The sequence below is a fragment of the Micropterus salmoides genome, unplaced genomic scaffold (genome assembly GCF_014851395.1).
Source record: "Micropterus salmoides isolate LMB-PRFRI ecotype aquatic unplaced genomic scaffold, ASM1485139v1 Ms_hic_scaffold_14, whole genome shotgun sequence".
Taxonomy (NCBI): Eukaryota; Metazoa; Chordata; class Actinopteri; order Centrarchiformes; family Centrarchidae; genus Micropterus; species Micropterus salmoides.
In genome coordinates, this window is record NW_024040485.1 from 18,953,667 (window position 1) to 19,227,275 (window position 273,609).

Below are 273,609 nucleotides of genomic sequence, written 5' to 3' on the forward strand. Positions count from 1 at the left end.
CTATATATATATTATTTAATTCTGTGGCTCTACGTTGCACACTAAAATACATACACATTGAGAGGAACTGAATATTTCCAACTCTTCTTCTTTAACAGATGTGCTTTTATTTGAGGTACATAGTTCAGATGCCATGTTCCCCTTGTGACCAGATGTGAATTGTTGAGTGATTTTATCATTAAATTGCTACGAAATTAAATAAAAAAAAAAAAAGAAAATACCACATACCAGAATTCTTCAATGACTGTAGCGGCAAGCAAATTCTAATTCTAATGGCTTATTAATATGACTAAATTCAGACACAGTATTGACAAAGCTCTATTGGAAAATTAACCTAAGAGTATAGTATATCCTAAACATTGTAATATATATATTATATATAGTGTGTAGTGCTGCAAGGATATGATTCCTCACCAGCTTCCCATCTGTAAATATTTTTTTCAGGATAAACTGGTTTAAATTTATACTTTAAACTCAATCAGAAACTGTTTTGTAGATTATATACCAGATAACAAGACTATGAGTCTACAGCCATGGTAGCAGCTCTGTGGGGCTGTCCTTGAGGACAATGATGCTTTCAGCTAAATGCTAATGCCAGAGTGGCAACATGCTCACAAAGAAAATGTTAACATGCTGTGTTGAAAATGTTCATCATCTTAGTTAAGTTTGTTAGCAAGCTAACATTTGCTAAGTTTCAGAACAGCTGATGTTGATGGGAATGTCATAAGTTTTGGAATTTGATCATAAACCAAAGTATTGAACACAAATTGAAATTTTGTTGATGGCGCTAGATGCAAAGATAGGGGGTAACCAAAGTTATTACAATTCATCCTGAGACACAAATTTCATAGCAATTCATCCAATACCTGTGGACACAAATGTCTAATTATTTTCAGGAGGTATCGAGAAGCACTGTAAAAGTAGAAGTGTTTTGTTTTTTTTGTTGTATTTTTTGCTGTTTGAATAAGTACATAATCGAGGTTAGATAAATAAATTCTTATCAGTGGTCAATTTAATATTGTGTATATAAAGAAATATGTGTGTGTATGTGTATATATATGTATGTGTATGCACATACATATATATATGTATATGTATGTATGTATGCATGTGTATGTGTATACATATGCATGTATGTTTGTTTATTTTGTTTATTTATTTATTACAGGGACAGTGCATATTCATAAACATTTCTGTCAATATGCCAGAATTAGCCTAAAGGCTATTTTTCATCTGCAGTCCCTAGACAGATGTTAAGAGTCACCCTAAAAAAGATTACATAGTACATAGCACTAAAAAATTAAGATACATTTAGTAAAATATCAATTATATTAAAATATACAATCTAAACACATCAAAACAACAATCGGACAAACATCACGTAAAACCATGACACATAAGGAAAAAAAAAAAGTCAACAGTGTGCATCAAGGGCATGTGTAGTAATAAGTTAATGTTGACAACTCTGATGATCAATAAGCCATTTCCTTAACTGAATCTTAAATGAACTATACGTGTTTATATTTCTGATAATTATGGGGGTGAGGTTCCACTCAGCAGCAGCTAGAACAGAAAAAGCAGTATGACCAAATACACTTTTCCTAAAGGGAATGATACAATCTCCCCTAGCTGCACCTCTGGTCCTGCAGGAATCAGCTGTTCGGGTATTGACAATGTATATATATATATATATATATATATATATATATATATATATATATATATATATATATATAGATGTATATAACAACATAATAATAATAAATATAAATATTGTAAATTGAAGGAATGTTAGAATTAAAGGGGTAGGAGTACATAAGTTTTACTTCTTCCTACTCCTTTTCGCACATGTGATAGAAGTATGTTAACCCAAGAAAGAAGGGTACTTTGTTTGCTGCTCATGTGTTGTTTTTTTTCCTCCTATGTTTTTAAACATTGTTTTATTTTATTTTTTATATACTTTCTCTTGCATGTTCAAAATAAAGATTTCAATAAAAAAAAAAATTCTATTCAATTCAAATTCAGTTCAATGTCTCATGGTGCTGCAACAGGAAAAGGCAGGCCCTATAAGTGCAGCCAGTATACAATAATGCATGATAACTATATGGCGAGGGGGACTTTAGTCACTTTTCAATCACTCAGTATGTCAGACAAAGGAGATCATATTACCTCTGCAGGAAAATCCCTTTTCTAAACAATGAAATCAACATTATTAAAAAATACACATAGTTGGAGAAAAATCAGTGTTACAACTTTTGCTTTCAAAGCTTCTTTGGTCCAGTGCAGATTGCATTATGAGCAATGAAATATTCTTGGAACATGAAGGAAGTTTGAGTGTAATGGGGTGGGGGATTGAAAGTGCCCCCACCTTCACCTAAGAAGCCACATACTTCCTTCTCATGAAAACAGGGAGCCCACAGGCATTTAACTGTCCTCATTTAAGATGTCCTGGTTGGTTCCCATGAAGCTAATTTACAGTGCTCAGCCTGTGAAGTCCTGAGATGAGCTCCTGAGTGCAGACAATAACAATGGATAAGATGTGGATGTTTTATTTATCAGTCATCCTATTGTCTGTCATACAGGTAATTACACTTTTTTCATTCTGTTTCTTTTTTGTTTGTTTGAAATTTATAATGTAATGATTTTTGTAACATTTTTAATTTTAATTAATTATGTCTTTTATAGATACAACATGTTTTGGCTGCAGGTGAGTGTTCTGTGTTCTTGCTGATATTTGAAGGGAATGCACTTTAGGTGATTTTTAGATGCTTAAATTGGATCACTGATGTAACTAATGGACAGTGATACTGATATACATGTTTGCATTTAAGAGGAATTTCATCCAAGTATTAGCACAGTGAATTTCCTGATCTATGTAGTTCATCTTCACTTTTCTATGTTGGATAATGGATAACAACTTTTGATCTTAACTGGGGGCTTAAAATTTGATCTGATTTTATCAAATCCTTCCTAGAAATTATCAAAAATTTTAATTCACAAAAATTCAAAAGAAAGAAAATATGAGTTTAGGAGTTAATTGTTCAGACTCTTTATGAATGCCAATTAAGGAATCCCTCCTGATGACCTGTATCTTGATTAAAAATGATAATAGATGCCAGGGAGGACCACCAGAGGGCCACCACCCCGCAAATAAAACATGTCCCATCTACTAGTCACTGCAACCCTTAAATATGTCAAAAACTGCTAAAACATCGTCAATATATATCTTACTTTGTTTCATTCATTTGCTTTGTTCTACAAAACAAAAAACAATTCCTAATGAGTCTTGAGGTGGGACATTTTAAGCTCAGAAAAAGGATCTACACACATACATTTAACTTTACAAAGTAAAATGTATGTCATTGCAATAGATCTTTTGTAAAGTAATTACTATCACACAAGAAAAATATGTTAATTTCAGTCAACAAAAATCTATTGTATATTTTTTTTTAATTCATAAAGTAATTATAATTTTACTGATAATGTTCCATTGTATGCTCAGAACAGAATTGAGGCACAAATATAATAGCATTTTAGTTTGGCATTTTATATATATATTCAATATTAACCTTATTTTAACTTTCTCAAAATCTCAAAAGTACAAAAATAATATTCCTCAATAGATAATACGGTTCTTGCTTGTCATTCAATAGTAAGTTTACATTGAACTCAGAGTGTAACAATGACAATCAGGGAAGTCAACTTTTTTTTTCCAGGTAAAAAGGAAATCCAGTACAGCGCAGGTGCGCTAAAATTTTACAAAGCTTTCAATATCCTTGCTTGTTAAACTAATCTACAGTCTGTAGATGATGATAAATCACTTACTACACCAGTTAAACAACTTTTGTAGTCAGTAGTATTCTACAGCAAAACTGCCAGCAAGTCAGACCCCCAACACACAACAGCAAACTATCATTTATGCTCAAACACAGACCCACACAACGCTAAACCAGAACCAAAGACATTAAAATACAGTCTGCAATATCATCTCTAATTCCTAATTCTTATCATTTAAAGTTTCAACTTTTCTTTTGTTTTTTGTTTTTTTTACCTTTCCTTTTGCTCATGTTGACTATTAATGTAATCCGGGTTCAATAAAGCAGTAATCATTGTTGTGTCTCTGTAAATAATATTTAGAAGAGTACAGTCTAGAACTGCTCTACATAATAGGTGCAATGAGATTACTTTGTTATGAACTGGCACTAAAACTGAATACGTTTGAAATAACAAACCTGGATTTTAACATCAATCCATGTAAAACTCAAAATTCCAGAGTGAAAACAAATACCATGTTTATTGTAAAAGGTTCACAAAAGACTGAAATGAAAATATTAAACTCTATATTGATGTCAGAATGTATCTCTACAATCCTCAGTTTCACTGCTCACGCCCAAACACCAGTGTTAGCAAACAATTAGATTAAATATGAAGTATATATATATTGGTAATGAAGTGATAGGGTAAATCAACTAGCTAACATCAGATGGCTCATTTTAAGTTAAAGAAAGGCTAATTAGGGGGAGATGATGGTGCAGTGTATTAGACACATGCCTTCTGTGTCCCTGAGCAAGACACTTAACCCCTCGTTGCTCCAGAGGCATGCAACCTCTGACATGTATAGCAATTGTAAGTCGCTTTGGATAAAAAGCGTCAACTAAATGTGATGTAATGTAATGTAATGTAATTACGAATCTCTGAAGGTAGTAAAGTTGTGTTTCATTTGAAAAGCTAGATAGCTAACAACTGACATTAACCTAGTGTCTCTATTCACATGTGATGCAGGCAGTCAAGACGTTCAACTAACGTCAACCTTAGGAAATGGTTTTGTCCATTTTAGAGCTGTCAGAAATCGTATTTCAAGATTCTTGAATGTAAGACATGAACAAAATATATTGTAATATTTATAATTGCAGGTAAAAAAAGAGCCCCTAACGTGTTGTTTTTTTCTTCTTTTTGGGGGGTCCAAGCCCTAATAACGGCGATCAGACCCCTCCATCCCTCAGTGTATTTCGAACTATTATTTGGCTCATGCTACTGCAAGTATTGGATCTTCTGTGGTATTATTTTCATGCTCTTTAAAAAGTATGTTTAGTGTTCCATGTAACCATCACATTGTGTTGCGAATTGCTTGTTATTAATGCAGGGGTTTTCAGTAGTAAAAGATATTACATTATCAAAAGGAGATCACATAGAATAGCCTAAATGTGTGTGAGTTGGTTAAAGTTGGTTTTCCCCATTTCACAGTCATAAAATAATAAATGCATTGTCTGTTATGTCAAACATAAATCTTGGACTATATGTATTAGCAAAACTAAGCAAAATAAATAAAGTAACCTTTTTCCAAGATTTGTCTGCGACAAGGCCCGCAGTCTCAGACTTTAAAAAAGCCCTGCCCCTTTAGTGTATAGAAATATAACAAATGCATCTTTCTTTCAGGATGTAATATTGTGTCAGTGACATCTCCTTCAGCGTCAACACTGAATGTCGTATGGAGCAGCTACGATGGAGCTTCGGTCTACTTACTGGACTTGAGAGTTGAGAACTCTACCAATTTTGCCCCAGTGATGGTGATGCAGTCAGCACCCAGCACAGAGAAGTTAATTCAGGGGTTAAGACCCGGATTTACCTATCAGGTCACACTGAAAGTCTTTCAGTTTTACACTATCGTATGCACAGAAGTCAAAATAGCCATGACAGGTAAAGATGCAATTTTTTAAAAGTAACCAGTAAAATAAAACTAACAAAAAATCACTTTGTTGAATAATGTTGGATTCTTCATCTTACATTCTCACAGTGCCTGCCACATCTCAGATCACCTTTTCCAAAGCTATTTCGAGTACATCTATAAGGTTTGAGTGGTCCAGCGTGACAGGGGCTGACAGCTACATCTTGTTTGTGGAGAAGGTGTCTAGTTCTCCCGCCCAAATATACAACCAGACCTTCACAACCCTGGGTGGACAAGTGGATGGTCTGACTCCCTCTACATTTTACAACTGTTATGTATACTCCTCCAACGGTGCAGGAAGAGGTGACAAAAGTACTACAAAGACAATCATGACATGTAAGTACACATAAGATGCTGGTTTTGTTGATTACAGTTTACAGAGGTCACCATTTATGTAATGCAGAATTAGAAGCTTAATATTTAAAAAACATGAAAGGTGATTTGTAAATGCATTTGATTGTATTATATACTGTATTTTCTTTTGGAAGTAACAAAGCCACCAACTGGTATTACTCTTGAATCAACGGGAAGGAGCACAGTCCAAGTAAAGTGGAACTCTGTAAGTAAAATACTGCTTTATCAAGTGACTCTGAGTGACAGCAACTCCAGCCATGCCGCCATCATCAGAAACACTTCAGCCACATACATGGATCTCAGTAATTTGGAGCCCTGCACCACATACACAGTGGGAGTATCATCGATCAATTCCTTCTTAGTTCCTGGGGAGGCCTCGAATGTTACATACAATACCTCTAGTGAGTATTTTAGCAACAGAATGTATTTATCAGATTAAAAACCTCACTTTAACCCTTGTGTTTTGTTAATATTGGTCTTACTTCCTCAACAGCTCAATGTGTGAGAATAGTCATCAAATCATGAATATTAACCAAACTGTAGTCATCTATTGAAGTGGTAATGCTTCCCTTTGCTACATTCTAAACTTGCAAATTTGAGGAAGGGGACAAAATATGGAAATGACCATAAAAAAGCAAATATTTAATGTGTTATATAGGCTTTTCATGAACATATCTAGATAATTATTTTGTTTTCCTAAAAGTCATTCACAGACAAAGAAATGTACAATGTATATTCTACATAGTGATGTTATTTATGTTTTGGGGAGAGTCAGAGAGAGTCCCTGTTAGAGGTCTTGTGGCTTCCAGGACCAAATCAAACATTAGCATTAAGCTGAAGTAATATTCTGAACCTCTTTATCTATCTCTATGTCTGAACCATCTGTTTACATTTTCTTTAGCCATCAGCCCTGTGACGACCATCACTTTAGAATACAGCTGCTCCAGCGGTACGGTGACAGTGACTTGGGGTTTGGTATTCAGGGCAAACTTGTACAGGGCCAGGGTTGTTGATGGCACCGGCACGTCCCTTAAATGTACATCAGCCTCCACCAGCTGCCAGATCGCCATGCTCAAATGTGGTGAGGTGTACGAGGTTTATGTCACAGCCATCTCTGGCATCTGTGAGAGCACATCCAACACCTCCACCTCATTTAAGACAGGTAAGCAGAGCACCTGCTCATGTTAAAGAAGGCCTATTATGCTTTTCCACATTTTCTGACTTATCTACAATGTTATAATGTTGGATGTTCAAGTTAAACATGGATAAAGTTTTTAAAAAATGAGGTTATAAGAAATCAGTGTGAGCAAAAACCTCCTGTTTCCTCCTGTTCTGAACGCTCTGTTTCGAACTGCTTTTTCTACCTACGGCTCCGTTCTACGTATTACCGAGCCAGACGGAGCCAGCGTTCCATATATGGTCATGTGCTCCGAAACTAACGGCATGGCAACACTCAGTCTGCCTGTGCCACTCAGCAACAACAACAGCCTGGTAGCATGCTTCAGGTCTTGCCCAATCAGAAGACAGTGACCTTTGAGAGGGGGGGCCTTGAAGAGACAGGAGCATCTACAGCTTGTTCAGAGAGAGGCTGAAATGAAGGCATACATGAAGAAAAATATATATATATTTTTTCAGCTTTGAATCATGTAAAGCTGCCATACAGGAGTCATAGAACTACAATATAGGACTGGAAAAGCAGTATAATAGGTCTCCTTCAAGACTAAAATCACAGCTTGTGTTTGTCTGTCATTACCTTTTTTAAATGCTTGCATTGTCTCCACCTTTCCCCCGGTGCCTCATCAGCTGTCTGTAAATGATTCCTATATGTGTACACAAACCGTCTCATTTTACCTCTCCCTGTTACACACACTCACACTTCTGGACATACTCTCTTTACCTTTAAGCTCTTTATCACAAACCTTCCCTGTAAGTCTGCCCTGCGGGAAGCTGTTAAGCTACTTCCCATGGTGTACTATGCTCAACAGGTAAATTACAAAAGGTGTCAAATCTCAGGTTCCTTAGATGATATTTGTGATATCTTTCAGGTGAATTGTTAGCCTATGGGTCTGCTGTAAACACCTACTTTTAAAGCAATACTGTGGATCACAAAATACTATATGGTGAGAATACAGGTGCTGGTCATATAGAATATCATCAAAAAGTTGATTTATTTCAGTAATTCTATTCAAAAAGTGAAACTATAATGTATACATTCATTCCACACAGACTGATATATTTCAAGTGTTCATTCCTTTTAATTTTGATGATTATAACTGACAACTAATGAAAACCCCAAAATCAGTATCTCAGAAAATTATAATATTGTGAAAAGGTTCAATATTGAAGACACCTGGTGTCACGCTCTAATCAGCTAATTAACTCAAAACACCTGCAAAGGCCTTTAAATGGTCTCTCAGTCTAGTTCTGTAGGCTACACAATCATGGGGAAGACTTGACAGCTTTCCAAAAGATGACCATTGACACCTTGCACAAGGAGGGCAAGACACAAAAGGTCATTGCTAAAGAGGCTGGCTGTTCACAGAGCTCTGTGTCCAAGCACATTAATAGAGGGACGAAGGGAAGGAAAAGATGTGGTAGAAAAAAGTGTACAAGCAATAGGGATAACCGCACCCTGGAGAGGATTGTGAAACAAAACCCATTCAAAAATGTGGGGGAGATTCACAAAGAGTGGACTGCAGCTGGAGTCAGTGCTTCAAGAACCACCATGCACAGACGTATGCAAGACATGGGTTTCAGCTGTCGTATTCCTTGTGTCAAGCCACTCTTGAACAAGACACAGCGTCAGAAGCGTCTCGCCTGGGCTAAAGACAAAAAGGACTGGACTGCTGCTGAGTGGTCCAAAGTAAATTTCCTTTGGAAATCAAGGTCCCAGAGTCTGGAGGAAGAGGAGAGGCACAGAATCCACGTTGCTTGAAGTCCAGTGTAAAGTTTCCACAGTCAGTGGAAGTGATGTGTGATGGTTTGGGGTGCCATGTCATCTGCTGGTGTTGGTCCACTGTGTTTTCTGAGGTCCAAGGTCAACGCAGCCGTCTACCAGGAAGTTTTAGAGCACTTCATGCTTCCTGCTTTATGGAGATGCAGATTTCATTTTCCAACAGGACTTGGCACCTGCACACAGTGCCAAAGCTACCAGTACCTGGTTTAAGGACCATGGTATCCCTGTTCTTAATTGGCCAGCAAACTCGCCTGACCTTAACCCTATAGAAAATCTATGGGGTATTGTAAAGAGGAAGATGCGATACGCCAGACCCAACAATGCAGAAGAGCTGAAGGCCACTATCAGAGCAACCTGGGCTCTCATAACACCTGAGCAGCGCCACAGACTGATCGACTCCATGCCACGCCGCATTGCTGCAGTAATTCAGGCAAAAGGAGCCCCAACTAAGTATTGAATGCTGTACATGCTCATACTTTTCATGTTCATATTTTTCAGTTGGCCAACATATCTAAAAATCCTTTTTTTGTATTGGTCTTAAGTAATATTCTTATTTTCGGAGATTCTGAATTTGGGATTTTCATTAGTTGTCAGTTTTAATCATCACAATTAAATGAAATAAACATTTGAAATATATCAGTCTGTGTGTAATGAATGAATATAATATCCAAGTTTCACTTTTTGAATGGAATTACTGAAACAAATCAACTTTTTGATGATATTCTAATTATATGACCAGCACCTGTAAACTCCACTCCTTTCTCTGTGTATAGCTGTTCTTCTTCACCCATGCTCTTATTTGCTCCCGATTAATTGCGTTTTTTAATTCTCTGTCTCATTCCCACAGTACCCTGTAGTCCAGATAATCCTGTCACCATTCATGATTGTGCCAGCAATGCAATCGTCTTTAACTGGCAGCCCACCAACAACACCTCCTACTACGTGGCAACGGCTGTGGACAACACTGGGAAAATGACTGAGTGCATGACTATAGACAACTCATGTTACTTCACTGATACGGACTGTGGTCAGGTCTACAAGTATACAGTGTACGCCGTCAGCTCTGAATGTAACAGTGAAGTCAGCCAACCTAAGTTTGTCCAGACTTGTGAGTAAGATTTGGCTTGCTGTTTTTAAATATGATATATAATATAAATACATTTACATTTACTCATTTAGCAGATGCTTTTATCCAAAGCGACTTACATTTGAGTAACAACATGCAAGCATCAACCAAGCATCAATACAGCACGAGATCTACAACTGACAATACATACTAGTATGGGCAGCAATAAATACTAGTAAGAGTTAATGGCGTCAATGGGGTAAATACCTAGGGAAAGAAGTAAGAGTTAACAAAAAAGTGCAATCAATACAAGAGAATTGTAAGGGAATAGAAGAAGAAGAGCACAAGAAGTAGATGTTAGAGGTTAGGGGTAAGAGGTGAAAGTGTTCTCAGAAGAGATGAGTTTTCAAGAGCTTCTTGAAGTTAGAGAGGGATACCCCTGCTCTGATGACATGTGGTAGCTTATTCCACCATTGTGGTGTCATTTAAATATAAATAAACTTGAACTTGAACTTGCTAAACAGTGCTAAAAAAGTATTTTTTTCTGAAATTTTAACAAGATCATTTTGGTGATGTTTTAAATTTTTCTTACTGCCAACAAATCCCATCAAAAGACCAAAACCAACAATGCATTCATCCTCCCAATACTAAAAATAGTGTAAACAAAGCCTGATATAGCTCATTCCCTTGTCATAGATTTCCATTTATCCAAAAACTATTAATAACACGTTAATGAGCCACACTGTTGCAGTGATTGACATGTACAATGAACTGCACAATGATGCTGCAATGAACTTGATACATGATAATCCCACATACACCCCCTATCTGCTAAATTTAATAAAGTACCAAGTGTGTATTAATCCGCTGCTGAAAATAGTCCCCAACAAACTTTCTTTCCTCCTGTTTGTGTAACATCTGTAAAAAAAAACACAGTGCCCAGGTATTTTGGGGAAGTATTAAGCCTTTCTTTAAAATGAAACCATTTGACCAGTTTATCTTCTATTTTGTCTTTTGGGGGGAATCAGAAAGTGTAAAGAGATCGATTAAAGCATTGTTGGATTTGGTCATTTCAGTTGACAATAAGAGAATTTAGAACAACTCTGGCCTTATCTTGCTTTCAACATTTTAATACTGTTCAGCACAGAACAGACATGACTGTTGAACATCATTGAAAAATTTACTTGAATTGTCATAAAATTATCTAAATTATTACTGTGATATATTACATATAACCAATGATGATAATGAGGCCAATAATTAGACTTACTACTGTACTGGCATGTGAATTTCAAGAAAATCTGTTTTAGTTTTTAATATGTACATTGAATTAATGTGGCATCTTTCCAATATCTACTTGTGGGAAGACAAAAGAAGACAGAGTAAGTCTTCATTTATTTTCTTCTCTCATTTCCTCCAGCTCCTTGTCTGCCAACAAATGTAAGGACAGCAGCGGAATGTTACTCTGAGAGGCTGATCACGACTTGGGACTCTGCTGCTGGAGCTATTTCCTATACTGTAAATGCATATGGGAACACTGGAAAGACCTATAGCTGCACCTCTTCCTCCAACAGCTGTGCAGTGAACGGGGTGCCATGTGGTGAAGACCTCAGCGTGTGGATTGTTGCCTCCAACAACAACTGCACCACTGACATGGTGCTAGGAGATGTTGCTCAGAGTGGTACTTACTAGGAGCTCTATATCACCCGTGACCCTATATGTATATATATATAGTATATACTGATGCTCTGCTATTCTAACTTGTTTAATGAGAGATTAGTATTAAACACAAACTTTTCCCCTCTCTCCAGGCCCGTGTGCCCCCACCAATGTCTCAGCGTCAGTCAACTGCAACCAAGATTCTGCAAATGTTAACTGGATGATGAGCAGTGGTGCTATATTCTATATTGCCGTTATTCAGGATGCAAATGGAAATTCACAAGTATGCAATTCACTGGACACCAACTGCCTCATTAAAGGCCTGAGATGTGGAGAGATTTACACTGGCAACGTTATTGGCACCAATCTAGTGTGCAACAGCTCCGCCAGTGAAGGGGTCACCTTTATGACAGGTATGTCAGGGGTCTGTACTGTATTAAAATTGGATTTATAATATAGATTCGGTATTGTGTCATCAGCAAGAAGACAATGCAACACAAAATTTGTACTAACTGTAAACTCTTACTATTCATCTCCTTCTAGTTCTTGCAAACATATACCTCCTTTAAAAATGTCAATATGCAAAAGTCCAATCAACATATCTAATCAGAAATAAAAACCGAAATCGCTCTTGTTAAGAGGCTGTTTGAGAGGTTTACAGGGCCTTTGAAATGACGCTGGGTCTAATTGTGACATTGTCACAGGTTGCATGTTTGAGTTGTAAGCAGTTCAAATAATAAGGGAAAGTAATAATTTCAAAGATAATAAACTATTATAAAACTGTGGTTACTCAAGCTGTAGGATGAAATATCCAAGTCAACTAATGATGATTTGAAAACATCCCTTTACAGTCTCGCTCTCTCCACAGAACCGTGTCCGCCCAGTAACCTGGTGGTTAACGCCTCATCTGAGGACAGCAGTGCTCTGGTGTCCTGGAGCCCCTCTCCTGTTGCTAAAACTTACCATGTTGTTGCTATCGGTGTAGACGGACATCTGCGTACTTGCAACACTACCTACAGTAACTGCAGTCTATCAGACCTCCACCCTCACCAGCAGTACACAGTATTTGTGACTGCCAGCCACGAGACCTGTTCCAGCAAAGCCAGTCAAAATGCCACACTCACTGCAGGTATTTGTCTTTTCCCTACAAAAGACTTGGAGGATACCAGTGCATGAACATACATTGACCAAAAATGAAGAAACAACATTAGTTTCACGATTGTGTCATCAGGAAGAAGACAATGCGACACATGATTTGGACTAACTGTAAACTCTGACTTTTAATCTCCTTTTAGTTCTTACAAACAAACAATGTATATTTGCCAAAGCCAGATCCACCTCATATCTAACTGACTAAATCCTCTGCCCCTCTGTCAGCTTCTCTTTCTCCAACCAACATTAAGGCATTCACAGACTGCAACACCAACCATGCTCTGATAGTCTGGCAGAACCATCAGCCCACAGGCCTATACACAGCAATCATAGAGGATCAGAGCGGAGTTCAGCTCACCTGCACCAGCAACACAGTCAACAACTGCACAATCACATCTCTGCCCTGTGGAAAGAGATACAGCGTCACTGTCACCTACGATAATGGAATCTTTACATCCAACTCAACACCTATCAGCATGGACTCAGGTAGTAAATTAAGAGCGGTGAACAGTTTCTGTCTGGAAGAAGAATGAACATTACAAATGACTTGTGATGTCTTCTCCCCTCTTGTTTTAGTGCTATGTGGTCCTGAGAATGTGAGAGCCAGTGTGGCCTGCGCTACTGGTGAGCTGACAGTCACCTGGAATATCTCAGTTCCCTCAGGCAACTACACCACCACCATCTCCAGAGGAATAGGCCAGCCTCTACTCTGTAACTCTACAGAGACACAGTGCACCATAGGAGGGTTGTTGTGTGGAAGCTCCTACACTGTGATCGTCCTCTCCGTCACTAGGACGTGCTTCAGTCTGCCGAGCACAGAGGTCACAGTGCAAACATGTGAGAAACGCAGATTTATCATCATTAAAGATGTAACCACAGCAGTGGTACTTTTTTGAATGCAGTCTCAAACTTCTCCTTCGTCCTTGTTTCCCTTCAGTGCCATGTCCTCCCACCATCATCAAAGCTGTGCACACATGTGCTCCTGATCCTGTTCCTGTGTCATGGGTGGCCAGTGCCAGTGCCAAATACTACACTGCTGTCGCTGTGAGCGGCAGAGGTCACAGGTCAAATTGCACAACCAGTCAAACTTCCTGCAGCCTCTCTGGACTCCAGTGTGGAGAGGTTTACACCATTGGTGTTTCAGGAGCTGATGACAACTGTACAGGTCAACTGAGTGACATTATCAATTTGAGCACAGGTAACACAACACTGACCACCTCCATCAATGTTGAATATAGGTGGCTTAATTAGTAGATGTCTGGTAAAAAACACTTTGATGACTTTATTCTTTTTAAGTAGTACACTGTCATTCATAAAAAGATCATTAACAGTGGTGTGTGTTTTAATTGTTTCCCTCTGTAGAGCCATGTTCTCCCTCTAATGTGTCCAGTCAGCTGATCTTTAGCAATGGCACTGCACTCGTATCCTGGGCAGCCAGTGCAAATGCAGTGACCTATACTGTGAAAGCCACCAGCAATGGACAGACCCTCTCCTGCAGCAGCTCCAGCCTCAACTGCACACTGAGTAACCTGGTCTGTGGCCAGGAGTACAACATTCTTGTGACTTCCACTGATGGTATCTGTGTCAGCAGCTTCAGTGCTCCCTTCATACAAGACCAAGGTACTGAGAGAGAGGTCGGGTCACATGTGATCAGACTTACCACACATCTTCTGTGACTTGCACTCACTCTGATGTAAAAAAGAAAGCACATCAATATTTTAATTCAGACAAGTTCAAATAAATACTAACAAGTGACACTGGCATAATTTATCACTTTCCACGTGTGTGGACACTTTGGAATCCCACATAGGGGTTTTATTTAATACATTTGAAGAACTTTTCATGACCTGCTATTGCAAAAGACACTCTCCTTGGTTGAAACAGCAGATCTCAAAACCCTTAGCCGATAGACACTAGATAATGATAATGAAAAATGCCATAACAAAATGTTAACTTTGGACAGAGCCAGGCTAGCTGTTTCCCACTGCTTCCAGTCTTTGTGCTAAGCTAAGCTAACTGGCTGCTCCCTCCATCTCCATATCTAGTATACATACACTAGAGTCTTCTAATTGAACTCTCAGAAAGAAATCAGCGTGTTGACAAAATGTCAAACAATTTATTTAAGTGCTGAACCTCACAAAGTGTCAGTTGATGCTTCCCTATGTTAATAACTATTTTGTCACCCTGTCTTTTTTCCTTTTTCATCCACAGGTCCGTGTGCCCCGGAAAATGTTAGCGCCACTCTGAACTGTTTCAACCACTCAGCCCTGGTCACATGGATAGGAAGCCCCAGTGCTATAGGATACAATGTGACAGCCACTGGCCAGGATGGACACACATCACAGCCACACCAACACTACCAGCAGTCAGCTACCTGACATCCACTGCGGTGAAACCTATGGCATCACGGTCACACCGTACTCTAAGACATTTGCAGGAAACCCAAGTGCAGTTTACAGCTTTAGAGCAGGTGCAGAAAGACTTGAAGTTAGATATCCATATTCTGTGGGGAAAAAATATCTGGACATTTCAGCTCAGAGAGACAACATTAAACCTTTTTTTCTCCCCTTCTCTCCAGGTCATTGCGCTCCCAGTAATGTCAGCGTGTCTCCAGCGTGTGAGGGCAGCACTGTCTCTTGGTCTCATGCAACAGGGGCTGAGATGTTCCTAGCAACAGCAACTGCAAATGATGGCCACACTCACACCTGCAGCTCAAACTATTCCAGCTCATGCAATTTCACTGACCTCCACTGTGGGGAAACCTATTCTGTTACTGTTGTGACTGTGGACAGGGGCTGCAGGAGTAAGCCGAGCTCAGCTGTGGAGCTGAGGACAGGTGAGAAAAAACTGTATTGAGTACAATTTGGGTCTTTAACTGGATTTAATCACAAAGCATGCCAGACATATGAAAACATAAATGTAGTAATTGTGCAGAGAGACACCTTTTCTTCAAATATTCCCTCTATATTATTCTAGCTTTGTGTCTGCCTACTAACTTGAGGGGTCAAGTCACTTGTGACACCAACACAGTGACCCTCACGTGGGACCAGAGTTCAGTGTCCGGAGCCAGCTACACATTACAAACTGAGAGGAAAGGCAGCACACTCCCTCCTTCAGTGAACACCACTTCTAATACCTCATACGTGTTGACCGACCTGTTGTGTGGACAGAGATATGATTTCCGCATCGCAGCACAGGATGGTAACTGCAGCAGCAGCTACAGTCCAGCCATAGAAATAAGCACAGGTAGGATGTGTTTCTATGGCAACAGCTTTAAGAGTTTTACCTGCTGCAGTAGAGTAAAAATGTGTTATAATCTAACAATAAAAAAACTTTGCGACTCTCTAGGAAGATCTAAATTGTATCAATCTTGTAAATAAATACATTTAATATTGCTTAACCTTAAATTCAACATTATGATGTTTTTACCCATCATGCTCTTCTCATAGTATATACTGACTAACCCTTTAAAAGCCATCCATCCTTGCATAAATCCCTCCATCCAGTCACCAATTTAACTCTCATGTTTCCTTTCTAGCTCCCTGCCAGCCGCAGGGAATCAGAGGCAACCTCAACTGTGTGAACAATTCTGCCTGGATATCATGGGATGCTGCTCCAGGGGCGGACAGCTACTCTGTGTCAGTTGTAGGTGGAAACAACCATACAGCCAACTGCACCACTTCCTCCAACACTACCTGTGAGGTGGAAGACCTGGCATGTGGCGTACTTTATAAGTTCAGTGTTACTGCTAAAAACAGCAAATGTGACAGTCAGCCTAGTGCCACTATCAGCTTGCAGACAGGTAACACACTTCTGACTCTGTGAAAGAAATATTCTGATGACACTCCATTCTATGTCAATTCAAAATAATAATATAATAATAATAATGTCCTGAGTATAACAGAAAATCATTCATGCAGCATTGTCAAATGAAATCTGTCTCTTCTCCCAGCCCTTTGCTCCCTCTCTAGAATCACAGTGGCCCCTCAGTGCCATAATTCCTCCATCCCCGTCATGTGGGATCTGATGGAGGGCATCGATAAAAACATTGTGTACACTGTCACAGCACAAGCCAGGGATGATACCTACCTATCCTGCAACAGCACTGGCACCAGCTGCTACCTCCACGGGGCACGATGTGACCTCCATTACACCATCATTGTAGCTGCTTCTTCACACCAGTGCAGCAATTTGAGAAGTCCACCGTACAAAATAATAATGGGTAAATAGATTTTATTTTCTTTGTTGTGTTGTTTTGCCCTGCGTAACATTTTTTTCAAACAGACGGTATTGTTTCCTTTTTGGCTTGTGCAACAGGTCAATATTTGAAAAATACTCTTATTTGTTTTCTTGCTGAGGCTCAGATAAGAAAATCAATACATTCATATCTGTTTGATAAACTATGAAACTACAGCCAGCAGGGTTAGCATAAACACAGGATCACCGAACACTGAAACCTGATTGGTGCACAAAGGTACATGAAGTCACATAATAAACTATTTTCATACTGTTGTTACTCAGGCTTTAGGATAAAATATTTAAATCCAAGTCTACTGCTGCCAGAATTACTGTTAATTTGGAAAACATCCCTGTCTCGCTCTCTCCACAGAACCGTGTCCTCCCAGTAACCTGGTGGTTAACGCCTCATCTGAGGACAATAGTGCTCTGGTGTCCTGGAGACCCTCTCCCATTGCTGAAACCTACTATGTTGTTGCTATCGGTGGAGATGGACATGTACTTACTTGCAACACCACCTTCAGTAACTGCAGTCTATCAGACCTCCACCCTCACCAGCAGTACACAGTATTTGTGACTGCCAGCCACGAGACCTGTTCCAGCAAAGCCAGTCAAAATGCCACACTCACTGCAGGTATTTGTCTTTTCCCTACAAAAGACTTGGAGGATACCAGTGCATGAACATACATTGACCAAAAATGAAGAAACAACATTAGTTTCACGATTGTGTCATCAGGAAGAAGACAATGCGACACATGATTTGGACTAACTGTAAACTCTGACTTTTAATCTCCTTTTAGTTCTTACAAACAAACAATGTATATTTGCCAAAGCCAGATCCACCTCATATCTAACTGACTAAATCCTCTGCCCCTCTGTCAGCTTCTCTTTCTCCAACCAACATTAAGGCATTCACAGACTGCAACACCAACCATGCTCTGATTGTCTGGCAGAACCATCAGCCCACAGGCCTATACACAGCAATCATAGAGGATCAGAGCGGAGTTCAGCTCACCTGCACCAGCAACACAGTCAACAACTGCACAATCACATCTCTGCCCTGTGGAAAGAGATACAGCGTCACTGTCACCTACGATAATGGAATCTTTACATCCAACTCAACACCTATCAGCATGGACTCAGGTAGTAAATTAAGAGCGGTGAACAGTTTCTGTCTGGAAGAAGAATGAACATTACAAATGACTTGTGATGTCTTCTCCCCTCTTGTTTTAGTGCTATGTGGTCCTGAGAATGTGAGAGCCAGTGTGGCCTGCGCTACTGGTGAGCTGACAGTCACCTGGAATATCTCAGTTCCCTCAGACAACTACACCACCACCATCTCCAGAGGAATAGGCCAGCCTCTACTCTGTAACTCTACAGAGACACAGTGCACCATAGGAGGGTTGTTGTGTGGAAGCTCCTACACTGTGATCGTCCTCTCCGTCACTAGGACGTGCTTCAGTCTGCCGAGCACAGAGGTCACAGTGCAAACATGTGAGAAACGCAGATTTATCATCATTAAAGATGTAACCACAGCAGTGGTACTTTTTTGAATGCAGTCTCAAACTTCTCCTTCGTCCTTGTTTCCCTTCAGTGCCATGTCCTCCCACCATCATCAAAGCTGTGCACACATGTGCTCCTGATCCTGTTCCTGTGTCATGGGTGGCCAGTGCCAGTGCCAAATACTACACTGCTGTCGCTGTGAGCGGCAGAGGTCACAGGTCAAATTGCACAACCAGTCAAACTTCCTGCAGCCTCTCTGGACTCCAGTGTGGAGAGGTTTACACCATTGGTGTTTCAGGAGCTGATGACAACTGTACAGGTCAACTGAGTGACATTATCAATTTGAGCACAGGTAACACAACACTGACCACCTCCATCAATGTTGAATATAGGTGGCTTAATTAGTAGATGTCTGGTAAAAAACACTTTGATGACTTTATTCTTTTTAAGTAGTACACTGTCATTCATAAAAAGATCATTAACAGTGGTGTGTGTTTTAATTGTTTCCCTCTGTAGAGCCATGTTCTCCCTCTAATGTGTCCAGTCAGCTGATCTTTAGCAATGGCACTGCACTCGTATCCTGGGCAGCCAGTGCAAATGCAGTGACCTATACTGTGAAAGCCACCAGCAATGGACAGACCCTCTCCTGCAGCAGCTCCAGCCTCAACTGCACACTGAGTAACCTGGTCTGTGGCCAGGAGTACAACATTCTTGTGACTTCCACTGATGGTATCTGTGTCAGCAGCTTCAGTGCTCCCTTCATACAAGACCAAGGTACTGAGAGAGAGGTCGGGTCACATGTGATCAGACTTACCACACATCTTCTGTGACTTGCACTCACTCTGATGTAAAAAAGAAAGCACATCAATATTTTAATTCAGACAAGTTCAAATAAATACTAACAAGTGACACTGGCATAATTTATCACTTTCCACGTGTGTGGACACTTTGGAATCCCACATAGGGGTTTTATTTAATACATTTGAAGAACTTTTCATGACCTGCTATTGCAAAAGACACTCTCCTTGGTTGAAACAGCAGATCTCAAAACCCTTAGCCGATAGACACTAGATAATGATAATGAAAAATGCCATAACAAAATGTTAACTTTGGACAGAGCCAGGCTAGCTGTTTCCCACTGCTTCCAGTCTTTGTGCTAAGCTAAGCTAACTGGCTGCTCCCTCCATCTCCATATCTAGTATACATACACTAGAGTCTTCTAATTGAACTCTCAGAAAGAAATCAGCGTGTTGACAAAATGTCAAACAATTTATTTAAGTGCTGAACCTCACAAAGTGTCAGTTGATGCTTCCCTATGTTAATAACTATTTTGTCACCCTGTCTTTTTTCCTTTTTCATCCACAGGTCCGTGTGCCCCGGAAAATGTTAGCGCCACTCTGAACTGTTTCAACCACTCAGCCCTGGTCACATGGATAGGAAGCCCCAGTGCTATAGGATACAATGTGACAGCCACTGGCCAGGATGGACACACACATCACAGCCACACCAACACTACCAGCAGTCAGCTACCTGACATCCACTGCGGTGAAACCTATGGCATCACGGTCACACCGTACTCTAAGACATTTGCAGGAAACCCAAGTGCAGTTTACAGCTTTAGAGCAGGTGCAGAAAGACTTGAAGTTAGATATCCATATTCTGTGGGGAAAAAATATCTGGACATTTCAGCTCAGAGAGACAACATTAAACCTTTTTTTCTCCCCTTCTCTCCAGGTCATTGCGCTCCCAGTAATGTCAGCGTGTCTCCAGCGTGTGAGGGCAGCACTGTCTCTTGGTCTCATGCAACAGGGGCTGAGATGTTCCTAGCAACAGCAACTGCAAATGATGGCCACACTCACACCTGCAGCTCAAACTATTCCAGCTCATGCAATTTCACTGACCTCCACTGTGGGGAAACCTATTCTGTTACTGTTGTGACTGTGGACAGGGGCTGCAGGAGTAAGCCGAGCTCAGCTGTGGAGCTGAGGACAGGTGAGAAAAAACTGTATTGAGTACAATTTGGGTCTTTAACTGGATTTAATCACAAAGCATGCCAGACATATGAAAACATAAATGTAGTAATTGTGCAGAGAGACACCTTTTCTTCAAATATTCCCTCTATATTATTCTAGCTTTGTGTCTGCCTACTAACTTGAGGGGTCAAGTCACTTGTGACACCAACACAGTGACCCTCACGTGGGACCAGAGTTCAGTGTCCGGAGCCAGCTACACATTACAAACTGAGAGGAAAGGCAGCACACTCCCTCCTTCAGTGAACACCACTTCTAATACCTCATACGTGTTGACCGACCTGTTGTGTGGACAGAGATATGATTTCCGCATCGCAGCACAGGATGGTAACTGCAGCAGCAGCTACAGTCCAGCCATAGAAATAAGCACAGGTAGGATGTGTTTCTATGGCAACAGCTTTAAGAGTTTTACCTGCTGCAGTAGAGTAAAAAATCATAATCTAAAATCCAAATAACTGTTCCTCCTCCTTTAGCCCTTTGTCAGCCAGCCAACTTGACTGCTCGTGTGGACTGTGACACACACAAAGGAAATTTCACCTGGGCTGAGACTAGTGGAGCACGTTTCTATACTGTTGAGGTGACAGGAGAGCACGGCCACTTAACATCCTGTTCCTCCAGTGACACCACCTGCGCTGTTAACCTTCACTGTGGCCAGTCATACTCCGCTACACTGGTGGCTTCCACAGAAAGCTGCAACAGCAGCAAGCATGTTGACATTAATTTTGACTCGGGTAAGATATAAGGACAAGCTTATCTACACACACACAGGCCAATGGTATACATCATATACCAGACAGCTTTTTCAAACCTTTCCCCAAAAATGTCTAATAAAAGGACATTCAAATATACAATGAAAATATGAACTTCTAGAAAACTAGCATTTCTTACAGTATTACAGTGTTAAACACATTTTGTTTCTCTGGAGTAATTCTGTGTGTTATTTTGTTGTGCATCTCTTGGTGGATAAGAACCAGATGGGCTCAATCAAGTATCTTCCCACTCATACTTGGATTTTCAAAATAGTTTTTTATCCATCTGCAATCAATTAATTAACTAATCATTTCAACTCTTGTAGTATTTGTATTTAAGAAAAAGATCTGAGTACTTCAACAACTACTTGCCCTATTTGTCTCTGGTAGACTTGTAATCATCTTATCTGTTTCTCTCTTGGTCCTCTCAGAGCCTTGCCAGCCTGTGAATGTGTCTGCTCAAGTGCTCTGTACGAGTAAGGAGGTCCAGATCTCCTGGCAACAAGCAAGTGGTGTCTTGAATTACTTAGTAACAGTGAGAGGGAGCCTTGGATACTTGGAGATTTACAATACAACCCAGACACTTCTGTCAGTTGCTTTACCGTGTGGACAGGACTACAATGTCACTGTGCTAGGGCAAGGCAAACAGCGTGACAGCATCCCCAGCAGACCTGCCTTCTTCAAAACTAGTATACTGTCTTACGATCTTACACCACGATACACATTTCTGTCACACACTTTCGTTTTCGCTCCATGTGTATATTTGACTCCTCTCCTTTCTCTCTCCCCCAGCCCCATGTGTCCCCCGCGATGTCACAAACTATGTAGAGTGTGAGTTTAACTCGGGCTCTGTTAGCTGGGGTCCAAGTGACGGGGCTGAAACATATGTTGCTGTAGCAACTGGGCTCGATGGCCACACCCACCAGTGCCTCACCAACAACACCTCCTGCACCTGGAACGATCTGCACTGTGGAGAGACGTACACTGTTGTAGTGAGAGCAAGGGATGACAACTGCACCAGCTCCCCAAGCAACAGCTCTTTCATCCATATGGGTGTGTTATGTAAAGTTTGTTAAGACAAGTGCTGTAAAAATAAACTTTAATCTTTCAGGTATTTCAAGAAGGTTTCCTAGGGAAAACAATGCAATTTGATGCCAATCACAGGGGAAATATACAGTGGGGGAAATAAGTATTTGACCCCTTGCTGATTTTGCAGGTTTGCCCACTTACAAAGAATGCAACGATCTACAATTTTAATCATATGTACATTCTAACAGTGAAAGACAGAATCCCAAAGAAAATTCCAGAAAATCACATCATATGAATTTATAAAAATTGATAACCATCTGATGAGGAAAAACAAGTATTTGACCCCCTACCAAACAGCAAGTATTCTGGCTCCTACAAGCCAGTTAGTCTTTCTTTAAGACACAGCCCCAATCCCAACCAATTATCTACATCAAATACACCTGCCTCACCTCGTTACCTGTATAAAAGACACCTGTCAACACCCAAACAACCAGCATCCAACATCACCACCATGGGCAAGACCAAAGACCTTTCTACGGACATCAGGGACAAGCTTGTTGATCTGCACAAGGCTGGGATGGGCTACAAGAGAATCGGAAAGCAACTTGGAGAGAAAAGATCAACTGTCGGTGCAGTTATCAGGAAATGGAAGAAGCACCACACCACCGCCAACCTCCCTCGGTCTGGGCCTCCACACAAGATCTCGCCTCGTGGGGTGTCCCTGATCATGCGAACGGTGAGGAATCATCCCAAAACCACAAGGGGGGAACTGATGAATCAACTGAAGGCAGCTGGAACCACAGTTACAAAAGAAACGGTTGGTAACACACTACGCCGTCATGGATTGAAATCCTGCAGCGCACGCAAGGTCCCCCTGCTCAAGAAGAAACATGTACAGGCCCGCATGAAGTTCGCCATTCACCACCTGGACGACTCAGAAGAGGCCTGGAGAAAGGTGATGTGGTCAGATGAGACCAAAATAGAACTCTTTGGCCTCAACTCGTCGTGTTTGGAGGGCAAAGAACACCGAGTACAACCCAAAGAACACCATCCCCACCGTCAAGCATGGTGGTGGCAACATCATGCTTTGGGGTGCTTTTCAGCCAAGGGGACGGGACAACTCCATCGTATTGAGGGGAGGATGGACGGGGCCATGTATCGTGGAATTCTGGACCAACATCTCCTTCCCTCAGTGAGAGAGCTGAAGATGGGTCGAGGATGGGTGTTTCAGCACGACAACGACCCTAAGCACACCGCCAAAGCAACAAAAGAGTGGCTGAAGAAGAAGCACATCAAGGTTCTGGAGTGGCCTAGCCAGTCTCCAGACCTGAATCCAATTGAAAATCTTTGGAGGGAGCTTAAAATTCGAGTTGCCAGGCGACAACCTCGGAACCTGAATGATTTGGAGGCTGTCTGCAGGGAGGAGTGGGCCAACATCCCTGCCGAAATGTGCACAAACCTTGTCAACAACTATAAAAACCGTTTGACATCTGTGCTGGCCAATAATGGCTTTTCTACAAAATATTAACATGCTGTTTGTCCAGGGGGTCAAATACTTGTTTTTCCTCATCAGATGGTTATCAATTTTAATAAATTCATATGATGTGATTTTCTGGAATTTTCTTTGGGATTCTGTCTTTCACTGTTAGAATGTACATATGATTAAAATTGTAGATCGTTGCATTCTTTGTAAGTGGGCAAACCTGCAAAATCAGCAAGGGGTCAAATACTTATTTCCCCCACTGTAGTGTTTAATTGGTTCCAATTTATTCAGTAATTGCTAGCGTAACCTGGGCTTATAGTCAGTGCAAAGAGTCAGCCAAACATGCAAAAATGTAAAATTTGTCTACCAACAAGCATATAGTTTTCCTTGTCTCCTATTTTCATTCCTACAGTATTTTTTTTTTTTTTGACTTCAGAGGACACAGCACAAAGCCCCTAAAAGAAATGACATATAGCCAGTATAGCTTTCATAATTATCTATCAAATTAAATTCTAACTTCCTTGTGCCAAACAATTAGATTTAACTTAGTTTGAGGGACATGTTTTACTTAAGGGTGTGAAAGGAAACTACATGTATCAAATTAAATAACTAAATATATCTTGCATATATTCTACTCCAAAGTATGGTATTATTATATTTCAGTATATGTCAACATTTGTTTTGTAAGAGGTGAAATGACAACTGAGTTTGAAGTTCGCCACTCCTATTAACATAATGGAGTATCAGACAGCATATCAGAGGTCAAGTGTGAGCAGCAGTACACAGTATTTGTTACTGCCAGCAACAAGAACTGCTCCAGCAAAGCCAGTCAAAATGCCACACTCAACGCAGGTATTTGTCTTTACATACAAAAGACATGGAGGATACCATTGCATGCACATACATTTACCCACTATTAGTTACAGAAGTTTGGTTTCTTTCTTTCCAGGTCCTTGCAAGCCCAATGGCCTCTCTGTGACATTCTACTGTATCAATCAGTCTGCATTGCTGTCCTGGATGCCCAGAGATAACGCTGTAGACTACTATGGCTGTGCCCAGGCTGGAAATGGTGACATGTTGTACTGTCACAGCACAAATCCCACATGTACTATCCAGGGGCTTCATTGTGGAACAGTTTACAATTTCTCTGTCCAGGCCTCAGATGGGGCATGCAACAGCTCCTTCAGTGACCCAATCCAGAGTGGAGCAGGTATAGGAGCCACATTACACGTTACTTCTCAGTGACTCAATAGCTTTGCAGTGTTTGCACTTAAATGGAATAATACATTAAATACTCCCTCTCTCATAGCTCCCTGTCCCCCAGACGGTGTTGAGGTTCAGCTGATGCCCATGAACACAAAGATCCAGATATTGCACTTCAGCTGGACACTGATCACCTGCATTGGCACAGAGTACTTGCTGAAGTCAACAGGAAGTCTGCTGGGAGACAGCCAGGCCCAGTTTGAGGTCTCTTCCTATTGGACAAGCATGACGTTCTTTGAGATTCCTCTCCCCTGTGGTTCATCCTACATTGCTACAGTGCAGAGCAGGAATGCTGCTGGTGCCAGTGGCCCATCTGTTCCTCTCAGTGGAACAACAGGTAGACTACACTCTGGTCAAAGACATTTTACATTTTGCACTTCAGGTCTTTGGCTAACAATTCCAATGGAGCCAGTGTAAATGTCTTTGTCACGGCATAGAACTTACAGCATTTACAGTAAACTAAGTAAAGGTGTCCGCAGAGCCAGTTAATAATGTGTTAATTCAATCCATCATCAACATCTTCAATTACACATGTGCTCTTGGCTGCATTCACATGTCAAAAATGACCCTAATTTTACAAATCTGATGATTCAGAGGCGTTGCTGTAGGTAAGGAAAGACAATTCATAAGGTATATGTGTATGTGTCACATACCTCCCTTCAAATTGGACCTTTTTAAACGTGGCATTTTAACATCTCACCGCAGGACAATCACAGGTTCAAAATCACATTTACCCTAACCCTGACAAAGCTGCATCAACATTTTGTCCCAAGCTGCTACACAGCACCGTGTTAAGTAAATCAGTAGAGGTCACTCAGTTGGAGTGGTGTAGAAGTAAATGGAAATACTCAAGCAAAGCACAAGTACCTCAAATGTGTACTTAAGTACAAGACTTGCACACTTAAAGTGTAAAAATATGTGATTTTATAGAGGATTTCTTTCTGGAGTATAATAAGTGTATTTCCCAAAATGTCAAACTGGACATTTATTATTATTATGTATTATTAATTTTATTACTTAGACCTATGTTATTCCCATAGACTGTACTGTTACTCCTAATGTGTCAGGCCAATATATCAGGTCTATATGGAGTATAAAACAGTATATCAATTGGAGTATAAAAGTATATAAAAGTATGCTTCTATCTGTTCTTTAAAGGCCATGATAACATTTTCTTACCGTAAGCAATGGGTTCCTATGGGAATACAGTTTTTTCTGACACATTTAGAGCAGTTTTGGTCTGGGCTTGGTTTTCTATCATATCTTACTGGGATACTTGAAGAGAACAGAGTCATCTTTAATAACTTTAGAAAAACCTAAGCTGTTGTTGCTCATTTAGTCATGAATATCAAGACTGTAGTGAAAAAAGCATGACATTTAAAGTTTTTTTGTTGTAGATTTTTTGACTAACTTCACGTGCTCTTCTCCCAGCTCCTTGTCCACCATCAGGAGTGGTGTACAGTGGTAACAGCTCCTTTGCCACAGTTTCGTGGAGCGCTTCTGTGTTTGCCACCACGTACACCGTGTACAACAACAGTGTTACACCAAAGGTCCAACTATGCAGCACTGCAGGGCTGTCCTGCTCTCTATCCACCACTGCCTCCACTAACCTGGTGGTCACAGCCAGCAACGCAGCCGGAGAAAGTGAAGAAACGAGTGTCACGAATGGTAGGAATTGATGTGTGTGTGTGTGTGTGTGTGTGTGTGTGTGTGTGTGTGTGTGTGTGCGTGCGTGCGTGTGTGGAGAGGATGATGTATAGAGATTTGATAGAAATTTGGTGTATTCATTTAAAGAGTAAACTGTATTGTACATTTAAAAGCTACGTTTTGCTGCATTTTAAAAACAAAGTAATTGATCTTAGCTTTTTCTCTTTAGTGGTAACACAAGGACGCAGGAGGAGAGATCTCAGTAAACAAATGAAGGGGAATCGTAAGTTTGTATTTGTAACAACAGATATCATTAAAAATGACAACAGTATGATATTAAACGATTCGTAATTACATTTTCATACATGTTTTTTGAAGGGTGAGCGATCTGAGTACTTTTGTCAGACCCATTTTATGATTCCAAATCTTTAATGGTGCCTTTATTAGCAGCTATTTTAAAGCTAAATGAGAGGGGTATTTAATATAGCCTATTAGCTTCAGCATGCAGTCTCATTCATTCCTCATTTACATGACAAACAAGTCTCAGCCAGGACCTGTGTTTTGTTTTTTCCCCCAACAGGAGGCCTCTCAGCTCCCGTGCTGGATGTCACCCAAGCAATGCCAACAGTTATTTCCATTGAGTGGTCTCAAGTGGATGTTGCTTCCCATTATAGCTTGGTTATCAGCAAACAAGGCAACTTCAGTGAGCCTCAGGAGCTAACGGTGTATGGCGAGAGCATCATTCTCACTGATCTGAGCCCAGACTCAACCTACTGTTTCTCTGTGTCGGCCAGGAACTCGGCCGCTCGTGGACCAGGGTCGGAGCCTGTGTGTGTGCATACAGGACAGGGGTTTCCCCAGTAGGAAAACACTTCTGTAGATGTAGATGCACACATCTACCGCTTAAAATGTGATGGTCTTAGCTGTCAAAATGGCATGGGTTTTGACATTTAAGAAAGACAAATATATACATAATACACAACTTTAGATCTGGAAGAATTAACGTAGGTTGCTCTGACATTTCACAACCCTCACTGATGTACTCACTGATCTTTTGTCTGTTTTTGGTTGAGGTTATATATTTTATGTGTCACTACTGGTAACTGAATTTGAATTGCTCAACTTGAATAATTGCATTAAAAAATTTACGGACATATTATTTCTGTTTAAAAACTAAAACAGAAAAGTGACGGCAGCAGCAAAGTTTGAGACAATGAGAAGGGACCTCAGAGGGAAGTCATCAAATTATGCTGTAATGTTTATACTTGGGTGGAATGCTAGAAGTCTGATCTCAAATGGACAAAAAACGGATATGTCAATATATTAAAAACAATACCGGAGGTTATATGCATACAGGGAACATAGTTATTAAAAAAATAAAATAGATAATCAAATCAATCTCAATCTATATGGAGAGTAGATTATAGTTTATATAGTATTTGGGAATTTGGTTTAACAGGAAGCTTACATGGAAAACACATATTGTAAGTAGAGTAGGAAAATGTAAGAAAATACTAAATGTTAGTAGATATTTGAGGGGTAGCGAGGGGAGTAAATACGTCTGCTTTGAAAAATATGGGTCTAATCAGGTCACTTCTTGATTATTGATGTATCATTTATGAATCAACATCAAGATTATTAAAAAAAGTTGGACACAATCCAGTACCAAGTTTTGAGACTGTGCTAAGGGGCCATAAGAACAACTCCAATACCAGCTTTACAGGTGGAATTGGGTGAAAGGGACATAACAAGAGTCATCTGGCTCAGAATATATTAAAATCATGTCAGGAGATGGAAATGCACAGACAAAGAGTTTTTGGACAATAAAGAATGGGGTCAATGAGATAGAAATTGCTGATAGCCCCACTGTGCTATTCTGTGTTGTCCCACCATGGACTCTATGGAGAGCAAGGGTCTATTTAAAAGGGAAAAATATAGAAAAAAATTAAGTCAGTAAGTACATTAATATACAGATGCTTCTAAAATACTGGGCAATAGAATAGGAATAGCGTTTATTGTTCCAGAATAAAATGTAACGTAAAATAAAAGGGTTAGTGATGATCTAGCATTATATAAAGGGGAACTGTTAGCTATTTCTTCTTGCACTATGCTGGAAAAGAGGAAGTTTCCACTGATTCCAGTGGTGCACTAACAAGTATTAAATTCATGCAGTCAGATGCAAGGTGTGACATAGTACTTGACATAACTCAAACAGTAATCAGAATGAAGAGGGCAGGAATAAATTGTAGTGTGTGGTTTCCTACACATATTGGTTTGTATGGAAATGAGCTGGCAGATAAATATGCAAAAGAGGGAACACGAAAAGAGAAATAAGCATGGTTGTAAAATATAGCAAGGCTGAGGTTAAAAATATAATCAAATCAGAAACAAAAAAGAAATGGCAGGAAGAGTGGGTTAGAGGAAATAAGGGTTAATACTACTACAGCATGCAAATGAAAGTAGGAGAAATTAGAGGAAGCACTAGAAATAGAAAGCAGGAGGACATTATATCAAGGATGAGGAATAGTACATTAAACACGTACATAAACTGCGCTATTAAAAAGATATATATACAGATAAGTAAAGTAAGAACTTAAAATAATAACAAAAAATGTAGACTTGCAGTTAACACTGCAACATATTTTTATGAATGTAAATGCTTCCTTATTTAATCTGATTGGTGTTTGGAAAGCAGAGTTGTTGTGAGACTGGTCAGTGTGTCCAAGACGGTCCACTTAGTCTCAGAACATACTTTCTGGGCTCAACTCTTGGTTGTGGAGGACTTTAGGATGGAGTGCATCTAGGGGGCTGGATATAAGGTGATTAAAACATGCGAGTGCTATCTTTTGAATGTTAATTATGAAAGAGTATCTGACTTACTCTGCTCTACGTGTATTTGTTGGTGTCTTATATGTGTAAAATATGTCTGCAGAATTCTGCATGTAAAGATTCATTTGAATGTTTGTCCCGATGGGTACAGCTATGACTGAGTGGACCCCATACTTCACTACAATACAGCACTTCACGTTGTTCCTCCCCACAGAGAACTTGGTCCACTATGTCCACTGTGCTGCTCCTAGACCGAGGTAAAGTCTCTGTTTTATGCTGATGAGCTTGTTCTGCTGTCTCCTACTGAACACGGACTACAGCAACAGCTGATCATAGCAGAACTGGGCCCTGGCAGTAAATATGAAGAAAACTACTGTTCCTGGGTAGTGTTACTTCATAATTGCTTATGCCTCAGAAATATAGAAAATGGCTATTATTCCCTTACAAACTTGGGAAAATATGCTGTATAGTTAAGAATGCTTTTAAAAATAAATGTTAATAGATATTTATCAATTAGCAAAATGTAACGTGAGTGAACAGAAGAAAAATCTAAATCAAATTACTATTTGGTATGGCCACTCTTTGCATTCAAAACAGCATAAATCCTTCAAGGTACACCTACACAAAGTGTAGGCATATCGTCAGGTATCTGATTAAACAATTCTATGTACAATTTAATATGTAGGTTAAAACACAATCATGACCGGAAACAGAAACAGCTATGTAGTGCTGGCCACACACTAGTGTGTTTGTTTTTCTGCACAAAACATAGGACATAGTAGTGCAACTAGCTGATGACAGTCTGCCTCCATGTTTATAGCTGAAATCACGTTTGATCACCAGGATTCTGTAAGATCCCAAGTGCCCAGAACCACCATTCGAAATTGTTTCATATGAAGACAAAATGCGTGGTCCTGCGTCACAACTGAATCGTTTGGTGTATGTTCTTAAGACTAAAATATTAAAAATCAGTTATTTCTGTAGTTACATCTGTGGCTCAGTTAAGATTTCAAAATCCTCTAGTGTGCACTGGGCATAGGAGGAAGACAACTAGGTGAGGAATAACCAAAGTAAACATTATAGCAACACATAAAAATGGCATTGACTGATCTATCAAAAATACTGTTTGCATTCAGCCTCTGTGTTTCAACTCAGTGATTGTAATATCCTTTTTCTATAGTTATCTGTGCTTGTATGACATTTGCATGCCCTTTTCTGTCAAAACAAGAACAGTACATGTTGTTTGTAAAAGTGTTTTATTAGAAAACAAAATGCATCAGAGCAGTAATCCAGACACAGCATAAGCAGGGCTCAGTGTGTGTGATAAAAATTACACTTTGCAGACTGCCCTTTAGAGGATTAAAACATTCTCTGGCTGTCTACACGCGATCATGGGCAGAATTGCTTTGTGCCAATGTGAGCAATTAGTTATCCATATCGTCGCTATACTGAAATTAGAAAAAAAAAAAAAAAAAAAAAAAACTTAAACCTGTTCACTTGTAACCCTTTTCAAAGCATGTTTAATCAGAATACAGTTGACCAAGAAGTTTAAATATAAAGACATTCCAGACATACGCACTGTAATATTAGTCCAATTCAGACTTGTTTAGGCTTTTCTATAGCCAGAAAATAACGGTTATTCTTTATAAATTACACGACCATGGCAACATCCAACCAAGCAAGGAACGCAACTCTGACCATTTATCGTGTGTAGACAGCCTCTGAAACATTATGTACAAACCCACATCTTCTTGGGGCAAAAGAAGGAACCATACAAAATTAAAATGCCACTTTTCATATTCAAGTGAAGACTAACAATGGTCTAACAAGGAGTGAAAAAGGCAGAAAAACAATACGTAAAGCAACATTACATTGGCCAAAGACAACAACTCCAGATGTCCGACATACTGACATTCCATCTTCTTTAGCACAAGTGGCAAATCAGATAACTGGGCAGAAAGAAAGGAGGAAAACAAACACAGGAGTAGAAGAAGTAATATTGCTGCGCGGCGACATTTACTCAGTGCTCTGACTCCGTCTGCGTTCACTATGTTTACTATGGTCATTACTGGACTCTCGGGGATGATGGCTCCTCTCTTTGCTACGACTACGTTTGTGAGGACGCTGTGCTCCGTCTCTCTCCCTGTCTTTATCTCTGCTGTGGCTAAGCTCTCTCTTCCTGCTCTTCTCCTCTCCACCACTTTTGTGTCTCTTCTCCCTGCTTCGACTCCGGCTCGACCTTTTGGCCTTCCTCTCTTCTCTGTGCCTCTCCCTGTCGTCTTTATGCCTCCTGTCATCGGTCTCTCCCCTGTTCTTCTTATCCCTGGACTTCTCCCTCTCCACGCCTCTATCTTTATGGTGTTCCCTGTCCTTCCTCCTGCTCTTGTCATCCCCGCCGTCTCTTTCTTTGTCTCTACGTTCGCTCCTGCGGTCCCGGCTGCCACTGCGGCTTCTTCTGCGTTCTCGTCGGTCTTGGTTCCTGTCTGCGCTGCGAGACCGCCGTCGCTCCCTTTCCCCCCGGTCCCCTCTATCCCTATCCCTTCCCTCCCTCTCCTTCCTCTGGCGGTCACGCTCCCTCTCCAGTTCTCGGTCAAAGCTGGGGCCGTGGCGTTCTTTCTCGCGGTGGTGGCTCCTGCTCCTTGACCGTTTGGGTGACCTTCTGGGGCTTGGTGTCCGTCTGGGCGTCCTGGCGAGAAAGGTATCATTAGCTTCAGAATATTTTATACATTACAATAATTAGAATTCAACCATAAAGGCTGCCCATTGTCTCAGGGTCAGCTGTAAAACTAAATCTAACATAAACCCAGCCTACCACTGATTACAACACATAGCTCACACACATCTCAATGTGAGCCATGTGTCACTTCATAGTTTGAATCATTTACTTACCTGGAGCGGCGTCGTTCCCCTTGCTTCCCTGATTCTGTGAAGGCGGCTTCGTCCTCCTGCGTCTCCTTCTGAGCAACCTTACGAGGCCTAGCCTTCATCTGCTGGTCAATCATTTTCTGCACAGGCACTGGGATACGGGGGAACAGTGTGGAGAACCACTCCAGTTTGGTCAAGAAGGAGCGCAGCATCTCTCCGATGGTCATCACACAGCCGCCTCCTGCCTTCACGTCAAGCTCCTAGAATCAAACGGTGGGAAAGAACCATAGTAAAATTAAATTAGTGCACACATGCAGGACACAGGTAAATCTGAATCCTTTTTCAATCTTGCCTCAAATCAAAGTTATTTGTGATGACCAAGTACTGAACCTTCACCTCTGTTCATCTAGCTTAATCTCTCATATCAATCAAATGTGCCTGGCTTTACTTTGATATTTTTAAATAGAAGAAATATATAATATATAAATATCACAAAAAGGTTGCCTCATCTTAACTGTCTGGCAGTTCCTGTAGTCTGTATTTACAATGTGAGCTTTAATAATCAAGCAAATGTTGTATATTTCTCAGTGCCACACCTCTTTCCTTCACATCATCTGTTAAAAACAGCATCTACAAAAAGAGGTTGCATCCACTGTTTACAGACGAGAAATGAATGGAAGGGAAAGCAGTATCTGAAAACACTGAGACACATCCACATTGAGCCAAAGGGACAATAAAAAAAAAAAAGAAGCCTTGGCTTCTTTCTCTAGTTTCCCAAAAGCACAATGAACTCTTGAAGGGTTGTAGGAGCGTAAACATTGCCCACAGTGTAAGCACAGATCGGAGCAGGTAGCTAAGTGCACACCAGTTGAAGAGTTATCAACTTTATATGGTAGAGAACAGCCGCTTTGCACTCACACACGCAAACCAACAGTGCTGAGATACAATATCCAATTCACCTGCTGCACAATGGGCATCTAAAGAAAAAAACAGGGGAATTAACCAGTTGGGTAGGATTTCATATGATCAATTCAAATATAATACAACAGAACATCAAAGAAGGCCTAGTTGCACAGCCTGGGATAAAATATTTTAACTGAATATGGAGAAAACAAAATAGATTTACCCTCAATATGTGTCTGAGTGTATATCTATATGAATGCTCCAATTGCTATTTATCCCAAATTTAGTTTTGTGCAACAAGTCCTGATAAAATCTTGTAAAAAAAACAAAAACAAAGGGCATGCCTTATTATTACATTGCCTAAAAGATTTACTCAGCATCACATATGGTACTTACCCTGATAAAAATCAGCAGCAGTGCAGTGAGAAAGTAACCTAGCTACTCAGGTTTAGAGGACACAAACCGGGAACAATTAAGCCAAATGAAGGCAAAGGTGAAAAATCAGCTATGAGCATCACAAGGGGAGGAAACGGGACAGCTTTTAACGTGTGTTGTGTCACTGTGTATTTAATAGAGAGAAAGAAACATCAAATTATTACCCGAGGTGACATACCTCCTCATCATCCAGGAAGCTGTCGTACCATTCTATCAAATCTGCTGGGGGCTGAGTATATCTGAAGCAGAACAAAACAGAGAGCACAACATGAGCATCTGCGTCAGCGAATCATGCAATGTTGCACATATTTCACTTATAATTTCAATTTCTATGATCATCTATAAACTCTGGGGTGGCCGTGGCTTAGAGGTAGAGCGGGTTGTGCACTAATCAGAAGGTCGGTGGTTTGATCCACGGCTCCTTCAGTCTGCATGTCGAAGTGTTCTTGGGCAAGATACCGAACGTCATATTGCTCATAGCCATCTGTGTGAGTGTGAATGTATTAGTTTCTGTTTCTGATAAGCAGTTGGCACCTTGCGTGGTGTATGAATGCGTGTGAATGTTGTCTTGTAGTGTCAAATATATAAGTGCTTTGAGTAGGCGGAAGAGTAGAAAGATGCTACCATTTAACTGATATTTTTGTAATTTTACATTGGTACGTTATATTTTAAATAAAAATGTTGATTAAGAATATAGCTTCTTTCTTCTAATAAAGGTCTTAACGTTCTACACAGAAGAATTATAGCAATCAAATTATGTAATCTCGCACAAAAAATACCTTACATACCTTATGTACATGAAGCCAAGGGCTCTGATGTATGGGGAGTCTGTGTGAGTGATCAAACCCATCAGCTGTTTGCGAGTCAACTTGAGTGTAAACAGTTTGTATAGGAGACAGAAAGCAGTCGACACAATACCACCAGTCCCAACTCCACGCACCTAACAAGGATGAAGACATATTTACAGAAGCGCAACATTGCACATTATTCACAGCTAACCTTTTCACAACTGACCCTTTGAGAACAGTACTCAAGTGGTTAAGTACAATAATGATTCAGTCAAGTCTATCCTACTTGTAAATCACATTAAGTGATTTCAACAGAATGCTTTACAATATCATCCAGGCAGGTAAGGGAAATACAGATGGGGGGAGATGGGGAATATAAAAAGCACGTACTTCTCACTTACCCCTCCGCACATTCCAGTCTGGCCTGCAGTCTTTCTGCTTCCCTTCTCCCAGGGCTCAGCGTGAGTTACCTGTAGACACACAGAGAACAACATTAGCTACTTTATACCCTCACCTGTCTGCGACACCTTAGTTGAGCTGCCATTATACACACCACGCATCAGAAAGATCCTGTCACATTAACGTTAGCTACATTATAAATGCTCCAAATTATCTATACAGTGTAACGTTAACCTGTAACGTTATCCGTAACAATGCCGAAGTGTCCAAATCCCTCTTAAGTTTTGACCTAACGTTAACACTTTACTAAGCACCAGAATGGTACTGTAACATCTTCTTAATAACGTTAAACATTCGTAACGTTAAAATAGACTGTGTTTATATCGCCTGCCAACTTACGCCACCGTATCGGATTTAACTTAACGTTAGTCGCTAGGTTAGCTAACTTACAACTTAACGTTATTAATAAGAACACCACGTGAAACATATTTGAACGACATAATAAGAATTAAGCAGACATTTTTCCGAGTCCTAAATATTAATGTGTTACATGTCTGATCCGTTCTACTTGTTATTTGAAGACTGCGGTACATGGCAACGTTAGCTTGACTGGACAGTGGTTATCTAACTAGCATGCGGTTTAGCAATTGCTAACGTTACGTTACCTTGAAGTAGATTTCGTCCACAACTTCATGGTACGTCTTTAGTTCGTAGAGCTGAACTTTGAAATATGGCGAAGACAACACATTTGTAAGAATCATTGGGTTGAGGTTCATAGTCTTTTCGTTGCCCCACAGGGGCAATACATTTCCATGTTTTCCTGGGGCAGTTTTGCTAACGGCCTGTGTTGGTAGCTGGTTTCCGACATTAGCCATGTTAGCTGAATCCCACGCCGCTAAGTTTAATTTACAGTTAGCGTATTTCCGATTACAGATCCATCAATATTAAATAGTGAAATGTCAATCGTTAACAATTTCGTCCTTTTAGTTGCAGCTGGCTTGTGGTTAAATTGGTGATAACAACTTCCCGCCGTCGTTGTAGCTAAAGTGCTGTTGCGAGGTGGAACCGGAACTGTATCGTTAGTGTTGCAGTAAACCGCTGCTGCTGTAACCGTAGATACGCCTGTACGGTGAACCTTTCATTTAGAAAATAAAAGCATGTACTCACACACCACACTCCTGTTTGATAACTGTGCAAACAAATATATCTAATGCTTTTAAATGTGTAATCATGATATATTTATAACTGTTATTTGCCCCTTTCTAATTTAATTTGCCCTTTCATTTAAATTCTTGGTTGGGAGTTACACAGAGTACACGTTTTTTAAAATTTACTTTTTATTAGGCCTTAAATACTTAAAAACATTATGTGCTTTACACAGTTTACTTTCAGTACATACATAGTTTACATACTACTGATAAGACTTTTTATATGCTGAAAATATACATATAAAATATACCGTTTGGCACATTTACAAAATAGGTGGTAAAAATATATTCATTTCTTTTGACTTTTCAGAAAACAGACATAAACATGCATGCACACAAAATAGACATACTGAAGGAACAAAACATACACACTGAATGGTACTTTAAATGCAGTCATCCTCCCTCACAACCAGGTGAACAGAGGTGGTTATGTGGAACAGGCTTGACCTACTGACACACAATGGTTTTACAACCACTGTAAGTAGTTTTTTATTACTTTAAATATATGAGACTTCAAGGAACAGACACAATCACCCCCCCCCCAGCTACTTACGGTACATGTAAAATGGTGAAACAAAATAAACCATACCAAAGTAAAAACATGTTTGATACTTTAACATAGTTTTTTAAATAACAGGGACCCCCCCTTAACAGCTCAAATGTCACGAACATGGTTGAACAATGTGTGTACAACTACAGTACTAACCCCTTGACAGTTTTCAATCAGTACACCAATTCAGTCACCAATAAGTCCCATTAATGTGGCCTTCACATCCACTTCTTGAACACTAGGGGGCTCTCGTCGTCTACAGACACTGTAGGTCAGATGCAGAGGGATTGCATAAGAGAAATTAAATCTCCTGGAAGGAGGCGGGAGCAAATTCTGATGGCACCTCCATTACTCAGTCTTGTGTCCCCCACATCAGTGTAATATGGCACCCTTTATGACAGACACATGCTTCCCAAAGCTTAGCGCTTGATCACCACCTGCTCAAAGGCTCCAGCTGCGACCCTGAAAGAGAATGCCACAATGTGTTACATGACAGGAAACAAGGGTGGTTATCATAGAATGAAATCAAAAGTATCTTAACATGAAAATGTATATGTTATGAAACAAACGCCATGATGAAAAGTCCTGTTTGGAATCCCTATTTAGCTTATTTGTAATGAATTTATACTTGTTGTAAATGCCTGCTGCGTGGCACCCACAATCCACTGTTACATACTCACACCCACCTACTGTGTTGGCTTCCCAAGGCTGTACTCCCACCAGGACCTACAAACAGGCTGAGACCCTCCTCTGCAGACACATACATAACACACATAAAAAATAATAATATTGCCATCAGTGTCTAGTCTTGGTTTGAAAATGGCTCACATTAAATATAAATGACAATTGATGGGGGGATATTGTAGTGGAAGCTGGTGAGACAGCTGACAAGGGAGGTAGTTGAGAAACACCATCAAAAGATGCACTTCCACACTAAAAATGTGTGCAACATAAGTCTCACTAAATAGGGAGTCGCCATTCCGTAATACAATAAATGACTTCCCTCTACAATAAGTGTTTGGTTAAGGACAAGGGTTTGTAACATGGCAGCCACATTGTGTGCTCAGCTATCAGTGAGGTTAAACCGCCCTTGTGGTATTCATAGATATAAAATACAACACAACCTCTGTAATCCTAAATCTAATAAATTTTAATATTTAGCCTGGTAGGTATGGTCCAAATTGACATCCAATTAATGATTTTCCATCATTGTCATTGTTCGACATTTGACGGAAGCATTAAAAACGTTGCGTTGTTGAATTGCAACACCACAAAGTAATTTGATCCCATCAGCAGGATGGTAGGCAACTTTCCAAGCCAGCCTTCACAAGTCCACTAAGTTACGGATTAGTTGTACATACCCTCTGCACTGGAGTCCAAGAAGCCATGGCTGAAATCCTGGCTCTGCAGGATTTTCTCTATTATGTCATCAGCATCCACCCTTGTGGCATTAACTCTCTTCAGCTGATTCTCCATTGAGTTCTGCTTTACTGGATGTCTAATGGATATAAAGAGGGTGGAATACCACACAAATGGAAAAGACACAAAAACAAAAGACATCAGACAATATATTTAGTGGACCAGGGAAACATTACAGTCTGACCCCCTGGTGTGTTAATAGCAAGGTCATTATACACAAAGGTCAAAGCCAACATAGAAATGTGTCAAAAGGAAGAAGTGGAGAAATTAAAAAACAATAAACACATTTTGATATAACTAAATAGCAATGTTTATCATTTTCGTCATTATAATATAGTGCAGATCATAGCTAGCCTATAAACAAAGAATACCAAATATAAAGTCAAATTATTAATATATACATGAGGGCAAAAGCCAAAACAAATTCATAATCCACAACCTTTCTTTTATTTGCTGTTGTGCGTCTAACAGAATTAGAATATAGAAATGCTGCAACACACAGCTTGTCCATGACAGATGAATCATGTATGCGTGTACGGGCAGTGAATGTCTCTTAGAGTGGATCAAATTTGTTTTTCTTTTGAAATGTTTAATAGTCAGAAAACAGGCAAAGACCTAAAATTGCGGTGTCAATTTCATACCCTGGTTATACTATTTGTATTACCGTGGAACTTTAGCAGGGGTAGAGGGTTGTTCAGGTGCATGGTGACAGGTTGCAGAGACGGGGGGAGTGGTCCGGCTCTCCCGCTCTCCTCTCTCGCCGTGCTGATCACTGGGCTCCAGGATGCTGCCGATGCCTGTGGAGGCAGAACCTCCTGATGCGCTCCTCCGATGGCTTAGATCTGTTAAACTGGAGTGATTTGAGCTGTAACCTACAGTACGGGAGAGAAAACAAACACTGAGGCTATGCTTATGTTTTGTGTAACTGGTGGGTAGTGATTTTGCTTTCGTTTAAAGGGAATAAATACAGTACCAGTCAAAAATTTGGACAGACCTGACCATTCACTTGAATGACACAGTGCATCCAAACTTTTGGCTGGTACTGTATGTTTCTGTGTTTGGTACCTGAGATTTTTGACTGCTGACTTGTATAGCTGGGTGTTCTTGAGTGACCGTACGCTATCAGCTCCTCTGGGACTGATACTGACTTTCCTGGAGTCTCTGAACGAAAACACACGTTAGCAAAACATTAAGTAAATATGTACACAAAGCTAAAACTTCTATTCAAAGGAAGAGTTTGTTATTTACAGTAAACCCCTAGATGATTCACTTTTGTGAAGGCGAAAATGTAACCATTGTCTCCTGAATAATCATGGTACGTCAACCTTGTCAAAACTACCTTGTCTACAACAAGAAACTCTTGTTAAGAACTGAGAAATTAAAATGTTGCTGTTGTAAGGAACAGCAAACTTGTTGAAGCCTTATAGAGTCTGCATAGACATACCAGTGAGTGAATGAGATATGTGCATGTCCCCTCCCTTTCTGTCCTCAAGGAGACATTCTGCTTCTGCCTGTGGGATTCCCAGAGTCATAGCTGTAGATGGGGGCCTAAAGGGAACACAGAACAGAGCGATGTTACTGAGAAGCAGGGTGGTGTCTTAAGTGTTGTTGGAAAAGGGCTCCTTCAAGTGGTTTATCAGCAGCAGGTCTGTTTACATAGACACTGCAAATGTGACTTTAACCTGATGAAAGTCCCTATGTGTAGAATTGACATTGGAAACTTTGGCTACTCTTGGTGGTCGGATACAAAAAGAGACGGTAGCACACAGCAATGCACATTGCTACCCTGAGACTGACAAATTTTTCTGAACACAACAACTTATGCCAGCCAAATCACAAAATATTGGTTATTTCAATATTAATATTAATACTCTGCTTCACAGTCAATCAGGTGAACAGCCTAGAACTGCTGTAACACTGGGCTGTTTTTTTTGTTTGTTTCAGACTAAATGTCAATAAAGTCAAATTGAATTATATATATATATATACATATAGTTGGACTGGGAAATATTGTTTTATGCTGATGCAGTCATCTAGCTTTAAATGTAAAAATACTGTAATGTGTAATGGCTACACTGCATATATTTAAACACATCAGCAAGCAAACATCAAAGCCACAGTCTATTTGATCAAGCCATATATTATTTATAAGTTGAGGAGAAACAGAAACTACTTTTTAGGAACTTCAGGTTTAGCACACATTAATACAGGAAACCCTACTTCTCTGCTACTGGGATGTTGTGTTAAACTCAGGAATGAGGGCGGACAGGCACACAAAGAGTGACTGATGACAATAAGTAACCCTGCGTGGGATGAATGAATAGGATATCTTTGAGTTTACACTTTACACATCTCCTAGGCAGCAGAGTGTGTATTATTACACCAAGAGGCAGATGGAACATGAAAGACTAGAAGAAGCTAACTATTTGCACATGGTATGAGCATTGTCAGCAGTGTGATGTTACATCACGTCCTTTGTGACAAACTGCGATACTTACAGCTCTTAACAAAAGACAAAATAAAACCTCTGGGCTGATCACATATCAGCTGTTGCTCACGAATGAGGTTGGGCAGTTCAATGTCTGGGTGAGGTGTTATTAGCTCTCAGATAAGACTGTGATAAGATCTAAAAAATAATAAACAAAATAATACTTCATAACTTCAAAGTCTGTCAGTAATAGCAGACAAGAGTGTGTGTTTTGGTGACAGACAGGATGTGATGTGAAACCTTTCCTCTGTGGTTAGATGCAGGCTTTTTTATGTGGGTACATTCTTTGCAATCATGACTAACAATGACTTGTAGTTGAATAAAGTTAAACATAATAGACAAGTCAACATTTCCTTAGGTGCACATTTCAAATTGAAATGACATACAGATTTTGAGGATGAGTAATACAAACAAACAAATGCATTTTAAAAAAAGAGCTCTTACGTTTTAAAACACGGGTCCCCAGACATAAGTTGTGTGGTGATGACAACCTGTAAAACGAAAAAGAAGAATAGAAATGTAAGTTTTAGGCTGACTGGCATCTGACGGCACCTGTGAGGGTGAAAAAGATGCACTTTGCCTGTATGGTGTGGTTTAATAGGGTTAACTAAATTTTAGAATAACATTTTGTGAAATGTAAGCATATTGTAGATCTGTGCCCCAGGAAGAATCAGCATATTTAAAATTCTTTCCCATGACTCAAGCACTTCATAGATCACAGGCTCAGACATGTGCTGCATCAACTGTCAGGGCATTCAACTTTTACATTCATGCCATAAATCCCGCTTTGTCAACAGAAGAGTGTCTACTTCTGCGGATGAACTCAAGAACATGGTGACCTGCTGTGGAGCATGACCATTTCACAGGAACAGGTTGTAGACATACCTGTGCTTAGCTAAAATGTAATGTTTTTAATAGACATGTAAGAATAACTCCTTGGACTGTACCAAAACATTGCCAGTGGGGTAGAGACTCCTAAGGTCATTTCCAACAGGTTTTAAAGGTAGAGTGTGGAGTTTTACGTTAAAACACTACCATTTACACACCCTTCAGAATTGAGTTGTCCTGTCTGGTGTTCTTGGTGTCATATCCCTCTAGGAGACACCGTCGTGTAGTGCTGCCAGAACCAGCAAACTCAGACAGGTTTAAGTCAGCAAAGCCCAGCTGCACAGGGATGTAAGAGATCAGCTTGTGTTAAACATAGGATTTTATTGAATATAAATTTTACTGAACAGTGCCATTTTATCTGATAAAGTGTCAGCATTAACAATCTCTTTGTACCTAAAGCATCATCCTGTGATAATGTGATGTTATAAAACATACAGTAATCTAAACTTGAAGTAATCAAGCCTGGCTCAGGTTTTTGGAAACACATCTCATGTGTCTGAGATGGGACCTTCAATCCTTGAGAAATCAGATAAGCTAATTTTTTAACTCATCATTTAAGTTACTGGTTAACATAGCGTAGGTTTTGATTTACAGATTTTTTTCAATCAATAACCAAAGCCGGAAACAAGAAATAAAAAAATTCTTAGAACATAGACTTACCGAAAGGTCCTCTAAGGAAGCTGATTGTTATCACATTATATTTTATGATAAGACTGTTCTAATAGATCTCTGGTACTTAAGCTGCTATGTTTACAAAAATACCAGTCTGCAAATTTTAGAACAAAAGTATTACCTTTGCAAATGTTTTTCCACCTTTCAGTTCCTGAAATGAAAACAAAATAAAACAAAACACAAACAGTAGTGAGGTTACATTTGCCTGTTACATTACTATCTCACATGCTATTTACATTCAGACATTTGTGACTCCTTGCAGTATGACCATTGTCTGCACAAAATACTTGTTTTGGTTACAAATTAACATTGCTTCTGATTTTATGTACAACATTTTCTTCATTCAGCTAACTGTCTGGGCTCAGTTAAAAAAACTGCTACTTTTGTAGTGTCAACAAAGTAGAGCCTGATTGCAGAAAAAATGTCCTGTACCTTGCGCACAGACACCCGACACAAGCAGGGGTCTAGTACACCTGTCCCAGCATTGGCACTCATCTTACACATGAAAGAGAATCTTTTCTTCCAGTGAACACAGTTGGCTTGGACAGGCTCCCTGTGAGAGGAGCACATTTAGAAACACTGCTCCATACAGAAAGTAAAACACACAGGCATACTGCACACTGAAAGAGCAGATATTAATCACAACTTTGCCAGATCTATGCAGGGATTACCCCCAGAGTGTGAGGCAGATGTGTCCCAGACTGTGAAATGATCTTCCTTTAGAGTTTGAGCTGTCTGCTACAAAGTTCAATTAGATTATGTATTTAGTATTCACACCCCCTTTGCAAACATTGCTAATGTGTTACTGTGTATGAATGGTGACCTAACTTCTAAGATGGAATACTCACTGTACTCATGTTATACATATTATTCTGTGGAAGCCTTTGAGGTGAATTAATGATTCGTGATTAGTTAGTAAATTTGACTTCAGGGGGTAAATGCAGAATAAACAGATTAGATGATGCTGATCACTGGCAGCAGCTATAAGGTGGTGTAGCTTCATAGCACGTTTTTGCCACAGGGGTGGTTAAAATCAGGATATTTAAGGAATTACTTAAACAACAATAGTGGCACATTTGGGAATAATATAAAAACAAGAATATTCATACCCATACATGATAAACAAGATTTTCAATATGCAAAATGTAGTGGTTGGAGAAGGATTACTCAGAATACAGTGTTTACACTATAGTTTTTAAGAACAGACAGTTACCATAGCAAAGCAGTGAGGGTTAGCAGTTGGCAATGTGCAGCCTGTGTCTGTTTTTCCAGAATGACTCATTTAAATGCTACAAGCAGTTATAATCACAGGCTCGAGGGGATTAGTTGACCTTGTATAACCTTACTCCTTTGCAATGGAAGAAAATTCAGTTTTGGTCACAGCAATACATAGAAACTTTGAAAAGATAACATTACAAACATAAACGTACAAATGAAAACATATTCGTCATCATAAGGAATCTCTGTTCGATTGAACTCTCCAAATTATTAGTTATTATTATTACCATAATATTTATTATTTATACCAAACTGTTGACTAAAATACTCCAACCGAAATCTACGTTAACCAACAGTACGCGTTGCTTAGCAACTGCTGTGATCAACTGTGCAAGATAAGGGTAAAAAACTATTATTTCCGTCTGTCAAAACATAAATCAATATTTCATTGAACTAATTAACGTTAGCGTCACTGACTCGTTTACACACAGCGACAAGTCTTCAACTTTGGGCTAGGGAAGTTTATATCCAGCTCCCTGTTTAGCTTTAGTTAACGTTAGTAGAATATGTAACGTTAACGTTAGTTAAATACTAGCTATTGAGGTGTACCTAATGTTAAATACTAACTACACGTTCACGTTAAATGCAACGGAATGCCGTCGTTGCAGATAAAGAAGCAAACCCGAGACAACAAAGTATTTAACAGGTGTCCAACGAAAACTAAACAGTGACTTAAAAACTGTCAAAAAGGATCGCTTAACAAAGTGAATTTTAGCTTGTTCGTACAACCAGTGAAGTGTTGCTATAAATAGCAAAAATCTTACCGAGACGACTCTTCGGCAAAGCCTCCATCTAGGAGTCTAACTTTACAGAATAAAACTCCATTTACGAAGGGAACCGATGACAGTTCCTCCAAGTGGAAGTCTACTTTAAATTTAAATCTCTTTTTCTTCATTAGAATGAACGACATGGTGTGAATCTCAATGTGAGAGACTGGGGCACAACAAGCCCTAACTGAAGTGGTAAAGCTGACAGACAGCTGAACACTTTCCCTGCCCTGAGCTGTCACTCAGCTGCTGCTGCTGGTTGCTGTGTTGATGAAGTCTGGAGACACGATTCAAAGTTCAAATCTCCTCCTTCCCACCCACTGAAAGTTATACTTCATGACGTGAGGGAATTCCATCGTTTGATTGGACACTGCAGCAGCATGAAAAAAAGACTAAATACTGAGGTCATTACTATAATGGACGTACACTTCACTTTTTACTGGCTGAAACTCATTCAAAACGCCCACTGTAATGTTCCTGTGACCACAAATTACTGTGTGTAAAGAGAAGTGGGGAAAAAGGGATAATGTCTATCATTCAACTGCCATATGGCAACACTGAACAATCTGAAATAATGATAATAATAATAATATACATTATCAATTTGAAAAGATGTTTAATTTTCATGGCTCTAAATAAAACTTAAAACTTGAAACTTGTAGGCTAATCTGTATGTGGAAGCAATTTCCACGGCCAAAGCTAATAGACCATAAATGCTGTTGGTATTCTGCAAGAGCATACTCAGAATTTGTATACAGTTTTTGTTGCTGAATGTGTTATATTTGTAAAAAAGAAGAAGTATTCAGATCATTTCCTTAAGGATCAATAGCACCCATCATGAACACACTATTACACGTGAAAGTCTTTCCTAAATGTGCCTAAAATACCAACACAATGGTCCCTTCCATAGTGTCATATACACATTATATTATTTGATTATTATTACTGTTATCTATTTACCAAGCACCGGTAATCAGCATTTTAATGTTGTGGTTGAGGCAAGGAACATTTTAATGAGTCTGTTGGGTAGTTTAATCTATAACAATGCATAATGCAGCTTTTTATAAACTGTCCAAATATGTTTTGTATGAATGTAGAATTCTTAATCTGAAAAGTGTCTCCAGCTAATTAAATGTAGACAAATGTAGTGAAGTTAAAAACACATTCCCTTCTGAAATGTCATTGAGTGGAAGAAGAAAGTACCAAAAAATGGAACTACAGCTAATGCCCATGGGGTGTGGTATAAAAATCCAGAAAAGAAACAGCCCTCTATAAATAAGTGCATTATTAAAATACACCAGCTAAATCAGAGGTGCCTTAAAATTTACTGAAGCAGAGGCCATGAGTAGCCTAAATGTATTGTTACTTTCAACCAGTGCATCTAAAGGCCTAAATATGTTTTGCTGAACAACAATACACAGTCTCAAAGATGGCCTCTGAGCTGAATAAACACCTCTGACAGCCAGTAATACCAGTTCACCAGTGACATTCATTATCATATTGACACAGTGCTGCCTGCAGTAGGTTCTGTCCTACAATGATTGTATGTAGGGTTTCTCCTCAGACACTGATGAAGTGGTAGCACGTCTTAAGACGTTCAAAATGGATAAGTTAACATGCTGTTTAGTGTCATCTAAAGACGCACCACCACGCTGCCTCAGTAGTATAATGGATAAGGCAATTGCCTTTATGGGTACTGGTTCAAGGCCTGCGAAGAGCAAGTGATACTGTCACTCAGTTGAGAGATAAATCAGTGTTAAATTTACTGCAAATTTGAAATCAATTTAAACAATAAAAAACAAACAATATTAAAGTTTGGATTTAGTTGTTCTATAAACTGTAAATAAAACTCACTGCGTTCAAAACTTGTAATTTATCTTTAGAAGAACGACTTAAGTTCTCAGAATGCTGTTAACCTGCAAGGAAAATCCTTTGTGAAATAAATGTGCAAAACTCTGACTGCAATGGAACAGGGAATTATAACCACATATATCCAGCAGGGGACTCTCTCTCCCCAGTATTATGTATTATGATAGGTTGTGTGGCCTTGAAATGCACTTTACTGATATGATAAACTTAGTAGCTCAGTCTTGTCTTGTGTTCTATATAAAAATGGTACCTGGTTCAAGGCTTTTCTTTAGACAAATTAGTTTTTTCACTCAATCAACACTATTCTGGTACTTTTAATGGTGTGCAGATCAATTTTAAATCAATTTACTCTATAAAAATGGCAAAAAAGTATTAATTCTTTGAATTCGTTTTGTTTTTCTTGCACTGTAAGCTGTTGGAAATCATTGTGTTCAATAGACAATAGTTCAAAACTTATAATTTAACAACTTAATTTACTTAAGAATGCTGTTAACCTTTGATGAAAACCTGTCTGTTTTAATTAATAACTTTTTTTTCTTTTCAGAACTGTAGCCAGGCTGACTGACCCATGTTATAGCCCTCACTAGTAATGACTTCATGCACATCTTTAATGATAACATTCTTTTTTTTTAAACAAACACAGGAACCTAAGACACAGCTGTAAAACCTGATATATATTTAGACTGCTTTTTACCCATTGAGCTTCACCAACTAACTGATGTCTTCATATAAGCCATCAACCTGTCTCTTAGACCCCATCCCAACTAGGCTGCCTAAAATGTTTTATCCTCAGTTAGCACATCTTTACTACACATGATCAATCAGTCTTTACTAGCAGAATATGTACCATAATCCCTTAATGTGGCTGTAATTAAACCTCTTCTTAAAAAGACCGCTCTTGATCCAGGGGTTTTAGCCAATTATAGACCTACATCTAAGCTCCCCATTTTCTCCAAGATCTTTGAGAGAGTAGTTGCCAATCAGATGTGTGACTTTCTACATAACAATAGTTTATTTGAGGGTTTTCAGTCAGGATTTAGAGTGCATCATATACCATAGAGACGGCACTGGTGAAAATAACTACTATAACTAATTGCGTCAGACAAAGATCTTGCCTTTGTACTTGTCCAGTTAGATCTTAGTGCTGCATTCGACACCATTGACCATAACATCCTAATACAGAGACATGAACATTTAATTTGCATGAAAATAACCGCTGTAAGCTGTTATAAGTCCTATTTATCAGATCAGTCTCAGTTTGTATATGCTAATGAGGAATCCTTCATGTAGGTTAAAGTTAGTCTTGGAGTTCCACAAGGTTTTGTGCTTGGACCAATCCTACTCACCTTATATATGCTTCCTTTACGCAATATTATTAGGAACCACTCCATAAAAAAGTTAATTGTTAGGCAGATGATAACCAATTATGAAAACTAGTCCATGCATTTGACCTCCACCTGATACAGGGCCTGGTGGAGGCCAGTGTTACATACCTCCCCCCATATACACACACAAACATATCAGCATCTGTGTGAATAGCAAAATGAGGCAGATGTGAACAACCTGTCCTACAACAACTAGCCATTTTATATAGATTTGTAAAAAGGAACTACTATAACCAAAATAACAATGACAAGATGGGATGTGAAGGGAAGGATGGCGCTAATGCCCAGTGGCCCAGCCCCAGAGCTGTAAATTTATGCTGGATTTAATGACTCTAAAAGAATTCAGAATATCTTGGAGGATATCAACTGCTAAACTGGTTCTAGAGGATCTGAGAGGATAAATGTGTTGAACACGGTCCAAAGTGAATTAATAATGAGGTATTCTCTCTAATTGCTCTATTTCAGGTGCTTCTTCAGCTGCAAAACCAGCTTCCTGTCCCAGCAGCATTGTCTTGTACTGCTACAGAGGCTTGGGATCCTCCTGTTCCTCCTGTTGGTGCAGTGCTGTGTGCACTTTCAACTCCAGAGAGCCTGGCACCAAAGACTTCCTGCCAAGTCTCTATTTATTCTGGGCAAGTATACATAATGCAGTGCCAAGATGTGCACGTTGTTGTGTGTCCAGAACACCCTCACTCTTTAGGAAATTTAAGAGATCATAACCACGCCACAGGTCTCCCCATAGTCTCTCAACGTGCTGGTTGTGTGTGCTCCCTCCTCGGAAAGCACTGACTCTTTGTGAGTCTCAGAAAAGATCTGTTAACGAACATACCTCATTGTTTTCTCCCCCATGGTCCATCCTGACCCTAAAAGTTACTCCGTATTTTTCCACAGCATCCTTCACATGACTATCCTTCACATAATTCAGAATCATGTGTTATGATAGAGTGATATGTATATAAGAAAATGTAGGAAAAATGTAGCTGCCATGGGGGACAACCAGAAGCCACATAATGGTTTTTAATTGCCCAAATTTAGTTGCCAATACCAAGAGCAACTGGGCTACCATTTATATTGAGCACTACAACTCACAGCGTTTTTAGTGCCCTTGAGCAAGGCATATTCTCCAAATTACTCCAGCTAAGCCAACAGAAAAGATGCAGTTGTATGGGGCATCTCCAAGGTGTGATTGCAGGAGTGAAATAGGGAAATAGGCATGTGCTGTGTAAAAAATATACCCTGGCAACAATACCCCCCCCCCCCCCCCCCCCCCCCCCCACACACACACACACACACACACAGTTATTGGTTCTACGCCTTGCTGAAGGACACTTCATTTCTACCTGTTGAGGGTGGAAGATTGTAATTCATTAACTTTCTCAACTAAGAGTTCCTGCTGGTCTGGAGGTTAAACCATTTATCTTATCTAGAGTTTGGACCAGCTACACTGTAAGACCTTCTGGCCGCTGTACGATTGACCTGTACTCTTGAAATGTTTCATCCAAGGCAAGGTCCGACATGGTAGAATACAAAGAAGAAAGACTGAGCGCTCTATAAGGAAAACAGACACCATGATGGGTTGGAACAGAGTAGAAATACAGTGACCATCTTTTACTGCTGAGGGCATTTCCTTACTAACTTTATGAAAAGAAAGTAGACTGCATGTCCTAAAGATTACAAATAACAAAAAAAAAAGGTCAGAAAAATACAAAATAACCCCTGATATCACTTAAATAAATAATTAAAACATTTGTCACGGGCTTGTTCATCCAGAATGCTTTGATGTGGTGTTTTAATTGTGGCTCCCTCTCTTTCTACAAGCAGAGAATGACTAGGCTCTCCTTATTGCCATGTCCTTTTTGTTTTCTGATGAATAATTACATTTAGAAGTAAAAGATTTGAAAGCAGCTGTTAAAAACAGTCTTGGTCTGCCTCGTCAAACATGCTGGTTCTCTTTTCTGTGTTCAGCTGTTGACTAGACACACACACACAGCCACCAGTGCTACATCATCGCCCCCTTCTTGTCTCATAGGGTCACGCAGCATTAATTTACCTTCAGCAATCATTGTAGCACCACAGAAAAGCTATGGGCACAATATATATTAAGTGTACTAAATTTTCACCCATATCAAAAGGTACAGCTATCCTGCTTACATTGTGAATGACGGACTGAAATGGATATGTCACACAATACACCTACAATCCTCAATGACACTTTTGGACCAAGCCTTAAGTTGGGTCAAATTGTTGGCCTACCAACTCAAATACAACTTTTTACATATTTCTGAACTTAACATATACGTTGTTTGACTGTAAAATGGGACACGTGGCTTATCAGACAGCTGTGTCATTGTGACACCACATGATATAAAAAAAAGAGAGCTGCTCCTGAGTTTTTGTTATACTGGAATTTACATCTAGCTCAACTGCAAGTCAGTGGAGCCTGATAAGCTCAAACAAGGTACAAGGTAAATTTATGGTACTCACAAAAGGAACGTTATCTTCAAAGTTTTCAAATTATATACAGGAAAAAAAAACATGCATGGTGCAGTGCTGAGAATGAATTTAAAAGTCTCGCAGCCTGGGGGAAGAAGCTGCTCTGTAGTCTGGTGGTGTGATATCAGATACTTCTGTATCTCTTGCCAGACGGCAGCAGGGTGAACAGGGGTGGGGTGTCTTTTGGACTCTGTGCATGCACCTCACATCAACGATATCACTGATGCTCGGTAAATGGGTCCTCTGTAAAAGTTAACAAGAACTTGGCATGGGAATTTTGCCTTCTTAAGTACACCAGCATGGAGATGTGAGATGATCATGTCAATGCTAATTTCCAGAAACCTAAAACTGTGCACCTGCTCCACTTCAGCTAGACTGATTTAGACAGGAGTGTGTGTCTTTATCTCCTTTTTCCTAAAATCACCGATCTGCTCCTTAGATTGATGTTGAGCGGTTCTCTGTGCACCACTCTGCAACAACTCTCCACTCCGATTTAGTTTGTGGATTTCAACAAAAACATTTTCCCCCCATTTATAATTTGTCAACAATTTGTTGTCCAAAAATGCATTTAGTTGTGATAAACTAAAACATGTTCTGTCCTCAACATGCTCCATCACCAACATATCTGACTGCTACTTCAGCATCACAGACAGTGATGATTGAAAACAGTAAAGTTTTTTTGGCTGATTAGCAGAAAAAAAAGAGCGAATTTTGAGTTATTATTGTTACTCCTGGGAGCAGAGAATAGTAAAGGAGTAGAGTGAAGGTAAGAAAAGGGAGAAGGGAGCAGAGCACAGCTGCGTAGCATATCAAGTGACTTTGACATTACTAGAAAAACTACACAGTAAAAGTAGTGTCAAGTGTCTTGAACGTCATGGAGCAATTTGTATATTGATTTGTTTTATTTTAACAGCATCTCAAATTTCACAAGGAAGCCATTTCATGACAAAAAATGTGGGACTTTTACTTTTTCTAAAGTGATACAGTATGTAATGCTTCATTTTTAGTGTATACATGGTCAGAGTTCTTCTGAACTCAAATGTTTGAGTCGAATTATTTTGTTAATGTTTTTCCAGCAAACCAAAATCAAACAATGGTAATATCCGTTGACTGCTATCCCTAATCCTGAACAGGATTCCATTGAAAGTTTCAGCAAAAAATCTTAATAATGGGGACGTTAGTAAGTTTTAAGTTTTAATATGAAGAAACTATGAATAGCCTATGTTACAATGTAACACACTTTCAAAAACTTTAAAGTTAAAACTACTTCAACTTTTGATATATGATGTGTAATATAATGTAATTTGTCCTTGGTATATCAAATGTGAGAATCACCTGCTTTTGGCCTTTTTGGCCGCATCAAGTACCCGTACCGTAATATCATACATAGACGCGCATCAAAAACCTAGCGGCGGCTGGTTTGACCGGGGTTCTCACGTTATCAAACGACGGCAATAAATTGAAGAACTGCGGGGAAAGAACTTGTATTTCATCTATAATGCGCCATCACAAATCGCACGGAACAGGAATAAAAACAGATGGGGGAGTCCACTATTAGAAGCATAAGCCGGATTATGCACATGGTTAATCTAGGCTGATTTATTTTCACCACTTTTCTATTTTACCATGTTTCCTGCTTTTCCGTAGAAAACATCTAGTAGCAACGTAGCTCCGCCCTCGATTACTGCAGCAGTTCTCCCTGAAACGCTAGGCTACGACGTCCACCTTAGCATGGGACAGTCTGCAAAATAAAGTCACTGGACACCCCTTTTTTAATCGCGAACGACAGTCTCGTAACTGGATTTTAGCAGGGTTTATAAATGATCTTCAACATGGATTCATAATCAGATCCTGACTGCAGGAAGCCTCGCCTGGGCGCTGCTTCCACATTACATCGCTACAATGGATCAGACGTTAAGGGAGCTTTTACTATCAAATGCCCAGTGCTGGGATGCCGACAGTAGGAGGTCATACCAGGACCTGTTCGATAGGATTGATACCAATAAAGATGGAAAGGTGGATGTTGCTGAATTACGAGCGGGCCTTAAGGCAATGGGCATATTCCACCAGGGTGATGCACAGGTAAAACCTCAGGGGCCATGGGGATCCTGTATAGACAGGAGTTTCAAGTCGTGGCATGCTCGTTTTGTATATAATTTCGTTAGCGGTTTGACTGTGTGGCTGGTTGTGCACGTGACTCACCCTGACACTATCCTACTAGAGAAGGCTAATGCACCACTAGATTTGTTTTTATCTCTGCAGAAAATTGTGTTTTCTGGTGACAAAAACAAAGACGGGAGCCTCGACTTCAACGAGTTTTCCAAATACCTGAAAGAGCACGAGAAGAAGTTGCGGCTGACATTCAAGAGTCTGGACAGAAACAACGATGGTAGGAGATAAAGGAAGCGTGTTTAATGAGCTGCCTCACTTAAAAAAAAAATTCTCGGCACGAGCTGTTGACACATGATGATGCATGCCAGTGAATGTTTACAGAAGCACATGTTCTGCAGTGTGGTTGAGTAGAATTTCTTATTTTGTGGCAGGTTGCATTGATGCTTCAGAGATCCAGCAGTCTCTTTCAGAGCTGGGCATGGATGTCAGCAGAGAGGATGCCCTGAAAATACTACAGAGGTTTGACCTCCACTTCTAGCCACTGTAACAAGTTCCTATTTACAATGTGCCCAAAAATGTGTGAACCACATAATGCTGACAGCAGGAGTGTGTTATTTGAAAGCTTGATATGCTTAGCAATATGTACATAAAAAGCAACATACTCATTAGTTCATAGGTAAAGAGGTTTCTCTGCATTTACTTAGTATGGACCATGATGGGACAATGACGGTGGACTGGAACGAGTGGAGAGAACACTTCCTGTTAAACCCTGCTCAGAACCTGAAAGAGATCATACGCTACTGGAAACACTCCTCGGTATGGAACATATACACACAACACCCCCAAATACATTCGGTAGACAAATGCAGATGCAACGGCAGCTGGGTACATGGCATGTCAACTAGTCCTCTTGTGTTAGATATTATGGATTTTCTCTGCAGTCCACATTTTGGCAGCAGCTTTGAAAGTCCCAACATAATTAGGTCACAGCACTACAATGTGTTTCCCTCAGTTGCTCCTCCACCTCGTCTCAGTGCAAAAAGATTTGTTTGACTGGTGTGATACTTAAACTGCACTAGATGTTTTTCTCCATCATGAGCAAAACACTGCCTCTCTTTTGTATCTAAATGTATCTAAATCTTCAGTGCACATTTATGCTTTAACTACATTCTCATACCATAAATGTGTAAATAGCAGTGACCGCAGGACACACTCAGCCTTTGTGTTTCCCTGCAGAGTTGCATTAAATTGCCACCGTGCCATGTTTTTCACAGGTGCCTTTATGCTTTTGTAGAAACACTGGACGTGTTTATCAGAGCTAGCTAAAGTGTGCAAGAGGAGAAAGTCACTGCTCAGTGATTATGGTCTCACAAGCAGTTCTAACTAAAGGATAAGGAGCTCAATGAACAACTCCTGTAGTTTTTAACCTTTTCCTCTTAGTGTGGCCTTTTCTTTGCACAAGTTTGACCAAATATAAAAGGAGCATGAGGAGCAAGAAAAAGGAGCATGTTATGCTTCTAATGTGTTTACTTCCTGGCTGAAACCTTATTTTCAAGGTTTTGTAAATGTTTGCCCTCTCGCCCTCAGTGTACAACTGGTAATTTGGCAAGATTGAAAAAACGTGGTTGCCGCATCACTGCAAAAAATAGAAATAAAAATAAACCTCAAAAGGAGAAGTGCTTGAGACACGTAGCTTCCTGAGAGAAATACAGTTTCAAAGGCAAAATAAGTGTAAGATAAGACAGTATGTATCATAGCCATAAACTGAAACACCACTGAGTGTATGTTTATAACGCTTGCAAGAACAATTATGCTGACAGACATGTCTCCAATTTGACCAGTGTCTGTCCATAAATTAAAGTGATTTGAGTAAATGTGTTTCATGTAATCACTAGGTGCTGGACATAGGTGAAAGTCTTGCCATCCCAGATGAATTCACAGAGGAGGAGAAGAGCTCAGGAGGCTGGTGGAAGCACCTTAGTGCAGGTGCAGTGGCAGGGGCCATCTCTCGCACTGGTACCGCCCCCTTGGACAGAATTAAAGTCTTCATGCAGGTGAAATATTTAAAAGAATTTGGATTAATATATTCTTTCCCTTGGAGGATAGATTAAGAAATGGATGTGTTCAAAACAGTCCTGCAAAACTTATATATTTGTACTGCAGGTTCATTCTTCTAAGACCAACCGGATAAGCCTGGTAGGCGGCTTCAAGCAGATGATCTCAGAGGGAGGTCTAACTTCACTGTGGAGGGGAAATGGGATCAATGTTTTAAAGATCGCACCTGAGACTGCAATCAAATTCATGTCATATGAACAAGTAAGTAAACTCTAAAATGTAAAATGCACATTTCATATATATATATATATGAAGGAATTTCTCACAGATTTATAACATTACAAATATTTGGAATACTTATTATTTATTTTCTTGCCATTTGTATGTTTTCTGCAGTATAAGAGGTTGTTATCATCAGAGGGCAAGATGATTGAGACGCACAAGAGGTTTATGGCTGGCTCTCTGGCTGGGGCCACAGCACAGACAGCCATCTACCCAATGGAGGTAAGACAACTGTTGCACCACTGTTTGTTCACACCGTCTCACTCATGGGATGTATTCACATAAAATGCAGTCAGGGACTGGTAGAGCGTGCACCATGCATCAAGGCTGAGTCCTCACTGCAGTGGCCCAGGTTTGATTCGAGCACGGGCCCGTTGCTGCATGTCATGCCGTCTTACTCACCCCTGCCTTTCCTGTCTCTCTCCAGCTGTTAGATGAAAGTCAGATTTTGAACGTTTTTGTTCTCTCTTTAAGGTACTGAAAACTAGACTGACCCTCAGGAAAACTGGTCAGTATTCAGGAATGTTTGATTGTGCCAAAAAGATCCTGAGGAACGAGGGCGTCATGGCTTTCTACAAGGGCTACATTCCAAACTTAGTGGGCATCATTCCCTACGCTGGGATAGACCTCGCTGTTTATGAGGTATGTGAAGTACTCTGACCCTCTAGTGATATTTCACTGCAGAGTATACTTAATCAAATTAAGTCATATGCATGCGCGATAAACCAGTTTATGCTGGATTGCAGAGCTACATCACATTTAATTAGAGAAATTAAGTCCTTTGTCACCTTTCTCCCATATGTCAGAGTCTAAAGAACGCCTGGTTGTCATACCACGCCAAAGACTCAGCTAACCCTGGAGTTCTGGTGTTGGTGGGCTGCGGGACCATCTCCAGTACCTGCGGCCAGCTGGCCAGCTATCCACTCGCACTTGTACGCACACGGATGCAGGCACAAGGTAAACTCAGTCTAACATTTGATTAACAGTGATGACAAAATTTACATGGCATGTATTCATATAGTGCATAGTATTTTTCATGATACGCTCTGTAAAGGTACCCAACTTTCTCTGTAAAATACACTTGAGTTAGAGGAAACATAATGTATGTGTGCTACAGTGGAGAAGGGCATCCCTGTCTCACTTTAATTATATATTTTATATGAAATTGAGATTTAAGGTGCCATCTGGTGTAAGGTATGGAAAGCAAAATGTATGTACAAACTGACTAATCAAAATTACATAAATACAGTTACTGTCTCTATAACAAATGAACAATCTGTATCCAGAGGAATCTGGATAATAAAACCATAATTTGAAATTTAAAAAAGGTAATTCTGGGTATTGAAATACTGTTTTCAGTAGTTACCTCTTATACTGTATGCGCAGTATAACCCAGTATAGCTGCCATACAAAACAAGAATAAAAAGCTTGCTTTCAGTTTCAACCTTGCCTCTCTAACAGACCTTTTCTCTCTAGCGTCTCTGGATGCGTCAGACCGGTCCTCCATGAGTAGTCTGATGAAGACAATCGTAGCCAAAGATGGCTTTTTCGGACTCTACCGGGGCATCCTGCCAAACTTCATGAAAGTCATTCCTGCTGTCAGCATTAGCTATGTGGTTTATGAGTACATGAAGACTGGCTTAGGAATCTCCAAATGATGCTGCAAGCAAATGGAAAAAAAAGAACATTTACTGTGTTTGTCAAACTTGAAAATGCCTGAAATAACTCCAAGAAAACAGACAGACATCAAACATACAGAGCATGACTTCCACCAGCTGGCACAGGAGTTCAGTTGATGGAAATGGTATGTATCCCGCTAAGGGTTGTCTGTCATTAGCTAAAGTATTTATCATTTATTGTGAGCATGCTTCAAGTTTTATCCTGCTGTTACACATAACACACTCCCAAAAACGGTCAAAAACAATATTTGACACAAAGATATTACTGTACATAACACAGACATATTAGAATATATAATACATAGTAGGTTGTTCTGTTGATCCTATGGTTAGTCTTTTAAAACTGTGATCAAAGCAAAGCGGTAGCTCAATGGGAAACACTGTTGTGCTTTTTGGTAACAAAAGACATATGTTGTCTAAATACAGGTGGAGCTTATCCAAAAAAGACACACAGCAGTGTTCTTTGTCTTATTTCATATTCGAATGAGGAAAAATGACACTATGCCGGTTTAAATGTTTAAGCCCACACCCTTTAGAGGTAATTTAACACACTTCTAAGTTGTAACCTGCTGTAGAGTGACATCAGCTCCAGTCAGCAGCTGTTAACTAAAAATAACTGGCCCCCGAAAAATCAATATCTTGTTAACACTGGAATACTGTGTACACATAACATGCATCTTGTGCAATGTGAAAACTAACCACTAATTGTGTCACCATTGTGTTATTTGATTATCATCTATATGTGCCTTACAGCTACTCGATGGGAACTATAGCCCATATATATATGTGTGTGTGTGTGTGTGTGTTTTGATGATATATGGGTTTCAATGATGGTTACTACCACCTTACATGGTAACATTTGTAAGACAACAGTAATAACTGGTCATTGATTCAGTGATTCTTGCAAGTAGCGTGTTTTTTTTTGTTGTGTTACTTCTCATTTCAACAGACTAAATGACCTCCACCCAAACAGAAATACACACCCACAACTGAATAGTGTGACATTTACCCTTTTGTTTCTTGGTTTTCCATATAGCCCAGTTGTGGGAAATCTTTGTCTACCATGTAAGATGACACTACGCCTTTGTCTTTATAATAAGTTACATTAATGTGGATGTTAAGAAACTAATGGCCACTGAACATGAACACGTGGAAACTTCATATAGAATATTAACATGGTCGTTCCTGGAAGGCTCACTTCAGAACAATGGTTTGGTGGTGCAAAGTCCAGCTATTCGGAGTGGGGATCAGTAGTTTGAAGATCACTGAGATGTGCTAACAGCACCACCTAGTGGTTAATAAAGACATAACATGGGACACGTTTCCATGCGAAACTGGAACTTGATGTATTGGTGTGTGTCGGTAGAATACAAGTTAATGAGATCATAGTAGTATTTAAGAAGTGTTCCTTAATCATATCAGTTTGGGGGTATTAGATTTATTAATTCACTTCTATAATCTAGGTCAACAAAACAGATCCTAGCTGGCCTGACAAAAAGGAGAAAGTTGGTTAGTTAAAGGGACAGCAGTAAGACGACAGAGAAACTGCTGTGACAAAGCACAAAACAGCCCCAGTATAAGAACTAACACCGAGAATAATATTCTATCAGCTTCATCATGTCAATCTCAAGTTCTCACAATTAGTTAAATTAGCTTTATTGATAATACAGAGGGGTCTAGAAATATTTGAATATTCTTTAAAGATAAAATAATAAGCACTCTCCTCAAGATTAAGAGGAACACACACGTGGTTTATTTTTTATGATCTTGGAAATGATTCTTGTTCTGTCTGAACAGAATGCAGACATAAAACCAAAACAAAAAGGCTGTATAACAACCCTCTCTGGGCTAACTGATATGGCTGGTAAAGAATGTGCAGTATCATACTACTTACTACGGAGGTTCAGTATTCTCCAAGAAGAAGGATGTTAAGGCCAGTCCACGGATGTCTAACAATCGGTGTTCCTTAAGCAGGGCTTCAGACGTTGCTTGCAAATATTAACCCATCATAGACCATTAATCTGTCAATTAATAATTTGCTTATTGATTATGGATACCAAGACCATATATATTAATAACAAAAAGTTTAGATAGACCAAGAGACCATCAGCATATCAATACAGGGTACCACATGATACCCCAAAGTCAAGAACACAAGTGTTCTTTGCTGCTTGAAATTGTCCCATAAAGTTTGTCCTTGCCGCATACCGTAGTTGGGGCACCACCGCGCTGCTGTTGGAGAAAGGTGAGCCCTCAGCGGAAAACAAACTACATAACAACATTAAGTTATCGGTGAGTTCCTTTTCTGTGTCATTCTGTTACTACATGGTGAAGTTTTCCTCGAGTCGAAATCGAAAGTGACGTCCTAAATAAGGCAAACGGCTTGCTAATTGTTAGAAAGTGACAGCTAGCTAGCTAACTGTAAGCAGAAGCTAAAAATATTCTGCCGAAATGATCTGAGGTGGACAGTGAGCACAGCTGAACTGCAGCGCCGAGACTTTGGTAAATGTTAGGTTACAGCTAGCAAGATATAAATACTCACTACTTTTAATAAATGGCATAACGTTACTTGTTTCTATTAGGTAACGTTAGCTATATTGGAAGTTACAACTTACTTCTTTTTTAGGGGCTAACGTTTGGGCGTTAGCGGACTGTGTTGATCTGACCGGATGATTGTATTAACGTTAAGCGGTTGTTTTAAGTCTGATCTGTTGTGGTTCACAGTACTGCCAGTTACTTGCATCTGAGGCTGTCTAGTCTATCGATAAGCCTTTTAGCCTGACAGGTGTCCCCGTCAGCCGTTTCGTCTGAAAACCAGACTGCTGCTCGTTATGTACATTTAATATGGTGACTGATGAAAGGAAAAACCAACATTAAGTGTCTAATTATGGAGTCAGTGGCCACCACGAGCCTCCAGAAGAGCTTCAGTGATGATCACCTTTCCTTTCTCCACAAGATATTCCTCATTTATATATACAACCTTTATTTAATTTAAGTTATATCATTGAGTTCAAGATCTCTGTTGCAGGATAGTCCTGACAAACAAAAGGACATGTTGCATTCATCACTCAGATTATTTTATATTAAAATTTTACTTTATATTATTATTTTATACAGATTTATTATTATTTCTATCTATATACCTATCTAATAAAAAAAAATAAAAAATAAAAAATAAATATATATATATATAATGAGAGATTTGTTTTGGTGAGGGAGAGCATTGTCTTACACATTGATCCAAAATCTTCTGTAGGTCCATAAGGGAGTTTTCCCTTGCCCATGTCGCCAAGTGCTTGCTAATGGTGGGAATTGCAGATGATAGTACAATGTGTAGGGTCTATACTTGCTCTATGGAAAGTGCAATGCAATAAATATAAATAAAATAGAAAAATTTAATTGAATAGTTGTGAAACCGGGTTGAGACGTGGTGACAGTGAAGGCCGTAGCATTTTAGTCACATGATTTTCATATTCACAAAACCATTCTTTGAGCCTTTGTGCACTGAAGCATCTGTGTTTTTTGTGGGTATATCTGGAAAATGTGTGACGATGGTGTTTATTGTCAAATTGTCCCGCTTATCATTTTCGTCTGTCACAGTAGGTTGTGGCTACTCCCATTTTGTGCCTGTCATGTGTTATCATTACAATGTAATAATAATATTGTAAACTGGGTCTTAGCTTTGGCCATCCATGATAATCGATATGTTAAACTTATAGTTTGTGCCCAATCATAAGTTAGCAGTCTTTTCTTTCTAGTAGCGCCATACGTAGTGAGGAATTATGGGCAACACAAGTGACAGGGTGGCTGGAGATCGCCATGGAGCCAAGGCCCACCGCTCAGACAGCAGCGGCAGTCACAAAGACCAAGAACCCAGCTGTAAGATGGTGGACAGCACAGATGATCCCAACATCTTCAACACCCATGGGCCAGATTCCAAGGTACTGTTGGAAAACACAGATTGTTGTACAAAACCTTGTTTGTCCTGCAGGAATAGCTGTCAAATGTCTATGCCATTTGTTAGATTAAAAAAAAATCAGCTTGTAGTTAATAGATCAATTAATTGCTTTTAGACATTAGGAGAGAAAGAATTCACCCCAGACCTGGATGACCTGGTGAAAACTACTCCTCAGGCTCGGCCCACGGTCATCCGCTGGGCCGGAGGGGGAAAGGAGGTCTACATAGCTGGTTCTTTTAATAACTGGAACACAAAGATACCACTAAATAAGAGGTAAACACATTTATTTTGTTGTTGTCACTGCACTCGCAACTCTCACGGCCTCATAGGGATGCCATGCAAATTATCTCTACAACCGTGTGAGACAGTTGTAGAGTTTAACTGACAGGACAGCACAATATTGTGTTAATAATGCTCTTTCTTTTCCTTTCTCTAAAGCCATAATGACTTTGTAGCGATCCTGGACCTACCAGAAGGAGAGCACCAGTACAAGTTTTTTGTTGATGGACAGTGGGTCCACGATCCCTCAGAGGTACACCACTGTCATTTTTATTTTATTGTCATTTTCATGTTACCAATTTACCTGTTCATAAAGTTTGAAATTTAGAAAAAAACAACTTTAAATTTTGTGTTTATGTTCTTTTGCACATAAATCTCAAACCGTTCAGTTCCAGACTTTGTTAGAAAGATCTGTGATGCTATAAACACGAAAGGACAGGAACCGCCAAGGAAATTAAGACACATTCATTCCCAACCCCAACATGCTGACTGATATTTTCAGTGTTGCTTAAGAGGGCCTAAGTCCCTTGCTTCCGCCCTATGGGACCTTATTTGGGGAAGAATATGTATGGTAGTCAACGACGAGAGACAGCTATTTTTTTTATCCCGTTTCAGTTGTGCCCTGAATTACACACATAATGTTTCTCAATTTAAAAGATAATTATTATACGTCAAGAAAGTTGTAGTTTGTCATAAAACAGTAAAGAAAAATTTAGTTTTGTGTGAAAACAGCTCAATGAACTACATCTCTGGTCTTGCACTATGTACTTCACCAACATGTTAATGCTGTAATGCTAATGTTCATTGCTTGGTTGCTGCTAGCTAGGTAGTTTAGCGATGTTCCACGCACAAATGTCTCTCACCTGATGTGTTTAATCCAACGACACATGGTCCTTTCATCACATCATTTACACATGGAAGTTTTTTGATGTTAATTTCAGTAACATTAGCTTCAGTCACTGAGAGAAGAAGTTATGATGTCACTTTTGGGTTTGTGTCTTTGTAATTCCGTATTTTCAGTTTTATACTTACACAGTTTTACGACAAACTGAGACTTCTTGACTTGCAATATTTAAATTTTAAATTGACAAACATATGTGTAATTCGGGGTACAAGACGGGAGCCATTGACTACCGTAGATATTTTTTCCTGAATAAGGTCCCATGGTGGTCCACTATAAGGTGAGGGACTGTGGCTCTTTATTGGCATGGAGTTTCGTCACCAAAACAACAGAATGACCATACAGACTTTGCTATATGCTGTTTGAAAGTCTTCCCTCAGCCCCTCCCGATAATTTTGTATCGGGAGGGGCTGCGTAAATCTAACTACACTCACAGCATTGCCATCAAAGCTAAAAGCCAGGGCAATGTGGAGGGTTGTAAATAATAATTATAAAAATGCTTGATCATTACCTTTTGGTATTGGTCTCTTTTGCAGCCAGTTGTAACCAGCCAGCTTGGCACAATCAACAACTTGATCCAGGTGAAGAAGTCAGACTTTGAGGTGTTTGACGCCCTGCAGGTTGACTCTCTGGAGTGCTCAGACACATCAGGTCTGTTTATACTGTTATTTTATTTAGCCACCCAAATAAACAGTTAACAATACTATACCATGATTTGCATGACAGAGCCCTGACAGCCACAGTGTATCTAACAGACAGACAAGGATAGTGTGGAAATGGAAAGTTTATTTGAATAATTTCTGGGCAGAAACTGTGCAAAATTCTTGTGGTTTCGTCCAGATATATACATATAATACGCAAGCAGTCATCTTTTTATGGTTGATTCAGTTACAGATTGGCCAGTAGTTATCAACTCATATACAGTAAACCATTAATAAAAGTTAAACAAAGGTATTTTACTAATAGGAATTTTTTTCCAGGAAGCCTTGACTTCCTGTCAGTAGTGTAATCATGATTGTTGCCTGTTTGCAGATCTTTCCAGCTCCCCTACAGGTCCATATGGGCAGGAGCAGTACATCTTCAGACCTGAGGAGCATTTCAAAGCCCCACCTATACTCCCCCCTCACCTCCTTCAAGTTATTCTCAACAAGGACACCAATATATCAGTCAGTGTCTCCACCTTTCCTGCCGCACCTCTATGTCAGTATGAATGCTATATTTTCCTTTGCTGTGTCTCTGGTTTGTAAGTTTTCCTCTTACTCTTTGTTCACAGTGTGACCCTGCCCTGCTGCCTGAACCCAACCATGTCATGCTAAACCACCTTTACGCTCTTTCGATAAAGGTAGGTTCAGTGGAAACCATTGAAATACGTCTCCCCACTTGTGACTAGCACCATATGAAATATCATGTGGCAACTCTTTTAACTTTGAAGGAGTTTGAATCTCCCTCAACACTGAACTACTGAATCGGGCTGGGCTATGAAAACTAACATAACATAATTGCTATTACCTCCCAAGCTCTGCTATCAAGGCTTAATTTATCTCAGATTTCTTTTCTCAACATGGAGTAAATGTGCATATACTTTCCCAACATTTAAATTATTTCCTTTTTGTTATTTCTTCCAGCAGAAGTGAACAAGTGCTTTAAAAAATTTACACAGCAAATATGTACTACTACAACAAACCTTTTAAAGGTGGAGTAAGCGATTCTGGAGAATTCCACCACCTTGACAAATGTCAGTGTATATACACTGAACAATGACACAGCAAGTAATATAACTAAGGTTAGCTAATTTGTGGGTTAGCTGCTGCACGTGTTACAGTTGTTGCTGCAAAGCTAACATTCAGAGAGGCTAAGACTGCCTCAGAGCTAGCACACCAGCTCTAAACAGTGATACTCTCAGTTCTCTTGCTACTAAAGCTAACATCACAATAAAACAGTATGTCTTGGCCAACTGAAAAATAAGCTGAATGTCCGTGGGCAAGTCATTTAGCGTTACATGACACAAAATCATGGCTGGAACAGCTGGAATATTGTTGTGTGGTGGGGTGCAGGCCACTTTGTTTTTTTTCCCATTTACAGAGCCAGGGCTGTGGACAAACCGGATATTTCTTCAGCACACACACAGCTGCCACAACTGCCAGCTAGCGTAACTTCACATATTCTTAAAGCAAACACATTCGTGCTAAATATGCTAATAATACAGGAAGACTCTTTTAGTGCTAAGGAAATACATATTTCTGTGATTATTTAAAACCATCATTTAATTCTCGGTCATACTGAGTGGATGCATTTCACAGATGTAAGCATTTCTGTTTATTGCTTGTTACTTAGGATGGAGTGATGGTGCTGAGTGCGACTCACAGATACAAGAAGAAATACGTCACATCTCTGCTTTACAAGCCCATCTAAACCTCCACTGTGCTTTCAGAGAGCAGCGTGTTTGTATTCTGCTGTTTTTTTGTTTGTGTCGTCACATTTAGCCAAATCTTGCACTGAAACAAGTTTACAGACGAGCTGAAGGCCAGTGGCTCAGACTGTGGCTTGGTTTTTAAAAGGCTGCACTTCACAGGGCTCCGAATTAAAATTTGCAAAGTGTGTGTGTGTGTGTGTGGGTGGGTTGTCAGAGAGAGATGACATACCTGTGACATGTACAGACAGTTGAGAGACTGGCTAAATCACTGTGTGTATTTGAGTGTTTGCAGCAACCTGTGAGTTCACGCATGTCTGTTTCTTCAGTGGTGATTTAAGGACGTTCTCTTTAAGAGAAGGCTTTTGCGTGTAATTGATGCGGACAGTTTGATTTTATGTTGTGTCGTCATATCCTCCCTGAACTTGTTGAATTAAGTTTTGATCTAACTGAGCAGGTGGCATTTTATGGTGTGTGCATGCAAAATCAGGGTCTAGGGGCTGAAGAGAGAAGCAGACCTGTCTTTGATTGAACATGAAGTGCAATAACCTGCCGTAAAAGAGAACTGCATTTTAACTCAAGATAGACAAAACAGTAGTGAGGCAGCAGTGATCAACATCTTCTTTTGTCAGTAAGTACATGTTGGCTTGAATTTCTCACAGTTCAGCCATCATTCAGTGGAATCTACAGCATGGACTAAACTACCAACAAGCTCAAGATTCCAGTTTTGATAATGTTATGGTCACTAAAGATGGAATACTTTTCTGTGTCAACAGGATGAGCCCACTTCCCAATGAGGAATGGTGGTCAAAGGTCGATGTTTAGTTCTGCTGTTGCCTTTATCTTGACATAATTTTGTGAGCACTTTACCATCCTGTGAGCAGGAATGTTAATATAAGCTTTTAACTATGCAGCAGACAACTCTTGTACTGTGGCTTCTCTGAACTATAAAACCCCTATTGTTTTAGATATGATGAACTTGCAGTGCTTTAAAATGTGTGTGCATCTGTATTGATTTCTGTTTATGTAATAGGAATGTACTGTATCTGTTACATGTATAGTCATACACTCAAACAGTTTCAACATTGCTGCTTTGCATGTATTGAATGTGTGCAACATGCGAGGCCATGACACATTGACAGAGTGTGGTACACATCCAGAGGCAGGCTGGCCGCACACACACCAATTTACAGGGCTATGAGGATAGATAGTTGCCGTGGATTTAAAAGTTGTACAAAGTTTGTTCACGTGTGTTCTTTACAATGTAACCATTTAAGCAAATCTGTATTTTGAGGTAAGGTGGCAATGAAATAAATTTTTATTCTCACATGTAAGTCCCGCTGTTTAATCAGCTGCACTTACAGTACAATGTATACCCACAGTTGATACACTCTACGGATTTATAAAAGGAGCTTTCATAAATCCTGTCGGTGTTCAACCAGACGCTCTGAAAGTATTTTGTAAATGTCGAGCCTAGCCACGAAGTTTTGTCCAAAGGGTTTTTAGGACTTACACATATGATAAGGGAGTATAGACAAGCGCCATGGACATGTTTAAAGGTGTCAAACCAAAACTTGAATTTTACAACCATTTCATGAATGTTTTAAAGTGCTTTGCAGAACCAGTGTGATGATGGACTGTCACTACAAGGTTTTGCTTGTTTGCAAATAAAGAGAGGACACGGTCCTAATACCTGTCTTTGTCTTTTCTTTTGAAACACGATACAAACTGTTATCCACTAGCAACAGCTCAGGCAAAAGCAAACATGGATCTAAATATAAAGCTTGAAACAAAAGTAAACCACACCAGCTTTTTAAGTGTTTTATTCATTCTTTCCCAAATCTTTCGTTGATAGTACTTTTTCCAACACAGCACACTGTCATCAGAGACAGGATCCATATGAGTCCTGCATCGGCTTTCTAGTTCATTATGCACAAACTCAGAAAAAAAGCTGCTTTCCAATCACATAAAAGCTGCACCAATCAAATAGCACTATATACATACGAAACTCAGGACCACCAAACCATTGTTTCAAACTGCTGTTTCATTCCATCTTAATAACATAGCAAAAAGGCTTTGTTTACGCTCTAACAAGGTGCTTTGAGGATCCAACATGTCAATCTTTCCAGTCACTGGCTTTTTTTGGGCTTTTTTTTTGCAGTGGACAATTCTTCAAAATGTTTCCATTTAACTTTTTTCGTGTTAAAAGGACATATCAAACTTTTTACCTCTATTGAAATACTTGGCAACTTTTGTCTTTTTCTGAGCTCGAGCGCAAACAAAACCTAATTTGGCAGATGTCAGAAATACAAGCGCTAGTTCAAGGCCATTTCTACCATTGAGAGCAGATTGAAGAAGCTCTCAAGCAAAATTTAAAGGCAAGCGAAGCAACAATAATCAGAGCTTTGTTATAGGTGGACGATATTGTGATCTGTGACTTAGATATAATGAAGGCATAGATTTCTTATCAGACACTGCCTGACTAATTGATTCAAAGTGACATAATCCTCTAACATACAAGTGAATGCAGCAAACATACTCATAATACAATGATGTTTAACATCAAAATAAGATTTATATAAAGCTATTGCACAGCTACCCAGAAAATCAACTTTGCAAAAAGCAAATGTTGGATGTTTTTTTCACACACTCTCTCTCTCTCACACACACACACACATGCACGAACACACTCAAACAAAAGTAGTTTCATACAGAAAAAGCAGGTTATTTACAGCATAAAATGGCAAATGTACAGCAAGAAAACACATCAAATTAAACATGAAGCTCAACTGTTATATGTGAGTGAATTAAAGAACAATGATCCCACCAGTAGCCTGCCAAAGTTTGCATTATCTTTAAGAACTTGATAACCTATATTGCCATTGCCATGGGAATGCTAAGATGGCCTGAACCAAGAGAAATAACATCAAGACAATAGCATATGGCCTTGTGGGGAAAAAATCCACTCTGTAGAGTTTTGGTCCAAAAAAGGAGCTCATTTCCGTCACACAATTCGAAATAAAGTGAACTAGCTATCTAACGGTTACCATCTCTATGGTTCTGGAGGCCCTTTGAAAAAAAGACACCTCAGTATCCCCGCGGTCTGAGCAGACCTGGGTTTGTCATTCGCATGGATAAGGCAAGTCAAAGTAAAGAGTTCAAAGTTCAAACTTTGGCAAGTATTGGCAATTCCTGTTCCATAGCTTACATTTCACCATTTATAATCTCTGTCATGCATCAACACTCCAGAAACAAGTACAATCGTAACACTGATTGTGTCCTAACTTTAAGTGTGACTAATAATCCAGTGTCAAGCATAGAAATAATAAAAATAACCCGGTGCAGCATGATCATTCAAGAAACAACATCATTATTGCACATGCTCGTATGAGAACTCCTACAGAGGAGCTTGAATACGTGTGTTTAGCCTGGTTCCATTTGAGCACTTCAACCTCTTTTTTATTTTATTATTTTACATATTCTAGTTACATCCTGCTTAAAAAATCACAAACAAGATCAAGGCCTCGAGCATTCAATTTACCCTACTCCCCTGCATTTTACTTATTTAGTACTTCCAATTCTGTAGGTAGATGCCAAAAAAGCACAGTTAAGGCCTAAAAGAGGAGGCTTGTGACTAAAATGGAACCTTTTTCTATCTTTTGTTCTGCTGTTCATAACCCTTGGCTGATGGCGGACATACTATTCATAAGCTTCCTCCACAAACACAGATATAGCTAGTATGTGACTACCTATCTCCTCTACATTCCTCCACTGTGTGTAGTGATACATTATGGGTGTCACTGTTCTTTGCATTGCATTTGCAAAAAGATGTCCTCGTTAATAAAAGTGCCACGAGAAGTAAACTTGCATTTCTGTGGCAGTCAAAGTTGAGGATGTATTGTCTTTGAGTGAGCAGTTTTCGACCACATATGTAGTTATACGTATGTGTACGTGTGTGCAAAATTCCTCTCACAAGCCACGATTAAACATGCATGATCATCTATTCCGTCCACAGGCTGTCTGGCTCTTAAGAGAGGATGCTCTTAAATACAGATCTGGGGTTCTGTATTATAGAATTTTCCCATTTTTTTCAGTTTAAGCTTGATTTTTCAAAATTACAAAATTCTCCATTGTAGATTCTTTTTCCAAATTTCTAAATCAGGTACAGTAATTCTGAAAGGTTCTGTAACACAACCCCTGAAACCAAAGTGCCTTCATGAAAACATACACCTGGTGTGAGATCACTGTATAGGAGCATCTTCAACCAGCTCCATCAGTAGGACACACGTCACTGAAACCACCAGAGGCACATTTCAAACACCATCTACTGTCACACACACGACAAGGCAAACTGCTAACTGCATCACTCAAAGACAATAATGCATGTGGTGGGAGGGCGTAAAGAGTGACAGGAAATTTGGCGAGGGGGTGAGGGGAGGTTGGTAAGGCTCAAGGTGCAGATTATACTGTGCACATATTGCCAGGAGGAGGGAAAGATGGAAGCACTCTCGTGGCTGGACGGAGGTAAAGGCGGAGGTTGGGTGGGATAGGAAAGGCTGGTGTGGAAGGCTAGATAGAAGGTGGGGGTGGCGGGTCTTGGCTGTTTCAGCATAGAGGTCAGAGGTGGTGGTGTTGAGGCTGGTTCTTTAAGTCTAAAGTAGGCATTGGCTGCTGCGCTTCCGCGCTGCTGGACGTTGATTGGCTGCAGCTCCGGAAACACCGCTGGTCTTCAGGAAACTGCGATCAGCAGGCTGCTCTCTGGCAGCACCTCCTGGGTCCTCAGCTGGATTTCGGGACAAAAGGAGAAAAGGAAAACAAGATGTAAGTTACTGTTCAACACTCCCTATACAGGCTGATAAAACTGACAAACTGCTTGTGAGTCGAAATGTTTAAGGAACAATTAAACATTTTGGTATTTATGCTTATTTGCTTTCTTGCTTAAAAGCGAGAAGAGAATATGCGTATTTCCCAAAATGTCAAACTATTCCTTCAAAAACAACTAACAGCACGGCAAGAAGTTGTTTGCTGTGTGTAATGTTAGTGGTAATAAAATTCCGAAAACCAACTGTTTGCCGATGAAAAGCAGAGTGAGTGATTCGAGAATAAGCAATGCTGTCACTCCGATCCTCTGTCTCTTACTCACACAACTGACACAACTCCATCCTAAGACTGAAGGGCAGCAGTAAACTGTCACACATGTTTTTGTGTGTATATCCTTTGGCAATACTGTGACAGCATACACACGGAATGGAAACTATGCAGTGTGTGTTTATTTTGGCGCTAACCGTGGGGGGGTCTGAAGCTATAAATAGACTCAACCTTAATAAAGGGGACATGTAGAAGTAAACAACACTTTAGTGCAGTGGCGGTTAGTGAATGGGTGTGTGTGTATGCTATTTGGTGTCAATGCTGTGGGTTCAGGAACAACTCATGAACTTTTAGCTTTACCTAAAAACACAGTTATTTCCTATAGACTGTATTATAGTAGTTGAAGTGGGATTATAAGAATACACACCAAATACATAGGTCATGGTAGCGTCCCATGTCGAAAACAAGGTGACCACATAGTCAAGTGTCCAATGAAATACTTGATTAAATCAATTTTCCGACCTCAAGTTATCACTTAAGCTACACTGAGAAACCTCAAGAGTGGAATAATAAAGTCATTCATGCAGCTCTGTGTGTGGTCAGCTTGTTTTTTACCCAGGATTTTGGCACAGCTTCAACACCATCATCTCCCATGTTTTCACTCACAAAATGCTAAAAATAAAAGGATGGGTTTTGCTGTCAGACGTGATGGTAAAGCAGTGACGTCGGCGTGGTTAGAAAAAGCAAATCTAAACGGAGGTAGATGCTGCCCCAGACCACAGAGTCACCATCACATTTACTTTTAAACCTACAGATTACCCAGTAGGCATGAACTGCAACAGTCATACATGATACAGTGTCTGGGACAACGTCTACCTATTTGCAAGATCACGACATGTCAGACGATTACCAGCATAAGGAGAGGAAGAGGAGGAGCTTAGAGAGGAAAGTCTCAGCTCATTCTTCTGGAGGGGGGTTAAAGGAGGAGAGGAGAAACAAATGCAGGATGAAGGAAAAAGTGAGACAGAAGTGATGAATTTACATCATAAATACCAAAGAAAGGGAAAGGAAATCACAACATACAATACTGATACACATAATACTGTGACCTATGAAGTATACAGACAGATAATCCACATTATGTATGATGAGGCTCCATATGAAGTTATTTTTACCTCTAAATTTGTCCTTGCTTTCTTCAGCACATCACGAGTCCTTGACACTGCAAAACACAAGAAAAAACAAGATATTTCTATGTTGTTATTACTAAACTACAAGAACACACAGATCATACATCCATATCAATACTTTATGTGCAAATACCAAGCAAGTCACAGAGGTTAAAATAACACCTTTAATTTTTTTGCCCGAAGAGCAATCCTGTATTTTTATGTGAAACCTGCAGAGGCCTGTGTACTACAGACCTGTGGACAATAACTCGCCTTGTTTATTGTTTCCAAGCTCCAACCTGGAATTTCTCTGCACGTCCAAGAACAGAACTTTTAATGTGGTTTAAGCAGGAACACTGATATAGCATTCTGCAGTTATCTATAAATTAATATGAGTGATTCTTATAGCTACTTTATACTGAAAAGCTTCTCCTTCAGTTCATGAAAAACCTGCAGCCATCTGAAGGCAGCAGCACACATATTTATTTGATCAATCTGCAGCATCAAACCAGAGCTCAGCGCCATTATGCACAACCGTCCACTGTATTTACCTTCATTAAATCACATGCAAATGACACCAGGCTGGTGCTCATTTATGCGTGCCACAGCAGATTACTGGAGCTCATTAATCCTGTGCGTCACAGCCTCCTTTCCTACTTAATTTTTTTTTAAACCACACCATTTTTTATTCTTGAAATGCATTGCGAAGCAAACGCCGCCATTTCCAGTGTTAAATATAGTTGAATTATGAGTGAAATAGAGTTAGATTGTTGTGATCATATAAACAGTTTCACCAAACAATTTGTTTGATCTTTGTAGTAATTAATTGTTAATAACCCATATCTGCCTCTGGCTGCTGATTCGCTCTGCACCATCCCGACAACACTATGATTTCCTGAAGAAGCAGATTCTTCATTTGTTGAGTTGTTGTTGTCATACCTCACTGTGATTGGCTCAGCTGTTTCAGAGCAATGAGACCAGTGATTTGACTTTTATGAACATTTTAATAATCACCAGAATCATCTTCACCCAGCCCTTTTGCACTATGTGCTGTTGCACATAAAAAAACAGGTGCAGGTGCGCTGGGAGACGCCCTAACAAGACCAAGACCTACCACTTTGTCGCTCGCACCATTCAAACAGGGCCCAGAGTCTTTCTCATTATGATCTCTCTTTCACACACAGATACACAGAAACACTTACACTGGTTGACTATGAAGTGCTCCATGCTCTCCTTGGTGCGGCTGGTGCTCCTCAGTCTTTGAATGGTCCCCTTAAGAACCTCTTCCTGCTCTGATATACGCAGTTTCAGGGATAAGATCTCCTCCTGCATACATTGCTCCTACACACACACACAAAGTGACATTTGTTATCAAAGCTCAGCTTTCTACTTTCTTACCATATTTGGGTTGCATAGCTCTTTAAGGGATGAGTCTGGTGATATTCTATATGTATCTTGTCTTCTAAAGACCAAAACCCACAATTAACTGATTCTTCTAACATGTATTTTCTGTGTAGCCTAATATAACTTATTCCTCTTTTTCATAGAACTCCATTATCGTCCTTAAACAATGAGCCACACTGGTGTTTTATGTATAAAACAGTGAATAGTGAATTTTTTGTAGGAAATTATTTAACCTTGTTTGAAAAAATTTAATTATATATTTGTCACCTGAGTGCCACAGACATCCTGGGGACGTTGGAACATACTGAGAGAACTATACATTGTTGGTTTTAGTCTTTTCATGGGAATTTCTGTCAGTAACACAAACATAGTATATCACCAGCCTTACACTTCGAAAGATCGGACCAGTCATAAAATGTCATAATGTGTCCCAAACCTTCTTAAGGTTTTGGATGGATGGATCACTGCTGGGCAGAGCTGCTCTCCAGAACATCTTCAGCAGAGACATCGCCTCCTCTAGGATCTGCCTCAGAGTCTTGGTGTTGGACAGCAGACTCTTCACACATCCATAGTCCAGGACCTGCATGCAGAGCTCAGTTAGGTACTTGTGCATTACAGTCATGACGTTAATGAATAGTCATCATTGTTTTGTAAAATAAAAATATTTCTCACCAGCTCACTGCTCTGTTTCTGGTTGCCCTCCAGCAGTGGTGGGCTGAGGCAGGCCTGCAGGGTTGCCTCCATGCGCTGGACGAGGCTACGGCCCTCTAGGACTTGCTGCTGAAGAGCACTGAAGTCATCCACGTGACCGATGGCGTGACGGCCGTTACGGTTTGCAAATGATCCGTCAGGGGCCTCCCCCTCCAACTCAGAGTGAGGGTCAAGAGGGTCAGCTGGGGATAAAAGAGCTAAAATGTATTTTGGAAGGACTCTGAGTGACATTACTGTATTTTTTGTATTGCAAGAGAGAATTTTCGGAATTGATTAAAACAATATTTTGGCACATTTGTTGTTACAGACCAATGCAATCTCATTACAGTCAGTCCACAATAAAGACAGGCATGCAGTGCAGTTTAAGTCACACCATTGGCAGTACTATGGCTGTCGTCCATGTCTGAGTAGGGAGGACCGGGAGATCCACAGTTAAAGAGACCAATGTCCCTGACTGGCGGGGATGGAGCTGGGTCTGTGGAGCACACAGATACCAAACCAGGCTTGGACACACAGCAAACCACACCACAGCACACTAAGCCTCTCAGACATTTTGTGTAGTAATATGTTGGTGTTACATCTTGAGGCCTCTGTCTCACCATGCAGCAGCTGCCGTCTGTAGAAGTTTTCCCTCTGAGGGCTGGCAGTCAGGGCGGAGAGGGATGGTGTCCGAGGAGAGCCGACGCCCAGCTTCTGCTCCAGCTGCTTGTGGAGCTCCAGTTGTTTGAGGGCACTGTTCTCCTGGACACTGTTTTGCAGCTGGGCTCGCAGACTCCTCACCTCCCCGAGTAGCTCCCCCAGTTCTACTGGTAGACCTGGGAGCTCACACAGGGTAGCCTGAAGACAGAATGCACATCACTGCAGAGTCTGACAACTGCTTAAGTACACTTTGAGGATCAGAGGATTTCATTCCAGCACAACAATACAATAAAACTTTGATTATATTGTCAAAATATTGTAATTATATCATAACCGTTGATTGTTTTGATGCCATAAATTGTTTGTAGAATTATGTAACAACCATTTGGAAAATTTGAGCAATACATGTACTGTCACCAGATGGCGCCAAAGTAGTTTCATAGGGAATCTTGCACCTTTGGCGCAGTTTTTCATTTAAAAAGAGGTGTATATTAAACATAGAGTGTGTACCATGAATAGACAGACCTTTGTTAGATTTTGTGCTGGAACACACTCGATCATACACTTGTAGTTCACTCTGCAGGGAGTGGCTGAGCTCTCTGCTCTCACACAGCTGCTGCTGCAGTAGAGACACCTCATGCTGGAGCCTGAGGATACATTACAGTGCATTACAGTCAGAGAACAGATATGTAAACACAAGCACATTTTGATATCTGTCACTCTTTGATTCAAACTGTATACGCACACTTCAAGCAAACACACCAACCTGTTGGTTTTCTCCTGACTGGCCAGTCGCTCCTGCCTTAATACATGTATCTGCTGTTCCTGTTCCTGGCTGTGAGCCTGAAGACGTCTCAGCTCCTCCTTCCACTGCTCAGCCTCCAGCTCTGCTTGTTTCAGACGGGCGCGAGCCGTAAACACCGCCTCCCGCAACTGCACCACCTCCTCACATGTGTCTGAGGGAAGAGGAGAGTCCAGATGGGTTGACAAATCAAAAAAAATATAAAAATCAAATCAATATCATTTAAACTTAAGTTGGCTTTCAGATGAAGTACTTGTGCTGGCTTGCAGGCGTGACTGCAGACCCAAGTTCTCTTCTTTCAGGGCTCTGATCTCATTGGACAGTTGAGTGACTGTGTCCAGTCCTTGAATGAAGATGTTTGTTGGCGCCCCTGGACAAAAAACTGGAGTCAATTTATGTATACATAAATAAATTGCTTGTTGAGTGGATGCAGTGTTGGTGTTACTTAAGTGTGTGAGGGCTGCAGTACCTCCATCCCGCCCACTCTTGGCCAGTCTCTCTTCCAGCTGCTGTCGGAGCCTCTCGTTGGTCCTAATGGACTCCTCGAGACGCTGACGGAGAAACCTCACCTCCTGCAGGTGCTCCTCTATCAAATTTACTCCTAAAGAAAAACAGCACAACAATAAGATTGTAATGATCTTGCCAACAAGAAGGCAGGTTGAAAGGCAGCCTTTTGAGTTTATCACACCTCCATGGCTGCTTCCTTGCTGTTGTCCCAGTGATCCAGAATAGCTTCCGACCGGCTGAACCATGCTCTCCATGTCCCACAAAGTCCCTCCCGTAACTAGACCGGAGTCTGACTTCAGTGAGAGGCCTTCAGGAATGCCACCTAGCTGATACTGTTGAAAGGCAATGATGGGAAAGCTGGCTGTAGCTGGATGGGTCGTGCTGGTTGTGGGCACCAGGTGAGAGAGTGAACAGAGCCTTGTCATGGGGTACTGCAAAGCACACACACACACACACACACACACAGAGTGAAGTTATAAACAGATTTCAAGAAAGTTATATCTTTAAGTTAAACTTTATAAATTGCTTTCACGCATGTCCGCCCGCCCACCGGCCCCTCACCCCTGTTCTGCTCATTCATCTGTTTGTACAGCGTGTCCAGCTCTGGGCGAATAGCGATCACAGACAGGGCCCTGGGCCGGGGGTCAGAAGTGACTTCCTTACCCCAGACATCAGGGCCAGAGGGGACAGAGAGGGAGTAGGAGACAGGCTCACTGAAAAGGGCTGGAGGAGAATGACAGGAAGTGACATGTACAGAATATGAAGGAGGTTTTTGGGTACTTTAGAAGTCAAAGCCAGCTCTGAGTCCCATACCTCTGAAGGACTGGCTGGTCATACCCACAGGGGCTGAGCAAAGCATGTTGGGACAGCTGCTGGAGGACTTGAGGAGGCCATGAGGAGGAGGGATAGATGGACAGACTAAAGGAGGGGAATGGAAAGTGAAAGGATAGAAGAGGCATTTCACAGACAGGGGAGGTGAACATATGAGTAAACTTCAACAATACCATCTTGTCCTGATCCATGTCCGGGCTGCCGCAGCCGGTGCTCCTCCTGATATTCTCTGGTATCTAAATCGGAGCACAGCTCCAAGTCTTCATTGGTTCTGTACTCATCGGACACCAAGGAGGTTCTGTCTGATTGGTCAGTGGTCTCAGAGAGAGCATGGCAGCTGGACGGGGTCTCTGGACGCTGTTGCAGTTTGGTGTGGAGGGACTCAATAATTTTATCTTTCTGCTGTAGCTCCTTACTCAGCCTATGTGTGTAGACAAGATAATCAACCATTACATTCTGAATTTATAGCTATTAATGGAAAAATAAGCGTGTATTTAGTAGGCACTGTTGCCTGGCACCATTACATCCATATCACTGAAAATTACGGGCAGAACGTTGACCAGTGGTCAGACAAAACAAGACATTTGAAGACGTCACCTTGGACTGCGGGAAACTATACAGGGCAGTTGGGGTTTTTTTTACGTTTTATGGACAAAACAATGAATCGAGACAATGAGAAGTTTAATTGATGATGAAAATAATCATTGTTGCAGCCCTAAAACAGTGGAAAGTTCAGCAAAGGGGGAAGAGGAAAACCAGTTGCTATTTTTGTTATTCAAACAAATAAATTAACCATTTCATCAATATTGCAATATTTAAATTAATTGAGTACATCCTAGTCTTAGTAATGAAGACAGTCATTCCAATTCATGAATCTTTTTGATGACATCAACCTAACTATCTGCTGTAGGTGGACCAATCTGCAACCATTTACAAGTACTTGCTTTGTTTCAGCTTCTTTTCTTTTTTTCTTTTTTTTTTTTTTTACAGTGGAGCTGAAGTAAACATGCCTATGTGAAGTAACTATGTGCATATTTCTTACTGTTTCAGTTCTCTCTCCAACAGAATCCTTAAAAAGGCTCTCTCTCTTACTTGGCCTCGACCCGTAGAAAAAGACCACAGAGATTCCCTGTATATAGTGCTGTTCTTAGAAATCATAGATTTCCACAGAGGAGCCATCACACCATTAGTCCAGTCCAGAAAATACAAAGTCCTTGATGCACTACTGTCTGAGCTGAGCTAAAAATACTGAGGAGACTCTTTGGTGTCTTCTGATTCTAGTTAGTAAGCAGCAGGAGTAGACACTGTTGCATATGTCAAAATATCAAAAATCCATAAATTTGTTTTGACTTTGTACAGATCCTACACATTCCACTAAGCAGGGTATGACTGAATGAGGCAACACCAGTAAAGAATCAGTCACGCAGTCACACTGAGCCTCTTACACCTGTAAATCCATTCAACTAAAGCAACCTAAGAGTGAAGGATCCATGCTGTGGTCTGTGTATGGATTAACAGTAACCTTCTGTCTCCTCTCCACCATAAGGAGCCATGTGGACGGGTCCTCGCGTGCCACACTGTGTCACATGACACAGTAAACTAATCACTTGGACAGAGTAAGTGCTCTACAAAGTAAGCTAATAACTTCAAGGAAGGTCCACAGATCTCAGTGCTGCAGGTGTTATTATAGAGTGGATATTATAGAGGAGTTTAAGATTTGTCAGATTTAATCATTTTTATGAGAGCAATTATTAAACAGTATATGGCTACTCTCACGTGGCTCTTTATTCCCAAGCAGCCAGCTACAGTGCATATGCGCATCTAATGTCTTAAATAAATAAAGGTGATAAAGGTGCATATATGTACACAGTGAGGTCCATGTTCATTTGAGCTCTTACTGGATGGACTTGTCTTACCTTGCTGCCACTTTAAGTTGTGACATGGTAAAAATGTTGCATGTTATGCACACACTCACGCGCGCATGAAAATAATCAAGCTGACTCACCGCAGCGCAAGCAACTCATGGCCTGTCTTGTCATTGTGGCTCTCTGAACGGTCGCCTGTGGAATTAAAACAGCAAAGACAGAGCACAGGAGGGGGGAGGCATTGTAAAAAAGTATAATTTGGACATAAAACAAGACCACAAGAATGCAAAATACAAATGGTCTTTCTGTGTGATGGAAGAGATGAGAATATTTTTCTTACGTCCACTGATCTTGGTGACTACTCTTTGTGCCAGGGCGGTGTTCTGTGCCAACTGCTCTCTAAAGCTCTGGCCCATGTAGTAATCGATATCGTTGGCCCGCAGCAGCTCCTCAAAGGCCTGTAGGTTGTTGAGAATTTGAGCAGATGTAAGAACTTCTACTTAGAAAAGGCAACACTCCTCTGGTTCATTTAATATGTAGAAAATTTATCAAATGAGGTTTAATGAATAATTGAATAAGATCAGAAGGGTTTGCGGTACCTTGGTGGTATCGCCCAGGTGCTGGGTGAGGATATGGCAGACTCCTTGCCCCTCTCTCATTCTCTGCCTCAGGTGGGACAGCTCACGAGCCTGTGTCTGGATCAGAGAGTTGTACTTCCTGTAAAGGGAGGAACAGCAATGGCCAGAGAGAGACAAGGAAACACAGTATTAACAGAGATGTTTCTGTGTCTTTAAGTCATATGACAAATCATTCTCATGTGCATCTGTTAACTGATTCTAGATAACATAAAAGTGCTTTAGGGTACAGGGACAATAGAGGCACCAGGAATAACAGCTAACCCTTACTAGGCCTCCCTTCCCCCTCTATCTTTTACCGTTGCCTCAGTCCACTCACCCGGGCCACGTGGCACATTTCTCTTCTTCTGTTTGACCTTTGCCGTCCAGTCTGGAGCTCTTCAGTTGCGCCTCCAGTGATGCAACTCGTGCCATCAGTTCTTGCAGTTCCCTGCTGGGCTTGGACCCTGAGCGAACCCCTTGGGTGTCAGACATCCAGCCTTCATCCTCTTCCACACCGCTGGGGGCTGGTGATGTCTCGAAGGCCCAGTTTACCTAGAAGGTGAAGATAAAATTGCACAAAAATACGTTAAGAAGGGCATCATTATGAGACTAAAATGAACCTCAAAGACCAGTCAGTAATGTAGAGTAGCTGGTTAATGTTACAGTACCTTGCGTGGGGTACGCTCCAGGCTGGAGGCGTAGTCGCTGGTGGTAGACAGGGAGCGGACACGCAGCTGCAGCCCACGGATCACCTTGTGGCAGCGGGTAAGCTGTGAGCGGAGGTCCTGGACCAGATGCTGGAGAGAAGATGACTCATCCTCCATTTCATAACTACCTTTGTTACTGCTGCAGTTACCAGGGTACCAGCTCCCACCCACACCCTCATAGTCCTGTTGATGGGACAGTGACGTGCACATCTCCAGGTCATCAAACTCTGAGGGAGGGAGAGATGAAGAGACATATTAATGGAGGATAAATGAGTGGTTCTTTTTACAGGAGAGGAAAAAATATGGGACATTATAGTTTAAGATAAACATGGTCTCATTTTTGTCACCTGGGCTGCTGGCGTCTTCTCTCTCAGCTTCGTTCTCACTGCGACCACAAGTCTCATAACCCAGATCCTGGAGATCCACCTGCACCTGCTTACTGGCCTGCTGGACCGATGTCTCCGCTGCACATGAGACATGAGAAGGAAATGACTTGAATGTTATCAAATAAGTGTTTGATCATGGTTTTGGTACACTTTTTAGTTCTCATATGTATCTAATAGCATGTCTGCACTCCTTGATACATGTTCCTGGGAGGGACTCACTGAGCAGGTCTCTGTAGTCCTTCAGTTGTTCAGCCTGAGCGTGGACTGTGGCCTCAGACACCATCAGCCTTTCCTGCAGCTCTCTGTTCTCCTGGTGGCTCAGAGCCAGATCGGAGCGCAGACGGTCCTCTGTATCCTGCCAGAGAGGTCCCACCTCACTGCTGTCCCCAGCAGGCTTCACCTCCTGCAACAGCAAAGTAGGGACTCCATTACTCATATAAACAACCACGGGACTGAAAGAACAAAACAACCATACATGGAGACTGTAAATGGAGGCACCAGTGAGGTGAAGTCATGGAGAAAAGGAGGTCAAGGCCTTGATGCATAACCTTCAGAATGAACTTTTACTTGTAATATTTCATTTACCCTTTTAACTGTCTTTAATTAGGAAATTAAGAACTTTTAATGGGTTGTTGTTTTTTTTTACATCCAACTGGTATGTAGAACTTTTACTTAAACAAATGATTTGAGCACTTTTCCCAGCAACACGTATTCAATTGTTTGTCATTTTATTCTCTTTAAGACAGTGTCAGATGTGTTCAGGTATAAATAAAATTACTTCTGTGTCTGTTTTTCACAGTAAAATGGCCATGTAGTGGCTAAACGCATAACACATTAACCCAACTATAAACCTATTTAAGGCTTTTTATATTCACTTTTCTACTGACTGGGCAGACTTCTCTACATGATTGATGATTTAAATGTTTACCGTCTCAGGCTGGTGTATGTGTTGATGCAGCGTCAGAGAGCGTGGCCTCGTGCACTGCCTCTTCCCTCGCTCGTCACTCAGACTAACACTTGAAAGACACCGCTTCCCCACTGGCACTGGAGATGTTTCCGCCACTTCATCTTCTTCCTCAATATCTTCTTCCTCCTCTTCTTCTTCTTCCTCTTTCTCCTCCTTTTCCTCTTCCTGGTGCAGACCCCTGCGATTCTTCTCTGCGTTTGTCCTCAGTCCCACAGCTCCAGCGCAACCTTGGCTTTCTTTCAGGGCCTGGTTCTCCTGCTGCAACCTCTGCAGTGCAGTCCTGGCAGAAGATGGTGTAAAGTCAAATAGACATTGCACATAACAATGCTGTTGGGTTCAAACCTCTCCAACAGCTCAGAAGGCAACATCAGCAGTACAACAGTTGAAATTCTCACTCCATACAGGCATTGACGTCCTCTTAGACAAACAAAAAAGAACTAAATAACTAAAATAATTTCTTGAGTATCGCTGAGACAAATATGCACCTCATGTGAGCCACGGAGGTGAATCCATCCCTCTCCAGGTGTAACCTTATTTCTTCAAGCTGGCCTTCAAGTGTCTTCTTTGCTTCCTCAAGCTGCTTTACATCATCTCTCTGGGTCACTAACCCCCTAACCAGCGCTCTGGTCACACTTTCAGGTCCACAAGCCTTCACAGAAGTCTATAAAGTCAGACAAATGATGATATTTGTTATTGTACTTACTTTTTGAATCCTGTGATTAGATAAAGGGCTTTCTCCAAGATTTAAATCAGTAAGAGATACATAACTCTGTGGTTACAAATGCAACATTTAAATGGAAGTATTTTACCTGAATGGAGGCCAAACTTCTGGCCGTCACTTTATCATCCTCCTCCTCTATGCTGTCCGTGAACTCGTCACTGCTGCCATCTTCATCGTCTCCCTCCTCCTCCTCCTCTGTGCTGAGCTCTGCAAACACAACAACTATGTAAGGACAATATCCACTTGCTTTTTCTCCCTTTGTTAATTCTTTTATCCTGTTATTCTTCTTATTCTTGCCATTTTTACGCCTCTCCCTCTCTAGCGTCCACTCTCTATCCCATTATTTCCAGAACACTGAATCACCACTTTGGAAGTCATGGGACTAAAGGGGAAATGTTATGTCATACGCTGGGGCAGCAGCCAGCCAAAAACACACTCAAGGCAGTGGCACACTGCAACCCAGTATAAGAGGGTGTATGTGTGCGTTCATGAGAAAGAGAGGGAAGACCTGGAACTTGGGCTCATTTATAGTTGTTTCGTGGTGGCTGTGTGCCAAAACTCAATATGTATGCAGCATACAAGGAACACATACATGGATATTTGTTTGTTGCCAGGAAGCAGAGGCTCAGTGGAAAGTCACTGACTGGAATTTCAAAGGAAATTTGTTTTAGGTCCTAATGACACACACACACACACACACACACACACACACATAACATATAGTGTGTAGTGCTAAATGTGAATCATGGGTGTATGAGTGGTTATCTACAGTTGTTCAGTGCATTATAGGGATTTATTATGGGACTACTTCATAATCAGTGAAAGTTCAAAGGCAGTTTACCACTACAGATGTCTCCACCCTAAAACAAGTATGAAAATTAAGAGTTGCCTTTGTGCTGCTAGTGACAGGGCAGGAAATTCATGGAGGGAAACCGCTGGATTATTATTGATTGAACAATGTGCTCTGTAAGCTGACCTGACTGAATGTGGGGCCCTGTTTACACACTGTTGCACTACATATTGTCACCATCTCATAATGGGAACATGTAGACACCGTGTATGTTGTTGAGTGTGTTTGTCACTTAAACTAGTTGAATTTCATGTTATTCTGATATAAAATGTTTAAATATCAGTGATAGAGTAAAAAGGTTCACATGAGCTTCCCTTACTTGGTGAACTTTGCATATTAGTGTTATGAATATCTAACTGGGCATTACAACAGAACAGCCATGCGAACATGAAAACCATGCCACAATCATGCATGAGGGAGCGAGGACATGAAGGAAATGTCTGGTAATACACAGTTTCATTTGTATGTATTAATATAAATGTTAAAACTGAATTAGTACAGAAATCTGTTAACAAATTCAGATTTTTTAAATTTTTATCATATTTGAATTTGTCATACTATTTCAACACATTTATAACGTGTGGTCTTATGGTTATAAAATTGCAAAGTAGGACGAACTAGGGGGCAAACAGGAGGAGGCTGGGGATGACAGTATTTCTACTCTGAGGAATGGTTCAGATAACTAAACCACACTGTGGGTTGATCTCTGCGGAAAGAAGGAAGGTATATATCAAGGGAGGGATTTCAGGTTTGGGATATTCTTAAGATAAATTCCCAATTATACACAACAAACAGAAGTGCTTTTGACAAAAAGCGAGCACATTTTTATTTTTGTTGCATTTAAAATACAAAAAGAAGTGTTGACAAGGAGTCCATCTCTGAAGGTAGATGAGAGATCAGGGCACAAATTCCAGGAAAATGTACTCTACCTAATATAAATATTTAATGGGCAAGTATTATTTCTGGCATTCACATCTCATGTGATTTATAGAGAGCACAGTGCAGACAGTAAAATTACTCGATATTATAATTTCCTGCTTTCTTGCTACAAAGATGAAATCAAGTTCAACAAGCAGATAAACTAAAAATACATACATATTCTTAAATTACCATAACGTTACTTTAAAGTAATCAGCGCACACCTACCATCTTATATCTGATGTGACTGACCTTATGTGTCATGCATATCTGTCAGACTAAAACTAGTGCAGAGCAGGTTTACGTTATAAAACTGTGTCGGACAGCGATCCACGGTTAGGTTGAACTGAAGGAAGCTACTTGGCCATCTTTTTTTTCTTTCATGATCTTTTTTCAACATTGGGCCTTGTTAAGTGTGCACATCCTGTTCACAAACAGATGATGTAAAAAAATGATGGATGGTGAGACGTTTCACTGTAAGGCATGAGTTGGAGTTTCTCCACAAGACGTAACTTCACTGTGGTAAGGCTGGAAAAGTGACACCGGTGAGAGACAGTACACAGAAATGGCAATACAGAACAATCGCACAGCAAAGCAATACGCAGGCAGTTTTCAAAAACAATATAAAAACATATTCAACCACACAAAATATATTAATAAATAAGACTCTGGGTTCCACTTCAGAGGTTGAGGTTAATCTGAACAGGCTTTTGCTACTGTGAGTAGTGCTTGTGCTATCTGGATGAAGCTGCCTGAAGGCTGACAGTCAGAACTTGATTTTAGCAGAGATTTAGAATATTCACTTTGGGGCCCCATCTTTTTCATGAAACTGACCATCAGTGGCTACAGACAGCTCCATCTCACATAAAGAGTGCCAGTGTCACTCAACAGCGCTGTGGTCAGACAGAACATCACCGAGCGTTAGTGACAGTGCCCCCAGCAGCCCTGGTGGCTGGACCCTGCCCATCCCCACCTCCAAAGACAGGCTGCCTTTTAGCTGCCCTTTCCAGCACCAGGGCCATGTTACGGGTCCTGCCCAGGACCTCCTCCAGCTGTCTGCGGAGTGCCTGAACCGAGTCTAGCTCAGTGTGAAGGGCCTGGATCTTCTCTGAGCTGAAGAAAAGGAAAAGGTGTTTTTAAAACAAAAGAAGAAAATTTTATTCACAGGACACTGGCCTGTCACAAGACCTTGGTGCAGCTTGCTTACCTGTCACTCTTGGTGTGAACGTGCTTGAGATTTTGGTATAATCTCTTCTCCACTCTCAGGGCATCGTTCAGCTTGTTATACTCTGACACAAGGTGCTCCAGTACACACTAGATCAGAGCAGCAGGCAGGTTTGAGGAGGAAGCCAGTACATAATAAATACATAATTATTTAGCAGTACAAACAGCCAAATACTGTCTAATTGGCTAAGAATGAAGCAAAATCCTACTTTATGATCAGCACTGTCCTTAGTGTCCACTTGCGTGGTCTGCTGGTGAGCCAAAGATAAGCGTAGAGCAGAGAGCTCCTTCTGCAGGGAGAGGACACAAACTGTAAAATCTGTAGGTTTATAAACTCTGTTACTAAAGTTGTAAAAATAAACAAGGATTGTTTCTACATCATCACAGGGTCCAGACAGATACCTGAGCCTCTCTCTCTTTCTTCAGTACCAGCTGCAACTCCTCATGGAGAGCCCTCATCTCTGCTTCACTGTCTTTAGAGGATGGCTGCATTGCCTCCTCCTCCTGCGCCTGCATCAGTTCCTAATGAATAAAAGCATACTGTGAAGACCAGGCGTACAGGACATACAGCAAGGGAGAAAGCCAAAGCAAGTGCACAAACAGGCACCTTGATAAAGTCCTCTTTCTCCGTGAGCAGACTCCGCAGACGCTCCGTCTCTCCTCCCATCTCTCTCTCCTTGTCCCGTTTCAGCTCGCACAGCTCCTGCTCTCTTAATGACAGCTGTCTGCGCAGCTCCTGCAGCTGGCTGGTCTGCTCACTGATCACAAGGGAGAGCCTGTAAGAGTAGTCCTGAGAGACAAAGAGTGAAGAGGTTAAAGGCTTTTTAAGCATCTTTATGTTGTGCACAATCTGGAAATCAAGTTGTATTTCCATAACCTTTATCGTATATGGCCTACCTGCAGATACTGGTCTTTGGAGCTGAGAGTGTTCAGCATGTCCTGGACCTGTGCTTGGTGTTCATTAGACTGGCGGCTGCGGTCTGACAGCAATTCCTGGAAGAGCCTTTCTTTCAGCACGAGCCGAGCCTTCAACTCCTCTACAACCTCGGTGGGACCAGCCTGAACTCTGGCAACGAGGGCAGCTGTCAGATCCTGTATACGCACGCACGCACACACACACACACACACACACACACACACACACACACACACAGAAAAGGCTACGTCAGCACACCAGTTGTATTTGTGAAAGGGAAAACAAGTAGCACAGGTTTGTCTACATGGGCTGGTTTTCCGAAGCTTTGAAAATTACCCAGCAGTCAATTAGGAACCACAACAACGAAAGACATAAATGAATGTTTGTGTGTGTGTTTGTTACCTGCGTTTCCTGGCTACGTGCCTGTAGAGCTGCCTGAAGCTGGCTGATGATGGTGTCTCTCTCTCTTAGCGTGTTTCTCTCCTTCTCTTCGTTCTGCTGCTTCAGCCACTGGAGGTTCCTGTAGGCCTCTGCCGCCTGCTCTAGCTCCAGCTCTTTACCACGCACCAAGGCGTCCAGACTCTGCTGATCACATTCAGAGGTGTAACCACACAAAAAGAAAAATATAATACCTCATATATGTCTGAAATGTTCACGAAGATACACAAACTCTGCCAACTGCCACTCAAATCAGGGTGTGTTTAGCTTGTTTGAAAATGTTTAAACACTGTAATACATTATGGAGGAAGAAAAGAAATGCATATTAATTTTTTTTTAATCACATAAATAATAACCTGGGAGGCCAATGTTTTGATTGTAAAAAGCTACTTTTACAAGGATAGCCTGCAACCAACTCCTTTTTACCCTAATGTACATTTACACATACCGTGATGGTCTCCTCGTTGTTCGACAGGATGCAGCGGAGTCTCTCCAGGTCTCGTTCCTTCTCCCTGACTGCCAGCTGCAGCCTCCTCACCTGGTCTTCGCGCTCCTCCACACAGCGGAACTTGTCATCGATGGAGCGCTGCAGACAGCAGAGGGGGAGACGAAAATAAATCACATTCAAGGTATCCTTGACTGTGATATTCATCCTCACACTGATATTCATCATGTCTTATACACTGCTCAGCAAAAATGAGGAGATGTGTAGTATTCAAACATCCTGTTTCATACGAACTAATTTTTTTAGGACAATTTAGACCTTTTTTATGCTAAAGTTTATCATAAAACCAAACATCAGTTCATAATGGCAACTAGGCACTTCTTTCTCTCTGCTGTATGGTTGCGACAGGAATTAAAATAAGATAGTAATGGTCTTTTTCCTCCCCAGCTTTCTTAATAAACTTGTTTTGAAATTTTATGCTGACTAGTTAAGCAGGAGTTTTATCATACTGCCTACCACTGGCACTTTCGACTGCTGTGAGATGCATACTAAGCTCTGATGAAAAGCCACTCCATTTCCCCTGCACTGAGCGTACAGGAAAAACTGCCGCATGCCCCACAGTATATGGCAGTGGTTGGCAATAGGCGCCAGATTGCTTTGATAGCAGAAAAAAAAATAAATAAATAAATTGATACTGGCTGGTGCTGAAATAGATCTCAGTCATAACAGCTACAGTTATTCACACATTGACTTCTTCTAAAGTGATTGTGCCTCCAAAATAAAAGCACAAGAACATTTTTTTGCAGCAATGCTTTATGTAGAGTTTGAGAGCTTTTACTTTGAAGAGTTCTGAAGGACATTCAAAAGAGACTCTGGCTTTCTTGACACACCTCTGAAAAATCAGTCAGTAAATGTGTGATTGGATTCCCCTGAATTTCCTCAGTGAAATGAAAATAAGCGTCCATAGGTTTATGAATGCGGATTAAATGCTGGGATGTGCACACACACTGAAACACATGCTTTATTGTGTGCAAAAGTGTCCTTATAATCAATTTGTTTAAACAAGGGAGAAAAAAATACCCGCAGTTAGTTGGAATCGATCTTACAACCTTCCTAACGGGAGTCCCGCACTGTACCGACTGAGCGAATAGTGCACACGAGTAGCCTATGCAATGATTGGAAATAAATTTACTTTGTTCTGGACCACAATGTAACGGGTTGAAAAAGATTTTGGCCTGATGCCAGACTTTTTTGCCGACCCCTGGTATATAACACTAGTTGAGAAGGGTAGTCCGTAGTATCAAAAGCATTTTGGGATCCTCTCACTATTTCTGCCAAGCTGTCATTCATTTTTGTCCCTGGTGTGTGTGTGTGTGTGTGTGTGTGTGTGTGTGTGTGTGTGTGTGTGTGTGTGTGTGTGTGTGTGTGTGTGTGTGTGTGTGTGTGTGTGTGTGTGTGTGTGTGTGTGTGTGTTTACCTCCAGAGCTCTGTCTCTATCTTTGATACGCTCTTTTAGTTTCTCCAGCAGGGCATCTCTAGGTTTGGAGCTTCCTGCTGACTCCAACATCTCCGAGTACTCCTACAGATATAATGATTTTTAGACCAGATTAGAATTGTGTGTATCTACATGACTACATACTGTATGAATTGAAAGTGTGCGTGATTGTGTGTGTTACCTGTAACTGTCGCTCTTTGTCCTGCAGAGAACACTGGAGCTGTGCAATGGTTCTGTCTTTTTCCTGCACCACATTGTGTCTCTCTGCTTCACTCTCCTTCAGAGCAGCTTCTTTGGTCTGAAGCTCAGAGCGAGTTTTCTTAAGGGCACACCGCAGGTCCTGCAGCACGGACGCAATAGGTTACAAATGCGGCATCACTTCAAGACTTCTTTCAAATGCTTGGTCTGCTCATGCGTTCACAAACACACTAACCTGGTTGTGTTTTTCAGTAACCTCCCTGTGCTGCAGTACCTCCTGTAGATCAGAGTTGAGTCTGTCCTTGAATCTCACCAGGTCATCTCCTTGCCTCTGGCTCTGTCTCAGACTCCTCTGGCTGGCCTCAAGCTCCAGACCAAGGGAGAACAGGGAGCTCTGCACACCCACCAGCTCGCCCTGCAGCTGGGCGAGTGTCACGGACTCACTGACCCCCTCTGGAGCCTGGAGAAAGAACAACCATAGACCAAGTTCAGCATGCCATCAGCCCCAGAGACAAGATTTCTCACCGTCAATAAGGAATGATCCTGGATGAGGGTTTGCACCGCAATATCTGCACCAGGTCTCACCTTGCGTTGATCAAGCTGGTTGCGGTGGGCTATTTCTCTCAGCTTACACAGTGTGGTGTTCTGCCCTTCAATCAGCTGGTACAGCTCCTGGGCCTTTAAGCACAATAAATCTTGGGTATGAGCACCTTCTCAAATACAGGAATCATCTCGCACTGGTTGACATCTATTCATCTACTACGAAGACACTAACCTCACTGTCTTTGGTGGTGATGGTCTCTGTGAGACCCTGAATGGTTCTTTCCTGACTCTGAGCAGCCTGACGGATTGAACGCAGCTCACACCCCATCTCATTCAGCTTCTCCTGCAGCTTCTACAGATGGAGATCAGTATCACTCATCAGTCCTCAGACATGGATTTATCAAACATATCCAACCTCAATGAGGCGTTCTAAATGTGCCATACCATATTGTTGGCTTCACTCTCGTGGATCTTGGCCTGCAGGGACTGGACCTGGAGCTGGGCCTTCTGCAGCTCGTTGACACACTGACCAGCCGCACACTCATACTGGTTCAGTTGACTCTGCTGTTCCTCAACAAGGCTCTGTGATGAAGAGAATAAAGTAAGACGTCAAGAGTTTGAGTTATTTAAAAAAACACTGACTACATATGTTAACTTGCTTACTCTTCTAATCAACTCCTGCAGCTGAATTATTTGTGAGGAAGATGTTTTGTTTGTTTCAAATTCATGAAAAATACAGAGGCTGCAGAACTTTCACAGTGGATTGTGTAATATGGGTGCAACTTTTCGAAACTGTGCTCACTCATGTGCATGCTTTGTAAAAAGCTATGATGGCGACAGAGCCTCGTGGTTTGAGAGTGTATGCATGAGTTTGCATGAGTGAGCGTGCTCAGAATGTGCCACTATTATCTTTACATAAACAGTGTGTGAATGCTTCCAACATTCGCTTACTAGAGGAAGGATGTCACTTCTACATTCATGCACCAAGATTAGTTTGAGGTATAATGTAGCTGAGATTCAATTAAATACATTTAGATTTTTACTGTATTTTTTTAATAGAAATGATTAAGTTAACATATCATTAAAATAGGCTTATTGTACTAGCCAACCACTGTTGAGATGACAGTGTGGTCTGACATTGCGTGGATCACTTTGCCTCAAGGGCTCTGGTGAAAATAGGCCAGTAGTGGAGTCACTCCCCACATATAACCTACTTAAGTCAGCAGCCCCGGCTTGAAGATCATCTTATTAAGGAAGAGCATCTAATTCAGAGACAAACACACACCCTAAACTGTTGCAGAGGCTCATTATCTTATTATCGCTATTATCTTGAAGAAGACTGATTTTCTATATTGTGCGTAAACAAAAATACAGATTCACACTTGTCCTTGCATACTTGAGCAGAAACCCTGTGCTACAACACACTAAGTTATAAGGGGAAACTGTGAGACTCTAATTTATCTGCAGGCTGTGTTCATACTTAGCATTTAGCGGCTATGACGGAAGTCACTGTAGATCCTCAGCTTCTTAATTAAATTGAATTCAAAACCATTCAATTATATAAGCAATTATTACATAAATCTTTAGATATTTACACTCACTAAATTGTCAAAGATGCTTGTATATGCTGCTCTCTGTTTTATTGACGTGGCTAATAACATCTTTGTACATGCACATGGTCACACACATTAGGACATGTGTGTCACAGACTACCCACACATGATTGCTCATGTAACATAGACAACTAAGCACGCACACGCGCGCACAACGGCCCAACAGCTCACATCCTCCTGGGTAAAAGCTTGCTGGAGAAGAAGGATTTAAGTGACTGACAGCTAGATTATGAGGTTAATTACGCTAAAAAAGTGGTGAGAATAATTGATTTGTGGATAGGCTGCACTGTTTGTCAGTCAAACATCAAAGCCTGTTGGGTTGGTTCACCCAGGGCAGCAGATACTGTACATTTGCAGAGCATAGGCAAAATTCAGTGCTCAGCTCAGTGTCATCATCCTGCAACAGTCAGATCCTTGAATTCATCTCCCTCATCGTTTTATACCTGGTGGGGAGGTGGCGGAGGATACTCTTTGTACAAATCTTCCATTAAATCTTCCATGGCAGCCAGGTTCAGATCCTGATCAACCCTGGCATCCAGCCTGATCAGAGGGGTCTCCAGCTCAGGTGTTGGCATGTGGTTGTCTCTTTCTCCATCTGGAGTTCCAAAAGACATTCCCAGAACAGGATAAGGGAAACCCTGCCTCGTACCTCCATTACTGGAGCTCCGTCGGAGCAGCACTGGCAGCTTGCTCCCCTTAGCGCTTTGGACTGGCCGGTAGACAGTATAGCTCTGCAGCAAACAGAGGGACAGAGAGAGGCTGGGTCTAGGTGAGGCTTGGCCATGTGGGGCTCCCATGTGCTCCTCAGAGAGGGAGTCAGATATCCGGTCATCTATTGGTTCCCTGGGGGAGCTCAGTGGCCCATCTGTTATGGCTCCAGGCTGAATATAGTCCTCGGTTGTCTCTAAGGACGCTATAGAGGGGCTGGAGCTAGCTCGTCCAGCCAGGGTGCGATCGCTGTCTGATGTCTTCGAGGGCTCCTGAGAACCAGGGACCAGAGTTAGAGAGGAGGGGGCTTCTTCTGTGTCCTCCACATTTTGTCTTTCTCCTGCTCCTTCTCCACCAACTCCTACTCCTCCAGTCACACTCCCTGCAATACCACTGGCTGAATATCTTGTTGATGGACCACAGGAAATACTCCGTGCCAGTTTCCTGGGCACCTTACAGACAGCTTCATAGTCAGAATCCGCCACCCGCCAGTACGAACAACCCCGACACCTCCTGGGAGTGCTGGGAACACAACGATGTGAGCCTGCAACTGTAACCTCTGACCCTGGACCCTGGTGGTGACAGTACAGGCTGTCGTCGGCCCAGGATTCATACAAAGAGTAGACCAGGTCGTCTTGAAGGAGGGCACAGTACTTTGCATGAGTGAGACCTGAAATGTCCACCATCCCATCTCCTGGTCTTTCATCACCTTCAGTTAATGTTACAGCACCCTCCTCTGAATTAGTCTTCCGGTAGAGCCCACCGATGCACTGCCTCAGCCGATGTTTCTCCTGCAGGAGCCGCTGCAACCTTTCGATGGACAGGGCCTCCACACGGGCGATCACTGTGTCGAAGCGGTACATGCGGTCCAGCATGAAGGTGCACTTGGAGCAGGCAAACTCTCCTCTGCCATCCCGGGCCAGCTCTCGCCCGAGAGCGTGAGACAGCAGCACCTGCAGGTTGAGCTTGGCGGTGGGGTGGAAGATCCATCGGCGCTGGTTACCACAGAGCTCCCGTCCACAGATACGACACGTCTCCTTCATCTTGAGATCAAGCATTCCACAGGTTTGCAATTATGAAGGAGTGGCAGAATATTCTATTTACTCTAACACGAGGACACCTGAATCATTGATGGTGAACTTGAGCCCATGTAAACACAAAGCTGCAAGCTGCATCAGAGTAAACACATGCCTTCAGAGCACATAAAGGCCTTTTTCATCTGCAATAGTGGACAGCTTCATGACATCAGTGGCATTAAACTAAATGGCTTCAAAATAAATAGATCACAAGGAGAAGCCCATACTTGTAGAGAACGGTTGCAGGTGTGGTTCTTTACCCACGAGGTAAAAATAGATTAATAGATAATTATTAAGCATTATTAAAAGACAGCCGATCCATCAGCCGAGGATCAACATTCATTTGCTGGAGGTGCAGGTGCATCGGGAATATGGCGCACACTCCCACAGACTCCCAGCAAAGTCATGTTAATACATCATCAATCAGATGTAGTCTTTATCTGTATGTCGTCCTCGCGCTGTCATCAAGCCGCTGTTTAGCATTTCCCAACAGCGCCTCTGCACCATCGGCTGTCACGGACAGAAGAGCCGCACCACGCGCCGTCAGGTAGGCTATTTCATATCCGGGGGTCGGTAATAATTGGCTACCCTTTCCACGGACACAGAGCCGTGACAGGCGTCCCGGGACTGTCCTCTGAGTATCTCCCCGGTGTCTGTGTCCGAAGAAGGGACTCGTGGTTCATTTCAGAGCCTTCACCGACAGCCAGATATAGACACGCGCTCACCGGTGTACGTTCTTCGTGCGGTCGGAGATCCTCCGGGCTGATAATGATTTGGCTGCCTGAATCAGACCTGCAGCGGCGGAGCGCACCATTATAGAATACAACAGGGGGTGGAGAAGCACGGTGCAGTCTTACAGGGAGGCTCACGGTTTAACATCCACCATGATTCCGATTCAAAACGACAGTTTTTACTATAAAACACAAGAACATTATGTAAACACAGAGAATATCAGCTTTATTTTGGGTTTATTGGTAAAGAGACAGAGTCGTCTTCCCCTGGGAGTCTGTTACTTCCTCCTGGCCGGTTTACTAAGCTCTGTTCGCCTGACTAAACAGGTGAAATGCTCAGTAGCATGCAACATTAGTGACGCTCTGTAAAATCGCATAAAATTGACAGCGAGACAGATTCTATTCCATTTTATTTTTTCCAAATTCTATTTTTTTGGCATGACAGTATTGCCACAGCATGGTAAACGTAAGGTTTACAATGCAAGTATATGTAGATTATAATCTTTCTTATGACCATATATCTTATATTACAATATAAGATTATTTTGTTTACATGTTATTACACTATATGCACTTTACAGAAGTAGCCTACTATCTGTGACGATATTCTATTTTTTCTAATATCCCATTCTATTATAAAGAAGATCAAATGGTGTCATATATCAGATCTTCAGTAGAAATTCTGCTACAGTCTCTCTCTGTGTATCAAACACACACACACACACACACACACACACACACACACACACACACACACACACACACACACACTCATTGCCCAAGGGTGTTTCGACTTTGCAGTATTTTACTTTAAACTGTCCTTTGAACGTTTGTGAGTATAACTGTATCATTTGTTAGTATAAAACATTGCCTAATTTGTATTTCTGCCATAATAAAATCAAAGATTATACAGGGGATGTTGCATGTAAGTTAAGTTCATTAGACTACTATGTATAGTTCTAAACTACATAACAGACCACTGAGATTAATCATTTTAATGTTTTATTCAATATCTAATAATGTATCCAGGCCGGGTCACCATTATTAGTACTTTAGGTGAGAGGCTCTGCAGTGAGAAAGAAAGAAGGATGAGGATCAGTGAGCAATAAAACCAGTTACCAAGACAACACATATGTACAGCTGTAGAAGATGGCTGCATGCAGTGCAAGTTTGCCCAAGGTTACATAGATAAACTTTGAATAGAGGTCACTATCATACTGGCGCATTGTTGTTTTGATAATCATAGTTGTTGATCAGTGAGTTGACTTGCTATCATATTACTGAACATATTAAATACTGTAGTGTAATCATACTGGTGTGGTGGTTTTGGTCCTTTAATTGCGCCCTCATTAGACCAGTGTACCCTGTGTCAAAACATGCTATTGCCTCAAGGACAGTATTAATTGTATTCCCTGTTGCTGTGGTGCAGATATTTCAACAATGATTTTACTGTGATGTTCAAACAACCTGGCTGTTCTCATGCATTTGACTATGCAAGTTCATCTCCGCAGTGACTACAATTTTTGTTTTCCCGAGGGCACACAAACAGATGGTCATGCTGTCACACTGTGACTTTCAAGCAGATATGCAACTTAAAATCCACTGTCGACCGTCGGTATACTTTCATCCTTAAAGCAATTCTATTGCTTCAGGACAGAGAGCATATCCTGTTTATCCTCGTGTCTGCATTATGGTCCATGCATCAAGGTCCTTGATGTCTGATTATTTGAGGGTTAATAATCATTTGAGAGTCATTTTCAACTAATCAGATGTTTATTAGACTTCGCCTTAAGGAGGCCGCAGACAACCAACAACACATGTGGGATGCAGCTGAAAAATGAGTCTGGACATATGGTATTTCTTCTTTTTGATCAGCAATTTTTGTGAAATGTAATATTCACAAAGACAAACCGATGTCAAAACACATAAACAATGTAGTTGTTTACAGATTACAAATTATTCTTGAAAAGGAAACTCTGCAAATAATTGTGTGAAGAGGTTTTGGATCATATTTCTTTCCTGCCTCCACCTCTCTCTCCCAACAAAGATTTGATCTAAATGGCTGTGGTGTCTGGGGAACTAATTAAGAGCTCTTTTGGCGGTTGTCTGTCTGAAACAACACAACTTGATATCAGCGCTGGGGTCGCTGAGCACTCAAAGGTCAACCTGACCTATCGACCACCCGGCTGGAACCAGACCCACCAAACTGCTAACCAGCGAGATGCCTGCATTGCACACAAGCACATATGAAAGAAGGCACCTCAAGGGAATGTATACACACACACATTAAAACTAAATAATATGCCAAACCATTTCTGGTTTAGCCATATTTTACCTGCAATAGTGTTTCTTACCTGCAGAAATTGCACTATATGTAAGTTATACTTGTCATACTAAGATCCCAGTCCACTGTTCTGTTAGTGACTAAATGTTTTGCACATAAAGTGTAGTTATCCATCATTGAACATAGTTCTCAGCTTACACACTTTTATGCACACAGGCATACAGTGTGAAATCTGAGCAGACTACATTTGCATTCTTCATCCACAAGTGATTTACAAGTTAAAACACCTGCACATGCGCCTTGAAAACAAAGAGATGTGCATGGGAAAGTCTCCAAACAACTAAATATGTTTGCAACAAATATTGTGACGCATTCAGGCTACAGTCAAATAACAAGAAGTAACACTGCACAGCACCACAAGACAAAACAAGATGAATAATACAGCTAACTATAGTTTTGATTATTCATTTGTAGGACTACAAATTGAACTTCAAATGGTAAAGATTCTCCTGGGTAGAGGGAGCTGTCATCAAGGTAATGCCGCACTCCCGCCATTTGTGGTTTAATTATATATCAGGAGAGAAATGTGTCCTTGGGGATGTCAGTGCAGCTAAAGCCTGTAAATGTAATGACATTCTGGCACTTTGTGTGATGAGATTAACCCTGTAAGATGGTGTGTACTTTCACTGGAAGCCTCACATGATAATCCATCCATTGCAGCATTAAAGGAATAAGTGCTTTCTTTTTGTTGTGTTCCTTGCCTCTGTTCGCTTTAGAGGAGAGTTCATCAACACATATTTGTATCGTTGGCCAATCAGCCTGGAATAAGCCACTATCGACAACTCATGAAACATCCGGGTCAGACTGCACAAAGCTTGAGCTCACCACAGGATGTTTCACTGGGTGTTTACTTACGTTTTGCCCTGACATTGGCAACAGTTAGTTCCTTCAGCTACAGCACAATGGTGCTTCTGTTCTTGTATTACATCAAGTAAGCAGTTGTATTGATTCTATGATGATGATTTCTGCACACAACATTCTGCTTTTTTCAGTGGCAAAATGAGAAAAAAAATGGGTCAAAACTTTGATACAGTTTTTTAGTTCTGTACAACAACCTCTTCCATAACAGTGAATGAAGATGTACAGGTTATATTGCAAAATCTTCCTCTATTTTAAATACTGTAGGTATGCTCTGTAAATCAACTAGTATTCTTCAAATGATCTAATATGTGTCATGTTTTATCTACAGTTTTCAGCTCATGTGAAAATGCTACCTGTCCCTTCTCCATTAAGGACGCAGTCTGTCTGACATTATACAAAGAGAAATGTGATGCTGTTCTGACACTTAGTGGAGAACTCTATAATAACATGTGAAGGCTATTGAACCAAATTTGTTAACTATGCCTTAGTCTTTCTTACATACATAAAAATACGGAGTTCCACATACCTGCATCTCCTCCTCGATGCGCAGCCTCTCTTGACCAAGTTCCTCCTGATAATACTATAATAAAGAAGACAGACTATAACCCTACTGTATGTACTACTAAAAAAAAAATTAAATACAATTTCAAGATTTATGATGGGAGTAAAAAACACAGACACAAGAAAGTGAACAGATGGACCTTAACAGAAATATCAAATTATTGTTTTCTTTGGATGACATCATGCATACATGTCGACCTACACTGTGTGTTTGTTTAAGTACTAGTTTGTGCCTTGTGACCTTCATGAATGGCTGTTAAAATTAGGTTTAGGAATGTCACATATGCTGCTTCGGAAACCTCTTTCCAGAAGAGAGGTCTGACCAGTAGAGGAATACAGCAATATTACAAGGAATAACTAGCTGATGAAAACGCATTTGCTGAATGGTTCCAACACTCTTGTTAGAGAAAGAATGTGGCAAAGTTTGGGCATCCATTTGCTAAGACTTAGGTAAGAGTTTAGATGTAAGGTGTCATTTAAAATGGGAACAAACGTGTATATACCTCCACATCCTTGTCCTTCTGCAGCAGAGATGAAGACAGCTCCTGAACCTGTCCCTCCAGCTCTCCCACCCTGAGTGTGAGAGTCGTCTTCTCCCCACTCAGCTCGGTGATGAGGGCCTCCTTGGAGCGAAGCTCTTTAGCCAGCTCTTCTATTAACCTGTACACAGACAGAGATATTATAAGTTAGTCAGGGTGGTGGATTTGGTTTGTTGGGTACAGGTGGTGGTCGAGGAGATTTCTTATGTTGTGTACCTGTCTTTGTTGGTGTTGGAAGCGGACAGGATGCTCAGAGGCCTCTCGTCTTCTGGGATATCCTCCATGGGGGTGTCTAGGGAGAGGAGGGAGGCGTGGGAGTGCGATCCAGCCAGTGAGGCCATCCGCTCAGCCTCGCTGCGTGCTAGCTGGGCCTCCTGGAAATACACACATATAGAAACAGTTTTGAGTTGTAAATCTGAGGCACCTGCGCTTCAGTTTCAACTAGCTGAAGGTGTGAGTGGACGGACCTCCTGCAGGAGCTGAATCTTGGTCTCAAGCACTTGCTGCATGTGGTCGATTTCCTGCTGTCTCTCCTGACACCGTCTCTGCAGCTCTGCCTCATTGTGATTGGTTAAGCTCTCCGCTGTTGTGCTGGGAAAAACGCCGAGTTCATTACCACATCAGTCATGTATCACACTGAATCAGCCATGTCAGTTTATGCACACACGCAAATATAGTCAGAGGGGTCAGCATTACAACATAATGGACACATTAGTGAGAGCCAAAATATGATGTCATCACTTTCCTGTCTGCTACTGTACTCATGGGATACCCAACACCCATCCAATTATAGCAGAGATAAGTATGCTGCCCCGCCTATGCTGTAGACTTTTATTGTCATGGTTATTGCTAACATATATTCTTGCAGAAATGATGTTCATACAGTATGAAAGTGGTAAAAAGTTTGATGTAGTGGATGCAATTTGTTTTTTCCTATGGCAGGTAACCTGGAGCTCAACCAGAGGCTTATGTTTTAGAGGTAAAAGGTTTACTGGTAGATGAGTTTGTAGAATCACACTAATTTCATGAAACATGAACATTTTACACTTCTCTAATCTGAAATTTTCTCCCACACATCCTGTTTCTTTGCTTTCTCCGACAAACACATTATGTGTCTTCATGACGTAAGTATTTTGCTCCATTCCTTCGTACTCCAACTGTGCAAGCATCTGTCTTTATCACTTGGTCAGTCAACAACGCTCCTCCAGAATAACTGCTCCCAGAATGGCACACGCCACTCTGTCGCCGTGAATGCTGTTCTGGACCCTCTCTACATACATTTTTAACTCTGTCCGCCACATGCAACAGCTCAAGTAACTGGGATATTTTGAACCAGTCTGAGTAATGCAAATGTCTGTCTCGTGTACAAAGATCCTTTATGTTTAGTGGAAAAGAACTTCATCCTAAGCGCCAGCCCTTCTGCAAGAATGTCAGAAAGACAATTCAGTAATTTTGGTCTGCCCACTGTAATTAACACTGTCCAATAAGACTGTGATTAAAAATGTGACAAATGCAGGCAAGAACAAGTGTTGGTTTGCTGTTCTGTGGTTTAAAATGTGATCATTAGTTGTTTGTTAGTATTTTGCATGTATTGTTGTTACATGGAGGGTTATGATGATTTGTGTGTTGTTTGTGTGTCAACAGCTCCAGGGACTGAGCTGTCCAAACCACAGAATATGTAAGTACAGCAAAGAACCCCCTTTGTTGATTTACAGTCCAACAGAAATGGTCACTTTTATGTTCTAGAGCACTGGTAGTTATAGTATGGTAGATTACCATTTACCATTAACCATTGCTGTTATGCAATTCTGTAGCAACAACTAGAAGAATATGTACTGCAGAAATGACAATGCAGCCTAACTGTTGACCGGGAGGATAGCAGAATCAAACAATAACCTGTCAAAATCATCTCTGCTGGCACAGAGCAGCAATAAAAATAGACAACAGTAATAAGAGCCAATTTATCCTTTCCAAGAGGGCCAACAGCTGGCCAATGATGAACTATTAAAGGTCAAAGACCTTTAAGCAGCATCTCTGTCTGTTTCAGCAGTTTCACTTCACGCAACTGTTAGGAAGTGTGAGCCAATCATATTAACAACCCAGTAAGAGCTCCACACTTGCCTACATTACCCATGCAATCTATTAAACTGCTGCAGCCGTTTACAAGTTAAATTCTGGAGCAGGAAAAGCCCAGCAAGTAGAGGAAGAAACCTGAATCAACAGTATCAAACAGGGAAACAAATACCATTAACTGGTTTACCCTGTCTTAAACTATACACAATCTCTATCAAATCACCCGAGACAACTCTTCAAATGCCACAAAGGCAACACCAACTGTGTTTCTCTCACATGACTATTGAAACCCCCAACTTGCAGTAATATCTTCACCATTTTGAAGCTTTTTTTGTGAAGCTCCGAAAATCTGCTTTCATTTGCTCTCCTCTGCAAAAATGTCAGGAGCACGTTGTTTTGCCCAGGGGCACTTCAGCAGGGTGGATACTTGCTATCATGCTGCTGCATGACATATGAGCTGTTAAGAGATATGAGGTGTTACCACAGTTAAGAAAGGATTGAAACTAAGCTTTAGTAGGAACACACTTAATCCTTGCCAGCCAGCAACCATAGATGGATACATCTGCCCTCTGGTACACACTATGTATTAATCAAAGTATTTGTGATCTTATAATTTTACACGTGCTGTTAATGAGAGGTACTTTAATAAAGCCAGGCAGTCAATAACTACCTGTCTACTCTGCGATTCTTTACTGATGTTAAAGAGCAGAAGGGACCTTTGAACAGTGTGAACACTTAAAAAGGTAGACATTGCTTTTGACTTTTCAGCAAGTAAAATATTGGTGTGATATATCTATATAATTACAGACAGAGACTATTTTGACACCAATATTCACACTTACAAACTTTAAAAAACAACTTTTATTTAAGCTAAGGGTTTGAATTACACATTAAAAAATAATTATGATTCATATTTTGCAGACTCACAGGGCTTTGTCCAGAAGCTGCTGTTTCTCATGGAGCTCCTGCTTCAAGCTCTCTACTTCCACCTTCAGCTCGATGTTCTGCAACAGATGAAAGCAGAAAGGTAAATCGGTCATCTGTCAGTTTACATCATCATCATCACACGTCACCTCCTCCACCATCAGCAAAAAAATCCTGCAACAGATAACTAACCATTTGTAACTATACTGCAGAATCAGTGGACAATTAATAATGGGCCTGTTATAGGGGACCTGTTAAAAAGTGCTAATATTGGCAAAACAGGTCACTTTTGAAATGGAATATTTTATCTGTAAATAAGGCATTTTTATTTAGTTGTCCAAACAGACAATCACAAAAAGTTGATAATTTATACAAAGTTTTTTATGTCTTGTGCAATTTCATTTTTATAGGGTCTTCTATATGATAAACAGGATAGCAATTTAAATTTCTGTAAATTACCAACAAGACTGAAACAGTTGACAAGGATGGGATGTCCAGTAGTTACATTACAGTTGTTAATTGTCTAGGCAACAGAAAATGTGTGACTATTAAAGCTGCTACACACCTGTGGTTCACCCACACAGGTGTTGTCACTTAATTGGCTTATTAGATCTCCATAAGACTGTGTGAGCCAACAACTTCAACCTGTGTGAGGAGTATTACCAGAATAACTGTGTTTGTACAGCCTCTAATGAAAATATTTAATAAATATAGACATTTTCCACAGGTGATGCATTTGTACAGTGGTTAGCGCTGTCGCCTCACAGCAAGAAGGTTGTGGGTTCAAACCCCAGTTTCCCCAGCCTTTCTGTGTGGAGTTTGCATGTTCTCTGCAGACTGTTTCTCTGGGTGCTCTAGCTTCCTCCCACCCTCCAAAGACATGCAGGCTAGGTTAATTGGTGTCTCCCAAATTGTCCTTAGGTGTGAGTGGTTGTCTGTCTATGTGTGGCCCTGAGATGGACTGGTGACCTGTCCAGGGTGTACCCTGCCTTTCGCCCAATGTCAGCTGGGATTGGACCCTGTATGCAGGATAAGTGGTTGACAATGGATGGATGGATATTTTGGCTTGTCAGAGCTGGAAAAGCACAGGTGAAATTGATAACATTAAAGGGTCCTGGTATTGCACATGCCAGCTCATTGGCACGACTTACTGGAAGACTTGATGGAAGTGAGCCATTGTTAATGAAATTTGTTTCACCTTTGCTTTTCCTGTTATGGCAAGTCAAAATGTCTGCTGTGAAACAGGCCTATTTTTGCAATTGAAATAACTTAATGAATCAAGTCCTAATACTAAAGTGTTAACTGTTATGAAGTTTATGACCTTTTAAATCATGAAAAGTTTCATTATGATGGGATAAAAAGTTTAAAACAAATTGGGATATCTTGCCTTACAAATATGTGATGAAAAGCAAAATTCATCACGTTTTGCAGAGACAAGGGACTACTGAATCTATTTTAGGTAGTGATAGACTGTTTAATCGGTTAGCTGATATCTGGCATTTTGAGATAATTGGCATTGGCCAATGCCTGCACTCACAAGGTCAATAAACAAAAAATATCCATGGATCTGCAGGCAGTCTTGTCAGTGTCGCTGCTGTGGAATGATGTTAGCGTATGGGGGGAATGGATGTTGAGCGGACCTAAAATTGAATAAATGTGATTCATGTGATGACATGAACAAAAGAAAAGGGTTCTGATGCTAGCAAGGCTGTTTTCCTAACCTGAATCTTTGTTTATTTTATTTCCATCGCCCATGTTGTTAATGATTGATAAAAATTAAATCCACTTTAGCTGGAGTCGGGGGGCTTGAACTTTTTATGGTTTCTAAAGGGCGCCTGACAGAAAAAATTTGAGAACCACTGCTGTAGAGAATAATGCAGTTGAATGACGTCACTTGACAAACTGTACCCAGCTCTCAAGTCAGTCACGTTCTGAAATCTAAAGCATAACCACATGTATTTTTCTACTTCATTAATAAATAAAAATTCCATCTAAAATAACAGGTTACTGACTAAGATAACATCTATATTTGATTGTATATCTGCATTGAATAACAGGATTATACATGACTTTTCTTTGTTTTGATATCAGCCTTATATATCAGCCATTGGCTGACCTGTTAAATAAATCATAAATAAAATATTGGTTGACCACTAATTTTAGGATCATATTGTATGTAAATCAGGTAATAAAAATATCTAATAAAGATTCTATATCAAAAACGTTGACAGACTCTGACGGTTTTTAAAAGTATTTCATTGCTTATATGTTCAGTTTCTGGCCTTTCTGTCTTGTTCCCTGTTCAGTTTCCTTCTTCTCATCATCACACGTGAAACACTCTGTGTCTGCTGATTGAATGGGTGTTGTATAACATCAGTGCGGAACATTTGACTGTGCTGTCATGGCTGGTATATTTAGAGCTGGGGAATTCTCCACTGTTTGTTTACCTGCTGGGGTCCACAGGGGACATTTTAGGGCCAATCAAGGCTCTTACATTGGGCAAGGGCACAGAGGACTTAAACAGTGGTAATGGAGGGGCTCATTCTTTCCATTCTGACCTTAGAGAAGAGAGACAGAACAGTTTATCTGTCTGTCTGTCTGTCTGCTGGACTAATGCTGGAATGCTAATCTCACTGGTTTCATCACCTTTATCACTACAGCTCATGTTCATCTCAGCAGATTGTCCACTTTCTCTCATCCATCATCTTGGTTTAGCTGCTTCTCTGTCCCTGTGTCTCTCTCTTGTCTCTCCTCTCTTCCCTCTTCCTTACTCTTCCTTAAAATGAAATATTTTAGTGCCTCTTCATGCAGTGTCCAAGACTGTTGACCTTCCACTGTCCTTACCAGAGAGCTTTGTGTTCCAAACACTCACAAAGAGCCGGGCCACACGTGCAACAACGCTTGCAGCCTGAAAGCTAATCCTAAATATATTCCTGAATGGCACCATGAGGGCTCAACACACGCATACTGCTGGTAACTACACATGCACACATTCATTCTGCACAAATGACATGTAAAATAATAATAATATAATCTAAGTTCTTCTTTCAACAGGTTAGTTAATTTTTTTCGATTAAACAAGTGATCACTTAGAATATAAAATATACATAGTGAAATATGTGCCCATCACATTTCCCAGAGCCCAAGATGTTGTATATATAAAGTAGCAAATCTGTGGTGCTATTGATTGATAGACTACATAAACAAGGCACAAAATCTAAATTGTTAAAGGTCCAAGTGAAATTTGGATAAATGAAGGACTACACCTATTATTTTTGTCATCAAAGAAGCGATAGCATGATGAAGCCAGACATGTCGGGACAGATGCAGACAGATGACTGCAGAAATAAAGGATATAATCGTTGTGGATTTTCCCTGATTGAAAGAGCTGATGCAGGACAAATGTTTTCAAAGTAGGGCTGAAGTTGCCTTGTTTTCTCCTGGACAGGTAATTAATTTAGAGCAACTTTAGTGATGTGATGTGTTTCCCCTCTCAGTGTTGTGAAATAGATAGTTGGATTGTAATTTCATTAACATTATTCTTCAGTGTGTGTTTTGGCTTTGCTGTTGACAAAAATGTGCCGCTTACATTTGTGAGACAATCAGCTGATTAATTGGCAATAAAACGGTAATGTAACTTACAGCATAGAAGCTCCTATCAGACAGCTAAACTTCACATTTGACTGCGCTGGTAGAAACACTATGTGGTTGGATTGTAATGTCATGTAATGTTAGTTATTCTCAAGGCTTTGGCTGGACATAAATATGTTGGTTACCTTCGTGAAACAATCAGTTCATTAATTTACAATAAAACCGGAACCTAACGTTACAACTGGAAGCTCAGACAAGCCAGCTAAACTTTTACTTCCCTAGAAAAAATATTTATTTGGATTGTAATTTTTAACAGTGTGATAAATGTGTTGGTTACCTTTATTGGAAATAAGCAGCTGGAAGTTCCGATCGGCCGGCTAAACTTCACATTTTACTGCCCTGGTGGAAAACACTTTAGCCTAGTGCTAACAGCATTATGATAACAAGACCGTGTGGAGAGGAGCCTTGATCCTCACCTACCTTTGTAAACTTCATGTGTTTTGTTGTTTATAATGGACTGTGGTGCAGAAACAGTGAGGCTTACATTTTCCTGTTATCTGTCAGTGGTCATACTTTCACTAGATGTGAGAGATGTTTTTTAGATGTTTTCTTTGGTATGTTAGTGCAGATGAGCCAACCCTCCCAAGATGTAACAAAATGCACGATAACAGTACAGTAAAATAATGTATTACAGGAGTATGCCACATCATGTAGCACTTCATTTATTGATATTCTTGTTATTGATGAACAATTAACAATAGTATTCACAAAATCATTTTGTTTTACTGAATAATTAAGTAAAATAGAATTTCTTAATATATCTATCTAAAGAAACCTCATTTCTTGACTGGCTACTCTCTTTTGTCCTGTGTCGGCCATTGTAGCTATCTTACGTGCTAGATGTCACTGAAACTTACACACTTAACCTTCTTTAAGTTTCTGTGAGTCACCTTATCTGTTAATCGACTTATCAGTCACCACAGTGACACAATATTCAATTTGGCTATCAAGTTATCTGAAGGCTTCAGAAAGGCAATTTAATATTACATATTTCCACTGCTCATGGAATGGAAAAAAAAATACCTTGCTTCTTATGAACATAGTTAATCGTTAATCAAAGTTGTTGTGTAATAAGAAAAAATGGGACGTGAGGTTGTGTTCATTAAAGCTGAAAAGGAAGATACTTTATTAATAACATGATTCTGTATCAATGTTTAAAATGTTCTACGGTGTTGAATTTATATTTTTATTTACACTTTTTTCAGGCTCTTTAAGGACACAGATACAAAGCTATTGATAATTAATCTTATTAAAACCAATTAATCTCTTGAGAACTCAACTGTACTTTACAGTGAAGTAATGCAGCAGCAACTGGATGATAAATGATTCACCTAAATGCTCTAATAATAAATAATGAAACACACAAGTAAGAGGAACGTGTATTCCTGTGTGTCAACAACTTACAGTAAGAGAGTCATTTTCCCATCTTGAAAACTGCTCTATATATAGACACAGTGCACCTGCTATTCTGGCCCTCATGGCCCGTCAGCCCTCAGCAACAGAGCCCCTAATAACCAGGCTGTGAAAGAGGAGGGACACTGACAGGAGTGTCATAAACCCAACACACCTGCAACACTGTGACTGATCACCTACCGACAGGTATTATCATTTACTCTAAATTCATCTACGCTGCTCATTTTGCCATATTCCATACTATTTACATACAACTATTTCCATGCTCTATTGGCATCACTTCATTTAGACTACATGAGTGGAAACAGTTAAAAATGTTGTTCAATGCAAGCTGCTAAATATGTAACTAAAGATTATTTTCATTATTTGAGAATTCTGCAGATTATTTTATTTATTAACTAATTAATAAAATGCAAACAAAAAACACCATTTTCACAATCAGATTCCTTAAAGACCATGATGACAGCTACAAAATTGTTTGTTTCATCAGTATGTATGTCCAGAACCCAAAAATATTTAGTTTACTATCCCATAAAATGAAGATAAGCAGAAAATCTTATCAATTTATAATCTGGAACCTGGCTGGAACTGGGGATTGTCTAATTTACTAATCGTTTCAGTTTATATTTAATTACTACATATATATATTATCTCTATATGTATTCATGAACATAACATGACTGAAACTAAATGCGTTAAAAAATATACACCAATGTAACAACCCATATGGTGAAGAGAAAAATACAGGCGGGTTATTATGTATGAGTCGTGTCATATGGACATTAATATGACTACATGTGATAAATAAATCAGTGTAATCAAGCCTGCTCTATAAATAGAGTCTCTTGAGCCCTGACAGAGATCACTATGTACCCGGGACCAACACACCTAGTCTGTACTGTATTACACTGAAATACTTTGGAGAGGGATCAGGAACACTGCCTGTCATGATACTCAACCAAAAGAGCAAGAAGCAGCTCAGGTCAGGTCAGGTAACTAGGGAACAAAGATTTAGTCTCCAATAAAAAAGTGATTAGACTGATTAAACTTTATCCACACAGAGTGAGAGATTGTGATGCACAGGGATTAAAATCCAGTTGAATGCCTGTACGCCGTGGGATCAGTTTACTCAATCACTGCCGGTATTCAGTAATTAGTGGCAGGACACTCAGGTCTTGTACAGCTGGATCAAACAGCCATTTAGTTTTTCTTATATCAAAGAGTTGTTGGTGATCAGAAGGGATTTAGAATGAAGAAAGTAATAAAGAGACAAGTTTTAAATGCCGGCTGGCTCGTGTTTAACTACAGCTGAACTGGGCCACCTTATTGAAGGTGCACACTTTACACGCACACACACAGAGGGACGCAGATTTACGCACACACAGTGTAAAAGCCTACAGATACAAACACATGCATGGACATGACACACATTTTCATTATCCATTTTTCTACTGTATCTTATATTAATCGTCAATTGTTAAATTGATAAAATTGTGAAAAATGTTAAATGGTAACAAATTTCCAGGGGTGAAGTGACATCGTCATATTTCGTGATTTTCTGGAAAAGTCCAAAACGTTATGTAATTAATAAAGATAAAAAGCAGAGATAAGCAGCAAATCCTCACATTTGAAAAGAGCGAATGAGATAATGATGGCTGAAAGAAGACGTTAAGATGATTTTGGCATTTTTGCCTGATAAATGACAAATAATAAATATTCACAATTGTTGTCTGTCAATAGATTGATTCATTAATTATTCAGCACAAATTCTCTAAAGCCAGGCAGAACAGCAACAACAACCCTTAACTAGAACATAGTATCAATGAGTTTCATTGCCAATAACAAAACAATACTTTTTTCAATACTCAGCGACTACTTGTGACCTCAGCACTCAATATTCAGTCAGATAACGTTCTCTACTCAAACCGTGAGGGAAATATTCAAAACGTTATTTTGCACCTGTGATAAAGCAATGGGTTGTATTGTTGTGGTCTCATAGATGTCAACTGTCTGCCTGAAACGATCAAACTTCTGGGAGATCTCAACAATCAAAGCCAACATTTTCATTGCCTTGGCCTGTCATAGCTAGTGCAGCAAAGAATAAGAGTACAGGGTCACGGCACTGGTTTCGCCCCAGACAAAAACTTTGTTAGTATATTTATTATAATAAAATCTGACATCTGTCGGATCACAAAAATACATTTGAAGCTGCACAAGCAGCCATACAATAACTTTACGTAGATGACATACATCAGCATGAAATCAACCTTTTCTCTTCTAATACTGTTGCCAAGTACTGATCCAATACCATTGATCTCTTTGTTCCAAATACAAATCCATACCTCGCTTTTTTAAATGGTTAAATAAGATAAAATGAGGCCAGAGGCTGCTGAGGTACTTTTTTAAATTAGTTTTTTAGTTTTGACTTTGTTTTCAAGTTCAGTTTAGTTTGAATTAGTTTTTAAAGTGGATTTGCTAGTTTAGTTTAGTTATTTTTTTGTGAAAATTCTTAGTTTTAGTTTAGTTTGTCTAAGTTTCGGTGTTAGTTTTAGTCATGCCTGTTACACAATCTCCTAAGTAAAGTTTCAGTAAAAGTAAACAACAATACCAATCTGACGGACTTCATGTCAACCTTCACTACTTTTTGATACTTGGTGCTACAGACACATTTCGGTCTGTACCAAAAAAAGTAATACGGTTCAATTCCCAGTCCTGCTAATGGCTCACACACACACACACACACACGCTGTCATGACCATCCATCGTCAACCACTTATTCTGCATACAGGGTCGCGGGGGGCTGGAGCCAATCCCAGCTGACATCGGGCGAAAGGCGGGGTACAACCTGGACAGGTTGCCAGTCCATCCAGTCGTGACAAACTCTTAAAAAACTTCTTATCAAGGGCCTGTTGGTAAGATTCCATAACAGGCTCACATGTGCATGGCAAATGAGTCTCTGTATATCCGGAGTTGTAATGTCACCTAGTTTAGTGTCTCTGGCTGAGGGGTAAGACAAAATGTAGGCTACACTGTCTAACTTAAGGGTATAAAATCTTCACAAATCCCAGAAGGAGACAACAATGAACAGCAAAACAATGGTCCTGCAGGACACACATCAGCTAGTTACACACAAACTGCATCAAATTTCCTGAGCAAAGAGCTAGTTAATGTGTAGCCATATCTAAAAACAGGCACTTGGTAAAACAAACACATAGCAGGTCACATCACCTCAACAAGATCAGCACGACAGCTGGGTCAACAAACAGTGGAAGTGGCTCAGTAAAGCAGCTCTTCAGGATAACAACCGCCAATTACGATTGATTAAGGCCCAAATGAACTATGTTACCAACTCAGTGCTAAATCCCTCAACAACAAGAAAAATTTTTATGGATAATTTTGTTATTAGTGAAACAACACTTGGCTCCTGAAGAGCCACACCACTTATAATCCCATCCAGCATTCATCATTCGTCATCATTCATTTTCTCATGATCAATGGGAGATGCCCCACTCACCGTACGGTAGACATCTTCACTGCTCTCCTCGTACTTCTGCTGTATCCTCTCCTCCAGGAAGTAGATGCGGAGCTTGAGGCTGAAGTTTTCCTTCTTCAGGTCATTCAGGTGCTGTGACAAAGTACGGTAACCGTTAGACATGACCGTCAAAGAGCACCAACACTGCTTGACATGTCCGTTATAGGTCAAAAATGAAAAGTCGTCTTCAACATTTCCGTATCATGGGGTAATACAGAGTCCACTTTAAAGGACTGTCAAGGCATGTCCTTGTGTTAGAGTCTGGTAACCGTTAGACATGCTAGCTCCTTCTCCAAAAGAGCATGATGTCAAAATAAACAAATTATTTACAAAGTGGCATCCTTGACTCTAACAGGCCATCAGGCTATCTACAAAAGCACACACACTAAAACTAACACATTCACACACACACACACACACACACACACACACACACTCAGAGTCTATAAGGATGTTTGCAGTGCCGTGAGCGACTCTGCAGCCTGGGTGGTCAGAGATGTAGCCATGTCAGCTCCATGGTGTGTTCTGGTGTGCTAGGAGGACGGGGCAGGAGCTTATTTTACTGGAGGAGACATCCCTGGAATCCCAGACTGCCAGGGGAGATGGGTGCAGGGTGAGAAGAGGGGAGGAGGGAGGGGGTGTGTGAGTGTGTTTGTGGGGGGCGGGTAACAGGCAGTTGTGATATGAGGGGAAATCTCACCCCTCTGCAAAACATCAGCGGTAACAAACAGGGACATGAAGAGAAAGGTAGGGGATTATATGTGAGTGCCTTTCTGTTCATTTTGTCTGCTTGCTAAATGTCATTTCTCCAGTCTAGCCACTTCTATCCATTTTGAATATATTTTTGAGTGTGGAGGTTGATCCCCATTGAGAGAACAGCTGAAACTCTTTCCACACTAGACTGCATGTTATATAATCACAGCAATTACTCACCTTTATCAAGTCTCCAGGGACATGAAAATCTCAATATTATTTTGGTATTTTGCACCTGTATTTCTTTGAACACACTCAGGGTAAGCAACACACAAGTTTTCACTAAGAGGCAAACCGCTGTCTCTTTTCTTTTAATAAATGCACATTCTTGCTGCTTCAACCCTCTGAACTCAGCCTTGTCCCTCCATAAAATCACAATATGTTGCATGTCTGGCTGAGAGTAGTGACAATGCCTTCGAATAAAGGGGATAAGGTTTAGGAGAAAGGCCTCAGTCAGACCCACAGCATTAGAGTCATTTTAAATTAAATTATTAATGTTACAGGGTGGTGCAGTGGTTAGCACTGTCAACTCACAGCAAGAAGGTTGGGGGTTCAAACCCCGGTTACCCCGGCCTTTCTGTGTGAAGTTTCTGTGTGAAGTTTGCATGTTCTCTCCGGGTGCTTCGGCTTCCTCCCACCATCCAAAGACATGCAGGCTAGGTTAATTGGTGTCTCCAAAATTGTCTATGTGTGGCCCTGCAATGGACTGGTGACCTGTCCAGGGTGTGCCCCACCTTTTGTCAGCGGGAATTGGCTCCAGCCCCCCGCGACCCTGTACGCAGGATAAGCGGTTGACGATGGATGGATTATTAATATTACAGTCTACTTACATGACTTAATGTTTTTTAAATGAATGTTAACACCGAGTTAAATGACAAAATCTAATGACAAACAGCAGAGAATTATCATACAACTAAGCAGTTTTCAAGTTTTTGTCTCTTTTAGTTAGGCTAATTGGTAAAGTAAGGTTATTTACGGTGTGGTTCAGTCTCATCGGCATCACTAAATTCTAGCAGTAGCAGGCAATTCATTAATTTCAGATAGAGACATGCTACCTGCCCAGCACCATGACAGACAGACAAAGTTGCTAACTAGCTAACTTAAATTTAGCTATTGGAGAAAGTTAACGTTAGTGAGCTAAATGCCAAGATATTTTTCTCAGAAGTTGGTGGAGATGAAACAAAGCTAAAAGGAGAGAAAATATTGGACTTACAGTCTTTTAGTAGCAAGAAACAGGAGTCCAAATAATTGATAATACAGTTGTGCCTGCTGGATGTCAAACTGCTAGCTACTGTGTTTGCCATAACAACTTAATGGGTGATAACTATAGACTGTATAAAAAACATGTTAGTGCTGACAGCTTGTTTTGGAGTTTTTGTGACCCATATTGGCCAAAACCCAGCTAATGTAGGTTTTAAGCATTTTTTGCACTTCTTTGTCTGCTGTTACTCTTGTTAATAAAGGGAATTAGTCAATATATAAGAAAGTGAAGGTATCTATCTACCCAGTCCCACGGCTGACCCTGAATTTATCATATGCCTACAATAGTTAGCCTACAATTAAGCTAAAATTCAGAAACTCCCCTGGCAAAAGTGAACCAGTATGGGAAGGCAGAGGGGCTGGGAAGACAGATAGGTGAGTGGAAAGAAGTTGGATGAAACAGGAGACCTGAGAGCCGGGAGCCACATTGCTATTAATAGGGAGGTGTCCTGAATCTCACACAGTGAAGCAGTGAATCCCTTAATGTTCCTCAGAAACAGTGAACAGGACAAAGAAAACAGAAAGGCAGACAGGCTTCCACTAAGTCTTTATGATTTCATAATAAAAGCAACAACCTCGGCTCAAATCAAGTTTCATGACAAAAGTCTGGTGCAAAGAGCATCAATAATGAAGTGACGGAGACATGTTACCAACTCGTGCAGTTACGTCATTACTAGTTCTTTATGCATTCAGTGAGTGTCCCCGTTAAAGTGTCACATTACATGCTGCTGCTAAATAATTCTGTGGGAAGATAGCACAGGCGCCAGGCTAAAAAAGTTAACTGACATCACACAAACATAACTGACATGATTTACATAGTGTGTTTTTAAACAACTCCACACACGACACAACTCATACACATTCACTTTTCTTAGACATAGGAGCGAATGTGTGTAAATATGTGTGTAGCGTGTGTGCTGGAATGTGTTTATTTCAGTGCAAAAGTAGAACATCCAAGAGCTGGCAGCCATGTAAGTGACTCCAGCTTGGAGTAGGGTGCCGCCTTTCAGAAAGGAACTTCAGCTTTCGTGACTAGTTGGTGACACCTCCCGTTTTACCAAGGCTCAGCAGCACCTCCAGAATAACATTAAAGGAAGATCACTGATGGAGAGTTTTCAGTGAAAGTTGTAGTGCTTGTCTTGACTTCTGATCTGGTATGTGTGTGTGTTTGTGGAGAATCTGTGCCTTGTTAAACAGCAGGATGAATGATTACTGTCATATATTGGTTTGAATTTGGGTCAGTATTGTTCAACACTCTGCTGAAAGGGATATTTAACATAGGCCTAGTCTTTTTATAAAATGCAACCTGTACAATGCCCAATAACACTGCAGCAGAGACTGATGAGAAATCTTAAAGTGGACCATCCTGTAGCCTGAGGCAGACTTTCACCACCAGGAGGGTTCAGGGTATTTTCCATCTGATATCATCAGCTGCAGATGTTCTCCGTTTCTGTACAGTAGTCAAATCATATATTCCAGAGAGTTTGGATATGAGCATGGATTTTCTAAACAGTGAGTGAACTCATCTACTGTTTACTGCACCACAGCTCATTACTTCTTGTAGGAAGAAATGGAGCCACAAGATGTCACCGCAGATCATATTATCGATGGGAATATCACTACTCACTACAGTATTATGCTGAAGGATAAGGAAGTGGCACTCACATCAGGCTTGTTGATAATTCAAAATAAAATCTCTCACCTGTTCAAACTCCTTGAGAGTGTGAAGCTGAAGAGGAGGAGAGTTGTCTGTTTCATCGCTACACAAATCTAAGGAGAAAAAAACAATCATTATCAAGCCATATGAGCAGTTTATATTTTTACACAAGCCAAATAGTTTTTTTAAATGAGCTTTGTACCTGTCATGAGACCTGTGATCTTGGATGAAGTCTCCTCTTTCACAGCGCTGTCCAGAGAAACAAAAAAAACCCAGCATTGTCAGCATGGGTAACACAGTGCACATAACACGCAAGAGTGAGTGACAAATAAATCTGTGAAATCAAAAACCTATAGCAACAAGGGTGGCTATTTCATGACTCTGTTGGTGAGGACAATAAAACTTTTAGAAATAAAGCTGCAGAGGGTCTGAAAATGGTCAATAAGGTAGTGGACTAAACCACTGTTGGCTTATGAGGGGGGAGTACATAATTTTTCAAAACTTAGAAACACATGAGACTCTAGTAGAGAACAAGAGCTGTTAACTGTTTGTCTACCAAATACATTGACTAGACGCTTACAGACAACAGTGGTTGTAACAGTGTTAACTGTTTTGCTGGATACTGGTAGGAACATGTTTCTACCATCCCTACTAAATTCTACACCCTTGAATTTGAATAAAAACAGTTTTTTGGCTGGTTAGCAGAGAAAAAGAAGTGAATTTGGAGCAAGTTTTTCCACCTGGGAGCAGGGGGTGCTCATCTGACAACATAAAACACCCTGTTAACATGTCAAATTTCAATGTCTTAAGACGACATAAAACGTAAAACACCCTGTTAACCGGTCCAATTTGTGCACAATCAGTTTCTGGGGGGAAACCCTAAATACAATAATTGCAAGAAAGAAAATAATTCCCCACTCAACCCACCTTATATGAAATGAGCTTAAGAAGTAATATTAATTGAAGTGGGCTTAAGAAATAACATTGTTTAATGAATAAATATTGTTATGGTTACTTACTGAGAAAAAATTAGCTTGTATAATATGTCATACTTGACATATTTAATAAATCTAATTGAACTTTTGTCTGTTCATGAACAGAATCACACTGTTCCTGTTTAAAACACTACATTTGTGTTTAGAAAGAAATTCATATAAACTGAGAATGAAAACAAACATATGATCTGTTGTTCACCTTATTGACAGAAAGAGGACCTGTAGGCTAGAGTACGAGAATGAGTTTTTTTTTTATTTGTTTGCCCACTGAACTGATTTTAGGGGCATTTACTAAACTCTGAAATAATGTATAATTGTTACATTATATTGTAAAATAAACACTCAATTTGCAGCACAGAGAACTGCTTTATTTAACAAATAACAAGTGTGAACAGGAAACATCTCTGTTTATTCTGTTTAATTCTGCTAACGCACTTTCTCTTTCCCTTTGTCTGCTGTTGTGCTCCTTTATAAGAGAGTAAGAGAGACACACATCCACCCAAACCTGCATTTGGCAACATTATATTAGGACAGTAGGATATCATATAGGCCTAGCCAAATTTGTGATATTATAATTGCGATAGTAATTTAAATTTAATAGAACTGCTATTGTGCTAATTACATATTTTGCGTAGGCATATTCTTCTACTGGATGTGAACATTAAAAATCACCTACTGGCTGTCCTGGTTGCTGAAATAATAACTATCAAACAAAATAATCTTTGTATTCCTGAATAGCATGGAGCTCCTCTAGAAATGAAAAAGCCACTTAAATCTTTTCACTATAGCAGCATGATCTCATTTGCACCTCTACAGGGAATTGGGGGTCATCAGGAAGTCCCAGCAGGGGAAAGGAGATACTTGGAGGGATAAGATGAGCCACTGAGTTTAAAAGAGCCTCTCAGGCCTATCTGCTGTCTAACCAGAATTGGGGGTGCTTACAGACAGTTGCAATCTGGAATAATTCCTTCTTTTAATCTTGTGATAAAAAATGGTTTGAGCACATGTACACACATTCAGTGATTCACAGACACCTCAATAAAAAACATGTGCACTGACCACAACATAACAGTAGCATTACTAAGCACTAATTTGACTTTCTCTTCCTGACAAGCTGCATTAGGCCCCCTTTGCAGTCTCTGCCTCGTAAATTCTCTTGACAGGTGCTGGCTTTACAGAAAATGTGAATACAGTTGGTGTGTGCCAGGGGTTTAAAAGTTCACCAGGTGGATAAATAGTTCACATGCTGCATCTTTGTGGTGGGCAAAATCAGTGCACTGCTGTTTTCTTGTGGACTGGGCAAATAACAGTGGAATGGTCCATTTCTGGTTATGTGGGAGGGATCTGATGATGCAGTAACCTACATACAATATGACACACTGCATGGAGAATTTCAACTGTAGGGGAGTGCCATTAAGTAACAGTTTAATACATAATGTGGGTTGTGATGAGTGACTGTCAAAACGTTTTGGAATATTTAAAGTCATGCTTTCAGTCTTTTTTTTCTTTCAGCACCTGAGTGTGTGAAGGAATTGTATCTTTTACTTCTGAGCCTGTCACACAAAGTGTCTCCTGGGCCCTATTGCCCAAACGCACAAGCGTTCCCTTAAAATATTTGCTACTATAAGGCAATTTGTGCAAAGTAGGTCAAAATTTGCATCCTGAAACCATATCCATATCATCAGAAAATCTTTATAAATGTATTTGGGGGGGGAAATACAGACATCTAGTGCAATATGAGAGATCACAGTCAAAATGTTTATCGCCACTGGCCTCAATAAGCTACCTTTATCCACTGATCCATGAAGCATGCAGATTTCTACTGTGATACAGACACGTCTTGTGTGGGGAAAAGGCCTTATTACACCGGAGGGTGTACGACTGCTTTATGACATAAGATTGAAAATAACGACATTGTAACCGATAGGAGGGTTTAATTTGCCCAAACCATGATCAATATGGCCGGGTCATGTTTAGTTAAAATACCCACTGAGCGCTATAGTCGCGGTGTCCCTCAGCGCACACAATCGGCTAAATGCTGCCTCACCTCTCAGACTCTCCCCAGATTTGCTCCGGTGACGATGAGCTCCAATCCATATAGGCTTTTCCTTTAGTCAATGGGCATCCATGCCAGCCAGCCTCACCCGTCCATTGTTCATTTTTAGGAGAAAATACAGCCACACAGGAACATGTTAATGTACGAGGTTGACGCACCGCACACCGCTCGGGTTTGGATTGGAGTGGGTGTGTGAGGATGCGCGCCCTGTGAAATGAAAGCAAGGACGTTACAGAGCCCCCATCCCTCAGAGTGGAGCCCCTGCTGTTCAAGCAGCCCACCACAAGCTGAGGTAGAAGATGCTGTTTCAAATCGCTTTCTGAGGTTACATCATTCAAAATAATGATCTGTACTCACTGGTTTAACTAAAGATAGATCCAAAATAAAAGCACCACAGCCATGTTGTCAATGCAAAATGTAATATACTATTCCAGTTTTCACTGAGACAGGATAGTACACACTTATCATGTAGTAGGCTACTGCTCTATAGCACATACACTGAGTGTCTTATTATAGTGCCCTTCATGTCCATTTTCTGGGGGTGCATCATGGGAGTTTATCAAAATGCAAATTACCAGTAGCTTCATACAATATTCAGATATAAGCAAATAATAAATAGTAAACACCAGTGGTGGAAGAAGTAGGCTAATTTGATTTTTTACGTAAGTAGAAGTAGGTAAGTATTATCAGAAAACTATCTTTAGTTCCAACAATACAATGCAATATTTTCATTAGAAATGAAGTGCAGTATAAAGTAGCAGAAAATGGGAAATGGAGATACCCCAAGTAAAGCAGTGCACAAAATTTTACTTATCTTAAGTAGAAGTACACAGTAAATACATGGATAGGCCAATCAATGACTTCTAAATTAGAGCAGTAACATTTAGTCTAACTGCAAACAGAAACATTTAAATCATTTTAACAATTTTCATTGTGCCTCTAGTTGAAGCATTAAAAATGTTACACTTGCCTTCATCTCTAAAATTGATATATACAACCTTCAAACAAATGCTCTACCCATGATTTACCTAAAGACAGTTTATCTTTTCAAAATAAAAGAACCCAACCATATTTTCAGGGCACATTTTACTGAGACCAAACATCAGTTAGGCTATCACATAGGCCTTTAAAACCGCTCTTAGCCGTTATTTATAAGAGACAGAGGCTATAACAGAGGCTTCTGATTACTTCATCTATTTAAAGATATGACATTGACTCGGGGGTCCTGCTCTGGAAGAGAAGGGAGATTATTGCTTTAGCAGTCAGTAACAGCAAGATGATGTGAAGAGGGACACAGCTTTGGTGATCTTGTTAGAAGCAACAGAATCAATGTGTAACTTTCCCTTACCAACAGAAACAGCTGTGGAGGAGCAGAGCTTAGCTGAGCCTCTGGCAACACACATGAGCATGAAGGCTGAAGAATAATTCTATTTTACATCTTTACTGTTGTTTACTGTAAACTGTTGTTTACTGGCCTAGTTGGTTGTCACTTCTAAAACCATCACATTCATATCAGCTTGAAAAGGTTCCTGTGCTTCCTTGACAGTATCAGGTGTGCTGGCAAGTAGATTAAGGGGACATTCTTACATTGGCACCCTCTTCTGGGGCTGTGGTTGCCTTTTAGTCCAAAAGTCTAAAATTTTACTAAAAGTGCTATAATTAAAGATAGGACAAACTGCTGACTTTCTGTTTGTGTCTATATGTAGGTACACACAGGTGTAATTGGGAAATGATGTTAGATTTTGCCAGATCAGGGGAGAAGGAAGGAAATACCATTTTGAGGTACTTCTTGTAGCTACTTCTGTACTTTTCACTCCACCACATTTATTTAAGATAAAGACAAATTAAGATGTTACAAACAAAATATGATCCATTTTTACAGATAAAACTACCAAGTACTTCAAATTAGCTCCACTTTGACAAACAACATTAAAGTAACGCTTACATATTAATACATCAATTTAATGATCCAATAATATATAACAGTATAACACCGGCATTATGAATACATTTTCTTGCTGATACTTGTGTACTTTAAGTGAAACTTTGAATACTTCTAATGGAGTATCGTTTTACTATAAAATTGGTACTTTTGCTTATGATTCGAATACTACACAGTGCCAATAGGCACAGAGTCTAGTCAACTATTGTTATACTATATTTGTAACCCAAGATGTACACATTTGTGTGGCATAAAGGTGGTGTAAATTGTGTTTTTCTGTTCATGTACTATAGTTTATTTATACAATTTGCGTATATAGTCATTTTTACAAACGTAATTTGTGTATATAGTCATTTTTACAAACGTTGACTCTGTTTACATACTCATACAACTTTTTTTTGTCATTTTGACATACTTTCAGATTATGATTTTTATGAAAATCATTCATTTCCATGCAACAGTAAGTTGGGCTGTTATTTTGTGCATCCAAAAAAAATATATTTCTCCCTAGAGATTACATCCCCCCACAATTTCCAATATGATCAATCAATTTTAAACATCCTAGTGTTGACATTTGTTTTGTATATATATTTCTAGTTTTGTAGACTAAGATCTGGCTTGTGAGTGAATAGAGCTCCACATATAAGATATAAATGGAATTGAAACATTAAAAATTTAGAATTTTCCCACTTGTGTTTATTAAAATTAGGCCATTCTGCAACTTTATCTAACATCAATCTGCAGAACAGTGGCTCTGTGGTTAGCCCTTTGCATCACTGCTAGAAGGTCCACCGTTTCTTTCCTGGCTAGGTTTGGATTAGGGAATACTTGTGGAGTTTGCATCTTCTCCCCATGTTTGCGAGGGTTTCTTCTGTTTGCTCCAATTTCCCTTGGCCAAGGCACTGGTTTAGATCTGGTATTGGTCCCCAGGAGCTGCATTGTCGCTGCCCACGGCTCCTAATAAGGATTCGTTAAATGCAGAGAACAAATTTTGCATACGTTGTACTGTGACTGTATTGTATATGTGACAAAAAAGTTATAAGATACACCTGACAGATTGATCTGTCATAGATGCACTACAGAGGAAACATAAAGATCAGTCATTCACAGAAAAAGAAACTTTTAAGCAATATTTTAAGCAATCTTTATCATTGATGAGATGATTTAAGGATTATTATTTTGCTTTGTTTTGTTTTTTATCTCTGACCACCAATTTCTGCTGACATTCCTGTGTGTAATGTGGTCCAAGTCTATTTATGAAAATCAGCTGCAGTTACCACAATAACCACTAGATGTCCTCATAAGACCACTGTGCGCTCAAGCATTTAGCACTTCCAGCAAGCGATAACCGCTTTATCTACAAAATCACAACACATTTTCAGCCTTACAGAGTAATGTTTAATTACAGCCATTCGCTTTACTTCTCAGCGATCTCAGTATGCATACAATCACACCAGACACATCAGGTCTGCATCAACTAAGTCTCTAATATGATGTCATCTTTTCCCTCATTCTCCGAGCATCTATGTCCTCTTCCCAAAGACCACGCGGGGTCCTGTCTTGCTCCCCCGAGGTTCTGAAGAGATGATCCAGATGGCAGGGGCTTTTATGAAGTCCCTGTCGACCATCTTTTCCTCTTCAGCAAGGGCCATTGCCTGTAGTTCAGGGGAGGTTTCTGGGCACCAATCTGCCATGAACTTATCCTTGGCCTCACAATAGTTCACCACCACTTCCTCAGGCTGCTCCCCACACAGCAAGTCTGGAAATCCGAAAGAGAGTGGAAATGTGTTTTTGTATAAAACACAGAACACTTTTAGTATCTTCTGGCTTAAGGAGTACTGTACAGCAACAAACCTGCAAAGTCATGGATGAGGTCTTTGATGAGGTGACCAATGATGGCATAAAGAACACCCAGCACGACAGTGATGGCTATGAGCAGGTAGAAAACATAGGTAGGCAGGTGGACAGCATCCCGAGAGGGGGGCACATAGTTCTCAAAGAGGACCGTCCCATCTTCTTCCTTGTACCGAACGTTTAAGCTCTCCCCCAGCGCGTCCATTGCTGTCTGGGCGTCTTCAAAACTGCTGTCAGCTAGGGAATCCACTTAATACCTCGGTATCATCGCTGTAAAGAAGCCAGCACAAAAGTTTCATCTCACAGGTCTTTCGATGCAAGTCACAACAAGATCAGAAGGAAATACTACATTCTCCAACTTTAAAATCAAAGATGTGTCTACAGTATTTCTACAGAATTAACCTCATTGCTTCACATAATTTAAGACAATGAACATACATTATACTTTCAACAAGCAAGGAAGCAGGCAATGATCCTCCAATTCACTTGGTGTCTTTACACTCCTGGTTAAACACTACACAGAGCAAGTAAGACTTACCTAAAAAGTACAGCTAGGCCTATCCATCTGTCACCCGGACAAATTCTTCATTTTGTTTCCCTGTACAAACTCTTGATCTGTCTGCTGGAGCTACGCAGATGGAAACTAGATTAGCTGCAGCGGCTTGAGGTACTCAAGGTCAGAGGAATGATGCTGCGAGCAGTTTCCTAATTAGGCAGAGAGTTTTTACCTGACACATACAGAAAATCATGCAGATCAATAATGTAGGTATCGGTCTGTCTTAATCTGTCATAATGTTCTTCTACTTGCATATCAAACTGTACTTAATATGGCTAATAATCTTTGGTCCTCACAAATAAGGTCAGTGCCCCTTATACAACCAGGTATTATAAGAAGGTAAGATGGATTAACAGATACAAGACATAACAACAACTCTTGTATTATCCATTTGTTTACTGGAGAGAAGCTTAGTCCAAAACAAGAACAGGGAACAGGGAAAATGACATGATTTTTTTCTTCAGCGATACATTTCAGCAACATGTGTCACATAGTGGGTTAATTACAGCATGTTAACAGTATGACAGTCTGCCTGGTCAGTGAGGAAAATGTACAGAAATGGCAACTTATATGCAGTTTTACAAAACTTTCTTGGCAAATCTGACATTTTCATTGAAACGTGTTTTAAAGTTGTATACTTTCAGATATAAATGTCAGCTATTAAAATAGGATGTAATTTTTGACGGCCCACATTAACATCTTTGTTCACATTGTACATCATTTATGTTTTTAGCATGAGAAATTGTTTGGGCAGCAAACAATAATGTAGTGCAATGTATTTTGAATGAGTGACAATATGGACCAGGTTTATATACAATTTTAATAAGCAACCAAAGTAAGCATTTGTTTCTTAGCAAAATCACTACAAACTACAAGTGTGTTGTAAATAAAACAAAATTGCCTTAGCTTATGCATCACTACAGCAAAGCGACAACACTGATCACTGCACTGAAATGACATAGAGGACAAAAACTAATCTGAACCACTGCTGTACCACTGCTGTAAAAAAAAAAAAGCAATGTTGCAAAAATCAAAGTGAAGTGGCATAAGGGGTCATGGGGCAGGCGAATGTCACACTATGAATAGATGTTCTTTTTTCTCCAGTGTATGATGAAGCGATGGCGCTTTTCAGTGGGGGAGGGGTGGATGGACGGCGGCAGCCTCCGCTTTCCCGGTTGAAACCAGGCAGCGGCCCAGCCTTTTCCTTCTCTATCTCCAGCTTGTCTTTCTCCATCAGCTTACTGGAAACGCTCTGTCGCCGCTCTTCTTCTATTTCTGTTCTCCCTTCCTCTGAATCATCTTCCACTGGTTTGGGCCCAAGAATCCAGTCTGTGAGGAGAGAACAAAAAATGTGAGAATGAAATGAAATAAAACCTGTGTGTTTCAAAGGGGTACTCTACCGATTTTACACATGAAGTTCAGTTTACTTGTCATCTCATTAGAGATGCTATTGAGTTGCATTATGTGAACTGTAGGATCTAGTGTTTTGGGGACTAAATGTCTGGATATTCGTGGAAGAAAAACAGAAAATCTGCAGAGTACACCTTTAAACCTTTCAGCAGCAGTCATTTAGTCAAATTTGAATCATCAGGCATTAACCTTAATGGTAGAACAAGAAAAACGTTGACCTCTGCTCACAAACATCAGGGTGAACGTGAAGGAGGGTCATCAAGCAACATGGTCACCCATAAGGGGAAAAAAGGGAGAAGACAAAACACTGATACGGCCTTGGACCAATAACTCAGGGAGAGAAAAGGACTCAAAGACACGGCAAACATGGACACGAGAGTGGAAAGAGTGACAGGAGGGAGAGGACACCAGTCAGGGGTTACCTGCCAGGTCATGCATCAGATCTTTAATCAGATGTCCCACTATGGCATAAGTGGCAACTATAACCAACACCACCCCAACTAGGACATAGACTACATTGCGCGGCAGAGTTATCGCATCTCTAGCCGGCGGTACGTAGTCCACGAAATAGGCCTCCTCCTCCTTCCTTCTGGACAGCTGGAGGAGCTCTCGGTGCTCAAACACCAGCTGTGTGAGGTTCAAAAGCAGAGACCCAACTGGCTGTTGGTTCATGGTTTTGACAAGGGTATAGCCTGCTCAAAGAATGTGATGACGCTTCAGGGCTGTTTCCTTGGGTCATCCGAGCTCCGTCATGGCACTCTGAAAACTTGGGAAACAGGTGATATGGGTGCATCAGAGCCAAGGAAGAAGAGTAACTGAGCATTTTCATATTTTCTAAAGCTTGGAAGAATAGCAGGATTGATGACAGGTGGAAATGTCAAGATGGTTCAAAAATAAGAATGCGGTCTTTTATGAGTGACAGCTCTCTGTCACAAAGTAGTGCTTCAAAAATGTAGTTCACCAGACAACAAAAATGTGATGCCATAAGTGTGCCAAGTCTCCTAATCTTTTGTCTAGACTTAAATCCCAGCATTCCTCCTTCTAGTCTTTTGGAGAGGGGTCCTCGGTCAAATATCCAGGGGAGCGAGGAGCGTGAGACGGAGGAGAGGTGAATGTAGGACAGACAGAGTTAATAGGATTGAGTCTGTCACAAAGCAATATCAGCGTTCCATCTGTTGGGATTAAAGATATGAGCGAGGAGAGGTGGACAGTAATACACCAAAGAGGCTTATGGTCCTGTTGCATATATATATGTATGTGTGTGTGTGTGTGTGTGTGTGTGTGTGTGTGTATGAGAAGCAAATATTACAGTAAACCCCACTTTCACTTGGGTTTAAACTGACATCACTTTATGAATATTCCATGCTTCAAATCAATTTTGAGCACAGCAGGTCCACTTCTTCACACATGTCACATAATCCCACTGATATTTCAAAATGCAGTCAAAATGAAATTTTCCTGGTTGAATTGGCCACTAAAAATACCTGTGGGTAGGAAAACTGTATCATGAAATGTGACTTATGAGAGACTCATGACAAAATTTAACAGATGAAAAGCAACAAATGTTGATGAAGTAAGGAATTTGTTAGATGTTACCGCAGGGTTTTAGGGCGTAAGGAATACTCCTTACCTTGTAATCAAGACTTGAAACTCCTCAGCTCTTTTCTGTGACTTGTGAATGAAAGGACTTCCAAATGGGTGCGTGCTGTGCTCAGTTGGCTCTGGAAATAACCACAAAGACAAGGCAGAAAGTTAAGATCATGCAAACAAATTGCTTACTGTAGTGAGAGCAAAAAAAACAAAAAACACAAAAAAACAAAAAACACAAAACAACAACAATGAAAACACCCCACCATCAATGATTTTTCTCTACAAGTGGGCAGGTATAGAGTGATCCAAAAATAAGTTTTCATCCTCCCAGGTCTTCTTGCTGGAACATTGTAGATGTAGATTGCTTCTTTAGGGAGTTGCTTCATCTTCTTTTTTTGTCTTGGATAGTTTGATATACTGAGTAATGAGAAACTGCCATTCATAGACGGTAACGGCAATATTTGCCAAGAGAATGAACCAAGAGACCGGGTGCAGGCCGTAGTAGAAGACGTGTGTCATGTTGTGCAGTAGAAGATGTAAAGAAGTAAAAAAGAACAAAAAACTGAAGAAGTGATATAACGAAAGCGCAGTGTGAGGTCTCTGAATGTGTCTTAGGAGAGGTCGTCTGGGGAATAAGGCTGTCTGTGTCATTATCAAGGTGTTCAAGGTAATCCTTGACAGGATTTGGTCGACACATGCCACTGTCATCAGCAACACCTTTTGGCCGAGTCAGCAGATGGCAAAACAGAAGATAGAGTTAATTAAGCATCACCTGAAGCGCATGTTGACATTGAAGTGTAGCGCGGTTTGAACAACTAATTCACACTGTAAGCCACAAATACTACAAGAAGACAAAACAGATAATAAAAATAAAGAAAATTAAAAATAAAAAATTAAACACATTTTCCTGTTTTAGATAAATAACACAAATGGCATTACCTGTAAGAATGACTCCCTCCTCATTCACTTGCAGGATCAATTCAGTTAAGTAAAAAAAAAGGTAAGTTAACCAAAAGGGGTTTCCAAATCTTCTCCATGCAATACAAAAAGCAGATTGAATGCAAAAGCAGACTCAACAGAAAGCACTACAAGATGAACCGCTGTTTCTGACTAGATCTAAGCAAAAAGGAATGACACACAGTCATTCAGTCAGTCCATATTGACTGTGTCTCCCTCAGGCTGCGGTGACCACCTTCTGGGGTTTGTCTTCTGGCTCGTCCAGCCACCTGAAGTAGGCATCGCCCAGGATGAAAATCCAATAGAATACGGTCAGAGAGGTGTTTGCGGTCACAATGCCGATGATTAAAGGGTGCAACATGGTGGCAGACTTGTTGGACTCTTTAGGAATCTGTGTCACCTCAATAAAACCCGTCTGCTGTGTGGGGGCGAAGGGTTGTCTGTACGTCTGATTGAATCGCCTCTCCGTCTGCTTCTACCCTCTTCATGGACACCCCCCACTCACACACTCTCTCTTTCCACTGGTCACTAAGTTTCTGTGGCAACAGTAGCATAATCCTCTTCAGCCGCTTTGTTACAGAAGATAAAGTTGATTTAGATGTAGGCTTTACAAACGTTGTTCACCCATGCAATGTGCATAATTCACATTTATTTATAGTATGCAGAAAAAAAGAGTGTTATGAGTCAGTATTTTGTAAAGAAATTTTTTAAGAAATGTAATTATTGTATGATTATTGTTAAACAACCCCCCTGACTGGGAAAGAAAAACACATAATCTTTGTTGTGAACTTCATGTTCTGTCTCAGGTATAATCCAGAATCTAATCAAGACTGAAGACATCAGATGGAGGAGTTCTTAATCTTAAATCAAACAGGACAGATGGCTCCTTAATCAAAACCCAGGAGCTACAGGAGGCCTGACAACACTTTTTTTTTTTTTACTTCTGTCATTACATAATCATCTCGTGTACCTAAAAGCCATAAATTGGTTGAAATTAGAAAGCAAAACCACAAAAGTGTAATTAAGTGTCTGGGAAAAGTCATCAAGGAAACGTGAGAAAACTAACCCCGACTCTCCACTAGATGGCAGGCTGTACACGTGTTCGCTGAATGGCGAATGACCCATAGACTGTAACCGAAATGGTTTCCTAGTAGCATGTAGAAACGCATTGCAGAATTCACTTGTAGGCTAATTGCGTAACAAAATAACTGCAGCCACATATAGCACATACTTCAATAAAACACGTTCGTATTATACGCATTACGCGTGATTCAGCAGTCTGAATCTGAACTTTGCATCTGTCTCCCTTTAAATTTTCACTCATTAGACCCCTGAGGTGAACTTTGAGACCTGGGCTACCAGATAGTAGGCTACACGTATTGGAGCAGCGGCCTTGTTTTTATCACAGATCAAAAGGCAACGGGTGACACTCCTTTTAATGATCTCCTTCCCTCGGCGTCAGCGGAGAGGACACTGGCTTCTAACATGCCTCACTTCGCAACCACGCGTGTTTAACAGGGATTATTTCTATCTGGACATTTCTTTTCTAAAAGCGGTCAAACAAGAAGTTTTCAACAATGAGGCTGCCGGTGGAAGTCTGCGTGTTTCTTATTTCTCTCTTGGCTCCTGGAGTTTTGTACACCATGAACAACATCCCTGTGCTTCAGCAGTAAGTGTGCATGCACTGGCTCTTTGGATAATTACACTCTCATCTTCGCGCTGTGGAGGCACCGCACAGTAAAGCCACTGATATAAAAGGAGGTTTGGCTAGGGCGTGTTTATCATGAGGTAACCTTGTTTAAAGTTGCTGTCAAGGTGCTTAAAGCCGACACACAAAACTTAAGCCTTAAATATGGAAATAAGTGGATTTAGGGAAAATTTTATTAACTCGTAAAAAGTAAAATGTAGACTAGTAAATTCATGTTTTACCTTAAGTGTACAATAAATATAAAACAAATCATTCAAATTCGTCAGTGTTCCTTGTTGCTCCTAAGATCTGTGCAATTGATCCTTAGAGATGCACTTTTATGATTTAATTATAAATTCTTTACTTCATTAGATCACGTGACTTTGATAGCTGTGTACAAATCTTGACCAGTGTTGGCATACTCCTAAGCAAACCTGAGCTTTTGAATTACACCAAAGAAAACCTTTCTATTCAATAAGTCAATGAGTTGTTGAATTTGAAATCTAACTGAGAGTGGGGAGACGCTTTTAAGGGAGTAGATGAGTGTGGACAGTTTTGAGTCTAATGAAAGAGTGCTGCATCATTTTTCTGAAAACAAAATGGAGGAACCAACAGGAGTTAAAATGAATGGTTTCTAGGGTTGTTGACAATCAAAAGCCTTTGATTCTAACCTCCTTTCTCCTTTTATGGTTACAAGGACAAATATTATTATCATCAATTATCAATCTAAATTAATCGAGTAGTCTTTGATTTATAAAATGTCAGAAAATATCTATTAATGTTTCTAAAGCACAAGGTGACCTCCACAAATTGCTTGTTTTGTCTGACCAACAGTCAAAGATACTCTTTATCACAAAAGATGCATAAAAGATGCATAAAACCAGCAAATCCTCACAACTGAGAGGCTGGAACCAAATCATGTTTAGCATCTTTGCTAGAAAAAAAATACTTAAATGTTAGTCAATTATCAAAACAGTTGCTTTGCTGATTTAATTTGCTGTCCATGATTGAATTGAGTCAGTGTTTCATTTCAAGTTAAAATATTGGCTGGGGTGTAGACTTGCACATTAACTAATGTATGAACTCTCGCTGTCACTGTTACTCCTCAGACCTCTTCCTATCCTGGGAATGGGAATGGTCATCCTGGGATTGGTTCTTCTTCTCCTCCTCTTCACTGTGGGAAACAAGCAGAAAGTGGACCCCTTATTCTATGGTACAACCATAAAAACACACACCTTCAAACATCTGTCAGTGAAGACAGGGTAGAGTGTTGTTTTTTTCATTGTGCCTCTTTGTGTCTGCCCAGTATTTGCAGAGTTTTCATTCGCTTGCATGGTGGGCCTGACGAATGCTTTAGAGCAGGATGGGTTCATCTCTGGCTTCATAGGCTTCTACCTAAAGATGGTAAGAGAAGCTACACAGAGCTAAACCGTTTCCCACTCTAAACTACTTCCTATATATTTCAGAAGTTTATAAGTCCAAAGTAAAAGTTTAAATTCATCATGCCATGCTGTATCTTCAGGGTGAGCCTCATCTAAGTACCGCCTATGCTGTGATGATGTCTTACTGGGAAGGGGTCGTTCACTTCCTCCTCTTCCTCGCTATCATCCACCGCATGTTCAAGGGGTAAGCTGTGGCGTCACCATCACCCATCTGCAAAGTCTTCTTTGAGTCCTCAAATGAAACCTGTTGATTTTCTGTCCACGCAGGAAGTCGTATCGCAGCCTGGGGCTGCTGTGGGCCGGCTCCTCAATCGCCCATCAGATCGTCCTCATCCCGGGAGTGTTCATTGGTGAGAGCTGCATACTGAGAGTTTCATCACATCGGTGTTTGTTGTTTGTGCATGTCTCCTATTGATGATGTTCTCATTTGCGCAGGTAAATATGGGTCTAACATCCAACCAGCATTCTGGAGGAACATCCCCTTCTTTTTGGTGCCTTTCTGGGCGGCGTCCCTGCTCTTCAGCAGACCCAGAGAGATGCCAGTCGTCACAGCAGACAAAGTCAGTTTCAGCAGTGAAGACATTTATGATATTCTGTGTATCTGTAGAGCAAAGTAAAAGCAAAAATTTAAGAAAAGGATGAAAAAAAACAGCATTTTGTGAAGCTGTTTCCTCACTTGCTGAAATGTTGCATATATTTTTTTATACACAGACACCAGGCCTAAATGAGCATTTGAAGTGATTAAATATACAGTACATTTTCTGAGATTTGTTCTGTGTTGACTAGATCTCAGTGGAGCAAAAGAAAAGTCTGCTGTCTCGACCTATTGACCTGCTTCTGTCACTTGTGTTACTCGGAGCAATGGCCTTCTCTGTTTTCAGAGGCTTTGTAAGTATAACGACGTGGAAGCTTTTCTGCATCTGTTCGGCATTTCTGCTTCTAAATGAACTCACTGAGACGTGAGGTCACATGTATAGTATGGAAACTATAACTCACTAGTCCTGCTCTGCTCTAGGTAGTGCTGGACTGTCCTCTAGACGCCTGCTTCACCTACATCTACCAGTACGAGCCCTACCTCAAAGACCCAGTTGGCTTTCCGAGAGTTATGGTCAGTCTGGAGAAAGACACTGGATTGAATCAAATATACTGTGTGTTCTTGTCGAAAATCATAGCTGATCCTTCTGTGCACCATTACTACAGATGCTGGTGTATTTGTTCTATACTCTGCCCCTGCTCACTGTCTTCATCTATGGCCTGAAAACACCTGGATGCAGCTGGATGTTGGACTGGACCATCTTCTTGGTTGGGGCCATGGCTCAGGTAACTATGGTTATTATGTCTTTGGTGTTATTAAAATTCCTTGAAAAAGCAAAATACAGTATTAAAGTTGACTTCTTCCTGCTGTTCTCTCAGACCCAGTGGTGCCATCTCGGAGCATCTCTGCACTCCCGCACTCCCTTCACGTACCGAGTCCCAGCAGACAAGTGGTGGCCTGTTATCACCCTCAATGTGCTGCTCGCTGCTGCACCGGTTCTGTTGGCCCTGCGCTGCCACACCAACCCCGCTTATTTTATGAAACCTGTTCCCAAGGGACAGGCCAACAATGAGAAGAAGAAAAACTAGACCACACACCAGCTATTGACTGTCGAGGAATACTTCATGCTGTGACAAGGCTAATGTTTTCTGGGGACTCTCGTTGCCGCACAAACTTCATTAAACACAAAATATTTCAACCTAAAACCGAGAGGAAATGTAAAAATGCTGCTGTCAGACTCAACTGTTCAAAATCAGTCACCTCGCGCAGCAGCACTCCCTGCATGAACTATTGGACCCTGATAAGAAGGCTGTTCATTGAGGTGAGGACTGTGATCAGATTGCACGGCTTTCAGGTGACTCATGCAGATACCCATTTGGTATCTTCCCAAACTAAGACTAACCTGGATCATACAGGTCGGCAACACAATACTGGAGAGTGACAGTCATCATTATACATCTTTCTATGCAGAAATCCTCACCACTTGAGCTTGAGGCTAATTTTTACTGATCCAAAATTGTCAGTAAAAACTATCACAGCTTTGAAGGTTTAAAATAAATGTGAATATAAGAAGTGTTCATAGGATTCAGTAAATAATGCTGCTGAATAACAAAGAGTTGCTGATAAAGGAGACACTCGCAGATATTATTACTCAGTTAACCAGAAAAAGTCCACCTGGTGCCTTTATGTAACATATTTTTTATCCTACTTGTTGTCACTGGGGCCTCAACTAATGACTATTTTCTGATTAACTGATTAATCATTTGGTTCTACAAATATCAAAAAATAATGAAAAATTTCCAGCATTTCCTAAAGCCCAAGGTGACATCTGACCAACTGTTAAAAATCCAAAGATATTCAATCTGCAATTATATAACAAAGAAAAGCATCAAATCCTCACACTGTAGAAGCTTAAATCAGAGATTATTTGGTGTATTTCCTTGATAAATTAATTGAATACCAAAATAGTTGTGACTGCATCTCAGTGTGGTTTTCCATGTTTCATCTTCCTCTTTATTTTGTACAATAAACAAATCATCTAAATCGGGCTTGTTTTTGTATAAAAAATGGGATTAAGATGATTTGAGCCGACCAGTTGTAACAGCATTTGATTAAATTACATTTGCATCAACCTTTTCTGTTTTGGCATTATCTCTATTGGTTGATGTGCATGTGCACTTAAATAAGAAAACCAAAGTTGATCATGAATCTAATGTTGGATTCTGAAGTTATCTGCAAATGGAGCAGTTTGCTGGTTTAACAGAACTATCTCTTCAGATGTCAATACTGCCTCCAGTTGGTGATGTCATTGTGCCTTGTGTGCGGTGAACTCTCCTGTCAAATTGATAAGAGCTGAACCCTGGATTTAGGTGAGCTGTCAGCCACAACAGCCACACAAATGATCACATGACACGTCGGCCAGCTGTCCATGGCCCAAACAGTTTTTTCTCCTGGGTATGTTATTTTTTAAATAAAGTGTAGTTTTCACATGAATCAATGAATCAATATTGTCCAGGACTGTATATGATGCATAGATCATTAATTTAATATTTTATGTGAGAGGGGGTGTGAACGTGGAACGCAGTTCACATTTCAGTTACACACAGTAGGTTTTCAAGTTAAGTGTTTTAGATGCAGTGTTTTGAAATGTGAAAAAGTAATTTTAGAATATATGCCTGGCACTGCAGAGACTACATGTTCAGTGGGACTAAAACAAATTATAATAACCCAGTTAAATGGACAGAAAATGGACAGACCTTGCACATCTCTTGAAAATGATCCGGGTTTAGAGGGTCTACATGGATTTATGATATACTATGCACAACTTAAGTCAACTGCTTTTAAGATTTATCTTAATTTTTCTGATCAAACTTTGGGATCAAATTAAGACCATACTGTAATTCATCTCAAGAAAATTCATTATTGTTGAGTGTTGGACTTAATTGATTTGTTTTTTATTTTACACTGTTCTGGCAAGCACATTCATTTATGACTTCTCTTTTTTTTTTAAATACTCACAGACACAACAGAGATGTGTAAAAATTACCTTGTGAACCAAACAGGATGAAACTATTGCTCACTGTGCCGCGCAATGTGTGCCGTGCAAGTGAGTGGCAAAGCTCAGAAAGGTTAAGCCAAAAACAAAGACTTTCATCTGCTGGGGTACCAAGGTGACATGGCGGAAACTATCTCTCAGCACAACAGCACTTTCCTGTCAAAAAGTAATGGATTATAGGATCTCTACACTAGTTAAAAAAAAAACACAAAAAAAAACTTTACCGCCATGCTTAGACACAGTGGTGCTTTGAGCTAAATACTAACATGTTCACAATGACAATGTTGCCATGCTGATGTTTAGCAGGCGATGTTTACCATCCTCACTAGCATGTTATGCTAACATTTGCTAATTTAATAGCAATCCATGTAATAACTGTTGAAACATTTCACTCAAAACACAAATCTCAACCTCATGGAGGCGCAGGAGTAAAAGTCAGTCGGCTTTATCCAGCATAAATGTCTCTTTAAAAATGTCATGGCAATCCATCCAATTGTTGAAATAATGTACTTCAGTGTTGGTTTGAATAAAAAAACAAACAGAAATGTAGTTGTTGTTTTTTTTTTACTTTATTAAGAATGGAATACAACAGCAGGACAAAAAGTCATAAGAACACCAAAAAAATTGATGACTGATCAAATATCAATGGGACCAAAGGACAAAAAATAGTGACATTCTACCCATCATGTAAATGTAAATATAGCCGTGCAAAGATTTAAAGTATTTAGCAATTCAGATACAATCAAGTAGTTATCTTGAGAAAGTATTGTATGTAATCCCATCCACACTATCTATGTCAATGGGAAATAATCATTAGCTGAGAGGGCTTATGGGGGCATCTATTTCATTGGACAAGGTCCAGCTATTGATCAAGGATCAGCCAATAACAAACACCACAATATTTACAATACAGAGATTAGGGGTATTCTAATGATTAATTTTGTTTATTGTTAAGTATTGGACTTATACTGGTATAGAAAAATTATGTTACATCGGCTCTCTGAAGTATAAGTAAGAAAAGAAAGCACATTCACTAGCAAGTGATTTATAATAAATAGTAACATAACACCAAAACACAGCAAATATTAGAAAAAGGCATGTCAGTAGAATAAAATAGACAACGCTAGTCAGGTGCTCTATGGAAAAAGTAACAGCTACAGTACACATACAAAAAGCTCAGGGTTACCAGGGACTGAATGCTATCTTGCATCAATTACATCTGTGCTTTGTAAACAGAATACTAGGATGGGTCATTTATCATGTAGAACAAGCAAACCTTCACAAAGTGACTCAGCACTTTTCAAGTTTTTCTCTTACATGCATACGCTCACACACACTCGCACACTGCTGTTTGAGTTCATAGACAGGAGGAGGATTTAGTGTACTGAGATCTTAGAGAGGGAGTTAGTGTAATAACAGTGAGTTAGTGTTATAGTTAGTGTTCGCAGGGACCTCGGTTAAAGGAAGCAGGGTGAAAACAAAGAGAAGCATCAAAACATCCTAACTCAGGGACAGGGGTTTATGGAGATAAACTGTAAGAAAACCTAATTAATCAGGAGGAATAAAGCTAAACAGAGCATGGTTAGAAGCAGGAAATGGAAATGGGAGTGATGTGAACTACTGTCTGTCTTTATGGGCCATGGTTAGCACCTAGGCATTGCAGATATGGTATTATTTGGTTCAGTAGTAGCTGTGTGTGTCCTCTCTGGCCTTATGTCCATCTCCTCCGTGCCTCCTGTGGCTGCGGCGCTCATGGTGCTGATTGTGGTGGTGGCGTCGGTACCGGTGTGATCGCCGGGCTAAAAGTGGAGGGGGGAAAAAGGGTTTGATGTTGTACATATATTGCAGTAGATCATGTACTGCACATCACAAATGTCATCTGGTTCTTTGTTTGCATATCATTTTGACATATTCATTCTGTTAATTTAGTATTTTAAGAGACCACAAGGTTGTGCTACAGCTCAACTGAAACTGGGATTTGAGGATGATGCTGACATGAAAGAGTCTTGAATTCCAATAACAATAAATTGCAGATACTCTTTTGTTTTTTGTTTTTACATAAACACGTGAATAAAAACATGTTTGATAAGAATCCATTAAATTTGTTTGTAGTGACAAGCTGTTTTGTTTTCTAAATTACCTTAAACATATCTTGTCATATTTCTGTTTAATTTTTTGTTGATAACCAGCCGACATAAACACTAACATATCTACAATAACATAATGTGCACTGCTGCTGCACTCTGGATGTGAGCATCAAAAGCCACAAAGAGCAGAAAAAGAGGCCATTAGGCTATATGTAACCAGGAAAGCCAACTAAAAACAAATCATTATTTACAACACAGTCTGGCAGAGGACAGGTCAGGAACATAATTATGGAGCCTCCAAGGCAGTAAAAGGTTATCAGATGAGTCAGAAATTGATTACAAAAAATAATTTCATCAATAAACAATACTGTTAGTTAAATAATTCAAATGAAGTGTAAAAATATGAATTTTCCTTTAACCTCAAATCAGTTGGTAAAAAAAGAGGAAAGCTTTTTTCCTTTACATACAGGACACATGACGCAGGTATAAAAATAGACTGAACACTCACACTTTGTGCAGATGATCCTGGGTCTCTCCCAGGTGCCATCGGCTCGGCAGCGAGCGGTGGGGATGTGACGCTGGAAGAAGCCTTCAGAGCACTGGTAGCGTACTACTGCGTGGATGTCATAGTGTGACCTCCGCCGACCTATCAAATGGGCGTTCTCCACTGCAGGCGGGGTCCCGCACAATACTGCCGGAAAAAAATTAAATCAAACCATATAAAACATACTGATAAAGGTTGGTATAAATCCAGTATCAAGTTCTACCAACAGTACATCATGTAGGACCTCCCATGATGACCTAGTATAGTATAGTAAAGTCTCACTTTCCACTTACTATTTGTTAAGCACAAATACTAATACAGCAAAACAGATACATACTATTTCACTAAATTAAATGTTCAAGGCACAACATAGCATGTGTATTTTGCCTCTAGATGGCAGTGTTGAGAAGAGCTGTGAGGCCAGAAGGAGGTAATGGGTATTTGCGCAGACAGGGAGCACAGCCAAACCACAGAGTCATGAGACCACAGCCAGACAAACAAACACTCTCAAACTACTTAATCCCTTTTCTCCCTGTCCTCCTCCATCCTTCTCCATCCTTTTCTAACTCCTCCTGACCACCAGCCACCCATCCCCCACCCCCCTTCTTTAGTTTTCGTTGCATCCCACAAGATCTCACTACTGAGTTCACATTCAGGTCGTCTGAGTCAGGCCACAGAGGGAAGGTGTGGGTGAGTGTTCGGAGAAGGATCAGAGGAATTTCAGATCATATTTGTGAACAAGGCAGTAATTGGCAATAACTGCAGTTCTGCTTTCTGGACAAGTGTAAGTGATCCCCGAGGAGAGAGAGATGGCAATAAGAGGAAGACTGAGATTGATATTGCTCTCAAAAATCAATACAAGATTGAGACTGAATCACAATCTTCACTTAAGTTTGTGTTTGTCTGCAATTTTTCCGAGCATCTGCTGTAGCTGTGACCTTTATTGTAGAGAAAGTGATGTGAAACAGCTATTGAAGTCTGACTAACTACTGACGCTTTGTTCTACATAAAGGGCACGAGGACTGATGATGAGCATTGATGACTAACAGGTGGCCAGCTGGTCAGCGATAACACACAAGCAACCAAATTGTATGAAGAAAGCAAAAACCTCTCGTCATAATTTTATTAAGCTTTGATTTGTTGAGCGTGTCAAACAGGGAGGGACAGCAGGTCATCGTTTGTTCACACTTCTTTTGGTTCTATTCAGTCCAGCAGCATGACAGTACCTGTGCCTTTTTTGCAGATGTAGGGCAGGTTGTAGTTGCAGGGCACGTCGTTCCACTTGCCATCCTCATGGGCAATGGTCACCACACAGTCCTCACCTCCTGCAAAGAAGTTATCTGGCTGGCTCTCCCTCCAGTTCTCATATACCTGCAAAACAGCAAACAACAGAGTTGAGCTGCATTTGCTTTCATTTGTAAGTACCGAATCTCCAATCTTCTCTCCAAAAGATGAACACTGTTGCTTTCAGAAAGATGCCATTTGTAACATTCCACATGAGATTTTGCGCACACACGCACGCACGCACGCACACACACACACGCACGCACACACACACACACACACACACACGGGAGACACATTTTTGATTAAAATGATTTTTAAAAATTAGCAACTTTTCTCATTTAGTTTCTTACTAAGAGCAATATGAATGTAACATTTTCTGCCAAAGATACAAAGGTTTTGGCTATTTCACAATGGAGTTCTTTAATTGTATTTTACTCTTCTCACTATTTGAAGTGGGCGGGGCTCATCTGAAGTCATGTATTTATGCCCATCAATCAGAATTTAGCAGCATTTTAATCCAAATCTGATGCCAGTTGTGGGGTTGTCTGCTGATGTTGAAAGGCCGCTCTATATCAAATCTGATCAAACCAGACCAACACAGATTATCTGAGTTTTTCAGTGTGAAACTTTTAATCAGTAGCTTAGAATGTTTTTCAATGTTAGCTGGAAGCTTTAGCATTGTTACTAAAGCTTAGAACTGAAGATTTGAATTTTTTAGGGGCTTTAAAACTGGAGTCAGCGGCACAATTCAAAACTGATCACTGACCAGATCGTTGCTGTCAGTCCACTGAAAGTCTTCCTCCACTGTACGGTCATTCAGTCCGATCCAGGCATTGTCATGACCCAGACCTGCAAAGAACAACAGTTCACATGTTCTTTTGACTTAATTACTTAAGTACTTTTGTAAAAACTCTGATATCCATACAAACTCACTGATACATATCTCAAATGTGTTCAGTCTTCCTGTTCTTCTCCCTCTTGTTAATTCCATCATCTTTTATTAATATCATTTCATTTTTGCATAATTCTGCTTGTGACTTCCTTCCTTGTCTGCTTTGCCATCAGTAAGTTAACAAATTAGGAAGACTATGGAAACAAGTTACAGGGATATGTGCTTTTTTATCCTGTTTCCTGCTTCAAAGCACCTTGTTTTGCTATATGATATTTATACTTTGTTTTATTAGGGCCCAAAGCACGAAACATGCAAGGTCCCTATTGCAACTGAAGGGATTTTTTCCCCTGCAAAGTAACCTCAACTTTGGGGGCCAAAACATGCTCGAAAACTCACCAAACATAATTCAGACGCGATGAAAAAATTTGTATTCTATGGGTTTCGCGCATGGGCGTGGCAAAATGGCTCACTAGCGCCCCCTACAGAGCAGCCCCCGGACAAAGTTTCACCTATGTGTACGAAATTTCTGTGGTAGATGTACAAAAAAGCCTCTTGGAGCCATTGCCCAACACCCAACAGGAAGTCTGCCATTTTGGATTAAATTAATTTTTGCCAATTTACACGCGTACTTTAACAAACTCCTCCTAGGGATTTAGTCCGATCGACTTCAAATCTTCGCTGTGCAGTCTAAATCCACTCACAATTAAAAGTTGTACAAACGGTGAGTTTTCGTCCACGAGCGTGCCCGTAGCATGGCGTCCAAAATCAATGATTCGCCATAAAACATGAAGTTGTTGTAACAGTAACAGTTGTTCAGTCCACATGCTCATATCTGCACCAAATTAGGAATGTACTATAAGAGTCCCGCCCTGAACACAGCCACATGCCAATATTCACTCAAAGTCACAGCGCCACCTGCTGGCAACAGGAAATGACACGTTTTATGCTGTAATGTACTGCTCCTAGCAGGTTGGACATATCAACTTCACAACTATCCCAGAAAACCCATTGTAAAACTCGTGAGTTTGCAGTTAACAGCGTGAAACAATATTCACTCAAAGTCACAGCGCCACCTGCTGGCAACAGGAAATGACACGTTTTATGCTGTAATGTACTGCTCCTAGCAGGTTGGACATATCAACTTCACAACTATCCCAGAAAACCCATTGTAAAACTCGTGAGTTTGCAGTTAACGGCGTGAAACAATATTCACTCATAGTCATAGCACCACCTTCTGGCAACAGGAAGTGACCTTCAACGAAGCAACCCCAGTGGCATGTACGAAACGTCTGTGACACGTTTCATGTCCAGACCAAGCAGGAAGCTTCTGGTCTGAGACGTGAATCCAATGCGTAAGTCCCATAAATCTGCATTCTATTTAACGGCCAGCAGGGTGCGACTCTTCTGGTTGCAAAAAAGTCTGGTTTCATTAGAAAGAATGGTACTAGGGTGGTGATGGCACAATGGATAAGACACATGCCTTTGGCGTGAAAGACGGGGGTTCAACTCCCCGCTGTGACCCATCCACCATTGTGTCCTGCAGCAAGACCTTAACCAGTGCTGTTGAAAAAGCTTATTAGGAGTTGGCTGTTCACTGTCTCTGGTGAGTACATTTAGTTTTAAGACTGTTGTTCGCTAGACAAAATTATCAGCCCTGTTAAAATGACAGTTAAGGTGAATATACATATATATTGGTGAATATACAATATATATTGCCGTTAGCTCCACCGTCTCGTCCAAATATGGTCACGTCCGGTGCCGCTGGTTGCAAAAAATCAACATGGTGGCGCCCTGTCGGCCAAACCAATGGGTGACGTCACAATGACTATGTCCACTTCTTATATACAGTCTATGGTCCAGACGTACAAAAAACCCTCTTGGAATGATGCCCTAAATCCAACAGGAAGTCAGCCATTTTGAATTTTGTGGTAATTTTTGGATGATTTACACACTCCGTACTTTAACAAAAGATTTTGCTGTCTAGTCTAATCCCACTGATTAAAAGTTGTACAAATGGTGAGTTTTCATGAAACGGGATGCCTGTGGCGTGGCATCCAAAATCTATGAATTGCCATGAAAGAGGAAGTTGTTGTAACTTCAGTGTACATGCTCACATCTGCACCAAACTTTACGTGATTGAACAGTCACGCCCCGAACACATCTGCCAAAATTGCCAATAATCAATATTCAGTTATAGTCATAGCGCTAAGTGCTATGTAGCGCCACATAGAGGACACAGGAATTGATGATTAACACCTTTGTGTAGCGTCCGGAGCGCGTGGAAAATTCACAGAGCTGGCAGAGCTCCAGAATCTGCAATACAGCTGCCTCACTCCTCAACATGCTACATGTGCGAGGGCCAGCCCAATGCTGCTTGCAGCTTTAATTTAATTGGATTGAATTTGTGTCTTTCATTTTGGTTTTCTTCTTTTTTTTCTGTTTGGTGAATATTACACACATACCATTGATAAACTCCTGCTCAGTGGCGGAGATGATGCTACTGAGGTGGGCACTGTGCTCTCTGCAGTCTTTCTCTGCATCCTCCCAGGTGTGTCTGTGGGTGAAGTACCTGTGGGACAACACAGTGGATATGAAAAGGTATTTTTCATATATTATGCAGCCAGACATGTTTAAATGGTACAGAGCGCTGCGGTAAGTATGTCACGGATAACTCCAGGGTATAAAAGAGTGATGTAGATAGCTGAGACACCTGTGGTTGCAGGTAAATATATTGTGACTCCATTTATTTTAACAGCACAGACAGTTCTTCATCAATCCTACCTGTAGCAGTGGCCGTGGAACTTCCTCCAACCGTGCTCGCAACCTTCTATGTCTATAAAGATGAAGAGAAAGGAGGAGGGGGAATGAGAGAAGCTAAATTCATTTCTTTAGGAGCACGTTAAAGGAAGATAAAATAGTCTGTAAAGATGGAAGGAGAGAGGAAGTTTTTATACTGAGCGTTCTGTCTTATCTGGAGAATAAAGGCTAAAATATATGACTCTGGCATCTTACGTAAATACATAGACTGTAATTATACAGGCTCGTTTTCAATTCACAGCACACATGTGGCCCTCTCTCTGCACTATTAGTATTCATTAATAACACCAAGGCCTGTGGATTCATTTATAACTGCAAAGGTTAGATATTCATTAATTCTCATTATTACTAGAGCACGTCTCACACACACACACACACACACACACACACACACACACACACACACACACACACACACACACACACAAAGGACAGATCTGGAGCTGGAGCTGGAGGTGGCTAAAACCAGTGAGATGATGAATCAGCTCTTGTTTGTGTGTGTGTGCACATGGGTTTGAGTGTGTGGTATGGGGGGTGATTAGTGCCACCTACCACAAAGACACACATGTGAATCTTGCATCATGGTCATGAGACTAGATTGCCTCTTTTTGCTGCCTCTTTCATTACCTAACACTATTCCTGATTTGCATACTTCAATATCACTTCATTGCTAGCTTAGCCTGGTTTGTCTGTGTAGGTTCTCAGTCATCCAGGTCATAGTTATCGTCCCTCATCCAAGATCTTGGATGAGGGATGAAATGTCTTCTAGTATCTTCAACCAAGTCCAGTTGACCTTGACCTCAACCTTCGTTGGTTAGCCTGGTTTATATTTATGAACAGAGCTCTCCGCCTGCTTGTTATCCCTGGCTTGTTTCTTACTTATTACTTAGGCATTAACGTTAGTTATCATTATTATAGTTAAAACTAAAAGTACTTTCTTACTTATTTATTTACACGGGTAAACAGCTAGCCTGGCTGTGTCCAGAGGTAGGTGTACGTAAAAGCTACATTTTTACCTTGACAAAAATTACTGTCAGTCTAGGTTTATATAAAAAATACAGTATTATCAACAAATATTTATAGTACCCTGTGGAATTTATGACCACTTGTTTTATCTGTGGATTCATGTTTTTTTTCCTCTTTTTTTCTCTTTGACAGTTGGTCGAGGTAACACACAAAGAAGCATGGCAATGCAGCAACAAAAGCATTGTAAAAAGATTGCAAGCCAGTTAACATTGGTACAAACAATGCAGAATAAAATATTCAAACAATCTGCCTTGTACGTATTTTAACTGGTAGGAAAAATATTCACACATGTGTTTGACCTTAGGAATACCTCCAGGAACACTGAATGTAAACAACTATTGTTTGTTCACAGGATACCTCCACAGGGTACTTTAAACTACATAATACTGTTTCAACAATTCTCTCTAACCACAAAAACAGTATTATTATCACACTTATTATAACGCAACTGTTTTTATTCATGTCATCTACCACACAGATACATAGTAATGTGTGCATGTTTGTAGGATGCTGAGTAAAAACTGAGCAAATGCTATTTAATGCATGGAAAATGTGTATGTTGTTGTGCCTGCAGGAGTTTCAGTCATATCTGTCACTCTGCAGCCTTGTGACACACACAGATACACTGTCTAATAGCTGCTGGGAGATGCGTCTTTGTGATATTGTGTCCTGACAAGTAGCTGTAACAGATGCTGCACACTGATCAGGATTATTTCCACCAGCACAGTTTGCAACCGACCTTTTACTGCTAGTATCAGATGACTGTGACTCTTAACAAGTTCACCACTGTGGTTGCACACAGAACAATGTGAAGAATGTGTTGGTCCAACATCAGGAAAGCATGATAATTCCCCTCACATAGCTTGGAGTCTGGTCTGTCCTTCATCCATTTGTATGTGGCAGTTTTCTGACTCACCCTTCTCACATGTATCTCCTCCATAGCTGGGCAGGCAAAGGCAGAGGAATGAATCAATCCTGTCGATGCAAGTGCCTCCATTTTCACATGGCTCGGACTGGCAGTCATCAACGTCTGTGAGAAAAAAGAAAAAAGCAGCAATGACAGGCGGGCTGCAGATCTCATTAGGGTTGAGATTCAAAGAATGTATTCTGCTTGAAAAGATGTTTGCTGCCATTCAATCACTGACTCAGCATGAGCTGGTCATTAGTCCTGGTTTAGACAGTGAAATGCGTCCATGTTGGTGAGTACAGTATCATAATTCAAACAGGGCATGAGGTGAACACAGACTGTCTAATCCCCTTCACAGTCCTTATTTGTCCTCATTCTCACAGAGGAAGACACTCTACACATTTACAGAGCTTAAAGTTGACTTGATCAATTTCTAATCTCTTCTTTTTCTTTTTTGTCTCCATTTGCAAAACGCTGTTTTGGCAGCTCCTGAAGAGGCCTTTAGCAACAACAGATACCCTGCAATATCCAGGGCTGTTGTGCTCTCTAACCCCTCTGTGGGAAAAAAAATGAAAGCAGACGGAACATTTCTCTACGGGGATCAATAAAGTAACACTTCATCATTGTAAATGGAAGGCGTGTAATCCTCTTTCACCGCTGTGGGGGTTTTTGGACCCAGAAAAACAGATCTACTCCAGGACTGCAGAAATCTATTAAAACTCACAGCGAGAGTGCAAAAAGAAAGCTACTTTTAAGTTCAAACTTACCTCAAAGTATTTCCTCAGATCTTAACGGTTACTTAGTTCCAAGCAAAAAGCTAGACACTGAAAAAGGTCAGTGGTTGTGAAGAGCTAAATGTGTCAGGCAGATCAAACTAGAATGACCTTTAGTCTTACCGTTGTCACTAGACACAATATTTTTCAATAAAGTATGTTGCAGGTTACAAGTGTGAGACAAGTAGGATTGTTTTTGAATCTTTTTTTTTTTACATCCAGTTTTCTCAGCTTTAACTTTAGTTTTTGCTGCAGGTTCAAAATGCTTCAGGTAAAAACTGTATATTTGTTTCTTAAAAATGGCACCTCTTTAAAGATGAATGAAGAAAAATTAGGTTGTTTTTTGAGGACAGATATAAGAACTGAAACCAGAGATTTGTTCCAATGTATTTTCTTCTTATGTGATTTCTTACTCTTGAACTGCTTGAAGCTGTGATAATCATAATCACACAATGTTGTTTTTAAGATCAAATAGTAATTTGAGAGCATATGTTACCTGAAACTTTTTCAAACGTCACTTATCTTATTGAAGAAATAACCGTTGACAGCTTTGTTCATTGGTTTAAATAACTGTAAACCACTATGTGTAGATCTTCAAAAATACCTTTAGAAAACACAATTAAGGATTAAATCTATTTTTTTAATTACTAAATTATCGTGAAATCTTACAAAAACTCTTATTATATGAATCAAGGCATTAGTTAGAAGGATTAGTTATTTTAAACACAATTGTACCAAACTTCTACCAAACTTTCATTTATGGGAGATTAAAGATTTGATTCAAATTGCGAGATAATCTCCAAATGAGAAAATTCATCTGAAAGTCACACATTAGTGTGTTCAGTCAAAGAGTGCACAGGCTGGATTTCCTGCAAAGTGATGGAATAGGTTTTTGGTTTTTTTAACATGTATTTATTTATTTTAGCAACACTGGAGAAAATTGCTAATCCAGGAATGTGTAGTTACTCGGGCATCAGACTCTTCATGGTTAAATGGTTTGAATAATAATACATAAACATATGATTTAAAAAATGATGCCCCAAGCTAATTATGACCTTGAATGACCTATAGATGCAATAGTTCATAGTTAAACACACACCACCAACTTCCTCTCCCCATTAAAATCACCCCAGCTCTTTGTTGTTCAGTATAAAAAGTCTGATCCCCTCATCCCTCATCCATTATGCAGAGAGAAGCTGCTCCTCAGAGAGATAATACTGCAAATTCTGCAAATCCATAACAAAGCCTTCCAGCAAGCCCACGCATCGGCTGCTGGCTGTCAGTTTGATTGTCTGTCTGTCCATCCATCCATGTTTCTGTGACACTGAATAGACAAAACTTGGCACTCAATAAGTATTAAGGTGTTCACAGTCTGAATGAGACTATGAATAGATGCTGTGTGCGGTTTATTTATTTATAAAGTGATAACTTCCTTGAAGTTCTGGATGTTGAGGAACAAATTAGGACCCTGAAGGCAGATTTATACCCGCGTGTCAAAGTGTTACAGCAGCTCTGCATAGGTGTTTCCTTTGGGACTTAAAGGAAAAATGTCACTGTATTAGGGGCACTCCATATCATTTCATATTTATCATTGTGAACCTTAATGTGGGTGGACAAAATAACATTTGTTTGAGTCAGAATATACTGTATTACATGTGAACTGAAACAGTAAGTCACTGAACCAAATTGTATACCAATTCAAAGACATTAAATTGTTTCTTAAAATCCCTGCACATCCACACAGGTGTTTCTATTATTATGCTTAGACCTCTGCTATATTTTGAATTGTCACAGTACAGTTGCTACTAATAACATTAACAATGTCTTCTGTGAAAAACACCTATCAAGCGGAGTCCTGAGAAGAAGTCAAATCAGGTGACAAAAGTGAAAACAGTGGAGTGGATGCGTCATGGGCCTTTAAATCAGAGCCGGTGATTTAAACAAGAAATTGCAGTGGGAAGTGAATGAAAGCCTGTGGGTGGAGTTTTGTGTGGTAGATTTTGCTGCAATCCGTGGCTGTGTTTCATTTGTCCATGCCAGTGTGCGCTTGTTATGCAGCAAGGGAACCCACAGTGGGTGCACTGGTAGCCAAATTATTGAGGTGCATATTATAGAAACGCCAAGGTCTGTCGTTCAGTTCTGGCTGAGGACTTTTGTTGTATGTCATACCACGCTCCTCTCTCTCCCCTCATTCCTGTCTGGCTCTACATTCTGAACTATTCAATAAAAAGAGAAAGGAACAAAGAAAATGCAAAACAACAATGCAGTGCAAGTGAAACCAAGTTTCAGCTGGTTGTCTGCAGATGTTTATTGTTACCTTGAAGACACAGGCTCACATCCTGCTCCTTGATAACCACCACAACATTGATCGGAGAAGATTCTGAATTTAGATACTGTCATCCCTCTTTGTGTAACATTCTTTGCAGGTCACAATTGGTTTTGTGCAACAAGGCAGCCAGTTGGCCCTGACTTTATTATCCCTCCTGTAGTAAAATGTATCTTATCTCTAACCTCCAAAGGTGGAGTCACAAACAGTGATCAGCACCTCTCAGCCGTCTTTATATCTGCACAAGGAGGTTATGTTTTTTCTGCTGCTGGTAGCTCCTTCTGTCAGTAGCATTTCACAAAATCCTATGAATGGATTTCTATGAATTTTGGTTGTCATGGAGGCCTTTGGGGGAGGAACAATTGATTTGTGTTCGGTGGTGAACTGAACCTAGGATTAAAAAATAACTTTTTTTGTAGCCATGACGAAACCAAGAGAGGTCATGACTTGATTCCAAAACCTTTAGGTATTTTAGCTGGGAAAAGAAATCAATTCAACTTAAAACCTCAAGTGACAGTGAGTAGATTTTTCTTCGCTACATGACTCTACTGTACTTTAGCCAGGAATTGTGATTATGACAAACTGGCAGTTAAAGCTGCCAATAGTTTAACCTTGAGGGATCATTAGCATGTCCTTACTCTGCCAGTCTGAGTCTAACCTTTGACCCCATCCTCCATTCCACCTCCTCTCCGTGACAAATAGCTCGGCCTTTCACCTGCCAATAGGTCCTACGTCAATATCTACAGACTGATGTAGGGCTGACTTTATTATGCCACTGTGTGGATGCATGTGTGTTTTTGTGTGGGATGTGTGTATTTGTGTGTGTGTGTGTGCAAGCATCACTCACCAATCTCACAGTTCTCCCCAGCGTATCCTTGTGGGCAGTAGCAGCTGTAGCCTTTTCCCTGAGGAAGGCACTTTCCTCCGTGCAGACATGGGTTTGTCACGCAGGGCTCCACCTCGACTGAAAGAGACAGACGGATGGGGGTGGAGGGGGAATTGAGGGATTCAAAATTAGGGAGTTAATAAATGATGCAGTGAAGGAGAATGTTTTTTTTTCTGTGTGTAAATGTGCTTTATTTTGTCAAGGATTAAACAGGTGTATCTAAGTACACCGCCTCCACAATGATCCTCTAAAGTAGGATGGCTTAAACGCAGTTTCCCTCACCACTGCTCAGACTTTAAATCAATACAAGATCTCTGTATGAAAAAAACATGGCACCCTAATTTTCCAACATAGCAGCTGGTCCAACAAACCAGTGGTTACAACACACGCATATCCATTTCACACTCTGTCTCTTTCAAAGGGATCAGAAGCCAGAGAGCCTCAACCTCGCCATCCACTCACAGACACAGTTGTCATGGTTACCATATGGAAAGCGAGGCCTTGGCTCACTCCACCGAGCGTAGTGGGCAGCGTGAGAACTTCAGACATTAGCCATCCTCAACAGAAATGAGCAGACCTCCCGCTGAGTGCCTCGGCCCCGCCATTCACCCCTTAAATGCGTGCGTGTGTGGTCTTCTTCCACAATTACAAATTTCCATATCAATCGACACACTACCACGTGTTTCTCCCCTGAGCTGCTCATTATAGAAACTTAAGGTCTTTGAAAACCACCACTCGTTCATCCTGGCCGCAAAAGCTCGGCTGTGGGAGTCTTTGTTCTGCCAGCTCTCTCTGACATTGAGGACTGCTTAGGAGGGGGTGGTGTGTTAGGTTGACAGTTAGTGTGTGTGTGTAGGTGTGTGTGTTTGTGTGTTTGTGTTTACACGGCACAATGAGCGAAAATCAATACCTCGGCTATGATTAGCCTTGAGGCTGATCCTGTCCAATAACTAACCAGAAGCAGACATCTCAAGCTCACATCCTCTGAATTATCCTCATACCTGCTGTTTTGTTGGGCAATATAAACATTCAGGGACAAATATACAAAAAAATACTGAGGGTTTTCAATCACAAGGACTCCAGTACAGAGCCAGATTTCTCAATAGCATCAGCTCCATAGATTTATGTTAAGTTTTGCGAGCAAATCCTCTGCTCATGGTTTGAATTCTGCTGAGGTCAGGTGCTAAAATCAGCCATGCATTTCATTTAATGTGCATCAGTCCAGGCCAAAGTGCACTTGCAACCGCTGCATCAGTCAAGGTCATGGCACGCCTTGACAAATATCAACTGTTATGACAAGCAGATTTACTACACTGTGTGTGTGTGTGTGTGTGTGTGTGTGTGTGTGTGTGTGTGTGAAAGATAAACCATGTGCGATTGGCTGTTCATTAAATCGGGTGGTGCAGAAAAATCAATAGGCTGTAGAAGGAGGTGACAGAGTGGACTGTCCCTTGCTCTGCACAGTGGCTGACACCACCGGCACATAACAACAACAATAAGCTGGCAACAGCAAAATCCAACTAATAAGTTTACAGAGATCGGACAGTAAGGGGATAATACTTTGCAGTGGCAATGCTGGGATAACTCAAAGTATTAATCCACACATCTCACATAGCCGCTGCTTCGAGTAATCATAGACACAGTGGAAATATGGTTTACTCTGAGAATGATTTTAAGATAAGCTCTTTAGACCTCACAGATGGCGTTGGCATTTCTGTGAAGGCAGGAGAGCACAAAGAGAAGGTGAAAACAATAAAACTGGCTGCAATTTAAATGTTATAAAAAGATGGTGTGATAAAATCTGTTTAAAAAGATAAGACAATGAAAAGAAAGTTGATGGCATTGTGTGTGTGTGTGCACTGAGCGTGCATCCTCGTGTGTCTGCATGTGTGTGTATTCATGTTTGAGAACAATGCTACTGGAGGTCCTTGAATACAACCCGAGGCCTCACTTTTGTCTCTTCTCTCGCATTGATTGAATGGACTGATGAAGTGCTCCGTGATCCAGTCAAGAGAGAGAATACTGACCACCACCATGAAACCCAACCACAAGGGACTGAACTGGAGCAGAGAGTGTGTACATGAGAAAGAGAGAGAGCACGAGGGATGTCAGCTGAAAGTCATTATTTTTGTCGATCCTGCGAGAGCATCCATCCACTTCATCTTTTTGTATAGCAAAGATGTCAGTGTGTGTTTGTGTGTTTATGGCCTTCTGCCATGCCTCATGACTTCAGGGTCTAAGTCAATCAATCAACCCTCATACTGTACACCAACAGCCCAGATGGTTGCCCTCGGCTTCTTGTTGATACAGTTTACAGCTGTTTTCTATCCACAGACTCCTCACACCCCTAAAACGCAGCACAGCCATGCCTGCCATAGCCATGAGCTGCTTTTTCAAAGGGAGCAAAATAATCAACATACAAATGTGTGACAGCATGTTGCTCGTGGGGCTTTCAAACGCCAGGTGATAGGATGTTTCCTGTATGAGCTCTCATTATCAAGCAAAAAATAAGTAGTAAAGCAGGTGGCCAGCCAGGAGCTTCACTGAGATACACTGCGCTACAGACTTAATCAACTGATTGTGTAGGGTGGCGGGAATGCGCTCTCTGCTTCTGGCAGGAATCAAAAGTATGCAGCTGGTCTGTACACATTGAATATTTTGAATAAATATGCCAGTAGCGAGGTCAGGGGAGGAAATGAAAAGACAATCTGAGAGAGTTTTATTTTTGTCTGCTGTAATTTCGGTTATTAAAAAAAGTACAGTTTATCAAAGTAATTCCTGAGACATGCAGACACATTGTCACAGCTAAGACTATAAACAGTCTTGGCAAGTTACATGAATAATGTAAAAGTAATAACTTATTACTCATTGAAAAATTAATTCCATTACAAATTAGTCAACAGCAGAAGTAAATATTACATTACTCGCCACACTACTTTCTCTTACTCAGCACTGCTTCATGATAGAAGCTTTAAAACAATATTACAGACTAAGACTTACAGGAGGTAATATGCTAGACGATTTCTTGGCAATGGTCCCTGACTGACAATTGCTCTTATACAAAAAATTATCTGACACATAACCATCCATAAAATTGTCGTTTGTACGTGTAATCTAACTAATGTGTTAATTAGTGAACTTTAGAGGAGCTGGTTGGATGCTTGCAGTTACCTTCGGTAGGTGTTTCCAGTCTTTGTGCTATGCTAAACTAACCGGCTACTGGCTCGAGCTACAAATTTATTGGGTAGACATGACAATGGTATCAGTCTTCTCATCTGACTCTCAAGAAGAACAAGAAAAAAAGATTTATTTGCAAGAAAGTGAATAAATGTATTTCCCAATATGTCATACTTTTCCCTTAACAAGCAGCAACCCTCTGGTTATGAGGTATTTTGACCATCAGCAGATGGCTTAGCACCAGTGACCAGAAGTCCAGTCTTCACGGTGAAGTTATTTGGAGGTTTACCTAAAGTGAGCTGGAATGTCTACAGTGAGGTAAACTAACTATCAGTAAATATGTACCAGAAAGTTGGTCTGTAAAACGGGACAATGGTTGGGTAATATTTTTCAATTTCTCTCATCCAAATAAGTTTTGGCTAACTTTGGTTTGTTTAAACCTGAACCTCATTTTTGCTGCCCCATCGACTTCTTTCTTGACGTTGCTGTATTGACAGATATTTAACTATTTCCAATATAAAGTACAAAAAAATAATTAAAATAGTGCTTTTTGTGGAATAATATCAAAATTATGGCGTAATTACAGTGAATAAACAGATACATGGACGCACTTATCAAATAAAGTAAAGTCTAGCTACAGGATGATAAAACATCTGAAAATAGACATAAATGCTAACCTGTTGGGCTGAGAGATGTGGTGCTGATGTTAACTCCTCCTCTGTTGCTCTCCTCCTCCATGTTGACAGGTAACAGGGCCCCCGATCCCACAGCGTGAGACCAAGCAGGCTCCTCCTCATCTGGGGGTTCTGATAGTATTGGAGGATAATCCAGAGAGTGGTTCACAACTGCTTTCTCCACTGGGACCCAGTTAATAGATGTCAGGGGGGTAGTGGAGCTGTCCTGGTTGTCTGAGTGAGGAGATGGAGCTGGGACTCTTGATCCAACTGTTTGAGATGGGGAATGGGAAAGGGTTGAGGGTGACGGTGAGAGGGACAGGGTGTGGGAGTTGGATGGAGGTGAGGAAGTAGATGGAACTGGGGAGGAGGAAGATGGAAGAGAAGGGGATGGGGAGGGAGACTGGGATTCAAACAGGGATGGAGATCGAGGCATGGACGCAGTGACAGATAGTAGTGGTGGTGGGGATGAGGAGAGTGATTGGTCTGGACCTGATGGCAATGGGGTTTCTACTGGTAAAGTGGACGGGGATTCAGATGTAGATAAATCAGCGCTTTCCGACCCAGTTGTCATTACTGTGAGCTCCAGAGGACTTTCAGTGGTAGTGGTAGTCGTTGTAGTGGTGGACTGCCCCTTCCTGTGACCCCTCTCTCTAGATCTTTCTCTGGATCGTTCTCTTGGTTTACTTGTTTCAGCTGGTCGGCGTGAAACTTGTATTTCCCCCTTCGCTTCTGCACTGCTGACCTCTCCACTCCCCTCGTCTTCACCTTTCCCCTTATCCTCTCCTCTCCCCTTCTCTTCTCCTCTGCTCCTGTCCTCCCCCCTGTTCTTCTTCCCCTTCCCTCTACCTCCTCTCCCACTGGATCTAGAGGTCACCGTCTCCTCCCTCTTGTCACCCGACTGGGTTGTGGTCTCCACTTCAACACGGACCCAGGTTTCCCTGCCAGAGGACGTGATTTCAAGTGCAGAGCTGGAGGCAGTGGGCACGTGCATCTCTGAATTCTCTCGACTCTTGGTACTCTCTGTAGTCATAGAGTTACCGGAGGCAGCTGAAGTAGATGCCAGACGAGTGGGTGATTCTTCACTAGGGAGTCGAGTTTTCCCTCGAGGGACTGCTGAACCATGAACTCCCCCAAAAAAACAAACCTGCGGAGGTCAAAAAATAAAAAAAAGGGTTTAGAACACAGGGAGTCGGGAGCACAATTATTGCAGACAGAGAGAATAGTGCCAAAGAGAGAGCCAAGAGTGACGAACAAAGTAAAAATCATCTTATGGATGCTGCCTGCAGTGCCAAGGGAGACAAAACAAACACTTCTAAGCTGTCTGAGCTATCCGTCAGCTGTTTTTCTCTATCACTGTACCAACACCCTCGCCTGCAAGCAAACACATTTAAAGAACAGGTCTGAATAGTGCTGAACATTTCCCTCTACAGTATGTTAAACATTATCGTCACATGGATAAATATAACTAGAGAACAACGGATGGAGAAACTGATGAAAACAATGTTATGACATTTACAAAGGCAGTGAGACAGGTGAGCTATTGGATTATTTGCCAATAAGTAGAAGCTGTTTGTTGGAAAGGTCTAACATTTGGGTCACATGAGTCTAAGCGTGAGGTTTCAAAACAATTTTATGCCGCATTCCTTTTCATATCAGAGTTACCATAATTACCAGTTTCAATTCATAATTACAATGCATAAAATGGAATTTTGATGCTCAACAATTTAGAAGTGCCTGAAAAGGCAAATAAATATGGGAGCCTCACATTAACAAATGTCCCCCGTTAAAAGCAAGTACACAAAAGCAAGTACTCAAAATGTATAAATATTTAATTTGTACACAACCTACTCTGTAATCATACAACCATCTTGATTTGTCCAGTGATGTGAATGCTTGCAATTTGTAAACATTTCTGCCACTTCTGAAAGGTAAAGGTACTTTATTGTTACATACACATACTCATTTAGCCCATCCATCTGGGCCAGTGTCACTGGAGAACCTAACATGTTTTTTATGGTGGGGGAAACCGGAGCTGCCAGAGGAAACGCACGCAGATACGGGAAGACCATGCAAACTCCACACAGAAACGCCTGGGACAACCAGGTTTCGAACCTGTGAGGCCACAGTGCTATCCACTGGGCCGCTGTTATGACCTGAACGCAGCATAAAGGCAACAAACAGTCTTGCCAAGAGAGAACAGTTGAACTCTACTCTGCAAAGACATCAGTCTGACAGCTGTGAAATTAAATTTAATGTTCATGACAATGTACGGTAAGAACAGACAACTGTTGGCAAAATAAGAAGAATACTGCAATCTGAAGCTCACGATATTAGTGAATTTTATATAGATGTGTCATGTCATTTTCACAACAGCCTTGTTCACCAAACAACAAATAAATGAAGACCGAAAAAAAGACATGGGTGAAGGTCTAAAACTGGACAAAAACCCACACACACAGTCAGGGCAAACAGAATGAAACTACAGACCACCGTAGCCTCACTTATTTCCTCAGAAATTTAATCAACAACTCTGTAATACAGTTTTAACAAACACTGAACAGAGATTCCTGCCATTTGGAAAACACTTTCATCCACACCCAGCACATAAAGACCTGTAAACCTGCTGGGCCCCTGAGGCATGGGAAAGAGGAGTACAGGTTGATAAGTTAGATTTAACTCTTCTGCTTGCATCCCTGTTTCCAACTAACAATACCTGAGTAACCATCCAGCTCAATAAAGACATTTGGAGACATGATTTCTCTGTATGGATACACAGTAACAGTATCTCACTACATATGCAGCAGTTTAGGAAGTCAGAAAACACCTACAGTCTCAAAATCAACTGCTACCAAAAACAACATTTTTGGTAGCAGTCTTGATGAGGCAAAAATGTTGCACTCCATTCCTTAAAAACAGTCTTTGCAGTGAGCTTTAATTGATTTTTTATGTAGCAAAATAGCCTTAACCGTGCTCTAAACCTCACATGATCCTCTGATGAGGGTTTTAGAAAAACATTTTGAGTAGAAAGGTTTCTAAATGATTGAATATAATCAAATGTCTAAATGGCAGCCATGATCAGAATTGGTGGAAATGCTTCAGAGTACAGCCCGCAATTTACAACCTAATTCTTTCTAATTTACATAGTAATTTTTGTGCTAAAGGTGTACTGTCATACATGCACGTACAAAGGAACAAGATTTGTGAGACTGTCATCCAGTTGTTGTTAAGGGATGTTATAGAGATGTTTTGTATAGATATTGCCTGTGGTTTTGGTATTAGGTTTACTCAGTTTCAAAGCTTCAAGTGTTAGAAGAGACATGCTGAGTTTAAAAGTTATGAAATCATCGTATACCTGAATTTTGTTATTGTGGTAAGACTCAACAAAGTTTTTCAATGTCTGTAGTGTAGTGTTTGTGTTCTTCACTGTTCATGTTACATTGTGACAGGACATAAAATTGATCATCTTCTACCTTGGCTGTTAAATAAACACTCCTCATCATGAAAAAAATAATTTTCTACTTCCTGTACTCCATAACAACATTGAACATCAGCATGTGTAACAACTGCCAATCCACATAAACCTGTACTACCTCAGGCTTCTGAAATCCCAAGTAGACTGTTGCTCCCCATAAGTAGGCCTACTTTGCAACATACACAGTAACATATAGACTATGGGCCTGACAATAGTTTTCCGTAAACCTCTCTTTGTTCCAAAGTTAAAACACAAATATACTCCGTATATTTAGGAACTATGTAGCTTGCCTGTCCACATTTTTTTATCGTCTGTAATGATCATTTTGTACCAAATACTAACAGAATAGGAAAAGATTTAAAAAGACCTACAGTATAAATTCAGTTTAAGTTGTTACATTGTGACCCCCCAAAAAACAAGGACCACAGGACTTAATGACTACAGACCCCTCACCCTGACCTCTGCAGTAATAAAGTCTTTTGAGCACCTTGTGTTTTCCCCCCTCAAACCCATTACAGATCCACTCCTGGACCCCTTTTAGTTCACCTACAGGGCCAACAGGTTTGTAGATGATGCAGTAAACATAGTCCTTCACTTCATCCTCCAGAACCTGGACTCCCCAGGAACCTATGCCAGATTTCAGCTCTGCTGCAGGACAAGCTCTCCAGCAGAGTGTGCCTGACTCCACCTGCAGGTGAATCATAGACTTCCTGTCCAATACACCAACAGCTGCACCTCCAGTCACCAGTCCATCAAGCTTCTGAAGTTTGCAGATAAACCACCCTCACTGGGCTCACATCTCTGGTGGGGATGAGTCCGCTACAGGGGGGAGATCGACCATCTGGTGACCAGTTGCAGCCAGAACAGTCTGGAGCTCAACGCTCTTAAGACAGTGGAGATGATAGTGGATTTCAGGAAAAGCCCAGCCCCACCCACCCCCATCACCCTGTGTAATTCCATAGTCGACACTGTGGAGTCCTACCGCTTCCTGGGGACCATCATCTCCCAGGACCTCAAGTGGAGGTCCAAAAAAGCCCAGCAAAGGATGTGCTTCCTACTGAAGAAGTTCAGCCTGCCAAAGGCAATGATAGTGCACTTCTACACCGCAATGACTGAGTCCATCCTCCTCCATCACCATCTGGTACCCTGCTGCCACTACCAAGGACAAAGACAGACTGCAGTCTATTATCTCCAGAGAAGGTGATTGGCTGCAATCGTCTATCCCCCCAGGACCCATCCGCCTCCAGGACTCTGAGGCGAGCAGGAAAGACTGTGGCTGACACCTCCACCCCGGACACAAACGGTTTCAGACACTCCCTCTGGCAGGAAGCTGCGGCCGAAGGAAAAAAACCTCAAGCCACATGACCAGTTTTTTTCCGTCTGCAGCTGGCCTCATCAACAAGGCCTGGGACCCCCGCTGACACTGACTCTCATGCCACACCAAACCTCACCCATTTTACAGTACAGTAAATGTTTGCACAAAAAAAATCCAGTGCATGTCAATCACTCTTCATATTGCATTTACTCATTTGGCTTCTATCCAAAGCGACAAAAGAATATTGCACATTATACTTTTTTCAATTTCATATTTTTATATAGGTTTATGTTTATTGTTATGCACCTAGTCACCAAGCAAATTTCTTGTATGTGTAAAAAGTACTTGGCAATAAAGCTGTTCCTGATTCTGAACTTGCGGGCTGTAAAGTGTTACAGAATTGGTTAAAATCTCAAAATACTAAGTAGAGGAGCTGATTTTCAAACTTCCACTATATTTTTACGATAAAGATTCTGGCCTGACAACAGATATGTGCTGCGTAAAAAAAAAAAAAAAAAAAGTAAGTATTTGAACACCCTGCTATTTTGCAAGTTCTCCCACTTAGAAATCATGGAGGGGTCTGAAATTGTCATCGTAGGTGCATGTCCACTGTGAGAGACATAATCTAAAAAAAAAAATCCAGAAATCACAATGTATGATTTTTTAACTATTTATTTGTATGACACAGCTGCAAATAAGTATTTGAACACCTGAGAAAATCAATGTTAATATTTGGTACAGTAGCCTTTGTTGAGGTCAAACGTTTCCTGTAGTTTTTCACCAGGTTTGCACACACTGCAGGAGGGATTTTGGCCCACTCCTTCACACAGATCTTCTCTAGATCAGTCAGGTTTCTGGGCTGTCGCTGAGAAACACGGAGTTTGAGCTCCCTCCAAAGATTCTCTATTGGGTTTAGGTCTGGAGACTGGCTGGCCAGAACCTTGATATGCTTCTTACAGAGCCACTCCTTGGTTATCCTGGCTGTGTGCTTCGGGTCATTGTCATGTTGGAAGACCCGGCCTCGACCCATCTTCAATGCTCTAACTGAGGGAAGGAGGTTGTTCCCCAAAATCTCGCAATACATGGCCCGGTCATCCTCTCCTTAATACAGTGCAGTCGCCCTGTCCCATGTGCAGAAAAACACCCCAAAGCATGATGCTACCACCCCCATGCTTCACAGTAGGGATGGTGTTCTTGGGATGGTACTCATCATTCTTCTTCCTCCAAACAGGGTTAGTGGAATTATGACCAAAAAGTTCTATTTTGGTCTCATCTGACCACATGACTTTCTCCCATGACTCCTCTGGATCTGGATCATCCAAATGGTCATTGGCAAACTGAAGACGGGCCTTGACATGTGCTGGTTTAAGCAGGGGAACCTTCCGTGCCATGCATGATTTCAAACCATGACGTCTTAGTGTATTACCGACAGTAACCTTGGAAAGGTTTTCAGGTCATTGACCAGCTCCTCCTGTGTAGTTCTGGGCTGATTTCTCACCTTTCTTAGGATCATCGAGACCCCACGAGGTGAGATCTTGCATGGAGCCCCAGTCCGAGGGAGATTAACAGTCATGTTTAGCTTCTTCCATTTTCTAATGATTGCTCCAACAGTGGACCTTTTTTCACCAAGCTGCTTGGCAATTTCCCCGTAGCCCTTTCCAGCCTTGTGGAGGTGTACAATTTAGTCTCTAGTGTCTTTGGACAGCTCTTTGGTCTTGGCCATGTTAGTAGTTGGATTCTTACTGATTGTATGGGGTGGACAGGTGTCTTTATGCAGCTAACGACCTCAAACAGGTGCATCTAATTTAGGATAATAAATGGAGTGGAGGTGGACATTTTGAAGGCAGACTAACAGGTCTTTGACAGTCAGAATTCTAGCTGATAGACAGGTGTTCAAATACTTATTTGCAGCTGTATCATACAAATAAATAGTTAAAAAATCATACATTGTGATTTCTGGATTTTTTTTTTTTAGATTATGTCTCTCACAGTGGACATGCACCTACGATGACAATTTCAGACCCCTCCATGATTTCTAAGTGGGAGAACTTGCAAAATAGCAGGGTGTTCAAATACTTATTTTCCTCACTGTATATATAAATAGAACCAACAGAACATGTTTTGTTACGTAGTCTCACACATTTTATGGAATCGATTCAAGAGCTTGTGAAGGATTATAAAAATGAGAAATCCAGAAGCCCTGTTAAATGCCAAAATAAGTTTTTAATCAATCAATCAGTGCCATCTGACAATGTTTTCCAAATTCCTATGATTAATGAAAATCCAATATGCAAATGACCTTTCTCATAAAGCTGAATAGACAAATATCAGTATTTACCACTTGCATTTTGTTCTGTTTAATTGAAGCAGGCCTAGAACTTCTTGAATTATAATTTGAAGTCATTTTGGTGGGTTTTTGGCTGCTCAGCACACACAACATTGTACATATTAGTATTTAATTTGATCCTTTATATTTTTTAATTATCAAATAATTACTGCAGTATTTTCCATGGAGTCAAAGTTAAGAGTTTTTTTTACTATTTACATGATATCCCACAGTGAGGGAGATCAATGCCTACAGCTGGAGCTCGTCACACCTGATGCGGCCCAACAGGAGCTCCAACCTGAGATACAGAGAAAGGTCAGCGTGGTTTTAGTTTGCCAACAGACTTCCAGCCAGCTTTTGCTGTTGATAATGGAGACACAGTTTTACCCCTTCTTAGTTTAGTTCTCTGTTTTTCTAATGAACCTCGTTCCAGGGGTGTCTTTGTACTGTAATTAATGTACCATCCTGTTGTGTTTCCCCAACATCACAGACCTGAGCCAATTAGTGCATCAACAAAAATATGTTCAGAACATTGTACAATGCTTCCTTTGTATGATGCGCTGTATCATGTTAACCCTGGGAAAGTTACTACATTTAGTACACTTAAAGATGTCAGTCGATGCATTAAATTGGCCTTTTTGTTGACTGTGCTGTTGATGGACACAGTGATACACTGTAGTCACACAGGAACTAATTATGGATGGAGGTGAGATAGCACCAGAGAGAGAAAAAATAAAGTATTAAATATTTGTAAAAATCCGCGTTGTCCTTTATGAGTTCCATTTTTCCCCGATAGTAGTTCTCACATTAGAAAAAGTATAAATTCACTCACCTGGTGATGTGCTAGATTGATTTAAATCTTCATCTGTCATTTTTGTGGCCTTCTCCTCCACTTCCCCTGCCTGTCCATTTGGTGCTTGGGTTCCTTCCTCATCTCCAGTCCCTGCCAGGTAATTCCAAGGCTTCCAGATGGACTTGACAATCTTTGAGATCACCTAAAATAACAAGTGGATGAACAAAAACGTAGCTGGTTCAGTGATGCTGCTTAATTTTTTTTTAAATCTCAAAATAAACGCTTAAACCCAGACCAACCTTCTTCTCAGCAGGAGTGGGGTGGACTGGTGGTCGGAGAAATTCCTGTGAGTCTGGGCCAGGCTCCAGTGGCTCTCCCCAGTCTAAGAAACTCTGTCCTGGGATTAGCTGGAGGGTCACAAATGACCCTGATGACTCTGAGGACCAGGGGCCTGAGGCTGAGGACACAGTCGAGTGGATTATTATCACAGATACACGTCTTTTGTGATCAATACACAATTTATTCAATACTAGGTATCAGCCTTACAAGCATCAGTGCTGTGAAGTGAGGCCTCCTCTTCTAGGTCAACCAATCCTGTCCAGTTTGAAGGTGAAACATCACTACCATCTGAGGACCCTGCAAGGATGTATTTGCAAAATAAACATATATATTGTATGTTCAGTCTTACTGTAAGTGTGTTTTACTGATCGGGTGGTTGATTCTCTGTTTAATCAGCTGGTTCATGTAGCTGCAGATCTGCCATTCGTAGACAAATGTAAAACCTCTGGTAGTGGTGGTTTGCTGTGTAGTCAGGTTGGGACTGTCTTTCCCTGTGGAGTCAGCATCATTTGAGCCTGTGAGGTAGCTCCAGGGCTTCCACAGGGAGGTGTAGATCTGAGAGATGGAGCCCGAATCCTTCACTTTACCTAGGAAACAAGTTGGAGAGACTTGCTGTTCACAATCACTGATGAATGTTAGCCAGTTTGTCTCAAAGCTTTACTGTGTTCATTTAGCAGGAATTGGCCAATCTCAGTCAACACAGAACAAAAGCTGAGTATCTAGATATTTAACTTCAACACATCCTGTCCTCTTTTTCTCTCTCCCACTGCTTCCGTCAATCCAGCAGTTTCACAGATACATGATGGTGGGACAGACAGTGTGGATCAGAAATCAGTGTTGCCATAGCTACAACAGTGGCATATATTGTCATTGTTACTACATCAATAGCACTCAATGCCTCCGCACTTCTATTAGGAGTGAGATGGCTGTAATATTAATATGTATGCCTTAAATCTTGTTGTCATTTTTGATCCACACCTTCAAATTTAATACTGATATCAACCACTGCTTCATATGATTATAAAACATTATTGAGATTATGATGTAGATTAATCATATTCATCATGTTTGGTCTGATCCGTCAATAATGAGTTAATTGCTTTTACTTTTAATTATTTCACTATTAGCAAAAATAGTGTGCAAAAGCCGCCTCTTATTGTACAATACCTCTGTAGCAATAAGCATCATATAGCGCTGTGGTGTTGTCAGCTGAGCTGTTGGGTGTGATGGTGCGGACTCCCGGCAGGCTCCCTCCACAGTCCGGGCGAGGCCATGTCACCGGGTAGCGGACACTGCCATCAGACAACCATCCTGGGGCACAGCTGTCCAGGCCGGCCATCCAGGCCAGATAAAGCTGCCCCACTGTGGCCAGCTGCCCCCCTAGGGACACGCAGCGGTCTGAGGCCGAGGACAGAGACAGTCTGCCTGGGACAGAGGAGTGAAAGACTTCACCTGGAGGAGAGAGACATGAGACAGGAACTTGTCAAGAGGCAGCTCGCAGAAGAAACCTAGGTTAAATTATGAAGGCTGTGAAATCACACATAACAGTATCTAATTTTAACTACTAATTTTAGTTGTTAAAAATGTGTTCATTTTGACAAATTTTAACTTTTAAAGGATAACAATGGTGATATATATAGCTTATATGTATATATAGAGAACGAGATTTGTTGGGGGACTATTTACAGTTGTGGATTTTTATTGGTCTTTTTATTGGTCTTTGTCTTTTCAGTGGATTTAATGAAAGTTAGGAAAAAGGGTTTGTAAAAGAAAAGCCAGATCGCCAGACTTGTCCTTTGATCTTGTAGCAGAATGTGATGCAAATGCTGTGACAGGTTTTGATGTCTATTGTGTGTGTGTGTGTGTGTGTGTGTGCGTGTGCGTGTGTGAGTGTGTACCATCCAGTTCTTTCGCAAAACAGTACACATCAAACAGCTCTTTCGGATCCCTCTTCCCATAATTCCTCACTCCAGCGGAGTACTCCGTGTGTCCATAGCAACCAAACTCTGGCAACTGGACAGAATAGCTGTGGAGACAACCATGTGGCAGTCATAAACGAGAATGAATCTCTTTTTTTTAATATTTATAGGGGGAAAAAAGCATTGTCTTGTGAACATTTCAACAGATTAGAATATATTAAAATACAATTAACAGCAAAGAAACAACAGAGGAAAAAAAGAACATGAATCTGAAGCAAATGAGGTGACAAAACAAGATCTGAATATTAATTGAGACAGCAGATGATCAAAGTAGAGAGGGAACAAACAATACATAAAACAAAGCAAATGTTTTCATATTAGAGAGTTAGCTTCCATATTAAAAAATATCAGAGTCAGTCAGTCTTTATGCTAAGCTAAGCTAACCAGCTGCTGGCGGTAGCTTCATATTTAGCATACAGAAATGAAAATCTTCTCATCTAACTCTCAGCAAGAAAACAAATAAGCTTATTTCCCAAATGTCTAATTATTCCTTCAAGCGAAAATGCCTAAAATTCAGTTTCCAGCTTTTAAATTCTGAATTATTCTTTGACTTCTATGATAGCAAATTATATCTCTTTGGACTAGGTGTCCAACAAAACTAGCTATTTTATTGAGAAAAGATGGACTCTAGTCACTACTCAATTAATTGAGAAAATAATTAGGAGATGAATCGATAATAAATATAGTCATTAGTGGCAGGCCTGCTTCAAAAGCACTGCAGGACTTGCAACTAGAGAGCAACACTAGCAGGGTGTGGCAAGCAGAAGTAAGTTATTGAACGTCTCCTCACCGGACAGTCTGGTCGTCCAACCAGCCAGCCGCACAGCTGGCAAAGCCGTCATAGTACGCTGCCCACAGCTGGGCCGGTGTGGCAATCTGAGCCGAAATTTCCTGGCAGGCCTGCTGAGCGTCGGTAAATGATAGGGCATAGCGGGCACTGGGAGCCTGGTAGTGAAACACCACACCTACACAGGCAGACACGGAGACAAGTGGTGAAGTGTGGATTTATGTTGGAGATATACCAACACATCCAGGTTTGAAATCAATAAATCAGTGGGATGTAATCAATAGACATGTATTTGTGCCTGAAACAGATCAATCAATCAATACACTATGTGAGTTTTAGCTGAAATTTCACACAGAAAAATGACCATTTGTATTTAGTCCAAACGCTTCAATTGAAATTACACAATTACTCAAGTGGAAAACCAGATAACAAAAATAACACTTACACAGAGAGCGGCAAGCTACATTAAGTCAGTCATTATGATATGGATATAGTAAATCAATGTTATTAATGTTTAATTAAATTAAAAAGCTGAAAAGGGGTTGGCAGTACTCCTGTTTTAATGCTTCTATTATCTGTCTTACATTAGCACAACAAGCCTGGAGTGCAATAAAACCCCAAAATCAATTAAGTTAGAAGAAGAATTTTAAAACCTTTTGTGTTAGTGCTGCTCAATCTGTCACCAGCATTTCTGCTTAGTTTAAATGTTTCCTTTATTGTTCCTGAGTTGTAGCACTAAACTTTTCTCCACAGTGGCTGCTGCACTTACCGGAGACCACCAGAGGTACAGTGTCTCTCTCATAGTCGTTACCCATGACAACCTGACAGTGGTAAGCGCCTGAGTCGTTAGTGCGGAGGCTGAAGATCTCCATGGTAGCATTCATCGGATTGGCAGTGTATCCTGGCAGCATGACGCGGCCGCTGAAAGCCTTATTCACCTTGATTACATCACCTTTGGCAAAAAGAGAGAGGTTTCCTCATTAAAAGTGTCTATTGACATCCCGCAGATTTTAGAGATAAAGAAATGTACTTATAAGAGGCCCTAGATGGATAGATGGAGTTAAAGGCCCAGAAAACATATTTTTTGAATCGAGCCTGAAAATCAGATCTGAAAAGTTAGAATTTTGGTCTCCCATTAAACATTTTTGTATTTGCGTTTTTGTCTTTACTTTTCTCTAAGGGTGGAAGTGGGCGGGGTTCTGTTGGTACAACGTGATGTCACATACATCTGTACACCAATCAGCATTTAGCAAAACTTGAATCAATATTTGACAGTTGTGGGGTTGTTTGCTTTTGTTTGCAGGTCATTGTTAATCAAATGTGATCCACATCCACACACTGCTGACAAAGCAAATTAGCTCAGTTTTTGAGAGTTACACTCCTAATAAATAATATATTAGGGGTTTTTTTCTTACATTTGACATAACATTTGATATTTTAGAAGGGGGGAAATAAAATCAAGTTTTCTGGGACTTTCACATATATCAATTATTAGTTTCAGTCGTACAGTTTAAAGTAATAAAGTGCACACTATCTCCTATAAATTAATTACGAGGGCACATGGCCTAGACTTTGTGGTACCTTATGTTGTGCCGTTCGGTGTTGGGCAGGTAGTGTACAGTTTGTTTTTAGAGCTTTTTTGCTGCGAACAGCTGCCTGCTGCTTCTAAAAATGAGGTTGATGAGAGCAGTGAGAGTTGCAGCCGTAAAGCCAAAACAATGATCTGAAAGACGTTAAAACTTTAAAGATACATGCAGATAGATTTATTCAGTCAATCTACACCTTGCCTTGACTTAGCGAAAATCCTTCCACTCAGGGAGGTTTGAAGCATTACATACAAGTACAGTGGAAAAGCTCTACTATTATTTCATTTTAATTCCAGGAGCTGCTATTATCAGCTTGTCAAGTTCTTTTTCAGTGTTTTACTTGTGAGGCCTTCAGATCATTACATACTCTGAGCTGAGGAGACCTGAGTCGGGTGATAATTGTAAACAAACCCTTTCACCTACATGTAGTTATTTGATCCAGTGTTAATATAAAAATATTCATTAGTGCACATTTAAGTGTACTCTCTAAGCACTTGTGGAAATGTTATTTGACTGAGTAAAGTAGAGTAATGTAGGTCTTATTCAACAGGTAAACTAGGTCATCAAATCTTTGTTTTACCTTTAGCAGAAAGCACAATCTGCTCCAGAGGAGCACCTTTTCCTCCTGCTGGTAGCCTGATGTGAGTCCACAGGAGCTGGGGAGGCTGGGTGAAAGTGCTGGTCTGAAGGGTGAAGACACAGGGCAGGACGGCTTTGCCTGCTAGCGTTTGATGTACTGTAGGATGGGTGATCCTACGCATGTTCACTACGGAGGAGGCTGAACCTAGAGAGGACGAGCAAGACAACAGAACATAATTAGATTATGCAATAAAATATGTTGCAGGACAATTTGCTGACAAGAGAAAAAAAACAATGGAAAGAAAAATACAGTATATATATTTTCTGTAATGATGACTCATGAGATGTGCATGTCTACTTTGAGCAAGGGCTCAGCACATAAATGCTTATTTATTGACATGAATAAGTCTGGTGTTTGATTAGAGAGTAAATGCAGTACAGTATTCTCTACTAATCAGTAGAAGACTGCAGCTTCTAAACACGGTGTCTGCTAACAAGACCTCAGGGATTCATTAGCAATTTCACACTCATATTTCCACACAAGAAAGACTTATCATTCCAGCAAAGGGACACACTATAAGGATACCAGGCATTCACGCACAATTATATATACACACATACAGTACATGAGTAGAAAAACACACAACAGTGACCACAGATGCTCCAACATAATTATCTAAATTTCTATCTCTTTTATCTCTAACATATGTTTTCTCTCTCTCTCTTTTCACATTAATGATTCCAACTGTCACTTTAACTGATTAAATAAAAGTTATTTCATGCAAAGGAAGTATCAATGTAAAGGCAATGTCACTGTAAGAGTTACGTTTATGGTTCTGCAGATAAACATCGACAATTCCCTCTGTGTGGTTGCAATGACATACAGGTTCAATGTAACCATGACAACAGGATCACCTGTACAGACATTATCCTCTAACCAACAAATTCAGCTTCTTTGTGGATTTATCCTCTGTGCACCTTACTGTAACACAAGATTACAATGATCAAACACAAACTACTATACTAATAATCAGTAGTAATACAGTGTCGTGTAGTGTAGTACAATAATATAATATAATATAATAGTCATTGTTTCTGCTCATGAAATCAAGAAGCAACATGGACTGTAGGGTTAACATTTTCACTGTTCGTCAAACACACCAAACTGTAGAAAAATATATGAGCGTAACAGGAAAAGAAAAGTTTTTTTTTTTATTTTATATTTCACATGGTGGAACTGAATCACCGAAAGATATTTCCATCTGCATTTAGATTGGACGACTTTCACAAGCTGAACCCCCGGAGAGCATTTCTCTGTGTTGAAGAACGCACCCGTTGCCTTCCCCCAAAATCAGATGTAATCACAGAATCACAAATACCAGGGAAAAGCACGAGAGGCAGAACAAGACAGGGAGCAGGCATGAGAGATGGATGGAGGAAGAGAGAAAAAAAGAGAAGGAGGCTTTGGACGACAAGTGCACCCTGTAGCATGGAGGTGACAGATGGGATAAAAGAAAAACTGCCTAAAAAGGAGAAGAGAGAGCTGGAAGTGACATGAAAGGACACTCTCTGTTATTAACAGATGCCATCTCTTACTCTTCAGTCAGTCCTCCTCCAGAGTCCCGTGAGCTGTTTGGATTACAGATAAACTACCAGCAGGGGTTCAAGGCCAACAGTATTGTTTCTTAAACTGAATTTGCACATTGTGCTGGCTAATTGAATTAGAAAAATCTGAAAAATAGATTTCTTTATTGTTTTAAAATGCTGAGTATGAATGTTCATTTCTGGAGCTTTTCACAGTCTTCCTTAGCAGTTTACTCTGTTGTTAAGTTGTTGAAAAGCACAGACAAAACAAATAGTTATTTCTCTAATAAAATAATCAAAATTGTTCCACCTGCTATGCTGTTCAAAGCTCTGGGAAATGCTAGCAAATGGTTAAGATTTATTATCAAACCATATTTAAAATATTCATAGATTTAGGTTGCAGTAATTTTTATATCCTCTTAAGTTTTTCAGGTTATGCATGGGACTGGATTCTATCCCAGCATGCTTAAGGTGAGAGGCAGTGAGTGTACCCCCTGGACAGGTGGCCAGTCACAGGGCTAACACATATACCTAAATACCAATTGGGCGGTTCCACCTTTTAAAGTCCACATTTTAAAGATGCAATGTGTAGGAATTGAGACTACTCTCTACATGTCATATTCATATCACAAAAGAATAGTTAGCAGCATATCATAGATTAGGTCATACCTGCTGCTTGTTAGCGCAGGCAGCTGTGCAGCTAAAGGAACCGGACCCTTAGTGATCATGGCTGGACAGAGACCAAACATAAACCTGAGGCCGACGGAGACAGCAGTGGGATACAGCATTAAGGTGATTTACAGCGGCCAAGGGAGGATGTTTCATGTCACTGTTGGTGGGAATTACTCTGAACATCATGCAGGAGAATAAATTAGTCTACAATATAAGGGACCATTGGTCTGAATAACTCACTAGATGTGTTGCTAGTTGCTTTTTAGAAATAGAGTCGCTGAAGGTCTGACAAAGGTAGGCAGCGGACCAAACCGCTGCGAGGCATTATGAGGGGGGATGACATAATTTGAAAAACTTTAAAACGCACTGAACTCATAGTAGAGAACAAGAGCTGTTAATCATTTATGTATCAAATACAATGACTAGACGCTAACGGACAACAGTGGTTATATTAAAATTTTTGATCAAATATTTGCGAGGGAGAAGTCGCTGGATATTGGTAGGGACATGTACATCCCTATTAAATTCTACACCCTTGACAGCGGCTCTGGCCAGCACTCAGACTCCGAGGATGACAAAGACACGGTGTGTTCAGACAGGGACATGAGAGGTGTCAAGCGAGAGGATCAGGAGGGTGGAGAGGGAGGTCAGGTATCCGAGAGGCAGCGCCAGTGCATAGCGCCAGAATATTTTTACATTTAACTCATTTTTATATAGAGTTGGTGATTGCTGGAACAGTGGAAAGATGAACCTTTCTTAAAATTTTGTGAGTTTAATTTGTTAATTTTTTTGACTAAAAAAGCACTTGCTTAACATAGCAACTTTGCTGCTTGCACAAACCTCCCAGCTGAAACAATGGAGGTATAAACTATATTATTGCCTCTTGAGGTATAAAGGTGTATTACTAGACAGGACAGGCTGGGGCTAGCTCACTAAGTTCTGTAGATATCTCTGCAATACACATATATTTTGGGATTGCCCAAAGATTTTAGATTTTTGGAAGAATATTAAAACAGAAAAAAAACTGTTATATAATGTGATAATGTTAGAGACAGGAACTTGACTTCTGAGAACTCTGCTTTTAATAGCAAAGAAAACAATTACAGCCTCTTGGTTGAAGTCACTGCCTTCCAGTATAATGGAATGGAGAGAAATGGTAAAAAGTGTGTTCATCATGGAGAAAATCACAGCAAGGTTGCAGCTCAAGTCAGACAGGTTTGATCAAAGATGGTTACCAGTAATACAGACAATGTCAGAACTCTAGTCCCCTCTTTTGTATTTTATTTTATTTGTATTTATATTTTTCTTCCACTTTAGTTGTATTTTATACTTACTGCAGAACAACTGACAGCAAAGGTATGTACTCATTGCCACACGTTGCTCAAGTTCTCTCCTTTTAAGAAGGAAGAAGGAATGTTTGAAGATAAGATGCGAGGGCATGATTATATGTTAGAACTGAAACTGTCAGAGCGTCTCCTAATGTGCGTTCCTAATGTATGTGTTGTATATATGTATGTTTGCCATTTCATATTAAATAAAAAAATAAGTTAAAAGAAGATATCTCTGCAACACACTATATTACTAAACATCTTTCTAAAGCTCACTCATTATCTTAAAGTGATAATTAGTGAGCTTTAGATGTAGCGGGAGACAGATTATCTTATCTTAGGCTAGCAGTTTTCCACTTTATGTTAAGCTAAGCTAATTAGCTGCTGACATTAGTTTAATAATTACTGTACGAGAGTAGTATCAATGTTCTTATCTAACTCTGCAAGAAAGCGACTAAACATAGTTCCTAAAATATGGAACAATGCAAACTTTAAGGACAAATACATACATCATCGAGCTGATAATACAATACAGAGTCTTTTTTTCTTGCAGCAGTTTGTGTATTGTGCACCAGTTAAAGGTTTAATGATACATTTGGGTGATTCTTATGATGATTCTTATTACTGATGAAGTCAGGAAATATCATGTGACCATGTACTAATCTGTCCATCATAACAACTCATATGGGTTGTACTCTATTATCCAGATGTTTTATAATGATTCACAATATATATGTTTTTACAACAACTTGAGGATGTTGTCTAGTCTTGTATTTTGGAGTAACATAATTAGTAGTCTGCAGACCGTGTGTTTACTTTAGTATTTGGATTGTGCAACAAAAACAGAATTGGATGTGGATTAATAACCTTCTGCTGTCACAGCGTAATGGCTACTAAGGTAATGTTTTAATTTTGAAAATGAGCAATGCAGTTTCTCCTTTTAATGAAAATCCTGGCTGACCAGCTACCGTCATGCATGCCAATTGCAGGAAAAGTAATTAAGAGGAACTTATCTTTACTACAAGCAGTCAGCAGGCTGCACATGGGACCTCAAACCTGCGATACTATCCACCAGAGACCTGCAGCTCTGAGATGTTTTGTCTTTTTGTTCCATAATTGTGAATTTTATGCATAGTTGTAATGGAACAGATGGTCGACTAAACTTGCATAAATGGGTTTGGAGGTGTTCCAGCTCAATCCCACCGAGCATGTCTGCAAACATCCTCAGCATGTCAGCTCTCACTTACAACAATGAAATTAGTACAGACCTGTCTTGTGTATTTATGCCTATGGAAAACTGTATGTGGGAACAAATATTTTCCAAATTTTTCTGGTCCAGCAGTCCAGCTCCAACCTTCCATTCCTCTGTTTTCTGTCCCTTCTCTTTTGCTCTGTGTCTTTCTTTCTTTTTATTGAACTCACTTGTGTGCTGACATTATAATAATATAATAATAATCTTTATTTGTAGAGCACTTTTCAAAAACAAGTTACAAAGTGCTTTAACAAGTGTAAAGACAATAATACCCAAAAGACAATAATACAAAAACAGAATCAATTGTTTATCTGTTATTATTGCCTGCTTTTTCTTTTGCTGAGAACCTGCTGGTTAATTTCTGCAGCACCTGGAGAATGAAACAAAGAGTGGAAGTATAGGAGACATAGAGAACTTACCCATGCCTAAACAGAGCAGCAGCATCAAAGCAAAGAGGATCTGCCGCCCAACTCCACACTGAGCGAGCATCATCCTGGACCTGCAGAGGGAGAAAACAGAATCAGTTGTTTATAGTTGTATATGCATAAATACATACACAATACAATTTTTCAGAGTGATTACTCTCTCCATCCTCCCAAATGTAAGCATATAATCATCATAAAGCATTTCTTCATCCATAGTCACACAATATGATGATACGTTTGCAACTGTGTCCAGAGTTGTCACCCTACACATTACCACACTTTAGACAAATGGTTTGAACATGGTTTAGAAAAATCACTGTGTTCAAACATGATGAAAAAAACATTGTAACATAAAGTCTGTTTTATTACTACATGCCATGAAGTCAATAATCAAAACTGATTTAGATGTAAATAATGTTGTCTATTCAGATAAACTATGCTTTAAACTTACACTTTCACTGAATCCCAAATTGCTCCCAGCGGTTAGGCCAGTGCCTTGTATGGCATGTGGTGTGAATGGCTGAATGTGAGACAAAATTTAAAGTGCTTTGGATAAAAGTCAGTTTTTCTGTCAGGTGAAACAGTGTGGTGATTGTTATGTGTGAACAGATGAAGGGCAGCTTGTTCCTGAGTGTGCCTGAAAAAAAACCCTCCACAGCTGTTTGATTTATAAAAGACTTTAAACACTAAGTAGACCCACTCAAATCCATGTCATGAAAAACATAGCTGTTTCTTAGTTACTAAACCCTAAATGTGGACATTTTTCACCTGATGGAGGTGAAATTAATTGTTAGTAACTTTTCTAACTCTGTTGGTGATGTTCACACATGTCAATCATCTTGAAGCGCTGTCTACCATGAAAGCAGCTTTCACAAGTTGAGGCAACCAGCACCTGTGAAGCAAGCGCAGGTGTTAAAACAGCAGCATGAAACCTTACTGACACAAAACCTTATGCTGACCTTCACCAGTTTTTTAAATGGGCAAATTGTACTTTATTTTGTTTTTCTCTCATCTACTGTTGCTGCAATGACATCACTGGACTGTGTCCTCAACTTAAAAAAAATAAATACACAAAATACCCCAAAATGGCCTTGAATACTGAATCCTTGAAAAGCCAATCTCAGGCAAATCATGATTTAGTAGAATGTGTACACACAGTATCAAAGACAGGGACAGATTTTGTACCATATCTATTTCATTTTTAGGTGTTAACAATATTGCATCTGTAAGTGCACTTTAAGGAACAGACACAGTTCACTGGATCTTGTATTGAATGCTTTCCATTTAGCAGATTTAGATTTAGATTTATCCTTTATTCACAGAGATTTACAGTTTTACCCAAGACTCACTCCACTACTATTACAGCTGTCCATATAACTAATATCAAAATTATTATCCAGTACTGTTTTTATAACTGGCTAAATGGGGCCATCAGACATTGTTTAATCTGATTTGATCATATACTACACACAAATTGATACATTTTACTCCAAAACTAAAAGATTGGATTAACTTTAAGTATACTGCAATGAAAAGGTGATTCTGGTGCAGTCCTACTGCACAACAAATAGGAAATCCTGCCACACATCAGAAATGGGATGCTGACTTTGCCAGAGGATTTGGCTCAGGGCCTGAAGCATCTCAACTCAATGGAAAGATGCCTGAGACAGAGCTGTATTGCCCCGTACTGGTATGAAATGAAGATGAAGAGGAGAATATGCCGTTTGAAGAAAACACAGCTTTGTTTAATAATGCTGATTTCAAGGAGGAGTTGAGCTACACAAATAACTCCAAATCATTTGTTTACTTGAGGACAAATAATTGGTTCTTTATTCTCCTGACTACACAGGCATTACCAACAGAGACATTTTAGTACACCATTTGAAGAATATGAAAAAGTTTGAGCATAAATGAGTCAGACATGTTTGTTCTGTCTAGACTTTAGTTACATAAAGCAAATACTTCATCCAGAAAAGCAACAACCCTCTTTGCATACACCAAGGTAACCGCAATTCATGCCAACAGCATCCCTGATGCACAGAAAGACGATTATGCAACACCAGTTCAAACCCTTTATAAATTACAGGAATAATGGCCGCTCTCTTCTCTGAGCATGTGAAAGCTCAGTAAAACCTTCAACCGTATGAAACTGGAGCGTGTGAGGCAAAAATATTCCTCTCAGACAGCAAAGCACTCTGTGACACCTGCCAAACTATACTGTCATTAAACAACACTTTGTTGGGCGACTTTTAATGGTGGTTTCTCATCTCTTGAAAAAGGGGATCCTGGTAGTGGTTGAGACCCTGCTGTGCCACACACTTTGAGGCATCCCATATCTAAAGGTGGGTTAGGACCTTGTGATGAGCTGTGACAGATTGGGGTCAAGCTGTTGGACTCTTTGCATGTTGAAGGCCTGAACCATTGGTTGAGCTAGCTGGGTGGGTGACAAGAGATTTCTTAAGGCTTGGAGAGGGTCATGACACCGAGGAGTTTGCCCAGTCTTGTAAGAGGAGAGCATTAGAGAGTGTTGTATTGGAGGGCCTGGGACTGGCAGGGGCCCAACAGCCACTATCCACAGCAGCAGAATACAGAGTACAGCCTATGGACATCTAGGCTCTATGAATGCTATACAACATACAACACTCTATGCCTATAGACAGCCACCTTTCAAAGTTTTGCCAGAGGGGATTTACAACATACAGTGCACTGGCCATCCAATCACACTAGCTGCATACTAACCAGTACCACCTTTTGTTAAGGACGAGACATCAGATGTCGTGAACGCCTCCCACTAAATCTCCCCTCTTCACTTTCACAGGCACAGTTGTGTTTTGAGGAGAAAAGAGCCATAAGTCTCTAAAATGCTTCAGTGGACTTCAATGTGGATGTCCGTCTGACACATTTTCACGATGTTGCCTGAATAGGACGCATTCTCAGCTCATTGTAAGGGCCAGCAAGAGGAATGACAGTGATCCAAAAAGAGCTAAGAGACGAGGCTGGCAGACCTACATTGCAGCTCAGCGCTAAGTTGTCAATCTGTTGAAACAGGAGACCAACTGGCCACATGATCATAATGACGCAGGCAAGACGGGCCCCTCGACCCAAATCAGTTCTGCAGTTGGTGGGAAAATTGATCGGGAAAAAAAACATTAAAAGTGTGGAGCACATCATGTCAGCTGCTGTTGTGGTTAAGGGATAAATCATGTTTGTGCAGCAAGACAATGCCTCCATCGTGCTTGTGTGTGTGTGTATGTGTGTGTGTGTGTGTGTGTGTGTGTGTGTGTGTGTGTGTGTGTGTGTGTGTGTGCAAAGGTTTACTTAATCAGGCCAGGTTGGGTCCCATGTTGATTCATCACACATACACACACACACACACACACACACACACACACACCGCTATATGGTACAGCAACTATAAAGCCCTACATCAAACCCAAGTCAATGCACAAGGTAGGTCACCGAATCTCACCTGCTGCATTCATGTGCACAAAGCATGCACAAAAACATATAGGCTACATGCACACTAACATAACCACACACACTGGCAGCTGGCATCCCTGTTAGACAATAAATAAAAATCATGATGTACAGTATGTGAATCACATAATGCAGTTTAAAGAGATAACAATCACAAATTAATTTGAAAATCAGAGCTTTTTTTTAATGGCTTTTTAAGGTCCTATTTATGTATTTAATGGGTACAAATGATACAAAATTTAAATGTTCTTTGTCATAAAATAACCCTGTTTGGACAAATAACACAGAGGTTAGATTTATGTTCTATTGTTTCACCTATATAAGAGAAAATAATTTGAGGATGAGGACAAACCAAAGAGTTTGGAAAATGTAGCGCTTTTTCAAGTAACAAGTTCATAGAGTTGTTGGAGCGTAAACCAACCCAAACCAAAAACATATATACTGTATATATGTATTGTCTCAGTTTTATATTTAGTCTATATTTTTTGTTTAGGTGTATTGTATGTTTTAAATGGCTGTTTGTTTGAGTTGTTGTTATTTTGTGAGGACCTCGGGAAGACTGGCAACCACTTTGTGGAAATAGGAATTAGGAATAAAGAATGAAGATGCAGACAGAGCCGCTAATGTTAGCCTAAACTCTGATATAGAAGCATGCGTTAGACCTGAAGGGGATTTTTGTAACATAACCTGTAACACAACAAAATGCTGATAATATGGTCTTTGGAAGTAACAGTACTCTAATTACTACTACCTATGCCAATACTGTAAGGATTAAGTAGCTAAACTAGTTAGCTGAGCATGCTAACATTTAGAGCAGATAAGCACACAGTTTGATCCATTCCTTACAATTGTGCTCCTGTGTCTTTGGTTTTGGAAAGGCTAGAAGTCCTCAAATCTTGTTTATATACAACATTTTTCTTTTCATAGTCAAAAGAAGAAAAGAAAATTGTGTTTTCTCTCTGCTTGGCATTTGACAGAATATTGTTCACCACCCAACAGAGAAGAGCTGGAGCTCTTTTTCCCCTCTGCGGAAATTAATTTCTGATAGAGATAACATTCAGGAGTTTCTTTTTTATTTTTACAGTAAGTTCCAAAACCTTTCCTGGACAACAGCATGATGACAAGACGCAGCAAGATTATAGTCTAAAAATATAGCGTAGCACAAGCGGAAAGGATGAGGACTTCAGATAAATCTGTACTATAAGACAAAAGGATAAAAAAAGAGCCAGTTGTACTGTAAAGAGTCAACCTGTCAGTCTTGTTTCCCCCTTCGGGGACCTGACAGGAGAAGGTGAATCCTCTCTTTCCCTTATTCTTTAATCATGTCTCACAAAACTATTACCTCCGGAGAGCGGTAGAATAACAGCAGAATAACAGCTCCAGATGAGTGACAGACAAAGTGGTGAGCTGGAGGAGGAAGAAGATGAAAAAAGAGGAATGGAAAGGAAGGTCAGTTTATCACCATTGTGACAATACTACACTGCCACGATGAAAGCTCTTCAGAAAAGCTGCGTTGGAAGCTCTTTAATGCTTCATTTGCTGTTTGCGAGAAAAAGGCTGCAGCAAGTACATCCTGAATAGATTTGTGGCTGAACTTTGAACTTCTGTGTGCTTACAAAGAAGCCATTTTCATTAATGAATTGGAAAGCCAGAAAGAAATACAGTGGTAGCATGTTGCAGTGGTGATTTGGTGCCATAAAAGAGACATTAAACCAGAGTGCATGAACATTAATTGCTCAAGAACTTAAAAGCAGAAGTAAAGTAACCTGAGCTGAATCAGGTATTCATGCGTCGTGCACACTCTCTCTCACACACACACACACAAACATACAGATACCCTTTGTGTTCGGTGTGCCTGTGTGGTGACTAATCACACTCAAAGCAACTAATGACTCATGCAGTTCTGGCCTGGGCTGCAGATGGAGAGAGGACTCTGGAAAGCTGCTGGTCCATCCGATTCAAGATTACACACTCTTCCTCTCACACTGACACCATTGATCTCACTGGGCGTGGGGACAGAGGTTATTTAAACTGGCTCGATAGCACACTTAGGAGAAGCCAAGCTAAGATTTGGCTAGATGTGTGAGCAGTAAAGCGCAGACAGGAGGCAATTTAGATCATTCTGAGGGATCCTTAACTGACAAGTCAAGTGAGAAAGACACAAAGAGTAGTAACTGCTAACAGTTACTATTTGTAGTAACTGTTAGCAGGTTATTGTAGTTAAAACTTTTCTGTTGTTTTTTGTTAATTATTCAGTACTGAACTTGTACCCAAGAGGAAATATACTGATGCAATGTTTAATGCATGTATTGCCAATTTGTGCATACCTGTGAGAGACTGACAGCACTTATAAGAACCATCTGTTTCCGACCTTCCTGTAGAGCTATTAAGCTGCTGTGGAGCTACACTCAACAGACCTGCAGCAGATGATCAGATATGCTCATTTTAACTCTCCACCTCTTAACACTCAGCCTCATTCTGCACTGTCGTGTGTGTTTTTGTTGCGCATTCATGTGCAAAAGGTGTATGTCTGACTGTAAGATTCAGTGTATGTTATTTTTTGTATGAGCTAGACAAAGAAATCTATTTAAATGCATTTGATTAACATACGAGAGAGCCCTGCTATTTATAAGTGTGCACATAAATGTATGAGAACAGAGTGACAGCTTTTAGAGGAAATGGAAACCAGGGAGCGCCAGACTCGACCTTGGTGGAATCAATCATTGCTCATTTCTGTAATGCATCAAAAAGGACCAAATCACACCGACATCAGTTGATTTGTTACTACTGAACCTTTTACATGAATAGGGAAAATGTTCTTATTTTACTTAAAGAAAGACAAAGAAGAAAAAACAAGCTCATATGTTTGGTGTCAAATTTTATAAAGCTGATGATACATGGAGCAATGTTGTTTGGCAATGTTGCCATCAATGGTAATGAGTAAAAATTACTACTGTAATCCCTCCCCCCACTGCCCCGCCACTCTGCCACAGCCCGCTGCTATCCGTTCAGAACATAGTCAGACTTGCCACCAGCAAGATTGTCCAGAAATAGGTTTCCCTAGATACTTTTTCTTGCCGTATCAAAACAGCTCAGGCACACAGAAAAAATACAACATACTTTTAACTAATAATACTTGATATGCACTACTTTGCACAGGGGCAGCTGTAGCTCAGGAGGTAGAGCAGGTTGCTTGTTAATTGAAAGGTTGGCGGTTCAATGGGTGTCCTTGGGTAAGAAAGTGAAGCCTGAATTGCCCTTGGTGGCTGTTCCACCAGTGTATGAAAGTGAATGTTAGTTTCTGTGTGTGAATGGTGAATGCGACAATGCAATTGATAATTTGGGGCTTTGGGTAACTATGGCTCATTATCAAGTTGATACAGTGAATATGTTAGCAAACAGTGGTTAATTTACACATACAGCAGACACAGCAACATCAGTCTCCATCTGGGATCATGTTTCTGTTCAGCTGACAAATAGTCCAATATTTACTGTGCTTTTTGGTCTATTTTAGGTTTCCTCCAAGTCCTGAGAGAAATATCTCTCTTTAGGTGCTAAATTCTCCACTATGTTCACCAGCTAACTTTGTCTGTCATTTGGTACTGGAAAGGTAGTGCACAGCGGGTTTTAAGACCTTTTTTACTGAAACTGACTGAAACTGCCTTCTGCCTGCTAGGTACGAAGCTGATACGAGTGACCAAAAATAGTAAAGAAAACCAAAACAATGAGCTAAGGGAGAGTCGGGTGATAATTCTCTGTGAGTGCCCCGTTTCACATACCATGTAATCATTGTATCACTATTGTTATTAAAAAATATATTAGAGCAGCTTTAATTAATCAGTTCCATTAAAAGTATAAGGTTCAAATGTATTGTACGTAAATGTTTGTGAAAGTAAATAGCAATATTGAAGGGGATAATGATTTTAGGGTCGGAGGTCAAATATACGTAGCTAGGGACGTCTAAGTAGCCACTACACCAGCTGGGCCTAAAAGACCCCAGAGGTCAAAGGTTAAGGTTCTAAGGTCAGCTCTTGGTAATAGAGTCAATAAAGGATCAGGTGCATGAGACACCGCTATCACCATGAGTACATTAATCTATGGCTCCACACACACACACAGACTAACTGGATTGTTAGAGCTACCATAAAACAGGCCACAACAACATTTCCATCCACAGTGAAAGGTGGTCAGAAAAATGAGTAGTTGTGAAATGAAATGGAATAATAGACACAAACATAGACAGGCTGCTAGGACTTCATCCAAGAATTCCTCATCTTTAATGATGTGCTGAGTCTGTGGAATATCAACTAGGTGAGGAAAGGGGAAAAAAGGGGAGCACTGTCCTTCAAGTGTATGTCAACAATGCCAATGCCTGAAGCTATCTCCTCATTCTCAGATCAGCAGTTGACAATAACTAGAAATTAGTGCTGAGTGTACATATTTCAAACACTGTGACCGTAGAAAAATAAACATATCAAAAAGTAACACTATCTCTTTGAAAGTGACTAATTATTCTAACATACGTTGTACGGGCTGATAAAACTTTGTTGCTGCCTTCAAGAGCTTCTTCTCAGCAGACTGTGTAGCCAAACATTTGTCTTCCACCAGCCACTGGAGGAGACCCCCTTGCCAAAGACAAAGAGAGGGACCTTTCTCTTTGTGTGGGTGAGCTGTTCAGCTGTGGTCTCATCTACGCTTGTAATGATTGGCCTGGTGGGCTGCTTTAGTCCCTCCCAGGCTAAAGAGTGAAGTGGATTGATGGATTGGTTTGCCCAATCCCTTTTGGGTTTTGCCTGCGGGGGACTCACACTGCAAGAGGGTTTCAATATTCAAGGGAGAGAAGGAGACAGACTTCGACCTTACTTCCCCAACCAGCAGCCCCAAACACAATTTACAGCTCTTTTTCTATTTGACAAATGTTTGAGGTCTGACATTTGGGAGCTGTCCAGTGCTGAAAATGTGGACAACTTTAGCTCCAGTCACTGTGAAGTCATTGTTAGTCTAAAGCCTATTCCCCTTCTGGCTGTAAACGGGCCGCAAAGTTCAAAGAGCTCATAAAATTCCCACTTTACTTCACAGTCTTGCTCACAGTTGGATCTGCTGTTTATGAAATACTGCTAGGACAAAAAAACACTCAAAAGTCTCATTTATTTTTTCAACAATCACATTCGGATCCAAACAAGTACTTTTATATGGCACTATTCTGTTAGCTATTAGCACTGTAATGGGGGAGGGAATAGACCCCATAATCACCTATGTGACATATTAGAGTGGGCACTTTCATTCCAGAGAGAATAATATCAAATATAATATCACCCCATCAGCGAGACTTGAGAAAATGCATTCATATAAGCAGACTGGAGATAAAACTGCTCACCCAAGACCAGCAGGGCTAAACTATCACTTTTATTCCATTTCATTCTGAAAAACTGTCTACAGCACTTCAGGACTGAAACTTATGACTATTTTCATTATCAATAAGTCTATAGAATGTCAGAAAATGGTGAAAAATGCCCACCACAATTTTCTGAATGAAGTGACATGTTAAAATAATTTTTTTTGTTTGACCAAGAGCCCAAAACACAAAGATGTTCCATTTACAGTGATATAAATCAGAGAACAGTAGCAAAGCATCATATCTGAGAAGATGCCAGCAAATGTTTACTTGAAAAACTTCCTGCCCATCAACTAATCGATTAACTGACTGATTCTTTCAGCTCTAATTTTTCAGCCTTTTTCTTCATTTAACTAGTTTGGTCTGATGTATAAAATGCTAGAAAACTGTGAAAAACCTGATCGGATTGCTTGATTTGTCCAACCAAACCTAAAGAGAATTAGTTAACAATCAAATTAAGCAAAGGAAAGCATTTATGCCAAATCTTTTTCGGTCAATTGAGTAATCGATAAATTGACTCGTCCACAGTATTTCATCTAACTGCATCTAACATTACTCCTTTTCCATCTCCCACTGATGCAAAGTGACTCTCTGAATTGCAGATGGCTCTGAGCCAGACATGATAAACAATACTGAGGCTGATTGAGTGCAAAGTGTGCAGCAATAGACAGTGAGGCAGCTGAACTGAGCTCGTACTCTATTTTAGAATCAGACCTTCTTCTTCACCACAACACCGCTCTCTGATCCCTCTGCTCCTGCGAGTGCAGTCATCTACATGCACACATGGACACACGCAAACATGCACGCTATGCGTGCCGGGGCTCATGGGTGGGCGCATACCCCTTTTCAAATACACACACTTACACACATCCGGACAGAATGAAAAATGCATACTGTGAACTTTCAGCTGGGTCTCTTAGCCTCATTCCTTACTATTCTGCTCATCCCACAGGCACCACTTCTCTTCTTCTCTGTTATCTCTCTGTGTCACACACACACACAGACATTTCCTCAGCTCGGTCTCGTCTAAAGCATGACGTTACCTAGTTAACCACGTCCTGCTTTATGGCACTGACACACAGTTGGTGGTGGGCGCACTAACAAGGCCAAAGAAGAAAAGACTTGGACTCCTCCAGACTGGAGCGGTGAATAGAAAACAGAATGGGCTTTATTGGGCTGCAGGGGCTCTCATATTCACAGACAATAAAGCTCATTTGTCAAGGTGACCCGCACTGTTCTCCTCCTTCTCTGTGATTTGTACATGCCAGTGTTTGTTTACAGAGCAGAACATCAATAGAGGACTTTCAAAAATCCATTCACCTGCTTGGAACCAGGCAATTACTCATATTACCATCATTGGTCGCTTTATATTTTCACCAAAGCAAAGTTAGCTTTACAAGGCAGAGAGACATGTGGTGCTTAAATGTAAAGATAAAACACTGTGTGAAGCAAGCAGTGATCACTAATAATCCAGTTTCTATAAGAGTGTATTTGATGTCAAACCCAGGTGACAGCTCTGGAGGTGGACCAATGTAAGATCTGATCTTGGCAGCTATTCAACACATGGGGTATGTTCACCAAAGGACTCCCATTTACATAATAGATTTCACAAACACCTGTTAAATTTTCAGATCTGCTTCCACAATTGCATCACTGAACAGAAGGCATCCTCCCCTTTGATTTCTTTTAACTGTGTCATCTGTGAAGGAGGATTTGGAAGATGTGTATTTGTAAACCAAGGCATAAAGTTCTGATGAAGACAACGTCTCCTGAGATGAAACCATGTAAAGGACACATAAACAAGGTTACTTGGTGAGTTGATGATTTATGCATGCCCCTACATGGGCCATAAATATAGACCAATATTAAAAGCTTTGACTTGTAAATAATTAAAGATATCCCAAACGGGTGCGATTTGTGTGCCTCTCAAAAGCTGCCACAGGAAATACTTATTACCTATATATCTGCATAATGCATAGCCTATAATTAGATGGCTGGGCAATGTGATAACAATTTCTATAAATTGCAAGCTCTGTTTTTAACCGCAAGTACGCTGTTATGTTGCAACCAAGAAAAGAAAACACTTTAAATCCTCTTTCAGCAGCTGAGCGGTCTCAGGCGCCTCTTGCCACCCGGTGACTTGAGATATCGCACACTGACCAAATGACGGATTTCACATTATTTCCGAGCTTTCACTCTTACCTTTTCTGACAAACCCAGATGCGTCTCAACGGTGCAATCCTCAGGAATGTGAGCGAAAGCTTTGCGCCTCAGTGCAGGCGCTTTCCAAAGCTCCCGGAGGGTGCGGAGACGGCAAACGACGAAACAAGGGTGAAACAGCACTTTGCAGAGGCAGAAGAGACCGGGGTGAGTGTGTGCACAAGCGCTCCACGTCTTGGACTTTCCACTCCTTCTCCCGCGTTATATCCTCTCCTCGCTGAGCAGCAGCCTATGCGCCGTTCATCCTCACACATTGATCACGCGCGCGCACACACACAAACACGCACACACGTACACGGCAAGGTGCTCCCTCCGTCCCCCTCCTCGCCAGCAGCTACGCTGAGGGAGAGAGGCAAGATCAGTTTGAACAAAGAAGCAAGCGGTGACAGGCAGACGGCTCCAGCGCCCCCATCCAAAGAGGGGGAAACGAGGGTGGTGGTGTGGTTGTGAGGGGGGTTGTAAAAGGGGGTACTTTGTATGGCCATAATCCGATTCCTACATAAACCTCAATGGTGAATTAAATGAAAAGTGCACCCATGAGCTTACAATGACAGTCTGACCATCAGCTAAACCCCCTTACATCTCACATCCTGTGTTTCTACACACCTCCTGTGAATCAACTCAGCTGCATCACATACTATATCCCTCAGGTCTTCTATCCTAATGAGATAGAAATAAATGTACTCCAATTAACTGTGTGGAGGAATAACATTTGACTGATGGTGAGCAGGATTTCTTGTAAGAACTGCCAAATGAAAACCCCAGCTGCCTCAGATGCATCTCACAACCTAACCTAACAACAGCCAACATCTCATCACTGCAGGGAGGTCAATACAAAACATCAGCCCTCATGAGCACATTTTAACGAAAGAAAGAAAAAAGGCTTGTTTGTTGCTGATGGCAGCTCTGACCAAGATCCATCTGACCACAGGTTCAGCTCCTACACTGATTTCTCTCGATGATAATGTGAGTGGAAGAGCTGCACACTCTCTGTTATTCATCATAATGTAGGTCTGCTGTCTGTTGCTTCGTGCTCAAGATGTGTTTGAATTATGCATCTTCCCTTGTGTAATGGAGGCAGGAGTTGGTTTTGGAATCTTAACAGAGCCACTAATCACGGTAACCACAATGACTCAAAACTAATATCTTTATTTAAGGAAGAGTTAATTTTGCTCATATAAATTTGGATAATTGAGCCCTTTTAGAGAGTTGGCATTTAAAGGATTAAAGGTAAAATATCCTTTCAAACTTTAGATTTATCTGTGTAGGCATAAGGAATTAAATAATAAGAATTAAAGTCAAAAGAGTGCTTCTATAGGCATTCAGGCAAGTGAAGAGGCGCTGGTTTTGAGCTTTATGCAACTGACCTGCCATGTCATTATGAACTCATGCTGTTGTTCAAACCTGTATAACTTTATTTCAAATTATAGCAGAGGTCTCAGAGTTTAGGATGGTACCAGGCTGAATTTTGAGGAGGGATGCGCAGTATATCTTGAATATACGCAGTTTCCTGGGGCATTTGCTGGAAAACTTCCACAGTTTAGTGCTTCTGCATCTCCTTCCGCTGCCCTTCCTGCTGTGTTCTGAGGGAATGAGAAATGGAATAAGCGCCCAATGAATTCCCCACTGCCCTGTTTGTCTCTTGTTTTCCCCATCCCTCTCACAGCGCCGATGAAGGCCCCGCCAACAAACGTGTCTGTAAATGTGTTTGCTTGTAAAATAAACACACTGGTGGTAGGCCGTAAACGCTGCTAGTATTTCTGTATATCTGATCCCATGTTTCTGTGTCTTTTGTAAGCCAGTGATTGCAATTTGCATATATTTTCTCCGTCTGTCTCACAAAAGTATTACAAAATACGGTATTGTGTTTGGATGAAGACAAAAACCAAAGCCAAGAACTGATGTTTGCAACGGGATTAGAGGCAAATAGAACTATGTTTACACACTAAACAAATGTAACAAAAAGGTCTTCTCTGAGACATCAAATCTCTTTGTTTAATCTGAATTTCTGCATTCAAAGTGGAATTTTTTTTATTTTTTTCAACAAACAATAACATTCCAAGAGAGCATGAAGAAGTATTTAAATGTAAATGCTCCGTATTTGTATAGCGCCTTTCTAGTCTTTTCGACCACTCAAAGCGCTACATCTGCATTCACCGGTCAAACACATTCATACATTGAGCCTAATTGCAGAAACAGAAACTAACATTCACACACTGGCGGAACAGCCGCCAGGGGCAATTCAGGGTTCAGTATCTTGCCCAAGGACACTTTGACATGCAGCCTGGGGGAGCTGGGGATTGAACCGCTGACCTTCCGATTACCTGCCAACCCGCTCTACCCATATTTAGATGGTTGAATTAAGAAACATTTGCCTTGAAAAAGTCTAGTTGGCTCAGGCCTTGTTGTCACAACTAGCGGGTCTCGTCGAGTCACTCAGGACTGCACCCACCCTCCTGTAGATTTATGTGCTGACAAAAAAACCCCATTTGTGTTAACCAGAGCTGCACTTACCTCATATCTACACTTCACTGCAGACAGCAACCAGAGAATCAGACAAGGTCCATGAATCTCTGTATTATTGATGTCAGAAGACCACAAACTGTAAGTCTACACTGTTCAACAACAGTAATGGACTGGATCAATACTTGTTATTGGAAACTCTTATCTCTGTGGACTGTAAACAGATCAGTGCCACCATGGACAGACAGTCTGCCCTCAAATTTAATTCCAGAGGATCAACACCATCATCAACTTATTTTGTGTTAACATCCACGTTTACCCTTATTTCCCCCTAAAGCTCTGATTAATATTTTATATAAACAATTGAGCAAAAGACTATGTACTCTTCCTCATAGGGGTGAACCCAAAGAATATTATATCTAGCATCTGCAGTTCCCCTGAGCTAAATGGAGCTTTTTAACATCTTTCAGTTCATTATTTTGGTTTTACAGCCGCATCTTTAGTGTTTTGGTTCAGTCTCACAGCTCACATCAGCATCTTCCCAGCACCATACGGCAGACAGACAAAGTTTACTAGCTGTTGAACGTAGTGAAGCATTTTGCAGCTAAAGAGTCAGATATTTCCCTCAGGAGTTGGTGGAACCCAAAACAAAGGAATGAGACAGAAAAAGTGTGATGCCAAATGAATGCCAGTGTAGCACATCCACCATTGTGTCCCTGAGCAAGACACTTAACCCCAAGTTGCTCCAGAGGCGTGCAACCTCTGACATGTAGCAGTTGTAAGTCACTTTGGATGAAATGTCAGCTAAGTGAATAAATGTAGTCTGCTGGATCTGTAACTTTTGCCAACAACTTTCTAATGTGATAATATGTTTGTCTTGTGTTTACATCTTTTTGCTGTCCCTAAGTGGCCAACAATCAATAAAGGCAGCTGTAAGAAACTTTAAGGCCAGAGAAATTTTCTTATTTCACACTGTCTGGCAGTATCATATACTATATTCTTTATCAGTTTGACAATGTATTTTATATTCTGAATATTGAACATGCAATATATTGTGAAAGTGGATATCTGAGCATGTTTATGCTTAGAGTTTGTGAGAGTATATGTACTGCACATGCTCAGCACAAAATCTATGTTTACACTCTTGCCCTTAATGCTCAATTCTGATTTATTGCCCAAATCTGTTTTTATTTATTGATTGTGAATTTTTTTTAAATGTGGCCCATATCAGGCTCCAGCCATGGCCTGAAAGTGACCCACAAGAGGCACAAGAGAATAATACGACGTCACACGCAGCACACTGTCATACCGAAGTAAACATGGAGGCCACAGCGGTAAGCATCTATGGTTTAATTGTTAAGTTGATTTCAGGTGGAAGAAAGGGAATTTTTGAACTAATGATAATGAGGACAAGAAGGAAAAGAGAGTCCACCAACTACCTCCATTGTTGCCATCCTCCATGTTTGCACCACCAGCTAGTGCAGAATTAGAGTGACGTCAGAGTCGCAAGAATTCCAAGCATTTCAGAAAAATCCAACCTGTATCTAATTTGGACCATATGTGAAAATGGCCCAAATGTTAACTGATAAATATCAGATACCATGTGACTTTGGCTGTTTGTTTATTTAAAATTCTGATCTGAGTCACATATGAGCAAAATAAATTATTTGGGTCACTCTGGCCTGCAGTCTGAACGCGACCATCACCAATTCATGCACACACAGGCGCACACACAAATGCGAGGAGTCTTGGCTCAGCCTTAATGTGAACTGTGACTTTTAGAAATGTCAGGCGCCTCGCCAAACAGACAAACAATGTCAATCACTCTCCAGCAAGGGAGCAGCCATCCACACACAATGGAGAACCCACAATACACAAGGAAGGCAGGATGAGGACGATGACACCACCGAAAAAACAAAAACAACTTCTGGAAAGCTATAAAAGCATCTTAACGGGTGCAAAATATCACTGCCAAGTAACACACGATGCCCCTGGTAAGAAATAGGGAGCACAATGAGGCTTTCAGTAGCGTCATGATTTCTCCTCGCTGGTTGAGATGTGTGGTGTGTTTAGGCTCATGTGTTTGCTTAATAATTTCTGTGCAGACTCGTTCTTCACAGGTTTTTTTTGAGGGTGATGCAGTTAATGTGAAGAGATCAAACAGAGCTGTATCCAAGCCACATGAAAAGAGGGGAAACAGGATATCTCCCAGTAGAGATGGGTCTCAGCTAAACTGGATTTTATAAACTGCCAGAGTTTGTGCATACTGCATTTAGGTGTTTCCAAACCAAGAGGCCCCATCTGGGTGGCAGCGGGGCAATCAGGGAGGAAGTCGGGGAGACGTGGTAGGCAGCGATGATAACCACATGGAATACCACCATGCTGTCTAACCACAGGCCTACTATAGTTAATGTTTGCTTTGGTCAAATTTTTTGTCATCTGTGGTGGTTGCACAGTTGAAGTTGTAAGATTTTCGTTTTAAGGCTTGATGTTTGTTCTGTGTTACTGGGAAGGCAGGCTCATTTCAGTGAATAGGGGGAATGTTTACTGTGAAATTTCACTGTGGAAGTTCATTAATCTAATTCCGTAGTTAGACAAAAACAGCAAGGTCCACTTAGAGTTTAGCAAAAGTATTAATGCTTCATCCATTTATTTAAAATTTTATACAGGCCCACAGAGCCGCTAGGGTGGATTGCTCCTTTCTGACTTCAGTTAACTTCACACCTCACACACTCAATCAGACCTCTTTGAACGATTCATCTTGTTGCTTCAGTCTGTTCTTTACTTTGCTACTGTCAGCTGTCATTTCAGTGTTTGATCAATGCGATCCACTTCCATCACATTAACCTCCAGTTCCATCATGTCTCTCCAATAATGTATTTCAGTGAACTCATATCCAGGTTGTTATTCACCACCATCAGTGTCTTGACTGGATGTTGCTATACAGCCTATGACTGCCCACATAAAACAATGTCACAATGGGGTCCTAATCACCAAAACCTCCTTATTTATTTCTTTTTGCTTTAACTTAATTACTAATAACTAACTAATAACTCTTTAAGCCATCATGTGACCTAAGTATGTTTCTGACATAATTTACAACCTACTACAGATCAAGGCCAGTCATGTCAAACAGCAGACCATTTGAAGAGAGGGAGGTCTTGGCAGCCAGGAAGAGATGAGAAATTGTGAAGAAATAAAAGATTGTAAACATCAGTGGAGGGATTGTTAGCAAACAAGGGAACAGACAGTTTGGGGAAGGAAAGAACAAAAGAAGCTACAAACTCTCAAATCAAAAATAGTTTTACAGTGATGATACAAATGTTTGAGCTCCATGCTTCTGGGACAGAATGAGACAATTTTTTGGCAAAGCTTTTTTTTTATTTTCTTTGAAGTGTTCAGTTTCAGAGTCAGTTTTTTCGTGCGTGTGTTTGTGTGTACCTGTGTGCTTTGTCTTACAGCTTGGCTGATGTGATGTGTGAGGGCTTTTAATTTTAGATTTGATGACAGCTTTAACTCCCCCAACCCCCCAACAATGACACACACACACACACACACACACACACACAGACGCACACACACTGGGAAAAAAACACAACCTTTTACATGCTCAATTAAGCACTGATCTACCTTGTCAGTTAGAATTCAGGTCACGTGTAGGGGAAGCAGCTGTGTGTGTGTGTGTGTGATGCTTGTGCACACGTGTCTTTGTGTTTGTGTACATTCTCAAGCATGATTAGGCTGTGTGGGTATGACTGAAATTATACAGTATATTGCATATGCCTGAGCTCTCCTGTGCAGCATCTGTGGTCTGTGTATCTGTGGCAGTCGCCCTCTTCACAGCAGTAGAAAAAACTAAGAGAGAGCTTTGAAAAGAAGCTTTCCTTGCACTACTCTACTCTACTGGAACTTTACTGTGCTCAGTTGCAGTCTACACTTTTCCACTTTACAGTAAAAACTCTACTCTGTTTTTCTCTGCTCTACTCTGTGTGACTAAATACACTCTTCATTGCTCTCCTCTACAGATATTTGCTGTAACACTAATCTACTATTCACTATTATTTCACTGCTTTAACTACGTAGGTAGCTTCAACCATCATCTCTATCAATTGTGATGATAAAAATGACAGCTTCTGCAACATTGCTGAAAAACAGGTCTAATGGGGCAACAAGCATAAGATGGCAGATGATCAGACAGGTTGTTAAAAACAATTCTCAAGTTAGCCAAATGTATTAAGGAGAGAAAACCGAACAGAAAATTCCACCCCAAAACTGTCCACTGTACAGATCCATCACAGCTTACAGACCAACTTCCTGGTTCAACTTTGTCTTAATATATGTGAGAGCATTCACAGTTTTCCTGTGCAATGAGGGATTATTAGCTACATTATGGGTCCGTTTACTTTCAGTTTTATCTGCAGATAAAGTGGTAGCTAATCTGGCCAAACCGTCAGTTGAAATCTTTCTCATCATCTGGCCACTCATGCGTGTTTCCAGATCTCAGCAACCACTTTGTCGTGTACAGTGTCACCACATCTGACTGGACTGGTAGCCAGAGTATTTTACTTCCATAAAGTTGGGGCACTCACAAGAGACAGATTTGGGGAAAAAAGTAAATATTGAAGCAGCAGGGGCCTGACAAACCCTGGCTTTTACTTAAGGGTCAAGATCCAAAAATACTGGATCTGTCACGGCCTATCCGTGACTTAATGGTTTTATGAATACACACAGTTTCTCAGGTACACCTAGCTAAAACTAATGCAGTCTAATGCCCTAAAATAAATCGCACATTAAAAAAAAGTTTTAATGGTCAGTTTTTGTTGAAACTGTTTTAGAGAGGCATTGTGGTGCTGTTGAATTGTATTGCATTATACTGAGAGGTGTTTATGTTATTCTGTCTACCCCAATAAGGGTAAGCTAAGTGTATAGAGTGTATTTTATTCTGCTGTAACTCCACCAGTCTGCTCTCCCTTACTTGGTTTTCCTCTACTCATCACTACTCTGCTCCTCTCTCCTGTAACTCAGCAATATTCAAATGCAATTCCACACGGTGATGGAAATTGTAACATGATGAAAGAGTGGAACAAGTAGGTGAGCTCTTTATTACTTCATGGCTGCAGGTAAGACTTGCCCTAGTTGGCCTGATAATAGTGTGTTTCAGTATTATTGCCTCACTTTGCCTCCCTGTCACTGAGGGGAATCTGATTAAATGATCACGTTGATCTGCAGACTCACTCCTCAACCTACTTTACTCCAGTTTTAACCCTGTTTCATCATCCATGTCTTCTTTCTGTGTGGGTTTTTTTTTCCCCCAGCCTCATTCTGTTTCAAAAGCAAGTCGCTAACAAACATGCTCCACTTTCTGTCTGTATGTTAAAGGACTAAATTTCATAACAGAGTAACCACCTCTCATGAAGACTTTCATAAGGTCTTGTCTGTTATCTTTCTCTGCTGCTTCCTGTTGAAATGGAAAATGTGGATTACCTGTTTCCAATCACTACAAACACAGAATGCTATGCACAGAATAGAGTATAATGGAGGGTGTAAGGGGGTGCAGACAAGTAAAAAACCAAATCGGATCAAATTATAATGATAAAGGCCATAACAGATTGCTTCTAGATACAAAATGTGTGGAGGAGCAGCTGTGTGTGTGTGTGTGTGTGTGTGTGTGTGTGTGTGTGTGTGTGTGTGTATGTATGACTGACACCTCACTTCACCTACGATGGGTCGCACATGTTCCCCTAATTCAGTCCCCATTGCCATAGACACCAGTGTTACAACTGACCTGTCTTGCAATGTTAACAAAAGTGAATAATAACTTGTGTATCTGCACAGTGATTTAGTTTTATGATTTTAGTTTTTCCACAATCCTGCTCACAGACAAATGAACTGCACTGAAAACATAAAGTCCTTGGCAGAGGTAATGCATTGGATATAAAGGACAATTTCACAGTATTTAGCAGTGAGAAATAAAGCACCTTCTATAAACATGCTTTGCAATTACAAAAAAAGCTTCACATAAAAGCTGTTTTGTTGGTGATATTGATGAGATTTTTTTCCAAAAAAACTGTAAATTAACTCTGAAAACATAAATTAACTCCCTTGATTGTCTCTCTCTTTCACACACACACACATTTAACGCCTCTAATGAAAATGCCCATCTGTTTGTTTTTCCTAATTACAACACATTTGGCTTGTAAGAACATTAACACAGCGTGAATCCAACATATTTTTTAAAGCACATAACTCGCCTGAAAATATTGTGCATCTTGAAGGCATACCACTGCTAAAGTGCCAATTAGTGCTATACACACCCATATCGACTTTAGCTACATGGTCACGTTGCTGCCTGGGCCAGAGTTAGATGGAGACTGTACTCCAAAGAACGACAGCATCAGTTGTTTCAGCAACAATACTGTTTATGTGACATCATATTATTGAGCAATGTCGGAATAGGTGGATGGGTCAAGCATTGGACTTTAACACAAGAGACCACAGCTTGTTTCTCGTTTCAAACTGACAGTCAATTTTGTTTTATTTGAAAGTATCACCACAATCTTTCCCGGACCTTAACCGCAAATTTTTATTTTAACCATGATGACAAAACTCCTCTAATCCTAAAGGATCATTTCGGTATTTTTAAACCTGGGCCTTATTTTTGCATATTTTGGTGATGAAGTGACTAGTAGGCCTAGGTACAGAATGTTTAGGAATCCGTGCAGTAGACGGCTTCAACTTGCAGCCTAGCTCAAGGAAAATTCTCGCGCTGAAACCTCGTGAGGGACGAGTTGCTGCAGGAAGACAACAGTGGAAACATGAGTCAGAGTTGGAGAGAAGAGATTGTTGTGTTGGAGTAACATTAGGAAATAAAGTATTGCTAGCAGTTTCTCTATGTCACAACAAACTCCTCTCTCTCATTTCCACCAGCATTTCCTGCAACATCTCGCCTCCCCTGAGATTTCAGAGCAAGAACTGTCATTGAGCGAGACTTCTGTTTCTGGTTAAAAACAAGGGTTGTCACCAGGAGTCAACTGGGGGTTCCTTTCCATGACACCTCATATAACAGTCTAAGCCCGGCAAAAAGACTGCCGGCTGAAGAAATCTCCTGCACGAAGTCAAACCTTTTTGTACCTTTTGGTAATTTCAACAGCAAAATATGTGAAAATAGGGCCCAAGTTTAAAAACCATTTCAACCCAAACCATGATCTTTCCTTAAACCTAACCAAACCTTAACCATAGAGGTGTAACAAAAAAGATTTATTTTCTGAAGGCACAGGCAAATTATGCTGTCCAGCCAGTAGAGGAATCAGATCAGAAAACGCTTCTATCTGTGGTCAGAGGGCATGAACAACATATTTGGTTTTAATGTGAAGGACAACGGAACCGGGCTCAGCAGCCTCCCAGTGATCATGGCTGGACCTGGACTAAACACAGCCTCCAAGACCAAGACAACAGATAAAACAGTAATGATTTACAGGGGCTCCAACCAGGACTCTGACTCCTGGACGACGAAGACACAGCGGGTTCAGGCAGGCGTCAAGTGGGAGGGCAGCAAGAGACAGGTGGGGCATCAGAGAGGCAGCGACAGCATGTAGAGACAGAATATTTTCACATACACTTGATGAATTAAGGGATTAAACCAGAGTTGGTGATTGTTGGAACAGTGGAAAAACTAACAAAGATGGTGTTGGTGAGTTTTATGTTGCTTCTGTCGAGTTTGAAAGAAATGTGTTTTATGAAGTTAACAAGGCAGTTAGTTTAGTGAAAAAGAAAAACTTGAATTCAGAAAGTGTATGGTTTTATTTTTCTGTTTGAAAAGGGAAATAGGTGTAAGAATATAGCCTTTCTTGACATTTTTTAAATTTATTTAGTTTATTTTTTGGACTTGGACTCAGGCTCAGAGAGCTTGCGTAACATAAGCTAGCTGTTTCCCTCTGTTCCCAGTCTTTGTGCTAAGCTAAGCTAGCTGCTGGTTGTGGCTTTATATTTAACAGACATGAGAGAAACAAGTATCATCACAGCCAGTAGTAGTTTGCGGTGCCTAATGTTAGTAGTACTAAAATTACCCAAATACAGCTGCTAGCAGGCAAAGAGCTGAGTGACTAGAGCATAAGCAATTCTGTTTTTTAAATCCTCAGTCCCTTCACTCCATTAACTCTACGATTTGCCCTTCATGTCTCATTGTCATTCTGTGGAACCTGGTCCTTCATTTGTCCACTAGACTCTTAACATCTTTCTCCTCGGTCTCCGCTGTGTTGTTGCTGTCTGTGTGAGTATTATGCAGACAGGCCTGTCAATCCTTCAGTAGCAGAAATACCAATCTTTTGCACTGCTGCAAATCACAGCATCATCAATTTGTCCTTGACTGAATGCTCAGATACCTTAAAGCAAAAGAACAGTAAATTCACCTTCTTCCCCATATTTCTTTGATTTTTAGGTGAACGGCTGGTATACCTGCACATATACACACACAGACCTAACCAGCTGGCTTACAATCCCATTGACCCCTGCTCTTTAGCCTACTGGGATAAAAAGGTCAGTCTAATTGAAACATTAGCGGCCTCAGGAGAGCTGAACTGGGCTGAACTGTGACATTCACTGAGTCCAGAGACCAGGTCGTCCCCTTTTGCTCTCTGTCTTCTCCCTCCGTAGGACACTGTGCCGCTAATGGTCTCGTCACTGTAATGCAACCACTGTGTCTCACATCCACAGCTCCCTTTTCTTGCTCTCTGCTGTCACTTCTGTGCTAACAAATGTTTGGAGGAACTTTCTTGAAGGACACCAAGTTGCTGCTGCTCATCCTCAGTGCTTAATTACACCTCAGGGTCATCTTTGACTCGGCTGACAGACAGAAACCGATGAGCGTGGCTTCTCAAACTTTTGTAAAACCTCTGACCAGGACTAAATTCAATAAAATTCTGGTTTGCAGTCCATTAATTTTTTTGTTGTTGATCTGAAATATTTTCTGTCCTTTCTCTCTGTTTTAATATATGTCATCTTTCACATGAGATACAATATAATTTCAGCTATGGGAACTAGAAAAGGTGGGAAAATTCAGGATGATGTTGTGGCAGCTCATATAGAGATATTTTAGGGCCATCTAGTGGAGATAAACAGTGTCACATGATGTGTGGTACTTTCTACATAACACTTGACAAAGCAGAAGTGCTCCACTGGGAGATAAAAGAGACAAAAAGATACATTAACATAAGAAAGGAGTATGCAACCCACAAAATAAAAGGCATAAAATTAAGAGGAAAGACAAAGAAACAAAATGCTTTTTCACGTCTGTGGGATGGACAGATGCAGTTTCTTTATTCTCAAAGTGCCACTGGATCAAGTATGTGCATATGATCAGTAAAAAACATGACATGATGAGCTGTAGTTGGTCTTTAGAAGAAGAACCGGAATAAAAATGATATTGTGTTGTATCAAACAAGCACTGAAGAGATGCGACATATTTCATTTTAAATGTACGACTTGTTTACTGTCTCTAATAAGATGCCTGTTTATGACTTTTATTGAGTGTTGGAAGTACTTTTATTCGAGTACTGCACTTCAGAATAAATTCGAGTATTTCCATTTTATGTTACTTTGTACTTTTTTGCTTTTTATCAGCAGACAGTGTTGGAAAGTAACAAAGTCTATTTACTCAAGTACAATTTTGACTTTGCATTTCCATGCTGTTTTGTACTTCGACTCCACTAAAGACAAGTAATGTACTTTTTGCTCAACTACTTTTATTTGGTACAATTAGCTACTAGTTACTTTGCATATTCAGATTGATAATACAAAATGTAATCAACAAATAATATGTATTAATAATTATATTATTCATTCATAAAAATATTTATTTTTATAGAATACATTAATGCTTCCTGTGGGGTATTTACAAGCTACTCAGCGAAATAAAGTAACCTTTACCAGCTGCATCGTTAAAGTTAAGGTAACGTCCAATCATTTCATTCGGACCAAATTAAATGATTGGCCTTGCTTATTACAATCCTACCACAGCCACAGATACAGGGTTCTTTTCATTTTTGTGTCAGAGCATTTGAATTATTGATTGCTGTGGGGATGTAAAGTTTATTTTAACAAATATAACCAAAAAATGCCTCTGAAATAAATAGCCTACCCCAGCTTTAAAGCAATTTACACATTAATGCATCAATAAATATAATTCAATAATAGAATAAACATGATTCTGAAATGGGCCAATCAGCAGTAATAGTACTTTTAGTTTTTTTGCTTTAAGTATATTTTGATGCTAATACATTTGTACTTTTACTTAAATATAACAGAGTTTTCTACACTGTGGTACTGCTTGCTTAAGTAAATAATCTGAAGACATCCTCCACCACTTTATGATGGTGGAAAATATTAACCGCTTTATACAGTAGCCTACAAAGCGGTTAAATTTAACTTTATCTGAATTATCTAAACAGCAATAAAATGTTACTAATCAATGAAAAAACAAAAATATAATAAGAGAAGAAGAAGGAGAAGGGTTATTATAATAATAAGTAAATGAATATTACCATTTTTTTAAGTAAAGGTTCTGAGTACTTCTTCCATCACTGCTTTTATATAAATCTCTTGATTATGAGCACATCCAAACTTTTCAACATGCAGGAAAAATCTGTGAAATACCTGAAGTCACAAATAAAAACCTCCGACTTCAGTTAAAGTGATCAGGATCAGAGTTTGCACATGTTGTCCAACAGGGGTCACCCGCTGCCTCTGGAGCTGCCTGTTCATGAGGCAGCACCACCTCCCATTCATCAATCTTCTTTTATTCACATTGACAAAAGAGACATCAAATAGGGAGGTGTGGGAAAACACAACAATGCATTTCAGAACACAGACACTGGCTAATATATGCAAAGTGGGAATAAAACCAGCCTAGGCGCTCAGTGTGTGTGTGTGTGTGTGTGTGTGTGTGTGTGTGTGTGTGTAAATGACTAAATTAGTATTTATAATTTACTTGCCATTTTTCTCTGTAAATAAAATGACAATAAACTGTTATATAGACAATTAGGGACTCTTGACACTCATTCAAACAGGGAGTAGGCCTACTCATACAGTGATACAATATTTGTGCTCTAAAATGGTTAATAAAAACAGTTTTTCCGAATCCACAGTCCGCAAAATAAACCTGAAATGATCTGTCGATCTCCTAGCTGGCTGCTCACTGTTTCCCACCCAAATCAAAAGGGGCGAGTTGTAGGGGGTCATGTCTGGCCACCCCTCAGGAGAATAACGGGGTCTCTGTCTGCCCCCCAAACCACCAACGGTTCTCCACTGTCCCTATGGCAACAGCCAAGGACCCTGGAAGCCCCCCAGACTGGGCCGTCCAAGCAGATGCCCATAATTAACGTTGCTATACGGAGGTGTCAGTCCTGCCAGTCTGCCTTACATGGAGGCAGACCCTCTCCCAGACCTGTCAGAGGCCCATAGAGCTGGGTGAAAAATGACTGCCCTGCGGTGTGTGTGTGTGTGTGTGTGCGTAGTGCGTGTGCGTGTGTGTGTGTGTGTGTGTGCGTGTGTGTGTGTGTGATGTGGGTTGGGGGTGGGTAATGACAGAATCTGCCCAATCCTCCTTAAGAGTGACCATCATGCAGTGGCAAAAAATAAAAAGGATTTTGTTTTGTTTTTTTAGTCAAGACCATCTCTAAAGAAACATCTGAGAAATGTGTCACTTGTGCAAAAGTCAAACTGAAACAAAAGAGCCATAAACCAAGTACAAAAGATTAACTTTAAATCAATGAAGCTCATATGAAATCATTAGTACATATGTTAAAACATTTGTGAAGTCACCTTGGTGAATATGTTAAGTTCCTGCTGACATGCTGTCGAGAAACTGACTGACTGGGTGTCTGGCTGACACGGGTGGCTGAAGATGAGATTGTGTCCCGTCATCCTCTCGTACAGCCAAGCTAAAGATATGGAGGGATCAGAAATCTCCATAAGAACTGAAACAACCAGACCATGGTAATATACACCAGGCTTCTGGACATGAATCATTTCACCAGCATTTTGAAGATTCATTATTGCACCAAAACACACACACACACACACACACTTTTGACCACTGTACGTTAAGAAAAGACTGCTTGGAAAAGTTCTTTAACACTTTATTTTAAACCCCCTATATTTAGGAGTTATAAGCAGTATTTAAACTGAAGAAAAAGTTTTATAACATACTTCAGTGTAGTTAGATTAGATTAGATATTAGATAATGATATATCATTAGATACGTGAGAATTTTTAAGTATGGATGTATTTATCAAGAACTATAACTCCTACAAAGAAGCATCAGTAGCTTATTAAACAGATAATGACTGATTGACACAATAATCCCAGCGTAATAATATAAAATATGTCTTCATCTGTATTTAATTATCTGTAAATACTTCTTCACTGACAGAGACAACTGAACAAACTCCATCTGCTTATGAAGGCCATGGGATGTGGCTGAAAGCTCTGGAAGAAATCTAGAATCTAGTTTTTCAAACTACTACCATTCTACATTAAAACACCTCTAAAAACACCAGTAAATGATTTATATGTCTATGCAAACAGTTAATAAATTTATATTTATTAACTGTTGGGATTTTTTTCACACTATTACAGATATGTTATTCTGTATATTTAATAATGGGTTAAAACGTTTATGCCAGTTATGAATGTTCATAAGAGGAATTATATTAAAACATTAATAGCAAAAAATTGCCTTACATATGCTTCCAAGTACATCATGGTGTGTAATGTATAAAGTGTGCATACAATAAATGCTAAATGGTGGCTTTATAATAATGTGTTACAGTATGTTATTTAAGTTTGTTTTTCTGCTGGCAGTATTGATTATAAAAAAAAACAAAAAACATCCAGCTGGTTTTCTTGCTTCGTGAGCCAGATCACATTGATCAGATTCAATGATCCACTGAGACGACATCGTCCCTGTGGTTTCCTGCCTCGACAGGTCAACTGATCAGTGCTGACTGGGTTAAAGACACATCCGTCTGCTGTCCGGCAAGTGACACCAAAGGTCACCAAATGCACTATCCACAAGTCCACGAGTTCATCAACAGCCCTGTGGTCACCGGCACGCTCCAGCGGAGGGGGGTCAGGGGGGTCGGGGGATTGTCTCACCTCTGACCTGGCCAGCCCTCTTTGTGGTCATTACATAATATGATGTTTCCCTCCACACTGATGAATCTGTTTCTTTCTGCAGGACCACTGAGGGCTGCAAGTAAAATGTCTTTATGGGGTTGTTCAGCTTTTAAAGCCAAACTGAAGAGGTCAGTAAAAAGGAGGCTAGTGAAAAGGTATATGGGCTTGTAAAAACAAAGCTGCATGCTGGTTCAGAGGTTCAGTGACTCGTTTAATTTTAGTTTGTGTTATTAGCTGTGGGACCACATTGTACTGGCTTAAATTGCAGATCTAAGTTTTAACTTTTTAAAATCTACAAACAAACAATTACAAATTATATAAAACAAAGGGTAGCCTACATTTAGTAGTACTAACATGAACGTATAGCCTAGGTGAAATAAGGATCATGGTGGAACAAATTCCTGATATGTTAAACTCTTCACTGATCACAGACAGAACTACACCATCCAAATCATGAGTGAGGGATTTATTCCCTTAGGGGTCGTGGGATCCACAAGCCAGACACTGTTTTATGGGACCTCAAATGCAGGAACATGGGGAGGTGGGACGGGGCTGTCTGGGACTGAGCCAGTCAATTATACTCCGGCTAGACACATCACACTTACATGCCATACATGTGGGAATCTTCTGCCTCTGACTCACACTGAGCTCCCGCTCATGTGGACAGACACCTGGTCCTGGCTGAAAAAAACTGGAGCTGCTGATTCCCACAGTTTGATTTACATGGTGTAAAATAAAATTACATGAAACATTTACAGATGTTTAGCAAGCACTTTGAGCTACAACAAAGATGCCTCATGATGCAAGTGCTGGTTGTTTAACATGTTCTTTAAGGATAATATGTGGGCAATGTCACAGGCTGTAAAAACATTCCTCCTTACAAATGCTAAAGTGAAATGGGCTGTGTGTTTCTAAGAGGAAAACATGATATCGTAAATGTAAGTGTAAAACTTATGTTTTAGTAAACTTAATAAGGCCTTTAATAATACAGTCTTTAATAGCCCCTGACTGTCTTTGAGCTATGACATATGATCTGCTGTTCTAATGTATATCATTCTTACAACAATAATGATCATTCATTTATTATTTATGTTTATTATTATTCATCAGCTCAAACATTCTTCAGATACAGTGTTCCTGTCTTTGACCAATAAAACTCATCAACTTTTAACTTTACTGTCCTTTACTGTAAACATGGAAATAAATAAATAAATCATGTGTGTTAAAACCTGCCAGAGAAGTTCACATTAAATAGGCTGTAACTATAACATAAAATACTGTGTATAGTTTTTTTGGTGTGTGTGTGTTTTGTGAATTTTTTTTCTTGTCAAAGGAGGTCAAAGCCAGTGTGCCCAAATATTCTGAGTCAATCAACAGCCTATACATACACACATACAATGAAATGAACATAAAGTGTTTTCAGAAACTTATAAGTATTATTATCTGTCCATGCACAGTATTGAAGTATTTAACTGCCCCAAAAGAGCTCCTCCTTGCTTTTCCAGTCCTTAAAACGTTTTCAGCAATAGGTTTAGGCTAATAAATCTTGTAGCTTGTGCCAAAATGTACATTAACTAAATTATTATTTTATATTATTTTAACAAGTTCTTTGAAACCTTTGCTTTAGATTTTTTAAGACAGGGAATTTCAATTTAATAGTAGTAAAGGTTTGACATGCACATTGTTGTTTGGCTGCAATGTGTCACCGTCTTAACAATGAAAATATGTCACGTGGGAGACATAGGTAACAGGCTTACAGACATTATATGAGCATTTCTGTCAGGGTTATATTGTCTATATTTGGACCCAGATCAGTAGCCCTACTCTGGAAAAGTCAAAGCAAATCCTACAAAAAAAGGTAGAGGTATTCAGACTAGAAAATATGTGATAAAAAGTTTGTAATAAATATTCAAATGTAGTCACATATTGTATTAGCCTATAGCTATTTAAGGATCGTTGTATTTCTTCCTGTGAGGAAACATTGAAAATGAAAATGAATTATGTATTTGCTTAAATAAATTTACTCTTTTAGTATACGTGACATTTTTTTTTTTTTTTTTTTGGTGTGCTTTGGTTTGCTTTGTTTGTTTCAAAGTGTTGACGACGACAGCCACACTCGGCCTATCTGTCTATCTGCTGCTGCATTTGAATACAAGTTGACGGACTCTCCCACTGCGGGGAGTGCGCGCCCTTTTTGGAATTAGCCACGCGGCACGCCTCGCATAATAATTGTGGCTCGCGCTTTGAGCTTGAACTTGACCGGAGGAATGCGGCTCGTGGGAACGCAGGCTCGAGGGTGCCCTCCTCTATTCATGGCGCACAGGTCGGTGTCAGCTCTGATTATCATAAAACCCAGCCTGCTTCAAATTAAGGGACGAGGGCTCGGGCTCGCTCTTTCACACCAGGCAGAGGAGGAATTAACAGGTCTCTGCAGGAGCCTGCAGTGGTGAGAAGTTTATTCTGTTTACTGAATTTATACAGAAAAGTTTAGCTAACCCTCTTTTGTACAGCGTCAGTCCGCTCTAATGCTACAAAATGTCTGTAATGTTACTGGGTGTAGCTTGTAACGCAGTTTGTTGACAGGAGAAAGTTAATAGTGACCTTGTAGGCTACTGAAAAGTCTTAAGGTTTTATGTGCAGTCACTGTAGCTTAGCTGCCGCACAATTATTTGCCATCACTACTTTTTACATAATGTTAAGAACGACCTTTCTTCTTTTTCAAAAAGCCTAAATTATATATTTTTTTAATTGTTGGGATATGAAATCTATTCCTGCACATGTAAGTGATCATTGGCTAAAAGCACCGCGCCAATGAGAATTATAAAGAACTTTCTTTCGCCCATAAAGGTGAGTTTTGTTTCTCACCATCCCTAATTTTGTTTCATTAGCCATCTCATGCAGATAACATACTGCAGGCCTACAAGATAGTTTGAATGCACATAGCAGTGAGCCTTGTATTTGTTATGTTGTTGCCTTGTTGTTGAAAATGTGAATATACAGTGTAAATATGACAATATTGGTCTTACAGGTCATAACTTTTATTTTCTTTACTTTTTTCTCAGTTTTGCCACTGCACAAAAATTGACAAATTATGTATTATTATACAACATCTAAAATGATATTACATTATTGTAAATTATAGCCTACACAGCATGTAGATACACTATGTATTCAGAAATATTTTCTTAATCTATTTGTTAATGTTGTATTTACCAAGGTCCTGTCTCCATTTAAAAAAAAAACAAAAAAACAACAGTGAATTCTTATTGACTTAGACCCACAATCAACAATTACAACCCAGTCTATAGGCCTGATAAATGTACAAACAAGAGTTTAATGGGAAACTGCTATTAGCTTAATATCAGAATAGAATAGAGTAATAATAGAAAAATAATCCATGTGTATTTCTTTGATAATTTTACTAAATTCTTCTCATACAGACTTGAGCCTGATGGTGCATCTGCAGACAGGCAGTCTGAGGCCTTCGAGCTTTAAGATGAAACATTAACACCAATACAGTTTGCAAACAGTTCATAAAAGAGACATAAGAACATAAAGACTGAAATGACAGAAACATTTATATATTTCATTCACAAATCAGTCACCTTTTTTGTGACATTTAATTTAAAGCAGATGAGCTATGAAAACAGTATGAAATTAAGTATTTGCTTAATCAAAGTGCACTGTACTGTTGAGAATATTATTTACAATAGAGTTTACAATTTACAATTTAGAAGTTTGAAAATAAAAACACTTGTTTCTTTGTGAGTGACAAAAGTTCAGTCATTTTTGGATTTATGGATCCAGTTCTACACAAACCTGAAACTTCACAATTTACAGAAAACATTCATAGTGAGCTCATAATTTATCCTAAATGATCATACAAGTATTTTTAAGGTACACATACCACACACTGCCAGATAAAGATAATTATTTCCTTCTGGACTAAAGTACTATTATACAGTGTGGAAAACTTTAAAGTAAAGTGTAAAATAAGGTTTAAAACCAAAATAAATCAAAACTTGCAAAGGAGATATTTGCTAGAAAATACATGTACCATGAAATGTCATATATTATTGTCAAAATATTTATTTTCACACATCAAAATGTGTTAAATATGTATGCACTAATAATTCAAACATACAGTATTTAACAGCTTTTACACATTTATAATGTCAGCTGAGTGACCACAATGGAGGTTGCATGTTACTTGTGGAGTGTTTTGAATTAAATAAGCATGTTAAAATATAACATGTTTTAAATTTCATAGAAGATACTGGAACATGTAGCCCAGAGTTTTGTAATAATGTGAAACTGCACTTTTTAAAATTACAAATAAAGAATATGATTCTTCTGAAAAAATAGTAGTATGTCATCAGAATCAGAATCAGAAATACTTCAGGCATTGGATAAGAAAAAACTATGATATAAATGTAGCTTTTAGTTAATTAATATCTGTTATAGATATTATATGCTGTGCTAGACAGATTAGCAATATATAATTTTGTTGCTGTGCGAATTAAACATCAGCACACATATCATCTATGTTTTATCAGTTCAGTTTATCTGTGTTGTATGTTCATGATCTGAAATAATAATAATTGTAATAATAATAATATTCATATGAGAATAACAATAATGAAATAATAAGAATAAGAATAACGAGCTATTAGTTATTACTACTGGTAAACCAACATGTCATTTTTTTAATCTTCCAGCGTTTTATTTCAGTTTCAGTTTCAACAGGTCAAGTTGTCTGATTAAAACTAAAATAAAGTGTTTATAAAACAGTATTTTAATGTTAGCCCACTTAATGAAAACGTATCTTAACACCATGCTCCACATTTTATACAGTAAAGCTGGTTTCTGATTATAGACTTCTTTTTTTTTAACACCACTGTTTTCATAATGGCCTATAACCTTTCCAATAAGCAACATTTATTTTCTTTATCTTATATTTAAAATATACATTTTTATTCCGTGAAGGAGACAAGTGGCTGTTAAAATCTAGACTTTAATATACAACATTTCAATTGAAATGTTTAGACTTTGTCTGCACCAGAATAAGTTTTAGGTTTCTTACTTTTTTCTTTTTCTTTTCCTTTTTTTATCTCTGTGCAAACACATGCAAGCTTTGTGCAAAAGAATATATCCTTATAAAACAAAATGACAGTGTTACTGTACTGTGAACAGTTTTGACGAGGTGATCCTGTCCCCTCTCACCAAAGTGTGTCGCTGTTTCCTCCTGTAGTAGATGCATCTTACTGTACACTGTATTTCTTTACGTCTGTGCCTTTTAAAAACGAGGCTTACAGCATAACATTTGTTTTTAAGATCGAAACCGTTAAAATTGATTTCCTGCTCCTGAAATAGCCACAATATGTTGGTCTGCAGGCGAGAGTATAACTGCATGCATTATTCCAGTGTAAATAACAGGCTTGTCAGTTACAGGTTGATCATAAACAGGCTGCAAACACATGTAGCCTACAGCCAGCGTACATTATTGTAAAGTAGCTACATACATTATATCATATAGGGCCTACTTGAATTATTTTCTTCTGTATTCATATAGGCTATAGCATCTTTATCCTATAAATAACACTGAAACAACTCAACAACAGTCTGCGATGTTAAATATCCTACATATGTACCATGACGGTGTCGATTTGTGAATCTAGGAATAGTGAGAGTTAATAAAACGATTGATCCTGGATAATGGAGGCGATACCCACCTCATGACTGTGTGCTCCCATATAAAGGCGTATAAAAAGCACTACATGATCAATAAATGAGGCAATAACAGACACGTTTGGGCTCTGTAAATATCACGTAGCCTATTTTGAGTAATGTAACACAAATATGTTTATCTAAGAAAATACGATCAGGTTTTAAACTGGTGGTTATTCGTCTGTATTGCTGACCTCGAGGTTAGGCTACATTACCCATTTTATTTAACATCACGTGATCTGAGGATCTGATGAGCAGCAGGAGTTTGTCGACGCGGTTCTGATATCAAAACAAACCAGCAACCACTTCCAGGCTGTTTTATATTCCCGTTTATTCCCCCAAAATATCATAGGGCCCTGTTTGACAAATGTGATAGGCCCTGAGCTGGCTCTATTACCTCCCTCCTCCTCCTCCTCCTCCTCTTCCTCATCATCATCATCATCATCATCCCTCCCCTCGCCTCTCTCTCTGTCTGCAGCCGCTGCTCTCACACTCCTGTCTGACCCGCTTTATCCGGTAAGGGAGTTTTTTTTTTTTTTTTTTTACATGATATGCTGTCCGTTAATGCAGCAGGTAAAGTACATTAAAGATTTGAAGGAAAATAGCAACAACAGGCGCTGCAGGGCAGTTTTGCCAGGCAGGGTAGATCTCTCTCTCTCTCTCTCTCTCTCTCTCTCTCTCTCTCTCTGAATATCGAGTCCCAGTTTATTTGGATGGAGTGCAGAAAGGACGTATTTTGGGACACAGATTATAATTCACTTAATTAGGCTATGTATTTTCAAAATCCAGAGAAGAAGAATTACGAGGATGTAATTTTTTGGACTGAACTCAAGTAAATTGTAAGTAGCCTGTATTTTGACACGAATGTAGCTGCAACATGGTGCACGTCAATTTGGGATTTATTTAGGTGTGTTTTTAACTTCACAGTTTTCTATTTTATAATGATTCTATTTCAGTAAGGGAAAAACATATTTTGGTGTGTGTTATACTAGAGAAGACATGATAACAATTATAGCAAAGCCCAAAACCTAAAAATCCTTCTAAAATCATCTGTTTATTCCAACAATTATTTGTGTTGATATATTGCTGCTCATATCAGGTCAGAACTAAAAGCTAACTGTGACTGGAATATTATAAGGATATTATGATAACATCATAACATATTACAAATACTGTGAAGTACGATATGGCCTCTTGTGCGCCACTGGCTCACTTCCAGTCATCAGACAAATCTTACCAAAGTTTAGACAAATGTTTCTTATCATGCAGGGAAGAATGTCAGTTAGCCTGCATTAAAGTTTATGCAAACTCCGGAATATTTAATGAGGCTCTTTGCTGCCATGTGCTCACGTGGGTAGTATTCATGTAGTAGTAGGGAAGGAGGAGGAGGAGGAGGCCCCAGGCAGCGCTGCAGTGCAGAGTTCAGCAGGGAGATATTGTTGTGAGCCTGGGAAAGTGTAGCGGGGCTGACGCCAGACTCTGTTGTGCAGGGTGGGGGGACCGCGAGGATCCCAGACCTGATTGTCATGTAAATTTCTCTCCGGCACGTTGTTGAACTTGATGTTGACTTCTTTCTTTTTCTTTTTTTTTTTGGGGGGGGAGGATGGAGATGGGGGGTTAAATTTTCCCTGTCACTTGTTTGTGGGAAAATCCATCTGAGGACCCCCCCCCCCCCACACACACACACACACACACACACACACGAGGACACCTCGTTCAACAGATCTTTCAAACCTTCAATACAGTTGACTGTTTAACTCCAGTAATTAATATTATTGCAGTGTAATATTTTGAGCATGCTGGCAATAGATTCAGATCATGTACACAATAGCTTACTTTTTTTTTATGTAACAGATATTTTGTGGTAGGGCTGCTGTAGAGTGTTATGCTTTTATTCTAATGGTAAAAACATGCAACAATTGAATGAGACAACATGTGGGCAATGTTAAGTCCAATGTCATGTATTTTTTAAAAGCATTTTATAATTTTAATAACACTGGTGTGCTTTGCAGGAGAATTTAGCCTACTCTTTCTCTTCATTTATGATTGCAATATAGCTATAGTTTGCAAGCAAACATGCTACAATATAGGGATGGATGCACGTGTATTCTAACGCCCTGATAGCGCATGCTCAAGAGCAATGAGGATTGTGCATCCAGTCAATGAACACCACTCTCATGCTAATGTAACAACAATTATTTGTTTAAAGAATTGTCTGCCTTCCCGCTCTTCTCAAACCGTGCCGACAGCACACTGTGGTGTAAGTTCAATTACAGGATGACAGCAGCGGCGGCCACAGCTGATTAGATCTACTTATAAATGATGCAGAGTATAATAGGATTCATACAGTAGGGCCGGACCTGTGCTGAAGCCTGACAGGAGAGCTGCACCTCCTTGATACTAACAGATTGCCCATGCGCAATAATCAGATATGTAACTGCTATCTGATGCAAGCTTCGTTTGGAAACCCAGACTGTAGCTCCCTGCTCTTTTATTGGTTTAGGCTACCTGCGCGCGCTCGCTCACACACACACGCACACACACACTGATCCCAGCACCTTTTTAAATATCCTTTCAAACTTTGAGAGATATTGCAAGTTGCTATTTGGGTCTTGTCTCCGCCACTGGCTTGTTTTATCAAACGGTGTGATTGTTATCGTGTCCACTATCTCATCCCCTCATCCCAGATATCACTCATATCATAATATCACAATCGATAAGGTTGCATATTGCCTGAACATGCTATCAGGGTTTGGCTAGGCGTGGGCCTTTTCTGCACCAGGGACAGAAACCCTGAATTCCTCTGCTCGGTGCCTGAACAGCGAGTTTTTCTATTATCGTTATTATTATTTAATAGAAAAAGCATAACATTTGAAACATGTCTTCCTTCGTGGGTTCTCTGCATCCTGGAAACAGCACTGATCAGAAGTTTCTTCAGAGGCTTCTTTAAGATTTTGTTTAAATACTTTAAATAATCTAAAAGGGCTTTTGATGGTTTAGCCTGTTATCTGTTATAATAATGTAGTCTAACAATCGTGGAAAAATAATCCATAGCAGCCATAATCAGGTTACATTAACAAGTAAGGAGAATGTGGGGCAGATAGCCTAACTGGCCTTATTTAGCTACTGTTCCCATAAAATGGGTCTAATCATTTTATAGCTTGTGCGCAAGAGCCGACTGCGCAGACTGGAGTATCTAAGTTAATATTCTGTTAGGTTCCTTTTTAAGGTTTTTAAGAGTTGTGTGTTTTCTTTTTGTTTGTCTTCGTTAAATGATCTGATATAGCCTATTTTAAATTAAAATCCACTAATGCTTCTATTGCCATGTTTTCACACTCATAACAGGTCATCTGTCATTAAAAGAAGAATCTGAAGAGTATTTGTAGTTGCATTATATTTTTAGGAATTAAAACCATTTATGACGTTTGTGCACCCGTTACAACGTCTGTACAGGTTTATAGCCTAAAGCTTATTTAAAAAAAGAGAAAACTTCTGTTAATGTGACAGCAAAGGAGACCTATACAGAGCTTAGAAATGTGATGTCATTTTACAAAATCTTAAAGTAGCCTAAATTAAGAGAAGTTTTTAAAATGTCTAAATGCAGCCATTGCCCTCCAACTATCAAGTTTGACCCAGCTCCTTGTGCACCAGTCCCTATTTGTTCTGTTGAATTTTTTATGCACTTCTGCACTATTTTACGGTTTGACGAGTGAGGATAACTGGTGGAATAAACTCCTGATTGACACACACCTGCGTTCATTTTCAAATTGGCTATAATGATTTCAGATTCCCGCCCCCCCCCCCCCCCCCCCCCCCCCTCTGAGGCGGAGTTTAGCCCCTCTCTGCTCACCGTGTGGACTCTCCGCACTTGTCAGTCGCAGCTCGCATTTGTGAGGGAGAGGACACATGCAAGTCCATAGAGAGAAAGGACACTTTGCAGCTTTTATTCCCCCTCTCTCTTTTTCACAATTTACTGTCACGACCGGGCTCCGACAAAAACGGAATTCAAATTGTTGCAGCATGTTGACTGAGTGGAGTGGAGTTAGTCTGATCTGCAAGTAAGTGGGATGCTGGCTTTATATGACTGGTATAGTTAGTGGTAATAGCCTCAATCCTAATTAAGACGGCTGTTGTTTATTTAATAGCCTGCTGTTGTACGTCCATCACATTTACTGTGTTGTTATGTTACCCATAAATGTAATCTATTGGCTAACTGTGACATTATTAAAGCTAATAAATTGAAGGCTGTTTGATGGGAACTCTGCTTGTCTATGGGGCCTGATGCGGTAGAATATTCAAATGTAGCAGGTGTAAACCCCAAATTTTGACAAAGGGCAACTCGTAAATATGTCCTTCATATACGAATAAATGGTTTTGACAGGGTTGTAAAGGGACGAGGTAATGACTATGGCTGCATGCACTTGTGATTCTTTGCAAAACAAAATGCTGCTGTAGCACCAAAATAGTCATTGTGATACTTATGCAACATGTTTTTTACTTCTGGTAACACTGTGTTTAATTATGGTTCAACCAAAACAGCAAAGTTGAATATGATGGTGACGTTCCAATTAAGGTACTACGCCTAGTAGGCTATGTCAATCAATGTGTGTGTGTGTGTGTGTGTGTGTGTGTGTGAGAGAGAGAGAGAGAGAGAGAGAGAGAGAGAGAGAGAGAGAGAGAGAGAGTAGGCCTACATGTGAGTGTGTGTCAGACCAGTAGTGGAAGCCAATAACTTGCGTGTCTCAGCTTAATTTCACCTCCATATAATGATAAATATATATAGGCCTATGAAAATTTATATCAAACCTTTTTATGCTGAGCATCTTGTTGCTGCTTTCTCTATGTGTATGTGTGTATGCGCGCGGGGGCTTTCATTGCAATGTGACCACAGGCAGGCTCTCTCGTTCTCTCTCTCCCTCCCTCCCTCTCTCTCTCCTCTCTATATTCTCTGTTTTGTATCGGAGAGGCGGCCCCTTTAAGAGACGACGGGTTAGTTTGTGTCTTTGGTTATCTAGCTGTATGAGTTTTAATTTCATAAAGCTAGAGAACCGAAAGTACGAACTGACGCCGAGCACTTCGGAGTCGAAGGGTCCTCTCGATCGGCATGGAGGAGGAGGAGATGATGCCGGGGCGGGCAGCAGCAGGAGGAAGCAGGAGGGACGGATGCTGAGGGAGGCTGCACGCCGCGGCGGCCGATGAGGAGGAGTTGGTGGTTTTGGTGGGGAGGGGGAGGGGGGGGGCATGGGGGAAGCAACACCGGCGTGATTTTAGCGTCGGTTGTCTACCTCTTCTGGATAGGTGTTAGCACGTTCAGTGGAGCCACCTGCGTGTCTGTGAGGGCGTGAATGTATCTGCTTTTAGGGGTTCGTGTTTTGGGCATATAGCGGTGATGCTGGGGCCTATTGAGAATCAATAAATCGGCTGTTCGTTCAACTTTAAGACGCAAGGGAGAGACGCACGTGGAAAAACATTCCGAAAACCCACAGTTCGCGCTGTTGTGTAGTTGTCATAACTGTGTGGGTGTTAAAACATTAATATCTTGAGGGGTTAGACAGAAATAGTTAAAGGATTCACGGGATTGGCTAATGCAGGGCTCACGTGATGCCAGCAGCAGCATCAGATTGCTTTCTAAGATCTCACATGTTGGCTATGGTGATTTCTGTAGGCATAGAAGTTGGAATAGCCCTCATTTAAGACAATAATTACTCTGTATGACATCCTCTGCAAGTGCAGACTCCCTGACTCCTCTGATACTGAGTGTATTTCCTTTATGAGCTAAGTGATGTCCCCTGGCTGTAATTAACTTGACATTAGGAGTGTGATGTATAATTGGATGCACATGTACATCACTTGGTGCAAGATGAAGCCTTAGTAGAGCATGGGCCGAGAGTATAGGACTGGGCTACTGTGTGCTAACATGCCTGATAAGAACACAGAAGCAGTGATTTTCCATCATTTCAGCGTCAACTAGTGTGGGTTGTTCGATTCTTTGCTACCCAACCAGAACCTGCGGGGTACAACACATCAAAATTATATTGCATCAGTCATTTATAGAGCAAAAGAGACTCGGCTGTGCACGGCCATCTTCAGCCTATATTCTGAACATGCTTTCATCACTGAAGCTGAATCTGAGTTAGACATGGCAGATATGTTCAAATTTGGGTTTCGCTGGGTGGATTATTTTTGTGTTTGCCTGCTAGATAAGAACAAAATAGGACATCGGCTCAGAGTTTGATCTATTCTTAGAGCAGAATCAGCAAGCCTTGGAGATGACTGAATATCCCAGAAGTCCCAGCATGCTCTATTTAGACCATGACTGACAATATTTGATGTGCGCTGTTAAACAAGAGATCTTGGATGGCGTGTGACTGTGTGTGTCTGTGTTGTTGACGTTTGCATAATGAAAGCCGGTGAACAGTTTGAGCCAGTATATATACGATTTGACCTCCATGTCCTCCATCTTGGAGTGATACAAAGAAAAAGGAGGGATTAAATTATTATGTGGTTATATAATATCTGTCTTTCTGTTTGATTCCACCATCATAGTGATGATTTTCAGAATTTATACTTTTTATTTTGTATACCGGTATTTCAGTATCTTAGCAGTTGGGATGCTGCCCAGATGAAGCATGCTCTATACCATTGCTGTGAAGTATAGTCACTCACATGGCTTTTTCCATCACATTTTACAATTTTGGCTTTTCATAAACGCTTTTATCAAGCTGGACTTGGGCTGGAAAACATATTTAACCTTGCAAAGAAGCAAAATAATGACAACCGTATGGGAGAAAACAACATACAACACACAAGTTAGGTGGAGTGTTGTTAGCTGCAAGGTCAACAAAGCTGCATTTATTGCCCCTTATATTTTCTACACTGCCTTGCAAGCCACTTATTTACTCCTGAAATGTCTTTTTTATTAAATGAGAGCTCCAGCAGTGATTCCCAGATACACTGATTCTCTTTTCTTTTGTCTTAAAAGGAAAATGCCAACAACGTCAGCCCTAAAGTTTGCATCAACTCACAACGAAGACAAACTGTCACCAGACAGGATGAGGTCAGTCAGCAGGTAAATATTTTAAGGGAGAACCCATGCATGTAGAGAAGTTGTTCACCTGTCATTTACATACAAAAAAAACGTCACAAGCTGTTTGCTTATTCTGCCATATGTATTTTGGGTATAACAATAAGTCCATGGAGTTAAGAGGCAGGTTCAGGTCAAACTTGAACCTGCTTGAGGCTTACAGATTGTTTTGCAGATAGTTTTGTTTCAACTGCGATGGTGCAGCATTGCTTGTGGTGGATTGTTGTCCATATTTTGTAGAGCTGTGAGGATGGAGTTGGGTGTGTGTGTATGTGTGTGTGTGTGAGACAGACTGATCCTGAAATTTGAAATATTGTGTATTTTGCATCAAGTACGATTTTTAAAGTGTGAAGCATTGCAGTAATCCTCATTACTCACTTATTCAGGAAAAGGGGTATTAAGAGGGACATTTACTGCTAGTTTTATATGCCCAGAGTGTAAATGTCAGTTTTAAATCATTTATGTATATGTTATAATATATAAATACAGTGTGGAGCTGCAATAGACTGTAGCCTACAGCAACAGAGTGTAAACGGTGTGATTTGAGCGACTGAAGTAAGACCTCCATGTTGAATTGCATCATTCCTTTGAAGTATTAACATTTTTTACATCGTACATCACCCCCATCCTTCACACACACACACACACACACACACACACACACACACACACACACACACTCACACACACACACACACACACGTTCCAAACGCACACACACCTCTCTCTTTCATTCTTATACATTCAGCGTTTTATCCCTTTAAACACTGTGATCCTATTTGTCAGGTAGAGTGTGTGGTAGGTGCAGGGGAGGTGGCCGTGTAATCTTTGCCGCGGTTCTTTATCCCGTTAGGAGAGCGTAGGCAAGGTTTGGACCTGCTCATGTGGAAACAGTGTTTGGGTGGCTCTGTCCTTTTCGGCCCTAATGCCTCGACAAGCAAACCTCTACCTATTCCAACGTCTCTTGATTATGGGAGCGAAGTGTTGATTTGCATAAAAGTATAGCATATGCCTAATTTAGCAACTGCGGCATTAAGTCAGAATGCTTGAAAATACCTTAAATTACAAGATGGTCGGTACGGCGAGATGTTTTTGGTTTCACCATCCCATTCAAATTAAAATTCCCAATTTTACGGCTTCTAAGGAATAAAACACCATGAAAGCCTGGAAGATGTTATTTCAGCAAGATCGAAACAGAAACATTCCTAGCTTTAAGGTTGTCAGTATGTTCCCTCCAATTTCTCCTTAAATAGTTCAGCAATAGGAATTAAACAATAAGTGCATATTGTTAGCAAGGTCAAATCTTCATGGTTCCACAACCTTGAAGCTTAATATAAAGCTCAGTTATTCAAATTTAGTACGGAGTTCTTTGAGTCGCCCAGATTTTCCCAAGCTTTATATTAGCATATGCAAAGACCAGCCTGTGCTGCTGTTTTCTAAAGTGGATGTAAATTATAACCTCAGTATTATACAGGCTGATAGAAGATAAATCTCTGCAGTAATGCATTGCAGGGAATGGGGGTGGGGGGTGTTGTAGAGGGGTTGAAGAGAGAGAGAGTGTGTGTGTGTGTGTGTGTGTGTGTGTGTTTGTGTGTGAGAGAGAGAGAGAGAGGTACTGTACAATAGCCAGTGGCAGATGGAATACAGATTAGCAAAGCATTTGCTAATAGTCATGCTAAACTCTATTTTTACTGGTTTTAGTTTCTTTGGATTTTCTGCCACATTTCTAGAAAAAAAAAGAGAAATATGAAGTGGGAGGGCGCATTAAAATAGATTTTTTATATTTCAAACAGTTGCATTATTGGTGAAATAGTTTTGCAAGTGTGCACACATCGTTTTAAAACAAATATTAACACAGGGAGATTACTAAGTCGAAATTTGCACTTGTGCGGTCCAAAAGGCTGAGGGGCTTCAGGCCTCACGAGCAGAGTGGAGATCTCTTTGGAATCCCTATGCAAACTAGGGCTTGAATAATGAGATGTATTTATGAAGGGCTGGGAAGGGGGTCCTGCTTTTGAAAGCAAGTAGGCTGGAGACTGAATGGGATGGAAGGAGGAGGGGGGAAGTTGGACAAGGGGGGGTAGGGTGGGGGTGGGGGGGTTGTGTAGAGGGGGTACAGGGGCCCCCAGCCATCCAGGCCTTGGCCAACGCAGCTGTGAAAAGGGGTCCCTTCTTTTTCCCACGCCCAGCAAGACGCGAAACACTGCCACAGCTCGCCAGGGTCAAGTCCCATCGCTAATATATACACACATACATACACATGCATGCACACACAGATAGAGGGAGAGATGTGTGTGTAAAAGTTGTGCAAATTAACAAGCTGTCTGGGAAGCTCTGTGACATGGGAACACCTGCTATTCTCCCAGAATGCTTTGCACTCTCACCAGGGGCCACTGGGCTTGATGGGACAACAATTAGGTCACAACTTCAACTTGAACTTAAAATGTTGTTGAGGATTGAAAAGAGTCTGGATTGAGGTTTTTTGTTAAATTTTTCTTAACTTATTTTGGATTTTGACATTTTTCCTCCTGTGTTCTGTTCCTTACTTTTTAAAATGATTAATGAATGCTGACATTTTAAATGATGAATACAGTTCAAAATAGTGTATTTTGCTAAACTCTGAAGCATACTAATTGTTTAGTTTTTGTTTTGGAGAAATAGTAGGATATTTTACTTCTGGAATTGTTGATGCGTCTATTCATTCAGTCTGTTGAGACAACCTTGGCCTTGTGCTTGATCCGAGACCCTAACTGTCAACTTGGCATTGTCTGCTTGCACACACACACACACACACACACACACAGAGTTTGCTTCAATGACACAAAAGAAAAATTAAAACATGAAATTGAGGAGGGTTGGAGGAAGATATGGCAACTATGGAGGAATGTTTTGGAGCTGAACTCTTGATGTGACCTTCTGTCCTTCTCTAAATATAGAGTTCGAGGAGCTTAAAGACAACGCCAATGTTTTTCACAGAGAGCACTGATCGCCATCTCCTTTTTTATCAGAAAATCAGTGTGCTTTGCAACAATAACTATTCATGAATAGGAAAACGCAGAGAAAGACAAAAGCGCCACACATTTATTTCGTTTATTTGCTGCAAGCCTGGGGTTAAGCTGTTTCTCATTATTCCACATTTTGTATTTTGCCTGTTCCAGTTTGTTTAATCGCTTATTCGTGTTTTAAGAGCAGCGTTTTCTCATGCGGCTTTCTGAAATGCCATCCATGTCAGCAGCTGCTCTTTTAATGCCTTCCCCGTGAAGCTGGTGTCACAACCGCTCCTTCCCTCTATCTCTCTCTCTGGATACTGGCACACCAATCAAATCGGTGCAGCGCTCAGTTCCCTCCCCGCTCCCCGCCATAGCTGCATCAGACCTACACCCAGCGGTGTCACACTAATTCACTTCCCCCTGCCTGCTTGAGCTCCTTGCTTTAATTCCACACCATGAAAGACACGCCTGCTATCTCTTTGAGTATATTAGCAAGCATCTTCTCTTCTCTTTCACTCTCTTTCACCGACTCCTTCTCCCTGCTTTCCCTGCTTGTCCCTCCTTCTCTATCTCTTTTCCCCTCCTATTCAGATGAGTTTCAAATAGAGAGGGGGACCCTTCTAATTAGCTCTGTAAAGATGCTTTGTTGCGGTCAGTGTGGCCACCAGTGTGTGCATTGAGAGGGGATGTGTGACAGCTAGTGTTAGCATTGAGAATGTGTGTATGGGCCCTTAATGAGGTTTGTTAGCTGAGTGTGTATCCTGCTGTTTGAATACACCCTCGGCAGCCTTTGAAGGGACAGAGATGAAGAGAGCGAGAGGGAGAGAGGAGTCTTTCAGCGTGGCAGGTTGTAGAATGCAGATGATGCATTATGTTCAGCGTGGTTTCCATTCGAACAGCAGAGGAGAGGAGAATAATGCTTTACTAGCGTGTTGTCCGTGAAAACTATGGGAAATATACGCGGGTCATCCTGCTCATGAGACGCTGGAGGGATTTTCTTCGCCTCCAAAATTTGTAGTGATTCCAGTAAACCTTTCGTGGATTAGTTCTCAACAGGAGGTAGAAAATACGGTCTTCTGGGAAGTATTAGCTCAAAATGAATCGACTAGTTTTGTATGAAAGAAGGTGATCGTAGCTCTAAGAAACTTTTGAAAACTCTGCAAACAGTTGATCTGATGATTGGGAGGCTGGGTGCAGATAGAGACTGATTCAGTTCATCAATTGTGGTTATGAGTGAAGTGGCAAAAATAAAAAGAGTAAAATCCTGCTCACTAAAGAAGAGAGGGCCTGTCGGGAAATCACTGTTGTACAGCTTATTACAGATTTTCCTTTTTGTTATTAAAGTTTAAAAAATGAGGACTTACAATGTCGTACGTTCATAAGAACAATCAAGATGATCATTCAAATAATTGGTGATCAGCTGTGAGAACAGTGAGACGAATGTTTTAAAATGTAGACAGAATGCAGAGGAGAGGTGGTGAGGGGAAGAATGAGGGAGAGAGAAAATAGGTTGGGAAATGAGGGATTGTATGGAGCCAAAGAGCCAACCTGCTGTGCCTGCCTGCTGCCTCAGAGATTGTAAACTGTCACTCAGGATGCAGACAGACAAGCAAGACAGACATCATTTGCCCATATTACCCTCTACTACTGAAACTGTCACCCATGCGGCCCCTTCTACTCCCCTTCTTTTTCTATCCTTCCCTCCACTTCCAGGCGGTTTCTTTTGCCCGTGCACATGCATGTATATGAACTCCCTAATCTATTTCCTCTATCTTCCACCTCTCGTCTTACAGTCTCTTTCCGTTGATGAAATGAGTCAGCTTGCGGTATACGCTCCCCTCTCATTGTTCAATGGTTCGTTGCCTCTCCATAGGAGGTAGAGAGTGTTTGGGCTCTTTCCCCTGTTTTACCAGTTTACCAGTGTAATCCTTTACACCGACACAATGAGCTCTCACTCCAGCCACAGGATTCTATTAGGCTCCCATAGAGACACAGGATCTCCATAAACATTTTCCAGCTACCCCTACTCCCCCCTTCCTCACCATCTATACTGCCTCATGGCCTCAAACACAGCCAAACTGAAAGCTTCCTTTATACATTTTAAGCAGAACCCCCTTTTGTTTAGCCAGAGGAGATTTTTACCTGTCTGGAAAAGGAAGGTAGAATAAAAGCGTATACACTTAAATTACCAACGGCTTGTTAACGCTGTCAGCTTCACTCCCAAACTGACTCCCAAAACAGTGTTCCTTTTACAACCACAGAGCATATAACAAGCAACTGTGAACAAGCAAATGCTTGTTATATGGTCTTTGGAGGAACACTAAAGATGTTTAAAAAATGCTGAAGTCATTGGAGGATGTGATTCCTGCTCGCTGCTGCAAACCTGATGCCATTAAAGTCTGCAGATAAACTCCCCAATCTGTCAGCTCATGCACATAGTTTATATCAAATTCACAACTGGGTCTGTATTTCATTGAAACCTTTTAAATAGTAGCCTACTTTGTCTTTAAGAGAAAGAGTTCACGATTATAGGGCGACAACAGTAAGAAAATACTGCCGCTTTTACAAAATGCTGCTAATATGTCCCCCCTCCAAGATGATGAATATCTTGTTAAATGTTAGCATAATGAATCTGAATATTGCTGGAGACATCTCTACGAATCATTCTTTAAAACTGTGTAAATATTTTAAGTCCAAAGCTATGGGTCACAGGGCTTCTTTCTCCACCCTTCCCTCCCTTCCTCCCCATACACAAACATATCCCTCTATCTCCCATCCATCCTTACTTCTCCTCCCATCTTGATTATGCCGCTCTTTTCTTTCTCGCTCTGTGGAGGGCTGCCCTGAACCAACATTGTCCCCTACGCCGGCTCTAGTGGGGGGCCCCATTGTGTGTGAAGGAATGGGGAGTTAACACCCATGTCTGAACCCTCTCAATGGTTGCATTGTGTCTGAATCTTCGTCCGGCTCACCCAATCTCACCCCACGTCACTCCCCTGCACAGGCCAAGCCAGGGGCTACTCCTGGTGCTCCCCCATTATATGACGAAAACATGCACATAACATAAAGAGAACTCAAATTCAAAAACAAACCTTCCCATAACTGACCGCTTTCACTCGCTGCTTTTTGTGCCTTATTAATTTTCCAGCAAACCGCACTGAGCTGAATATGTCTTTGCTGCAGGTTTTTAGAGAAATGGGGGCCACTGGGTGTACAGTTACTGAAGGAGGCCCCTGCAATTCATTTTTCTTATATAAAAGAACAAAACAACACATAAAGGACTACATTGTATTAGCATGATAACAGGATTCACAATGCCTGCTGAATATTTGCAGTGGAGGAACCCATGCAAATTATTCGTTTAGTATCAGAACTGTTGTGATGCTCATTGTTTTATTTATGCCAATCATAAGACATGGTTCAAAATGACTAAACATAAAGAATATTATTTCCTAACAGTGTAGATGATGTGTAAAGATTTTAACCTGAATGAATTATATTTCTGGGAAAACATTTTTAAAAGATGAACAGACATGGATGTGTCTGTGTTTCATACAGTATGCTGAGCATTTTTATTTGTTTCTGTATAGCAGCATGTGCCTTGGGGCAGGTTACAAAAGAGCAAGTTGGCGTTTTCTTCCCACATATTTTTAATCAAAGTGTTAGTGTTTACATTTGCATTTGCATTGAGCAGAGGGATGGTGAATGCCAAAGGTGAGATTTTGAAAAAAAACACTCTATTTTCCCTTTTTCAGATGGAAACAAGGGTGGGTGGTTGGAAGGCTGGATAAAGGCTGGTAGATGACTGAACTCAGAGACCCAGCGCAGCTCATCATCATTGCCACGGGCTCTCGTCTTCCTCCTCTCCTCCTGTGGCCCATACCTCCATCCAGGAGTCCAGCACAGCCAGTGAAGCCCAGACGGGAAGCTAGTGAGTGGGCTGGGAAGGATGGAGAAGGTCCCTGAAGAATAGAAGCACCTCTGGAGCTACCGGCATGGAGGAGAAATCAATATGAACACAGAGCCATGCACAGCTCTGAGTGGGGTTTCCTGTGTTAGTCTGTGGCCTAGAGGCCCGCAGACCTCCAAAGGACAAGCCCTGCGTGGCCCTCTCAGCTGCAGCCCTGGCTGCTCAGACTGGACCTCAGTCCCGATCTCCGCTGGCTGTGTGTGGTTCTGCTGAAGGGGATCTCTCCCCAAATAATACCCAGTACCCAGAATGTTGAGAGACTGCCAAGAGGGATATTCCTTTCTGTTGATTTTTCCTTCCTTCATAAGATTGACATATCCCCACCTTCTGCCTCTGGCTGTTTAAAAAACAGTTTAGGAGTTCTGCTTTTTACTCACTCTCCATCCTCAACTCGCCCGTTGTTTATTCCCCTACCAGTTTTTACATTTGACAAAGAGACAGTGCGATCTTTATTTTCTCTTCCGCTCTTGTAGACATGTGCCTGTTGAAACCAGAAACACAGGCACACAAAGTATGATGATCTTTTTTTCCCCACGACGTCTGTTATTCAATTCCAGACTGTTTGAAAAAACGGACTCAAGAGCAAATAGGGCAGAGGATCCCAGAGCAGAGAGTCCTTCCCACCTTGTAGTGGAGATGGTATAATGGCAAGTATATCTCTTTAGCACTCCACATTTTCCACTCCAAGAGTAACTCTCAATGTGCTCTCATTACCTCATACATTGCCTAAAATAGCGCGTGTGTGTATGACTGTATCGTGTCACCCTGTTTGGTTCAGAGGGTATAATTTTAGGATGCTGATTACAGCTCTACAAGATGCTCATATAACTCTTGAGAAATGTTTGGAAGTTGACAGGTTAATTAAAATATTTTGTCAAGCCTATTGAATTACAAGATGTCACTCAAATCTGAATGTTTTGAATTAAATGAGACAGCTACTCTCTTATCTATAGTCAGAGCTCAGTTTGTGCATACGAATGATCTGTATATGCTTGGCCTTGAAAGCGTTTGCCAGCGAGCAGCAGCAGTGTGCACCCACAGCTCCCAAACTGCTGCCGTCGTCACTGTAATGCAGTGTGGTTGTTTCCATCCAGATGGGCACAGCTTCAGACAAAATGGCCGCCGGTTTTCCCCTCTGCCAAAGATGGCGGGCGCGTCTCTGTTGTCTGCCATCTGTGCGTCCGTTAACTGTTGTCGAATGCAAATCGAGGCTAATTGCATTTGCATAACCTCCAATCATCTTGTCGTTGGCATGTGCTGATAATTGCTCCTGTAAACACGGCATAGTGGAGAGCGAGCAAGCAGGAGTAAAGTGGTGTTTTGAAGTGTATTTGGTGACGTTTGTTTTTCTCTTGGGTTGCGAGTATTTGCACCCTGAAATGTGTTTGATAGGTGTTTTCGATGCACGTGAGATCAAGAGTCTGGTCCTACTGTGCCATATGGCATGTTAGCATGTGATTCCCTCGCATGCAAATGTGACACTGTACAAAAGATTAAGCCGAGACTCTTTTTTTTTAATCAGATAGCGCTCTGTCACGCATGCACGCTCACAGCATTTTTAACATCCAGACATACATAATGCACAGATGAAAGCATTAAGCAAACAGAGAAGCTCAGACACGCACACAGACTCTAATTAAAAAGGGATCCATAGGCCCAACAAACTCCAGACAGGCAGACCATAATAGTCTCATTTTCATGCACATTGGTGTCTGGTTACCATGGCACTGAGCAAATCATGGGGTGACTGATTTTCCTAGAGAAGGGCTGCACATGAAAAACATAAATGGGTGTTATAACCAAAAATTGCTGTCGGAAAAACACTGAATTGTAGCTTTGAAGTATCATATCAATGCTATTTCCCAAGAATACATCCGTTAGAGGAAAATAAAAGAACTGAACTGCTTGTCATCTGAGTGAGATTTTGGAATAACCTGAGAAATATTCAACGTGCAGATCTCATAACTTGGCATAGTAACGTTCAGAGCTGTTTAATGTAGTCAGAGGATTGTAGCATTGTATAAATGAATATCTCACGTTTGTCTATTTCTGCAGTGCGTCGTTTAGTGGTCGCATTTGATTGAGCAAGGTCTTGTTTTTGGGGGGCACTAATTCATGCGATGAGAGTCGTCTGAGCGGCTGAGTAACAATGCAGCGTTCGTATTTGCATTAGCCCCATCAAGGCAGCTGCTGTGCTGTACAGTTAGGTCTACTGTGGGCAGCAAAATGGCGGTCACGCGAATCATAGGGTCTGTCTGCTGGTCGTGGGAGCTGAAGAGAGGAGAGAGAGATGGGGAGAGGGAGGAGGTGGTTGTGGGGGGGATTTTAGGGCGTCTGGTTGGAGAGAGAGAGAGGGTTTGCGGGGTCTAGACTGTGGGGTGGGGGGTCGCACATGAGGGAAAGATGGAGAAGGGGGTGTTAGTGGAGAGGTTATTATTTGAGAAGGGGGGCGTCTGGTTTTAGGAGGAACAATTAATGAGGGACTTGAAGGGAGGGGGTAGTTTGTCTGCATTTGTGAACATGTGTCTGTGTCTCGGCCATTTGCATAGAGCGATGAGGGCGTCCATATGCCGCACAGCAAAGCAAATTCAGTCACAGTCTTTTGCACGCCTCTCAAGGTCTCTCTCACATGATCCGACATTCACCCTTCCACATCTGACGGTCATATTAACTGTCGGGGAGCTCTACCCCATTTCTCAAAATAACACTTAAATACTCCTACTATCCTGAAGCCTCATGTTAGTCGTACCAGTGTTTCTGTCCTTTACGCCAGCCAATGGGGAGATGCGAGGGTGCTTTCAGCCAATGACAAACGGTAAAGAATCAGGAAGAGGAAGGAAAGGCGAGGAGAGTCGTGAGTTTACCCTTGATGTGCTGGGGAAAAGAGAATCAACAACAGAGCTTCAGCGGGAAAGAATTGAAGAGAGGAAAGCAAAGGATAGTGGGAAGGGGAGGAAACGACATGAGAGCATTGTTTTGTGATTAGGCTTAGCTTTTCAAACATAACAGTTGGAAAGCACAACAATAACACTTTTTTAGAAACACAAATGATGACTGTTTTACATTTTTAGACATGGGATCAGATAATACTTACTGATGATTTTGAGAGGGAAGAAGGGAAAGAAAAGCCTCCCCTCCACTGAAATGGAATAAAGTCCTGAAGACGGGGTGGTCATCACGTGGCCCGAAAAAGTCAGACAGCCAGACGCAGACACAATGCAGATCTCCATAATGTGCCGTATGAATACTGCTGCGTTTTAAAGTGTGATCGTCTCCTGCACTCGAGGTCTGAGCTCGGAGCGTGGGAATGTTAGGAGAACATATGCAGAACAGTCGGGCGCTGGCGAGACAGCCTTGCTAGCATGAATGCTGTTGTAGCAGGTGAAAGAGGACCCTAGAGTTCATGGGTCAAGGCCAGTGAAGGGGCTGTCTGGCTTATGAGTGGGTGTGTGTTGGGCCACTTTTGTTGTCGTCTGGGTCCTGTAGGATGCTAATGAAGTTGCCAGGCTGTTTGATAAGCACTGCTGTCTATTGTTGGCTCAGTCTGGTTGTTCAGAGAGGACTACACTGGGTGTAGACTTGGACAAGAGCTCCTTCATCATCTTATAGTCGCAGCAGAGTAGCAGACAAGCAGCCTGAAGTCAGACCTCCCTTACTGAAAGTGTGACTGTGTTGTCTAGAAGCCTTTTCTCCCCACATCTCTGCTTTCTGTGACATTTTATTCGCTGAGTGACACATTGGTCTCGGGCTCTCCAGTGTGGTGCCTGTCTTTGTTTCTTTCTAGATTGATGGCAGCTTTGTACCGAGACTTGTGCATTTCCACGACGGAGGAAATCACCAAGAGTGCGCTGGTTTTGAGCATGCTATGTTCAGACGGCGGATTTACAGCTTTGATTGTCATTTCTGTGAAATCAAAGTTGAAAACCTCATTAATATTTTTGTTGAAACTTTGCGGTCTCCATTGTCTTACAGCATAAATCTGGTGATATTTTATATTTTATTCATGTCAACAAATCCCACAGAAGGCCGTAACCAACAATGAATTGATCCTACGTATTATGAAAGCATGTTTCCTCTGTGCCATAAACCTCCGTTGTTGACTATTAAAAACAGCAGTACGAGCCACACTGTTACACTGGATGGTCTGTTCCTTCATTGCAATGAACTATGTAAGTCAATACATACAACGTCCTTCTGCCAATGGACACCAAATGTGTATTCATCCGCATCTAAAACTAGTCACCCGCAAATTCTCTTTTTACTCCTGTTTGGGTAGGCTTTGCTAAAAACTACAGTACCCAGCTGTTTTAGAAAATTACTTAGACTTTTAAAAAAAAATTTAACTATATATTTGTGACCCATTCCCAAAAGATTTACATCTTCAGGATGAACAACTGGGCTTAGGGTGGAGTGCAATAGAGAATAAGAAAGTCAGAAACCAACGCACTGTTGGTTTGGGTCTTTTCATGGGATTTGTTATCAATAAGAAAAGCATAGAAGTATTCAAGCATTATACTTTCAACTTACAGTATATTACAAGTCTGGAGACAACTGTGTTTGTGTCCTGTCGTAAGATCATATCCATTTTCCTGAGCAGGATCACACATGCACAGTATATTCTTTCTGACATGTCCTGTAGTCGTAAAGAGCTGAATGCTTTAAGGTGCATTACTTATGGTATCCCTTTAAGAGAGAAAGCATTACCTCATCAGGAGCTGTGTAAAGGAAGGAAGTGAGTGAATGGGTGAAGGAGCGCAGTGCTAACTCTCCACTCCTTTATGCCTGTGGGTGCAGGCTTCATTAGCTCTACAGAAAGGGACAGCTCCCTCCCCATCCCCTCAATAGACCCATAGACCTGTCTCACTGGCACCGGCTCTGGCTCAGTGGGGAGGGTGTGTGCGTGTGTGTGTGTTTGTGCCTGCGCTATGCGTGCGTGTTTGTATGTGCGTTCCCGGACCATTCACACACCACCAGGCCTCATGGTTTCCCACTCATGCCTAAAGGAAGCCTGGCATTGACACTTTTTTGAGACTCACATCTCTCTCGCACTCTCTTTGTCCCTCATTCACTTGTTTTCTCTCACATGCTTTCCATTATTCTCCATTTGACATTTTTTTCCTCATTGTGTTTTCTCTCTCAGTCGCTTTATCTCTTTATGTCTCGGATCTCTCACAGAACTGGACATTCAGTAAAAGGCGATATGCTTTACAGGACTCAGAATGCAGATTCATTTTTTTTATACTTTTATCTTGACTTATGTTACTTAACAGTAACTTTTCTGATGATTCTTCACATTAGAGTTTGTATAAATACCACTCTAACTAAGGCCTCACAATTCAGTGCCGACTTTAAGAATAACTTTAAAAATTGAGTTTCCCAGTTATTTAAACTACCATTTTTGCACGATGAACAGCTGGCCGTAACTGTATTTGCAATGACCTCTTGGCAGAACTTTGTCTCCAAAAGATCAACTGAGACACATGCGCATCTTCAGCAGATTAGCATGAACTATCTGTCATTTAACTGTGATGGACAGATAGAGTAATACAAAATAAATATTTTAGCTTTCATTAAAACCATTTCTCACAGCCACAATGATTAAATGTAGTCAGTAGATAAACTTGGGATGATCTGAACGGAACACAGAGATGCCACAGAGACAATGGGAGCCTTTTCCACAAAACGCCTCTGTTTCCCATCAGGCACTGTGTGCAGGCAGCTATTCGGGGTCGTAGTATAGTGAGGAGGAGGAGATATATATAGGCAAAGGTGCTGGAAGGTGGCGGACTAGCAGAGATGATTAGCATGGGCAGCCACCATCATGTGCTCTGCTCATTGTTGTAGTGTTCCATTAATGAGTTCAGTGCACGCCTGTTCATGACAAACACATGTACAGACACCCTCACACACGCTTACACAGTCTACACAGAGCAGTAGAATAAAACACACTAGAGGCATAATAAGTCTCCCTTTTATTCAGATCACCCACCAATCAGCACTTCATTCGCTTGTACAATAAAACCGGGGAGCAAAGCTTTTTTTTTGTCATCATGCAGTTATTTAGTCCAATCAAAGACTCAGTGAACTGTATGTATATTGAGCACACCTGCTGGTGATTAGTTATCCTTTAATTATTGATTTCCAGTTGAGTCAGGGTCATATCTCTGGGGGTTTAAAACTTGGGTGAAAGTAGAGTAAGGAAAACTTTGTCAGACTTTGAGAAATGCAAGCTTTGACTCAGAAATAGAAGCATTGATAGTGGAAAAAAGAGAGAGAGGGAGAGAGACTGTGAGAGAGAGAGGGGCTGACAGAGAAGGAGGAATGAGAGTACAATGCTGTGGCCTGGTTTGTGGTTCCAGAGGGATAGAGACACTTTCGCATTTCCCCTGCAAAACAAGATAGGATGAGCTCTTTTAACACACATACGCACACCTTGTTTCCTCCTTCTAAGTGAGCCAGGACTGGATTCATGCGGCTTTGTTGTTGAGGCAGCAGGAAACTTATTGCCCCAGATTTATGCGAACCTCCCTCACACATGCAGCAGTTAACTGTTACATCACTTCAACTGAATTCAGTTCTAAAATATATTAATCGTAATTTCATTCATTAATTCTTTTTGTCTTTTCTGCATCACTTCAAATATCCAGTAAACTGTATGTGTGTAACAGACAGCCTGACCTCTGACCTTGTCCCACTGTGATGCTTTCATTCCCATAGGCTGGGGGCTGTGGTCGTCTGTCTACACACACACATGCACGCATACACACACACACAAGGTTGCTTCTATTGGTAAAGCTGTCGCTCGGCCACCCATTCAGGGCTCAGTCACGGCCACTTAGAGCGCAGCAGACTCAGGGATTCAGACGAGCTGTGATCCAATGACATGTATTTATAATGAGGGGGCTGTGGGGACGTCTTTGTTGGACGGACACAATGTCAACGGTGTGTGCGTTGGGGGGGGGTAAAATACAGAAAGAAGGGACACACACACACCCTCCTCATGGGTACAAATTCAGGCCTTTTCTGTGGCCTTACAACTCTCCTACTTTTCCAAGTCTTTCACACACGTTAACACTTTCCCTGTCTTGCCGACCTATTAATATGTTAGTGTTTTATACACAGCAGAACCCAAGTCCTTTCAATGGATATACCGGATAATTAAACATTTAACCTGTGTGGCAGAGGACTCCTGTTGATGCCTGTATTTTTTGTGTGTTTGTTTTATTAGATGAAAACGTGAGACATTAATGCTTTTACTAAGTTGTTTCAAGTCAAGCCAAAACTTTAGGGAGTCTAGCATCAAGTAAATCAAGCCATACAGCAATCAGGTCAAAAAAGGCTAAGTCAAAATTTCGGCTCTTATTCAAATAGCTTAATTTAGGACACACTGAAAATATCAAAACTAGAACATGTCACACAACTCTTCTCCAGTAAATGCTTTATTCACCAATGTTTATCTCTATCTCACCTTTATCAGGGTGGTGTCTTTCCTTATATACAGTCCATTAATCAATTGTGCGGTGTATAAATCACCATAATACAAAGAACACGAAACAACACTACCACCGTATTTTTAAAATAGCTTTTAATGAAGGCAAGATAGCCAAAAATGTATACGAATAAGCATAGAGAAGAGATTTAGCTCACCTTACTGCGGGCGTGCGGGCGTGCGGGCGTGCGGGCGTGCGTGTAAGGAGGACACAAAGATCCAGTCTCTGCTTTTTCATTAAAAAATCATATTGTTATTTTAGGATTATATGATGGTGTACAGAGGGAAGTAGAAAAAACAGATGGCAGAGAAGGAATAAGATGCTAAAATAAGTCATGCTGAAAATGGTCCATCCACATCCTCTGACCTCCTGTGTGTCTCTTTTTGGCTCATTTTCTTGTCACTGTTACATCATTTTTAAGGGTCTCAGGAATCATGCCAAGGCGCCAACCTTAACCCCGCTGATTCACGCTTTTTATTGAAATAGGAAAACTTAAATATTTAGATTAAAAGACACATCTCTTTGCAAGTTACTGTCTGTGTGCTAAAAAGGTATGCGTGTAGTGAGGAGACTGTGCTGGACTGTAGGTCCCCTATGCATACATTAGGCAGTTGTTGGGAAGCGTGGGCAGAAGAGGAGCCCTGGAGAGCCCTACAGGCTCAGGAAGGCCCCTCATAATTGCCCAATGTCTTGGGCACATTGACTCTATCCAGGGACTGTAGTCTAACTCTGATCTCCTCAATCACAACTACCTCCTTCTGGTGTTCCTCACAACCCACACACACACCCCTTGATTTTTACTGTCCATCAGTCTGTAAGAGAAATAAGAAACCCGGGCTTTAAAACCCAAGAACCTGAAATCATTTTAACTTTTATAGAAAGCTTTTGCTAAATAATTAGTATATGGAGTGTACAAAAGCTTATGCAGAGGCAGTGTGTCTGTCTTCTTGTCACTGGTTTTCATTTATGATCCTGATTAAAGTCTGGACAAATTAGGATTAAATCCCTTATCTCTGTTGGTTGGATTCTTATCTTGTTCAGTCATGACAGTGCAAAACCAGACAGCAGAAGTGTGTCTGGTGTGTGTGTGTCTTTTCCCTCGGGCGTAATTGTGGGTTTCCCTGCTGACTGCATGTCCTCTTGACGCTCCAGACTGCCGAGGTCAGAGGTGGACGAGTGTAGATTCAAACACAGACGGATATTGGTAGTCATGAGGAGGGAGTCACGTCTGTATATCTACTTTCCTTCAACCTGCCCCACCCCTCCTTTTTTTTCCCATTTTAGTCCAAAACTGCTGTGTCAGTCCTGTGACGTGACACATAGATATGATTATTCACTATGAAAGCTCAGGTGTAGGTAAATGTTAGTCAATCACACCTTTATGATCCTGACTGTTATAAAAACATGACAGATTTGTTATGGGTTTTTTAAAATCCTGTCACTGATTCCCTCTGTCTTCTTGTCTTTCTGCAGATTGATGATGTGGTGAGAAGAAAGAATGATTGGCTGAACAACTTCTTGCTCAAAGAAAAGGATTGGACTGGACCATTGTGACCATTTTTGTTGTTTCTGCTGCACAAAGAAAGCCTCAAACATTTTGTGATGGACAGTCACTGCTTTGTCTCTGAACTTCAAAATTCAAAGGAAAAAACACTGACAAAGAGGGACACCAGATACAATTTTCCACCAGCTGTGCCTTAAAATGGGCTTTTACTGTTTAACAGCATGTGTGTTTTGTGGGTTAAGATATATAATCTTTTTCTAATTTTCTACATATATTAATGATGATGTTAATTGGTGTAAGGTGATATGTGACTCCATCCATCCAGGTTGAAATGCTGCAATTGATCCTATTGTGTGTTGTGGAAGGAGAGAATAATAATTTTCAGTCATTGGAAGTATTTTGTTTCGGGGTTTTTTTAAATAAAAAGTTGGCACTATCACTCCATACTGTCTTGCTGTCACAGATAGAACATTACCCTGAGGTAATTTCCCACTGAGTGTCATTTTAATCATTTGAGTTGCTGTACAACTTTATGTTTGTATACTGTGTAAATGTATATATGGTCAATAAAGAGAAGACTGGCCTTGACAAATTTTCTCCAAATGAATTCATTTAGTTTTCATACTAAATATATTTTTTTTAGTAAAAGCTCATACCTTTGACACAAATCTTAAAATTAGGTCTAGGTGTAATTTAGTTGTGGAAATTGTAAAGGAGGAGTTTTAATTGTGTAAAAATTAACACTGCTAAGATTTCTATAACAATGACTTTCTTCCAGGTTTCAGACTTAAAATAAATAATAGATAAATAAAGAAATTATTGTCAGTTAAGTTAAAGGCCCATCACTTGCTAACAAAGCTGCTGCACAGGCCAGACTCCTCAAAGGAGGCTAATTAATATAAAAAGTCTGCTTACCTTATCAGTAGATCTAATATTGAATAGGCTATAAGTGCAAAATTTTAGTTTGCTTTTTTACATGAGCTTTTTATCTACAACAAATGCTGCATTATCTTTTCATGGCTTAACTTTTAACTACTTGAAACTATCTACAGGCCGAGAATACAGTAGGCTTGCTGAATTTTAGTCTTTGTATTTTCAAAAAAAAGAAATGGTTCGTTATTGTTTAAGAAAAAAAAGGCTGGTTTTACAGCTTTCAACTTATAAATCAAATCATCTCTCCCATAATAAAAAAGCTTTTTGGTTTTCTAACAGAACGCCATTTTTCTTTGTGGCACAGTCAGAGAAGCACATGTATTTTTCATCAAGCTTATGTAGGTTAATGTTAGATTTTTTAATGCATTTTTACTGGGCTTTGCATTAAAATGAAAAAAAAAAACTTGTTTTAAAAGGACACTGACTTAAGAATAAAATTGAAATGGAAGAAATGGTTGTTTTGCTTCTTTTATTTCAGAGATAAAGAGAGCAGCCATCATCTGAATAAATGCAAATTAGCTCTGCCTCCACCTGGCATCATGCCAAGTATCTATAGCAACCACATCCTCTAACAGCCTCCTCCCTCCCTTCCTCCTTCACTCTCTAATTAGTCTTCTATCTTATATACCTCTTTTCTTCTGGTGTTTTTTCTCCCACATTCCCAGAAATCTGTGCACAAAGAGTCTGGTCCAAGCTCCCTGTCCAGTTCAAGACAGAAAATCTGGATCAAACCAAATATCTCATCTCATAGGCTATTTAGACAGAAACGCTCACATGAAATCAAATTTTAATAAAATATGGATTTCTTTTCTCTCTACAAAATCTCATAAATCAAAATCTAATCTCAAACACCCGATGTATTTAAATATTATCTGTCATTTTAATTAATTCGGACTGTTGTCAGTTTGCTCCGTTTCATCACCGGGGTCATGTGTTGCGTTCACGGTCAAGTTCAAAACGCCTGCAAGGCCTCGGGCAGAGAGGCGGCAGCATCTGACCCAGCTCCCCTCCCCTCAGCACCCAGCGCCGTGCTGCACCGCCACCTATCGACCATCTCTGGAACTACAGCCTCACTCATTCATGGGCATGGAGCGTTCCCCTGTGGTCACTGGATGTAATTACACACACTGTGTCTCCTTGTTATGTGTGGCGACCCAAAAGCGAAGCGGCCATAAATGAAAAACAAATATATTTTTCAATATTTATTGATTTCTTTAACAGTCATGGACAAAAATATTGACACCCCTGCATGTTTGTCATATAATGTACTACTTCTCCCAGAAAATTGTTGCAATTACAAATGCTTTGGTACTCTCATGTTTATTTCTTTTGTTTGCATTGGAACAACACACACTAAAAAAAACACTCCATACAGAACTCCAAAAATGGCGTGGACAAAATTATTGGCACCTTTTCAAAATCTTGAAATTTCAAGCATGTGATGCTCCTTTAATTTTTAATGAAACACCTATGGCCTCACCTATAGAAATTACACTTACAAGCAGTTAAAATGGAGAAAGGTTGACTCAACCTTTTTGGTGTTTGTACCACACTGAGCATGGACAAAAGAAAGAAGAGAAAGTTGTCTGAGGATTTGAAAACCAAAATTTTGGAAAAGCATGGAGAATCTCAAGGCTACAAGTCAATCTCCAGAGATCTTAATGTTCATGTGTCTACTGTGCACAACGTCGTGAACGTCAATCGAATTCATGCTGACGTGCAGACACAGCGTGGAAGTGTCAGCTCGCACTATCCGTCGCCGTCTGAATGAAAAAGGACGCGATGGTAGGAGACCCAGTTGGACCCCGATGCTGAGGAAGCAAAGAATGGGAGAATGTCCTGTGGACAAATGAGACTACTAGAGCTTTTTGTAAAGCACATCATTCTTCTGTTTTCAGAAAACAAAATTAGGCCTTAAAGTCAAACATGATGGTGGTTCACTGATGTTTTGGGGTGGCTTTGCTGCTTCATGCACTGGACGTCTTGACTATGCCCATAGCATTATGAAATCTGAAGACTACCAGAGAATTCTGGGGTGCAGTGTAGGGCCCAGTGTCAGAAAGCTGGCACTCCATCAGGAGGTCACAGATCTTACAGCAAGAAAATGACCCAAAGCATACTTCAAAAAGCATCCAAAAATGGTTTAAGAGGAAGAACTGGAGAGTTCTGAGGTGGCCAGCAGGCCTACCGTCTCCTGTGGAGATCTCAAAGCAATTGGGAGAAGGAACTCATCAAATCTCTAAGACCGGGAGCAGTTGGCAAAAGAAGAGTGGTTTCTAATACAGATGTGTAAGAAAACATTGATGGTTACAGGAGGCGATTGATTTCAGTTATTCTTTCCTAAGTGTGTGCTACCAAACATTAAGTTGAGGGTGCCAATAATTTTGTCCAGTCCATTTTTGAGTCATCTGTGAAATGTCTCAGATTTGGCTTTTTTTCAGTTTTTCCTTGTGTTGTTCCAATGCAAACAACAAAACAAATAAATATGGGAATGCCAAACCATGTACTTGCAACAATTTTCTGGGAGAGTACATTATGTTACAGACATGCAGGGATGCCCACATTTTTGTCCATGACAATGTATTTATTTCCTTATTTACACTTTATATCTATTTTTCTATTCTATTTAATCTATTATATGGACACACTGGACATATTGTAGGAGACTGTATAAAGTTTTGATCTAATGCCAAAAGTTACTCCACAAGTACAGTCAGACATCATTCAGGGACAGGAAAAACTGTGAAACATTAACAAGCATAAATCTGTTGTCAACATCCAGTTTTATTTGAGAGTTTGATATTTCAAAACTTTCCCACAGAAACACCATCATCACTAGAGACTGGACACAGGCTGCGGTATTAGTAGGTCTGTATACGTACATTCAGTTGGCACAAATCACTGGAATTTACAAAACAGCTGTTGTATCACTGCTGCACTGAAACGAAACGACACAAGATGATCTGCTGGAACATGCAAACACAGTAGCATTGTCTGCACGTCTATGTAGGATTACCCACAAACAGGGTTAAAACAATTCAATTTGCTTTTACAAGTACAAATTAAAAAAAAAATAAAAATCACATCTTTTACCAGAGTTTTATGTCGTAGTGTTTCAGTATTCGTCCTCGTTAAGCCACTGTCAGGTTCTCAAACAAAAAATGTACTTTTATTTTATAACAAAAACGTTACATTTTTTGGCATTTCATGATTGTCAGGGGTTTGTCAACTCTCCCTATTATAGTGTATTTCATCTTGTATTTACCCATCTCCTTTGATATATAGGTATAGCAGTTGGGGTAAAATAACATTGTAGTACTCTTTACATTCTTTCAATTAAAATAAGGGTACAAATAACCATTAAATGTACTTTGAAGTTCTTCCTAAATTCCACAAATTAGTCCTAAATTGGTTGGAAAGGATTGGTTGAGTCTGTTAGGGAGCCAAGGTTCGTGTCTCTCACCCTAGACGGCAATTCCCTGCAAGGCAGTTTTACAAAATTCACATACAAAAACTGGACCTGAAGTAATACATTCAGTCACAGAGGTCCAACAATCCCCAAACTTCAAACCGCCTTCAAAAAAAATCTGCTGCCCCTTAAATATTAACTTCAAGCCTGAAGCAAGGCTAGAGAATGGAAGCAAACTTCAAAAAGGCTAGTAGAAGTAGCTGAAGTCATAGTAAAAACATTACCATTCTTTGCTAGGCACTTAAAAGTCAGTAACCACTTTCACTCGCTTTCAGTTACTGTGCACTTTCTGCTACGCTGCACTCGCTTCAGCTCAGAACATGTGCAGGTTTCAGTCATTGATCTAAACTCGGCTACACATATTTCCCTCCTGCTAACTAAAGCAGGGGGTAAAGATAACAGACATTAAAATACTGAACTTGCATCTGCTGTTAATCTGAGTGCATCGTGGTTCTCCACCATCTACTGATTAGAATTAAGATCAGACTATGTATAAGTATCGGTTACCAGAGCGCTGCTACAATTCTCCTGACTCACTGGATAATGAGGAAAACAATCAATGACCAGACAGAAACGACGCAGATAAATGATGATGGTTTGACTGAGGCAGGCCAGGGGAAAGCAGAGTTTAATGAACAGGGGTCAAGTGTAAGTGGAATAGCCTACTGGATGGGGCCGGGTGTCTAATAGCAATACTTCTCAATACCTAGGAGTGAGTATCATAGCCGACAACAAATGCTTGCTCAGCTTCGTTCTCTTCTTCACTTACTCTCTGATCAGACAGTTCCCGATTTAAATCATAATTCTAGTTTATTAAATGTTTCTGTAAGCTGCCTGTGCTTAGACACATTTAACATTTGAGAAGTTAGGCCTATTAAATGAAAAAATAAGTGGCGTAAGATATCAGGAAAAACGTATTGGTGGTACTGGTGCAAAAACTAAAGCATCAGAATCAATACATTTATAATTTAGAAAATTATACCAGGGTCCTTGAACAGAAATAATAGAAAAAGAAGTTGATAAATTGATTAGTTAATGGACAAAAACAAATAATCAATTACAAAAAGTTGCTTTTTTACCGTAGATCTTTATACAATGAATATTTGGGGTTGTTTGTCGGCTGGTCAGAACACGTAAGCAATGTTAAGGCATTATTCTAATAATTACGGGCATTTTGTTTGATAAATTTATAGAGATTGATCAATAATGAAAAGTCCTAGTAGAGTTTATTTAATACAAATAAAACAGGGTTTTGTTTTGGGAGCGTCATAGATTTTTTTTTTAAACTGACTATTGGGTGTCAGTTGAGATCCTTGCCCCTGTTTCAGAGAAAGCTTCCTGCTTCATTCTGATAAAGTGACACTTTTCTGCTCTCTGTTCCACTTGGCTCTGCATCCAGCTCCCCCAGCTAAAACACCCTGCCTCAGTACGTGTGCTCCAAATATAGAAACTATTGACACTCTTCAACAACGGTAGGCCTGCAGCAATACTGTTGAAACGGTCTCGCACAAGGTCAAATGAAAACTGAGCACTTACTCCCATTTTTGACACTACTCGACATAAAACATTGATATGTGAGATTCCCATTTCATAATGTGCTGAGGTAATTTACAATACTGAGAACGCTAAAATGTGCTGAACTATGCCTGTAACAGAGAACTCAAATCATATCTTCAGGAAGTGTGTGCATATTTCCATTCAAGCTAGTCCGTTAGCAAATACTGCTACAGCTCTACAATGGGATTTAAATCCACCCTTGTTGTGAAGTTATTTCTAGTGTCTCGCCAAGTTTTAAACAAATCACACTGCAGCTGTCCTACCAACAGCTAATGGAAGACAACATGTGTATACTGAATATATGACTATGTGTGTGTGTGTCCATTTCAGTGAAGTTAGAAAACACCTCTCAATATATTGTAATCCAAAACAATACCACTAAAAGATTACCGGAGTTAAAGCCACACCTCTCACACACTAGAGTCAGCAACAGCACATTGTAAACTTCATTAAGGTAGTATTCATTGCAGGGCTGTTGTACTGGATTACATTAGACTGAACATGTGTTCCTCCTAAACCATTAAATCAGTGTTTATGATCTCACATTTGGAAAATGACCTATCAAATTGCTTGCTTTACATGGGGCTGTATGTCAACAGGAGGTTAAACTGGAGCTGTTGTGCTCAACAACTTTAGAAATCCTTCTGCATAACTTCTGTCTAATTATCACCATTAATATTACAGACAACTAAACTCTATAATATTTTTTAAAAAGCCCATTATGTGATTACAGTAAAAACAAACAAAATAATATGGGCACTCTTTAAACTTCAAATCTGTTGGCACTGGCATACAATACAGCACATCTGTCTGCTGTCAGCACAGTAGATAAACTACAAATAAAAGTCTGTGAATTCAATCTTTAAGACCTCCACTAAAAAATACTGGACTTTAAACCTCTGTGCTGGGCAAGATTGTGCTTTACTATACTTTATAAACACCCCATAATCTGCAATTAGCTCATATCCTAAACTTTGGTATACTTGCTCACACAAACAAATCTCAAGGGGACATATTTTACTCTTATTAAAGCAAATGTATTTTAAAGTTCGCTAGTAAATTAGTGGCAACCTGCATTGCATTGGAAGGCGTCAGTTTTAAGCAGCTGGGAGACCTCAAAGTATGTTTGTGTGCGTGTGAACCTCTAAACTCTCTGACTGACAAATACACTCACAGACCTTGTCCATGAGGCATTATAATTTATGTGTACATACATAAAAGCATATTGCACTTTGATGTACATGACAACAGTGTGTACAGGTAAACAGGCCCATCCAACATACCTCACTTCTACAGGGACCGTACTTCCCCGTTTCACACAGATAAAGCGAGAGAATACATTAATATTACACACGCATCCTGAGCCAGAGTGCGTTTGCGTTTCTATCCAGCAATTCACACTCTTCACTCTTTCACCTTCTCTGTTGTTTTGTTTATAGGGATCTTGTCACCCCACTATCCCTATTTTTGTCCCTCTGCATCGCTATTATCGAGCCGTGTAGCCCATCTGATGCAGCTTCTTCAGGAGAATCTGAGTAAGGTCAAAAGTGGTGAAGCTGATCCCCACCGCAATGGGTCCTTTGACCCAGTTCATACTGAGACCTTTGTAGAGCCCACGGATAACACCCTCCTCAGACACAATATCCTTCATAGTGCCCAGGATGGTGCCGTACGTGTGACCCGTGACTCCTGCGGTCTGCATGCGGCGTCGTACCACGTCCAGAGGGTAAGACGCCGACTGGCCGATGAGACCTGCACAGGCTCCAAACGCCAGGCGCTCATATGAGTAGGGCTGCGAGCGTCCACTGCGCTCTACAGGTGAGAAGGGGGATATAAATAAGTGCCATTCAGTCAACAACTATTTTCCATATGAAACATAAACATTAGGTGTGAAAAAAAGGGGGTTGTAGATAAATACATTTAAACTTGGCAGTGGGTAGTGCGTTACCTGCATGTAGTTTCTTCAGCGTCTCATAGGTGAAGAAGCTGAGACCAGCGTAGGGCACAACACCCAGCATGGTGGGAGTAAAGCCTCGATACAACGTCTTCAGGCCCTCTTCTCGGGATATCCGCACAAACACGTGCAGAATGTTGCTGTACCTAAACGGGGGGGCACCATAAACAAACAAATATGAGCATGGAACCGATTATGGCATAGTGGCTTTCAAAAATAACATCCTTTTCAAGTTTTTATCCCACCACAGAGGTATTTATTAAAAACAGCTTGAGTTGAATTTATTTTGGTTGTTTCACCTACATTTTAAGACCACCTATTGTGTCTTTAGTAATGAATACTTGCTAATATTCGAGGCCTTGTATGACTTGAGTGTCAATGAAAGGAGCATCATTCCTAACAGATCAGAGACCTGATAGAAAAATACTTGCTGCTGTGTTGACATTTCCTCCTAAATCTGAACCTTGTAGCAAAACACTCACCAATGGAGCCCTTCATGTTGTTTTGCTGTAGTGCTACTGTCAGTGGGTACATGTGTTATCAAATACCCACTGATGACTGTGTATGGATAGCTAAAGATGACCTTACATTTCCTTTGGCGTTACAGCCATCCTAGCTCGCACCATGTCCAGAGGATAGGTCAGCATGGTGGCTGTGGTACCAGCCATAGACCCAGCCAGTAACCTTTGAACTGGAGGCAGAGCTCTGGAACACAGAGGAAAACAATTGCATGTATATCAGCCTTTCACATTTTTCATTTTCAAGAAAACAAAACATCAAGATAAAGTCCACATCTGAGAAGCAGGTCTACCAGGACAAACTGACACTTACTTCCCCTGAAAGCCATAGTAGCTTCCCAGCAGCCTCTTGTACTGCTCGTGTGCACAGAACTGGATGGCAGCATATGGGATGACTCGCACCATGGTGGCAGAGTTCCCCCTCCACAGACTGAAGAAGCCGTCCTTCAGATAGGTGCGGTAGATCAACCTGTAGGCCTCCTGTTTGTACACACAAACACAATCACACTCAGTTTGATTTCACTACTCTTGTTTAGATTTCTCTCTTTAAACATGTTCCTGTGATATATTCTTTGGAGGTCAGACTGAAAACTAATATGCCAATAAATGTATGTTGCATGAATCTATAAAGTTTACGCAAGTTCGACTTTATAGATTCTGTGACTTAAACTTGATCATTCAAAAAAAAACACGCAGCATATGTTAAATTTGAATGAATGAGAATCAGACAATTGTTTTACCAAGAAACGGACATTAAATATGTCATCAAACCTACCTTGGCAGAGAATCTTGCTGAAGACACTGAAAAACAAAATATATGTACAATATAAATAACATGTGTGCAGTGTTTCTCGTGACATGTTCTAATATTCCCAATGCTATGAATGAAAAAGCAACGGCGTTAACTCATAACCGTTCTAGATAAGTCTATGGCATCCATGTGGGTCATTTTTAATCTAAAAACAGTTTCCACTTTTAGGTCAGCAGAGCATCCCACTTACCTTGGAAAATGATTTTAGTCCTGTCCAACGGGGCGACAGCTGTCTTGGCCACAGCTCCTGCTAAAGCCCCCGAGAAGAGCGTGTTGAGGACAGACCGAGTGTACTTCAGGTCCTGCTTAGCGATGGAGGAATCACATTTAGGGTCACCAACACATACAGAATCCTGTAAAAACTCCATCCTTGTGTGAACAAACTTATGTTTGAGATGTTGTCGATCATTAAACCGGAGTTATATAAGGACAATAGATGACATCTGACTAAGCAGCTCCTGAAACCTTACAAAGAGCAGATGTCCTTAAATTAACCAAAGGCAGAGAAGAGGCTATGACACTACAAACGCATCTCAGTTAATGTCTTTCACATTAAACACATAAAACACACAAACTGAAATAGCATTAGGATGCCACTATGATTCTGCGATTGAAGATTACCAGATAATGACATATTTTCTCCATATTATGAAGCAAAGTTTCAGGTTCCCTTGACAGGAGCTAATCACAAAAATAAAACTGTGGAAGAATCAAATTATGATATTTTAGTGAATTTTGACAGTCAAATCATTAGGTGACACTCTGACGTAGCAATAGTTGCTCTTTGGTTATATTTGGCAAATTGTTGGCAGTAGCGGGTACAATCATCAGGCCATCTACCACTTTGTCAGACAGGGAAAATGCACTGTAGGAGCCATATGGGTTGTTTTCCTCCAAGCCACAGGGGGCATGATATAGCATTGTGTTACCTGGCCTCAAGGAATTTACGTTCCTGTACTGATGCAAACAGGTGCTGTTAATTGAAGAGCAGGAGTAAACCATTTTTAACTGTGCTCAGATTATGTTGTTTATTTTACTTTATACGACTTATTATTTATTGGAAGTGGGTGCTGTAAGGACGCAGGAAATAAAACGCCTTAAACTGCAAACTACTGGAAAAGACTGGACATCGTTTTTCTGAGTACATATTAGAAACAATAATCCAAATCAGCAACCAGTAGCGGCTAAGTATAGGACATAGTCACTACATGCACAACAAGACACACGTGGTAAGGTTAGTGTGGTGTGGCGATCGGCGCATGCGCCTGAGTCATAAACAAGACACACACAGCCACCAGTCAGCTTAGGGAATATCTATGACGTTTCAAACCAAACTCACCAGTCTGAAAGAGGCCCAATCGGTGACCGCCAGTGCGCTGCTTGCCAGCAGCACCAGCAGGACTACACGAGGTAACTCCAGTGTTGTTGGTGAATCACTAAGCTTGTCTATTAGCCGCAAGAGCTGTCACTTTTTTTCCTGTTGGACAACCTTTCTATTGAAACTGAGTATTTATGGTTTGCTTGCTGGGATCCAGAAGGAGGTTTTTGTTGAGATGTGGACTCAGATAAGGACGCATTCATTGGTGGTTGAACTGTGGGTTTTGTATTAAGTAGTGATTGTATAATACACTGTGGTGACCTTTTGTTTCTTGTCGTCTGTCGGTACCTGATATTATTTCATGCCATGACTTGACTCTCAAATTATCTTTCTGTGAAATTATTATTCACGCAAACATTTTGTGTAAATGTCTTGAACATCAAATAACAACATTATTTACATTAAATAATACATTAATACAAAATGCATACATTTCAAAAGTGGCAGACAAAACAAATTACCTGCCACAGTGGCACGCAGTGAAAAGGGTTAATTTCAGACCCTGGTCTTACAGATGCCTTGAGATTTTGTTTGAGAGAATTCCTCTAAACTAGAAAATCACCACGACTGCTATGAGTATTCGCTTTCAATTGAGCAGCTCTATTGCTTTTCTCTAAAAGACACAAATCATTCAAATGCACAGATTAAAACTGAGCAGCAAAAAGACAAAAAACGCAAGGAATACATTTTCAGGCAGATTTGCTCCTTTTGAGTATCATGTCTTAAAGAAATTACTAAAAATTCACCTCATAGCTCACTTCTGACTGACTGGAGGAAGCCAGTGGAAGCACATCTCCCTGTGTGAGTGATGTCCGTTGTTCCTGGACTCCATTCCCCATCCCCAACGACTACGAACAGCCGTCAGTGAGCGTGCTCATGAATTCAACCACCAGGGTAGTGGGGGGACAGCGCAACACCAAGCACTGAGAGCTACAGAGTAGAGGGAAGGGTTGGAGAGAGAAACAAAAGTCAGTTTTAGGTTCAAATTCAGCCTGAATATAAAATAACACATCTCTGCGGTTAAGACACACTTGCCAAACAGTGGATCACTTTCAAAACATTTAATAAAAATCCTTTATGCATCCATTTATGCATTGGTAAAATAAAGTAAAATCTCTTTTCAGTCTCTTTTCCTTAACAAAATAAATACATACATTAATACAAATAAATAAGTTTCGTTCATGATTCAAATTAATTAAATCAAACATTTATTGAACATTTGTAATTTTTACTGAGGAAAATTAAATTGGGATAATGATTGGAAATCATTATTGTTTTATCGCCCAGCCCTAATCTAGACGTCTGTAGACCTGTAGGCAGAGAAACATATTCTAATGTAGTACTTTCTTTGCATTGCTGACTAAAGCAGTGTCCCGTCAGCCTGTGGTGACGGCAATGGTGCTTATCTTTAACCAAGAAACTGTAAAAACAACACACTGTAGTAAATATTTACCTACAGAATAATCCACTTACCTTTAACCAACTGCTAATGAAAGATATATAAAGACACTGAGCAAAGTAGAACTACAGAAAGTTATACGCAAAGATATCTCTTGAAGGACAGAGTTGAGGACTTGTAGGTCAAAGGTTGACAAAAAAACACCACCACTGAAGCCCCTCCTTTGCCAACATAACATATTAGATCACTGTCAGTTTGCAATCAGGACATTATTGCCTCTGTAGTCAATGAAGACTTGAATGAGTAGAGCATTATCTAAGGCAATCTCGCTACCTTTACAAACAAATACATCTGCATGTTTATCAATAAGGTCATCATTTTACTGGATAAATCACTTATTCATGCAACCTTCGACCCCCACAAGCTCACTGGTAGATTATTACATACTGCACACGTTTCACAGCCAAGCACCGTTCAGGTTCAAACCAACTTTACTGTAAATTGCAGTCACAATTCAAAATACGTTAAACGTGAATTGCAGGAGAATCTGTACAAGTTGGCAAGTGTTTTTTTGTAATGATTTTTTTCACACATCCAATCTACACAATAGCAAAAATAGTTACTAATTGTTTTTGTTTTGATGTCAGGAATATATTTTTTTTTTTTTTCCAGGGAGATGTTACTGAGTTGTGTTTAGTACATTTTGTGTTGTAAACAACTTTGTTTCTGTTCTAGAGACAATATTTACCTATATTGAAAATATAAATAAATTATAATCTTATTCTTTTTTGTACAGTAAAAAAAGATCAAAGTATTGATAATGTATCTTTTCTGTACTACAACCATTTACTGACATACTGATATGTCTGCAAAAAGCAAATAACGGCTCAGCCAAATAATATTATTTTAAGTTGATAAGTTACTAAAATAGTTAATCAATTGTCACAAATGCAGGATCTGTTAATACACTACACAATTACCTAGCTGTTTCAGCACTAGATTATTCTACTGAATGTTAAAGTGCAGCCACAAAAAAAGATGGCACCTTTTAGTTTTAATACTTCACTATATAGAAGCTTAATCCAGCTTCAAATCAAGGAACTAGTAGATACTGAATATTTGCTATATTAAAAAAATACATTATTGAAAAAGAGTCCACTTAGACACATCAGAGTTCAAGGAGTTTAGCCACAGAAAGGACAATCAAGTAAAACAAGAATGGAGAGAGAAAGCCAAGAGATGAGAGAGTGAACAAAGGGTCTGTTGAAAAGCTGGGTAATCATGGGAAACTTATATTGGCATCAGTACAACAGGTCTTCAAGCCCGATCCTCAAATGAGCACTTAGACCCCTAATGCGTCCCCTTTCACCTCACCCACTGTCCTTACTCCCAAGCCAGCCCTCACCCCTCCCAGGAGCCTCCTTCCCCATGCATATCATTTTACAGTTCCTTGTTCTTGTCTGTTAACTTATTATGTGTGCTTGGTGTGCCTCAGGCTTGGCTGCAATTTCAAGTTCCCCCTCCACTTTTCATCCATGATCCAATACCTCATTCCCATGCAGTATACACAGCAATGGAGATGCAGAGCTGTCCCTGTTGATTAATAATTTTAATTAAAAACCCAGAAGTACCTTCTTGTGTGCTGAGCTGTTTTTCATGAGAAACTTCAGTGAACAACCTGCCCTTTCAGCTGGGTTACCTACACCGGTAAAATATCAGTGTATCAGTAATCTGCATCGTTTCATGTGTCAAGATAACAATAACTGCCTGAAAATGACAGAAACTGTGTGTGGGGATAAAGGATGAACAATTCGAACACTTTATCCAATTCACTCCATTAGAACAGCCATAATTGTAATGAAGTGCACTGGGCTTTGACTAAATCATGTATCCAATAAATTGTTTAGTTGACAAAATGTCAGAAAAGAGTGCTCAAACTTTTTTTTTAGCCAAGGGTTACATCTTCAAATTGCTTGTTTTGTCAGACCAACAGTCCAAAACCCAAATAAATTCAATAATCTGTAAAACAGATTAAGGTAGCACATAACGTTACTCACATGTAGCCTTCATGCTTGACAATACTACTTTTCTGCCGACTGACTATTTGATTAATCGACTGTTTCAGCTCAAAATTAAATGTGTCAATTTTAGATGAATCCTGACTTTGTGGTGCTGCTATAGTGGACTGAATTATATTATCAGGTGTTGTTTTGTCTATCTTCTTATGTTAGGTTGTTGTTTAGTAACAGCATATTATCCCATAAGCTACCATTTTCCTTGGCATGTGATATCTTTGTTATCAGAATATTTCTGCTCACGCTATATAACCATAAACAGGGTGTGGAAACAATTCAGCAGTATTACTCTACAATTAGACATTCATTCATAACACAATCACCCCGCTTCTCCTTCTGTCTCACTGGATTGATGTGCACCAGCCACCAGGCTTGTCCAAACTTGTGCACTGACAAAACAGCCAGCTAGTTGTCACTTCATACAAACAACATTTCTTACCTTACAAATCTGACACCAGCTCGAAGATATCTGATGCTTTTATATCCCTCACTTGGTGCGTTGTTTCAAGTCTTTGGCAGGTTTTCGGGAGCTGTTTCTAAGTTAGCCAAAAAGCAGGTTAAGTAACATTAGCTAGCTGTTAGCTTACTGCTACATTAACGTTAATGTTAACGTTACCCGCGTCGACAGCGTTGCGGAGGTAACAAGCTTAGGTCTTGATAAAATGTTCCGTGGTGTTGAAGGCACTGTCTTCCACACATGTCTCAAATTCATTAGCCCTATAGTGACTTCAAGTGACTGACATCGTCCATGCTGTTGTTTCTACAGTTAACTCCTGACAGCGACCCGAGGAAGTTAGCTTGACTCACAGTGAGGATTTGACAAGGGCGAGCGCTGCGGCATTGTGGGAAATGAAGTTTGAATGAGGAGGGGAACGTTTGGATAGGTCGGTTAGAGGGGCGTGAGCAGGACTTGGTATGAAGTAGTGGCTTCCTGTAGTTTCTCCTAGGGTTTTTCCTGTCCATGAGGTACACTGGGAGTAATTTCCACAGTATCTTCGGCCTCAGTCTCACCACACACAGTGTATCATCACATCTACACACAGTCACACAGCAAGGTAAAGGTGAAGTGCTTCAAGTGAGGTTTATCATAATCATGCAGAATATACAGTGTAATGTTAGCCATACATCCAATATCACAGATTTTAGATTTACTGTGTAATAATGTATATACAGACTAAAAAACAAAAAGGCAATGTTTAGCTATGGTAAAAGTTTAAAGCAGTCATTACATGTTAAAAGGCGGCTCTGCCAACATGGGAAATTAATCTGCACAAAACAGTGGAGTTATACTATTTGCATAGCAGCAAATACATTTATATTTACCCATGGCAACAAACATACAAATTTGCATCTGACATCTCATGAACATAAATGTGGTACACATATAAAATCAGCATCAGAAAATGTGTAAACTAAATATTACTTGCATACAAAACATTTACAACAGGACTACAGTGAGCTTTCTGTATCTGTCAGCAGAAAACGGCCTGGAAAAAAATATACTTAACCACTCAAGGGCGTTATGTTGACTGTGTTGACTGGAGGCTTGGTTGTCTTCACTGCTCACAAGCCTTTTCTACAACAACTATTCTGTACAAATATGTCCAGCTGGTTGCTATGTATCCCAACATCATAACATTTCGCCTTGCTTAAACATGAATTTCAGGAAAACTCTCTGCTCTCCTCTACTTTCAGTTGGTGAGACTGCCATGTTTGCCGGTCCACAGCTCTCGAAGCTCCACCTGGCATCCAAGATCTCTGAGGGCTGCTTTATACACGTCATCACAGTCTTGATGGGTCTTTAGCGCCTGAGCTATCAGGGCCTCTGCTCCCATCTCCAAGATTGGTTGGCTGTAGTTACTCATACGTGAGACCAGGTTTCTCATCAGCATACACGCCTGTTTCTGTTTAGGAAGAAAGTAAATAGCAACATAGAGAGTTGGCAGACTGTGAGAGGGCTTTCAATTAAGTATATTCATTATTAATGACCTCACATTACCTGCACATTGACCACGTGAGGATGTGCCTTCATAGCCTGCACAGCAGCCAAGGCACCTCCATTCTCCATGATGACTTTGCAGTTGTTGGGTTTGCGCAAAGCAAGGACAGACAGGCATGCGCAGCCCTGCTCACACACCTACAGCCAAACATGAACATAATCTTAGGACATTTGCAGAATTTATTTATAACTCAAACGTATTTTTATGCAACAAAAACCAACATATGAAAAAAACTAAATCTGTGGTAAATGCTAGATTCGGTCCGTCAGGTATCACATTTAACTTACAGCAGAGTTGCTCATGTGTCTGTTCATAGCAATGACAACGAGCTGGACTCCACCAGCACTGACGACTGCATCTTTCACATCATCGTTTCCTGCTACGGCTCGTATTGCGCTTAGAACCTGCCGAACCAAATCCTACAAAGAGAAAACCAGTGAGCACAACAAACATAGAATTTGAATCTTGAATCAGTTTGTATCAATCTCTTTATTTTAATTGGTTACCGGTGACTCATAGCTGTCTGCAAGCAGCGTCATCATGAATTTCAGTCCTCCTAGATCACAGATGTCTTGACAGAACTCGTTCCTCACAGCCAGACGGGACAAAGTTGCACAGAGCTCACTCAGAACAGAACTATTATCAAGGTGAGCTGTGTGGGAGGAACACAAGAAATGAAGGAATTGCATTAATCAAACCAGAATCTGATTTAGAAAAAACAAATGTTGCTGAAGCAAATATGGCAAACACCCACATAAACTATTCATCAGCTGGCCTTACCTTTCGCAGCCTCAATTAAAATTTTCAGCCCATTGTGCTCGAGAACAATACTCTTGGCATGTTCATGAGCCTGCCCAAACGTAACTCGGACATCATCGTCAAAGGTCATGACCCTGAGAGCTGCAGAGGCCTCCTTGACAAGCTCAGCACATGCGCTGTGTTGTCTAATGGCACCGGTCAACAGAGGCAGGATGCCGCCTTTTACCAAATCCTGCCTGTTCTGTTCATGTTTTAAACAGCAGCGACGTACTACGCAGATGGCTACACGCGTCACAGAGGTGTCTGCTTGGTACTTCCTAAGGACATGCAAAAGGAACTGCTGGCCCTCTGCATCCAACAAGTCTGGCTGTCCATCTGTCAGTGCAGCCAGAGCGGACAGGGTAGTCAACACAGCTTCCTGGTCCTCAACACTCTTTTTGCAGTAAGAGAGGATGACGGGGTAGGCGTCTTTTTGGGCAGCCAGGTACCTCTGGGCAAATCCAAGAGAGCAATGCTCAGTGAAGCGTTTTATGTCTTCCATCACTTCCGTTGCACCGGCAGAATCTTTTCCAATTCGGAGGGAATCCAAAGCCTGCAGGTGAAAAAGAGATGAGTGAGAGTGTGAAATGTTTATAGTAAGCAGACCCTTTTCACATATCAGGTCAAGACTTACCTGTAAGACTTCATGTGTTTGCTCTTCTTGTTTGCCATCAAATGATACAGCTGGCGCAGCTTGCACTATACAACTGAGATCCACACCTGTATCCACACATAAGTTTAGTGTTAAAGACAGCACCCTTAGTTTTAATACTTCACTAAATAAGCTGAATCAACCACTGTCAACTGACTACAGCATTAGGGCTGGACGATATGGTCAAAAATGTTTGTATCTTTCGATATCGATAATTATTATGATAAGTATCGAATTGTTATTTCTTTCGAGTTTACAGGCTGATTTTTGCTCCTGAGTGAAAGTTGAAGAAATGTGATGGTTAATTGTGGCTAAAACTCTTCTTTATGCTCAACACTTGAAGCCAAACAGTGGATCACTTCACAAATCTGAGGTAGAACATTCAAAACAATTATGTTGACAGAGATATTTGTCAACATAATTGTATACATATTTGCATATTTGTTGACAGAGATTTTATCAGTAAAATGAAGTAAAAGCTATTTTCAGTCCTTTTCCTCAACAAAATAAACATCTCAATGAAAAAATTAAGTCATTATTCGTGTATGATTCAAGTAAATAAAATCAAACATTTATTGAACATTTGTTATATTGTTATTGAAAAAACATTGGTAGGTACAGGTACATTGTTTTATTGTCCAGCCCTACTGAGCATTATTTCACACATTAATCATTAAGCCTCCTGTCTTCAGTGAGATGCTAAAAAAAGAGACCATTCCTCAGCCAAGACAAATAATTTAGTAGTATGTTTTGGTGTCACTGATTTCACTTATTTTTAAGCACAAAGCATAGATAGATATACTGATATTTTGCATTTAATATGTTTCCCATGAGTAAGTCTGATTCCCCCTGCGTGTTTATAGATCTATACAACATAAGGAAAATCAGGCCCTACCTCACTCAGTACGCCACCCAGCTTCTGGTACAGGCCATGGTTATCTCTCGCATCGACTATTGCAATGCCCTCCTAGCAGGTCTTCCAGCTTGTGCAGTGAAACCCTTACAAATGGTTCAGAACGCAGCAGCGCTTCTGGTTTTTGATCAGCCCCAAAAGACTCATGTCACTCCATTACTCAGTGACCTCCACTGTCTCCCCGTGGCCTTCAGAATCAAATTCAAGTCACTAATGCTTGCATACAGAGTGACTACTGGGTCTGCACCCATCTACCTAAACTCCATAATACAAACTTACGTTCCTTCTCGGCCGCTACGCTCCTCCAACGAACGCCGCCTGGCTCTGCCATCCCTTCACACAAAGCAATCCCAGTCCCGGCTATTCTCATCTGTGACACCACGATGGTGGAACAAGCTACCACACGCATGAAAACTCATCTCTTCCGAGAACACTTCCTCTTATAACACCTCTAACTTGCACGTCCTGTGCTCTTCTTCTTCTTCTATCCCCTACAATGATCTCGTATTGATTGCACTTTTTTGTTTTGATTGCATTTTTGTTAACTCTTACTTCCTTCCCTAGGTATTTACCCCATTGATGTGATATGTACTGTGAGCTCTTACTAGTACTTATTGCTGCTCTTACTAATATGTATTGTTGGTTGTAGATCTGTATTTGATGCTCTGTTGATGCTTGTATGTTGTTCCTCAAATGTAAGTCGCTTTGGATAAAAGCGTCTGCCAAATGAGTAAATGTAAATGTAGATCATAAACAAACTATACAAACTCACCATCAACCGTCAACAACAAAACTGTATATGCATCAACCACCAACCATTGTCATTTTGAGCTTTGTTACCTTGAGACTGAAACTGCTCCACAGCATCCCTCAAAGCCTCACACGGATCCATCTCAAACTCCTCCATGTTTTCCCTGACAGCAGCATCAAAGGTTTCCTGTGTGATCCTCCGCTTCGCCATTTTCCACACTCTGAAATCAAGATGAGAAAATATCAATTGCGTTGATTATTCAAGATAGCTAATAGTATTAGCTAGTGTGGGCTAGTAGTAGATGTTGTGTTTCTGCTCTTGTTTCCAGCTATAGTTGTTGGCGTTTACAAACCTGTAGTTAAATAAAAGTGTTGCAATGCAAGAAAAATATCGTCATACAAGTCAAATCACTTAACAGTTACCACCGGCCAGTGACGGATAACCTCCTAAACTGTTATGAATGAACCGACAACTACCACTGTCAATTTACGCACTTAACGTAGTCGGCAGCCCTCACTAACGTAACCTCAGCAACGAGCGCAGGGCGTGAATTTCGCGTAACAATTTAAGTGAATAGTCAATTCCGCAAAAGGTCCCGTTCATATATATCCTCGGCTGGGACATTGACAGCAACATTAGTTCCACTAATACACTGGTTCACCTGAAGACGACTTTTTTTAATCACCGGGTCACGACTTGAAAAAAAACAAATGGAGTAGCTAGTAGCTAGTAGAAGTTGCACGCGCTACGTGATTAGCCGCCATTTGGGACGGAACGAACAGTTTTAAGTTAACGTTTTATGTTGACGACTTTCCCTTCAAAATAAAGGAGGCATTTTAGTAGTTATGTATACATTTTCCGTGGTAAACTCCTATGTCATGTGGCTATATATCGTGAAATGACTTTTCGAAGTGGGAAGCTGTAAATAATGTATTTTTCTTACTATCCACTGGCCACTACAGTAACCTGCATTACAAGAAACGTGTGTTGTGTTTGTCTTTCTGCTACTCATGTTTTTTTTATTTTGAAAAAAACGATCGGACGTTGTTATTCCTCTGCTAGCTTGGCGGCAGTAAATTATATGTTTTATACAGTCTATGGGTAAGTTAGTACTAATGGAAATAATTGAGGTAGAAACACACTAGCTGCAACCCAGGGACGTCGGTCCCCCGATAAATTTGTGTATTTTTTTGTTGTGTTGTCCGCGGACAACCCAAGATGGCAGCGAGCACAGAGGCCCCGGAGCCCTGGTACCTAGCCCTGCTGGGCTTTGCAGAACATTTCCGCACGTCAAGTCCGCCGAAGATCCGTCTGTGCGTCCACTGTCTGCAGGCAATGTTTCAGTTCAAGCCGTCTGCGAGGGTCGAGGCCCGGACTCACCTGCAGCTGGGCTCGGTGCTGTACCGACACACAAAGAACAGCGAGCTGGCCCAGACTCACCTGGAGAAAGCGGTGAGCAGCAGCACAGTGTCTGATACCAGGCTGCGGTACAATGAATCGCTAATAATGATAAGTACTAGAGACATGTCAGCCAGTGATGCTTATTCATTAATTGCACCAACTCACTGTCAAAATCCACGTGGTGCTGACATTAATACTTTGCTTTCTTATTTTTTCCGCAGTGGTTCATATCACAACAAGTATCCTTTTTTGTGTATAACATGACAATGCATACGAACTGACACAAGGTGTGTTACCTCAGCATCAATGTATCATCTCACATCATATATACATGTTTTACAAAGGGGTTCTGGATTTATCTTGAAACTGACCCAGCTGATTATGGGGTAATAACAATTCCTTCATGATTTATATCAGATCTCTCAATTTGAAGATGTGAAGTTTGAAGCAGCAAGTATCCTATCAGAGTTCTACTGTCAACAGGTTGGTGCATCCAATGCTTGCATCTTGTCACCCTGTAATAATAATGATGTAATTTGAAAAGTGGTGTTTGGAAAATTTAAGCATAATACATGGCGTTAAAATACGTATTAGGCTATAACTTAAATGTAAATAATTAAAACGCTTTCTTTTACAGCTTGTTTTTTTTATTTGCTCTGTCTTAATAACTTATCTATTGGCTTATGTTTTCAAGAACTTGGTGGACTCTGCAAAGCCAGTGCTGCGGAAGGCCATCCAGATTTCTCAGCAAACTCCCTACTGGCACTGCAGACTGCTTTTTCAACTGGCGGTAAGAAAATATTGCATATTACAAACTTCTTCATGTGTTATAAATCGATTTGATGTGCAGGATTTTCTTCCCTTTCAGCAACTACATGCGCTAGAGAAGGACTTAGTATCGGCCTGCGATCTCTTAGGAGTCGGGGCAGAGTATGCAAGAGTAATGGGCTCAGAGTACACAAGGTGAACAGATCTGTTTTATGTTTGAATACACTGAGAGATTGCACATTGATTTGTGGTTTAATGCTCATTATCTTACATTAACTTTGGCTGCTCTTTTCTTCCCCTGTAGAGCTCTGTTTTTACTAAGTAAAGGAATGGTAAGCTTAGATTGTTCTCTCTTAATTAAAGGCACTTTACGTGTTATTTGTGTTATCTCACAATTCTGTTAACCGCACATGCATTTGTGGCTCTGCAGCTGCTGCTGATGGAGCGGAAGCTGAGCGAGGTGCACCCTCTGCTGACACTGTGTGGGACCATTATTGAAAACTGGCAGGGAAACCCCATTCAGAAGGAGTCCCTCCGAGTTTTTTTCCTAGTGCTGCAGGTGACACACTACCTGGATGCTGGACAGGTACAGCTGTATCTATATGTCTTACTACTGGAAAACCACTAAAATCACACTCCAAGAGCTGCATGTAAAAGTAAAATAATTTGATTTCTTTGCATTTTTCACACAAACATTTGAACATTTAAAATAAAGTGAGATTCAGTGCATGATGTTTTCCCCATAACCCTAACTAGTAGTAAATTATCTGTAGTCAGTGAGTGTAAAGTTAAATGTAACTAATGTTTAATATGCTTGTCATAGCCAGATTTATGTTTATCTATATGTTGGGTTTAGGTAAAGAGTGTGAAGCCGTGTCTAAAGCAGCTTCAGCAGTGTATCCAGACCATCTCAACGCTCCACGACGATGAGATCCTTCCCACTAATCCAGCAGCTCTCTTCCACTGGCTGCCCAAAGAGCACATGTGTGTGCTCGTCTACCTGGTGAGATTGTGTGTGTGTGTGTGTGTGTGTGTGTGTGTGTGTCTCTCTCTCACACACACACACACACACACACACAAGTGTTTTTATCTTCAAGAAATAATCATAAATTCTGAAATAGCAATTGTTTTGTTTATTCTGTCCAAAAAGGTGACAGTGATGCACTCCATGCAGGCAGGCTACTTGGAGAAGGCACAGAAGTACACAGACAAAGCCCTCATGCAGCTGGAGAAGCTGAAGAGTAAGCTTGTTGGATTACGCTCACTGCTTATTTGCCCCCCGTCGTTGAATCAAATCTGATCCATCTGTATGTGTTCAAAGTGCTGGACAACAGTCCCATCCTGTCCACGTTCCAAGTCATCCTGCTGGAGCATATTATCATGTGCCGACTGGTCACTGGACACAAGGCCACAGCTTTACAAGAGGTACATCTTCTGTAGCACTTCATTTGTATGTTGCCACACAGTTGCTGATTGTGAATAAAAGGACAGATTCTTTTACACCAGTTTACTCCAGAACTTGTCATAGCTTTTTGATCGCAGTTTTATTTCCTTTTTTTGATGATTCCTCTCTGTGTTTTAGATTTCTCAGGTTTGTCAGCTTTGCCAGCAGACTCCCAGGCTGTTTACAAATCATGCTGCCCAGCTTCACACACTACTGGTAAGTGTACCAGCAATAAAAACACGCCTTTACAAAAAAAGGAAACACAGGCATGCTTATGATAAGAAAAATGGGACAAGATATACTTGTGAGAATAACAACGTCAACGATCCCCTATGAAATATTCAAAGCAAAAATGTGTATGTTATAATATTGCACTCCATATTCTACCAACACATGTTGTTGACATTTCCCTTTTGTTTAAGTGCCTAGGTTGTAGAAAAAAGTAGCAGACTTGCTCACTGTTTACAAGATGCATCTATCCCAGTTAATAAGAACCATTCTCATCTGTATCCTTTTTCTGTGTTAGGGCCTCTACTGTATATCAGTAAACTGCATGGATAATGCTGAGGCTCAGTTCACTGCTGCTCTTCAGGTGAGTTTCATATTGTTACTGTTAGATCACTGTGGACTGTGAACTCTCTCTGACTCCCAAAGTTTATCCAGATCTTTGAAATCCAGTAGAATATCAAATATATGTTTCTATTAATCCACTAATGTTACTCTTAGATGACTCAATGTTGTTGGTGATTTCCTATCTCTTTTTTTTTTGTCTTCTGTTAGATGACAACACACCAGGAGCTGTGGACATTTATTGTGACCAACCTGGCCAGCGTCTACATCCGGGAAGGCAACAGACATCAAGAGGTCTGGGAGCTTCTCCTTCCCCCAGCATTTAAACTAATATGTGTGTGTGTGTGTGTGTGTGTGTGTATATGTATATGTATGTTTTTAATTTGGTAACTTATTTTTTAACCGTCAACAGCTGTACAGCCTTCTTGAGAGGATTAATCCTGATCACAACTTTCCCGTCAGGTAACTATGGATACGACATCACATCATATAAGTCTGTTCCATGTTTTTTTTACAAAATTTTAAATAATAATATGATTTTGACTTCTTCAGCTGTCATTGTCTACAAGCCGCAGCGTTTTACATCAGAGGGCTTCTGTCTTTCTTCCAGGGACGCTACAATGAGGCCAAGTAACACTTTACTTTTAATTTTAATACTTGTACTGTAAGAGTTTAATTTAGTCTTGATGTTATGTTCTTATGTTTAGAACAAGAAAGCTTAACATGTAAACTTGCATCAACAGAAGATTTCTAAGGGAGACCCTGAAGATGTCTAACGCTGAGGATCTGAATAGGCTGACTGCCTGCTCGCTAGTCCTACTGGGTCATATCTTCTTTGTCCTGGGCAACCATAGGGTGAGTCAATATATTACCACATAGCATCTCTATTTAACCACACACAGTAGCACCAGTATCTACGGACTAGCAGATGTGATCCTGACGACTTGTCTGGTTCCATACTTTCTTCAGGAAAGTAACAATATGGTGGTTCCTGCCATGCAGCTGGCCAGCAAGATCCCCGATATGTCTGTGCAGCTCTGGTCCTCTGCTCTTCTCAAAGGTACAGCGGTCAATTTTAGGTTTCATGTTAATATTACGTTACAGGCAATATTCTCCCAAAAGGGTGTGATAGAAGAAGTTTACATGTTGGCCTGATGGGGGCACCAGAGGGAAGCTCAGTGTGTCCCAAAATGGAATGGTTGATCTTCTGGTTATTATCCACATCAGATGTCATGGGTATGGAGTATTAAAACAATTGTAAAATAATTACTAAATAAATAATCACATGAAAAATATGTGTAAAATATATGCAATTATGAAATGTTATTTCTTATTTATATATTCATACAGTTTTAAAAGTATTGCATTTTATTTAATAATTTAATTTGCTTGTTGCTCTAGCTAACTGGCTAAATCTGGTAGCAGGGGACATGTGATTGGTTGAAAGGTGAAGGGTGACATTGGGAAAAGAATTTGACATTATGAAATAATGACATGACATAAAAGTGTTCCTGGGAAAATGCTTTAGTGAAATAAAAACAGACTTTTGAAAAAGGGCATTTTTAAATTTAAATGACAATAATCAAATAAAAAATGTATCTAATTAAATTCCATAATGATACAAACATGTAATTCAGTTCATTTCATAATTAAATTAAAACTTTAGTTTTAATATCTGTTGATTAAAGGATAATGTTGGAATTGTTAAACCTATATTTTCCCATATTTTGGTGTGGAAATAACTAGTAGGTACAAAAAGTTTTGGAATCTGTGCAGTAGTAGGGCAATTGCACCTGTTAAAATTACACCCACAATAAATGCTTCTTTTTGCCACTGACAGGCTCAGACTGTTAAACTAGGTGTCTGGCAACATCATAGAAAGGGTCCCTACGAGTGACTCCCGGAGACACCCTTTGTTTTTAAGAAAAAACTGAAGTCTTGTTTAGGACAGTTCTCGCTCTGAAATCTCGGGAGAGTTGGTGTAGGAAAAGCTGGTGGAAACAAGGGAGATGAGTTTGTTGTGTACATAGAACTGCTAGCAAGGCTTTAATTCCCAACTTTACTCCAACACAGCAAACTCCTCTCTTTGTTAGATTTACTGGCTGACATCGACTCCAATATCTTTCTAGCACAGAAGAATTTTTTTTCTTATGGCAAAACAATTTCACATTCAGTTACAGCATTAATACATCACAGAGTAACGGAGACACGACTGAATTTGAAGTGGACAAGGCTTCAGGAAGACAACAAAGTGGCAGAAGAAACGCTTAATCTGCAATAACTTGATACGTCTGAGCATAATCAAAGGTGGAACTGATGCTAGGATCCAAAAACGTTAAAACACAAAACTGCAGCTGTGGTTATCAATGATCTTTCCCCTACAGATCTGAACAAGGCTTGTGGAAACTCCATGGACGCCCACGAGGCAGCTCAGATGCACCAAAACTTTTCCCAGCAGCTCCTGCAGGACCACATCGCGGCCTGCAGCCTCCCTGAACACAATCTCATCAGTGTAAGCCCAACATCAGTCAGTCAGCCTATAAACAGTAAGTCAATCCACCCTGCCTGGATTTTGAAAGAAACTGTTGTGCAATGTGTTGTGTTTTAGTGGACAGACGGCCTCCCCCCTGTGCAGTTTCAGCCTCAGAATGGACCTACTACCAGCCTGGCCAGCCTGCTCTGAGAAAAAAAACCCACCCTGGCAGAGAAAAGGAGACGTGGAAGAGTAATTGTAGGGGAAATTACTTGAAAAGATAAACAGAAGGAGCTGGTAAAAGGGTAAGAATTAGAGGAGGCAGGATAATGAAATTAGAAACTGCCCGTTGTCATTTGGCAGGCTTCCATTAGGTGCATTCCCTCACTTGTTTGGGGCACAGGATCACCATAACTGGATTTGAATTTTTTTGGAAAGTAAAGGGTGTCAGGGAACATTTGATATTATACTGACACACTCTGGAGTGGTTGTAATTGCGTGTTTTCTCCGCTCAAAAACAAATTCAAGTTTTAAAACATTTTGGGAAATATTGTTATTTGCTTTCTTGTCACAAGTTAAATGAGAAGATTGAAATCTCTGAACGCTAAATATGAAGTTAGCTTAGCTTAGCACAAACAGTGGGAAACAGCTAGTGTTAGTCTAAGTGAGCACTGGTAGGTGGATTTTGTTACTTTTGGACAGAGCTAGGCCCGCTCTGTCCCTATTTCCATTCTTTGTGCGAAGCTAGGCAGTAGCTTTATATTTACAGGACATGAGAGTGACATCCACCTTCTCTTGTATCTCTCTGCAAGAAAGCAATTACACATATTTCCCAAAATGTGTAAAGCCAAAAGTTATGTTTACGTTAAGTGTTACTCAACAAAAATTGTATTTGTATCCTTGAGCTCTAACAAATGTGTAAAATGCATTCCTCCAAAAACATTAGCAAAGCTGATTTTGAACTAGCTTGCTGTCTTCTTCTTCTTCCCTGCCTTTGTTGGCAACTTGCTATATATATCGTGGAGTTACCGTCACCTGTTAATCAGTGGAAAAGTATGACATCATTGGTCAGAGTGGTTTAAAACCCCACAGGGAACCTTTAAATTCAACTGCTTTGTTCAACTCATTTAGCTCATCTCCTAACTCTTTCTTGACCATCATGGAAGTAGTTTTATTTTGGAGGAAATAGAAATGTTTAGAGAAATCTTAGATTTTCAGATTAAATTAGCATTAAATTTAATCCATCCATTGGCCTAACCGACAGTCAAGAGGGCCTCAGTCTATTGTGCAAGAACTCAAAATCTGTTTTTTCGAAAGAATTGTATTTCCAGTTCTGATACACAGTATTATTTAGGATAAATTTAGATATATAGTATACTATATGTAATGATTTTAATGTAGTGTAGTGGTATAATTGATATGAACTAGTTGGTTTGGTGGACAGCTGCATTTGTAGTTTATTCACTGACGAGGAACAAAAATGAGCATTCATGAGATCGAATTTTAAATTTTTGCTAGACCCTATATCCACCTGACCATTTTATATATAGGGAAACCTTTTGTTTGCTTGACATCTGATAGTGTTTATAAATGTTTTGAAGGAATGACAAATTTACTTTAAACATGTTTTCAGACTGTGATGCATCAAATGAGTATATGGATATTTTTGGACACTGCACTTCAGTAGACGTATTGCCTGACTGTACTTCCCTTTAAATGTTTACTATTTCACCCTCATTGTGGTGTATGTTTATATACTGTGCACATTTACCTTGGAGTCAAGGCACCAGTAATAATAATATTTACTATTACTTGTTTGCACATATGTTGTTTCATGATGAAACTTTTCCATGTCAGCATTTTGGGATAATTGTTTTTTTTTAATCTTTGTTGTTTTTCTCATTTCTTCCAGATGATGGCAGTATAAATCTGTATTTTTAATAATTATTAATTATTTATTTATTTCATTTTGCTTTTCATTATATCAGATACATTTGTTGTTTGCCATTATTGTTGATTATTTTTTCAAATAACTTTTGATTGAGTTGCTGTAATGTAGGAAAGATTTTTTGTTTTATCTAGTAAAGACATTTTTATACAGATTTATGCACTGATAGTGTTTGTTATTTCAAAATAAACTACTAGTTTGGCCATTTGCAAGTTTATTACGGCAAAAAAAACTACAGCATGGATGCCATTTATTGTATTGACATTTTACATATTATAAAACTTAATGTTTGATTGCATGTTGAGCACAAATGACAGTAACAGTATTGTTGTGCTGGCTCTCTTCTGTATTGGATTTTAAATGAAACCATGACTAAGATCAAAGTGCTGACAACTAGAGGTTGTGCATGTTTCAACCCAGTTGGTACACAACACACAGCGTACTTTAAATCACGGCCAACCATTTTGCAAACTGTGTTGCTGTGTTTTAGAAAATGTATTGTTTCCATTTATTTCAATACATTCTGAAAAGTAGCTGTTTGACACCTCCTTAAGTTCTCAGTGTGAAGTGGAACGTCGTGGTTCCTCCAGTCTGCATATTTAAGTATCCTTGGGCAAGATATTGAACCCCAAATTGCTGATTCCTGAAGGCTGTGCCATCAGTATATGAATGATGTGTAAGTGATTAGTTCCTTTGTGATGTGCTGTTGCCACCTTGCATGGCTGCGACTGCCATCAGTGTATGAATGTGTCTAAAAGAGGTGAATGTGACATGTGTAAAGTTCAGATGACTAGAAAGGTGCTATACAAGTACAGTGCATTTACCATCCATTTACAATTAAACACTATATCACCACAAAGAGCTCAAACTCCCAAACATACTTGAATGATCCATTGAGGCAAAACTTAGCAGTTTTTTCCATCCATCCATCCATCGTCAACCGCTTATCCTGCGTACAGGGTCGCGGGGGCATCGGGCAAAAAGGCGGGGTACACCCTGGACAGGTCACCAGGGCAGTTTTTTCCTTGAAATCTAAATTTGAATAAATGGAACTGTCAACCACAAGAGCTTACATTTTACATATAGCCTTTTAAAAGGTTTTAAGGTGTTTAAGCTTTAGTCAACAGTTGTCAGAAACAGGTTGAAAAGGTAATGTAAAATGTAACCATCTGCTGCTAATTAACATCCATGAGTTAAATGCAAATGCAATTCCTAGATGTTGCTGGGATAACATGAACTCTGCATGACATTGTCTGTACTATTTATGCTTGACCAAAGATTGTTTGACTGCAGTGTTATGAAATGAGAAAATACAGAAGGCATTATGTGGTTTTGCTCTTCAGTAAGACCAGCAGATTGATCCAGTCTAATACTCATCGTTTGATTTCATATGCACTGTGCTGGAGCACAGAACCAACACAACAACAAAAATGTGTCACTGCAAATCCCCTCAGACTGCGCTGTAGATGTGGACACTGTAGCTGACCTCCAAGGAACTACTGAGAAAACTGTGAAGGACATGACAAACGTCTGAACATCACCTGTTTAGAAAAAGGTGTTTTAGATCATAACACTGGATCTAACTGTTTGAGAGATTGTTCCAAGCTTCTTTTTTAAATGGATGTGACATTAATGCCCTTTAAGTGAAAAAACATGTTGGGTGAAAAGAGGGGATGATGTCTCATCATCATCAGGCCAAAGTGCAAAGTTACAGATCATTCAGGGTGATATATTTGCCTGCCTGTAATACCCTCTTTTGCACAAGTTATTTTGAAAATCTTCTATTTGCCTTCTCCAGTTAGGTGGACACACATGCAAGGTGAGTGAAGTACTCCAGGGACTCATTACTGATGTGACAGTGACTCTTAAACTATTTGTGCTACCTTTCTTACATGTAACTACACCAGTGTAATCTGTAATTATAGAATAGTAACTGTAATCCATTACAGTTGTTTTACAAACAAATTGCACACAGGAGAACAGGTTTGTAGCACTAATCGTTTTATCAGTTGTATCAATTGAAATATTTAGAATAATTGTATATTTAGTCCTTATCATTACATTGCATGAAACAAGTGTTTTATTTTATTTATCAGCAGTCAATTGGACAATAGGATCCGAAACATAAATTACTTGAAAGCTAATAAAAACATGTTTGATTTTACAAAAAATATAGGAAATATGCGCACTTATATTAATGAGATAGGCTATCAACTGAAAAGACGCTTGAAATATAGAAATATCCGCATGTAAGATCCGATATTGACATCAGATGCTAATTACTCTAATATGAAAGTGAACTCACGGCTGAAAATTATATTGTTAGTTGTTTTGATTCACAATCAAATAACATTGTAAAATTTTAGACATTATCTGTTCTTCAAGTGAACATGAGGTTATGCATCCCATGATATACATCGGCATTCAGAGACCCCCCCCCCCCCCCCGAGACCTCATCAGTTTTTTTCTACACACATTTTTTTAAAGAACATAATTGAAGTTATAATAGTTGTTTCCCTCCCTCCTTTATGTCCTCATCTTCGGAAAAATATGTTCACCAAAGGTAGAGGGTGAGTGAGAAGTGCAAAGTTTCGGGACGCTCTAGGTGTCTTGGACGCAGCTGAAAGGAGCCATTTCCTGCCAAATAGTGAGCCCGTCTAATCGTGACTGCAGCAGCTACTTCCTGCATTGTTACAGTACTTAATGAGGATTAAGTTGAAGCTGTCATGTTGTAGTGGGCGGCCATTAGGCCTACTCCACACTGAGAGAGGCTGGGGACTGACCTTACCCCTGTTTGATTTCAGAGCTCATCCCATCACCTGAACAGGACCTAGGCTACTGACTGACTTAAATTACAGATATAGGCCTTTATATCAAGAATATTAAATTGTCTCCTGTTAGGTTCCCTGTATAACATCATTTTGCTCTCAATTCTTACAGCATATCAATTAATTTGAAAAATCATAACACTTGGCAATGAAACATGTCTCACATCATCATGGTTGTGTAATAGTTATAAACAATGAGTAAACATTAATAGTTCTTAAATAGATGAGGTGGGCAAAGAAACAGGACCACCTGAAAATATTATGTAATCCATTGCAGCATCACAAAGTTCAGCCTCAGAAAATGCAGACTATGATCCCCGTCTGATGACCTGACCTTTTTTATGAGCTCCAGACATTGAAGGTAGTAATCATTGCAGGGCAGTTTTATTGTATTACATTGCCATGTGTTCATATATTTTTTCTACCTCTGTATATATTAATTAAAAGACTAATAATTAACCTTTCATTTACTAGTGTTTGCAGGGCCGTAGCCAGGATTTTATAAAATACTGAGGTTGTGAGCCCACGTCCTCCCATTCAACCCTTAACATCAGACTTATCTTACTTATTCCAATGTTTTCTTGTTTTTTCTGTAACTCTCAACATGACATTTTAAATTCTGTTGTTCTACACAAAGCCAGGAGTCATATTCTGCTGGGGAAATAGTTATTAGACATTTAAGCCACACTTGCAGATGCTAATTATGCTGATGATTCATTAATTTAGCTGACGCTTTTATCCAAAGCGGCTTACAATTGCTATATGGTCGCACGCCTCTGGAGCAACTAGGGGTCACTACTTTTGGTCCAAAGTAAAATATCTCAACTCACTCATGACTATCCATCCAAAACGTTTTGTACACACATGAATGGTCCCCAGAGGATGAATCCCAGTGACTTTAGTGACATTTTTTGTTTCTGAGTGAAATGTCTCGACAAATGTTGGATGGATTGGCATGCTGTTTGATGCAGACATTTACTGACGTGTGATCTTCAGTAATCCCCTGGCTTTTTATCTTTTGATTCGACATGATTTGGCTCGTGGGCTTTATCAGTCATTTTACCACACTTTGAAATTGTGACAGAAACCTTCCACTATACTACAATGTAAACTATCCCCAGGTTCCTGTAAATGACCGCTGTTGTTTTGTTTGTTAGTATAGTTACTACTGACTGATTAACATCTAGAGCCATCTGTTCCATTTAAACCCAGGGATCTGGGATATGGGTGACAATATTTACAGAAGTAGGGTGATCATTAAAAAAAGATGACCCCTTGGTGCAGATTTGCTTGCCTATACGAGACAATCTGGGGCCTCAGGAGATGGAGTGGTAGGATGAGAGGATGGAAATAATGACACCTGATGACACAGCATCATCTAGAGAGAAAGCTTTTTTGTCATTTAAAGAACAGCAGGATAACACTGACAAAGCACTCCAACCCCCCACCTGCCCCTACCCACTTCAGTCTTTATGGACAACTACTTTGCTTGGATCACAGTATTTCAAACACGTGTGTGTGTGTGTGTGTGTGTGTGGTTGTGGATTTATATGGGTGTTTGCCGATGACAGAGGATTAGTCCAGTTCACAGGGATGCTTTGAAGGTCTTGTCATGAAAGAAGCAGCCAGCTGGATCCTTTATGGAACCAATTCTGCAACTTCTGATGTAGTAACCCTGCCGTGTGTGTGTTCTGGACTTGCATGTATGGCTCTGACTGTAACAGCAAGCCTGGTTGACTGCTCATTAATTCAACACTGCTCCTAATCCCTGCCGTAAAGTGAGATGTGAATCCTGTATGTTGTTAAGGTTCCTGGCATAGGACACTATTCAGAGTTACAAGGTTGATGTTGCAGGCTTTACAGTAAGTCTGAATCAGGCATTAACTTAGGGTGGATGCTGGGATGTGATTTTAAAGTGAATTCAAATATAATGTTGGGCTTGATGTTGATGTTTTTGAATTTCGATTTTTATGTGGGGGTCAGGGGGTCACATATGATGCTAACGTAGGTCCTTCAGAGACATGATTATACAATTGTACAATTAGACAATTATATGATGCTGAGACTGGGATAAGGATCTGGATGTGATGCTGGTGCAGGTCCTTGTTGAGGACCTAGAGGTAGACATGAAGCTACAGGTTGCTGGTGCAAGTCCAGAGTTTTAGTTTGTTGGATAATATGATGAGAATCATGCACTATATTGCATATTTGTATAATACAGCAGCCATATGAATGCATGTTGTGTATTTACTAGAATTCCCCTTAAGGCATCATTGACCTAACATTTGCTGTTGGGCCCCCCATTAACTCCCCACCTCTCACCTTCAGCGTATACACTCTGTCGCCTTAAAGTTTCCATCCAGAACAATGCACATAGCTCTTAAACTTGGATTTAGACACAGGGCCATCTACAAGGCAGGGTTACAACGTTATGGAATAATAAAGGACCCACATTAGCTGATATTGTACTTTGGTAGCACAAGTTCCCTAACAAATTTGCAGTTCCTCAAATCAAACAGTTAACATGCAGTAAACCTGGGGGCTTTGAGGGCCCCCCCACTCGGGTCTCTAGGCCCCTGGGGGAATGGAATGAATTGCCACCTGTGCCTGGTTGGCAAAACAGTCTTTCTTCCTGGCTGTCTTCCACAGTTTATTAGTTAGTGCTGCATGCTCTTACAACTCTTTGCCCACTGTTTATGTACACCGGTATTGTTCTATATGTTGCATGTTTCTCAGTTGTCTTGTGTTTAATGTGTGTGGTGTAACCAGATTCAGTGTGCTCATCATACTGACACTAAGTGAATTTGAGTCCTGACCTGGGGTTGCTAGTTTAGGTCTCTATCATACATTAGGGTGCAATTGAGATGCTAGTGTTTTAGAGGAGTGTGTGATGCCTTCTGTTTTCATAGGTCCTTATTGTAACATTGTGTGTGTGTGTGTGTGTGTGTGTGTGTGTGTGTGTGTGTGTGTTTGTGTGTATGTAATTGAGTGAGTGTGTGTTGGAGATGGAAGTCTGTACTTGCTGATACAGTCATAGGTCAACCCGAGGAGCCCGGGGCCCCTGTCATGGTCGTCCTGCTTTGGCCCTTGGTGGTCAGTGGCTTACATGATGTGATCCGGTCGCCCTGGTATGCCGAGGTGCGCATGCCCACTAAGAGGACGCAGCGGCTCCATGTGTGTTGAGGCGCATTATTTGGCAACAGACGCGGCAGTGGGGAGGGCCGAAAAAAAGAGGATATCCCCTGGATTTCTAAAAAGCAACGATTTATCGAGGTTAACTGCAGATTAAACATTCCTTGGTCGACCGTCGGCGAAGAACGGGCAACAAAGCGAGCGAGTAAGTTGACTGAGGTGAAGCCGAAGTTTTTTTGTAAGTGGATCGAGGGGAGCCTTTTATTCGGAGTCGTCGAGAGGAGCCAGGCTTTCCTCCACCTATCTGTGACGATAAAGAAGCTGATGGGCTGTTGAAAAGTAACACTTCTCCGCAGAGGCAAAGGTTGAGCACTGGGTGGGAGAAGGGGGGTGGCGGGGGGTTACTCGCTCAGCCAAAATATTATTTTATTTTACGTTTTCTTAAGCGTGCCAGCTTCTAACTGTGATCCCTGGACTTGATTTTGTGCAGTAGAAGTCGTTAAATGAGGTAAGGATTATAACGTTACGTTACATCGCCAGCGGCTCTTCGGCGGCAAGCTCGGTCCGTGGGCCGGTCGGTGAAATTTGTGAGTTCCGAAACGGTTTTTCCTCCGGAGGGGACACCCAGGTATAGACTCCCGGTGAGCCTCGTATTGCCTCACTTTTAGGGCAGTAGAATGAAAGTTTGTGCCCCTCTTTTTTTTTAGCTGATGGTTGTCCCGCATCGGGGTGCAGTCAGGTCAACGATTCGGGCTCGGTTCTGGTTGTGTGGGTCACGCTGAAGAGCAGCTGCCCGGCTGGAGGACTTTCACTACTTGGACTTGAAGTCGGTGGCGGCCGTTGGTGGTCAGACGTTAACGGCTCATTAACATTAACGGCTTCGTGCTGTTGTTTGTGCGTTATAGCTAATGTTAGCTCGCTAACTAATAACACGCTCAGCTCCTCTGTGGCGGTGTCAATAATAAAAAAGCCGGCTGGTTGCACATGTAGTGTGGGCTGGGTTTAGTTTTTTAAAGGGCTGAGTTTGGTGTGGATGGTGTACTGGGTGGTGTAACGTTAATGGTGGACGCTGCTGCCCGCTTTAAGCCCCCTTGGCACCAGTGTTGGTTCTGCTATCTGGTAGCTAATCTTCCTACTTCTCTCTGTGACAACCGTAGTCTTCCTCCTCTTAAAGCTGAACACACACACACACACTCTCTGACACACACCGCACACACTGCCTCTCTGTCTCTTCCTCTCACCCAGACACGCACACACACACACACACACACACTTCCAGCCAACACAACCAAACGAGTTTGCTGCGCTTCGGGACAAAGCTTTGCTCAGGATTTCTGCCATCACACCAGTTTCTACACATTTTTGTATTGTCTGTTTATCTGGACGCACTCAGATGGATTTTTAATATTTAATGATTAAATATGACAGAAGCTGATGTTGCTTACTGGGTGTTGACAGAACCGCACACAGCATTGCACGTCGTGTTATGAAGGCACTGGCTTCTGCTGTTAACTTTATTTGGGATCGTTTTAACACTTTAAAGCTCAATTGCGCGTTTGATGAAATACTGGTTTCGATTGAGAGTTAGGTGTTATTACACAATGTCTGTACTGTTATTAGATATTTAAATCGGCTGCTTTCACAGTAAAAATAATTATACTAATTTGTAATACTAAAATACTAATACTCATTTTTTAAAATGAGTTCTTGCCTAATATGCATGATTTCAGACATTATTGTTTTTGTTAGGGCTGCAGCTAATGATTATTTTCATTATGCTTAAACTGCTGATTATTTTCTTGATTAATTGTTTGGTTTATAAAATGATAGAACATCCCAGTTTACCAGAGTCCAAGTTGACGTCTTCGAATGTCTTGTTTTGTCTGGCAAGAACAGTCCAAAATCTTAGGTTCACTGTTAAAGAAGGGTAGGAAGGTGTTTACATCTGTGAAGCTGTGTACTGTGCTTATGGGTGCCATGCAGAATGGGGATGTTATGGTGGTAAAGTGATCTGCTGTCAAGAGACTTCATTGCCTCTTTGTGGAAATCTGGAATGAACTCTCAGTTGTTCATGTGAACAAAGGGCTTGTAAAGGGTTACTTGCACATTAACAGTCTGTTGCATTGTTTATGAACTGTCACTGTGAACAGAATACAGGATGCCTTTAGTGAAGGGGTTGTCTAACACTGGTCAGATGAGAGGAGAATGCCTTTCTTTGACACAGGCATTACTGAGCCACCTGTTATGACAGACAGTGCTGAAGTTGCGAAGCCCTGGTAGTCCTGTCCATCCCAGAGTGACTGTATTCATAGTATTAAAATTACAATACTGGGTGAGAGGTTGCTCCCAAGTTTTGTTGTTTTCCAGAAAGCACAGACACAAGAGTGATCCAGAGGAGTTGCATAATCTGCCACTGTTCTGGACAGGGTTGTCTGCTGGCCACATTTTAAGCTACTGCACGTGACTGCAAGGGTCAGAGGGTAGCTGTTTGGTCAAGCCTCCATGACTTCATCAAATATATAGGATATAGGCAGCAGTGCTTTGAGTGACTAGATAAATTACTGCCTCGGGGCAGATAGAAACGACCCTCAGCATGAAACAAGACAGGCGTAGATAAACTGTGAATTCTGGTGAGCGGGGCCCTGATAGCGTTAGCAACCTGATACCAGATTAAAGTATGCGTATTCTGTGTTGGTGAAAGCCACACTCGCCAAGAGTCAAGTACCTGCTCTGTGCAATTTGATAATATGGTAGGAACCATTGTGATTTAATTACAGTGCAAATGTAACGGGAGGATTGTGCTTGATTAAGTAACACTTGCAAAAAACTTGGAAAAAGTCTACCAACACAAACTGTACAGTCTTCATGTACAAGTTGTAAACCAAATAAAGAAATAATGAGATATAACGTAATGACTTAGCTCAGAACCTTTTTTTGAGCATCAAAAACTAAGCAGTAAGTAGTAAATTATCTAAAGTAAACGTGAGGTTTTGACCACTGTTGAATCTTACATGTACACCAGAGAAAGAGTCCTTTTTAATATAGCCTATTGTTCTTTTTCTCTTGCTCGTCATTAAATTAAGGCTACATCATAGACTGTATAAAAGAAGTGGACGTAGTCATCGTGACGTCACCTGTTCGTTTGTGGACTGCCATTATGAAGCCTCGAGTTTGGCCGATAGGGCGCCACCGTGTTGATTTTTTGCAACCAAGAAGTGCCCAGAAGTGACTGTATTTGGACTATATGGCCGTGCGTGGCGCTAGTTAGCTTGCTTAGCTAGGTGCATCTGTAATTCACCTGAACTGTCATTTTAACAGGGCTGACAATTTTGTCTAGCGAACAGCAGTCTTTAAACTAAATGTACTCACCAGAGAAAGTGAACAGCCAACTCCCAATACGCTTTTTCAACGCTGCAGGTTAAATTTACACTTACACATATGAGCCACTCTAGCCTGATTGACAAGTTGCCATGGTAACAACTTGTCAATCACAGATAATCCCGCCCTGAAGCATACTCTGCCTTAAGGTCTATTTTCCTCTAAATGGGACCATAATTTACTAAATGAACATCATGTTGTATTGAAGAAGACTTGAAACTAGCGACTGAGACCATAAACTCATTATGAAAGTGTTTACTGAGGTAATAAATCAGCTGAGAAGTAGGGTCATTTTACCATTATTTTTAACGGAACCAGACTTCTTTTTGCAACCAGAAGTGTCGCCCCCTGATGGCCGTTAAATAGAATACAGGTTTATGGGACTTCCGCATTGGATTCACGTCTCAGACCGGAAGCTTCACCATTGGGCTACATAAAGTTAGCGTTTTTATGTCCCCAAGCTACCACATTTCAGCTTAATTTGTTTGTTTTTTATTAAAGAGAAAATGTAACTACATTTTGTATATTTGTATACGCCTACTTTAATCTGGTTCTACATTTACAGTATAATTTGGCTTTAGTTTTTATTACACCCATTTTCAAAAGGGAGCCCTGCTCACACACTAAAGACCAGGCCTGGGTGGTGTCTCAAAATATATGTGACACTTACACTTCCTTTGCTAGCAGCTTCATTGGCTAATATGCAGTTGAGTCTGTCATCCACTTAATTTCGTGAGACAATTAATATCCATTTTTGAACACTACAAATGGTAAAGAAAATTCTTATCATGGCACATATTTCCACTAGTGAGCCATTTAGACCTGTGGGATATAAATAGCATCCACTCCTACAATGGAAGACCCAACAGCATGCTGGGAAATACACAACAAATAATGTGTTTGTCGGTGGACAAATAATGTGTTTGTCAGCAAAGACAATGGAACTTTTTCCTCTGTCAAAAAGGATTTGGTCCAAAGTATGTTGATATTTTTGAAAGAAGCGCTGAGGGAAAACTATTGGTCTGATAAAAAATGTATTAAAAGAGTGACAGCCAAAGCCAGCAGCCCCACAAACTTAAGGACACATCACCATGACCACCACAGTACAATGAAGTCTTTACAGTGTTGTTAAATGCTGTTAGAGGATTTCCATCTTATTTGAATATTTATCAGGATAAAATTGTGTAGCGAGATAATTCTGATAATCGTGCCATGAAACTTCTATACCCACACAAATACAGACTCATAAAAGTAGTATAATATTAAAATGGACTGTGTAGCTCTTTATCCCGATATGTGCGTTAGTTTACTTGCATGTTAACTTTGTGTACATGCATTGGTTTGTCATTTGTGTACAGTTTTTCTTTCTGTTTCAGTTGCTGTCAGAGTCTTTGGTTGCATATGATGTCAGGTTCTTGGGTGGGGGTTTGGTGTGTGTGTGAGGGGCTTGATGGAAATGTGTGTAAACTGCCATGGAGATGAAATATGAAACCTGTCAGCCATTCAGTTCCCCGTTACAAAGATAGGGTCAGTGTCCGTGTAAGGATTGAGGGAGGTGGTGGGGGGGGGGGGGCGTTCCCCGTGTCTAACATCTTCCCCCATCATCATTTCACAGCAATACACCCAGCACGTACGCACGTGTACACTCACACTGTATAATGGCCGTCACTCTGGAAGCCTGGCGTCTGCTCCAGCACCTGAAGGGTTAAAACTAGATTCAGCTTCTCCCTCAGTCATACACACACACACAAACACACACACACACACTAGCCAACCGGTTTAAACCGGTTCTCAGGAAAAGTGCTTTGTGTGTCCCACTGAATCCTGGGAAGGGTCATGTCATGTGTGTCTCAGTTATGTCAGATTATTTAAACAAACTTATGTCAGCTCTGTGTTATCAGATGATTGCTCTGCATGCAATGTGACTGTGTATGTACTGTATATTGTATAGGTACATCATGTATACACTGAGTATGCTTTATGCTCGCTGCCATAACCATTATGAGAAAAGGAAGGGGAGGGGGTAGTAGTGTGTGTCTATGAGAAGTAGTAGGTTATAAGGGTTAATTGTAGTCCCCCCCCCCCCCAATCTCGATTCTGTAACATACATGCATGAATATGATTCGGGACCCAACCGCTTTTCTACTTAGTGGTTGTCCAGTAAATAGCGACAGTCTGAGTGTATCTCTTGAGTGTCACCTGTGCTTTCTGTTTTGGATCGTGTGAACTTTGAGCACAGATCGTCTCCTGTGGTTTACCGTTTACACATTTGATAGTGACCAAAGTCAGTTAAATTGGTGTGCGTGTACATGCACAATAGTATCCTGGTTTTGATCTTATTCTGGACATGAAGTTTACATGGAATATTGCGCTTTCTGTCCACAGCTAGGGTCACGGGTTTATACATGTTTCTGAAAGGATAAGATCTTTAAATTCATAACACAGAAAAAAAATACTCCAAAAACCTGATAATGTTCAGTCACTTTCTTTTGTGAAAATAAAAAAAAGAAGAAAATAACTTGTTCACACCACATGTTGTATGATCACGTCGGAAGGCAAAGGTGTGTATACCTGTTCCACCATAACGCACGAAGGCAGGGTGAAGAGCCAGGCGTCAGAGAAAGGGATGAGATGTGATAACAGCGCATACTTTCAGACAGTCCAGTCTAAAAGTCTAGTCTATAGTATAATAATTGTACAGGCATAAGAACCATGCCCTATCATGTGTGTCATAAGAGATGCTGTGTGAAAAGAATGTGGTTGTGTACTTTCCACCAATCAGTTGACAGAAGTGTACGAGGAATTTGATGCCACTGATTTATCAATAGTAAGACTGACTCTTTTAGTACACATTTAGATAATAAAGGTATGATGTCTGTTATACATACCTGATTACACTGATATGGAGATTGCATCAGAGGTGAACACAGAGCAATGATAAGCCATTATCAAAATCCTGAAGGTAAACATGTATGGACCAATGTGGTGTACCATCTCCCTGTGTCTCCTCTCTCATTTCTGGATTCAGAGCAGCCTCTGGAGGGGTAATGTGTGTCTGTATGTACCATGTACTGGTGCACATCTGTCAGTGTGCACTCTGTGGCTGCTCAGCTGTCTAACAGAACGAGCTGCTATATCTCTCCATCTCCAGTCTTGCTGGCATGTCAACATCTGGTGGGATTGAATTTGTTATACAAGGGATATCAGACGGTAATGGATCTGGGGCTCCTCCTCAGTTCCTGACTCAAGGATAGAAAAGGTTATACACAAACTAGAGTATTTGAAATGAATAAAAAAATAATTCCACTTACACACAAATGACTAAAATACTTTCATTCAAGGGTCATTATGAATATTTCAACAGATAGCATGCTCCATTTAATTCTGGATATTCCCTAAGTCCCTTATAACTCTTATTTGATTACGATGTTGTCATGTTCTCCCAGCTGTTTGATGTGTCACTGCAGCATTTTTTGTTATCAAAGACCTTGTTGTAGCAGTCAAGTGATCCTCATTTTTTTGAGGAACATCATTTTTTTCAGTTTCCCTTATTTTGGTTTTTGGTTTAGACTGAAATTGGGATAATTGGATGTTGTGGAATTATACTTTAGTCAACATCTTGGTTATGTGACATTACTAATACAACATGTTTTGTCTGGGAGCACTTTTAATCACCTTGTGCCCCCTACAGCCGATTCAGGTCAGTTTTGTCTACTTGAGTTCTGATGATGCACAATCACAACCACACTTTCAGCAAAACGGATAATTTATAACTGGTTAATAGCTCTTTACTGTATGTTTGACAGATTATGTCCACATCACAAGAATAAAATGTGACATCCACTCAGAGCTTTGACTTTTTAATGGATAACTTTGGTATTTTTCAACCTGGATCCTATTTTCCCATGTTTTTGTGTCTAAGTGACTAATTGGGACAACATTTTATAAAATTGGTATTGAGCGAGCACGCAGAAGTCGGCAGTAGCGAAACAACGCTTCAACATAATCCTCGTGGGTTATTGCACACTGTCATGGTAGGTCCGCTGAAGTGCTTGTTTTTGCAACTCACAGGCACGGATTGTGTGTAAGTGTCTGACAACATTATGGAAAGGATCCCACACAGAGAAAGACCCACACAGAGAAAGACTTTACTTTTTTAAAGAGTAAGATCCTCCTTGTTTAACAAGAAACAGTCGCAAAATCGCCCTTGTCAAAGCCACCAGACTCCCTTGCCTCCATCAGATATTTTGTTTGTGTTATTGTGTGACTTTCGTGTTTTTAACCCTTTAAAAAATCAAAGTCACACAATAACTCAAACTTACTGAACATGGCAGTGTAAGACCAGCAACTTTCGTGTTCCTCAATATAAAATTATTGTTTTTGTCAATGGAATCTGGTGGCTTTGACAAGAGTAATATAGCGACTGTTTCTGGTTAAATAAAAAAAGGATCTTACTCTTCAAAAAAAGGTGTCTTTCTGTAGGGATCCTGTCGGTAATGTTGTCAGACACTTCTGACAATTCACAATCTGAGTCTGTCACTGGCAAAAACAAGCAGTTTTGTGATGGGGGCACAAGGATTACGTTGCTTTTAATTAATATTTACACAGTGAGAAATGAGTAGGTAATTGAGTTGGGGGATTATGGGAGTGAGATTGAAGGAAGTGGTCTTAAATCTCGCGCCCGAGTGATTTGCAGGAACCTCTGTCCACCTGTAAACGCGCAGGTGGGTCTAGAGTATAACTGGATCAAAGTGGCCTGCTGACAGACATGTCCTGGTTTCTCTGTTGTGTCTGAGGGTTTTTGGAGTTTCAGTGGACCCAAAGATTGCTGTGGATCCAAGTACAGACTAGCTAGAGAAAGTGGATTAAGTGTACTTCTCTGTTTATTCTTTTTTCAGAATAATTGTAACTCAATTATTTGCTCAACCCCTCAACCTGTTTTTATTTTCCATTTAACTCTTTTAACCCCGATTGTAACACTGTAACTTTTATTATATTTTATGTTGCTTTTAAACTTTTTTATATTTCCCTGTTGCTTGTATGTTTTATGTAAAGCACTTTGAATTACCTTATTGTTGAAATGTGCTATACAAATAAACTTGCCTTGCCTTGCAGCCCTGTTTCACTGCTGTTGACTGCAGAGCGCTTGCTTAGCACTAGACCAACTTCAAAAAAGGTTGTCCCAGTTAGAACAAGGTTCCTCAGTTGCTGAGGGCTAAATGAATAGACCTCTGGTGATGTGTTGACCATGTTGCTCACAATTTACCTATCTAGCTCTAAACAATATGGGAACAAACCATTTAATAATACCTAATAATCCTACCCCAGTACTCCACACTTGGTTATAGATGACTGACATTTCAGCTACTTTCATCTGACTCTTCAGATTTTAACTACTTTCAGGACTTAAAATAGAAAATGATAATGTAATCATTGGGTTTTGACACATTAAAGGTGCTCCTAGGAGGTTGCTGCTGCTGTCTGGCAAAAGATACAGAAGTATCTGCTGTCTTGCCACCAGACTACAGAGCGGCTTCTTCCCCCAAGTTACAAAATAGTTACAAAATAGTTTATTTTTTATCTGATTTCATTTTGTATATAATGTTTGCTTTGTAGTATAAAAGGAAAGGAAGTGCATCTTATTTTACAACCCTGTTGTAATATGACAAATAAATGTATCTTGTACCCTGTCCTCACCAGTTTGTATCTATTGATGTCCATTACCAGTACCAGCTCAACTTGCTTCGCCTCGCCTCGACTCGGTTTGGCCGTGCTCCGTTTTCCATTGCAGATAGTACCCAGAGATAGTACCCGTCAGTGTAGCTGGTCGTCATAGCAACGCCACACACAACTGCCGCGACGTAATGTTCAATGTGACACACACAGCTTTCTCTTTATTTAATTTAAAACATTTCAACATTACTCAGAATGTAAAGACAGATAAGCGGTATGAAAACCTTCTAGCTGTGATTTCTTTTTGCTCGTTCTAGCAGATAACTTATAAAAGCTCATCACCAAAATTGTTTATTTGTATTTATTTAACTCTTGTCTGAGTTAGATGCTTGGATGTTGTGATGAAATGTGACAAGACTCTGTGTAGAAGGCTTTAATAATGAAAGTCTGTATCTTGTGGGACTTAACCTGTAACTTTGATTCTGTATATAACAACAGTTATTTCTTACTTCATCTGCAGGGGATGTCTGAGGAGGCTGTCCGCCAGACACGCAGCCAGAAGAGGGCGTTGGAAAGGGATGCTGCTCCCCAGTCTAGAGAACCCACTGATGCTGACAATGAAAGCAAAAAGCCTAAATTGGACCCATCTGAATCCACAACAGAGACACAAACTAAACCCACACCTGACCCTGTCTTGGAACAGGACAGTCAGAGCCGGACAGGGGACGGATCAGCGCACGGGAAAGAGCAGAGTCGCTTGGCATTATCTTTAGTGTTACCTTTGGCCTCCCAGCCAGTGCAGGATGAACAGGAGCGGAACCACAGACAACAGACGGTTGAACCCAGCTCAGACAATCGAACTGACTGCAATGACAGAGCCAGGAGGGTGAAGACAGAGCCAGCCATAGATACAAGGAGCCGGGTACGACTGACGGAGCCTAAGCCGTCCAGTGGTCTGCTGGCTGCAGGCGAGGTGAAGGCCACCATTAAAGTTGAAGTTCAAACGGGAGAACAGCCCGTGGACATGAGTACCTCCAGAGGGTGAGAAACATTTATAGTTGTAGTTTAAAGTAAACTCTCTGCCACTGTAAAAACCACACAGAGTACCCGCCAAAGATATAATTGTGTGAATGTGCAGAAAAGTTACCTGGTTTCTCTGAAAGATTGCAGGTTTAGAAAAAAAACACTTATCAGTGTAAAAAAGGATAAAGGATACTATTTGAATCTAAAAAAAGGACTCCAAATGTTTAAAGTTACTTTTATGATCCTGTTGTTCTTTTAACTTACTGTGTAAGAGAGATGACAGTGGGGGAATGTTGTCCTCACAGAGGTGAACTTTTAGTCTACCTCCATTTTCCCCCCACTCACCACCTGAACCCTAAAAACTCCCCTCGCACAAAATGAAGCCGTGTGTCACAAACCAGTTCCAGCCGGTTGTTGCCATGGTTTCCACAGTGGAAGAACGGTGAGGGGAGGGGGGGAAGGGTGGGAGGAAAAGTGAGTGTGTCACGTGATGATGACTTTGATATCATGTGACTTCTTTGGAAGAGTAGTGATTAATCCACAGGAAGTGATGATGGCGCTAAGCCCTGAGGAGAGACTAATATACACACATACACACACACACACACACACACACACACACACACACACAAGGAGGATGGCTTGGAGAGACAAGCTTCACGTTGTCCTGCCTTGACTTTATCGACTTCATATGCTCCATAGTAAAACATAATCTGTGTAATCACAAGCCCATCCTAGTTTTCTAGAGGAGCGTTACTCATGTTCTTCAGTTTTTTAAGTGCTACTAGTCAAAGAATTTAGGTCTCCACTCTCATGTATAGCCCGCAGTTGAACCAGTCACTTTGCAGAAAAAGTTATATGTGTGCATAATCATGTGATTTTTCTAGACAGAAGTGAGGGTTGATCCAAGACATGCTTTAATTCCCTTGGCATGCTTTTAATGACGTTTGTAGCCCAATACAGGCCGTGCTTCAGACGCCTAGTATGCCCTGCCATAATATCCTGTTTCAACAGGAAATACGTGCTCTCAAACAGCCATTGCATTGTGACTTTAACCTTTGCTGGAGCTTTAAGACCCACATTGTCCCTCTTTGACATTTAGGACTGTTCTGTTGTTGGAATATCATCAACATGAAGAGAAGCTGTGTGGAGAGATGCCTGGACTTGTTTGATTATAGTGAGGCTGATCAACCCACAGTCATAAATTATAATTCTGATTTAGGAGCAGAGCTCCATGAATACAGACATTACAAATGGCGGCAAATATTTTAGCCAGTGGAGGAATACTCAACAGCCATAAGAATATTCTTAACCTCAACCCTACTGGATGAGTCAAACAAACTCATACTTTGCAGCTAAACATTGTTTAAACTCAAATAACATTATTTTAAATTCTAGTGGTGATCCCAGTGTGTTCAAATTAGCAAATATGTCAAACATGAAGTCCTGGTTTGGATATTTCACATCATAAAGCTTCAGTAACAAGCTGGAACAAGCTGATACCGAATATTTATGATACTCTCAGATAGTGTGGAACCAGATGATTTGACAAGCTTAAATCTACTTATGAGTAAATAAAAGTGGATTATGAAACGGATTAAAAAACTTTTTAACCATTTGTTTTATTAGTGCTTGGTTTAATTCATAGCCAGAATACTGAAATGTTATTGTCCCACTTATGTCCAGTATTATAAAAAGGGAGAAGCGCCCTCCGTCCCCTGAAGATGACGACGTCATCATATTGTCAGATAACGACTCCCCCAGTCCACCGATGAATGGCTTCAGCCACTTTAAGGAGCTGGACACAGACCTGCTCATGGTGAGACACACCTACACAAAGCTAGAAGTCCATTTCCTGCTGCTACTGAAACGGATCCTGAGACAGGTTTACATCATAACCTAGGCCTTGTGTATTAGCTTTTAGAGATTTTTAAAATGTGGACAGGGCAAGTTGGTTTAATGTCTGAAAACATTATGGAAATGATCCCTACAAAGACCTTTTTAAAGATAGTAAGAGAATATAGAGTAAGATCCTTTTTGTTAAACCAGAAACAGTCGCTATATCGCTCCCGTCAAAGCCACCAGACTCCCTTTACAAAAATAGTCATTTTACCTCTCTGGTCTACCGCTACCTCGATAGGTTAGTTTGTATTATTGTGTGACTTTGTCTGTGAAGGTTCTCAGTCATCCAGGGCCCTGTTTTAGAAAGCAGGCATAACAAACTCTGAGCTTATCCCTGAGCTTTGAGTTGATTGAGCCTGAGGTGGCAAACTCTGAATTTTCGGTTCCAGAACAGCTGATCAGAATAAGTTCAATCAACACTGAGTATGTTGAGCCTGATGGAAGTGCGTGCGTGGGGATGAAAAAAAGCCATCATCAATGGAGCTCCGTTACTACGATTCACCATGGCAAGGGGTAAATTAAGGCAGAGCCTCGCGGACCATGAAAGGCTCTAAAACACAAGATTGGAAGAAGGATTGATACGTTAACAATATTACATTTTATATAGTGTTGCTAATTCACCATTTACCAGACTGAAATTTCTTTAATGAATGATAAAGTGCTACAGCCCATTACATTCGAATTAAATTAAATAGGAAGGCTATATTTATTAAGCTGTAACGGGACAAAATGCCGGTGGCAATTGCCTACATGATTATGAATATAGGTAGGCTATAGATCAAATATAAGACACGGTTTACTCGTGAACCTGTGATTGTAAAGTCACAGTCACAACCAGCAGGTTAGCCTATTAATTATTTTTATGCAGTAGAAAATGTGTCTATAGGTTTAAAGTTTTAGATGTCTATTTTACATTAATGAAATCTTTCTCATTTTGTATTTTATTAATGTTATCAAAACAAATTCAGACTATCAGCAGGTAGGCCTAAAACTCACTTTTAAACCTTATTTAGGCCTATTTGTTTCAGCTGCACCACAGTCATCCTCACTCAGTAATAGTCACATTAGCCCATCTCCAGTTGACAACTAAGTGGGGTAAGACGCCTCCCCATGGTAATTCTAACAAAAAACATAAAATGCCACAGTTTGTTTTTCTCAACATTTCTTCTGGTTGCCCCTAGTCTCACTGAACTAAAAATTTCCTCTTGTTTCAACACAATTTTTTTAATTATTTGATCAACGCCATTCTGACCTAATTTGATCAAATTTATATATATATATATATATATATATATATATATATATATATATATATATATATATATATATATATATATATATTTACATTAAGGGGAGCCTTAAGATAAGTTATGTAATTGTTTAGAGTGAAAGATTTTTTGGTTAAAGTAGTAAAATGCTAGATTAGTATGTTTGGGGTAAGATGCCCCCCCTCCAGTGGGATAAGACGCCCCCCCGGGTGCCGTGCCCGGTTAGGGTTGATCGTTTGGCATCTTACCCCATGTGGAAAATGCCTTTTCCCTAAAAAATACATTTGATTAAATACAAATTAATTTGTCAACTGTAGCTATTTATTTTATTTTATAATATGTTACCCAAAGCATAGCCTTCTTAAAGGTACAAAACAAAATCAATAAAATGTTCTTTAATGTGTCAGAAAATAGACATTAATCTTAGCGGGGGCATCTTACCCCATTAGCTGGGAAAAATGCCTTTCTCCTAAAATTTACATTTGATTAAATTCAAATTAATTTCTCAACTGTAGGTATTTATTTAACTTTATATTATGTTACCCTAAGCATGGCCATCTCCAAGATATAAAAAAACTGTAAAATATTATTTTATGTGTCAGCAAATAGACATCGAGCTTAGGGTGGGCGTCTTACCCCACTTTACCCTACGATAGGAATGTTCCAATCAGTGCGACTAATATGAAAGATTAGGCCTACTGCAGTAATTAATGAACATGTTTATTGATCAGTTTTATTGGTTACATATTAAATAGTGATTACTGCAGTAGCCCACAGTAAGTGTTTTCAGTGCAACTGTCCACAGAGTCGTGTGTGGAGATCTGTCCTTATGTTGACGACAGATTGATCATAAAGCGGTCATGTTCAAGATCATGTTCAACTAATAGCTTATCTAACCAGGATTTTAAAGTTTTTAAAAATGTAAATGCGTTCAGATATGTGCTTTTATATCGACAGTATGAATGAGGAAATGAAACTGTGTGTCAGACAGCCGCCTCAGGCTCCGCAGGGGAGAGGAGTTAGAGAGAAACTGACGGTTTTCCAACTTATCCTGTTCACAGCATCAGTTTCCGGAGTTACTGATCTAGGGATTATCTGATCTCGCTCTCTGAAACAGAAAACCCAGATGTTCCCTCATCTCAGGCTCAACATATTCTGAATTTTCACTAATCCTGCTTTCTGAAACGGGGCACAGGTCATAGTTATCCAAAGAAGGTTAAAATCAAGGGCAACTGGACTTTGTCTCATCCAAGAGACTTCAGAACTAAAGAAGTCTCTCGGATGAGAAACAAAATGTCTTCAAGTATCTTCCACCAAGTCCAGTTGTCCTTGATTTTAACCTTCCTTGGATGTGTGACTTTGGTATCAGTGAAAACACCAAAGTTGCACAAAAATACAAACAAACAACAACAACAACAACAACAACAAAGTCACACAATAACACAAACAAGCTAACCGACCAAGGGAACTCATGTGTTCTGTGAGGTAAAATTACAGTTTTAATCAATGGTGGCTTAACAAGAGTGATACAGCGGTTTCTGGCTAAACCAAAAGGATCTTACTCTTTAAAAGAGGTCTATCTCTGTAGGGATCCTTTCCACAATATTGTCAGACATTTAAACAGACAGAAAACCTTTATTGTCATTGTACAAAATATACAATGAAATTAGGAGCGCTTTTCAGCAGAAACTGTTTTTAAAAGTGTCCTTAAAGTGAAACTGATCTAAAGGTCCAGCTTGTGATGCACCTATACCACCTGCTAGTATCATGTATGTTTATAATAACAATCTAAGCCTGTCAGTTGCAAAAGCAGGCACTTTATTGGACGTATTATGACAGGAAGCAATTGCCCACAAGGATTACGTTGCAGCTTTGTTTTGCTGATGCTGTAGCGTGTTCGCTCAATACTGGACTATTTTCAAAAAATGTTGTCCCTATTAGTCACATAGACACAAAAACATGAGAAAATAAGGTCCAGGTTGAAAAATACTAGGGCTGAAACGATTCATCGATTAAATCAATTAATTTGATTACTAAAATGAATCGACGCAAATTCTTTGCATCAAGGCTTAGTTTAATCTAAACTATATAGCACACTGTTTCACACTGACATTTATTACTGTCGCACATCACGCTTACCTGTGTTAACACGACATGATTATGATGGCGCTGTTTGCAAAGTGGAGGGAGAGAAAGAAAATAGTGAGGGACGAAGAAGAAAGTGTTCAAAGTATGGTATTATTTCAAGCTAAAAGAAAACAACTCTGTAATGTTACAGTCCGTCCACCGTAAAACGAAACTTACGCCGCCTAACGTTACCGCGACGGCACCTGATCAGAAAGCACCCGGTGTTATGCCAACGTACACAGCTGATCCGTTACCGGGGTGGCGGGCGCCAAGCAACATTACTTCTTAAACGACGCATTGACGAAATAATCTATAGAAGCTTCGAGTACTAAAATCATCGTTAGCTGCAGCCCTAAAAAATACTGAAGTTACCTATTACGTTAGACTGTTGTAGGCATTTCAGATTAACTGAAAATGAGTGAGCAGATTAGGGTTCAATATCCCCCTCTTAGTGGACACACAACATCGAATGTTCCAGTTCCTGGAAAGGGTTTTTGTGTGTTTTCTATTGCGAGTGGTGTAAGTGATGTTATGATCTCTCGAGTATAGAAGAGCAGCCCAGCTGAGAGGGAGCGCATCATTAAGCAGCTGAAGGAGGAGCTGAGACTGGAAGAGGCCAAGCTGGTGCTGTTGAAGAAACTTCGGCAAAGCCAGATACAGAGGGACACTCTCCAGAAGGTAAATGGTTATTACCCACATCAGCACAGGGTCACACATTCCGACAAAACAGGCTTCCACTTCAAGCGTTCTGTTTGTTGTTTAATATTTTTTTCCATTTCTTTTTCAGCCCTCAGGTCTGTCCAGCTCCTCTGCTCCTCCTCCTCTAATTCGAGGAACAATTGCAAGCAATAAAGGCTCTCAGCAGGTGAATGCTCTACTATCACACATGCAGTCAGCCATACATCTGTTTGACAGCGCCTTCATATTGTAGTTCATACAGTTTCTGATGATGTTTTTTCTCTGGCCAGATTGTGACAGGCAGGAGTTCAGGCACAGTCATCCCTCCGCCACTGGTGAGAGGAGGGCAGCAGGTGTCGTCCAAACATGGCTCCCAAATCATAATGCCGCCTCTAGTCAGAGGGGCACAGGTGAGTCATGGGGAGTGTTAACAAAATTATTAAGATATTTAAATTGTATACTTTTAAATATTGCCTTTGCCAGGACAAAGATAGCCTGGGTTGTTCATTCTCACTGATGTTTTTCACTCTCCTGAGACAAACTGCAGGGAAATAATAACACTTAAACTTAGGACTTATGATCTCTCTTTGTGCCTTTCTCTTTGTGTGTGCCCTTTGCCTTGGTACTTTTGATGTCCCTCCCTTGTCCTCCACTACCTTTGTCTGTGATGTCCCTCCGTGTAATCCCTCCATTGTCCTGGTTAGCCCATCTCTGTATCTCCACAGCAGATCCAGGCTCTCCGCCAGCAGCAGCAGCAGCAGCAGCAGATGGCTGCCTCTGGAGGTTCAGGCTCAGGCTCAGGACCCCCTCCTCTGCTGTTGGGCCCCAGGACCTCAGCCCCTGCTGGCCAGAGAGGCATGGCCCAGCCAGGCCTCATCAGAGTAGGCAGTAGCGCTAACATGCTGGTCAGTATCTTACAGGTACTGTCAAGTAAATAAAAGTGTGATTGTGGTGCAATTTTCACAATATCACATATGTCATTCCAAATTCTATTTGTGCAATTATAGAAACATGTAGTCAATTATTTTCACAAGTACTCCAATCAATGATATCCACTTACTATTCAAATGTACCATATTTGACTTTGATGAATTCTACAAGTTTGAGGTGTAACAAAGGTGTGCAGTGAGCACAAAATATGAAATATAAAAGTTAATATAAAGTTAAATTCTCAGTTTAAAATGATTTGCCTGTCAACCAACCAATGGAAAACCCTGCAGGTGATGACCCAAGACACAGCAAGGTCACCTGGTGATACGTGAAGCGTAGATAACCCCACTTGGTTGATTTAGCAGAATACGCCACTTCAGTTTCCACCAAACTCCCGAAGAGATGGATGACAGAAAACTTTATTTATTTATTTATTATCTACAACAGTGTTGGAGGAAGTATTTGGATCCTTTACTGAGGTAAAAGTACTCATACCTCACTGTGAAAAGTGCAGTGTGATTCTTACTGCTGAATAAGTAATAGTTGCAGCATGTTTGTCTTATTATATTATTATGATATGTAGCCAGTTTGCTACAATTATGCATCACACAACAGCTGCGGCTGTGTTTGTAACCTGACCTTTCTTTTCTCCATGAGAGGGAAGAATTTAAAAGTTAATTTAGAAGAATTAAAAAAGACCACAGATATATTTTTTTTAGCTGCGATTCGCCACTCATGCCGCCTCACCAAGCTCCGTGTGTTCTCGCATCTTTAATGATTTGTTGAAGTGTTTCAAAGTTTGCGCATTCTTTCAGAGCCAAAGCCAACACCTGTCTGATTCCAACACCAACAATCTGGTCGATCACTTCAATCATATCTGCTTGTTGTCACTAAATATTACTGCTCCTCTAAAGGTTAGGCCTACGTCTAAAGCTAGTAAGCAACCCTGGATAAATGAAAAAGGGAATGCAGGAAAGCAGAGCGCAGATGGAAAAAATCCAGTCTCCAAGTCCATTACCTCAGTCTGAAGGATTTATTAATTAACTACAACCCCTCCTTGTGCCTCAGCTGGAAGTAATGATGACTGTGAATTGTTTTTATCTTATTTTACCAATAAGGTGGTGTCAATCAGAGCCTCTATTACCCCCGCGGCCTCTTACTCAGAGGTCCTTCACCAGCAACAAGAGAGTTTTAACCAGTTTTAAAACAGTATCACAAATGAGAGTGTCCTTCCAACCCACTTGATGTAATACCTACAAAGTTTTTACTGAAAGTAATAGATTCTGTTGGGCCACATTTGATCTCTGTTTTCAACAGCTCCTATCTACTGGTTGTGTCCCTGATTATTTTAAAACGGCTTCCGTGAACCCGCTTTTAAAGAAACCTGGTTTAGATCCCTCCCTCCCACAAAATCTTAGACCAATTTCAAAACTGCCTTTTATTGCAAAGATTCTAGAAAGAATTGTGTCCAAACAGCTGCTCACTGTGCTGGAAAATAACAAAATATTTGAAAAGTTTCAATCTGGTTTCAGGAAGTACCACAGCACTGAGACTGCCCTGCTTAAAGTCACCAATGACCTTTTAATGTCTGCTGATGAAGGCATGTGCTCAGTCCTGGTACTCCTGGACCTTAGCACTGCTTTTGACACCATTGATCACAACATCATGTTAGACAGACTGAGGCACTGGGTGGGGATCTCTGGTACTGCCCTAGAATGGTTTTCATCCTACCTGTCAAATAGGAAGTTTTGCGTGTCTGTAAACAATTATGTCTCTTCATTCTGTCCAGTTAAATATGGTGTGCCTCAGGGGTCGGTCTTAAGACCCATTTTGTTTTCCTTGTATCTGCTTCCCCTTGGACATATTATCCATAAACATGGTATTTCTTTTCATATTTATGCTGATGACACACAAATATACTTGCCCGTCAGATCCACAAACCCTGGAATGCTGAGTTCACTTAACAACTGCCTTTGTGAAGATAAAAAATGGATGTCAAATAATTTCCTCCAGCTGAACTCAGACAAAACAGAAATCCTGGTCATTGGGTCCCAGCAGATGGCAAAACAAATACTGCCATCTGCTGGTTCCCTAGTAAATCACATTAAGCCTGTTGCAAAGAACCTTGTGTCTGGTTTGATAGTAATTAAAATTTTGAGCAGCACACCACAAAGCTTGTTCAATCATGTTTTTATCAACTTAGAAATATAGCAAAAATTCGATCTATGTTAACTTTTAAGGACACCGAGACCATTTTACACGCCTTCATCTCATCACGCCTGGATTATTGCAACAGCCTTTTCACTTGTTTAACCCAAAAATCTACTGATCGACTCCAGACTGTCCAGAACTCAGCTGCCAGGCTTTTAACCAGAACAAAGAAATATGACCACATTACTCCTATTTTAATTTCATTACACTGGCTCCCAGTATGTTTTAGAATTGACTTTAAAATTCTATTGATCACTTTTAAAGCTCTTCATGGCCTCTCGCCTTGTTATATTTCTGAACTTTTAGTCCCATACACACCAGCACCTACCTTTAGATCC

General features: G+C 40.4%; 12 protein-coding genes and 2 long non-coding RNA genes across 20 annotated transcripts; 6 read left to right on the forward strand and 8 right to left on the reverse strand.

Annotated features, from left to right (window-relative positions):
- Positions 1–30,918: 30,918 nt before the first annotated feature.
- On the reverse strand, positions 30,919–36,161 carry prpf38b (pre-mRNA processing factor 38B). Its single transcript, XM_038719272.1, has 6 exons — positions 35,737–36,161; positions 35,074–35,142; positions 34,673–34,824; positions 34,063–34,123; positions 32,571–32,806; positions 30,919–32,367 (listed from the first exon to the last, which is right to left on the reverse strand). Exons 1-6 carry the CDS (start codon positions 35,944–35,946, stop codon positions 31,698–31,700), a joined length of 1,398 nt encoding a protein of 465 aa, XP_038575200.1. The 5' UTR covers positions 35,947–36,161; the 3' UTR covers positions 30,919–31,697.
- A 229-nt stretch (positions 36,162–36,390) lies between these two features.
- LOC119902890 (protein FAM102B-like) lies at positions 36,391–44,619 on the reverse strand. Its single transcript, XM_038719273.1, has 11 exons — positions 44,339–44,619; positions 42,729–42,849; positions 42,418–42,447; positions 41,783–41,900; positions 41,181–41,226; positions 39,693–39,796; positions 39,314–39,409; positions 38,913–39,120; positions 38,191–38,327; positions 37,516–37,579; positions 36,391–37,291 (listed from the first exon to the last, which is right to left on the reverse strand). The coding sequence occupies exons 1-11, from the start codon at positions 44,482–44,484 to the stop codon at positions 37,249–37,251; spliced, it is 1,113 nt and encodes a 370-aa protein (XP_038575201.1). The 5' UTR covers positions 44,485–44,619; the 3' UTR covers positions 36,391–37,248.
- Positions 44,620–51,525: 6,906 nt separating this feature from the next.
- On the forward strand, positions 51,526–57,556 carry LOC119902891 (calcium-binding mitochondrial carrier protein SCaMC-1-like). Its single transcript, XM_038719275.1, has 10 exons — positions 51,526–52,170; positions 52,351–52,477; positions 52,632–52,719; positions 52,905–53,016; positions 54,096–54,254; positions 54,364–54,516; positions 54,652–54,759; positions 55,012–55,179; positions 55,344–55,494; positions 56,014–57,556. Exons 1-10 carry the CDS (start codon positions 51,991–51,993, stop codon positions 56,193–56,195), a joined length of 1,428 nt encoding a protein of 475 aa, XP_038575203.1. The 5' UTR covers positions 51,526–51,990; the 3' UTR covers positions 56,196–57,556.
- An 845-nt stretch (positions 57,557–58,401) lies between these two features.
- prkab2 (protein kinase, AMP-activated, beta 2 non-catalytic subunit) lies at positions 58,402–65,454 on the forward strand. 3 transcript variants are annotated; one of them, XM_038719277.1, is made up of 8 exons: positions 58,402–58,508; positions 59,975–60,157; positions 60,290–60,447; positions 60,613–60,706; positions 61,891–62,005; positions 62,387–62,520; positions 62,628–62,696; positions 63,689–65,454. In XM_038719277.1, the coding sequence occupies exons 2-8, from the start codon at positions 59,999–60,001 to the stop codon at positions 63,764–63,766; spliced, it is 807 nt and encodes a 268-aa protein (XP_038575205.1). In that variant the 5' UTR covers positions 58,402–58,508; positions 59,975–59,998; the 3' UTR covers positions 63,767–65,454. The 3 variants fall into 3 exon arrangements, with proteins under 3 accessions (XP_038575205.1, XP_038575208.1, XP_038575207.1); XM_038719280.1 differs by having other exon boundaries at positions 64,541–65,454; XM_038719279.1 differs by having other exon boundaries at positions 58,407–58,508; positions 59,978–60,157.
- A 115-nt stretch (positions 65,455–65,569) lies between these two features.
- LOC119902894 (myomegalin-like) lies at positions 65,570–91,344 on the reverse strand. The gene is given in 42 exon segments (XM_038719281.1): positions 65,570–68,547; positions 69,763–69,817; positions 70,028–70,074; positions 71,224–71,362; positions 71,862–72,005; positions 72,098–72,318; positions 72,510–72,611; positions 72,736–72,968; positions 73,297–73,422; positions 73,542–73,731; positions 73,831–73,947; positions 74,047–74,178; positions 74,266–74,428; positions 74,430–74,524; positions 74,646–74,807; positions 74,898–75,002; positions 75,089–75,336; positions 76,921–76,975; positions 77,121–77,238; positions 77,380–77,497; positions 77,735–77,949; positions 78,066–78,331; positions 78,452–78,568; positions 78,710–78,893; positions 79,419–79,737; positions 79,943–80,118; positions 80,267–80,385; positions 82,920–83,059; positions 83,154–83,260; positions 83,380–83,460; positions 83,573–83,692; positions 83,778–83,960; positions 84,068–84,262; positions 84,489–84,668; positions 84,973–85,110; positions 86,447–86,548; positions 86,646–86,804; positions 86,898–87,122; positions 87,248–87,340; positions 87,438–87,557; positions 87,650–87,787; positions 89,262–91,344. Coding segments are annotated over 42 exon segments (7,401 nt in total). The 5' UTR covers positions 90,585–91,344; the 3' UTR covers positions 65,570–68,416.
- Positions 91,345–93,098: 1,754 nt separating this feature from the next.
- Positions 93,099–114,116, reverse strand: LOC119902892 (CDK5 regulatory subunit-associated protein 2-like). The gene is made up of 10 exons (XM_038719276.1): positions 113,944–114,116; positions 111,104–111,150; positions 110,947–111,014; positions 107,214–107,324; positions 98,639–98,715; positions 96,106–96,229; positions 95,855–96,012; positions 95,603–95,759; positions 95,065–95,118; positions 93,099–93,558 (listed from the first exon to the last, which is right to left on the reverse strand). The coding sequence occupies exons 1-10, from the start codon at positions 113,991–113,993 to the stop codon at positions 93,505–93,507; spliced, it is 900 nt and encodes a 299-aa protein (XP_038575204.1). The 5' UTR covers positions 113,994–114,116; the 3' UTR covers positions 93,099–93,504.
- A 5,182-nt stretch (positions 114,117–119,298) lies between these two features.
- Positions 119,299–123,580, reverse strand: LOC119902897. The gene is made up of 3 exons (XR_005444379.1): positions 122,244–123,580; positions 121,345–121,435; positions 119,299–119,633 (listed from the first exon to the last, which is right to left on the reverse strand). It is a non-coding gene; the product is annotated as an uncharacterized LOC119902897 (long non-coding RNA).
- A 17-nt stretch (positions 123,581–123,597) lies between these two features.
- zgc:85843 (uncharacterized protein LOC405880 homolog) lies at positions 123,598–129,188 on the forward strand. The gene is made up of 10 exons (XM_038719282.1): positions 123,598–123,930; positions 125,058–125,161; positions 125,255–125,352; positions 125,471–125,574; positions 125,658–125,740; positions 125,826–125,950; positions 126,177–126,278; positions 126,406–126,498; positions 126,591–126,710; positions 126,804–129,188. The coding sequence occupies exons 1-10, from the start codon at positions 123,839–123,841 to the stop codon at positions 127,011–127,013; spliced, it is 1,131 nt and encodes a 376-aa protein (XP_038575210.1). The 5' UTR covers positions 123,598–123,838; the 3' UTR covers positions 127,014–129,188.
- Positions 129,189–129,533: 345 nt separating this feature from the next.
- LOC119902896 (neurocan core protein-like) lies at positions 129,534–176,277 on the reverse strand. Its single transcript, XM_038719284.1, is given in 22 exon segments — positions 129,534–130,779; positions 131,576–131,758; positions 132,838–132,982; positions 133,665–133,747; positions 136,253–136,359; positions 136,572–136,623; positions 138,550–138,663; positions 142,487–142,603; positions 146,380–147,464; positions 147,466–147,531; positions 148,134–148,139; positions 154,321–154,487; positions 154,585–154,742; positions 154,832–154,921; positions 155,068–155,211; positions 155,792–156,076; positions 156,523–156,650; positions 157,394–157,568; positions 158,160–158,342; positions 159,557–159,760; positions 164,811–164,890; positions 175,891–176,277. Coding segments are annotated over 21 exon segments (3,684 nt in total). The 5' UTR covers positions 164,884–164,890; positions 175,891–176,277; the 3' UTR covers positions 129,534–130,660.
- A 9,330-nt stretch (positions 176,278–185,607) lies between these two features.
- Positions 185,608–187,308, forward strand: LOC119902898. 2 transcript variants are annotated; one of them, XR_005444380.1, is made up of 3 exons: positions 185,611–186,061; positions 186,593–186,640; positions 186,809–187,308. It is a non-coding gene; the product is annotated as an uncharacterized LOC119902898 (long non-coding RNA). The 2 variants fall into 2 exon arrangements; XR_005444381.1 differs by lacking the exon at positions 186,593–186,640 and having other exon boundaries at positions 185,608–186,061.
- A 36,698-nt stretch (positions 187,309–224,006) lies between these two features.
- Positions 224,007–235,230, reverse strand: LOC119902901 (mitochondrial coenzyme A transporter SLC25A42-like). Of its 3 annotated transcripts, none has more exons than XM_038719289.1 (8): positions 234,843–235,230; positions 231,676–231,859; positions 229,742–229,856; positions 229,516–229,541; positions 229,054–229,220; positions 228,811–228,927; positions 228,217–228,368; positions 224,007–228,080 (listed from the first exon to the last, which is right to left on the reverse strand). In XM_038719289.1, exons 2-8 carry the CDS (start codon positions 231,766–231,768, stop codon positions 227,755–227,757), a joined length of 996 nt encoding a protein of 331 aa, XP_038575217.1. In that variant the 5' UTR covers positions 231,769–231,859; positions 234,843–235,230; the 3' UTR covers positions 224,007–227,754. The 3 variants fall into 3 exon arrangements, with proteins under 3 accessions (XP_038575217.1, XP_038575219.1, XP_038575218.1); XM_038719291.1 differs by having other exon boundaries at positions 229,742–229,853; positions 234,843–235,229; XM_038719290.1 differs by lacking the exon at positions 234,843–235,230 and adding an exon at positions 232,403–232,550.
- A 235-nt stretch (positions 235,231–235,465) lies between these two features.
- armc6 (armadillo repeat containing 6) lies at positions 235,466–239,737 on the reverse strand. Its single transcript, XM_038719288.1, has 7 exons — positions 239,607–239,737; positions 237,836–237,921; positions 237,184–237,754; positions 236,910–237,055; positions 236,691–236,822; positions 236,403–236,540; positions 235,466–236,307 (listed from the first exon to the last, which is right to left on the reverse strand). Exons 1-7 carry the CDS (start codon positions 239,725–239,727, stop codon positions 236,095–236,097), a joined length of 1,407 nt encoding a protein of 468 aa, XP_038575216.1. The 5' UTR covers positions 239,728–239,737; the 3' UTR covers positions 235,466–236,094.
- Positions 239,738–240,173: 436 nt separating this feature from the next.
- Positions 240,174–248,326, forward strand: mau2 (MAU2 sister chromatid cohesion factor). 2 transcript variants are annotated; one of them, XM_038719287.1, is made up of 20 exons: positions 240,174–240,618; positions 240,736–240,969; positions 241,140–241,157; positions 241,336–241,401; positions 241,613–241,708; positions 241,787–241,881; positions 241,991–242,018; positions 242,117–242,272; positions 242,543–242,689; positions 242,837–242,927; positions 243,008–243,111; positions 243,269–243,346; positions 243,657–243,722; positions 243,911–243,994; positions 244,113–244,162; positions 244,253–244,330; positions 244,444–244,555; positions 244,670–244,760; positions 246,085–246,212; positions 246,309–248,326. In XM_038719287.1, exons 2-20 carry the CDS (start codon positions 240,736–240,738, stop codon positions 246,381–246,383), a joined length of 1,797 nt encoding a protein of 598 aa, XP_038575215.1. In that variant the 5' UTR covers positions 240,174–240,618; the 3' UTR covers positions 246,384–248,326. The 2 variants fall into 2 exon arrangements, with proteins under 2 accessions (XP_038575215.1, XP_038575214.1); XM_038719286.1 differs by having other exon boundaries at positions 240,174–240,969.
- Positions 248,327–254,126: 5,800 nt separating this feature from the next.
- LOC119902905 (transcriptional repressor p66-alpha-like) lies at positions 254,127–270,893 on the forward strand (the record flags this gene model as incomplete). The annotated part of the gene is given in 7 exon segments (XM_038719295.1): positions 254,127–254,286; positions 263,653–264,173; positions 265,842–265,974; positions 270,002–270,130; positions 270,240–270,317; positions 270,421–270,540; positions 270,856–270,893. Coding segments are annotated over 6 exon segments (1,016 nt in total), but the record flags the coding sequence as incomplete, so codon positions are not given.
- Between the last annotated feature and the right edge of the window lie 2,716 nt (positions 270,894–273,609).

Excerpts from the sequence above, each read along its gene's own strand:
- LOC119902901 (XM_038719289.1), bottom strand. The coding sequence starts at position 231,768 with ATGGGGAATGGAGTCCAGGAACAACGGACATCACTCACACAGGGAGAT. Across the intron at positions 229,857-231,675 it reads AGTCAGAAGTGAGCTATGAG|CAGGACCTGAAGTACACTCG; the intron begins GTGAATTTTTAG and ends TCCATCGCTAAG. Across the intron at positions 228,081-228,216 it reads GCTGAAGAAACTACATGCAG|AGCGCAGTGGACGCTCGCAG; the intron begins GTAACGCACTAC and ends TCTCACCTGTAG.
- mau2 (XM_038719286.1), top strand. The coding sequence starts at position 240,736 with ATGGCAGCGAGCACAGAGGCCCCGGAGCCCTGGTACCTAGCCCTGCTG. Across the intron at positions 241,882-241,990 it reads ATGGGCTCAGAGTACACAAG|AGCTCTGTTTTTACTAAGTA; the intron begins GTGAACAGATCT and ends CTTCCCCTGTAG. Across the intron at positions 242,690-242,836 it reads TGTGTGTGCTCGTCTACCTG|GTGACAGTGATGCACTCCAT; the intron begins GTGAGATTGTGT and ends CTGTCCAAAAAG.
- LOC119902891 (XM_038719275.1), top strand. The coding sequence starts at position 51,991 with ATGGATCAGACGTTAAGGGAGCTTTTACTATCAAATGCCCAGTGCTGG. Across the intron at positions 52,478-52,631 it reads TCTGGACAGAAACAACGATG|GTTGCATTGATGCTTCAGAG; the intron begins GTAGGAGATAAA and ends ATTTTGTGGCAG. Across the intron at positions 53,017-54,095 it reads GCTACTGGAAACACTCCTCG|GTGCTGGACATAGGTGAAAG; the intron begins GTATGGAACATA and ends TGTAATCACTAG.
- LOC119902892 (XM_038719276.1), bottom strand. The coding sequence starts at position 113,993 with ATGGATTGGAGCTCATCGTCACCGGAGCAAATCTGGGGAGAGTCTGAG. Across the intron at positions 107,325-110,946 it reads CTCTCAAGGAGTTTGAACAG|CACCTGAATGACCTGAAGAA; the intron begins GTGAGAGATTTT and ends ACTTTGTCACAG. Across the intron at positions 98,716-107,213 it reads GTGAAGATGTCTACCGTACG|AACATCGAGCTGAAGGTGGA; the intron begins GTGAGTGGGGCA and ends CATCTGTTGCAG.
- prkab2 (XM_038719277.1), top strand. The coding sequence starts at position 59,999 with ATGGGCAACACAAGTGACAGGGTGGCTGGAGATCGCCATGGAGCCAAG. Across the intron at positions 60,707-61,890 it reads GGGTCCACGATCCCTCAGAG|CCAGTTGTAACCAGCCAGCT; the intron begins GTACACCACTGT and ends TCTCTTTTGCAG. Across the intron at positions 62,521-62,627 it reads ACAAGGACACCAATATATCA|TGTGACCCTGCCCTGCTGCC; the intron begins GTCAGTGTCTCC and ends CTTTGTTCACAG.
- armc6 (XM_038719288.1), bottom strand. The coding sequence starts at position 239,727 with ATGGCGAAGCGGAGGATCACACAGGAAACCTTTGATGCTGCTGTCAGG. Across the intron at positions 237,922-239,606 it reads GGAGCAGTTTCAGTCTCAAG|GTGTGGATCTCAGTTGTATA; the intron begins GTAACAAAGCTC and ends GTGTGGATACAG. Across the intron at positions 236,823-236,909 it reads CAGACAGCTATGAGTCACCG|GATTTGGTTCGGCAGGTTCT; the intron begins GTAACCAATTAA and ends TTCTCTTTGTAG.
- zgc:85843 (XM_038719282.1), top strand. The coding sequence starts at position 123,839 with ATGAGGCTGCCGGTGGAAGTCTGCGTGTTTCTTATTTCTCTCTTGGCT. Across the intron at positions 125,162-125,254 it reads AGTGGACCCCTTATTCTATG|TATTTGCAGAGTTTTCATTC; the intron begins GTACAACCATAA and ends GTGTCTGCCCAG. Across the intron at positions 125,951-126,176 it reads CAGTCGTCACAGCAGACAAA|ATCTCAGTGGAGCAAAAGAA; the intron begins GTCAGTTTCAGC and ends TGTGTTGACTAG.
- prpf38b (XM_038719272.1), bottom strand. The coding sequence starts at position 35,946 with ATGGCTAATGTCGGAAACCAGCTACCAACACAGGCCGTTAGCAAAACT. Across the intron at positions 34,124-34,672 it reads CTTGGCTTCATGTACATAAG|ATATACTCAGCCCCCAGCAG; the intron begins GTATGTAAGGTA and ends GTTCTGCTTCAG. Across the intron at positions 32,807-34,062 it reads GCTTCCTGGATGATGAGGAG|GAGCTTGACGTGAAGGCAGG; the intron begins GTATGTCACCTC and ends GTTTGATTCTAG.
- LOC119902890 (XM_038719273.1), bottom strand. The coding sequence starts at position 44,484 with ATGTCGTTCATTCTAATGAAGAAAAAGAGATTTAAATTTAAAGTAGAC. Across the intron at positions 42,850-44,338 it reads TTTGCCGAAGAGTCGTCTCG|GGAGCCTGTCCAAGCCAACT; the intron begins GTAAGATTTTTG and ends CTCCTCTCACAG. Across the intron at positions 39,797-41,180 it reads GGGGACCCGTGTTTTAAAAC|GCCCCCATCTACAGCTATGA; the intron begins GTAAGAGCTCTT and ends TGTTCCCTTTAG.